This window comes from Marmota monax, unplaced genomic scaffold (assembly GCF_021218885.2).
Source record: "Marmota monax isolate L192 unplaced genomic scaffold, Marmota_monax_Labrador192_F-V1.1 WCK01_AAM20220418_F8-fsc00004, whole genome shotgun sequence".
Taxonomy (NCBI): domain Eukaryota; kingdom Metazoa; phylum Chordata; class Mammalia; order Rodentia; family Sciuridae; genus Marmota; species Marmota monax.
In genome coordinates, this window is record NW_026692881.1 from 3,613,993 (window position 1) to 3,902,350 (window position 288,358).

A 288,358-nucleotide genomic window follows, 5' to 3' on the forward strand; every position below is an offset into this window, starting at 1 on the left:
AACTCTTTATTCCCAAACTCACACCAGCCGTCTACAATCACGTTCTGGGGAAATCCATGTTCTCTGCCCAAATCCACTCCCACTGGGCTTCTGTCTCCCAAAAAGTACTGTCTGAATCCCGTGAGAACTCAAGGGGAACTCAGGCAGCAGGATACGCCCTATTCCCAGCAGGAATAATCTTAAACCTTAAACCTGGAACCTAAACTGGGAACGCCCTAAACCCGATTATCTTAAACCGGGAACACCCTAATCCGCCTTGGTCCTTGAGCAAGGTCACCTACATTCAATGTCACTGCAAAATGTCAGCAACATGGGGTACGCTGGCAAGGAAATTGTCATACCTACTTGGCTAATGGCTCCCAGCAGGGTAGGAAGTCAAAAATAGGAATTATGGTGCAATTGTGTCCAAAGAAGTGAAATCAGGCATAATAATAAGAGCCTTCAAGATAATCCAAAGTTTCTTTCAGAATCTCTGCAAGTCCTTACCTCAAAACTAAACTTTTTCCCTTCTTTCCAGATAAATGAAACATGAACACTGAGATTCACTGTGTACTTGGTCCACAAGAATTGTCCTGACTTTCAATGCATAGCCCCTTTCAGGCCCATTCTGGATTTTTAAAATTTTCTGGGGTTTGACTGGGCATGGTGGCACACGCCTGCAATGCTGGAGAGTCAGAAGGCTGAAGCAGGAGGATCCCAAGTTTGAGGCCAGCCTTGGCAATTTAGTGAGAACTTGTCTTAAAATAAATAAAAAGAGCTGGAGACGTAGCTCAGTGGGAAAGCACCCTTGGATTCAATCCATAGTACAAAAAAAAAATTCTGGGGTTTGGAGCAGGACTCAGTGGTCCATACCTGTAATTCCAGTTATTTGGGGAGTGGGAGAAGTCAGCTGAGGAAGCTGAGGTCGAGGTTAGTTTGGGCAACTTAGTGAAACCCTGTCTCAAGATAAAAAAAAAAAAAAATTAAAGGGCTGGAAATATAGTTTAGTTGTAGAGCACCCCTGGATTCAATCCGCAGTACCACAAATAACAACGATAATAATAATTATGGGATTTGACCTGAGAACTTAAATGCCACCATTATTTCTTTTCTTTTATTTCCTTTTCTTTCCTTTCCCTTCTCTCTCTCTCTCTCTCTCTCTCTCTCTCTCTCTCTCTCTCTCTCTCTCTCTCTCTCTCTCTTTCTTTACCAGGGATTGAATCAGGGGCACTTGGCCACTGAACCACATCCCCAGTCCTATTTTGTATTTTATTTAAAGACAGGGTCTCACTGAGTTGCTTAGCACCTTGCTTTTGCTGAGGCTGGCTTAAATAACCACCATTATTTCTAAGAACAATTTTTCCTAGATTCTTTCTCCTACCAGAAAAAGGCCACATGCATGCGCTCTCCTGTTGTGACCAAGCTCTGGCCCTGTTGTCCCCTGGCTGGGTGGCTTTGGGAGCTGAGGACCCTCTTTGACCCATCCTGTCTCCCCAGTCTCAGTGGGCTCTGACAAGGACAAAAGGTTCTAAAATATCAAAATTGTCTTTTTGAACAAGGTGTTTGTTATGACTAGAATATTTATATGCCCCCAGAATTCACCAGTGGAAGCCCTGATCCCCAGTGTAGCTGTATGCTGGTTTGAGGTCTCTAACAAGTAAAGTTAAAGGAGGTCAGAGGGTGGAGCCCTGATCTTACAGGAGAGTGTCCTTAAGAGACACCACAGAAGGGAACTCTCTTCCTCCCCCTTTCCCAAAGACCTCATAAGTAGACAGTGAAAAGGCTGCGGAATGCAACCCCAGGAGGGAGCCTCCTTGACACCAACCTTGTCAGCTCCTTCACCTCACCCTTTCATCCTCTAAGATTGTGGAGAAAATACTTTTTTGTTGTTTAAGCCCCCCACCCCCGTCTATTGTATTTTCTTATAGCAATGCTAGGAAATTAATGCAACGTTCTGTTAAAGCTCATTGTTTAAAACAGTTGACCATGGGGGGAAGGCAAGAGCATGGCGGGTGCCCTTCAACCCCTGGAACACCCAGTGCCAGTGGCACTGGGTGTTCCAGGGGGTTCATCCCAATTCCAAAAGTCACAGACCAGCAGGGCTGTACAAACTCCAACTTAAAAGGTGTGAAATTAGACTCCTAAGACCTTCTCATGTTCTAAGTAGTTGATTCTAGAATGTATTTAAGTATTTTAGCAAAGAAATATAAATACAGTAGACTAATATCCCCCAGGACACCTCATCTTCTTGCTGGGACATTTTTCCCTAGGAGGAAAGGGGCTATACATCTAATTGGGTAGCAAAAAAAATAAATATCAGATACTGTCTAAACCATATCTGTATTCCTTCTTAAAGGTAAAAGAGATTCTGAAAATTTTCCACATATATAAATAAATTCAACAGCAAGAAGATTGACCTAATTTATTTATATATTTTGGTTGTCACAAAAGTGATGAGATTTTGCTCAAATACAAGCTTGCTCTCCTTCTCACCACAAGTGCCTCGCTTCTGATGTTCCCAGAGTAAATATTCTTACTATCTGTCCTGTCAAATTAAAAGAAGAGGAGAGGAAGAAAGCAAAGATCTAAGACCTATATATACTCCCCTGGCAGGTCAAGGAAGTGCAGTGCTTAGCAGATACCACAAGGTGGCAGTGCCCTCTCAAGGATAGATTCATCCTGAGTCACCAGCCCTGGAGGTGCCTACGAGAGAAACTCCCAGCACTCAGAAGAGCCTCCTGGTAGAGCTGCTGGCTGGCGCCGCGGGTGGGGCTGTTGATTCCTGCGGGATCTTGTCTGCTCTTAGCGAGGAAGCCTCACGTCTAGCTTTTTCTACCTCAAGCGCAAGACAGAATTCTGCATCTCTCCTTGAAAGAAACGACATTGCAAGCCCATTGTCCAGAAGGGTCCCAGACAGGCACCCATCGAGTGCCCTTTTCTCTGCCTATGAAACAGCCATTGAAAGTCGAGCCAGTGCAAACCTCCAAAGCCTCCCCCACACACCCCAGGATTTGTTTGGGAGATCTGGGTCGGAGTTTTTTCTTTGTTTAAATGTGAGACGTGGGCACACTCCTTGGATTTCTCTGACCTTGGATTAATTATCAGGAAACTAGGAATGCTTATGCCCTATGCTGAGGTTACATGTGGGAACCATACTTTAAACTCTGGGTTGTGGGGCTGGAGGTCATTTCAGGTACTGTGCCCAGAGAAGCACTCTGTGCCTTGGCCAGAAGTACAATAAATGGCACTTAGTGATGGTGAGCAACGTTTCTAAGGCAACGAGTGCTGGAAACGCCCTGAGTGAAGGCCAAAGACACAATTCCTAAATCTTCCCTCTCCCCTTCATTGTGAGAACTTGGCTGCTCCCCTCTGAAGCTCCCTGACTCCAACACCACACACCTGTTCTTCCCTCTGTTCATCCAGCTCTCTGACAATGGCCTCCATTGTGTCTCCCTGCAGCACCCTGGGCTCAGCTGCCCTTCCCTCTGCAGCTGTTGAACACTCGCAACTCCCTTGCCCTTCTGGGTAAGAGGCAGGAGGCAGCTTGGGAAGCACTTAGGTTCTGGTGCCGGGAAAAACCTGGGCACGAGTCCAAGATTTGCCACTTACTGTATATGACAAGTTTCTGATTCGCCAAACTGTAGTCGGGCTCCTGAACCTTTTCCTAGGCCCCTCAGTGTACTTCCTTGTAAACTCCAGTTTTTACAGAATGCTACCAAGTTAGTTCCGCATAACCCCTGTCCCCTCCCTCACTATCTGATGGGATTCCTCATCCTCCACCATCCCCCAGGCAATGTCTCATCACCCTGGTCTGTCTCCAGTGAAAATCCTGTTAGGTCAGTGAAATCTTTTGGATCTGGAATATCTTCCAAAGGCACTTGCATTAAAAGTATGATTCCCAGTCTGTGGTACTATTAGAAGGTAGGAGAACCTTTAACTGTATTTACAGCAATGGTCCAGTTTAAGTTACATCTTCCTAACATTCCTTACTTGATTTCAAAAGTGTCATTGAATAACTTATTCTTTAGCAAATGTGTTTTTGAGCAAATTTCTTATCTCTGAGTTTGTTCCACTCCCACAAAAAAAGAGGACTCTCTAGACCTGAATCTGAATTTGCATTTTAAGGATCCCCCTCCCCAGTTAATTTGTGTGGTCCTTAAAACTTGAGCAGCACAAAGATGTAGATGACAAGTGTCCAGGTTCCTCCCACAGAGATTCTGTTATAGCAGGTATGGAGGACTGACTGGGTGTAGGAATTTTTTAAACTCCTGGGGAACAGCTAGAATCGAAAACCATTCCATTTGGGGGGTATTACAAACACTTCCATTTCATTAAGGTAAGTTAGCTGAGATTTACTCTGAGTCGTCTATGAGACTATGTATGTATATACATACATACACACACCCACACCTACACACACATTAATTTCTTCTTCATCCACCCTCATTTGTCCTCTGGCTTTGTCCCAATTCCAAAGGCCACAGACCAGCAGGAGAGCCTCAGCCCAAGGCATCCTACTTTATCACCATGACATCATTTACAAAATAATAGGTCCAGGTCTTGTAATAGAGGGATTAAAACAGAAAGGGAATAAAAATACTGCTCAAGGTCATACAGTAAATGTGAAAGCATGGCTCCTGACTCCTGGCCCAGGGATTTTCAGATAACAGTGCTGGCCGTACATGTCCGAGGGCGTAAAGAGCAGCACTTCACAAACCAAAACTGCATGGGAGTTCTTGCTCAATGCAGACTCTGGTTGCTTGGGTGTGGGGCGGGAACCAAGAGTCTGCAGTTCTAAAAGTTCCCCAGTGAGGATGATGCTGCTGAAGTCATGGTCTGTTTGGCCAAAGCAACTGCTAGCTGCCGTCCTGCACTCCCAAGCACCTGACTCACCTCCCAGATGACTCACACCAAGGTTTCCAGCTTTATCACTGGACTTGGACCAGCAGATCTCCACATCAAGCCTTGTCCCATCACTGGGTGTTGCTCTGGGAGCACCTTGCTACAGGTGTCCAACAACATTGTGCAACAAATATTTGTTAAGCCTAGCTCTAAGACAGGGACACAGTTTAAACAAGACAGCCAAGGGCCTCTGGGCTTACATACTGACAATAAACAAGTCAATGCATAAGAAAGGTCATAACAAATTGAGATAAGCAGTGCAGAGGACAAAAAGTAACTGGGAGAGAGGTCAGGAAAGATTTCTTTGAGAAGGTGACTTTGAGCTGTGACTTAAAGGCTGAAATAAAGTAGTTGGGTGAAGGGTGAGAGGGACGGTGTTCCAGTCAGCAGGAACAGCAAGGGGAAAAGACCTTGCTGCTCAGGGAACATAAGGAGGCATGAGGCTGGGGAAGAGAGAATAAAGGAAGCAACAGGAGACACAGGTGCCATGTCTACCCACCAGGGCCAGAGCAGGGACAGGGAGAACAGAGAAGGGAAATTGGGTTCATTTTAAGAGCAAGAAAAAGACTTAGAAAAGTTCCACCAGGAAAGTACCCAGAACTGGTTTCCGTTTTTAACTATCAATGGGCTGCTGTGTGGAGGGACATTAAAGGGCCCAACAGCAGAGGTAAGAAGGTAAAATGGGGGCTGTACCATAGTCCAGACCAGACACACAGCTGCCTTGGACTAGCTGGCAGTGATGGTAATGGTGAGATGCTAACAGATTTATTATAAGATTTTGGAAACATTACATGACTAGCTAATGGTTTAAATAATTTTTCATTCATTTTGGATGCTTTTTTTTTTTAGTTCACAGAAAAACCAGTGTTTTAATTGTCTTTTTAAATAAAGGAAATTAATAAACTTACTCAAATGAGAAGTGTGGTGGAAGCCAGGCTTTAGGTGAGGTTCGATCAGGACTCCAGGCGTCTTTTCTATGATTCTAGGTCCTGGCCCTTGTCTCTTCCACCTTCTAGGTGCCAGTTTACCCTAATGCTGACTTGGTTAATGACTACCAGATAACTTCAAGAACAAGGTACAGATATGACTGTGAGTTTAATTTCTTTCACGTGGAGGAGAACAAGTATCATTCCCAATAGTCATAACACAAAAATCTTGAGCTTGGACTTCATTGGATGATGTCTAGACGAATTCCTGATGCCCGGAAAGTGGATCTGATTGTTGTCTTCATACCCTCATTAATCCCCAGTTGCTGATGGATTCATTAGCTTAAATGGAAGTTACTGGAACAATCAGAGACAAAGATGAAAGCTTCCTAATCTCATCAATTTTACTGAATTACACTCATTGGAAGAGTATTGTGGATGACAAAGCTTTTAAGAATCATGTTCAGATTCTTGTTTTCCATACCCCTGGATATAGTCCCTATAAGAAGCCTACATGTGCAAATGTCAGAAAGGTTTCAGGAGCAATTTGAACCAGGCAACCTGAAGACTGTAATTTGCATGGGCAAATGAAGGTAGAGACATAGTCAGTCTTAACCACCAAGTGGCATAGGTGCTAAATAGAGGAGGAGGGCAGTATGGATATTGAGAAGAAGAATACAATTTCTACCTGTAAACTGCATGAGGTTTGAAGGCATGGAAGACCATAAGAATGGCATCTAGGTTTTTGGAATTACCATATGCTAAGATGAGGAAGACAAACCAGTCTTTGGTAGGAGTTATTATAGATGCCTCTTAGATTTCTGAATCCAGTGAGTATTTGGAAACATTGGCAGGAGATGAATAGAGTTATCCTAGGTGGAGACATCCACATCACATGATGTCTATCCTCTAGGAGTGGAAGAGAGTGACAAACTTCCTGTCATTCCAGCACAATCTTTCTTTGGCAGTTCAATAATCAGAATGAGGATAAACCTCTGACCAGAGAGTTAGGGCTGTGGTTATCTAAACCAAATAAGTCCATGAACATCGGCAATTGACAAGGATCTTAATGGACATGTGAACTGAGGAAAATTACAATGAAAAATTCTTCACACCCTTTGTTGTAGTCATCCCCAGAAAAACCAAAGGAGGCAAGGAGAAAGTGGATTCAGAGTCTCGTTTTTCAGATGGAAAAACTGAGAAATGCACAGATTAAGTGGTGCCTCGGTTCAACCCAGAGCCTGAGTTGGAAACACACCCTCTTTATCCTGCATATGGCAGATAAGTCTATTCTTGGAAACAACATATCTACAAAGTAAGGATATCCTATGATTCAAATCAGCGAGTGTTTTTTTTTTTTTTTTTTTTTTTCAGGTGCTATGGGAGGTGGCTTAGCAGGGAGGTGGCAGATGAGGTGGAAAGAACCCTGGACTCCCAGTCACAACGGACACCTACTGTGGATCAAGCCCCAGCTTTGCTACTCCCTTTCTGTGTGACTGTGGGTACGTCAGCAAAATTTTCTGGGCTGCATTTTCATTTATCTAATTATGAATTGAATTAGATCAGTTGCTTTTAAACTTAAAAAAAAATCCTGAGGAATTTTCTTTGAGAAAAACCATACCAAAAGGTATAAATTAGAGAGATCCCAGCATAATTTTCCCTATCAAATGTTTAAAGTAGGACATGGAGATAAGCCTCTCTCCCCAGAATTCCCATCCCAGAAGGTCTCAGATCCCCTCTGCAATCTGTGGGTTGCTTTTCTCTAGATAAATCTCAGGATTGCACCCTTACCCTTAGTTCTAATGCACCAATTACCATGGGAAAATCACCTTCCAACCCCTCTCTCTAGAGAGCAGGTGTTTTCTGTTCATAGAACTATCTAAGCATGAGCCCCAGGGATGGAAAACCTTGGTTGTTCAGTCCGCCTGAGTTTTACAAAAGGCCTTCATGGAAGTTCCCACTCATTAGTAAGCTACAGAGACCATTGTTCATCAGTTGTTATTGGCAGGTGCATTTCCAAACCCTTGCTCAAGTTAAACAGAAAGTGACTAAAGGATTCCCTGAAGTTAGGAAAATCAAGAAGACGAAACACTCATAATTATAAAGCAGCAGTGGCTGACACTTTGTTATGGGTTTTACATGTGTCAACACATCTGATCCTCTGAGAAATACTAGGATCACAATATTATGATCTTCAGTTTTATTATCTGCATTGCATATATAAAAAAATCTGAGGCTCCGAATGATTATGAAAACTGCCTCAAGGCACCCAATTATAAGTGACATAACAGAATAGAAGTGCCCAGAACAATCTAGATAGAAATGCAAGAATAGCTTTTTCTAGGATTCTCCACCACATACAAACTGCTCAATGATTACCTTCTTTGGAGGTTCAATTATTCCTTCTTCCAACAGCATCTTGCTGTTTTTCAAGCACAGTTCTTCGTACTAGAGGAGAGGATAAGGAGTAAACAAGACACAGTCCCTACCCTAGAGGAGCTCATAGCCTAGTAGGGGAATAATATAGGTCATGCACTGCCACTTGTGACAAGTGCTATGGTGGAAGTTAGTTCAAACTACCATGTGGTGTCAGCAGAGATGATTTGGAGTAAGAACCTCTGAAAATCTTCTGTTCCACAAAATCATGATAATGTTGGCAAAATATCAACAAAAATAAATGTTTTCATAACCCTGTCAAAATTCTGCAACTATCTGGGAAGTATTTATTCAAGAAAATTGCTGTCAGGCATGGTTATGCATGCTTGTAATCCCAGCTACTTGGAAGGCTAAGGCAGGAGGATCTAGTTCTAGGCTAGTCTGAGCAACTTAGAGAGACTCTGTGTCAAAAATAAAAATAAAAACAGCTTGTGATACAGTTCAGTGATAGAGTGCTTGCCGAACATGCATGAAGCTGTGGGTTCAATGCCCAGTGATAGATAGATAGATAGATAGAATAAAGGAAAAAAAGAAAAGAAAGACAATTGCTGAATCTCATTTTAAATTAAAAACTATAATATGTGCAAAGAAGAAAGAAACAAAAATATGTCTCATACATAAAAAAATCATAGTTAGCAGAAACTGTGCTTTAAGAAGCTTCAGACAACTATAATCCTACTTGGGAGGCTGAATCACAAGTTCAAGGATAGCCTCAGCAACTTAGTGATAGCTTGTCTTAAAAGAAAAAAAGCTGTGGATGTAGCTCAATGGTAAAGTGCCTCCTGGGTTCAATCCACAGTCCAAAATAATAATGATAATAATAGTAATAATGAGGAGGAGAAGAAAGAGGAGGAGGAGGAAGAGGAGAAGAAGAAGAAGAAGAAGAAGAGAAGGAGGAGGAGATAATAACAGCCTCAGACATTGGTTTGCTAAACAGAGACTTTAAATCAGTCATTTAATAATATTCAAATAACTGAAGGAAATCATCCAAAGAACTAAAGAAAACTAGAGGACTAATGACTCAACAAGTATAGAATATCAATAAAGAGAAATTTTTTTTTTTAAAATAGAAATTATAAAGTTAAAAAATGCAATAGCAGAAATGAAAGCTGTAGCTCAATAGAATACTTGAGCAGGATGGATAAAGGAACCTGAAGATAGGTCATCGGATAATTTTTGTGTAATGAACAGAAAGAAGAAAGATTTTGATCTGAGACACCATTGAGGATACCAACATGAACATAATGAGGGTTCCAAAAAGAGAAAAGAGAGAGGAAGGGAATAAAGAATATTTGAATAAATGATGGTCAAAATTTTGACAACTTTGATAAAAAATTAATCTGCACATCCAAAAACCCCAATGAACTTCAAGTAGGAAAAGCTGAGAGATTAAATCACAATCAAGCTGTTAAAAGATAAAGAAAAAGAGAGACTCTTTAAAGAAGCAACTCATCACATAAATAGTATCCTCAGTTAGATTAATGACAAAAGTCATGGAAGCAGGAATCAACGAAATAACATATTCAACATGATGAAAGATAAAAAGATAAATTATCCTTCAAAACCAAAAGAGAAATTAAGACATTCCAAAATTAGAAAGAAATTAACAACAACAGCAAAACAAATAACAAAAATACCAGAGAAGTCATTACCAGTTCCCTACAAAGAAATATTAAAGGAGTTCTCCAAGGCAGAAATGAAGGGTCATCTGTGTATTAACTAGACTCTCCAGGAACAAACTTGGGTATCTAAGATTGTATCTAACTTGGGCTGCAAAAAAACTATCACATACTAGGTGCTTAAACAATGAAAATTAATTTTTTTTACAGTTCTGGAATGTAGACATTTCAGAGTGCCAACATAGTTAGAGTGGTTTTGGGTAAAGACTCTCTTTTTGGCTTACAAATGGTTGCTTCTTGCTGTGTCCTCACCTAACAGAAACAAAGAATAACATCCCCCTGCAACTCTTCTCATAAGGCCACCAATTCTATCAGACTAAGACTTCAGAGTTATGACATCACTTAACCTTAATTATGTAATAGAATTCATAATATTCTCCAAATATAATCATATTGGGGATTACAGTTTTAATATATGAATTTGGGGAGCAGGGGAGATATATAATTCAGTCCATAAAAACAAGCAAAGGAAACTACATAGATAAATATAAAAGACAGTGTTCCATGTATATTTTCTATGTAACTTTTTACTCTAGTTGATTTCAAAAGCAACTGATAAAGCCATAATAAGCCTACATTGGTGGGTATCCAAAGTGTGCAATTTGTACAGCAATAGTACCACAAAAGTATGGATAGGGAAGGGGTAATTTGAGATCTATAAAGACAAAGATTTTGTAAAGTGTTAAAATTAAGTTGGTATTATCTGAAGTACTTGTTATAAATTAGATGTCAATTGTAATGGCTAGGGAAACCCCAAAGCAAATGTATAGTAAAAGAAATGATAAGGAAATTAAAATGGCACATCAGAAAATATATATTTTGTATAAAAGAAAATCAGTAATGGGGAAATAGAGAAACAAAAAAGACACAGAATATATAGAAAACAAATAGCAAAATAGAAGGCATGAATCCTATATTATCCGTAATTATATTAAATGTAAATGAATTAAATACTCTCAATATAAAGCAGAGATTGCTAGAATGGACTTTAAAACATGATACAGTCATATGATATCTAAAAGAGACATATTTTAAGTTGAGGGTTGAAGTTAAAAAGATGAGAAAAAATATACCATAAAAACAGTAACCAAAAAAATTGGAATGGCTATACTAATATCAGATAAACTAGACTTGGTGGCAAAAATAAATAGTAGAATAAATTGGATTTAACTTTCCTATGTTTAGATATGAATACATGACCGGTGTAAAATCCATATCATGCATAACCACAAGAGTGGGAAGTTATACTCCATGTATGTATAATATGTCAAAATATACTCCACTGTTATGTATATATCTAAAAAGAACAAATAATAATTTAAAAAGCCTTAACAGACACAAAGAGAATCATGTAGTGATAAAAGCATCAATCCATCAAGAAGATATACTCATTGTAAAAATACATACACCTAACAACACAACCCCAAAGCCGATGCAGCAAACACTGACAGAATTGAAAAGAGAAATAGACAATTTAACATTGAATACAAAAATAGAGAATATCCACAAAATGGTTATTTTGACAATACCATAAACCAACTAGATAATAGAAAGGTGGGGAGGCAGAAGAAGAGGAGATTCTAGGGGTTGAGTATCAGGGTGTAGGGGGACATTATCCTGTGACTTGTGTCTTGCATTCACCAAGCAGTATACTTCAGTGTGATTGTGCCACAGAAGCAATGCTGATAAGGAATTCATGGCCTAATGCCAGGGTCCATTAGGTTGTTCATTGATCTGAATAGGAGACAGAGGACAGAATCATCAGACAAGCAGTAGTAGAAGTATCCAAGGAACACCTTGGATGAGGGACAGATTTGGAAATGAGAGTTATGGGCAGAGTGGTATCCTAACTCTAACTCCAGGTCCTGGAGCAGGGCATGTTCATCTTTAGAGTAGGAGGTAGTCCTTCCTCCAGTTCTCTGCTCCTTAGTATTGCTGAGGTTGAAGAAAATCACACCTTTCTAATTGATATATTTTGTTTCCTTTCCTATGAAGAAGCTTTTTAATTTGATGCCATCCCATTTATTGATTTTTTTGAATTTTTAAATATTTATTTTTCAGTTTTTGGCAGACACAACATCTTTATTTTATTTTATGTGGTGCTGAAGATGGAACCCAGCACCCTGCATATGCCAGGCGAGCGCGTTACCGCTTGAGCCACATCCCCAGCCCCCTATTTATTGATTTTTTATTTTACTTCTTGCACCTTAGGAGTCTTGTTAAGGAAGTCAGTTCCTGAGCTGATCCCTATGAGTGTTGGGCCTACATTTTCTTCTACAGATGCAGGGTTTCCCGTCTAATTCCTAGGTCTTTGATGAGAGAGGCACTAATTGACAATCACTGGAAATTGAACCCAGGGTCACTCTGCCACCAAGTTACATATTCAGCCCTTTTTATTTTTTATTTTTAGACAGAGTTTCCTTAAGTTGCTGAGGCTGGCCTCAAATCCTCCTGCCTGGATCTCTCAAGTTACTGGGATTACAGGTATGTGCTACCACATCCAGCCATAAATGAAAAGGAAGGAGGGGTATGGGAGGAGGCTGGACAGGAAGAAGAGACCAGACCATATAATCCATTATATGCCTGGTAAAGGATTTGGGGCCTTGTGCAATGGAAAGGCACTGGAAGAGTATAAGCAAAGGCTAGTATAATCCACTATATGCTTCAGCATTTTGGCATAAAGAACAGTCTTTAGTAGAAAGAGTGGATGCAGAGAGACCAATTAAAAACTATTGATGGACATCCAGGTGGTAGATGGTGATCACTTGGACTGTGATAGTGTCAGTGGAAAAGGAAAAAAGAATACTGGAAGGTGACTCTGTTTATGGGGAAAGATCATGCGTTCAGCATGGTTTTGCTGTGTTTGATGTACCATGGTGACAGCGAACGGGGAAGTAGAGAAAGCAATTGAATATACAAATTTGGAGCTCAATGAAGTCTGGATAGAATATAGATGCTTCAGTCTTTGCTATAAGGTCGATAACCAAAGCTGTGGTTCTGTGTGAGACTTTTTAGAGTGATTATAACTGAACAGAAAGGAGACTGGACCAAATCTTGAATAACTCCAATATATTTAACAGCCTGTTAAGAGAGGAAGTATCTGCAGAGGAGACAGAATGAGGATCCAAAAATAGTGGGAGGAAAACCTGGAGTCGGGGTGCTCAGGAGTGTGGCAGGAGGGGATTTCCAGAAGGAAAGAATGGTGGTCAGGTAAAGGTAAGGACTAAAAAATGTCCACATGTCCACTGCATTTGGTAACTGTTGATCTGAGCAAGAGCTGTTTGAGTGAGAGGAAGAGAAAAGAAGGCAGACTGGAAAAAAAGATGATTATTTTAAGAATTTTAGAAGAGATAGAAGAAAGAAATAAGGTAAGATGAAGGAGAGTGGGAGTTTTGTGTGCTTTGTTTAGCAAGGAAAGAATTGAACAAATTTAAATGTTAATGCAAAAAAATTGACAGAGAAGAAGTAATTAGTGAAAAAGATAAGCAATAATTAGTTGTGCAGAGCTCTGAGAAAGAGATAGGACCCCGTGCAGAAGAACAGGTAGAAGGGGGCTATTTGGGATGAGTTTATGGAATTGGCGGCAGAAATTGGTGGGAATTTCCATGTGATGACTTCAATTTTCTTAGAGAAGGAAGACATCTGTATTTAATAAGGGAGGACATACGATCATCAGAAAGTTGAGAAGAATTTAAATAATAGTTAGGTTCCGCTGAAGAGTGGCATAGGAGAACATGAAAAGATGTTAACATTCTTAGGCATTAGGGAAGTACAAGTCAAAACCACAATGGGAGAACTGCTTTCAAGAGAATGGAATAGGTGTACGTTTCTCCATTCCTCCTGCTGAATACAACTAAAATCTCTACACGTTTTATCTTATAAAACATAGGAAGAGGGAAAGATGAGAGAAGGGGAATTGCCTGGAGACCTCAGGATGGAGGAATGACATAGTGGTAAATTCCTCGGGATTTCTTTCTGCCTTATATATCCCAAATTTGAAATCAAATAATCCAGTAGCCACATCAAGACACTTGATGTTAAACAAAAAAAAAAAAAAAAGAAAAGAAAAGAAAGAAAGAAAAAGCATCCCCAAGAAAAAGCCTCAAATCTTTAGTCAAATGAATAGAAAAAAAGAAAGTCCAGAAAAGCAGGAGAAGAATTTCCCCCACCCCAGCCAAACATCATGAAAAAGACTGTGATTCCCGTCCCCACCCATAGCAGCATCAGCGAGTGTGGAAGGAGCCTAGATTCCTACTCTTGCAAGGTGGTAGCAAGACACCCAAGACCCTGCTGAGATGGCAGGAACCTGAGACACTCCTCCTCAACAGGCAGTAAGGAGCCCACCTAAGATTGTCATCAGGTGGGGAGTTTGGGCTTCTACCTCTTCCTGGCAGTAAGAAAAATCATTCAGTTGTCAGCTGAATGGTTTCCTCCTAAGCTCAGGAGGGAGAAATGATTTCGTCTCTCACCCATCTTACTGTACGTTCTAGAAATTCTAGCTAGTACAATTAAGGTAAGAAAAGTAAATAAAAGTCATACAGATGGAAAAGGAAGGAATACACTGACTCTGTGTGCAGCTGACATGGTTGTTTGCATAGCAAATTTCAAGTAATCTGAAATAAGCTCGTATAAATAACGACAGCTCAGTATCAATGCACGATACATACAAGCAATTGCACTTGCTTGATAGGCAGTTGAAATGCAACGCCATTTATAATTTCTCAGAAAAATAAATACTTAGGTATAAATTTGAAAACAAAACACATACACGACTTGTATGCTGAACAATATTCAATGCTGCTGGGAGAACACTAAAGAAATAGGAGACACATTGGGTTCATGGACCAGAAGAGCCAACATGGCGGAGATGTCAATTTCCCCCAAATTGATATACAAGTGTAACACAATGGCTATTAAAGTCCTAGCAATTTTATATTATTCTCAAATTTATACAAAAAGGCAAAGGAGCTAGAATATCTTTTTAAATAAAAAAAAAGAAAAATAAATAAATTAGAAGGATTTATTCCACTGAATTTGTGGACAAATGTTTAGAGGAAACTCAGTGGAAGAAAGATAGTCTTTTGAACAAATTGTGTATGAATTCCCATAAGCAAAATAAATACACAAACAAATAAAAATGAATCTTGACCTGTCTCACATTAGAGAAAAATGAACTCAAAAGGATGGTGGATATAAATATAAAATGTAAAACCATAAAATCTTTAAAAAAAAAAAAACTTAGGAGAAAATCAGTGGATACAAGGCCATACAAAGTGTTTTTGGACTTGATAGCAAAATAAAAGGAAAACCTAAGAAATTGAACTTAATCAGGTTAAAATCTGTTGTTCTGTAAAAAGGCCTTGTTAAGAGATGAAAGGAAAAGATCCAGAATGGAAGCCAACAAACAAAAACACATGCAACTAGAAAGTGGGCAAATAAGAGGACACATTTTATTGAATAGAATACACAGATGGCAAATAAGCACATGAAAAGATGTTTGACTTCATTAACCATTAAGAAAATGCTAATTAGAGGCTGGGGCTATAGCTCAGTGACAGAGCACTGCCTATCATGCGTGCAGCACTGGGTTCAATCCTTAGCACCACATATAAACAAAGAAAATTAAGGCATGCTGCTTATCTACAACTACAAACATTTTTAAAAAAAACAAAATGCTAATGAAAACAATAAAGATATAGTCCCACACAGCTACTAAAATGACTAAAATTAAAAATAGAGCCAACACTAAATGCTGGCGAAGATACAAATAAACTTCATCACTCACACATTGCTAGTGGGAATGTCAACTGTATATACATATAAAGAGTATATGTAAATGGTACTGCCACTCTGGAAAACAGCTTGGAAATTCCTTTAAAAAATGAATATGTGCCAGTCATGGTGGCAAATGTTTATTATCCCAGCTACTCAGGAGGCTGAGGTGAGAAGATTGTGAGTTCAAGACCTTCAAGTCATTAAAAATATACTGGGTTTGTGGCTCAGTGGCAGAGTAATTGCTTAGCATGTGTGAGGCACTGGGTTTGATTCACCACATATAAATAAATAAAATAAAGATCCATTGACAACTAAAAAAAAAAAATACTGAACCTGCAACCAGCAGAAACTACATCTTAAGCATTTATCTCAGAGAACTATTCATATGCGCGCGCGCACACACACACACCTATACACAAATATTCACAGGTGACTTTTCTTAAATTAGTCTCAAGGTGGAATCCCTACAACTATCTTTCAATAGGATAATGGTTTAAAAAACTGTGGCACATGCATCCAAAGAATACTGTTCAGTAATGTAATTTTAAAAATAGAAGAATGAACTATTGATACTACCTGGATAAATCTTCAGAGTATTCTGCCAAGTGCAAAATCCCTGTCACAAAGAGTTACATAATATTTGACCCCACTTCCATAACATCTTTCAAATGACAAAATTTTAGAGATGCAGGACAGATTACTAGTTGTCAAGAGTTAGGGATGAGGACTGGGAGCAGGAAGAAGGAGGGGGTGATACAAAAGGACAACTGGAAGGCTCCTGGTGATGTCTGTGTGGTGTTGGAACTGTTTAGCATCTTGACTGTATTGGGGGATGCGCAGCCCACCACGGGGATAAATTATAAAGAAGTTACACACAATGAGGAGAAGTAAATTTAAAATCTGAATTACATCATTGTTAATAATATACTTGTGATGTTATGCTATCATTCCGCAAAATACCACCATTGGAGGAAACCTGTCAAAGTACGGGAAAGACTTCTGTATGATTTCTTAGAACTGTATGTGAATCTATACTTTAATGTATCTATCTACTATTTACCTATATAAATTGATAACATTATAGAATACATGTTGCTATGTCTGTCTATCTATCCAGACTGGAGACAGAGGGTTAAGAGTTGAGTGAAGACCCAATGAGATCAGCAATCTTAGACCTGTTGTTTAACTTGCTCTAGCAGCACATGGTGCTCAGAGGAGGCCCTGAGAAGGAAGCTGTTTGTATCCATCTACACTGGGGTTTCATTGATGACACTGAGAAAAAGACAGAAAGGTAAGGAGGTTTAGGGCCATGATGGTCCAGAGAATTTAACAAGAGTAAGGATAACAAAGAAAAAGAGGGTGATGCTTTAGGTGAAAGCAAAGGAGCCAACAGACTAACAATCTTACTGAGGTCAAAGATCACAGTGTGGTTTGTAAGAACTCAGGTTGGATGGGGAGGAGCAGTTGAGAGAAGGATGCTTTAATTAGAGACTATGCAGATGGACAGTTCGGAGGGGAAGGAAGGTCAAGGGTGACCGTGAGAATCATGGATGAAGTAGAGTGGACAAGAAGTTCATTGGTAACAGGAAATCAAAAAAATGAGGATCCTGGATAGTGGATGCTGAAATCATCAGTTATGGTTAGCTGACAGGATGAAAAGCAGGACTGCAGACCAGGAATGGAGTGGTGTGACAGCTTTGTAATGTGTCAACTTAGCCGTGCATCCGTATGTTCCCGGCACCCCTTCCCTGTTCACCTTCAGCCAGGATGGGCCACCAGAGATAATTTGCAAGGCATTTGGAGAGTAGGAACAAAATAATAGCCGTAGTTCTCTGGCACTTAGAAGGTCTATGCAGGACACCCGGCAGTTGGTACACTTGGTCATCTATGGGTCATCTTGTTGACATGGAACACCAACCAGGGCTGCACATATACTCCATCCTTTCTTGAATCTGACTTCAGCTTAATGCTCATGGGTCAGGTGTATGCTTAGCTCCATGAAGAAATGCACCAGTGTTTCCAGGACACCACGTATTCAAAGTTCTAGGCTGTGGTATGGTATCATCGGGTCCAGGCCCTCTGTGTACACTCCAAGTCACCCCCAGGCTCCAGCATGTCCTTGTTCTCCTCTGATGTACATCCATCCTCTCTTCTCCTCCTTTCCCTTCCTTTCCCAACCCAACCTGCTCTGAGGAATACAAGCTTCAGTATCAGAGATGAAGATGACAGCCTCTAGAAAGTAGGTGACGACCTTTCAAAAAGTGTGTAAAGTCAAATCCTTGTAATAAAATCATGATGACATATAATATCCTAGTGATCTATTGCTTTCATTGAATTCTGACTGAGTGGGAATTTTGACAAGAATATATTTAACAGTTTCTAGGAAGATAAAAAATAAAGGGAACCTCACTTCAGGTCAAAAGAGATTGCTATTTGAGAACTTTCCAAAATAATTATGACTCTTTCCACGAAATTGCCATCCAGCACCCATCCCTCATATCTGTCCTCATGGTAATAAGGGTCTGGCATACACATGGTGCTGGTGTGATTTTCTATACAGAACACATATTATAAGTGGATGGTACAATTAATCAAATGAATGAGGAAAGCTACATTCCAAACATTCTGTCCCACATCCAGCTATCTCAGGAGGAAAATATATTTTCTGTATGAGAACCCTTGGATTTAAACATTTAATTTGAGGTTTGGAGGAAATAAAGAGGGGGAGATTGTGATGTCTTCTTTATCTGTTTTATATTGACCTTTATATCTGCTTTATATTTTACCTTTTTACAAGGTAAATATTTATTAACTGCTTGTATTCTTAGTTCTTCATATTAAAGTTCTGAGTGAAAAGCAGAATCTATGATGTCGGGGTGACAATATTTGCCTTCCTCGGAGTTCATTTGTGAGATTTATGTTGTGAAAGAATCAAATGTTAATAATCATCATCCATACTTTGATATAAAAACTACATTCCCTTCCCTTTCCTACATTGTATACTGCTCTGAAAATGTTTCAAATACTTCTAAAGACAACTCCCTTGGCAGTAGTCTCACAACATCCTCCGTCATCCTGGACATTAACCCAGCAAGCAGCAACTTCAGAATTACGCAACTGTGATCAGACCAAATCCGGTAGAGGCAATTATCTACCTCGTCTCCTCCGAGCCAAAGAAACAAACTCTATTTTCCACATGTCTCATTTTTTTCCCTTATTCACTGCTCAGAGATCCATTCTTGGTTCCAGCCCCGCCCCCATGAAAAGGCTGCCTATTCAATTAGAGAGACACAAAGTTGGCTTGTACAAACCAAGTAGAAAAGACACAAGAGTGATTTATGCTGGTTAATAAGCTGGGAGAAAACATGTAGAGGCCAATTGTCTGCTGAGAACAAGAAGAGTTTCTTTCTGGGGAGTGTATAATGTCATAGCAGACACTATCATTTGTTTGCCTAGCCAACAGCCATCCTCCTTTATTGCTTAGAAAACACTATTTGCTACAGATATCAGGCAGGTGGCCATGGGATTCAGGAGAGAAATGATTTGCTATCATCCCTGGAGGATGTACACTGTACAGTTTCTCTATATGTTTTGTGATGCCAACCTACGAGATCCCTCCAGCAATTCTTGCCTCCTAATAGTCATACTCTTGTGTAGTCTTTTCCTACACTGAACAGAGGGTGATCTGTGACTAATAGGATACAGCAGAAATGGCAGAATTTGATTTTGGAAGCTGGGCTATCAAAGACTTTGCAACTCTTACCTTTCTTACCTTGTTCCCCTTCCCCCATTTGTTTAATGCTGGAGATTGAATCCAAGGGCACTTGACCACTGAACTATATCCCCAGCCCTTTTTTTATTTTTTATTTTGAGACAGGGTCTCAATAACTTGCTTAGGGCCTCATTAAGTTGCTGAGACTGGTTTCAAACTTGTGATCTTCCTGCCTCGGTCTCCTGAGTCACTGGGATTACAGGCATGTGCCCTCTCACCCAGCTCCCTTGTTCTATTGAGTTCTCACCCTGAAGGAGGCCTGCTGTCATGTCATGAAAACACTCACGCAGTCTAGTCACTGGTGAAGTCCTAGTGAATAGGACCTGAGGCTTCCAGACAACTTCCAGTGTGACTTTACCAACCATGTGGGTGAGACAAATTTGCTCAGATGCCCAGAGGTCCAGCTGGTACCTTGTCTGCAATTTCACAAGAAATTGCAAGTCAGAGCAAATCAACAAAGTGTCTCTCAAATTCTTGACCCCCAATACTATAAGAGGTGATATATATTCATCATTATTTTAAGTCAGGGAAATTTCAGGGTAATTTGCTATGCAGCAGTGGATAACTAATACACCAATCATGTTAATTCCCATTTCCCTTTCATGGTATATATTTAGTCAGAAAACCACATCCTAAAAATCACAGGCATAAAGGAAAGTCCTTGACATTGTTCATGACTTGTTCTAATAGACTTGACCAGTAGTGTACTAGTAAGCCATATCTCCAGAAAAATTTAGAAAGGCCTGATTTATAGTATTCACCTAGTTCTATGGTATAAATATTCCCATCATGGATAATCTCATGCTACAAATGCTGTGTCACTGAACACATAATTGAAAAGAGAGGCAAACACTCTGCTCTTGCAAGCCCATGTGAGCAAGTTCCTATGAATTACTGGATTGAGCTAAGAAGAAATAGATGCGGCCAAGTAGTCATGCTGCCCTCTGCTCATGTGGCCAGCAGCATCTTAAGAAGTAGCATAATGTTTTGCCAATAGCTTTAGCAATCAAACAACCTAGGGTCTAATTTTGTCCTGCTGTCTTTTGGCTGAGGGGCCTCAGTACATTACTATTTATTGCTAACAATTGTCAGATTCTTCATCTGTAAAATAAAGATGGCAGCATATATTCATCAGAGTTTTAAGAATATTGAATAAAAATAGCAATAGCAAAAGCAAGTTATTAAGTGCTTACTGTATATCAAGTCAGAGTCTGAGCTTATTAGATGTTATTACTTAATTTAATATACAGGTAGATAGTAGGGGCTCAATTAATACTAGCTATCAGCATTTCTATTTTATTACATTCTTGAATAGGGAACCAGCCATTGGGATAAATGCTGAATCAGAAGTTGTCAAAACTGGCCTGTTTCCCCTTGTCCAAACTGATACAGTATCTTCCTGAATTGGACAAAGGACTCCAGAGAAGAGCTGCAGAGCTAAACTGTAGAGACTGACCAGAATCTAGGCCCAGGCCACCCACAAGACCTGTGAATCACCCTGTGATCCAAGGAAGTGAATTCAAGAAAGAGCAGTCAAAGAATCCCTCAAAGCCTCCTTCAGCACCATGGCCAGAAATTGTGCCCTAGAATTGGAAAAAGGGAATAAGCACAGTGAGTAGGTGTTGTCCCTGTCCTCAGTGCTGAATGATTTCAGTGGTCCCCTTAAAGGAGATCTAACTCAAATCCCTTCTAGGGACCACATGGAGTAGAACCTATCAGAATGGGGATCCCTAGTAACAAGAAGTCTCTGAAAAAAAAATTAAATGAAACCTGAATCAGCTGAGAACTTTTAGCATGATTCAAGTTCCCTTTTTGTGAATATACCTTTTTAACAAGGAGGAAGAGAAGAACAAACACTGAGAAAACCTATGTACTATGTTCATCCCCAAGCTAGTTGTTTTATAAATATTCCATTCCATCCTCACAACCCTATATGGCATTTTCCCTACTGATGAAGGACCTGAGATAGAGAATTTAAGAAACTGAATGAAGGTCACCCAGCTAATCTATAGTGGGGAAAGAATCTAATGCCAGATCTTTTCATCCAAAGCCACAGATACTTATAATTTGGATGCCACTATTTCCAAAAAGCAAAAATACAATAGACCCTCAATCTGTCTAATAACTAAGGAGCATTTGAGGTAGATAATAAACTGCTAATAATTTATTATTCCCAGTGCTCCTCTTAAACCTAAAGGATACTGTTCCCCCCCTACCTATTTCTCAGCATTCAGGGGAGCTCCTCTTGGTACTGGAAGAAGACTGCATGTAACTATATTTCTACTCAGTGGGAGCAAGTGAGACCGTCCCACAAGATGAGAACTTGGGCTGGCAATGCCTTTGGGCCAAAGAATACCAAAGATTGTTAGCAACAGAGAGATGTCCTGATGTGTAATTAGCTCCATAGTTAACAGAATGATCCTCCCATCCTCACAAGGAGCCGTCTTGAGGCCATGTCTAATGTGGTCAGGGCAACAATAACTATACTTTGGGATAAACTTTTCTGCTAAAATCTTAGCCTGGTGGTTAAGTGTCAACTCAGATTCTTTGCAGTCTCATTGTTTTTTCTAGCTGTGTAATTGGGAGCATTTGGTTAATTCCATATGTCTCAGCTTTCCCATCTTTAAAACATGAAATAATAACATTGGTTGTATGCAATTATGTATGTCATGTGCTTGGCATAAGGGAAGTTTCAATAAAATTTAGCTGCATTTATAATTATTATCATTACTAAGCAGTGATATAGGTCACTGAAGGAAAAGGTACAGATTCCAGCAATAAAAGGGAGAAGGTAGAACATTGGGTTTCGTGTGTGCAAGGCCCAAGGTTTGCTTCCTGGAACTGCCCACCCTGCAGGGGGAGACACTCCTTAGCATGTTTGCAGTTTCCTCAAGGGGAGCTGGAAAGACAGGGTAGGCTTGGTCTCACTGTTCCAGGCCCTCCCTGCTGAGTCTCTGTGATATTCCTCTGTGAAAGCAGCCCCACCCATGTCCAGAATCATTTCTAAGCGGGACAGGAGGACACCATGGCCTCAATCCATCAGTGTGCCACAGTTAAGTCACTTTTCAGACACCTAGCAAGTCTTGGACTTCCCCTTCTCTGACCTCCCTGTTGTCTCACTCCACCTGACCTGATTTCTGACTGACTGCTGGACCCTTGTCTACGAATGGAGTCCCACCTGGGTCTTGTGGCCTCTTGCCCAGGAGTTGTGGGGAAGCTGCTTCTGTGCCCTAAGACAATATCTGAGGCTCAGTCCTATGTGAGTGTGTTGACTGTCAGGAGAATGATGGCACAATCTGTCTAATGTGCCAGTTGTCACTGTGACTCCCTCAACCCAAATGAGTACTTGTGGCATCCCTGTGGATCACCAGCTGCTTCTTAGACACTTCAGACCTGCAATGACCTAATCTGGCTTTCCAATCAACCCTACAATTTGATATTGCTGAGGTCCCTGTGGATCATACAGATGAATTTACCAAGGTCATCCTATCCACAAGAGAGAGAAGCTTGCCCTAATGAAACCATCCTGCTCTTCAACTCCTGGGTCCCACCTCACCACAGATTGCTGCCACCTTTCTGGTTTCCCCAAGTGGAACACATGAAAATAGTCTCTCCCTACCTCGTGCTGGCTATACCCCAGGTAAACCCATGTGCTTTTTAAACTTTCAGTATTTCTGATTATTACAAGAAATAGAAACCACATGAGAAATTGAGTTTGACTCCAGAACAGTATTAAGTATATTATTATTGGCTTTAGGTTTAGGATCTTTATTGTTATTTATCAGACACATGTTAAAAATGGCAAGATAGATTTTATTCAAGACTGTTATGATATGGAAGTGCTATGGTCTGAGTGTTTATGTCCCCTCAAATTTCATATGTTGAAACCTAACTCTTAATGCAATATTATTAACAGTTGAGAGCTGGTGGAAAGTGATTAGATCATGAGGCAGAACTCTCATGACTAGAATTAGATTATTAAAGAGGGATGAGAGAAAACCTTCACCTCTTCCACCAAGTAAGGACACAACTAGAGGGGCCTTCCATAAACCAGAAAATTGGCCCTCACCAGATACTGAATCAGCTGAAATTTGATCTTGCACTTCCTAGACTCCTGTACTGAAGGAAGTAAATTTCTGTTTATAAACTACCCAATTGATGATGTTAGGTCGGTTGAGGTGGCTAAGAGAACAAAGCACCAGGCAACAACCAATCAGGCGCCAACAAGCAGTGATAACCACCTGTCACTCAGCGGGGTCTCCTGACTGATCCTGGAAGGACATGGAGCTCAGCAAGATCCCTCGACCAACCCCAGGAGGACAAGGGACTCTAAAAACCTCCTTTTCCTGTCCCAAGCCCTCCCTTCCTGCCCTAAAAGATAAAATTTCAATCCAGCTGAGCCTGGGTGCGACTCCCCCGACCCACTCTGTTGGACTGGAGGGTCTCGCCCAGGATTGAATCTCAATACAGCCTTATTCAGCAGCTTTTAATCTGCCTTCTTTTGGTCACCATGCCTGACCTTACAGATGGTATTTGTTATAACATACAAATAAAGGCACAAAGATAAGGAGAGAGATTGAAATCAAATACAAACAAGAACAAGTGGTGATTTATAGCCCGTGAGCAGGGTGAGGGAGAAGATAGATAATTACTAAGAGAAACTTGGTTAGGTTGAGATATGGGGGACATTGATTAGATATCCGGAGTAGGGGGAATTCATGATAAACTTCAGCAATAGTTTTTGCTAAAACCAGGATCACTAGGCCAAATATGAGGCCTAGTTGAGAGGAGTGTTCAGAGAAGCCTGACTAAAGTTTGGTCAAGGATAGAGTCATTGTCAGTGTCTGTTATAGTTCTCCAGAGACACAGAACCACCAGGACGTGTGTTTGTGTGTGTGTGTGTGTGTGTGTGTATGTGTGTGTTTAAGAGGGGGTGGGAGAGAGAGAGGGAGACAGAGAAAGAGATAGAGAGGGAGAGAGAGAGAGAGTTAAAGAGAGAGAGAGAGAGGACTGACAGACTGATATTTATTTTTAGAAACTGACTCATGTAACTTTGGAAGTTGGCAAGTCTGAAATCCTTAAGGTCAGTCAGTTAGCTGAAAATGCAGACAAGAATTAAAGTTTTAGTCTTGAGTCCAAAAACTGAAGGGCAGGCCAGCAGACTGGAAACCCAGGCTGAATTTCTATGTTATAGTCTTGAGGTAGAATGTCTTCTTTGTTCTTAAGGTCTAGCACTGATTGGACAAGAACCACCCACATCATGGAGGGTAATCTGCTCTATTTAAAGTCTGCTGATTTAAATGCTAATGACATTGACAAAATGCTTTCCTGGCAACATCTAGACTAGTGTTTGACCAAACAACTAGCCAGCACAGCCTAACCACATTGACACATCCAATGAACCATTACAGGGTCTGTGGAACATTATGTGGAAACCTTGCTGGGTCCACTTTCACTTCTGAGAAGCACCTACCAATCCCAGAGAAACTGGAGTTTAGTAAAAATTCTAGGAACACTGACATAAAGCATTGCAGTGCTTTTTGTTGGTTGGTTGGTACAGGGGATTGAGCCCAGGGGCATTCTATCATTGAGCTACATCCCCAAGACCTCCCTCCCTTGTTAAATTTTGAGACAGGGTCTTGCCAACTTCCTGAGGCTGATCTTGAACTTGTGGTCCTCCTGCCTTAGTCTCTGGGATTACAGGCATGCATCACCATTCCTAGCTGTGCAATGTTAATTTGGAATTAAGAAGAAGGAAGGATAAATAAAGCCTGAGACCTAACACTCAAGGATGGCTGCAGTGAGAAGCCTCACTTCCCATTGTGCTTCTGTCACCTGACTCTCAGGGATGAGCTTTGAACTTGAGAAAAGCACAAATAGAAATGCCCACCGTCCTGCCCCACCCAAATAGGATGTTTTAAGAAAACAACTTGTGCCTTGATGAATTTTAATAAGAACAATCTATGTAGTGAGAACTAAGCTGCCACTAATATGCTCAGAAACAAGTTGAAACTGCTGGCTGATGCTCTTGCTTCACAAAGCACTTCAGTTCCAGTTGGGCGGGCTTTGCTTGTGTTTCATGGATAAACCCCTTTAGTCAAAGTGTATGGGTGGTCTACAAAGGAGCAAGGGAGTAAATACACTTTCTCTGCTTTCTTTGATGCACATTCTTGGTGCAGTTCTAAAGCAAAGTTCTTTATTGTTAGAATGACAGCTCTTTCCGCTGTTACTTACAACATCCTGTTCTCTCAGGACTCAGACATTGAAGGCTGGGCTGAGAGATGCCTGATCTGGCCTCCTCCCTGATGACCAAGTTGCTGGTTGGATCAACTCAGGCTTCAGGAATTTCTTCCTGCTCATTCAGTCGTTAGTGTATTTTCAAAACATATTCTGAGTACCTGTTATGCACCAGACACAGCTGCAGTGCTGGAGAGACAACTGTGACAGTGCAGTTTCTGCCATCCTGGTGTGCCCATCCTTGCAAAGGAGAGCAGTGCCCCCACCACTCCAGTGGTCAGATGTGTCCAAAAAGGCTCAAGATGGGCTCTCTTCTCTCAAATGTTTAAGTATTTCAAAACATCTGTTAAATACCATCTCATGGTAGATACAGATTCAAATATAAGAAAATGCAGAAGAGTTTTTAAAAGAAAAATTATCATTTTTTCATCTATGTCCAGAGATAAGAGCTGCTAACATACTTGTATATTTCCTTCCAGCTTCTTATTCATCAATATATGAAATTGGAAACTTACCATCATTTTATTTTATTTTTTTCCTTCAGAAAGAGTTGTGAGAACAAAGGCTTTTGACTGGGAATGAAATGAAGGCCTTCCTAGAAGAGTCATTTCTTGCAGGCCCTCTTAGGATAACTAAAGGAGCCTCCTTGAAGCATAATGTGTGGCTCTTTTATTTTTTAGGCCAGCCCCAAGGAGCAGCAGGAAATAAACCAAACATGACAGGGCATAGCAATGCAGCATTCTGGCTCCCAGGAAAAAAGGAGGCACGCTACTAATTATGAGGCTACAAAGGAGGGAGTTTCTTGCTTGCTGTGGGTTTGGGCACGGTCCCTGACAATTAGTGTTTGTCCTTGGGACACATGGGTGTTGATGTCTGATTTAACAGGTGCATAATTGAAGGGAACAGAAGATCTTGGGTGGGGATGTTGCAAAACAAGCCTGACCCAGTGGCAGCATCCATCTGAATTCCAGTGTCCCTCCTGGATCAGGGCTTCATCACTGGGAGCTTTACCACTATCCTGCTAAAGTCTGAGGGGCTTCTGGGGTACATTGGGAAATGTACTGGAGCTATACAAAAGGATAGTGTGGGGGGTGAGATCCTGCTCCTCAGGTGGAAACTGTGTTGCCTCAAAGGTGGGTGGAGGTGTAAGAAGAGGCATCACCACAGGTAGGCAGGTGTAATCAGGAGAAGGAGTGTGTGTAGAACTTCATGTGTGACCTCCCGTCCTTTCTTCATGAGGTCCTCATCTTTCTCATGCAATCTCTTTGGATTACTGGGAGAAGTGCTACGTATTATGCTCTATGAGGCAAACATTCTTCCTCAATTGCCTTAATCAAAACCCTTGACTTATAGCAGAGGAGCAGGCCCAGATCAGAGGAGGCAGATAGATGCCACAGGAAGGGACTTCATCTCCTCAGAAAAAAAGTACTTAACTCTATACCTGATACCATAGAACTTGTTTTTGTGGTTGAAAAGAACATTAGGCCAGGTGTGAGGGTGCACACCTGTAATCCCAGCTATTTTGGAGGCTGAAGTTGGAGGTTGCAAGTTTGAGCCAGCCTGGGCACTTATGAGACCCTGTCTCAAAAGATTGATAGATGATAAATCAATTGATCAATTAATAGATAGGCAGGCAAGCTGGGGATGTAGCTCAGTCCCTGGATTCAAATCCCAGCACAAAGAAAAAGAAGGAAGGGAGGGAGGGAGGGAGGGAGAGGGGAAGGTTAGGACTCTAGGAAAGAAAGACAAAGCTATATAAGAAAGGAAATGGAGTCAAAACACACTTCCTAGTTCTACAGAGAACACTGTTTATGTAGCTACAATAAAACAGCTTCTGTTTATTGATTTAACCAAAAAGAGTAAAAATGCTATATTGGGTAAAATGAAGGGAGGAGACAGTGATGTAAGAGTATTCGATCATGAGCTACAGAAGGTGTCTTAGTCCTTTTCTGTTGCTACAAAAAGCACCGTGGACTGGGTAATTTTTAAAAGGAAAGGAGTTATTTTGGCTCATGGTTGTTGAGACTGGGACATCCAAGTTCAACCAGCTGCATCTAGCAAGGGCAGATGCTTCAACTCGCAGAGGACAGAGGAAGGGCAAATGCAAAGAGGCAAAGCACAAGGGATGCCCTTGTTTTTTAGCAACCCATTCTCACAGTAAGTAATTCAGCTCCCCAAGCAAGAGAACTCCTCCAGTCTGCTCATGAAGATGGTGCCCCCATGACCTCAAAAATGGGTGAAACGTTACACATTCTGATTGATGAAAACCAGTAGAAAAGTCTGGGGCTCACACTGGTGAGCAGGTTGCAAAGAAAAGCTGACCCACTCCTCCATACCATTACATTGGCAACTAAGTTTTAACATGAATTAAGTTTTAACATAAATTTTTGTGCAATTAAGTTTTAACATGAATTTTGGTGCAGACAATCCACATCCACACCATGGCAGGAGGTAAAGAGATAAAGTTTAAAATTAATACAATTATTATAATTGATCACCTAGAAGAGATGGGGTGTGATCAGAGGTGGTACATGGTACAGCTTTATCATCATCATTATATATTCCCTTAGTACTTTTAATCATGTTTGTGTGTAATTTTTACTAAAAATTTTTAGTCAGTGAAGAAAACTGCCCCAATCATTTGCCAGATGGAAGTGTGCCTTTCTATAAGGCTGTTGTTTGAAGAATGTGTCCTGGGATTTGCAGAGGGATTGGAGGAGAGGGGTCTCCTGCACTACCCACCATCCCTGTGCTGAAGGATGGGCAGCAGACAGGGCCCAGGTAACTTGGCAAAGACCAGTTGTCCAGCAGGTCATGGCCAAGGAAGAGCTTCTGATGCTCACCACTTCCTGGGTGAGATTGGTCAGCAACTTTTCTCCACTTTCATAAGTGAGAGAAAGCCGGCCCTGACTGGAGAAAGCAAAGTAGACATGCATGTCTGCACAGCTCTGCCTAATGCTTTTTTCACTTAACATTATCTTACAGACATTTTAATGCAATGTGTACCTTCTGGAAATTTGATCTTAATGGTATCTGGTCTATCCTATATTAATGGCAAATCCAGTCTGCTGGCTAAGAGTGCAGGCATATCAACCTCATTTACTGGGCCAGAATCTTGACCCTGCTTCTTTCCAACTATGAGACCTTAGGGACACAGTTTCAAATAGAAATAGAAGCTGAAAATAAGGTAATACAAATACCTACTTCACAGGCAGTTGTGAGATTTAAATAAATGAATGCATGCAAAGTGCTTAAAGCAGGACCTGCCACTCAGTAAGCGTCTTAGTAAGCATGCAATAAATTTCAGCTGTTAATGTTTTTGATTTAGCCATCCTTATTTTAAATATAGTTTTTTTCTGACGTTAACTTTAATGAACATCTTTAAACAAATTTTTATAAAACTTAATTATTCATGCAGGGGGTGTAAGATCAGTGGTAGAGCACAATATGCTTAGCATGCCTGAGGCCCTAGGTTCTCGCGTGCACGCTCACACACACACACACACACACCACCACCACCACCAAAAAGAAAAAATGCAAAATTTTTTTCATAAACAATTTATATTCATTAAAGAAAAAATAGACAATTCATATGAGACAAAAAAGAAAATAAAAGCTAGTTGTAATATTGCCCCCAAAGATAAACATGATACACTTGGTGTATATTTTTAAAACCTTTTTCCCGTATATATAAACAAAATATACAATATAAATGTGTGTGTGTGTGTGTGTGTGTATATATATATATATATATATATATATATATATATATTATATGCATACAGTGCTCTGCAAAAATGAATTTTTTGATAATGCTTCATAATTTTATTTTTCTTCTTACCAGTTAAGAATAAGCCATAAATACTTGTGTGGAAAATAAATCATTAATAATAAATGTTAGTAGCTGCCTAGTACTCCTTTTCATGTTTGTATCATTATTTTTAGTACCTAGAGTCAATTCCAAACAGTATTTCATAATTCTAAATTTTGTGTGTTAGGGGGGAGGTAAAAAGTTTGCATAGTCTACTCAGATACAAAAGAGTACAGCTTTCAAATTTGTATTTCGTAATGATCATAATGTAGTCTCTATTGTATACAATAAAGAGAAAAAAATCTACCAGTTAAAAGTGTAGCTATTGCTTCTGGCTTATGTCTCTTACTTGATATAAATATTCTGTTATAATTCAGTCTCTTACTTTAGAAATCTGTATCTGGGCTAATGGGAGTAGAGTATGTCCTGGCAGCCTGGAGATGCCATTCTCTGGTGGGCTCTGGCTATGTGTCCTGATGCATCTTGTCATGGGGTAGAGCAGGTATCTGAGGTTTCATGGCAACTCTCCTTCAAGCCCTCCAAGCAGGTCTAGATTCCTTCTCCATCAGCGTCCTAGCCAGGCTGTCTATAACAGACTCTTCAGACTTCAGCAAGCATAGAAATCAGTTGGAGGGCTTGTCAGAACAGACTCCTGGGGACTGCACCTAGAGATTCTATTTCATAGGTCTCAGGTGGAGCTGAGACATGTTCACAGGTGAGGCAGGTCCAAAGTCTATACTCTGAGTACCCTAATCTACACCTCCATAATCACTCTGGAGTCACTTTGCTCTCACCATGAGGAACCATATTTGGCTCATTGATTCTTAGTTTAACTGCCTACCCCACCATACATCACTGGGGGCTTAAGAATCTTCTAGAGTCCTTGTTATCCACAGAGTAAGGGGAAGGGAGCAGTGCTTTCTCTAGCCTTCCCTCCATGTGCATGAGGACATCCCATGCAGACTCCTCTCCTCCAAGCTAATGGAGAGCTCCCTGCAGGAGAACTCTTTCCAAGGCACCATATGGAAAGAGAAACAAGCCAACTTCATTTGTTTCAGGCTTTGAGGGATAATTTTCCTCTAAGCATTAAAACCCAAAGGTAGAGAGGGATAAACACAATACTGGCATCTAACATCCTATCTAATCTCTTTCCTCTCAGAATCAGAGACTCTTTATTTCACTTCTTGTTACCTATCCATTGTTCATGCTTCCTCTTCCTGTGGGTGGACATTTAATCTGGTTCTCTGGGGCCATAATGGCAAGTTTGCTTCTGAGAGACATAATTTAGAGAATATTAAAAATATGTAGTTTAATATTTTGAAAATTGTCCCTGTTACATGTAGTAATTGTGTTATCTTCTTTCTTCATTACATTTGCCTATTTGTTTATGCTTCTTTGTTGGGCTTTATATATATTTTTTACTTCTATTTTCAGGTTCAGTATTTTTTACTTTTGTTATATACGGGATGGAAAAATCATTTTTGTCTCTCCTTCTAGTTTTTCTCTGGGGGCTCTATAACAAAAGACAGATTTTTTGTTTGCATATATAAATGTATATATATATATATATATATATATACACACACACACACACAAAAATGGGAAGACCATCACAAATGAAGATTTTACCTATAATCCCAGTAACTCAGAAGTCTAAAGCAGGAGGATTGCAAATTTGAGGCCAGCCTCAAAGACTTAGTGATTCTCTGGCTCAAAATAAAAAAGCTTCTTCTCAACAAAAGAAATAATCAATGAGGTGAAGAGAGAGCCTACATTTTGAGAGCAAATTTTTGCCATACACATGTCAGATAGAGCACTAATCTCCAGGATCCATACAGAACTCCATAAGCTTAACACCAAAAAAAAAAAAAAACCCAATCAATAAATGGACTGAACAGACACTTCTCAGAAGAAGATATACATTCAATCAACAAATATATGAAAAATGTTCAACATCTCTAGTAATTAGAGAAATGTAAATCAAAACTACTCTAAGATTTCATCTCACACCAATAAGAATGGCAGTTATCAAGAATACAGAAAACAATAAAAGTTGGCAAGGATGTGGGGGGAAAGGCACCCTCATTCATTGCTGGTGGGACTGCAAATTGGTGCAACCAATTTGGAAAGCAGTATGGAAATTTCTTAGAAAACTTGGAATGGAACCACCATTTGACCCAGCTATCCGACTCCTCGGTCTATACCCAAAGGACTTAAAATCAGCATACTATAATAATGCCGCCACATCAATGTTTATAGCAGGTCAATTCACAATAGCTAAACTGTGGAAGCAACCTAAATGCCCTTCATTAGACAAATGGATAAATAAACTGTGATATATATATATATATATATATATATATATATATATATATATATGTATGTATGTATATATATTCACATATATATATATACACACACAATAGAATATTAATATTACTCACCATTAAAAGAGAATAAAATTATGGTATTTTCAGGTAAATGGATGGAGTTGGAGAATATAATTCTAAGTGAAGTAAACCAATCCCAAAATACCAAAGGCCGAATGTTCTCTCTGCTAAGTAGAGGCTGATCCATAATGGAGGGGACATGGGAAAAATGGAGGAACTTTGATGTGGTAAAGGGGAGGGAGAGATGGGGAGGGGAAATGGGGGTAGGAAAGATGGTGGGTTGAGATACACACCATTATCCTATGTACATGTATGACTGCACATATGGTGCGATGCTACATCCTGTACAACCATAGAAATGTAAAGTTTTGCTGCAGTTGTATACATTGAATCAAAATGCATTCTGCTGTCATCTCTAATTAAAATGAATAAATAAATAAAAATAGTGATGAAATGGTAAATTCATAAGATACACTTTTATTACTTTTTTTTTTTTCTTTTTAGTGTGGGAACCTAAAGAAAGGGCAAACTTGACTGCCAATAAATAAATAAATAAATAAACAAGTAAAAGTTAGATAGGGCTCTGGGTATAGTTCACTGGAGAATGCCCCTGGGTTAAAGAGAAATGGAGATTTCTTTTATAAATCTAAATTTACCTTAGAAACTTTCATTGTTTCAGAGCTTCTCCTTTGACTGATGATTCTCAGATTGATTAACTCAAAATAATCCTTATGCTAAAGAGGCATAATTAGGGTGGCATATTTTGGTCTTCTACAACTATGTACTTCATTTTTGGATTTTTTTCTTTTTTCTAACATCTTGAATGCAGCATTTTCTTGGTTTGTAGCATTTGGACTTTAAAAATATATTTCATGATAATATAGAAATATATGATGGTATAGACATGAGATCATGCCACATTGCTGTTTTTATTGGGAATGTTCTTCTACACCCTCTACACTTGTGTATCCCCTTATGCCAGCATCGCCCCTTCCATCTTGCTTCTTCTATAACAATTTCTGAGTCTCAAAGTTTGTTTCGTTATGTTGTTTAACTGTCTTCTGTTAGTTTAATATGTAGCATTCTCACTGCCTTTAATGTCTGAAGACGTTGAAGTCCTGCTATGGTTTGTTCCATAAATAATATGAATTTGGACATAACACACATTTAAATCTATGAGATTGGTTCTTTATTTCACCCTTCTTAGATCTCTTCTTCCTTTTCCACTGGGACTCGCTCTAGTTTTTATCTTCCTCAGTTAAGAGAGATGTTGAGAGCTAATGAGACTGGGCAGTGAAATGAAGAGTACATGGCCACTAACTCCTGAGATTTTCTTGGCCATTCTCCCCAGGTCAGTTGGATTCCAACGAGTCAAGAGATTCCTGTGATTATTTCTCCATAATCTAGCCTCAGAACTCAGAATCATCTCTGCATCTTGTGCACATCCTGCATGCGTGAGGGAAAGTGTTCCCCCCCAGAGGGATGGAGAAATGAAAGCTAAGAAACTAGTACTGTGGTTCCTTTATTTTTCAGAACAGCCCCCAAGGAGCAGCAGGAAATAAACTGAACATGACAGGGCACAGCAATGCAGCATACTGGCTCCCAGGAAAAAAGGAGGCACGCTACTAATTACGAGGCTGCAAAGGAGGGAGCTTCTTGCTTGCTGTGGGTTTGGACACAGTCCCTGACAATTAGTGTTTGTCCTTGGGACACATGGGTGTTGATGTCTGATTTAACAGGTGCATAATTGAAGGGAACAGAAGGTCTTGGGTGGGGATGTTGCAAATAAAGCCTGACCCAGTGGCAGCATCCATCTGAATGCCAGTGTCCCTCCTGGATCAGGGCTTCATCACTGGGAGCTTCACCACCATCCTGTTGAAGTCTGAGGGGCTGTTCGGGTACATTGGGAAATGTACTAGAGCCATACAAAGGGATAGTGTGGGGAGTGAGATCTTGCTCTTCAGGTGGAAATTGTGTTGCCTTAAAGGTGGGTGGAGGTGTAAGGAAGAGGCATCACCACAGGTAGGCAGGTGTAATCAGGAGATGGAGCATGTGTAGAACCCCACGTGTGCCCTCCTGTGCTTGCTGATCCAGGCCAGCATGATAAGATGCTGAGGGAAGGAATGAGAAATTTTATCACATATTGAGAGTGATCCGATACTAAGGATGAGACATTCTCATTAAATTGACTTGGCATGATTCTTGTTCAAACTAAGATAAATAAGCTGAAGGTAGAGTCCCAAGAGGGGACCTAGTCAAAAAGTGGGAAAAGGGGAGCATGAACCAGGTTTGATCAAAGGGAGTCTTTGTCATAGGTAGCACTAAATACGGTCAAGATTTGGAGAGCTCCTCACAATAAGAACTTTTCCCACAGTTTTATATTCCATTAATCTCCTAATGACATGACTCCATTTTTTTAGACCCTTTTGAGTGAGTGATAGTGGGGTTTCACTGTGGATTGAATTACACCTGAGTCTGATCCCATCCATGCTCTTTGCCCTTGAACTCCAGGCCTTACAGAATAGCTCCCGCTCTCTGACATACCCATCCACCTGCTTTCGTGGCTTGCTCACATTGCACTGTAGTTCTGCTTCTGGTTTGTCTGCATCTCATACCCTTGGCTTGCAATCCTATCTGCCACTTCTTCCTTCAAGCCTGCTTATTTCAAGAAGTAATTCTAGTATTTTTCTTTTTATTTGTGTTTTATTATTATTATCTCCTGATTTTTACTTATTTGTATATTGCATTGGTATTCTGTGCACATGAAAAGCCACACAAGGTTATATGTACAGTGGAAATTAAGTTTTCTTTTCATTCAACATTTCACAGTAACAGAACCCCTTCTGTGCAAACAACTATGATTAACAGTTTGAGTGTCTTCCCAGAGATGGCCTTCAAATTTATAAATATTTATGTATATTCACATATTTCTTTTCCCCTGAACAAATTGTAGTATACAACACATACTGCTTTCTCTGTCTCTAGCTTTTCCCTCTTGACATGGTGACTTGGAGAGAGCTCTATCTCAACACACAGAGAGCTGTTCATTATAGTTCAGGGCATTACATTTATTTCTCTGGCTTTAACTCCTGGAAAAATGTCGTGAGTCATTCTGGGGATGCCCCCCTCCCCACCCAAATCTGCCCTCCACTCCCCATACTGAAGCTTCCATTAAGGGACGTCCCCTGCTGTCCATCTCAACTTCAGGGACTTGCACCAATCCGCAGTGGTGGAGAGGAATGAAGCAGTGTTAGCCACAGAACTTTATTTCTCCCACAGAACAGCTTAGCTGAAAAGGGAAATGACTCTTTCTGGAAGGAAATCTGTGGACCTTCAACAACTACATGCTGATGTCTGGCAAGAAGCCCAGATTCACAAAACCTTCTCAGCTGTATCAGACAAATGGCATTTGTACCATTAGGGCAAGGCTCAGCAATATCAAATTGGCTTGCTTTATGTGCGTGTTTCTCCTTTTGGATAAACAAGGGGTCACTTTACAAGGAAGAGTCAGCATCCTCCTCCGGGGCCAGGGCTATATAATACCCCCATCTCCTTACACCTTGATCAGGTATGTGAGCCCCAAACATGGGATTTTTTTCCATGTCATTACATTGTCACTTCCTAAAAAATTAGTCTTTTCCCACCAATTCAACAAATTTTCTTTTGAATGCTAACATACATTACAGGTCATTTTCTAGGCATCCAAATATAATTGTGTGTGTGAAGACATGATTCCTGTTCTCAGTACAGCATGTTTTGTATTTCTGTAATCTTCCCTCCTAGATAGGTTAAAACCTGCCTGTTTGTTGCTTCTTGTACAATATTTCCACTGGATGGTAAGTGGAGGGAAAAATAGAAATCTTTGTACAATTTTCCTTTTGCTTTCAATTTCTCTTCCTTCTCCCAGAGAGTTCCATGTATTCAGCATGTCAAGCAAGACCTCCTAACTTCCCTGGTTTAATGCAAAGGAGGAAGAGGCAGGGAAAGGAATTAGACATTGCATTGAAATTTCTTCAGCAGAAACTATCCCTAACATCCATTTTCCCTTTCTCCAATAGTAGTGGGTTTTTGTATCTGGGCACTGGGCTGGAGAAATTAAAGAACATATTTCTGAGCCTCCTTATGATGATGTGTGATTATGAACAAAAGTTTGGCTGAAGAAATATAAGAGGAAATGTCCTATGGTCACATTCAGGAACCTTCCTGAAGAAACTCACAGCATGCCTTTGGCTTTTTCTTCCTTCCTTTCTGCATCAGCTGCCTAGAAACACAGTTGCTGACTTAGACCTCACAGATGAAGGTATAAGAGAAAAAAGTTATTCAGTAACACTCGTTAAATGTAAGAGACTTAATTTGACACATCGTAGCAGGTGTAGGAAACAACAAGGACAATTGGGAATTTGTAGCCAAAAATTGGGGTTGGGCTTAGGGGATGGGAAATTGCCATGAGAACACAGAGAGAATAATGGGAGAGTCTGGCTAACCTGAACTAACAGGATTCTTACTGTGGGTAGGCCAGGGTGATCAGACATTACCTGGGGAAGGGTACAGGCTGAGGAAGCTAATTTGATACTGAGGGTGATCAGTCATATATGGAGAGTGGGGTAGTCTATCCAAACCATCTTAGCAGGATTTTTGCTAAAATTGAACAATGTAAAGACAAACACAAAAGTTCACATCAGACTTTGTTAAGAAAGAACTCAGAGAAACTTGAGTAGAATTTAGTCAAGGAGAGAATCTTTATCAAGGGCCGTACTATAAGGAAAGTAGAGAGGAAGTCAGGGGAATTTGATGCCTGTAGATCAACACTGGACCACAAACATTCTGACTTCTCCCTGGGAGAGAAATCAATTTCAATGTAGTTGCAGACTCTGGTATGTTGAATTTTTCTTTTCTTTTTTAAATCCTAAGCAGTAACTATTATCCACTCAAAATTCTCAAATAGATTTTAATGCTTGTGTTTTTAAATCTCTGTTGCTAGCAATAGTAATGATTAATTCATGGATGTTGATTTAAAAGCTATCAGTGCCCCTGCCTTTCCAACCCATCTGGTAAATCCTTCAAATCCTTCAGCTTGAAACTTCTGCCCTAGTCAGTATGTGAGCCTCGCTGGGATGGGGGGTGGGGCCGGGAGGGTGAGTGGCAGGAGGTGGGGGGTGCTGGGCAGAGAGATAAAAGGAGTTTGAAATCTTTCAGGAAATTGGATTTCAAATGGTGATACCCTGGGTATCTGAACTTCAGCCCCATATCTACTTGATGCTCAGTGTCAGAAACAGACTTCTTGCCTTTCTCTATATATATGGCCAGGCTACTTGCTCCTCAGAGGCACATATACCTTTCTGATCCCAGTTTTGATTAGTGGTCAAAGGCCTGGGATGGGGAGTCTACACAACTGGTTCCAAACAGTAGGGGAATTGGAAGCAGAATTAGCAAAGGAGCCCGTTGGTAAGTGAGGCTCATTGCTGACTGCACAGATGACTCCCTATCTCTGGCATCATATTATTCCATGGTTCTCGGACATGTTTACCCAGTTTAAAGGTCAAAGTAATTCTTGTAGTTTTTAAGTAACTGACTCCCTGCTCTCTTCTCAGCATTATGCCAGATGAGTTACTTGGCAGTGCTCAGCTACTGCTGATTGACTTGGAGTGTTCATACTTTTTAGAGAAGGTGCTTCTGAGTCCCATCAGGTTGATGGATGCCAGCTCAGGAACTCATGTTTACTATGCTCTCTGCATACTAATTTGGAATCCCTGACTCCTCAGTTCTTGGTTCCCCTAGTTGTGGAATCATCTACCATCCCTTTCCTACCTGTTCCATTATTAAGCCAACTGTCCAGAATGGGACTGAGGAGGAAGACAGAGTTTCAGAGGGGTTTGTTAGGTTTTCAAGAGTTGAGATGAGGCCTAGCCATCCAGGGAGAGCTACTGAACCCTGAAAAACCCAAGAGAACTTTATCTTTTATAACCTTGGTTGGAGTCTTCCATGTCCAAGTGCATGGATGTGTCCTTCTACTACCACAGGAAGTAGAAGGCATCATGCTTGAGCACCTCAATACTTCCCCACCATAAGGATCTGAAAGCTACAGTCCTCACCCTATATACTTAGTCACTATATTAGAGACAGAATCAGGAAATGGGAGAAGCTGTGAAGACAGTTGGCCTTATTATCCAAAAATGATTCAAGGCTTCCTAAATGATATTGCTTAAAAGATCATTGTATAGAAGCCTGGTATTTTAGTAATTCTTAAAACAAACAAACAAACAAACAAACACTAGGAAGAAACTCAGGGTTTAAAAAAAACAGACTGGCTCTAACAAATAAGGAAATTTATATTTCTCTGTTATTATGAGCTCAATTGTGTCCTGCTAAAATTCATGTTAATGTTCTAAGCTCTGCTAGCTCACAATGTGACTGTATTTCAAGGTAATAAATTTTAAAATGAGGTCTTTAGTGTGGGCCCTAGCTCTGTGCCTGGTGTCCTTATAAAAAGAGATTAGAACACAAACATACACAGGAGAAAGACCATGTGAAAACACAGGGAGAAGACAGTATCTGTGAGCCAAGGAGAAAGTCTTCAGAATGAGACTAATCCTGCTGACATCTTCATCTCAGACTTCCAACCTCCAGAACTATGAGAAAATAAAGTTCTGTTGTTTAAGCCTTTCAGTCTGTGGTCCATGATATAACAGCAGCAATAGCAAATTAAAGCATCTTATTTCTGAATAATAGTGTGAATAAATTTATATCCTTATTACATCTTACATTTTTCACAGAAATGGGAGCATATTATAATAATATCTGGTTATTTAGCCCTTCCTATATGCCACACATTATTCTCAGGACTTAAACACATGAACTCATTGCATTTGTAGAGGAACCTCATCTAATCCCCTTCTGCAGGTATGAAAACTGGGCAACTGAAAAATAAAGTAACATGCCCAAACACTCACAAAGCACAAATGACAAGTGACAGAGCCAGGACCCTGAGCAAAGCAGTCAGACTTCATGGCCACACTCTTCTCCAGCACAGCAAAACCTGGAGTTTCACTTAAAAATACATCCTAGTAGTTTTCTACTGCATTTATTTTAAGAGCCACATGGAATTCCATATTTTATTCTAGGCTGTAAAAACTAAGCCTGCATTGGTATCCTTGCTGCTGTAGCAAGTAACCTCTGACTGTTCCTCAAGAACAGTGACTCATCTGAAAAAATGAAGGCATTTTCTCTCTCTCCAACAGAAGGAGAGGCTGGCCTTTGTATTTCTAAGTATTGGTGGGCTTTCTTAACCTAGAGAAAACAACTTCTAAAGCTTTGCTCACAGTTATAGCTCCTTTTTGAGAAACTTTGTCTAAAAGGACTTTAAGTCATATTATGAGAGAAAATAAACAAAGTGAATGTTTGTATGGGTGGTACTGGAAAGATTGGGAGCTGGCACTCTAAGAAATGGCTGGGGATAGGGAATAAGATGATGGTCTTGGTTTCAAGACTAGGAACTTGGAGCATCCTTGAGCAATCCTAGCTGTGGTAGTAGCCTGAAATAGGTCTTAATGGTAAAAAGGGAGTGGGGTGGTGCTTCTGAAAGAGTGCCCAGAGGGATACCAGACCAAAGAAGGGCTGTCCTGTACACAGAGGAAATGCACCCCAGGCAGGCAGAACTGTAGAAGAGGAGACTGCATCAGGGTGCATGTTCTCTACCTGCCTAGCCTCCCTGGAGAGCCCCAGTAAACCCTGTCCCATTGTGAATCTTTGTAACAACTCATTCTGATATGGAACAGACAGATGTGAGCAGCGAGGATAGAAAGTTAAGGAAATAAATCTATAAATCAGTTTATTTATAGGTTGTATAAACCCCCACATGCTTTCTTTTAAAAAGCAATTTACCTGCAAGCCCTGCTTAGCTTAAGTCAATAGGATATGTTGTATGCCTCATCAAACTACCTGTTACCTGTAAGAGAAATGTAGGCCACAGAATGTGAATAAGAACACAAATTACCTGAAGGGGTAGACTTTCATGACTCTTACATAGACCAGGTTCCAGAACTCAGGGAGATAAGGATAATTCCCCCTAACCATAAAATCTATCTGAACAAGTTCCAATTAGAGCTGGTCAGCCTAGGCCAAAGTGACCTAGAGTTGCCCTGGACCTTTACCAGGTGCAGTGGGGACTTAGATATCTGATGTCATCTTGCTGTCAGTCAAAAGCCAAGAGGTGGATCAGGCATAACTCTCTGGAAACTTCCCTAGGACCTTTAATAAAACTAGACGGCAGGAAGGATGCACCACTCTTCTATTTTCTGAGAGGACCCACTCTCTCCCTTGAGAGTGTCTCTTTTTTCCTTTCCTATCCCTTCAATAAACTCTTGCCTGCTACTATGAGTGACATGTCTAAATCTTTCTAGTGTGATTAGAAGAACTGCTGAGAGAGGACTTCTGTGGCTATGTCAGCTCCATGGCAGGCCCTTGCCCTGTAACCTTCTGCCAGTGAGGGGCTTCTTTTTAATACCTCAGGAATTTTGCAAGCTCTCAGGAGAGCCACTTATATCTGTTGGGGTTTCCCCCCTCCTATTCTTGATCTCTGTTTTGATTTGCAAATTTCTTTGACTTTATTTTCCATCCCGTCTATTCAGTTTTCATCACTGCTGTTATCTTTTTTCATTTGAAGGGCTCTTTGGTGTTTTTCAGAACATTTATTTTTTATGACATCTATTCTTGTCTCAGAAACACATTTCTTTCTTATTTCGCTGAAGATATTATCTACAGTTTTCTGGGAAGCCAGTGTATGCAAATAGTTTTATTCTTCCTGTAAAATTTGTGGATCCTTTCAGATATCTTTATTTGGGGCTCTATCTTCTATGCTAGAGATTGTCCTCTACTGTCTGACAATTTGAGTGTTTCATTCTTTGGTAAATGGGGAGGGAAAACGAATACATTCTATAAAGCAATATTGAATTCTATATTGATATAAAAGAGAATTTACCTTCTTTTCAAGTGAACATTCATGAAACTTGGCCAAATATTTGGCCACTAAAAAAAACCTCAAGTAATTCCAAAGGACAAAAATACACAAATGCCATTCTTTGATTATAATGCAGTAAAACTAGGAATTAATAACAGACTTTAAAAAAAATCTAAAAATTCATTTATTCCTAGTAATTTTAAACCAGTTTATTAAATAACTTGTTAGAATAAAGGAAAAGTAAAATGTTAAATTGTAGAATCCCCTGCAAATAATAATGAAAACAAAACTTAGAATCAGTAACACTGCTAAAACAATTATCACAGGAAATTCTGTGGTTTTAAATACCTGAGGCCATAAAAAATGAAAATATAAATATAAGTGAATTTAATATTCAATATAGTAAACAAAATATCAAATTAAACCAAAAGAAGGAAAGATTTAATCAAATGAAATTATAACTAATGATTTAGAAATAAGAAGAGAGTAGAAATAAAAAAGAAAACTGGATATGAAAAAAAAAACAAAGATATTCAAACTATTACCTAAATTTAAACTTTAAAAAACAAGAAAGCTCAAATACATAAGAGACAGAAATAATTACAAAAAAAAATGTCTTTAGATCACTGAGAGAAGCATCGGCACCTGGGGAGGATCTCTGGTCTTTCCTGCAACTTTTTAGCTATAATCTTCACAAAGTGGTTGTGATTTGGGGGATGAGCTCCAGAAGAACAATGTAGCTGGTTCCAGGTCTCAGAAGTGCCAGAATTCATTTAGCTTCAAAAATGACAAGTTTGATAAGTATGCTCAGACCCCCCAAAAAATCAACCCCAAACTTCATGATGGAGTAAGTATGTCAGCCCTGTAGAAAAGTTCTGGAATGGCGTGTATAGCAAATACAAACCATTATCAAAATCTGAAAAATGTGTTGAACGTTTACAAAAAAATTCTTACCACATAAGGTGTAGACCATATGCCTTTGAACTTGAAATTTGTGCAAAATGTGAAAAGAAAGAAAACATTGTCATTCCATTTAATGAAGAACCAGAAAATACTGGAAATATCAAGTTCCAACCATAGGAGAAGCTGCAAAAGAAATGAAGAAAGAGATGATTTAGATTTTGATGACACAGATAACAATCAAGTGGTTTAATGACTATATTAAAAGTTAGAGAAGGTGAAATTCTGACCAACTATTGCCTTTGAGGGCTTCACAAAACATATTGTGAAACCTTATTAAGGAAATTTTAAAAACTATAGAAAATAGGTAAAATTACAAATTATGTAAAATATTTGAATAATTATAAGACTTTCATTCAGAGTTTTCTTTCCTTAAAATTTTTTTTAGATGTTGATGGACCTTTATTTTATTCATTTATTTATAAGTGATGCTGAGGATCGAACCTAGTGCCTCACACAGTGGTAGAGCACTTGCAAGTGCGCTATCACTGAGCCACAATTCCAGCCCCCAGAGTTTTCTTATAACAAATTTTTAGGTTGCATATACTAGAATATCTGCCAAAATGATATTGGGGAATCTTATTGCAGTTCATGAGAATTATTAAAAAGAATGTACCTAGTATGGAAATAAACAAGACTCAGAATTGGTGGTTAGATAAGAACTGTATCATGTAAAAATAAGTTGTCATTATTATAGTCATTATTAAAAATTAGTCCATGGTAAATTCCTTTTGATAGATTGATCTCAAGTAAACAGCTTACAAAAGCCTCCTTACTTATTTTTGCTTATTACAAAGCAAAAGCAGTTTTTTTAAAAAATAATAATATTTAGAAAGTGTATACCATTTTTCTTTGAAAGTATTTTTATATACCTCATCAAACTGTTGTATCTTTTTTTTCTTGTGAAATACACATGCATTAAAATGCATAGAATTTATATGTGAAGTTTAATGAATAATTATAAAGGAAAGTTCATACATTTACATCTCGATGAAAAACTGCCAGTATCTAGAGCCTTCCGTGAAGCTCTCCCTCATCACAAGTTCATCTTTCTTCCCAGAGTTGGCACTTACCTGAATTTTGATCATTATTTGCTTTATTGTTTTATTACCCATTTTGTACTTTTAAACAATTTAAATTCACTTTGTCTAATTTTTTAAACTCTCTCCTATCTTTTATTTTGAAAACAGTCTCAAACCTACAAAAAAGTAGAAAAGTAGTACAATACACACACACACACACACACACATATTTTAATTTGCTGACCTTACTTGAAAATAAGTGTTAAGCATTTGGGCTTAAACTTTATGTGCAAAGACACAATGGAAAAGAAGACCCCATTTATTACTGAACACAAAATACAAAGGCATAAAACTAAGAGATAATGTCCAAAAGATGAGAACATAAAATAATTATGAATTCATAAAAATGGACTTGAAAAAATGGAAAGATAGGCCTCATTGTGGAATAGGACAATTCAACCTCATAAAGATGAAGTTTTATATGAGGAATTATAGATCTAATTTAGAACTCCAAAGCAATTTAAATGTGCCATCTGATTTTTTTCCTGGAACTAGAAAATTTTATTATAAAATTTATTTGGAAGAACAGTGAAGAGAAAAAAATCAGTAAGCCACAGAAAAAATCAGAAAGAGGAAAGGTGAAATAACTGTGGGGCAAGATAAAAAGATAGAAAAATATCTTATAAATGTATTAAAATATACTAGTTTTAGTTTCTATGTTTAAAACATTTTGATAATGGCCTGTTAGTATAAAGAAAAAATCAGTGGGAGCAGAACTTAATAGTCTAGGATAGACTCAATTGCATTTGGAAAAGTAACAAATGACAAGGCAGCATTTCAAATCAGTGAAGGAATGATGGTCTTTCTGTAATACTCCTTTTAATTCAGATGTAATTACTATACAAAAATGCTCAGCTTTTATTTATATAGTTTAATGAAGTTTGACAAATTTATACGCTACCGAAACCACCATACCAAAGTATAAAGCATTTCTAAGATCTGCAAAGTTTTTGCACAACTTAAAACTTCCCATACCCCCGTTTGCCCTGAAGGAGACCATTGTTCTAACCTCTATTATCATAGGCTAATTGTTTCTGTTCTAGAGTCTCATATATATAAAATCACATAGTATGTACTCTTTTGTATCTGGCTTCTTTTGCATGTATCAATAATTTGCTCCTTTTTAATACTGACCTAGTATTTCCTTGTGTGAATATACCACAATTTGTTTATATATTTACTTGTTACTATGGTTTGGATCTGAAATATTCCCCAGGATCCCAGGTGCTAAACGTTTGATCATAAGCCTATGGTTGTCATTGGGAATGTGTTCTTGAAGTAAATACTGAGAACCTAGGTCTTTCCCGTCTGTCGATCTGCTTCCCATCAGCCATGAGATGAGCAGTCTTCTCCACCACTCTCTCCTGCCATGGGGCACTGTGTTGCCTCAGACCCAAAGGCAGCAGGATCAAGCAACTATACACTGAAACCTCTGAATTTTGTAAGCCATAAAAGACTTTTCCTGAATTAAGTTGATTTATTTCAGGTATTTTGTCATAGTGACAGAAAGTGACTAACACATCTGCTCATGGATATGTGATTATTTCCAGTATGGGCAACTGTGAACATTCTTATTCAAGTCATTTTATGGCCATAAATTTTCATTTTTCTTGAATAAATGCCTAAAAGTAGTGTTGTAGGAGGAGTATCTAGATTTTCAGGCAGGGGTATGTTTGACTTTATGAGAAACTGCCAAAGTGAACTTCAAAATAGTTTAACCATTTAAATATCTCAGTATATTAGGTTTCTAGTCACTCCATATTCTTCCCAACATTTATAGTTGTCTAAAAGTTTTCTTAGTCATTGTCTTAGACCCTTTCCTGTGGCTGTAGCAGAACACCACAGACTGGATAATTTATAAAGAAAATTTATTTCTCACAGTTCTGCAGACTGAGAAGTCCAAGGTCAAGGGCCCACATCTGGTGAGGGCTTTCTTGCTGTATCATAAAAATGGTGGAAGGGCAAGTGAGCATGGGTAAAACAGAGAAAGGAGGAAGTCATGCAGAATTCATTCTTTTTCTAGGAATCCTCTCCTGGAATAATGACTTTAATACATTCATGAGTGTGGAAACCTTATGGCCTAATTGGCTCATAAAGGCCAATCTCTTACTAGGTTGCAATGGCATTCATATTTCAACATGAGTCTAAGATAATTCAAACTGTAGCAGCCATTATAGAAGGTAGGAAGAACTATGCCATTGGATTTTAATTATTTGTATTTCCCAGGTAACTGATAATGTTAAACACCTTTTCATGTGTTCTTTTATGGATCTTCTTTTCTGGTGTATCTATTTAAGGCTGTTGACCATTTTAGGATTTGGACCATTTGTTTTTTTATCATTGATTTGAGTAAGTTCTTAGCACAAGTTATTTTTAAGATTCACATTTTTCTTGTGGTAATGTGTTTTTCCTTGAAAACATAACATAACTTACTTTAAAATATTCAATAGAGTGCTTTCCTGACATGTGTGAGGCCCTGAGTTCAATCTCTTACACCACCACTACCACCACCACCACCACCACCACCAACAACAACAACAACAAAAAAGTATTCAAAGTGAAGTATCTTTTATCAACTTTTTGAACAATTTCTTTGAATTCTTTTAGAATTCTTTCCAGATTTCTTCCACCTTGCAGTGAATTTGGTAATTTGGGGGAAATTTTTCTTTCATGAAGATTTAAAATGTGTAACTATGGAGCTAGCACACACAGAATTTTCTAACAATTAAGTCTCTTACTGGTCTGTTGTTAGTTCACATTATAGTCATGATGATTAACTTCAGTTACTTCTTATTATGTGATATTTAAATAGTTTAATTTTAACAAGAGAAAAAATTCACCTTTATCAGGATTAAGCAGTTTAATATATGTGACTGCATTCAGCACAAAAATCCAAATGGCTGTGGAAAATAGGTATCATTTTCTTCAAAAAATTAAAAATATAATTACTACATGATCCAGAAATTCTACTTGTAGATATATACCTTTTATGAAATGGATAGGTGACGTCCCCCCAAAACCTATGTGTGACACAGTGTGATAATATTCAGAGGTGAAATGATTATGAGATTTGTAACCAAATCAGCGGATTAACCCACTGATCTGGATCAAGTGGGTAGTAACTCTAGGCAGGTAGGGTATGCTTGGTGGTGGAGGTAGGTCACTGGAGGAGTGACATTGGAGTTTATATTTTGTCCCAGGTAACTAGAGCTCTCTCTGCTTCTTTGTTATGATGTCCAGAGCTGCTTTTCTCTGCCATGTCCTTTTCATGATGTTCTGCTTCATCTTGGGCCCAGAAGTATGAAGACATCCATCTATGGACTGAGATTCTCTGAAGCAGTGAGCCAAAACAAACTTTCCCTCCTCTAATTGTTCTTTTCAGGTATTTTGGTCACAGTGATGAAAAAGCTGATGAAAACAATACCCAAGAGAATTGAAAAAACAGTCTTGAAGAATTATTTTCATACCCGTGTTTGCAGCACCATTTTTCACAATAGCCAAAAGCTGGAAGCAACACAAGTGTCCATCAAGGGAAGAATGGATAAATAAAATGTGGTTTATACACATAGAGACCTATCATTCAGCCTTAAAAGGAAAAGAAATTCTACACACACCACAGTGTGGATGGACCTTGAAGACTTTATGCTAAGTGAAACAAGCTAGTCACAAAAAGATAAATACTATACAATTCCACTTTATATGAGGTACCTAGAGTAGTCAAATTCACAAAGACAGAGAGCAGTGTGCCAGTGGTTGGAAAGAGGTAGAATGGAAAATTCTTTTAAATAGGTATATAGTTTTAGTTTTGTAAGATGAAGTGGTGGTAATGGTTGCATGACAATATGGTTGTACTTAATACCACAGAGCTATACAAAATGGGAGATAAATTTTGTTATGTATATTTTACCACAGTAAAAAAGTGCAGGAAAAAAATCTAGTGAAAGACAGAGTCAGCAAAAGATGAAAGGGCCTGATGCTATTCTAGACAACTGGAGGAACTGGAAATATGAACTTTATGTTAAATTTATTGATTTTTAGAAGTTGGTAACTAATTAAAAAATTTTTTTTGAATCATAGTGTGGGCCAAATGAAATGTACTTGTTGGCCAAATTTGATCTACATCTGTTAGTTTATAAACTCTGCAAAAGCACTAGGAGAAAGAATGACCTTTATAGGCATCATGCCTACTATGGTACCCCTCACTGTCCCAGGATGGGAGCAGACATCTTAAAAGATTAAAAGAAAGATTGATCATACTCTGTTCCTTTTGTCATCTTCATGGCTGAAGAGCAGGTTTTCTCCATCTTCAAACAGGTTTTAGATACTTTGTCCTTTACCAACACTAGAAATGCTTATTACCATATTCTAGGTATTAAAAGGTATTTGGGCATCCAAAGGCAGAGAGATTTGGACCAACAAAGAAACCCTTCTGTGCCTGTAGGAGTCAATAATTCCTATCACACTGCTCTGTGGGGAAAACTGGTGATTCCTTATAGGAAATCAATGCCAGTGACACCTGTCCTGGTTCATGACTTAATCCAAGGCATCTAATCCTAGGACAAAGTAGGTGCTTGTGGGAGAAGGAAGATTTCACCAGACTCTTGTCTGATGTGTTTTGGATAGTCACAAGAACCACTTTCTACTGGGGCTCCAACTAACTGTTTCATAGATTTTTGTCATGACACTTCAAAAAGTCCTCTTTCCAAATTGTCTCTTATATCGAGAGGACCCTAGAAAAAGAGAATTTAGATTGCAGATGAAATTAAGACTGCAAATTTTAGCTTATTTTAAAATAGGGATATTATTCTGGATCATCCAGTTGTACCCAACATAATCATAATGACCTGTAAATAAAAGATTGAGGAAGAAAAGTTCAGAATGATGCAATGTGAGAGGGACTCAAACTACAGCATTGGCTTTGAAGGTGGATCAGGGTGCCAGGAGCCAAAGAATATGGGTGGCTTCTAGAAGCTGGAAAAACTGAAGAAACAGATTCTGCCCCAGGACTTGCAGAAGGATCTAGTCCTACCAACACCCTGATTTTCACCCAATGAAGCCCCATTTCTATCCATCAGAATTATAAAATTATAAATTTGAATTGTTTAAGGAAAAAAAGGGGAGTATGAACATTAACTCAAAAGAAATAAAGCATAAAAAGTATATGTGTAAAATTAGGAAAATTCACTAATGCTACTGTAATTGTACTAAGTTTGTGTATATACTAGACTTATGGGTTAAGTCTTCTGTTTTTTTTTCCCCATTGTGTTTATACAGTTGTATCTTAGTCAGTTTGGGCTGGTAACAAATTACCAGAGACTGGGTGGCTTAAACTGTGTCTATTTATTTCTCACATTCTGGAGGATAAAAAGTCAAGATCAAGTATAGATTGACCCCATGTTGGGTGAGGTCCGCTTCCTGGTTTATAGATGGCTGCCTTCTTGTTGGATCCTCTCTTTACAGCGAGCAGAGACCAAGAGCCTATGTCTCCTCCTTTTTCTTCCTTCTTTTTTAAAAAAATAAGAATGCTAATCCCATATGATGAGGGCCCCACTCTCATGATTATCTAGACCTTGTTACTTCCTTTAGTCCTTTCCTCCAAATAGCATCATGTTGGGGGTTAGGGTTTCAATATGGATTTGGAGATATGTAGACACATTTTTCAAACTGACAAAAACCTTTATAGTAAAAATGTATGAATAGGTTTCAGATCCTCAGGTTCAAACTTCTTTTTAAAAGGTAATATAAATTATAATATAATGTAATAACATAATTATTATTATATTATGTGACTTTCATATTAATTACCACTCTTTTCCTACATATAATTTAAAGTGATATTCTAAATACATTTGTCTAATTTGAATTCAAATGAATAGCCAAGAGAGGTGTTTGGTGGTATAATGGTGAGCATGGCTAGCTTCTAAATCATGGCCAAAGTTTTTTAAACCTTCCCTGCAATATAGCTTTTATGAGAGTATGAAAATTCTGTTACAACTGTATCCTGAGGCAAGAGGATTACAAGTTTAAGGCCAACCTCATCAACATAATGAAGCCCTAAGCACTTAGTGAGAACCTGTCTCAAAATAAAAGAGCAGGAGATATAACTCAATGGCGGTGTTCCCTGCTTCAAATCCCAATACCAAAAAAAAAAAAAATTCTATTATATACCTTCCAAACAATGCTAAATCCATACTCTCAACCACCCCCTTTATCTAACTTTCATACACCATGCCAATATTTCCATTGCTCTAAATCTCTCAGGGCCAGGCATCAGGCAACTAGAAACCACCCCTATACCCTAGAGTCCTCTGACATTATTCAGATCAGTCAATCCCAGGCTGTTTTCTCTTCCCTGTTTCCTGTCTTGCATTTCACACACACTCACACACACACACAAAAAAAAAAAAAACCCACCAAAAAAACAAAACCAAAAACAAACAAACAAACAAACAAAAAAAAACAACCAACAATGAAAGCTCTGGCATGGACTTTTCCCTCACACTGATTCTGCTTTCTTACCAAACCTGGTGCTTCTCCAAATGGTCCCAAATGGCATGTAGTGTTCCTAGCTCTCAGGAAATGTAAGCAATAAACATTTTCTTCCAATGCATTGACTTATGTGTGTCATTATAGTCATCTCATGAATTAAAACCCTAAGGGTACACATTGAAACAAATGGCTAATAGAAAAATAATCAATGTGACATAATGACAACCAAGGAAATGAAGAAGTTGGGACAAAGACAAAATAGGAATAGAAAAAATTAGTTGAAGCTGGGAAATATTCATATAGAGCAAACATCCAGTAAGACTTCTATCTTTGTAGAAAAGGAAGGGCAGGGTGACTTAGTACTTCACAATTGCTGAAGAAAAGAGAACATATGATCACCTCAAATATTTAGGAAATCTCAAGATAACAATCCAGCAGTGTAGAGAAACAAAATTCTTCCTGATTTTGGGAACTCTGATTTTTCTTCCTAGACCCTCATATGGAAATTGCTAAGAATGTAGTATTTTGTCCAACCCCCAAGGATAATCTTTACCATTTCTCAATTTTAACTGAGGGCATAAATCCCAAAGCACATTTTAGTAACTACATATTTTGAGTGATATGCTTTAGTCAGCCTTTCCTTACTGTGTCTAAAATATCTGACAAGAGCAACTTAGAGGAGGAAAGATTTATTTTGGCTCAAGTTTATGAGGTTTCAGTCCATGATTGGGTGGCTCCATTGCTTTGGGTCTGAAGTGAGGCAGAACCTCATGGTGAAAGTGGCAGAGGAAAGCTGCTCATAGAAGCAGGGAGAGAGCAGGGCAAGGGGGGGGGGTGATGATAAATCTTTCCAGTGTACATCCCTAGTGACCTACTTCATCCATCTAGGTCCCACCTGCCAGTAGCTAGCAATGGAATAATCCAGGAAAAGTATTAACCCACTGATAAGGTCAGAGCCCTTATGATCCAATTATTGCCTAAAAGCCTCACCTCTCAACCGTGCTGCTTTGAGGACCATGCTTTCCACATAGGAGCTTTGGGGAGACATTCCAGATCCAAATCATAATAAGGGGTGTGTCCAAGAGTTCAGTCTGGTGTTTGTTTTTCTAATGATTTTACTTAATCCAAAAAGAAATTGTAGAATATCTATATCCTGTCTTTCTCAATATTTTAAACACACACATTATCACTCAAGAAATTCAATCTACATGTTTAGATATTAAAAATGATGGGTTATTTTTAAAATATAAAAATATATTACTAATATAAATAAAATATAAATAAATAAAATCTGAGTTTTAGAAACCAAGCATCTACCCCTTTTTCCTCGCGTTTCTCCTTTGAGTGTCACAGATCTGGAGACATGGAAGAAATGAATACTTTTCAAGATATTCTTCTTAAATTTTATTTATTGTAATTGAGCTGTTTGGGCCAGCAGGATTTCAAAGAGCACCTGATAAGGGCAGCTCCAGTGTTTCAACTGTTGGCCAGATCAAGAGAAGGAGGAGTCTCAAGGGCTGGTCCAGCCCTCTAGGACAGAAGGACAGGAAGATGGCCTCAGTGATGGAAGCCCTAAAGAGAAGGATAATCTGGTTCCTGGTAAAAGGATCTCAGATGAATATCACCATAGGACAGCTTTGAATCTTAGCACTGTGTATGGTATTTTCCCTCAGTCCCAGTCAGATCCAGTGTTCTTGTGAGGTAGGCATGGCGCTGTGTTTCAGGAATGCCCCAGAGCATATAGGAAGCAGTATGGACTTGGAAACACAAAATGTTGGAGGAACTCTGTCAGGCCCGGTGCTGAGACCACTAATAACTTTTCAGTCTGGAGGAGCTGACAGGTTTGACTAAGGTCAAGGAGCAAGTAAGTGTTAGTCCAGGGGTTCGTCCTGGGATCACGCAGACTTGGCATCACTGGTTGGGCAGAACAACAACCTGTCAGGGGGCAGAGAGGCAAGGTCAACAGAGAAGGGTGGTTCTCGGAGTTGGGGCGGAGCCTGGAGAGAGGGCGGGGGCGAGGTGGGCCGAGCTGGAGTCAGGAGGGGGGGGCGGACCTAAAGGCGGGGCCTTGCCGCGTGAGTCTCGCGCCTGCGCACGGGCGTCCCTGGGAGGGCCTGCGCGCGCGCCTTGAGCGGGCCCTGGAGGGCGGAGTCCAGGCGGGCGCCGGCCAAGGGAGGGGGCGCGGTGGCTCTGGAGTCCGGCGCTCCCTGAGGCCGTGGACGCGATGCTGGCTGTGTCCTGTCGTGTTCCCGGGCCGACCGGAATGTGACGGCGGCCTTCGGTCTTGGGCCCGCAGGTCGCTGGGCGACCCGCAACCGGGCCACGGCCGAGAGGAGGCTGTGCGACCTCCGCACGGTGAGAGCTGGGGTAAGGGCCGGAGCGGGTGCTGGCGCCGGGGTCGCGGCGAGTGCCCCGGGTAGCCCGTAATGGGGGCGCGGTCCAGGGCGGGGCGGAGGCTTGGGCGTCGGGGGAGAAGCAGAGGCCCTAGAGAGGCAGCCTTCCAAGGCGGCCCAGCGAGCGCCCTTCGAGCCGCCTGAGGTGGGCGGGTGTGGAGCCAGGAGGCCGGACCCCCTTGCCCCTCCGGCTGTGACAGGCGCAGGGGGTCGGGGGCCGTGGGCCACTGGCACTGGCCACAGCGGCGGCCCTCTTTTGCTCAGGGGAAATCTGGGCGAGGCTGAGATGCCCAGTGATTTCAGAGCCGGGATGCTCGTGAGGGTTGATAGGGAAAAGTACCGAGGTGCTCTGAATGAGTGGATTTTTTTTTTTTTTTAAATTACTGGGCCAAAACAAAGACCCCCCTAAAAATACATCCTGAATAAAACTTTGGTGGATCACACCGTTGCTGTGAGTTCAGATGCTGTTGCTTTCTCTTCTTTAGACGTCTGCTATTTTTATCCATTTGTATAATGCACCGTGTTTCTTGATACAGTAAGAGGAGGAATTACTCCATTGATGTGGTCGTTTGTGGCTAAGCTTAAGTTTGAATTTCAATAATTGCAAATTCATCTTTGTAGGCTATCCAGCCAATTAGACTTGCTGTTCCTAACTAGGCCTTAGCAGTGTGGAAATTACTGATGCACGGACTTTTTGTAGTCTGAGATTGATATGTAGGTTTTCACTCTTAAAGGAGAGAGAACATGAACTTTAGCCTTTTCAAAGTAGCTGTTTTCTCCTGAACATCAAACTATTATGGAACCTATTCATTTGGCCAGAGGTGTTTTAAAACATCATTTTCAAAAGAGACTTTAATTTAAGGAGACTTTAGTTTACCGAAATCTAAGATACTCTCCTTCTGCAAAAGATAGATAGGTACAAAACATATCTTATAGGCTGTAATCAGACTTATAGTCTGTAATATATGATAAGTATGTAAACATTGCTAAATGTTTTGCTCGAAGTCAGTTTTCTTTTCAGACTTTATTGTTTGCTTTGCTATTTTCTGATTTGGTTGTTTTCTTTAGTGTTCTCAGCGACATTGACCTCAAATAATCTTTGGGTTAAAAATACAACTTTCTTCAACTTTTTAGCCACAATTAATAATGTCTTATTTCAGTGTTATATTACTATCCCATAGTAATATAATGCTAGAAGCCATCTTGAGAGCAGGAATTCATTAATTTTTTATTCTACCTTTCTACAGGTAGAATTTTTTGCTTGTTGCCTTAACTCAATGCTTTTTATTTTATGGAGAAAGATGAGGACTTTGATTTCGGGTTTAGAAGCCCATTGATGACATTTCATAATCTATTTGAATAAATTGAGGCTTTCATAATTTCTGGTGTTTGTCTACATTTTAGTTTCTCTTCTACCATGATGCCTGCCCTTTCCATTTAAGACTATTTGTAGCTCTCAAAAGATGACATCTTCCTTTGTGGTTTTACACTGTTCCCTCTGTTGAAAATTTTTCTCTTCCTAGTAAACAACTTGCCATTCACAACCTTACTAAAATAACACCTGAGTCTTCTCTGGAAGTCTTATCCCTTTTGTCTTCTCTGATCCAGTAAGATACAATACATTATGCAGATAGCATTTGCCAATTGGTAGTTAATGATTTGTTTATATGTCTCTCTTAACCAGGCTTTTGAGTTTCTTTTTAAGTTTGCAACTTAAGCACATAATGTTTTGTGGCACAGGTATCAAAACTATTAGCTGTATGTGTTCTGGAGGAATGGCTTCAGGCTTAAATACAGCTTTAAAATAGGCAGAATATGTTAGACTGTATTTTTCAGTATCAGAAAATTTAGAAAAGATGAATGTACAAGGTGCTTTTAAAAACCCAAGAACAAAGTGAAAATCATTGCTGATTAGGAATGAAATCCTAGTTCTGACAGATAAAAACAGTCCATTTTATGATGCAGGAATAAGAAGGGCATGACCAATAAGGATTGTTGCTTTACTAGTCCTAGAACTTTATTTTGAGTGCAGTAGTTTGCTTAGGGGTCACATGGGTAGACAGGGCCAGAGCTCAGATGACTGTCCAAGTGTTTTGATCATCTTTGTATTTCACCTTTGCCTCTAGTCTCCTAATTCTAAACTTTAGTAATTGTTTTACCATCTGAGTAACGGTAATGAGAGACTTTGGTGTGTTTGGGAAAGGGGTCCGTTACTTTAACAGGTATTGAACTTGAAAGAATTTACAGATTATTTGGTTCGATTTGAAAATTTTACTATTAAATAATTAAAGCCTGAAAAGACAGGTAACATGCCTGAGATTGCATAGTGTCATCTCTGTCTCACATCTTCTGACCTCATGTTTGTATATTTTCCACTGCTTCCTGGTGGAGGTATAGAAAAATGAGGAAGTCAACAAATTTTCACAGAGTGCAAATCTGTGTCATTTTCTTCTTAAATTCTTAGCTGCCACTCCTGGGGCTTTAGAGCCCTGAAATGGTTGAGAAACATAATAATTCATCTGGGAACATAAGGGAAACTGAACCTTCACCATTCTGTTTGGCCAGATAGTTTTAATTTTGGTGTTTGAGGTCCTCTCTCCAGATGCTTTGTAATAAGTGGCCTTTGATCACCAGATGGAGATCCCCAGTTAAATTTTGATGGTAAAAGAGATTTTAATATAATGAGGTTATAGTTGGCTAATATTAGCATGGCTAAAATTGCATGTATGGTTTGTCTTTATGTGAGAAGAGCTAATCCATTTACTCCTGTGTGATAGGTTTTTAGGGTAAAAAATTGTTTATTGTTGTTTCATGCCTCTGAAAAGTCAGTTTTGAAGTGTGTATTTAGTTTGATGGGCCTGATCAATTCCAATAGGCTTTTTATTGGAACAACATAATGTTAAAGAATTTTTAAAAAAATCAGAATAAGCTTTTAATTTTTGGTCATACCTATTTGGTTTTATACTGTAATCAAATCATAAATATAATGTTTAACACTTTCATACTTATTTTCTTTTTGCTATAGTTTTTATACCTTTAGATTATTATACAGTATTACAGTGAGTTGAATTACTTATTTTTTAGTAGCTCGACATCTAGGTTGCTTATTTTGTAAGTGCATTTAATATAGTTCATCATTGTACTTCTTTCCTTTAGGTTAAAGGCCAAGGAGAGGGATTTCAAGGTCAGATGGTTTGAAGGTTTTATCAATTTCAAAAAAGATTGCCAGATTTACTTTAGATAGGTATTGCTATACACTGCCTCTAGCAGAATTTAGCTGACCAATTCTATCATACATTTTTATAATCTTTTGTTTTTAAAAATGGGTATTAAAGTACTTGCCGTCTAACATCACAGGCCATAGTAGAAAAGCAAATGCAGTGTTTTTCTAGTTCTGTTTTCTCCTTTCTATGAATTGTTTGTCTTTCAGTTATAAATTTACTGAAATCCTATCATCATTTTCAGTAGCACTGACACCATAAGTATTTAATCTTTTGAAAAGTGTTTCTGATCTGCTTTATTTTTGTTATTTTTAGTATTGAAGAGTTTGTAGTATTTTTTAGTATTACTAGAATTACTGACTTTTTAAAAAAGTTTTGTGATTTTTGTGTTTTAATTGTGAAGTCTTAGAATGAAATTATTCTGCTACCTGATGCATACTTTTATTAAGTTTCTAGAGTTTGTTTTGTTATATGGGTATGTATTTAGTAGATTACGTATGCAATTGGGATTGAATTTTATTCATGTGGATTTTACATTATAGAAAACCACATTCTTATTAATTTCCATTTTTTTCTTCCTGAGTTTGAACAGGGAGACAAAGTAAAAGAACCTAGTTTTTTTTTTTTTTTTAAATACATGAATATTTTCTTTCTTTCTTTTTTTTTTTTTTTGGATTCTTGCTTTTTAAAAATAAATTATCATGAAAACAATATATTGGTTAATTGAAGGTTTTGTTGATTCAGGATTAATTGGAACGTTGTTTCTAACTGGGCTCTTGTTGTTAATTATTCTGAAATACATGGAAGCTAAACTTTGGTTATCTGCTGTCTTTGGGAAGTGATGCATTCTAGATAGATGAGATAGTCCAGGACATTAGTTAGAAGATATACTGTGCAAGGATTTGGCATGCAGTTTCTTACTTAGTCCTCATAGCAACTCTGAAAGATAGGTCTTTTAGTATTCTCCTTTTGTGCAGGAGAAAACTTATAGACGCAGAGTGATCTGTTAAAGGTAACATGGCTAGGAAGGAGTGGACAGCCAGTTTGCTTTCACTAGGCACTGTTTTTTTTTTTTTATATGTGTACATATTTAGTAGATTTAAAGATGAATTATTTGCTGTGCTAAGAATTTGGACTTGGGCATTTGAAAGATACTAGATGTTTCAAAGCAAGGAGATGATATGACATGTTATTTCTTTTTGAGAGATGACTGATGTGACACTGCTCTCAGCCATTCAATTTGGGAGGGACTCCTGTCCCATATCTTCATTCTGAATGTGGGAATGGGGGATGCAAGACATGGTATTTTTAGCTAAGGAATACTGAGTATCTCAGGGACCACAATCTCTTTTGGTGTCTGGTATTGAAAAGCCCAGGTGATAACTCATATTTTAGCAGATATGTTTTTTATTCCTCACCATTCAACCTTTCTTTAAAGTGGAAATATAAATATGTCTACACACACACACACACACACACACACACTCACTCTTTGAATTCTCCCACCTCCCCTTCCCTCCACACTAATATAGCAAAATCTTTTTTTTTTTGATGACTAGGCCACTGGTATATACACCAGGGACAACAAAGAGAGGCAGACACCAGAAGGTTCTCTAAGTTGTTGTTATCATGTTAATGATATTTGGTTGCAGCCTGAGTGCTTTGGGGAAATTTGAGAGCTTTCTCTGACCATTATGTCTTGGCAGCCAGTTTTAGGATTGGGAGTTACAATTTTCTCAGAAGACCATAGCTTAGAAAAGCAGGAACTATTCATAACAGCTATTAAGTGTGTAGAATGAGCTTAATGTTGTTTTGGTCAGAGTTGGTAGGCAAGTTTACAGGAAACGTCTAAATGATGTTTCTTTTCAAGGAAAGCAGGGATGACCATCTTCTCCCTCTCTTCTCTGTAGTTTTTCCCCATAGTAGAGATGTGTCAACCCTTGTTTATTATTGGCACTAGCTGGGGTTGTAGATCTGGCTATTATTGGACAATTCTTGTAGTCATTGTTTCTCTAAGGGCTGGAGAACTTTACACTGAAAATTCCTTCAATCCATACTTTTATAATAGATCCTGACTGGATTTTCCTTTCTTCATTCATCCTTCCATTCCAGATGGATGAGCATTTGTTAGGAATAGTACAGTGAACAAATTATCTGCTTTTGTGGAGCTTACATTCTAATTAATGATACATAAAATAAATAAATACATATGTGGTGTCTCAAATTTTATAGTTCATGGAGAAAAATAAAGCAGAATAAGGTGAAAAGAGCATTTTGGGGGGGAATTGTCAATTTATACAAGATGGTTAGGAAAGGTATTTGAGTAGAGATCTTGAAATGAGAGCAATCTGTGCAGATATGAGGGAGGTTGTAGGGGAGAAACATTTGATAAAGGTGGAACAGAAGTGTAAATATCCTGAGTCACAGTATGCTTGTTATGTTCAAGGAGTGACATGTACATCAATGGTGGTTTTGAGGGAAATGATTGGTAGAAGATGGAGTCTGAGAGGTGAGTTGGGTAGAGTAAGGTCAGATCATATATGGCAATGTAGGCCAGTGGGACTTTGGCTTTTCCTTTGAAGATGGGAAGTCACTGGAGAGTCTTGACTTGTTTTAAATGGTCTTCTCTGCTGCCATATAGAGTTATGTCATGGGCAGGGCATAATGAGATTATTTAGCACGCTCAAACAGTAATCCTGGGTGGGTGATGATATTGATTTTAGTCATGATTGGGAAAAGCATTCCCACTCTATATACATTTTGAATGCAGAGCCAACAATTTGATGATGGATTAGATGTGGCCTCTGGGGTTTGGCCTGAAAAACTGGAAGAATAAAGTTAATATTTACTGAGATGAGAAAGACTGCAGAAGAAGCAGATTTTAGGGGGAAATAATGAGTCCAGTTTTGAACATGCCAAGTTAGCAGTCTAAGTGGAGATATTGTATAGACAGCCGGATATACATTAGTCTGCAGTTCAGGGCAGAAGTCTGGACTGGAAACATAAATTTCTGGTGATTGGCAGATGGCACTTCAGTGTCATGAAAACTAAGTAAGATAGTTTAGGGAGTGTGTCAGGAGAAGTCCAAAAACTTCCCTTGAAAACCTATACTGTTTACAGAGAGAGGCTGAGACACTAGCAAAGGAGAATAAGAAGTACAGTATGAAGGAGGAGAATTAAGAGTAAGTTGTATCCATGAAGTCAAGTGAACTGTGTTAAGAAAGAAGGAATGATCAGCTTTATTAGATACATTGATATGGTAATCTGTCAATATGGTAGTTTTATGAAATCCTTTTTTTTAAAATAGAAATTAAAATCCTTAAAAAAACTTTTATTTGAAGTTTGTATGAACTGCTTTTCAGGGGAAATTTTTATAGCTACTTTTCACCACCCCCTTCTTTTTTTTTCTATTATACTTGACCACAATTTTACTGTAATTGCTTATGATTGAGTTGATATATGATGTAAATTCAGAAAATGGTGAAAGCACATATTAGTTGCAGCACTTTATGTGCCTCTTTCTGTGGTTCATTTTTGAGTAAATAGTAGTCTACATTTTGGGCTATAGCATCTTTGCAATTGTTTCTTAATCCTCTTCTTTCATCTCTTTCCACATTTTCTTCCCCTAGCCTCAGATCTGTGGCTAGACTTCTAAAAGATAGATCTTGTCAGGTTCTATTATTGCTGAAAAAGTTCCTGTTGTCTACAGAAGTTAGTTCCCCCCCCCTTTTTTTTTTTGCCTCTTATCCACCTATTCCTACAAGCATTCTGCTTTAGGGAATATGGATTGCTTTTTCAGGGATTCTAATGTGTATCTGATTTTTTTTATCAGTGTTTTTTATTGTAGGACTATGGGATAAAGGTTAAATTCCTTATCAGTGTATAGAAAGTCCGCCATGAGCTGCCTTGCTGTCATCTTTTGCTATGGTTTCATGAAGATGAGAAACTGTGCATGTCTTGTTTTGCACATATAATGCTTTTTTTTTTTTCCTAGAATTTACTCATCATCTTAGTTATCTCATTAAATCAGTTTATCTTTTTTGTGTTTCCTCTTCTAGCAAAGCTTGTGGGCATTTTTTTTGTCCTGGCTCTTTTACCCATTCCTCCTTATATTCTCTGTTTGTGTTCCTGTGACATTTTCCATATTTACTATATTTTAGTTTGCTTTCATGGCTGGATTTCCTTACCCCTGTAAATTTTTGTTGAATGAATGATTGAGTCAAGCAAATAGTTACTTAGTGTTGACCCAGTTTTGATTGACCCATTTGATTGGGTATTTACATCCTTCAATTTGTACAGGATATACACATGAGCAATCAAATAACATTCTTACAGACAGAGTCATACCACAAAGAATCTTAGGAAATTTATTGAATATTTATTCTCATTAGCAAATAATAAGATTTGTTGATTATTTATTATATTTCCCAAGTCTTTATTTTTGTCTGGATTTTTCCTCACCAGTATTTTTTTCCCCTGACATTTCTATTTGTATGTTGTCCTTAGCTACCCTCCACACAAAACAGCATGTCTTAAAACTCATTCCTGGGCTGGGGATGTGGCTCAAGCGGTAGCGCGCTTGCCTGGCATGCGTGCGGCCCGGGTTCGACCCTCAGCACCACATACAAACAAAGATGTTGTGTCTGCCGAAAACTAAAAAATAAAAATAATTTAAAAAAAAAAAAAAAAAAAAAAAAAAAAAAAAAAACTCATTCCTTAAGCTTGATCCCACTCCTAACTTCTCCACAGTGTTTTCTCTACCTCTACTTGTGAGTTACTCAGGTTTCTCTGAAATCTTTGTCTCACTTCTATATTTCGTCAATTCATAAGTTCTTTTATAATTCAACAGACCCTTTTTTGGCTGTTTCCCATGTTCCTGACTTGTTAGTATTAGCAATGAGAGGCTGAATAAGAGAAGATCACAGTCTGTAAAATGATTATGATACAGTGTAATGGGCGTAGTAATACAGTAATAGTGGAATATCTGGGTCAGTATTAATAGATAAGAAGAAATCCAAAGTTCTTATATACCACTCAACACCACACTTCTGACAATGAATCTCCTATAGTTTATCTTATGTCTGACACTGTCTACCTGAAGTAGCATCAGATCCTGTAGGACAAAGGCTGAGTCCTATAAGACTCCCACAACTTCAGATGCCAGTGGCAAACTCCAGATTATGACCTGTACTGATGACTGACTGGCTATAAATCAGGGTTCATACAACTCTCTCCTTGGGTTCAATTAATTTGCTATAGCATTTCATAGAACTCTGGGAACCACTTAGGTTTGCTGATTTATTATAAAGACTACTGCAAAGGATTTAATTGAATAGTTGGATGAAAGAGATGAATAGGGCAAGGTATGTGGGAAGGGGCACTGAGTTTTATACCCTATTTGTGTGTGTTACTTTTCAGGCACCTCCACATGTTCAGCAATCCAGATGCTCTCTGAACCCTGTCCTTTGGGTTTTTATAGAGGCATCATAATGTGGCTCTGATTGATTACATCAGTGGTCACAGTGATTTGTTTTACCTTCATCTCTTCTTCCCTCCCTGAAGGTTGGGGGTAGGGCTGAAACTCTCAACCCTTCCTTGGTCATTTTGTTGACCAGTCCCTATCTTGAAGCCATCAGATTGGTAGCTAGGATACCTAGCTACCAATCATTTCATTATCATACAGAAGACACTTATCACTCTGGAGATTCCAAGGATTTTAGGAGCTCTCTGCCTAGAATTGGGTAGAAACCAAATGTATATTTCTTTTATCACTATATCATAGATATCTTGGAATGAAAGTTCTTGCTTTCATATATCCCTTTAATTTTATTTTGGCTACCACCATTCTCTTTCTGGTCTTCATTATTATGTTTAGGTCATTTAAAGGCCTCCTAATAGCTTCTCCTGCCTTAACTCCTTATCATTTCAATTCATCCTATACCTTGTTCTCAGAATAGTTGTCTTAAAAAAGAAAAAAAAGCTGTATGTCTTTACTCTCTCTATTCAGAGAATAAATTCCAAAAATAAAATAAAATCTGGAATTCAGAGTCTTTAACTTAGACTTCTAATTTCTGTGTTCTGCTACATGATTGTCCATCCAATAAAATTCTTCTCAATTTCAAACATATTTTACACTCTTCCTTTTTTTCTTGATTGTTTGAGTCATCCTCCCTACCCCAACAATGTTTTACTCATATTTTCTCTACTTATTTACTGAAATTGTATCTGCCCTTTGACATAGTTCCTAATTGTTAAGTCCACTATGAACCTTCTATGTGATCATGCCTATGGTTGGTTTGTTTTCTTGCAGTATTGGTGATTGAACCCAGGGGCACTTTACTACATGAACCCTTTTAATTTTTTAAAAATTTGAGTTAGAGTCTTTCTGAGTTCCTAAAAATCTTGCTAAAGTTGCGGAACCTACCTTAAACCTTCACTCATCCTGCCTCAGCCTCCTGTCTCCAGGAGTATAGATGTGTGGTGTCATGAACAGCTCATCCCTATGTTTTAAACACCTTTTATTCATTTTCCTTCCAAGATATCATTCATTCCTGTTTCTCTTTTGTACTTGTTCTTTCTCAGCTTTCTTTACTGAGAAAGAACAAGTACAAAATTTATGCATTTACCTCATTTTTTGTGTCTTGGTAAATGATGGTGCCAGTAATTCAGCTACCCAAACTATAAACCTGGGAGTCATCCTAATTTGTGTTCTCTATTTTCCATTATTTTTTAAGTCTTACTGATGTTCTGTTCACTCTTCATTCTCTTAGAATAAATCTAATATTCTGAGTAGACTATCATAAAACACCCCTTTACACTAATTCTTTTGCCTGATCCTCATTATTCTGTATAAATGCTTATTGGTTGTAGTCGTTGTAGTCGTGTTAGGAATGCCAAAGGCAAAATAGTTTTGGGTCAATCACCTTAAGGTAGTACTTTAACCATATACTAATCCTTCTGTGTTCTAGATTCTCACCTGTATGGTAGTTTGGAAAATCTATTTGTGCACTTTGTATTATAGTGTTTTGAAGTACAGAGTAGAATGCCTGTATCTGTTTGGTTTATATTAATCTTCCCACTGGAGGGGGTGGAAAAGAAAGAAAAAAGGATTTAGAGAGAAGTCTCAAGGCGGGTAAAGGATACCTTGAACCAAGAGAACAGTGTGTGTGTTTTGGTAAGGAGTTCTGAAAGGGCATCAGATGGTCAGCGGTCCTTTAGTGTTTGGTGTGGTTGAAAGGCAGGTTTGTTGGGTAGTGGTGGTGGTGAGTGGCTAAAAAGGAGACCCCAAACCAGATTTCAAAGGCTATTGTAATCTTATTTGCCCTCACTAGCTCTGTTTGGGCAGAGGATGTGTTTCTTCAAGTTTTGATTTCCTTAAATCTACAAAATAAAAATTAAAAAAAATCAGTATATAGGATTGTGAGATTTAAATGAGGTAATAGATGAACACGACACACAACTACTCAGTAAATATCAGCGGCTGCTATTAGTTGTGGTATAAGGCATTTATACCTTGGGAAGCCACACAGTGATTTTAAGTGTAACAGTGATATGATCAGACTTATAATTTTGAATATTTGGGGAAAAGTTTAAAGAATGGATCAAAGGGAATTAAGGTGGCTTGGGCTGGAATACTGGTTAGAGATGATAAAGATTCTTAATCAAGAAATGAGACAGTGTTGAAGAGGGCAGGATGGGTTTGAGAATTTTTGCATATTGTCAGGTGCTGTCAGGTGCATTGTAACCCAGAAGTTGGGGAAATCGAGAGGGAGCTGGGAGAATTAACATCAAGGATATAAACAGAGTACCCAGCTGAGTAAGAAACATTGTACTTTGTATTCTCCTGTTCATGATTGGAGAGGGCTAAAGAGGATGGTTAGAGGCTCCGAGCTCACTGTTGTACAAGGACTTGTAGTTGAACTTGGCTGACTGTCTTTCTCTAGATGGGGTTGAAACTTAGGACAGCTCTAGATAATGAGTCCAGAGTAGTAACTTTGGGTAGTACTGAGGAATTCCAAGTGTCAGGAAGCTCTCTTGAGTGAGGAGAGACATGGCATGAAACACCAGTGACATTATTCTTAAGAGCAAAGGCAGGCAAAGTGGTGACATTGTGTACAATCCTTTTGAGGCTAAGAGGCTAAATCCTGAAGGTGGGTAAAGAGTGGAGGTATATGAACAAAGCCACAAAGATGAACAGTTCTTTGCACTTGCCAAAAGGTGGCAGTGTCAGCTCAGGCTAGCGGGTTTTGGAGAAGCAAGTTTGTGGTTGGGTCTTTATATTTCAAGCAGTACCTATGCAGAAAAAGTTTCTTAGACAATTTGCACAAGAAGATTTTTCCAATGTGCATTTAAATCTTAAGAGCTGAAGATGTTAAAAAAGAGCCTAATTTTGGAAAGAACTCTTGATAGAACAGCAATTAGTCTTTATCCGTAGACTGCCAGCTGTTTCTGTTTTTACTATAGTTAACCAAGTGACTCTATGGAGAGTTGTGTTTGCAAGAGAGCAGAAGAGCAGAGTCCTACCTGCCATACTTGCAAACATGCTTTGATGCACCCTGTGTGGTTCTGGTTCCTAACATGGAATCTCAGGTGCTTTTTGATCACTTCATGTGGGAAAATTTCCAAATTTCATATTATGATGTTGTGCTCTTGAAGCTTTTTTTTTTTTTTTTAAACTGTAGTGACTGTCAGTAGAAATATATTTTATACAGTGCACACACAAAGTAGACATATAACTGAAACAAGTGTTATTGAAACATTTACCCTCACTATATATTATGCCTTGAGATATTTTCTATTTTATTCCTATTGTAGCAAGAATACGCCCCATTATTAAGTAGGACAAGATTGCTTTAGAATATGCAAAATTAATTTTAAGGAACCAATAGATAGATTAATGCTTTACTGGAGGTGCATGTGATAAAAAGATTTTCTCCCAATCTGTAGGCTCTCTCCTCACGTTATTTATTGATTGTTTCTTTTGTGGAGAAGAATCTTTTAAATTTGAATCCATCCCATTTATTGATTCTTGATTTTACTTCTTGCACTTTAGGAGTCTTGTTAAGGAAGTCAGATCCTAGGCTGACATGGTGAAGATTTGGGCCTATTTTTTAGTTCGGTTAGGCGCAGGGTCTCTGTTCTAGTGCCTAAGACTTTGATCCTCTTTGAGTTGGCTTTTGTGCAGGGTGAGAGATAGAGGTTTAATTTCATCTTGCTACATATGGATTTCCAGTTTTGCTAGACCATTTGTTGAATAGGCTATCTTTTCTCCAGTGAATGTTCAGTGGTAGAGCACTTGCCTGGCTTGAGTGAGGCTCTGGATTTGATACCAGCACTGCAAACAGACACACACACACACAAACACACACACACACACAGTCTCTCTCTCTCTCTCTCTTTCTCTCTTTCTCTCTCTCTCTCTTACTGTTTGCAGTTCTGGGGGCTGTAATTTTAAGATGAGGGCACCACCAGCAGGTTTGCTCTCTGGTGAGGGCTCTTTTCTTCAGAGACCTTTAACTGTACTCACATGGTAGATGGGGAAAAATCAGTTCCCTTGGGCCTCTTTTATAAAGGCACTTATCATTCATGAAGGTTTTGCCTTATGACCCAATCACCTCCTAAACATCTCACCTTTTGATAATAATTGCATTGGGGTTTCAACAATCAAATTTTGTGGAGCCATAAACAGACTGCAACATATGAGTACTGTTTAAGGTTTTATATTTAAAAAAATTTAATTTTAGTTCATTTTTTTATAGTGCTGGGGATCAGATTCAGGGCCTCATGCATACTAGGCAAGCACTCTACCACAGAGCTGCATCCCTAGCCTATTAAAGGTTTTAAAAAACCATTCCAGGCAAGTGTCTTACTCTGTCTCTAAGGTCCAAGGAATATGACCTACCTAGTTCATTTGGTCTGACAAATGAGACCATTGTCACACACAAATGGAATTGTTTCACATGAGAAGATGGAGTCTGTACAATAAAGTTCACCATTTTATAGTCTAATTGTTTATCAACTCATTTATTTATAAAATTTGTGTTTGTTCCTTAACTTCCTTTTAATGATCAGGGCTGACTGGCTTTCAATTGGGAAGCTCTACCTCTAATGTTTTTTCCTCAGTCTGTTTTTAAAAACATCTGCCTATACCATCCAGTTATACTTCTAGTGTTTTTATGTCATCTATTTAGAACATTATTTTTTATTTTCCTCGGTTGATTTTTTAGTCACCTCTAACATCTTGAGGTGGTGACAGTATTTTTTAAGGCTTAATGTATAAGAAACTTTAACAGTTTTTTTTTTTTTTTTGGTGGTAGTTGATTGGTTTGCTTTCCCTATTCCATTTTCTTGTATTTAGCTATGTTCATATGAAGAGTTATTTTAGTTTTTTAAATTTATTTTAAATTTTTATTTTTTAGTGGTAGTTGGACCCAATACCTTTATTTTATTTATTTATTTTTATGTGGTGCGAACCCAGCGCCCTACCTACTGCTGAGTCACAACCCCAGCCCTGAAGAGTTATTTTAAACAATAATACTCATTACTTATCAGTGCTTTTTCCCTCTTATTGTGGAGTTTTTAGGAAAACCACAACTTATGTATTGTTTATTTCCAATTCTTTAGGGGACTCTGGTAATATCATTTTTTTCCATTCTATTTTTGCATGCTTTGTTTGGTGGGTACATTTTTTGGTTTATTAAGTTAAACTCAGCATTTTCTTTAGGTTTCTGTCCCTTCACTAACCTGCCTTTCCTTAAACGCTTAGCTTCCCTGAAGTGTCGATTTCTTCAGGAAATTGATTCTTCTTAGGGTTTTCTTTTTTTTTTTTTTTAATTGAAACAAGCTCTACATTTGCTTTGAGTAATTCTTAAATGTTTTCTCTGTAATATACAACTTTTACTTTTTCAGATGAAACAAGTTTTCTAATTTTGTGCTCCACAAATAAATTCTTGAATATTTTACACTATTAAATTTGATTAGTCTCTCCCATAGTCATTGCAAAACTAAACCAAACTTACATTTTATTGTTCTGCACCTAACTTTAGTTGATTTGATATTTAATAAATTGAGAAGATTCTCAGTGGCAGTACTCTTGGGATTAATTTCTTTTAACTAGTTTGAGGGGTTTTACTAATTAAAAATGTTAAAGTGTGGGTGTCCTAGTTGCTATTAAGAATTGTATGAGTCAGTATCTAAAATACTTTAACCACACAGGGAGTTAGCATTTAGAGATCATAATAATACTGAGCCTAAGATTTGTGTCATACTCCATTTCTCTTGTAATTTAGTATTTTTTTCAATAATGTTTTATGCCAAAAGTTTTAAGTTTCTTCTCAGAAAAATGGAAATTTGGTACCGTAGATATGAGTGGAAATTGAGATTAAGATTAGAATAAATTATTAACCAAGAAGGAAGCTTTCACAGAGAGATTGTTTTCTTTATTAGGGTTAATAACCCAATGTGATTTCTGGAGAGGTGGGAAAAAAATCAGTATCATGAATTAGTGCTTGTTTTACTTAGGTAAACAGAAACTGATAAACAGGAGTCTATAAGCCAGTTCTGTAGGATCTCAGATATTATTTGAAATATATTGCCAATTGTGTTAGGCTTTTTTTTGTGTGTATGTATGTGTGTGCATACATGTGGATATAGTAGCTTTAAAGTAAAAATTAATAAAATTCTCAGCAAGAAGATATTAAGAGGTATTCTTCACTTTACATTTGTAAAACACCAGTATGTGCCAGGATATGTCCTAGGGCTTGAGTGAGGAAATAGTTGGAAGAAAGTCCCATAAACTGTTCTCAAGGACATTAGTGTACAGTAGAGGGAACAAAATTCTTGAGGGATCTGTGGAGTATTTCTTGGCATGTTGAAATGAAACAGGAGCCTACAACCTAGAGTGGTGGGCTTGACTTCTGCAAAAGTGGCTTGATGCTATGCAGAATGTGAGAATAATGAAGGATTATGCATTCCGGGTACTAGAGATAGTATAGGAGTCCCACAACTCCTCAACAAGTCAGATGTAAGCCTTTATAAGTAATTAGTGGAATAATCTTAGGCTGATGATTAGCTAGAATATCGCTTGAAAATTTCCTGGCCTCTTTTTCACCCATTGGACTTGGTATTTACTGTATGTCCTCATACCTTCTTTTTATAACATTAATTATATTTTCATGTGTGTTTTAATGTCTAATCTCTGCAGGACCATTAATAATGTGAGTACAAGGTTCTTGTCTATATTTTATACAGTGACTGGCCCAGTGTTTACTAAATACTTAGTAAACAAATAAATGGTGTTATGGGTAACTTTATATTGGTGTTATGGAGAGCATATAGTAATAATTTTGTTGGAGAAGAGAATGTGGTTTAATGCATGTTTTTAGGTATTGGTTCTTTCCTTCTATTTTCAACATAGGTTTTCTTCCCTTTCTCATTAATTGGAATTTAGCCCTTTAGATTTCATCAAGGACACACTTCTTGAGTTTTGTTTCCCCTGTATCCAATGATTTGTAGGACATATAAATAACCACAAGATAGGGAAGCTGGGCACAGCAGCTGTAATTCCAGTTATTCAGGAGGATGAGGTAAGAGGATTGCAACTTCAAGGTCAGCCTGAGCAACTTAGTGAGATGTGTCTCAAAATAAGATTCAAAAAGGGGTTGAGGATATAGCTCTGTGGTAGAGCTATATCCTAGTATGTGTAAGACCCTGGGTCCCGTCACTGATACTTAAAAAAAATTATTACTACAAAATGGGATATTTTGTCTGAGGTTAGGTTCTACACCTAGCATGGAGGTTAAAAACCATGTATAGTCAAAACTATCCTTGACAATTCAGCTAGTAATCTAAGTTTAACTTGGTCAGTTTTTCTTTCAGCTTTCATTGAGTGCCAGTTTGTATAGTTGCTCAAATAATGTTATCTTACTTTTGATAGTGTACTTATGCTATGACAGGCCTATACAGAGTTACTGAGAGAAGATTCAGATCTTCCCTCATATATTCGCTTTGTTATTTATTTATTTATTTAAGTTGTAGATGGACACAAAACCTTTGTTTTATCTATTTATTTTTATGTGGTGCTGAGGATCGAACCCAGTGCCTCACACGTGCTAGGTAAGTGCTCTACCACTGAGCTACAACCCCAGCTCCTTGTAATTTAATCTTACTGAATGAAAGGTGAGGAGAATCACTTACATCATTAATGTTTCCCTTTGAAGAGTAATCTTACTTTGTCTAAATTAAAATACACATGTGATGTGATTGCTTCTTCCATCTCCATCTGCTACCCTTACGTCTACTCTATTCAGGGACAAACACTTATTTACTTATAAATAATTTAACTTCTGAAAGGCTGTTCATAAGTATTTTTGTAAATAATTGCTAATATCCTCCTTTGGTGGAAGACGTTGCTGAAACTTTTATTTTGGTTGTTTTATTCATGATATAAAAGCTTATGAATCGAAAATGAATAGAGTCGCTTCTGTATGTGGACCTGTGAACCCTGGAATTTGTGGTCTCCTATGGTTCTGGGACCCTGATTTGCTTTGCTTATTTTGTACTTCAGAAGAACCCCTGTAACCTTTTTCCACTCTTACTCATTCAAGGCTATGGAAACATCTAACTTTCAATACAGGTAGAAACCTCCTCCCCCCATATAAAATAGACTACATTTTTAAATGGACTAATAATACTTTATATAATTGTAGGATTGGTGGGGAACCTGATTTATCTGCTCCTGGGATACCTGCAACACTGAAGGGCCCAGGACAGAATGAATTTTCCTTCTTTTCTCGAAATTCTGTAAGAATGGGGGACTGTAGACAAGCTGTTCTTTGAGCTGGAAATAAATATCTAATCAGTTTTTCAGTGAAATAACTGAGTCATTAGTGATGCTGAGACAGTTACTGTAATGATTTTGAGGTACATTCCAAATCATCAGAAAAAGAGTATATTTGATGCTAGTATAGTTTCGGCACCATGTGTATATTGAATTCTAAATATTAGTATTTGATTATAAGCACGATTTGTTCCCTAATCTTGCCTGGTTGACTTATATGTTTAAACATTTGTTGTGAAGTAATAGTTGAGATTAATATTAAAATATGAGTTTTGTAATTTAGTATTTTAACTTTTAAATGTTGTTCTTGTAAAGCTTATATAGGGTGTAGTAGTGCATGCCTGTGAGCTAGGAGTATCACAAGTTCAAGACCAGCCTCAGCAATTTAGCAAGACCCTTAGCAACTTAGTGAGATTCTGTCTCTAAAAAATAAAAAGGACTGGGGATGTAGCTTAATGGTAAAGCACCCCTAGGTTCAAACCCCAGTACCAAAATCAAAAAACAAACAAAAAAACAAACAAAAAAACTGCGGGTGTTAAGCCCTGTGGCAAGCTGACATAAAACTGGAAATCCATCACATGGTGACTTGTCTAGGTATATGGCATTGTGACCTGGCCACTTTGAGGGGAACGTTTTGTTGTTCTTAAATACTAACTTTTAAAATTTTCTACTGTGATACACTACAAAATAATCAGTGACACAGCCTTTGTATCATCTTTGAGCTTTCTCTATTCTTCAATTGGGGTCTGTCTCTCAGGGGTCAAGGATACCCATTGACCTTGATATACTTGTTGGTAGTGTTTTCACCAAATATCCCTTGGTACATGTCTAAACAGTGCATCTTAAAAGCAATGACTGGGAACTCTTATGTGTCCTCAGTTACAGATGAGAAAACAGATTTAATGAGAGACCAAATAACTTGTTTTAAGCCATAGTACCAGGAAGGTGGTGAGTATGAGATTCCAAACCTGAGCAACCACACAACTCCTTTAGCCCTTAAACCCTTTTTCTTTACCACCTCCAAAGTTAGAGACAGAAGGGGAGAGGGAGGGAGCAGGGAGGGAGGGAGAGAGAGAGAGAGATGAAAATGAATGCTAAGAGGAAGAAGATAATGTAGAATGTGTTAGTAGTGTATTGCTTCTTCTGATGAAAGCATTCTTAGTAGGAACTTACTTTTTAAAATGAAAATTATATACGGACTCTGAAAATCATAATGAATAGAAAAAAGCAGTATGGATTAACCTCTAGTGTATCTGTCACTTAGCTTTTAACAGTTATCAGCTTTGTCACTCAAATCTCCTTATTTTTGAAGGAGTTTTTGATATTTAATGGAGTACATAAGGAAAATTCTAACAATTTTTATTTTTTTAAATATTTTACTTTTTAGTTGTAGTTGGACACAATACCTTTATTTTATTTATTTTTATATGGTGCAGAGGATCGAACTCGGGGTCTCGCATATGCTAGGCGAGCACTTTACTGCTGAGCTACAACCCTAGCACCTGTAATTTCCTATTTAATTGCTTTGGTATTTGTAGTTCTAAAATAAAACAGACTTCATTTTTAAAAAGTGGGAAAATTATACTTATTACTCTTCATTCCTCCCCAATCCTTGGTATGGTCCAGTTCCTATTACATATTCAATTTTTTTGAATTGTCTCAAAAAAAAGTCTTTATTATTGGCAATTTGTTCAAATTAGGATCCATATATGAAGTCCACACATTGTGTTTGTTTGGTTCTTTCTTTCTCTCTCTCTCTCTCTCTCTCTCTCTCTCTCTCTCTCTCTCTCTTTCTTTCTATCTATCTATCTATACTTGGAATTGAGCCCAGGGGCACTCTGATACTAAGCTACATCTCCAGTTCTTTTTGCTTTTTATTTTTATGAGACAGGGTCTTAGTAAATTGCTCAGGCATGCATTGAACTTGGGATCTTCCCGCTTCCACCTCCTGACTAGCTGGGATTACAGGTGTGTGCTATTGCACTAGGCTTATGTATTTCTTAAACTTTATAATATTCCTTTCTTATTTTTTTTGTTGAGGAAGATTTAGCTTTAGTCTTTTTATCTAATGGATTTGGCAGTAATTGATGATTGCTACTTGGATGTATTCACTAGGGTGTGCAAAATGTTGATATTTTTTATTTTGTGAGTCTATTTTCCTGCACTTACCAGTTGTGATTATTCTATAAAGAAAAATTTTCATCACCATTTTTCTTTTTTTAAATTTTTTTATGGTACTGATGATTGAATCTAGGTACTTGAACATACTAGACAAACTTCTACCACTGAGTCACATTCCCAGCCCCATCACCAACTATTTGATTACCTTGAAATACAATAAAGGCAGGATTGATGCTTAATTTTTATCACTTTGTAGGTTAAGTTGTCAGAATAATGAGATTTATTTTTAGTATTGATAAGATTATTATAAACAACGTGAAGATTTTTAATTTTTTAGAGAACCTTTTTTAGAGATATTGAGGTATAACTTACATACAGTACAGTGCATAATTCTTCAGTGATATACCTCCTGGTGAATTTTGTGCCATCCTGCTCAAGTTATGGATTCTTACCAACACCTCTATTCAACCCCTTTTGGCTAATTTCCTCCAGTGGAGTTAATCCCTGGCCCAGGAGTTTTTAACATGTGAATCCAGATCAGCAGCATTTGCTGCTGGGAACTTGTTAGAAATTCATTCTCTAAGGCCCTATCCTAGACATTGACTCAGAAACTGGGGATAAAACCAGTAATTTGTTTTGAGGAAGTCCTCCAGGGCTTCTGATATAGTGTTGAACCACTGCTCTATTCTAACCCTTGTTGTCATAATGAGATTCATATATCTTTACTTTGCCCTTACATAAATGGACCAAGTGAACATTTCTCACATTCCATTCTGTTTTCTGCAGATGCAGTGAATCTTATGTGATCTGCCGTCTCTTTCTCAGCAGTTTTAAGGCCTTTGCTTCAAATGAGGATATAGGAAAACAAAGAACTATATGTTTGTCCCTGGGTAGCCTCTGATCATGTACTGTATGCCTGCACCGTGGAGAGGGGTACCTTTCTCTTAAACACTAGGTTAAGGTCCATGGAGAAGACATTGCTCTTCTGATATGCTAATCCACATTTGGTTTTTAAACATCTTTAAAATTTTAGTTAATTGCTTCTTTTTATGGTGGCTACCTCTTTCTCGTATGCCGTGGCCACATCAAAACTATTCAAATGTCCTGTGTTTCTTTGGAGGTGCTTGTCTCTATTTGGTTTACCTAGTTGTCTTACTCTGATGGGCTCAAAAAGGTTATGATTTTGAAGGTTATCTGCCTTTTCCGGGTTGTTATGTAGGAATGATCTTCATTGCAACTTTCTTTCCACCCCCATGTGTTAAGTGAAAGTGGAAGCCCTATTTTGATATTAATAGAACCAAACTATATGTACTCTTTAAGTACTGTGTTCTTTTGTTCAAAAAACCCTGTTAATTTTCTCTGTGATGTTGTAAATATTATTTCTTTATTACCATGTTGTATTCTACTGGGCCAAAACAATAGAAAAATTAAACTATAATTCTTTTTCTTTTTTGTGGGTTTTATGGGGAGGTTGGATTTTATTGCTTTGCTAGCAAAGAAGAAACCACAGTGGATTCCTATCCCAGAGGCTGTGATTTTGCTCAAAAAGGGGAGCAGAGAGCTTGTAAAGAACTGATTTAAAGGCTACATATCAGATGTTCTGTCCAGGAGTTATAATTCACTTTTTAATTTTGGGGAGAGTCTTTTCTGAGCTCTTCTGGTGGCATCCCCAAAGTCTGAATTACTTTTTTCCTAAGGTGGGTGGGTAGTTAAGGACAGATGAGTCTGCCTAGGATGGGGAAGAAAGGTAGTCATGTGTCCTCTGAGGTTAGGGACTGGGGAGAGATTAAGGAGGAGTCAGGAGAGGAGAAAGAAACTTGTCCACTTAAAAAATAAGTTGCAGTGGCAGAGCAGCAAGGGCTATATTCAAAGTATAAAGTAGACCATTGTTACATTTCTCCACCGTCAATTTCTAAATTCCTTTTCTATGAAAAAATGGGCAATGACATCTCTTAGCTGCTTCCTGATAAAAGAGGGTGAAGTTGGGAGAAATAACCCAAAGTCCTATTTTCTTATCAGTTGGGGTGTGGACAGTTAAGGGTATTCAGCATCAGGGCGGTCCAGAGGTCCAAAGTGGCAGATGACAGGACAAGACATACGTAGGGGCAGGGATCATGCTAAGACAACAGTAAACAAAGCAAAGCATTACTTTTTTGTAAACAATTAGCACAAAGCAATTAGTATTTCAGCCTCAAAATCATATCAGTGAAATCAGATAGAGTTTATCAATATAGGCAGTTAAGAATATTTGTAGGTCTATGAGATCAGGTTCAAATTAACTCAGGACAAACTTGAGTTCTTTGTGATCATTATTATCAGGCACTCCCACACAAGAACTCTTCCTTTATAACCTTTAGCTTTACTTACTTTTGGTAGGGCTTACACAAGTAGACATCCTAAGTTGCATTAAAAACAAAAAAACAATTGTTTTTCCTTTTAAATATCCATGTAGGACTGTGCTTAGGCTGTGCTTTCCTGCCAGATGTTTAAGACCAAGTTGGTCAAAACTGACCTTGTTCCTAGCTACTATTAAGAGTCAGCTGAGATTCCTCAGAGTTCACTCTTGGGAACATGTGTGAAGCCTCTTGGCTCCCTTAGCTTTTCTCTACTAGTAGTGCCATCTGTCAGGGTGGGTCAGGATCGCTTACCATTATGTGGCTTATTATGGAAGCTGTAAGAGACATTTCCCTCTCTAGTGACCTTTATCTTTGCACTGGTTGTGCACTGTTTGGCTTTCTGATGAGCACTAGGGTCCTCTTGAGCTTTCTGATCGGCAGATTGGTGACTCACGGAGTTGCAAGACCCAGAGAGGGATCTTATTGTTTTCTAGGTCCTAGCTGATGTAAAAGGACAAGAGCCAAAATGTTGGCTGCTTTTTCCTTGTCCCTTTATTTACTTCCTTGACTTACGTCTCCAATTTTTTAGTTTTAAACATCCAGGAGACCAGTTTCACCAGTCTTAAACTGGGAGTAACAGATTATAATTTCAATATCTGTAATTTTACACCTTTCATTTAATTGGGGTCAGTATTAATACTGGAAGTCAGCATTATGTCTTATCTGTCTTGGCTTATTATCTTAAATTAATTCAGGTTGTTTTATTAGAAGTAATACCTCTGCAAAACAGTAACGGTTATAAAGTTTATAAGGAAAATACAAAATGAAATTAACAGGGCAAAAACATTCTGTTTGTGTAATAGCTAGACCCAAGCAAGAAAAATGATTTTTATAATCTTAAACCTGTACTTAGTTATGTATTATGCTTTGTTTCTTTTGAGATCACAGAGTAATCTTTACAATAAAAATCTATCTTTTGAAACACAATTTTAAGTGAGCTCAAGTCGAGCCTATTTTGTAGCCATTATCACATAGAGTAAGGCAAGAGGCAGAGCCTTATTGTAAGGCAGGACTCTTGGAAAAATAATACAGTACAACATTACATCTGAAACACAAATCAAACAAAGGCTAAGAGAGCTTTTAACTTTCTTTTTGTGGAAAAAAGTAACAAAATGGTTCCATGTTTTACAGTTTCACCTTTAAACAAATCAGACTTTCCTTATTACCTTCCAAAAATACATTTAAATTTCTAATCCAGTGCAAAGAGGAACACAACATTGTTTATATAACTTATTGACAATAGGTTATCTTTGGTTTTGGTACTTGGATTGAACTTAGGGGCATTCAACCACTAAGCCACATCCCCAGCCTTATTTTGTATTTTATTTAGAGATAGGGTCTCACTGAGTTGCTCAGCACCTCACCATTGCTGAGGCTGGCTTTGAACTCATGATTCTCCTGCCTCAGCCTCCTGAGTCGCTGGGTTTACAGGCGAGCACCACCATGCCCAGCAACAGCAGGTTACTTTTATCCAGCTATAAAACATCAAATGACATGAATAAGTACCTACAAAATTTGTCATTTCTGTATAAATCTGAAGGAAATTATCGCTACAGACAATTTTAGTTTGGAGAATACCACCTTGATAAAATGCTGTCCTTAAGCTTTACATTCAACTAAGCTTAACATACATACATATATTTATTTATTTGGAACTGGGAATCGAACTCAGGAGCACTCAGCCATTAAGTCACATCCCCCCAGCTCTATTTTGTATTTTATTCATAGACAGGGCCTCACTGAATTGCTCAGTGCCTCACTATTGCTGAATCTGGCTTTGAACACTCAATCCTCCTGTCTCAGCCTCCCCAACCACAGGGATTATAGGCATGTGCCACTGTGCCTGGCCCTAGGCTTAACTTTTGAAGTACAATTTAGAATCTATGGTGTAGGGTAAAAATAATCATAGGTCTGCATGGGTTAGCAGTAATAGCAAAAATCAAAAGATAGCCTTAAATCTCTTATACATTTAGGAAACAGTATTAATAATGACCAGAAATTGACTTAGTCAAAGCAAACAGATGTAAGTCAGGTCTTCAATGACACTGTGGCCCTTCTATGTCAGATATAATGAATAAAAGAATTGCACTTATTGGTTACCTTGTCAGTAAACTTAGATAAACTTTCATTTTATAAACTTTTATATCACACTTAGACAAGGCTCAGATAGATATAGTTCTCAGATGTACACATATATCTAGTTGCATATATTTAGGGTGTCACCTATATTGTTATAACCTCAAATAATAGTTGTTTATTTTTAACCAGTTACAAAGTAATCATTTAAAAGACTTTAAAACAGGTACAAATCCTAATTCCTTTTAGACTTAGTTTCCCCAAGTATGAAAGCCTAACAGATAAAAGAAAATTATATTGATAGATAAAAACAGATAAACATTTCAGACTTTTCTTCATATTAGTACATTAAAGTTCAAATAACTTTTACTGTGGTATTTATAGCCAATTTACTCACAGAACAAAACTTTTTGAGATTTACCTTACGCAAACCTTCTGCGACTTACTTAGACATCACAACTTTTTTACTACATCTGTAGTTTTGTCCCCTCTTTCATCTTGGATTTTACAAAAATATTACTTTACCAGACAAAATATGTTCTCATCCAGAAACATTTCTTTTATCTTCTGATTTTCCATACTGAAATATATTTCCATAACTATAACTTTCGTTTATTTTTTCTAGCCTTGGACCCTTTCTTAAATTCATATTCTGAAATAATGCTTATTAATGTTATCTGTGAATTAATTTACACAAATTTCATCCCAGGAGAGGGTTGGACAGTCCAGGATCAACCAATTCTAGGTTGCATGCAAGGGGTTGGAGCACAGGATATTTTTGAGCCTGACCTGTCTCCCTTATCATTATCACAATGCCAGTAACTGTGAGTTCCCCACTGTCAGTTGTGCCCAGAGGCTCCTTTGGGCCTTTTTCTTACATTAGACGTATTGATATGCAGGCTTTTTCCTTGAAGATCCCTTTGCAAAGCTGCCAGCAAAACAGGGGTTGGCCTTTCTGTTTTTTTCTTTTCTGGGTGCAATAGTTTATTCTGTTAATTTCCCTATGCATTTAGTTTGATGGGATACTGTTATGGCAAGAATTGCTTTGCCCCAGTGATGGATCTTCTCTGGCTAAGTGGTGTGTCAGATCTTAAAAGGGGAAATGATTCCTATCCTCAGGTAATAAACTAACAGTGCTAGAATCTATTGCCACATCCTTTGTGGCCAGCAGCAACCCCCCCCCCCCCCCCCCCCTTCCTGCTCTTTGTCCATTTTTCTACAGCCCAGGCAGCTTTTCTGGGAGTTCCAGGAAGCAAAAGGAGCTTTGGCAGCTGCTGGGATGATCCCTGAGTCCCTCTCTTTACTCAAAGGAATAGCTCCTCTGGTTTGACCCAAGGCAAACTCAATTCATCTCCTAACTCTCCAGCAACTGGCTGTCAACAAGTTCTCCAGCCACCTTGCATCCTCAGCATGGAAGTGGGGTTACTTGGAGAGTCACGCCTAATAAAGTAAGGTGGAGCAGGAGCTGCTCTGGGGTCCCACCTGGGGTGCCAAATTTGTTACCGAAAGTCCAGTTCTTGTCCCTATGTCCGTCCAGTACAAGGACACGGTTTTGAGGAAAAGGAAAAAGAAGTTATATTTTTTTACTAGCAGAAGAGAAACACAGGGACTCCTATCCAGAGGCTGAGATTCTCTGAAAGTATAATTTCAAAGCATGCACATCTTTATAAAATGTTTGATGTTTAGGTATTTTATTGTCTAATATACAGAGCAAATTTGATGCTGGGTAATGTATACTGGTAAATCATATTCACTATGTTTAATTAGTGAGTTCACAGCCTACCAATAATCCATCCATGTTAATATTCCTCATGTTTTTCTTCTCTCTCACACTTGGCTCCCAATGTCATTCTGATTGCCCATTTAATTTAGGGAACTTTGCTATATCAGGCACCATATAAACTGAAATGTTACATTGTTGAATGTTTTACAAGCACTCAGAGTTTGTAAAATGTCTCTTAGCTGTTTGAAAAGGCAGTGCAACTACTCAGGCGTTAGGTTTGCTCATTATTCATGCAGTTTGGTATCAGCATCTTTTCCTAGCTCTCTGCATTTTAATGACGTTTTGATGCCCCACAGTTATTTGAGCTTGTGTTCCTAAACTAAATGGTAATATTTGGAAGGAAAAATCTTTACGGTTTTGCTTAGGATAGCTTGGTTTAGTCAGCTTTCTCGCTGCTGTGACTTAAAGACCCAATCAGCACAATTATAGAGGAAAAGTTTATTGGAGAGCTCGAAGTTTCAGAGGTTGACAGAGGGCTCCATTCCTCAGGGCTCAAGGTGAGTCAGTTCATCATGGCTGGAGAGTGTGACAGGGAAGCAGCTTATATCATGGTGATCAGGAAACAGAGAGACTTTACTCGCCAGATACAAGTATATACCCCAAAGCCAGTTCCCACCTAGTTCCCACCTCCTTTAGCCCACACCCTATCACCTCAGTTACCACTCAGTTAATCCCAATCAGGGGATTAAATCACTGATTGGGTCAAGGCTCTCATAATCCAGTCATTTTTTCATTGTCTCACCTATGAGCTTTTGGGGGACACCACATCTAAACCCTAACATAGCTTCTGGTTCTTTATCTGCTGGTACTCTCCCTGTTCTTTAAATTAAAAATCAGAAAGTAACATGCTTTGAATTTGCACTTAATAGCATTATTTAATGTTCATAGTGTCCTTTTGAGTCTAACTTTCACAAGTTCTTTGATCTTTATCTTAGTAAAAATGAAGTTGTAACAAGAGGAGAGAAAGGTCAAATGGATAAAATAATGGGTCTTTGTTGTGAACTTAGTGTGTCCTTTTTAAAACTATGAAAAATCCGGAATGAAGTTGCAGTTTACTGTGGCCAGAAGTATCCTTCTTACTTATTTAATTGACATAATCAAGCCTTTGTATTAGTTTATCCATAGATGACAGCTAGAAAAAATAGGGGGAAAAGAGACATGGGGAATTGACTGGGTAACACAAGGTAAACAAATAACAAATCATTTAAAATTTTAATGTAGTTACCTGAATATGAAAGTAAGTTTCAGAAGTGACTAATTATGCCTGTGTAGTCACCAGCATTTTTGTTCAGTTAATTGCTCTTGGATTCAGTAGTGAATTTATGCCTATTTAAATCCCTAAAATACAGGCAATTCATAACCTTCTGAAAAGCTATGTGAAAAACTAAATAAAGAAAGTGAGAAGGTGGTTCCTCAGATAATAAGGTAATGGATATGAAAGGAGTTTGAAAAAGTGACAGCTCTTACTGTTCCACTGAAAAACTTCTTTAATTAATGCCTGGGTCCTTCAAAGTCTTTCTACATCTATACATCTACTCTAACATTAGCTATCCAGTTCCTTCCTTCATTCTTTTTTTTTTTTTAAAAATATCTTTATTTATTTTTTTATGTGGTGCTGAGAATTGAACCCAGTGCCTCACACATACTAGGCAAGCACTCTACCACTGAGCCACAACCCCAGCCCCCTTCTTACACTCTTATCCCTTGTTATTAGTAAGCCTCTTAGAATATTTCATTCCTTGTCATGAAGACAACCAGCATTGGCCCTGGAATCAGGTAGACTTGAACCTAAATCCTCCTTGGCAGTTTATAAACTTGTGAGTTTGGACAAGTATGTTAGTATTTCTGAATTTTGGTTCATCTATGTAAGATGGAATGAAATTTATCATCACATAAAGTTATAAAGATTAATAATAAGGATAAAATGCCAAGTCTGGTTCCTATTCTGTAAATGCTCAAATTTTATGTTTCTTTTCCTTCCTTACCTAGCTATGGATTCCTTTTATAAGACAGAAAACTTATTAGCTCACTTACCTTTCTCATTACTGCGTCCCAGACAATATAATCAAGCTAGGAGACATTTTGTGTAGTATAGAGTCATCTTTCTGCCCATTGCTTTTTAAAGTTAATAGATTTTTAGTTTAAACAGTTTCTTATTTGATTGTAGCTGGTAGATTTTGACTTAAAATTCACACTCATTTGTGTATATATTCTTTTATTAATTATTGGGGGCAGGACATTCTGTTATCATTTTATCATGTTTACTAGGATGTCTATAAATATTTACTTTTGACATAATTAATAAAAACTTTTGTACTCTGGGAGCTCTAATTCTAAGGCCGGAGTTGGCTTGGCATTGAGCTTTTTAAATTAAAAGTTAACAAATTAAAGGCAATGTCATAAGGTACATTTTAAAAAATCAGTAAATGATTCAAAGGCATGTATTTTTCTTTTATTTGCATTTTTTATTGTTTTTACAGAATTTTATATAAGTATAGTGAAAAGATAGTGACCATATTGTATTTCCCTTACGGTTAGGACAAACATTTTATACTTTGCTCTCTATCTTTATGATCTTATAAGAATGTTTCAGGATGTATGAAGCAGTTGCTCATTGAAAGGACTTTGGTTGTTTCTAATTTTATGTTTTTGTATGTGTATTGAACCTTTTTGTCTTATAGTTTTGCATTATCTTTAAAATAAATCTGAGGGATTGAGATTAATAGATGGATCAACTTAATAAAGTCTTTATTCTTCTCATCCTGTCATTGACTGTAGTGTCTGTTTGTTATTGGATGAAAATTCTTTTGAGATAGTTGCTTAAAATAACAGCTGTCTCAGTCCTTACTCCCAGAAGAATTGTTTTTTTGAATGTTGTATCTTTATCCTTCCATGACTTAAATAATTAATGCCATTAATTATTAAAATATCCCAATTGATAAGGTCATGTGTGACCTTTTTTTTTTTAAAAAAAACTCTATATTCTTATTTTAGAAAAAGGAGAATATAATGCAAAATGAAAAAAAAATTATTTTGTTTGTAATTTGAAAGATGCACTAGAGAAGTATTTTTTTCATATACACTCGCTTGGAGATCTAATTTTATTTCTTATGGACTTTTCTGTTGTTATCTATAGCTTAAGGTGATAAAAGTAATTATAAAAATGAAATAGTTTCAGCATAAAGTTATTGATTTAATTAGTATATTTAATGTTTGCTAAGCGTTCTGTAGGATTGATGAATAGCTTTTGAGTTTTTCTGCATGTAATTATTTAAGTATATTCATTCATGTGTTCATGTAATTATCCTTATTTAAACATGTTTAATCTCTCTTCTTTGTCTTTTTTTCAGATTCTATCAAATTTTAAGGACAAATGTACCTTATAGCTCATGGAAGAAAAAACACAAATCAAGACATTTTTGGGTTCCAAATTGCCAAAGTATGGAACAAAATCTGTAAGAAATACACAGCCAATGCCAAACGGGACAGCTGTTAATTTATTAGGAACTTCCAAGAGTAGTAATGTCAAAAGTTACATAAAAAATAATGGCTCTGATTGTTCATTGTCCCATTCATTTAATTGGAGAAAAACAAATAAATACCAACTTACTGCACAAAATACTGAAGAGCCTAGCAGTTCTCAGAGTTCACTTGATAAATTAATTGATCCTGAAAAACATGTTTCCACTCAAGGAATGTTTGAAAAAAATGGGATAAAGGGAGGTTTGAAAAGTGTATCTTTATTCACATCAAAGTTGGCAAAGCCATCCACTATGTTCGTGTCATCCACAGAAGAGTTAAATCAGAAGTCTTTTTCTGGACCATCTAATTTGGGTAAATTCACCAAAGGCACATTATTAGGAAGGACTTCATATTCTGCAGTCAGTGCTCCAAAATCGCAATTGAATGGATTTTATGGAAACCGATCAACTGGTAGCATGCAAAGGCCTAGAGCAAATTCCTTTGCCACCAGAAGCAGTTCTGGAGAAAGCTTAGCACAGTCCCCAGACAATATTAAATCTATTACTTGTGAAAAAATGGTAAGGTCTCAGAGTTTTTCACATTCCATTCAGAATCCATTCCTTCCACCTTCATCTATAACAAGGTCACATTCCTTCAACAGAGCTGTTGATCTTACAAAGCCTTATCAGAACCAACAGTTACCTATCAGAATGCCTCTACGATCAAATATGCTGACAAGAAATTCCCGACAATCAGAAGTACTCAATGGGAATGAACACTTGGGCTATGGATTTAATAGGCCTTATGCTGCTGGTGGAAAGAAGTTGGCTTTACCAAATGGTTCAGGTGTAACTTCCGCTTTGGGTTATAGGATGGTTCATCCCACTCTACTGAAATCTAGTCGACCTCCATTTTCTGGGACTATCGCAGTTGATAATAATAAAAATGCACCTGCTAACACTTGTGTAGAGGAAGAGGCTTCAGTTTTGGCTAAGGACAGTGTTACTAATAAGGACCAAGAGCTAATTGAAAATGAAAGTTATAGAACAGAAAACAACCAGACCATGAAGCATGATGCTAAAATTAGGTACCTGAGTGATGATGTGGATGATATTTCCTTGTCGTCTTTGTCATCTTCTGATAAGAATGATTTAAGTGAAGACTTTAGTGATGATTTTATAGATATAGAAGACTCTCATAGAACTAGAATAACTCCGGAGGAAATTTCTCTCAAAGAAAAGCATGAAAATTTACCATCAAAGGATATATTTGATTCTCCTAAGGAAAATGAAAAAACTTTCATTAAAACTGATGAATGGATCGATATAAGTGTCTCTGGTAAATATTATAATATCCTTAAGTTATTTGCTTTTTAAAGATAATATAACTGATCTTACATTTAGGATTCTTTTCTTTTTTTATTAAATTATTTATTCTAATTTGTTATAAATGATGGCAGAATGCAATTCATTTCATATTACACATATAGAGCACAATTTTTCAAGTCACTGATGGTATACAAAGTATTTTCACACCATTTGGGTCTTCATACATGTACTTAGAGTAATGATGTCTAACTCATTCCATCATCATTTCTACCTCCTTGCCCCCTCCTTTTTCCTCTGTCCCCTTTGCCCTATCTAAAGTTCCTCCATTGAAGTTGAAGAATATAATGCTAGGTGAATCAAGCCAATCCCAAAAAACCAAAGGCCGAATGTTTTCTTTGATATGAGGATGTTGACTCCTAATGGTGATGTGGGGGTGGAACATGGGAGGAATGGAGGATTATTTTCTGATATATGCCAAGTTACTAGCAATTTCATACAGTGATGGATCTAGATACAACTGGAGTAGGGCAACATTTATCTTCCTTGTGACTTTTGCTACCTATCCTGTTTTTTACCCTATCTAAAACAAAATCAGTAAAAGCACTCTTTGTTCTTCTTTGCCGGTCATACACAGGCATGTTCTTACTTAGCATAAGCAGTGCTTTCCAAAGGATTTTTTTTCCCTCACTTTCCCCAAGCATTGGTATACCATTAAACAAACTCTTTATTTAGGGTAACAGATCGTTGCTTTTTTTTTTTTTTTTTTTTAAGAGTAAAGCTGTACCAAATGAGGGCAAATGAAATAATACAAGTTATGTACAATCTGTTTTTTTTTAAATGCTAGGAAATTTTCTTATTTAGCAATCTTTATAGTCATACCAGAAGAGCTTTATTTTGTTTTTTAATTGAAGAATGTGGGATAGCCCCTATTAAGCATTGCCTCTTATATTTGGGTATATTGGCACTAAATAGTGGAGGAAAGTATTTCTGTGTGTTCATATGTCCTGAAAAAAGAACAAACAGAGGGAATTACAAAGGCATATGGGCTAAACAAGGGACTAAGTCATGCCTAGAGATGCACATAAACTCTTGGTCTCTTGTGGGTCTTACAGAAGACACTGCCAGAACAAGTTTTGTTTTTCCTTATAAGGAAGCTGCTCTGAGGGTAAGTAATGTACACAAAGGAAGGGAGTTTCCTGGCCAGTGGTTAAAAGTAAATATCTTAGGAAATATTAAAGGAATATGAACATGTAAGAAATGTTGCAGAAGTAAAAGGCGGTTAAATTAATTTTTTTTGTTTATTAGAAAATATTTCAGTAGGTTATTTTTAAGTTTGTCTCTTTTATTTATAATTTAGCAATTGCAAAATGATAGTAATATAGTTTTTACCTACTTTTTTGCTATTATATATTAAATTCTTAGAACTTATATTTTTAGAGCATGAGAATAATTCTATTTTTGTGAATTAGTAACTTTTTCTCTCTCTTTTTAAATCAATTGAAGACAGGAGTGAATGTACAAAACATCCTTCTGGAACTAATTTGATTTCACCAGATACGGATTATAGAGCTGGTTCTTCATTTGAACTTTCTCCATCTGATAGCTCTGATGGAACATACATGTGGGATGAAGAGGGCTTGGAACCCATTGGAAATGTCCATCCAGTTGGCAGCTACGATTCTTCTGAAATGAATAGCATTGTATGTATGGATTTATATGCCCTTTTAGAATCTTTATTTACTTACTGTAGTGAGACTTATGACACTGACTTTTTTATTTTTAGTTTACAAATTCCTTTTTCTAGTTTGTGAGACATGGGAAGTCATCAGTTAAAGTATGAAGAGTATATGACATTTGACTTAAATGTACTTATATATGAACATATTCATCATACATAAATATGTACATACTGTATTGGTCAAGCTAATCTAGACCATAGGTTCTCATGGAGGTAGAAGAAGGCAATAGTTTGTCCCATTTGGTGAGTGGAGGCCAGAAATGCTGCTTCACACCCTACAGTGTGCAGGAAAGAATTATCCAGCCTAAGACAGCAGTAATGCTGCTGTTGAAAAACCCTGGGTTAGGCTGTTCTGAGGTACTATTCAAGTACCACCTCTGAGTGGCTTAATACAATAAAAGTTTTAGTTTTTATTCTTAGAAAATGTATTGTAGTTCTGAGCAGCTTGCTAAGCAGCTGTCTTTAGTGATTTCAGCTGTTTTGAACTTGGGGCCCATCTTTTGAGGCTCTTTCTTGTGGCAGAGGGAAGGAGTGCTAGAAAGTCTTACTCATTTTTATTTGCTTTGTCCTGCAAGTGGTACTTGGCATTTTCACTCACAATCTATTGACCAGAACTGATTATATGGCCCCACAAAACTACTGAGAAGATAGGAAGTGTAGTTTTCCTATATGTCTGGAAGACAAGAGAACTAGGTATGGGTGAGTATTAGAAGACATACCATGTAATTATATATATATATATATATATATATATATATATATAGTTTCAGAAACATTGTAAGTAATATGGAAAATATGCCATATGAATAAAGTGTACCTGGAGTGTTTAAAATAATTAACTGTAATTATTCAGCATGTAAAATATGATTTTTCCAGAAAATCAAGTGGGTAGTCTTTGTGGCTATATTATATTACAAATGGATTTTAAACAATATGATTTTCTATACTCATATAAGCCTGTGATGTGGAACAAAAAAGACATTATTACCAGAGACTTTTTAGGTTGCACAAACAGAGAGGATATGCATTTAATTTAGAAAGAGTATCTTCATCTTTTTAGAGAAAGGGTGTAAATAAAGGTTACACTCCTGGGCCTTTTGTTCTTTTTATAATAGGATTTTTTAAAAGAATAATTGATGTAGAGATGAACATTGTGTCCAGAAGATGGCAGCAATAAGCTACTTATTACCTAGTATTTTCAGAGCAACCCAGCTCATTGTTCCTGTAACAAATGATAAAGTAGCCTTCTCTGAAACAGTTCAATTTGAGAATTAGTTCTTTAGATGCATGGATTTTCTCATTGATGAGTAGGCTTGTGTGTGATGGAATGGGAACAAACAAAAGTGTTCATTCTGTGTTTTGGAACAAGAAGTCACCTGTGTCTTCTCATTTAAGGCAGAAGACAAGTCTGAGAAAGGATGGAGAATGAATAGAAAAGTTGGGAAGTGTGTTGTTCATAATTTTTGCTCAGAAGTTCTCTCAGGTTTTTGCTTTGAGTATCCTGTTTATTTTGTTAGATGTGTACCTATTTAGAATTTTTTTTTGGTGAATTATTCTTTCAGTTATTTAGTCTTATATCTTCTCTTTCCTTGTTTATGCACTTTATCATAAGATCTTTTTTCCCTCTTAGATATTAGTATACTTTACCGCTTTTACTTATGTATTTTCCTTCCTTTTAGAATCAGCCTTTTTGATACATGGCAAATACTTTATTATTATTATTATTGTTATTATTATTATTATTATTAGTAGTAGTAGTAGTAGTAGTACTACTTGGAATTGAACCTGGGGGTGCTTTAATAACTGAGCTACATCCTCAAGTCCCCCTCTTATTTTTGAGACAGGATCTTGTTAAGTTGTTCAGGCCAACCTCAAACTTGCAATTTTCTTGCCTTAGCCTCTTGAGTAGTAGGGATTATAGACATGTGTCAATGTGCCTGGCAATAATAATAATGTATTATTTTAAAAAATTCAGTTTGTCCTTTTAATTAGTAAGCTTAGTCATTTGTGTTTGCATTTATTGGTGTTTTGGGACTAGATTCTACCATCTTAATATTTTTTACTTAAAGAGTATTTTTTCATTTTTTTTAAAGTAGTTCAAATTAATACCTCTAACTAACATGTTCTCACTTTTCTCAGCCTGTACAATAATGTTTATTTCCAGGCCAGGTCAAGATAAGTTAATGAGTTAATGTATAGTACAGCTTATTTTATACTGTTGTTGAAGGCATTTAGTTAGGCTGTTTCCAGTTTTTGGCTATTAGTGAATTGCACTATTGTGCATATTTTATTGTATTTTTTATGAACATTTATTTATTTGTGTTGGTAAAATATGTAGGAGAGGGATCTTTTGGCTATAGGGTATACTTATATATTATGTACACTTACATAGGTGTTGTTAACTTTACAAAGTGATAGTACCTGTTTACAACTCCCACAGCAGTAAATGAATATTCTGGAAATTCTACTTTCTTGTCTGCATCTTTTTGTATGTTTAATATTCTGGTGGGGATATAGTAGAGTAGTTCATTGAGATTTTGTCTTTTATATTTAATGGTAAGTACCCACTGAACACTTTCACATATATTTATTGGTCCTTAGGCTATCCTCTTGTGAAGTGTATTGGGTTACTTATATTTTTTCTTATTAGATTGTAAAAAAAATTATATATATTTTGGATATAAATCTTATGTATATGTAAGTACATAATATATGTATGTAAAATATGTTTTGCATATATTTTCTACTCTGTAGATTGACTTTCAGATCTAATAGTGTCTTTTGATAATAAAACTCACCAATTTTAATATTGTCCAATATATATTTCTTTTCTTAATTATTGCCATGGTTTTGAACTGTTGTGAAATCTTTGTCTACCCTAAAGTTATGAAGGTATGTACTAACAAAGACTTTGCTTATTGATTTATATTTAACTTTTGACACTTAGGTCTATAATCTGGAAATTATTTTTGTGTGAGGTCAAGATGAATTAATTTATTTTTTTGGTACTGGGGATTGAACTCAGGGGTACTTTATCACTGAACTATATCCCAGAACTTTTTTGTTTTTTATTTTAAGAAAGGGTCTTGTTAATTTGCCAGGGCTGGCCATAAACTTGAAGTCTTCCTGCCTCAGACTCCTGAGTCACTGGCATTATAGGTGGTGTGCTATCATACCCAGCAGTTTTATTTTTTAAAAAGCTCTTTTCCCTATTCTACTACAGGCTCATCTTTGTCATAAAATTAGTGACTATGTACATAAATATTTCTTGACTCTTTTAGTTCATCTATCTCTTTGTCTAGCCTTGTGTCTGTACCACCTTCTTTTAATTATTGTAGCTTTAAATGTTTTGATATCTGGTAGTATAAATCTTTCATCTTTTTTGTTTTCTGCTATTTCCCTATGTCTTGTTAGCCTTGCATATTTCCATTTAAATATTGAAACAAACCTGTCAATTTCTGTAGAAGACCTGGAAGGATTTTGAATACATTAAATTTATAGGTCATTTTGGAGAGACTTGATAAATTTATGATGGTTTTCCAGTTCTTATAGTATATTCCACCATTTATTTGGAATTTAGAAAAATTTCTTGCTAATATTTTGTACTTTTCTGTAAATGTTATATATATATATATATATATATATATATATATGTATATATGATTTAATTTTAAGTCTTTGCTACTATGAATGACACTACTTTTAAAATTTTATTTTCAAAGTTTTTATTGTTGTAAATATTACAGATATGCTTTATGTTTGCCTGTTGACCTATTTTTTTTTAAGAATTCTGGTAAATCTATTCTCTTATGGTATCTAATAATTTGCCCATGGATAGTTTAAGAATTTCTATATATATACTGTACAATCGTAGCATTTGCAATATTGTCTCTGACCTCCCAGTTTCAGGGGGAACATTTTGATAGTTTACTATTAAAGCTGTGGGGGGGGGCACAAGGAAAGAAAATATTATCAGGTTGTGAAAGTTTCTTTCTTTCTTTCTTTCTTTCTTTTCTTTTTTTGAGATAGGTTCTTGCTATGTTGCCCAGGTTGGTCTTGAACCCTCAGTTTCAAGTGATCCTCTCACTTTAGCCTCCTGAGTAATTGGGACTATAGGTGCATATGCCAGTGCCCAGATTGGAAATTCTCTTTTGTTTGTTGAATTTTTATTATGAGTATATTAATGTTTACCAAATGCCTTCTTTACATCCATTAGATATAATTAAATCATTTTAGCTGTTAGTGTGGTGGATTGCATTGTTTTCAGATATTAAACTACCTTTGCTTACATTCACTTGGTTGTGATATATTATCCTTTAAATTATTGTTAGTATTGATTTGCTAATATTTAATTTTTTTTTGTGTGTGTGTGTGTTCATAAGCAACATTGTTTTGCCTTGTAATTTTCTTCTTTTTTCTGTCATTTGATATCAAGGTACATGTTAACTTTATTAGGAGTTAAGTTATTCCTATTTTTCTGCCTACTGAGTTTGTATATAATTGATATTAACATTTTCATTCAGTATTTAAAAGAATTCATCAGAATTCAACCTTTTGGACCTGCAATTTTCTTTGTGAGGTTTTTAAAAATAGATATTGGCCCACTCAGACTTACGTGTGTATTTTTCTTACGTTGCTTTCTAGAATTTGTCCGTTTCATCTAGGGTATAATTTGTTTTAAAGTGATATATAGTATTTCATTCCTAATACTGGTAAGTAGCATTTCCTCTTGTTTTCTTCATTTTAAAGAACCAAATTTGGGCTTTGCTGATTTTTGCTTGTTTTCTGTTTTATAGATTTGGTTTCACAACTTTATTTCCTTCCTTCAGTTTTCTTTAATTTGTTTTTTCCTTTCTAAAATTCATGATATGGAAACTAATTTATTGATTTTAGCCTTTTCTCCACCTCTAATGTAGGCATGGATTCTCTTAAGGAGAAGGCTTTATTATATAGTATACAATACATTCAGTAAACGCCCTTGTAGTAAATATAGCAGTGAATTTCCTTTAATGCACCACATTTAAAAGGATGTAGGTAAACGGTGTAGGCCATTCTCATTTTTTAAACTTTAATACATTTAAGTACTCATGAATAATACTTAATATTATTTTATGTGTTTTATTCCTTGTATAAATGATACATGATGTTCTCAATTTTAAAATTCATTTTCATATTTTTGTGATATGTATTTATACTATAATCTATTTTATTTTTATTTGGATATAACAATGTTCCCCTATTAATTAGCATTTATTAATAATATCTGTATAGTACAAGAATAAACATTCTTATTTGAATATCTTTGATGATCTGTCAAAAGTTTCTCTAGAATATAAAACTAGGAATAGTATTATTGTATCATAGGATATCTGTATCTACAACTTTACTAGGTATGGCCAAATTTCTCCCTAAAATTATTCTATCATTTTATACTTCCAGTAGTGAGTGAGGATTTCTTCTTATCTTACTGTCATTTAAGTTAGCCTTGGTATTTTACTTTAAGGAAAAGACCAAAGATGCTTTAATTTTTTAAAAAAATATGTTAGAACCTAAGTTATTTCAGAGATAGTAGCAACTTGTCTTCATTCTGCTAGCTTTTTACCCCATTTATCAGTCCTTCATTCTACTGTAATTGTTTTGATTATACTTTAGTGAAATCATGATGTTTCTTTATACCTGTATCTGTGTTTAGGGCCCTTTTATCATTCCACTATACTTCACCTATATCCTGTGTCAAGACCATTTGAAATTGTTTATATTTCTCTGTTTGTGGATTTGTCTTTCTAGTTTTATTAATTTTTACTTCATGTATTTTGAAATTTTGTTATTAGGTACATACACATTTAGGATTATTATATTTTCTTAACAGAGTTACTCAATTATGGTTATAAAACATTCCACTTTATCCCTGGAAATAATTTTTCTTGAAACTTTTTTTATATTAACAGCCCTACTTCAGATCTCTCATGCTTATTTTCCCCTTCTTTTGTTTTTAACCTATTGGCGTATTGATATTTAAAGTGTGACATATGTATAGAGCATTTAGTTATTTTTTGCTTTTTATACATGTTGAACATTTATACCTTTTAATTATAATATCTAGATCATTCATATTTAAATTAGTTATTGATATTATTGGGAAAAAAAGAACACCTGACCTAAAGGTCAGTGGAAAACTGGGTAAATGATAGATTTAGTGATGTAATATTTTTATTGTGTGTGTGTGTGTGTGTGTGTGTGTGTGTGGCGGGTGTTGGGATTGAACCCAGGGCCTTGTGCATGTAAGGCAAGCACTCTAACAACTGAGCTATATCCCCAGCCCCTGATGATCTAATATTTTGGAAAATGGGTTGAATGGTCTGGTGTCAGGCTCAGAAGATTGTTGGAATGCTTGCAATTATTCATTCAAATTCTGGGTATTTTTTCATATGTTTATTTGCCATTTGATTATCCTCTTCAGTGAAATACCTGTTTATGATCTTTATTAATTTTTAATTGCATTATTTGCTGATTGTTGTGTTTTTCAGTCTTTGTATATTTTGTAAACAAGTATGTGTATTACAGATGTTAAAAAAAGAAATTATTTATATGTCTTTAAATTCTCCTATTCTGTATCTTTACTTTAGCCAAATAGCAGCCTTCTTCCCATCATTCCTCTTTCTATCAAAAATTCATTCATCCTCTAAGCTTATCCTCAGATTTTTCTTCCTTTCTCTTAAGGGTTACTATTCAATGATGAGACCTCCCAAACCTCCACCCCTGTATTTATTTTTCAGAACTAGAGATTTTATTCAGGGCTTTGTATATGCTAGGCAAGCACTCTACCACTGAGCTAAGTCCTTTTTTAAATTTTATTTTGAGGCAGAGTCTTGCTCAGTTGCCCAGGCTGGCCTTGAACTTGCTATCCTCCTGTCTCAGCCTCTGGAGTAACAGAAATTTATTACACTTAGCACTCCTAAATCATACCCTGGTTTTCCACCTTGCTTTTTCCTCCTAGATTGTGAATATTGCCACTTTTCATGCCTCTCCCCCGATACTGACTCAGTGTGTGAAGATAGTAAAAAATGATTCCTTTCAGTTAGAATTAATTATTCCTTCCCCTTTGTCTCTAACCATATTCCTTTCTTCTCCTAGTTTTAGTACATTTTTTACCTTGTGGAACAGTACTGCTTTATTTTTTTTAAATATTTTATTTATATATGGACACAATATTTTTATTTTGTTTATTTATTTTTATGTGGTGCTGAGGATCAAACCCAGTGCCTCACATGTGTGAGGCAAGCGCTCTGCCACTGAGCCACGACCCCAGCCCCAGTACTGCTTTATATTGTTCTCCCAACATACACTCATGTATTTTGAAGGTAAGGACCAGATTGTGTTTTATTCATCTTTTTTTCTTTACCAAGATAGAACCTATAGATTATTTGAAATGAAATTAGTAGCTTAGAGAGGTTCTAGTTCAGTGAATTTTATTTAAAATTTTAAATTTTCTTTTGTAAGTCTCATTTAAAATTTTTTTTTAAAAATTGTTATTTTTGGTTACATATGACAGTGGAATATATTTTGACACATCATATATACATGGAATAAAACTTCCCATTTTTGTGGTTGTGCATGAGGTGGAGTTACACTGGTCATGTATTCATGCATGAACACAGGAAAGTTATGTCTGATTCATTCTACTGTCTGTCCTGTCTCCGCCGCCCCCCCATGCCCCCCAATGAATCAGCATCTACATATCAGAGAAAGAATATTTGGCCTTTGATTTTTTGGGATTATCTTATTTCACTTAGCATGATAGTCTCCAGTTCTATCCATTTACTGGCAAAAATCATGATTTCATTCTTCTTTATGGCTAATATTCCATTGTTTGTATGTGTCACATTTTCTTTATCCATTCATCTATTGAAGGGCACCTAGGTTGGTTACATAGCTTAGCTATTGTGAATTGAGCTGCTATAAACATTGATGTGGCACCATCACTATAGTGTGCTAATTTTTAAGTGTTTTGGGTATATGCCGGGGAGTGGGATAACTGGGTCAAATGGTGGTTCCATTCCACGTTTTCTGAAGAATCTCCATACTGCTTTCCAGAGTGGTTGCACCAGCAATGTATGAGTGTACCTTTTCCCCACATGCTTGCCAAAATTTATTATTACTTATATTCTTGATAATTGTCATTCTGACTGGAGTGAGATGAAATCTTTAGAGTAGTTTTAATTTGCATATCCCTAATTGCTAGTGATGTTGAACATTTTTATGTATTTGTGAACTGATCATATTTCTTCATCTGAAGTATCTGTTCCATTCTTTGCCCATTTATTGATTGGGTTATTTATTTTTTTGATGTTAAGTTTTTTGAGTTCTTTATATATCCTGGAGACTAATGCTCTATGGGAGGTGCAGGTGGCAAAGATTTTCTTCCATTCTGTAGTCTCTCTCTTCACTCTCTTGATTTTTTCCCTTTGCTGTGAAGAAGCTTTTTAGTCTTATATCATCTCATTTATTGATTCTTGAGTTTACTTCTTATACTTTAGGAGTCTTGTTGAGGAATTCAGTTCCTAAGCCAATATGATGGAGAATTGGTCCTACTTTTTCTTCTAGTAGGTGCAGAGTTTCTGGCCTAATGCCTAGGTTCTTGATTCACTTTATGTTGAGATTTGTGCAGGGTGAGAGATAGGGGTCTAAAATTTTATTTTGTCAAATATGGATTTCCAGTTTTCCCAGCATTTGTTGAAGAGGCTATCTTTTCTCCCAATGTATGTTTATGGTGCTTTTGTCTAGTATGAGATGACTGGATTTATGTGGGTTTGTGTCTGTATCTTTTGTACCATTGGTCTTCATGTCTGTTTTGGTGTAATACCATGCCATTTTTGTTACTGTATCTCTGTAGTGTAAGTCTGATATTTTGATGCTTCCTGCTTTATTTTTCTCACTTAGGATTGCTTTGGCTATTCTGGGGTTCTTATTTTACCAAAAGAATTTCATGACTGTATTTTTTCATTTCTTCAGAACTTTAATAGGAATTGCATTAAATCTGTATAGCTCTTTTGGTAGTATTTATTTTGACAGTATTAATTCTGCCTGTATGAGAACATGGGGGATTTTTCTATCTTCTAAGGTCTCCTGCAATTTCTTTCTTTAGAGTTCTGTAGTTTCTATTTTAGAGGTCTTTTGTTAGGTTGATTCCCAAATATTATTTTTTGAGCTATTGTGATTGGCATAGTTTCCCTAAGTTTCTCTTTTAGTTGATTTATCACTGATGTATAGGAATGCATTTGGTTTATAGGTGCTAATTTAAATCCTGCTACTCTGATAAATTTATTTATGAGTTCTAGAAGTTTTCTAGTGTAGTGTTTTGGGTCTTCTAAATATAGAATCATGATGTTGGCACATAGGGATAGTTTGAATACTTCTTTTCCTGTCTGTATCCCTTTAATTTCTTTCTTATGTCTAATTGCTCTGGCTAAAGTTTCTAGGACTGTATTGAATAGAAGTGGTCAAAGAGGGCACGCTTGTCTTGTTCCAGTTTTTTGAGGGAATGCTTTCAATTTTTCTCCATTTAGAACGATGTTGACTTTTGGTTTATCAGCTATAGCTTTTACAATGTTGAGATATGTTCCTACATCCCTGATTTTTCTAGAGTTTTGAACACGAATGAATACCGTATTTTGTCAAATGCTTTTTCTACATCTCTTTAAATAATTGTGTGATTCTTGTATTTAAGTCTATTGATGTGATGAATTACATTTATTGATTTCTGTATATTGAATCAACCCCTGGGGTGAACCACACCTGATCATGGTACACTGTCTTTTTAATATGTTTTTGTAGGTGATTTGCCAGTATTTTATTAAGAAGTTTTGCATCTATCTACATCAAGAATATTGGTCTAAAATTTCTTTCCTGGTGTGTCTTTGGTTTTGATATCAGGGTGATATTAGCTTCATAGAATGAGTTTGGAAGTGTTTCCTCCTTTTCTATTTTATGGAATAATTTGAGGTGTTTTGCTATTAGTTTTTCTTTGAAAGTCTGGTAGAAGAATCCTTCTGGTCCTGGACTTTTCTTTCTTGGTGGGCTTTTGATGGCATCTTCAATTTCCTTGCTTGAAATCCATCTGTTTAAATTTTCTGTGTCATCCTGATTCAATTCGGTTGGGTCACATGTCTTTAGAAATTTGTAATGTCTTCAAGATTTTTTATTTTATTAGAGTATAAATTTTCAAAATATTTTCTGATTATTATATGTATTTCGTTAGTGTCCATGTGATATTTCCTTTTTCATCTTGCATTTTAGTACTTTGAATTTTCTCTCTTTTTCTTTTCATTAGCTTGGCTAAGAGTTTATCAATTTTATTGTTTCAAAGAACCAACCTTTTGATTTGATGAAAAAATTCTCATTTTCTGGTGCTTTTTTCTTTTTACCCCATACTTTACAATAAAGTCCACCTCAGTGTCATTTCCTGTTTTTATGTTTAAATTCTGTTGCTTTGGTTTAGAATAAAATTTCCAAATTTTGATTTGTTGTCCATAAGCTATTTTTGTGGCTGAACTTTCTTATATGTGTTCGCTCTTCTGTGAATTAATAGTTTCCTTATGAGCTTTTCTTCTAAGGCTACTGTGAAGATAGTATTATTTTCCTTGTTCATTTATACTTGTGAAATCATGGTGAGAAGGATAGAATAGGAGATATTGATACTGTCTACAAAGTGATGCAAAGATTAATGTTGTACCTATTAAAACGTGACAACATACAGACGGATGATTTCTTCTGTACTTGAGCCATTTGAGAGTAAGTTCCTTATCTGAGGACCCATGACTTTCAGATGCTAGTGTATGTTTCTTAGATACAAGACCATTGTCCTATCTAACTATAGGATAACATTACTAACATGGATACATTACTGTTATCTAACCTCTGACTTCATTTAGTTTCCTCTATTTGACCAATAATATTTGAATCATATTTATTTTGGTTATCATGGTCTTTAGTTCTTTTAGTCTCCTGACCAGTGACTGCCTCTTCTAACTGTCTTCTGCGTCCTGTTCTGTCTCATCATTCTTTGATGAGAGACAAAATATAGTTTATCTTGTACAAGGATATAATTTATTTAGTACTCTTTTTGCACTAGCCCTGGAATTAGCCATTTCTCTAAGAGCCCTGATTCTTTTTCATGGAAAAAAAACTGTTTCAAAGCCAAGTTTCAAGGGTTAGGTGGCTCACCACTATTGAAAAGTTACTGGTCCCCAACATATTCAGTGGACAGAGCTAGGGAATATATATGTACCTAGCATATATATGTAAGTACACATACATAAATATTAATTTCTACATTTTTTGTATATGTTGAAAACCATGAATTCACACTGAAACCTCCAATTTCTATTTGATACCACAGATTCAATTCTGGTTTTCTCTCTTTCTGTATCTGTAACTCCCATCTCTGATGGTGACAAACCAGACTTTCATTATCTTTCAAATATTTACTTATTTGATCAATTTTTCTCTGAGCAACCAATTTCCCTTGTTTGCTACAATCTCCTCTTTCATGTTGATGTCTTTCTCATCCTAGTCAAGTTCTAAAGTCCCTGAAGTGGGCCACCCCCCCACCTGTGAATGACCTCTCAGTCCTGTTTAGGCTCTGACTTTCTACATTATATTGTTTTCCACAGATGTTCTAAACATCCATACACAATACCAGCCCTCCCCCTGCGTGCCCCCCTTCTAATCTTTTCTGTCTACCTCTGATGCTCTCAAGACTCATATGCTAGGTTAATTCGTGCATGGACTCATGTTACATGGGTCTTACTCCCCATATTCAGCTGCTCCTCTTTGTATATGCCTTCCTCACCCAGACTCCTGTTTCCCCCACCTGCAAATCTGACATAATGCTTATGAAGATGTTCTTAAATGTCTTAAACTTCTGAAAAATATATTAACTGAATCAGAAGAACATAAAAATCATTCATATTAATGGGGGAAACCTTAATCTTAATAAAGCACATATACTACAATTATTCTAAGACATCAATATACATCTGTTGTATTATCCAAATGAATGACATAAATCATGAAAAATGCTTCTGAGGGCCTGGACCATTAATGTAGAAGCTTGGGTTTAGAAATGTGCAGAGCACTAAAAAGTTCGTTTCTTCAAAAAATAGGTTCAATTAAAATTTTTCATGTAAGCTTGTCTGATTGTTTCATTATCTTAATGTTCATTTTACATAAACATATTTCATTATAATCAGGAAAGGTGCACAGTCTCTTGTTGGAAGGATTTGCAAGAATCCTGGTATGAGCTCAGTCTTTAAAGATTTGAGAGACATCTACTTTAAAATTGTTTCAAAGGGGAAATATACATTTTTTAATTTGAAAAAAAAAGTGTAGCACATATAACACTATATTGTGAGTTTTGTAGAGATTCAGGGATTTATTGTCCTTTAATCAGAAAGGATCTCATTAAGGATTGAGATTTACTGTTTTTATTGAGTCAGACTTATGTCTATAAATCTGTTGATGTATTAGTTTCCTCTTATTGGAGAACTTTCTCTATTCTTTTTGCTTCATTCATTTTTTCATTTGAGTTTTAAAATTCTTATGTACATTAACATGTATGATTTTTATATTTTTATGTAACAATTAAAAAAAAATTCCATTCTAGTTACTGAGAAATGCACATGAAGAGTTTTTTGCCACCCCCACAGAAACTTGTGATCCAGTTAAAAGGAAGACATACTTAATTCTGACCATTAAAGTTAGGATCCCTGTGTATTTTTAATTAACAATATATACCAAACGAGTTCAAAGTTTGGGAGGTGTTTACTATCAATATTTCAGGGAAGACTTCTTTATGAGCTTAGAATGAAAGGATAGGCGTTTTGTTTTTGATTTTGGTTTTGAACTGTCTTATTTGCTATGTTGCCCAGTCTGGTCTCAAACTTGTGGGCCCAAGTAATCTTCCCACCTCTGTCTTCTGTGTAACTGAGGCTATAGGAAATTTGTTTAGTTTTTCTTTCCTATTTTGTCAGGATATAGCACCAGGCCCCAGCAAGCTACTGCCTGCAGATTACCCATTTGCTTTTGTAAATAAAGTTTTGTTGGAACAAAACCCATACCCTTTAATTTGTATGTATGGTCTATGGATGCTTTCATGCTGTTGTGACAGGGTGGAATAATTACAGCAGACACCATAGAGACCACAGTGACCACAAACCTGAAATACTTACCATCTGATGGACTACTATATTAGAACAGTGCAGAAAATTTTAAAGGCTGGGAAATTAAGCCTTTGTAAACTTTCCAGGTCTCCATTTTCTTTGTTAAGTCATTCTTGGAACCATTCTTTTGGCCCCCATCAAAAGACATTCATCAATCCAGTCAGCTTACTTAAGGGTCTGATATGTGGAAGGCACTGAGGATAGATACAGTGACCAAAAAAGCTATAGGTTCTTTTCTAGTGATATTTACATGCTAATGTCTGTGTGTAGGGCAGATATAGCTGAAATATTCAGTATCATTAGTTGATTACAGGAAAAAGTGCTACAGAGGATAATTACAAAGTGAAAATGTATTAATGGAAGGCCTGGTCTAGTGTGGATATTAGTTAAGCCTTTTTCAACAGGAAATGATATTTGGGCTAAGTTAGCTGAGGGATAAATTAGGTTAGAAAAGATGCATGCAGTTGGAAGAATGTTGTATGTTTTAGGAAAGGGTAGTAAGAATTGTTCAGTATTTGAGGAACTATGAGAAGGCCAGGATAGTCTGAGCACTGATACAAGAGATGGGTGGCAGGTTAGGAGCTGTCAGACACAGCTTTTACAGAGTTGGCAAGATTTGGATCTTTGTCCTGTAAACTGAGGGCAAGTTATTAAAGGATGTTCGGGGGAGGAAGGGATGTAATAATTTGGTTTACATGTTTAAAATGATCTGTGTGAAAGATAGAATTAGAGGGAAGGTAGACAGGATGCTGGAAGCTACTTTTCAGGTGAGGGGCTAATGCCAAGGTGATGGCAGTGGACATCTAGAGGAGAGGGCAGTTTTGAAAATGGTTAGAGGAGGGTACAATTTACTAAATTCTATACTTGATTGACTGTGGGAAAAAAAAATCCAGGTCCTCACTTTTAGAAGTTATACCAGTGTTTCTGCTGTGATTCATTGTGCTTAATTTTCCTAAATTGCCAGTTTGACTTGTTACTATTCTGTTAGATTTCCTATTCTATTTCCCTCCCCACATCTTGAGTTTGGCTTTCTTTTCTCCACTGTTCTCACAGTTAATCTAGTCATTTTTAATCTCTAGCTCCTATTGCATGTCTTGAATATAGTTGGAACATTCTTATCTCTCTCCTTGCACCTATTTAGGTTTCTGTCACTAAGATCTCAGTTAATACTTGTTGAAGTGGGTGCCTTTAAGACCTGATAAATAAATAGAAACATTTAAACTAGAGATAGTGTTTATTGCTGTCCAATATATTCCATACATATTGTGACATAGCCTCTTTACATAGTAAGTTCCTAAGATATCACATGTCATAATAGCAAGCTGCAAGTAACTAAAAATGTGATGTTAGCGTAGATGGGTTAGTGGAGGGACGGCTTACAGAAAGTTGAGACGGTACTAATATAGGTAAATTAAAATCTCAAACTGATATCAGTACTTCCAGCTATGCTTTAACAAAGAATCATAGAACTTGAAAGAATAGAAGGGATCTACTTGAACTCAGTTGTTTCAGATAAAGGAATCCAATGAGATGAGGAAACCAAGTCTTTCTGAACACTTTTTTTTTTTTTTTTTTTGGCCAGACTAGTGATTGTCAATGTATATGTGATTATCAGTATGGGTTTACTTTGTCCTGTTATATAATTTAATGTTTAAAAAAGTTTAAAATTTATAAAATATAGTTGTCATGACCCTTTAAGCCTAATTATTTATTTTTTCATTTAATATTAATGTATTTTATAGATTAAATATATTACAATATGCAGTTCAATTCAGTAATTACTTTTTAAGCTTTTACTGTGTTTCAGTTATGCTGTTTACAAGGAGGCTAAGAGAAAGCTCTCTTTATCATTAATGAGCTCAAAGTGTAGTATGATAAGCAGACATAAACAGATGATCATAGAGTGGATTTGTTACTGGTATGTTATGATTAGTATGCATGCAGTCTTGAAATTGTGGTGTGTGTGAGAGAGAGAGTGAGTGAGAAAGGGAAGGAGGGAAAGTGAGAGCTCAGAAGATGTCAAAGAGAAAATGACATTTGAATTATGAATACAAAACGACTTAATGGCCAAGGAAATGAGAAGGAGAACATTTAACCATAGGGAACAGCATGCAGAGTAGCACAATGTTTGGGAGGAATGTAAGCATCACTGAGTGTATAAAGAGGCAGAAAGTCGTTGGAATAAAGCTATGGTGGAAAGGAAGGACAATCTAGTATCTCAAATTGAAAGGACAAATGATACAAATCAGATTTTTAAAATAATATAAAAGACTGATACAGTATTAAATTATATTGATATTACTGTTTCGAATCTTCACACATACTTCCAGTAACTTGTGAGACCACACTATTTTCTTTCATGAATATGGAGTTGATTAGAGAGTTTTCTGCTAGCCTGTGTTTCAGAAAAAAAAGTTAATGAACTTAAAAGTAATTTGAACAAAAAGAGTAATTTGTTTATTATCATGTCCCTATTATGTAGTCTCAAAGTATCTGCTCTCAAGATACTTACTAATTATTAAGGGAAAAATAACTGCATTAAAGAAACCTACCAGACAACACCCTAATCAAGTGAACAAAATTAACATCAGTGGTGGAACAAACTAAAATCATGCACTTCCTAACAGGATGCACTTGAAAATATCATTACCTTAAAAGTAATTTGAACAAAAAGAATAATTTGTTTATTATCCTCTCCCTTTTTTATAGCACAGTACCTGGAATAGAGTAGATGTGTATTAGTAATATTTGTGGAAATAATTTGAATTCTATGAGTTGGATTAAAATAAATAGTATAACTTGTTAATGAGGATACTTAAGCTAGAAGCTAAATGTTTTTAATTATTTGGATTAATTTTTAGGAGTTAGTGGGATTGCTATTCTAGCCTGAATGAATAATTAAACATTTCAACTCAGGCTCTTCTAGTTTACTGTCTTATGTTGATGAAAGCAAAACCCAGAATGTATTGCTTTCAGTCTCTTAATTTTTTTTAAATACTTATTTTTTAGTTTTAGGTGGACACAATGTCTTTATTTTATTTTTATGTGGTGCTGAGGATCGAACCCAGCGCCCCGCGCATGCTAGGCGAGCATGCTACCACTTGAGCCACATCCCCAGCCCTCTCTTAAATTTTTAGTGACAGTACGCAGAAACTGCCAACTTGGTAGTTTAAGTTGGGTTGCATGAAGGCATAGATGGAAAGCTGATCTGTGGAAGCTCTTTGTCAACAAGTATATGATGTGCTAGGAAACAGCATGAGAGCATTAGACCAGCCATCAGGAAACCCAGATTTTAGCCTTTACTCTTTAATTGGTGTTTCACATGTTCTTTCCTCATGAGAAGTTACATCAAGTGAGTGGAGACTTCCCAGCTCTGATGTTCTATTTATTTTTTTTCCTTATTTGTTCTGGAGTTTGACATAGTGTCTATTTTCTTGTTTTTATCCCTGGAAGAAATGAGGATATTTGTTTTAAAAATAAATTCCCTCTTGAAAATTTTTAATTTCCTAAAATTAGGAATTAGTTTGATCAGTTAATTAAATCATTTGATTAACACGTATTTATTTTTGAGCTCTTTATTAGTGCTTAATAAGCTTTTTTGCTAACCTGAACGTGATAAATAAGAACTCTTGTTTTTGTCCAAAAGGTTGAATATATGGTATATCATGAATTTTTGTTTTGTTTAGCTTTTTATTTTGAACTAATTTTATACTTAAATATTTCAAAAAATAGAATTCCAGTGTACCTTTCACTCATTCATCTCCTAATGTTAGTATGTTACATAACCATAATACAGTGATCAAACTCAGGAAATTAAGTAAGTAATTATATTAAGTAAATATAGTACTAAGTTATATGGAAACTTTATTTAAATTTTGCCAGTTTCCCTCTATGGTCTTTTTGAAATATGGTCCATAATCTAATCCAGGACCCCCACTTGTGTTTGGATATCCTGTTCCCTTATTCCTCTAGCAATTCCTCTAACAATTCTCTTTCTTGTTCTTTCACAACCTTGATACAAGAGTACAGATCTACTGTGTTTTAGAATGACCTTCAATGGTTTTGTGTGAATGTGCATTGTAATTATACATTTTTGGCAGTAATACAATAAAAATGATATTTTCAAGTGCATCCTTTTAGGAAGTGCATGATTTTAGTTTGTTCCACCATTGATGTTAATTTTGTTCACTTGATGAAGGTGGTGTCTGGTGGGTTTCTTTATTGCTGTTATTTTGCCCTTATTAACTAGTAAGTATCTTGAGAGCAGATACTTTGAGACTACATATTCTGTTTTTTACAGTTGTGCCCATTTTAGCATTTATTGAATCTTTATTAAAGAAGGGTTGTCCCTCCCTCTCTTTCTCTCCTTCCTTTCTTCCATTTATCCATCAAAAATGGGTTATATCAGTATATGGGTTCATTGATATTAGTTTGTACATATTATCAATCATTATTATTTATTTTATTGCTGAGATTATTCCAAATTTGGCTATTAGTATTGGCTTCTGTATCTTTCTGGCTTGGCCCATTATTTTTTAAACACTCTCTTATTTTCATGCACAAGATATTACAGACTCATCTTGTGTTGTTGCTGCCTCAGCTCTTGAAGCATTATTTCTTCAAGGAAGAATTTTGTTAGAGAATGAGATTTAGAAATCAAAATCTAGGGGATAGGTGTGCTTGTTGCTTCTAGGATGTAATTACTTTTAATATTAATGGCAGACAGGGCTAAGAATTTAATCTATATTTGTTTCTGTATCCATCTGAATGTATACACTGAAGATCTAAATAGTTTATACTGAGGCCTTTGACTCCAGTTCAACACCGGAGTGTTTGTTTTAGCCTTTTCTCTTTCCTTATTTATAACCCTTTTCTCAGAAAAATGAGACACCTGGTTATCAACCACAATATTTTACTTTGTGTGTGTGTGTGTGTGTGTATGTGAATTATAGAATAAAATATATAATGATGTGTGTTATATACGTGCATATGTATTAGGATTATAGTATACATTTACACACAGTTTTAGGGTCAGTTTGTTAATTTAATACCACATGAAAAATAAATTTATTAACATGATTTATTTATCATTTTTTGGGGGGGGGGACTGGGGATTGAACCCATGGATGCTAAACCACTGAACCACATCCCTAGTACCCCTCTCCCCATTTTTTTTTTTTTTTTGAGACAGGGTCTCACTAAGTTGCTTAGGGACTTGCTAAATTCCTGAGTATGGCCTTGAATTAGTGACCCTCCTCCCTCAGCCTCCCAAGCCCCTCGAGTTACTGTTGTACAACACAGTGCCTGACTATCATTTTTAAACATTAACCTTACGGTATACAGTTGAAGTACTGTTTTCCAAGTTTATTCACATTCTTTTAGTTTTCATCCCCTTAAGTGTGGTTGCTATTCATTTGTAATAAAAGTTTCATTTTTTCCTGCTTATATTTTATTTTTGTTTCCCTTCACCTCAGGATTCATTTTGAGTATATATTAAGTTCATATCATTTCATAGAGATCTTAATCTTCTCACACAGCTGTTTACTGCCTTATTTTGTAGATATACATTGTTTATTCAGTTACTTGCCTAACAATGAACATCAGGATTATTTCCAATATTTTGATAATAAAAACTGCTGCAATGATTATCCTAATACATATTTAATTCTATAATTTAGATAAAGAAACACTTTTGTTAACTTGTATCATACCTGCTTCTACTATTCGATTGTTGAGAAACTTACACATATCAAAGTGCTAATCAGTATTACAATATGATGGTTGCTACCCCTGATATTCTGTTTCTTAGAACATACCAATCACCTTCAACTCATCCATAATTTACTGACAAATTTCAGGGGGCTATAATTAATATATTTCTGGGATTACTTTAATCTACACATAAATTTTGCCTCATTATAGTTTTATTACCATTCCTCCTTCACCCCCCAAATGTATAATGTCCCTAAAAGATGTAAAACTCTGCAATGTAACAGAACAAAAGTAATGCTTGTTTAAATGTATTTCTGAAACTCTATTTGATAAACAATGAGTCTGGTGAGACTGTGCTCAGTTTTAAGTGGGCACTCACTGATGTATGTAAGTAACTGGTTTAAGGACAGAAAATTGAATTAAAAAGAAGGAAATTCTAGCTGCTGAAGGAATCAGGGCCACTTAATACATTCATTTTCTATTTTCCAGCAGAAGGACCATGGTATAACACTAATACACTTGGCATTTCCATTTGTTAAACATACTTGTGTGAGAAACATGCTCACATACCCAAATCCAAAGAATGGGTATGGAGACATGAGAAACAGTGGATGTGAACAGGTGTGTGGTGGTCAGGCATACCTAGAGTGATCAGAATTTTATCCCCTATTGTACAAGATCCCTCCCCTGGTTCCTCATTGGCTGAATATTATGGGGTACACCATCTTCCCAGATATCATCTAGGTCTTACTATCTCCTGTTGGATCAAACAAATGAACAACTAACAAACCTTTAATTGTTTTCACCTCCTTTTGTTCTCTTGTGGCAGAAAGCCCTTCTTGGAATGAGTGCATTTTGGCACATATGCAGTTATTCTTTACCTTGGTTACTATTTATAACAGATATTTCTATCTCTGTTGATTAGACTGACCTGTTCCCCATCTCTTGTTTGTCAAGGGTCTGTTCAGGTGCATGGACTTTGAATCTGCCACATCTGCAGGCTATGGTGCTATTGTGTGAATTAACTGCTTGTAATTTTCCACTGTGCTTTATTTCTCCTCTGGCTGCTTTTCTTTTTTTTTTCTTTTTGTATTATTAGTTGTTCAAAACATTACATAGCTCTTGACATATCATATTTCATACATTTGATTCAAGTGGGTTATGAACTCCCGTTTTTCCCCCGTATACAGATTGCAGAATCACATCGGTTACACATCCACGTTTTTACATACTGCCATACTAATGTCTGTTGTATTCTGCTGCCTTTCCTATCCTCTACTATCCCCTCTCCCCTCCCCTCCCCTCCCATCTTCTCTCTCTACCCCATCTACTGTATTTCATTTCTCTCCCTTGTTTTTTTTTTTTTCCACTTTCCCCTCACTTCCTCTTATATGTAATTTTGTATAACAATGAGGGTCTCTTTCCATTTCCATGCAGTTTCCCTTCTCTCTCCCTTTCCCTCCCACCTCTCGTCCCTGTTTAATGTTAATCTTCTCATGCTCTTCCTCCCTGCTCTGTTCTTAGTTGCTCTCCTTATATCAAAGATGACATTTGGCATTTTTTTTTTTTAGGGATTGGCTAGCTTCACTTAGCATAATCTGCTCTAGTGCCATCCATTTCCCTGCAAATGCCATGATTTTGTCATATATTCCCAGTAGTTTTATATTTAAAGCTAAATACTATATTCTGAAAAATGGGCCCTCAGATTTTTTATTTCTCACTCTTGTTAACTCTAAATCACTTACTGTTATAGTCAGTCAGTGTGGCTAAAATCATTAATTTGTAACTTGTAAAGGCTTCAGTGAAGTGAAGCTTTTTTGGGGCGGAGAGGAGGGGATGGTACTAGGGATTGAACCCAGAAGCATTTCCCCACTGAGCTACATCACAGCCGCCTTTTTTATTTTTTTGGGATAAGGTCTTGCTAAGTTGCCGAGATTGCCCTCAGACTTTTGAGGCTTATTACCCTCCCCTGTAAAGTAAATTTTAAAAAGGCTTAAGTACAGTTCAAACAGAATTTGATTGGGCTTATTGCTCAGTCCACAACATAATGACTGACAGCCATTAGAAGTCCCACCAGTTATACCCCAACTCTTCTCTTTCCTTTTCAGGTGTTACTGGTGCTTACATGTTGGCCTGTTTTTCTTCCAACCTCCTGGGACACACCAATGAAATAAGGAAACTAATTTTTAAACTATAAGAAGTATAGGCAATGGGAATGGTACTGAATCTAAAGCAGTACAAACAGAAATAAGCTTTTTTATTAAAGAATTTGAGGAACAGTATACATTTTCTCTTGCTATTATAACGAATTACCACAAATATACTGATTTAAAATAACACAAACTTGTTTATCTTATTATCTTGTAGTAGTTAAACACAGGTCATAGTATGTATAGTCCTGGAGCCTCTAGGGGAGAATCCATTGACTTAAGTTTGGCTCTTGGCCTCCTTTTTCCAGCATCAGAGATACAACACAGCATCTCTTTCACTTTCTCCGGACTTTTCTGCCTCCCTCTTCATAACCTGCCCAGATGAACCAGGATAATATTCCTATTTTAAAGGTAGTTGACAGGGAACCAATATTACATCTGCAAACTTAATTTCCTATTTCCATGCAACTGAATATATTTATAGATTCCAGGGATTATTTTGCTTATCAGGAAAATTACTTTCATTTCTGTGGAACTCTTAATGTTTTTATTATAGTAGAATTTTAAATATATTTTGTTGGAAATTATAATTTTATCATGTAAATTCCAAAATGAAGTACTATTTCTTCCTGTCTTTTCAAAGAAGTATTTTGGACTCAGGTTTCCACTCTTTCCTATTAATTTCTTCCCTTAAGGGCTCAAATTTTCCTAAAATTTATATGCAGCTTTTAAATCTTATTTATGGGATTCCTGGGTGTTTCAGGTAGGTTTGTTCTTAGAAAGAATGGGAGTACATCTAAGAGCATTTCTTTAGAGCAGAAGATAAATTTGCAAAGAACTGAGTTATAGCTGAAATCTTCCCTTTGTAGTTAATAATTCACAGAGAATACAGTAATGACTTTTTTAAAATGAATATTTTGTTTCATTGGGTATTCTTTGTAAAAAAAAAAATTGTGTAGACACATTAAGGAGCCTTTTTGTTCTGTTTGTTGGCCTGAAAACATGTTCTTTGATAAGGAAATTTTTTCTGTATGATGCCTGAATTGAGGCATTTTATAAGCTGCTTTAAAATTGTTCACTCTAACCACATCTGACCATTTGAGTTTTCTTTAGTGTTAGATCAACTGCTTCAACCTATTTTTCAGGAAGAGTTTTAAAGTAATACTATAAATGCAGTCTCTCGGGGAGAAAGTTTTAGCTGTCACAGTAGGAGCAGGAGACAAATAAGAATATTGGATTAGATGTCACTGGGGAAGTGTGTTAGTCTGTATTTATTTATTTGTATTCATTAAAATATGTTTTGGATACCAACCAAGTAATGATTATTAAGTAAGATAATAGTGTTTTCTAACTCTTTTTAAGTAGGAAATTTGTTCTGTTATCCTTTTCAAATCTGGAAAAGTTTATATTTAATTATTATATCTTCTCCATTTTTTATGCCCTTTTTCTAAAATTTCTCATAGTTATTACTTATTAAATCTCCATTGAGTCTTCTCTTTTCTCTCCCATTGTTTTAAAAAACCTTAAATTTTTTTTTGATTTTTGTTTCATTGAAAGAGTCTTTAGAGTCCCCCCCCCCCCACCACCACCACCACCGGCAATTTTTTTGTTAAATTTCAGAACCTGCCAACCTCAGAATAGTTTCAGATATAGGCAGACCTACAGAGGAAAGTCATGGGGCTGTGCTGTACCAATTCCCTAGCTTTGATAATGATCAAATCATGGTCTCATAAAATTTATATCCTTATTTATTCATTCCTTTCCTTCAACTGGGATTAATTTGAGCAATTTGTAAATGTCCTTATCATCATATATGTAGCATAAAATATTTATATATGTGTACATATAAATTTATATGTAAATATTTTAAATATTTTGCATGTCTTATTAATAGATTATTCTTGTTGAGACATAACTACAGTTCCATTATTGTACCTATAAAAAATGGACAATAATTTCTTGATAACCTAGTAAGGAGTTTTTTTAAAGTAAGCTTTGATTTTATAACAGTTTTTGAATTAGAGTAGGATTTATACAAGTGAAAAGAAAAGAGACAGTTCCTACAGGGTGAGAGGGGATCTGATAGGGATTGCCACTCAAGTATGCTAGTCTAGAGGCATTCATCAGTATCTATGAGTCTATAGCCTTCACTCAGTTCCATGTCTCCTCACTTTTTCCTGCCTCCCTGGGACAAAGGAATTGACTGACATGTTTGGAATGTTTCTACAGGTTAACTTCATGGAGTGGCCTTTACATTTAAAAAGTTCTAAATGGGGCCCATTACCTATCCTATCTTATTCACAAAGGTAACATAGCTTTTCTCCTATTTAAAAAGTTTTGTAGTAGCGAATTTTACATTTTTGTTGGTGACACACAGAGTTAATTTTTGTGTAATGACTGTGTTTTGTGTTTGGGGGGGTATCTTTTTTGCACATATTTTTGTCTGAGTTCCAAGTGTATTTGTTGAAAAGACTAACCTTTCTGTAGTGAATTATCTATGTTCCTTTGTCAAAATTTATGTATTAAGTGTATTTATGTGGGTCTATTTCTGAGCTCTGTTTTCTCTTTCATTGATCTGGGCATCTTTTCTTTTTGCCAATAATGTGGTGTCTTGATTACTGTCTTATTTTATCTTATAGAATGTATTCTGTTGTGTAATAAAGAATTCAGTTAACATACTTCCCCTCCCAGTTCCTGTGTGGGAGCCTCTACATCTTTGGAATTCTGGAGTGGGGGGAATTCTGTCTTTGGGGGTTGGGATGGGGAATTCTGGGGAATTCTGCTAGTTTATATTAATTTGACCAGGTTTTGGTAAATATTGTGATTTTGGGGGCTCATTTTTTATAGGTGCCTCCTGTAATCATACTGCTGTAAAATCAAGCAATCTGAGAAACCTTATCAGATTTTCTGTCTGGCTTCCCTTATGGGTCATAATTATGCTAAAAATAAATTAGAGTTATTGATAAGAAAAACAAGTGATGGGGAAGGGCTGGGGGAGACAGAAGTGGGAGAGCCAATGAATTCATCAGGGATTGATGTTAAAGAAAAGGAATGGATGTGTCAGACACTGATAGGGTTGAAACAAAGGTCTTAATGCAGCAATGTTGGATAAACCAGTGGGAATCTCTGCTGGTCCTGAATATGAGAGGGCATAAATAAGTCAGTTCTGTTTGGAGGAATTGTAAAAGCTTGAAGGAAAAGATGAAAATGAGAAATCTGATGTGGAATCACCTGGGAACAGTGATCAGTAAATTAATTAAAATGAAGATAGACAGAAGGACCCGAGTCTGTGACTTTTACCTCTCCCACTCTAAAGCTTAAGTACATGGGTGGGTAATATGGTCATGGGATATAGATAGCCATTTCTGAGACTCCATGACAGAGGAGCTCCATATACTTTGGTATCAAACCTGTTGGTGAAGGTTTAACTAGGGAAACTAGTAGTCTGAAAGAATAGTAGAACCAGGGATGGTGACGCAAGCCTATAATTCCAGATAATTGGTAATCTGAGGCAGGAGGATCACAAGCTCAAAGCCAGACTCAGCAATTTAGGAAGGCCTTAAGCAACTTAGTGAGACCCTGTCTCAAAATCAAAAAAGGGATGGGATGTAGCTCAATGGTTAAGCACCCCTGGATTCAATCCCTAGTACCTTCCCCACCCAAAATAATAATGGCAAAAATGCAGAAGGTGATGTGGTGATGGGGTTAAAATGAAAGTTGGGATGAAAATTGAAATGTTTAAACAGGCTTCATATGAAGTGGTTGGTTTCCTTTACTTAAAAATGTTCTATGGAAAAGTATGTTATAGCTGATTGGGAAATAATCTACAACCCAGCGTTGTAAAACCAAAACCTGTTGGTGAGGTGTTAATACAGACTACTGTTTGGAATATTAAGGTTGATGAAATTATCATTCTGTAAAATTGCAGAATTACAATACCTTCACAACAATATAAGTACTAATTAATTTTCACAAGTTTAAGTTTTTATGTTTGAATGAAATTTATATAACATAAAAATCACCCATATAAAAGTGAACATTATAGTGGCATTTTATACATCCCCAATATTGTATAACCATAATCCCTATCTAGTCCATAAAATTTTCATCACTACAAAGTAAACCTCATCTTCATTAATTGCTTCCTCCAGTACGACCCTTGCCCACATCCCCAAGCTTTTGGAAACCACCAGTCTGCTTTCTGCCCCTATGGATTTACATATTTTGAATATTTTATAAAAATATAAAATAAAAGTGGAATAATGCAATGTGTGATCTGTTGTATCTGGCTTATTTTGCTTATAATAAGGTTTTTGAAATTTATCCAGATTGTAGCATGTGTCAACAGTTCTGTCTAAAGCTGAATAATATCCTATTATATGTACATACCTAAACTTTTTATGGGCATATGAGTTGTTTCTACCTTTTAGCTATTGTGAATAGTGTTGCTAGGAACATGCATGTATATTCATTTGTTTGACTATCTTATTTTAAATTGGAGCAGGAGTATGTATTTAGAAATAAGACTGCTGAGACATATTGTAATTCTGTGTTCAACTTTTTGAGGAGTTGCCAAAGTGTTTTCCACAAGAGTTGAATCACTTTCCATTTCTACCCACAATATATAAACATTCACATTTCCCCATATCCTGGACAATGTTCCCCCCACCTTTTTAATTAGTTATCTTACTGGATGCTAAGTGGTATTTTGTTGTGGGCTTGAATTTTATTTCCCAGTTTAAAAATAGTGTCAGGCATTATTTTCATGTGCTTTTTGCTCATTTGTATGTCTTCTTCAGAGAAATGTCTGTTCAAGTACTTCGTCTGTTTTTAAGTTGGATTGTTCATATTTTTGTTGTTGAGTTGTGAGAGTTCTTTATATTTTGTGGATATTAGACTATCAAGTGATATTATTTGCAAATATCTTCTGCCGTCTGTAGGATTTTTCTTAAAAAAAAGTACACAAAAGTACACAAAAGTTTTTAATTTTCAAAAAGTCTACTTTATTATTTATGCTCCTGATTTCATGTCTGAGAATTAATTATCAAATCTAAGGTCATGAAGATTTACCCTTATATTTTCTTCTAAGAGTTTCATGTTTTAGTTTTTACATTCATTTTATGTTTTTGTGTATGGTGTAAGATGATGTAACTGCATTCTTTTGTCATTGGTTGACAGTTTTTTTCTTTCCGTAATTAAAAAAAAAATGCTGTTGCACTGCCTTCTGGACTTTTCTGATGACAACTTAGCTGTTACTGTGGATCCCTTGCACATGATACATTGCTTCTCCCTTTCAGTGTTTTCACTTTGGCAATTTGAATAATGTCTTGGCGTTGCTGTCTTTATATCAGTATCATTTTTTTTGAGCTTTTTCAATGTGTACATTCATTCCCTTTTTTTCAAGGTTGGGGAGTTTTGAACTATTATTTCTTTAAGTATTCTTTCTAACCCTTTCTCATTCTTCCCTCCTTCTGAAATTCTCTTTATGCATGTTAGTATAATTGATTGTATCCCAAAAGTTTAATTTAAAACAGCATAAAAATTTAAGGATATGTATTTTAGACTTAATTAATAAAAACAATAAGAAGTTATAATTCTTTTTATTTGAAAAGTTCAGTAAAATTAATAAACCTTTAGCAAGACTGACGAAAGCAGAGTGAAACACAGATTACAAGATTGAAGGAGAAGGATATTTCTGTAGACCTCTCATATATTGAAAATAAGAGAATTTTGAGCAACTCTAAGTACATTTGACTTAATGTGAACAGACCAATTCTTTAAACACCCATTCTATTAAAATTTACCAAGAAAAAAATAGATAAATAGCCATATAACCATTAAATAAATGGCACTGCAGAAAAAAGTTTTTTCCTTGTTCACCTGGTTTCACTATTTAATAGTTAATGAAAAAATAATGTCAATTCTACAGTCTTTCCCAGAAAATAGAAAAGGCAAAAATATTCTCAACTTGCTTTACAAAGCCAGTATTTACCTGATACTTGAACGAGAGAAAGATATTATATGGGTGATTGGTGTGGGGGGAGTAATGACCAATATTCCTCATTAATGTAAACATTAAACCTAATCTTTGCACATTGAAATCAAGAATATATAAAAACAAAGTGAATTAGAAAGACTGTTTTCACATATATTTTTCCTGGAAATATAAAACTGGCTCAGTATTTAAATATCAGTTAGTATAACCCACCACATTAGCAGTAGGAAAAAACACATTCTATCAACAGATAATTGGCAAAATAACATCTTTGGCTTAACCCAAACTACCAGTGGAAGAGAACTTTCTCAACCTTGTTAAAGGACATCTCCAAACCCCCTACAATTGTTATTGTACTTGATGTGGAAATGTTAAATGCTTTTTCCTCCTAAATTTGGGAACAAAGCAAACATATTCACTCCACTTTTAACATAGTTTTGTATTTCTTAATCAGGGGGACATATCCTGAGAAGTGCATTGTTAGGTGATTTTGTTGTTATTTTGGGGTAGACATCATACATAGAGTGTGTTTATACAAATAAGGATGGCTACAATGTTACCAGGCAATACTATCTTATGGGACCACAATTTGCATATAGGCTTTGTGTGAACCAAAATGTCTTATGTAGCACATGCCTGTAAAACAATTCAGTAAGTCAAGAGAAAGAAATGAAAGGCATATTTATTTTCAGATACAATATGATCTACATAATAAATCCTGTGGAACCTACAAGAATATTCCCATAACTAATAAGTGAGTTGAGCAGTTTCACAAGATACAAAGTGAATACACAAAATTTTTATTTCTCTCTATATAACTAGTTAGAAACTGGATTCATAAAATAATATTGTTTATAATATCTTCAATATTACTTAGGTATAAATCTTAACATATGTAGGATATATTGAAGACTATAAGGAGCTGACGGTAGTAATTAAAGGAGAACTAAATGGATCATGCGGTGTTTGTGGATTGGAACATGTAGTGATGCTATCATTCCAACCTAATGTAATTTATATATTTAATTCATTACTCATCAAAATCCCAGCAGCATTTTTAATTTTGTGTTTATAGACAAATTCTAAAATATAAAAGACAAACAAATTAGAATAAACATTTTGTAAAAAATGGAACAAAGTTGAAGGAATTACCCTACTTCATTTTAAAGCTATAGCAAATGAAGACATGCAGTATAGGCAAAGGGATGGTCAGGCAAATCATTGGAACATATTAGAGACTCTAGAAAAGAAAGGGAATCATACAAATATAGCTGGCTCATCTTTGCCTGAGTTGCAAAAGCAATTCAGTGGAGAAACATTTCAACAAGTGATGTTGGAACTATTGACATGTTAAAACAAACAGTAAAGAAAGAATCTTGACTAGAGCTTTACATGTTATACAAAGATTATCCCCAAACGAATCTGAGATGTAATTGTGAAGTATAAAACTAGAGTACTTAGGAGAAAACATAAAAAATCTTTATAACCTGGAGGTTAGATGGAAAGTTATTAGATATTATACCAAAAAGCCTAGTTATTAAAAAGGTAATTGGATGTCATCAAATTAATAACATTTGCTTTACCAAAGACACCATCAAGGAAAATTTTAAAAAAACTACAAACTGGGAGGAAATATTTGGGAATCATATACCTACCAAAAGACTTATTCAGAATGTTTAAAAGGTTCTTAAAAGTAAACACTATATAAACAGACAGTACAAATAAAAATGTATCTACAGGTTTGAACAGATAGTTCACTAAAAAGGATGTAAGGATGAGAAATAAGTGTGTCAAAATTTGCTCAAACATCATTAGCAAATTCAGACCACACTGAGACACATCTGAACAATTATTAGAATAACTAAAGTAAAGATTAAATATTAAGTTTTGGTGAGGATGTTGAGCAACTGGATATCTCATTCTTTGCTGACTGGCATGCAAAATGTTACAGCAACTCTGAGAAATGGCCTGGAAGTTTCTTAAGATGTAAATACACACTCATTATATTATCCAGTAGTATTTATCCTAGAGAAAAGAGAACTTAGATTTACACAAAAACTTGTACATAAATATTTTTAGTAGATTTATTTATTCATTTGTGCATTCATTCATCCGTTTTTAATTTAATTTTTTATTTTACTTTGAGACATGGTCTTGCTGAGTTGCTGAGGCTAGCTTTGAACTTGCAATCCTCTTGCCTCAACCTCCCAAATGGCTGCGATTCCAAGTGTATGCCAGTTGCACAGCTAATAGTTTGATTTACAATAGCTAAAAATGGAGAAAGAATCAAAGTGTCCTTAAGTGAGTAAATGGATACATAGACTGATGTATCCTATGAAGTAGAATACTACTTAGAAAGGAACCAATTGTTGATATTTTAAACAATTTAGATGCATCTTAAAGTCATTATACTGAGTGAAAGAAGCTATGCATAAGGTTGCACACTGTATGATTCTGTTTATATGACATTCTTTTTATCTTTTTTTTTCTTTTTTAGTTATAGGTGGACACAATACCTTTATTTTGTTCATTTATTTTTTGTGGTGCTGAGGATAGAACCCAGTGCCTCATATGTGCGAGGCAAGTGCTCTACTGCTGAGCCATAGCCCCAGCCCCTTATATGACATTCTTTAATTAGTGTTTCATAGAGGTTATAGAAGAGGGTATAACTATAACTGACTATTATGGGGGACTTTTTGAGTGAAGAAACTGTTCTGTAATCCGAATTGTCTTGGTATTTACATAGATCTATAATTAATTAAAATTAATAAAGTGTACCTAAAAATTGCTTTTATGGTATAATTAAACTAGTGGTGGTGTCATTCATTTGCCAAAACATATAGGCTTTCTGCAAAGTAAAGTGTAGGAGAAATGTCTGAAGCACTGATGAACCATCTCATAGTTTACTATATTTGAATAGAAATACATTCTCAGACCAAGGGAATTCTATGGTAATTCTGCTAGTAAATGCTCAGTTGATTAATTCCATTGAGGCTGATGGGAGCCTCTAGAAGCCAGAGAATATACACTTCAGTTTTCATTGTCATGCTGTCAGCTGATAATTGGGTTCCAAAACTGTATGTTAACATTTTTCTACCAGATCTGACCTTTTTTATTATTTTTTAGTTCCCATCATTGTATATTTATTTGTTTTATTTCATTTTTTTCAACTTTATTTAATTTAGACTTCCTTTTTTCAGCTTTATTTCAGTTAACATGCATCATGTATCTGTTTCTCAAGCCAGGAACTAAGAAATTGTCAATGACTCTTGCTTACTTCTCAGTAACTCTTGTCCTATAGATTCTAACTCCTTAGTATGTTTCAGAACAGATTCTTATTTTTTATTCTTATCAGCACTGATTAAATCATCATGTCACATGGATTCTAGAATGGCCACAAAACTATTTTTTTTCTGTTCAACTTAAATTCATTCTCTGCACTGCAGCTAGAATGATATTTCTTTAATATAAATATAAATCTCAAATTTATATTTATATTTATATTAATTTAATATAAATCTCAATTTGTCACTACTTAAAAGTCTTCAGTCTTGTTTACCTGGGTATATCCAATATCCCAGAATATTTTTTTTTATATATTGGTGTTTTATTTGTCAAAATTTCGAGAGGATTTTTTTTGTGTTTGATTAGCAGAATCAATCCCAACTCTTTCTAACACTGATTTGATATCTAGACTAGTGTTGAATCATGATGTCAAGAGAGTATCTGAAGAGATTTATTTTTCTCAGTTTCTAGGAAGAACAGGGCAAGCACCCAAGTTGATCTAGAATGGCTTGTGTGAAGGGAGGGGCATGGGTGGCTCTGGTTTTTATTGTGGATAGGGGTGGACCAGGTTGAGGGTTCCCACTTGCACAATGGGGTTGCATGAGTTGAATTTTCCTGCTGTTGTCAAGGGAGGAAAACTATCCGACATGAATTTTTTAAAATTTTATTTTTTAGTTGTAGTGGATACAATATCTTTATTTCATTTTTATGTGGTGGTGAGGATCAAACCCAGTGCCTCATTCATGCTAGGCGAGTACTACACCACTGAGCCACAACCCCAGCCCCCAACATGAATTTTTACTATTAAATAAAACTAATAAAATCACTTTGATTGTATTACAGAAGAATGTAAACACATTATCTGACATAAGGGAAGATAATACCAATCTTTGGTTTATTACTTTCCAGATATTTAAATGTATCTTTTGTCATTAAAGATGTAGTCATATTGTGTGTATGTAAGTCTCCTTCTTCTCTACTGTTTTCATTTTATAGAACATCTTCCATATATAATGATTTATTGATAAGCACTTGATACTGATGTTTTTCCCTCTCTCCCTAAAATTCTGTGTTTTGCTTCCTTTTCTGCTAGGTTTTCTTGTTAACTTCTCAAAGTTGTATCATAATTATTTTTTCACTTTTACATTCATTAAAACAAGCTCATTCCTATTCTTTAAGGTTATTTTTTAAAAACAAAAAATTATAAAGTGAACAGTACAGAAACCCATGTACCAAAACAAATTGTATAGTTTGAGTTAGATTTGAAAATTAGACCCCTTTTTTGCAGTGGTCAGAGTGCTGCTTTTGCTGGCTATGTGACTTAGCCATCCCTACTCTGAGACAGAGTTTATTGCTTTTGATTCTTTGTCCTGGCCTTAGTTATCAGTTCTGGCCTGGAACACCCAATACCATCTTTTTCCATACATACTCAAACATACATTCACAAATAGTCAAATGTATATAGAGGATTTTTAAATTTTATGTGTGTGTAAAATTACACATGTCATAATGCTTGTTGCAGAAATTAAAAAAACAAAACCACAAGTACTCTAACAAAAAAAAAGAAGAAAACCTTATAATTTTAAAATAGAGTTAATGTATATTTTGGTTCCTTCCAATTTTTTGAATGGATATCATGCCATGTTTTCATAAATGAATAAGTTTGTATATGCTGATTTATATGCTTAAATTTTTTTTTCAATTAATATCTAGTGTCTTCAGTTGAAGAAATGTTTTCCTTTAAGGATGATTATTCAGTTCTTTTGGCTTTCAAACAAGAGACATTGAAACAAAACTATTTGTCTCAATAGAGTTGGTAGTAAAGTTTCAAAAGTACATACAAGAGGAAGTGAGGGGAAAGGGAAAAATAATACAAGGGGGAGAAATGAATGACAGTAGAGGGGGTAGAGAGAGAAGAGGGGAGGGGAGGGGAGGGGGGGTATAGTAGAGGATAGGAAAGGCAGCAGAACACAACAGACACTAGTATGGCAATATGTAAATCAATGGATGTGTAACTGATGTAATTCTGCAATCTGTATATGGGGTAAAAATGGGAGTTCATAACCCACTTGAATCAAAGTGTGAAATATGATATATCAAGAAATTTGTAATGTTTTGAACAACCAACAATAAAAAATTAAAAAAAAAGTTTCAAATAGAACCCTGTAGGACTGCTTCTGCTTATACCATTTTTTGTGTAGTCTGATCTTATAGAAAACAACAGATTGAATTAAACTAGTGAGGCGGTGGGTGCTGATGGTAGTCAGCAAAAGGTGGGTTTGGTATAAAAAAGGAAATGAGGATATTAATCTCATTAATGGCTTATTGCATTATTTTTCATAAGTCTCTAATCGTTAGAAATAATAAAACCAACCTCCCATACCAAATGTAAATGTGAATGGGGGAGATTCTTTGCTAATTCTATCATTCATGTAATTAAGGAACTTGTTAAAAGTATGGACACAGGAGTTAGACTTCTGTGTACCAGTCCTATTTTGGCTAGGTGTTTAAGGCTCCTGTGTATTAGTTTGATCACAGATAATATAGGAATCACATTAATCACCAGTTCATTGGGTTATTTTGAAGATTACATAAAGGAATTAATATTTATAAAGTGCTTAGAACAATATCTGGCACATGAGTAGCACTGTTAAGTTTTGTATAATGAAAATTAAAATCCATTGGGAAGAATTATAGGAAGGAGGAAGACTAGGGAATGATGTTACAAATTGTTTAATGAAATAAACCAGCTTGTGTTTTTCAGCTTTCTCTTATTGTAACAAAATACCTGTGATAATCAACTTATAAGGAGAAAAGACTTATTTTGGCTTACAGTTTTGTAGTTTCCAGTCCATGATTGTTCGGCCTTTTAGGTCAGGCTTGTAACAAGATAGCACATGTGGTGCAAATGCATGCCAGAGCAAAACTGCCCATCTCATATTCAGGAAAGTAGAGAGAGAAAGAAGAAGGGGTCAGGGTCCTACTATCCTCTTCAAAAGGCATAACCTTAGGAACCTAGGATCTCCTACTAGGCTCAGCCTTTTAAAGGTTCCAGCACCTCTTAAACAGCATCCCCTGGGAACCAAGCCTTTAACACATGGGATTTTGGGGGCCATTCAAAATCCAAATTGTAGCATCATTGAATTTGGGCTTTTAAAACCTTTAAAAATTGATTTATTTATTCATTCATTCACTCATTCATGCATTCATTCATTCATTTTTTTCATTCATATATTTACTGAGTAGTACTGGGGATTGAACCTTGGGGTACTCTACCAATGAGCTACATCCCCATCTCTCTTTTTTTCTTTTTTAAAAAAAATTTTAATTAACTTTTTTTATTTATATGTGATAACAGAATGCATTATAATTCTTATTACACATATAGAGCACAACTTTTTATATCTCTGGTTGTATACAAAGTGTATTCACACCAATTCGTGTCTTCATACATGTACTTTGGATAATAATGTCCATCACATTCCACCATCATTTCTAACCCCATGCCCCCTCCCTTCTCCTTCTACCCCCTGCCCTATCTAGAGTTCGTCTATTCCTCCCATGCTCCCTCTCCCTACCCCATTATGAATCAGCCTCCTTATATCAGAGAAAACATTTGGCATTTGGTTTTTTGGGATTGGCTAACTTCACTTAGCATTATCTTTTCTAACTCCATCCATTTACCTGCAAATGCCATGGTTTTATTCTTTTTTATTGCTGAGTAATTTTCCATTTTGTATATATGCCACATTTTTTTAATCCATTCATCTATTAAAGAGCATCTAGGTTGGTTCCACAGTTTAGCTATTGTGAATTGTGCTGCTGTAAACATTGATGTGGCTGTGTCCCTATAGTATGCAGTTTTTAAGTCCTTTGGGTATAGTCCGAGGAGAGGGTTAGCTGGGTCAAATGGTGGTTCCATTCCCAATTTTTCAAGAAATCTCCATACTGCTTTCCATATTGGCTGTACCAATTTGCAGTCCCACCAGCAGTGTATGAGTGTACCTTTTCTCTCCACATCCTTGCCAACACTTATTGTTGTTTGTCTTCATAATAGCTGCCATTCTGACTGGAGTGAGATGAAATCTGAGAATAGTTTTGATTTGCATTTCTGTAATTGCTAGCGATGATGAACATTTTTTTATAAATTTGTTGAGTGATTGTATATCATCTTCTGAGAAGTGTCTATTCTTTTTTATTTTATTTTTGAGACAGGAACTTGCCCAGTTGTTGAGGCTGGTCTTAAATTTATGATTCTCCTGCCTCAGCCTCTCAAGTTGTTGGGATTACAGGCATATACCACTGCATGTGACGACTTTAAATTTTTTAAAAATCTATTTTGTTTTTGCTATGTAAACATTGGTAAATTCATATGATGATATTTTCAAAAATAATAGTGATACACATCCTTTGAACTAAGTTACAGTGTTTTTTACTGCTTTTATTCACAGGATATTCTTAATAATCTTGAATCATGTGACCTTGAGGATGATGATCTTATGCTTGATGTGGATCTGCCTGAGGATGCACCTCTTGACAATGGTAAGTTGAGACAATATTGAGCCTCCAAAGGCATATTATATATACTTGAGGTACTTATCTATAGCTAATTTTATATTTATTGCTTTCAGACTTCTTAACTGGTGGTAGAAGTGCAATAATACAAGAAGAAACCTGAGTATTTTATGTCTTGATTTAGAACCAGTACTCAGTTACTTCTAACCACATTCAGTTGGCCCAAATCAAGTCCCATGGCTAGCCTAACAACACTAGGATTGTTGTTAGAATCTCTGCAGTCACATGACAGAGGACTTTGGATGTATAATTTTGTTAAGAAGAGTGAGGAGCGGAGGACATTATGCACTCTATCTTCAGGATGGAGAATATTGCACCTTCCTGTGCCTCTTTTGTCACTTGGGACACTCCTGCAGTCAGAGTCAAGTTCCAGTACTAATAAAGAAAAATCACAGCCAATACCCAAGAAGAACAGGGAAAGCAGCAGAACTCCCAGGATTATAGTAGCCCCAAAAGGTAATAATGAGAACACATAGGGAAATTCACTTGCAGCACAATGCTGTGTGGAGCTATAAAACAAGATTTCCCACCAAAGCAGTCAGTAGTTGACACAAATCATGCTGCTGTTGAAATCCAAGTTAGTGACCCGAAAGATCAAGTGGAAAAATGTTGTATAACATAAGAAAAAAAAACATAAAGTGTTGAAAATCACAGGGGAAACAATAATGAGATTTGATGATCCAAGAATTTACTGTGAATTTTTAAGACTGATTTTTGAGAAGTGAAGGATTTACCTCCTTGGAATACATCACATTATATATAATGCATTTTACTTTGACAGAATTATAGCAACTTCTCTTTGGAAACCTTATATTCTTTCTGAGCTAAAGTAGAAATATGGCTGGAATCAGTATTAGAGTTTGCCTTATCTTTAGCCAAAATACAAATTAACCTCATTGTAGATAAAATGGAAGAAAGGAAATTGAAAATCTTTGAGGTCTTGATTGGGGTCTTACAAGAAATAGGAGGGAACTCCTAGAACTATCTTTACTATGTTATATATTTATTATATTACAGATTACTATAGTTCTTACTTATATTTATTATATTATACATTACTCTATTTCCTGGATTATAGATTTTCCCTAGGAGAAGATAAGTACTGGCTCTTTTATGCTAAAGAAACACTAAAGAAAGCTGAACATGAATCTAAAATATGCAGTTTCTGGAGGCACCAAAGATAAAATAGTATTTAGGTTTAATACTATAAGAAAATGACTGTGCTCTTTATATGTCTCAGAACCTGAGATAACCATACTCACCCATTAAGCTCTTTGGTTGGGGAGGATAGTAATGTCATCAGGACTGGTAGAAGTTTAAAGGATCTTCTAATGTTTATTTAATTATTGGTTTTAGTTCCTTTTTTTTTTTTTTTTTATTTTTTTAATTTTTTATTTTTGGCTGTTCAAAACATTACATAGTTCTTGATATATCATATTTCACAATTTGATTCAAGTGGGTTATGAGCTCCCATTTTTACCCCATATACAGATTGCAGAATCACATCAGTTACACATCCATTGATTTACATATTGCCATACTAGTGTCTGTTGTATTCTGCTGCCTTTCCTATCCTCTACTATCCCCCCTCCCCTCCCCTCCCCTCCCCTCCCCTCCCCTCCCCTCCCCTCCCCTCTTCTCTCTCTGCTCCCTCTACTGACATTCGTTTGTCCCCCTTATATTATTTTTCCCCTTCCCCTCACTTCCTCTTGTATGTACTTTTGTATAACTCTGAGGGTCTCCTTCCATTTCCATGCATTTTCCTTTCTCTCTCCCTTTCCCTCCCACCTCTCATCCCTGTTTAATGTTAATCTTCTTCTCCTGCTCTTCGACCCTACTCTGTTCTTAGTTACTCTCCTTATATCAAAGAAGACATTTGGCATTTGTTTTTTAGGGATTGGCTAGCTTCACTTAGCATAATCTGCTCTAATGCCATCCATTTCCCTGTAAATTCTATGATTTTGTCATTTTTTAATGCAGAGTAATACTCCATTGTGTATAAATGCCACATTTTTTTTATCCATTCATCCATTGAAGGGCATCTAGGTTGGTTCCACAGTCTAGCTATTGTGAATTGTGCTGCTATGAACATAGATGTAGCAGTGTCCCTGTAGCATGCTCTTTTTAGGTCTTTAGGGAATAGACCAAGAAGGGGAATAGCTGGGTCAAATGGTGGCTCCATTCCCAGCTTTCCAAGAAATCTCCATACTGCTTTCCAAATTGGCTGCACCAATCTGCAGTCCCACCAGCAATGTACAAGTGTACCCTTTTCCCCACATCCTCGCCAGCACTTGTTGTTGTTTGACTTCATAATGGCTGCCAATCTAACTGGAGTGAGATGGTATCTTAGGGTGGTTTTGATTTGCATTTCTCTGACTGCTAGAGATGGTGAGCATTTTTTCATGTACTTGTTGATTGATTGTATGTCCTCCTCTGAGAAGTGTCTGTTCAGGTCCTTGGCCCATTTGTTGATTGGGTTGTTTGTTCTCTTATTGTCTAATTTTTGGAGTTCTTTGTATACTCTGGATATTAGGGCTCTATCTGAAGTGTGAGGAGTAAAGATTTGTTCCCAGGATGTAGGCTCTCTATTTACCTCTCTTATTGTTTCTTTTGCTGAGAAAAAACTTTTTAGTTTGAGTAAGTCCCATTTGTTGATTCTAGTTATTAACTTTTGTGCTATGGGTGTCCTATTGAGGAATTTGGAGCCCGACCCCACAGTATGTAGATCGTAGCCAACTTTTTCTTCTATCAGACGGCGTGTCTCTGATTTGATATCAAGCTCCTTGATCCATTTTGAATTAACTTTTGTGCATGGCGAGAGAAAGGGATTCAGTTTCATTTTGTTGCATATGGATTTCCAGTTTTCCCAGCACCATTTGTTGAAGATGCTATCCTTCCTCCATTGCATGCTTTTAGCCCCTTTATCAAATATAAGGTAGTTGTAGTTTTGTGGATTGGTTTCTGTGTCCTCTATTCTGTACCATTGGTCCACCCGCCTGTTTTGGTACCAGTACCATGCTGTTTTTGTTACTATTGCTCTGTAGTATAGTTTGAAGTCTGGTATCGCTATACCGCCTGATTCACCCTTCCTGCTTAGCATTGTTTTTGCTATTCTGGGTCTTTTGTTTTTCCATATGAATTTCATGATTGCTTTCTCTATTTCTACAAGAAATGCCGTTGGGATTTTGATTGGCATTGCATTAAACCTGTAGAGAACTTTTGGTAATATCGCCATTTTGATGATGTTAGTTCTGCCTATCCATGAACAGGGTATATTTTTCCATCTTCTAAGATCTTCTTCTATTTCTCTCTTTAGGGTTCTGTAGTTTTCATTGTATAAGTCTTTCACCTCTTTTGTTAGGTTGATTCCCAAGTATTTTATTTTTTTTGAAGATATTGTGAATGGAGTGGTTGTCCTCATTTCCATTTCAGAGGATTTGTCGCTGATATACAGGAATGCCTTTGATTTATGCGTGTTGATTTTATATCCTGCCACTTTGCTGAATTCATTTATTAGCTCTAATAGTTTCTTTGTAGACCCTTTTGGGTCTGCTAGGTATAGAATCATGTCATCTGCAAATAGTGATAATTTAAGTTCTTCTTTTCCTATTTTGATGCCTTTAATTTCTTTCGTCTGTCTAATTGCTCTGGCCAGTGTTTCGAGAACTATGTTGAACAGAAGTGGTGATAGAGGGCATCCCTGTCTTGTTCCAGATTTTAGAGGGAATGCCTTCAATTTTTCTCCATTCAGAATGATGCTAGCCTGAGGCTTAGCATAGATTGCTTTTACAATATTGAGGTATGTTCCTGTTATCCCTAGTTTTTCTAGAGTTTTGAACATAAAGGGATGCTGTACTTTGTCAAATGCTTTTTCCGCATCTATCGAGATGATCATATGGTTCTTATTTTTAAGTCTATTGATGTGGTGAATAACATTTATTGATTTCCGTATATTGAACCAGCCTTGCATCCCAGGGATGAATCCTACTTGATCATGGTGCACAATTTTTTTGATAAGTTTTTGTATCCGAGTGGCCAGAATTTTATTGAGGATTTTTGCATCTAGGTTCATTAGAGATATTGGTCTGTAGTTTTCTTTCTTTGAAGTGTCTTTGTCTGGTTTAGGTATCAGGGTGATGTTGGCCTCGTAGAATGAATTTGGAAGTTCTCCCTCTTTTTCTATTTCCCGAAGTAGCTTGAAAAGTATTGGTATTAGTTCCTCTTTAAAGGTTTTGTAAAACTCTGCTGTATACCCATCTGGTCCTGGGCTTTTCTTAGTTGGTAGTCTTTTGATGGTTTCTTCTATTTCCTCAATTGATATTGGTCTGTTTAGGTTGTCTATATCCTCCTGACTCAATCTGGGCAGATCATATGACTTAAGAAATTTATCTATGCCTTCACTATCTTCTAATTTATTGGAGTATAAGGATTCAAAATAATTTTTGATTATCTTCTGTATTTCTGAAGTGTCTGTTGTGATATTGCCTCTTTCATCCCATATGTTAGTAATTTGAGTTCTCTCTCTTCTTCTCTTCGCTAGCATGGCTAAGGGTCTGTCGATTTTGTTTATTTTTTCAAAGAACCAACTTTTAGTTTTGTCAATTTTTTCAATTGTTTCTTTTGTTTCGATTTCATTAATTTCAGCTCTGATTTTAATTATTTCTTGCCTTCTACTTCTTTTGCTGTTGTTTTGCTCTTCTTTTTCTAGGATTTTGAGATGAAGTATGAGATCATTTATTTGTTGGTTTTTTCTTTTTTTAAGGAATGAACTCCAAGCAATGAATTTTCCTCTTAGAACTGCTTTCAATGTGTCCCATAGATTCCGATATGTTGTGTCTGTGTTTTCATTAATCTCTAAGAATTTTTTAATTTCTTCCTTGATGTCTTCTATAACCCATTGATCATTCAGTAACCTATTGTTCATTCTCCAAGTGATGTATTCTTTTCCCTTCCTTCTTTTATCGTTGATTTTCAGTTCCATTCCATTATGATCAGATAGGATGCATGGTATTATCTCTACTCCTTTATATTGTCTAAGAGTTTCCCTGTGACATAATATATGATCTATTTTTGAGAAGGATCCATGTGCTGCTGAGAAAAAAGTGTAACTGCTTGATGTTGGGTGGTATACTCTATATATGTCAATTAAGTCTAGGTTATTAATTGTGTTATTGAGTTCTATAGTTTCCTTATTCAACTTTTGTTTGGAAGATCTGTCCAGTGGTGATAGAGGTGTGTTGAAGTCTCCCATGATTATTGTATGGTGGTCTATTAGACTCTTGAACTTGAGAAGAGTTTGTTTGATGAACATAGCTGCACCATTGTTTGGGGCATATATATTTATGATTGTTATGTCTTGTTGGTGTACGGTTCCCTTGAGCAGTATGTAGTATCCCTCTTTATCCCTTTTGATTAACTTTGGCTTGAAATCTATTTTATTTGATATGAGTATGGATACTCCTGCTTGTTTCCGAAGTCCGTATGAGTGATATGATTTTTCCCAACCTTTCACCTTCAGCCTATGTATGTCTTTTCCTATCAAATGCGTCTCCTGTAGGCAGCATATTGTTGGGTCTTGTTTTGTGACCCATTCTACTAGCCTGTGTCTCTTGATTGGTGAGTTTAAGCCATTAACATTTAGGGTTATTATTGAGATATGGGTTGTTCTTCCAGCCATATTTGTTTATTTATGTTACTAAACATGGTTTGTTTTCCTCTTTGATTATTTTCCCCCCTTTAGTGTCCTACCTCCCACTGTTGGTTTTCATTGTTATTTTCCATTTCCTCTTCCTGTAATGTTTTGCCAAGGATGTTTTGAAGAGATGGTTTTCTAGCTGCAAATTCTTTTAACTTTTGTTTATCGTGGAAGGTTTTAATTTCATCTTCCATCCTGAAGCTTAATTTCGCTGGAAACACAATTCTTGGTTGGAACCCATTTTCTTTCAGTGTTTGAAATATGTTATTCCAGGATCTTCTAGCTTTCAGAGTCTGTGTTGAAAGATCAGCTGTTATCCTGATTGGCTTACCCCTAAATGTGATCTGCTTCCTTTCTCTTGTAGCTTTTAAAATTCTCTCCTTATTCTGTATGTTGGGCATCTTCATTATAATGTGTCTAGGTGTGGATCTCTTATGATTTTGCACATTCGGCGTCCTGTAGGCTTCTAGGATTTGGGGTTCTGTCTCATTCTTCAAGTCTGGGAAGTTTTCTCGTATTATTTCATTGAATAGATTGCTCAATCCTTTGGTTTGAAACTCTGTCCCTTCCTGTATCCCAATGACTCTTAAATTTGGTCTCTTGATGTTATCCCATATTTCTTGGATGTTCTGCTCATGGTTTCTTAACAGTCTTGCTGAGCTGTCTATGTTCTTTTCAAGTTGAAATACTTTATCTTCATTGTCTGATGTTCTGTCTTCTAAGTGTTCTACTCTGCTGGTAGTATTCTCAATTGAGTTTTTAAGTTGGCTTATTGCTTCCTGCATTTCTAGGATTTCTGTTTGTTTGTTTTTTATAACCTCTATTTCCCTGTGTAGTTGATCTTTTGCTTCTTGGATTTGTTTATGTAATTCATTGTTGAAGTGATCTTTCATTGTCTGATTTTGCTGTCTGATGTCTTCCTTGAGACTCCAGATCATCTGAAGCATGTATATCCTGAATTCTTTATCTGACATTCCATCTGCTGCAGCTATTACCTCTTCTAATGTTGAGTTGACCTGCATTGCTTGTGGTCCTTTCTTTCCTTGTCTCTTCATACTGTTTGCGTTCCTTTCTACTTAGTGAAACTGTTGTGTTATTGAATTTTCCCCCTATATATTTATATTGGTCTTGTATAGTTGCAAAGTCTCCCTCGCAGGCGCGGGCGGCGGCTCTGTCCCACTGCGGGCCGCTAGGCTTGTTCTGTGGGTGGTCACAGTTCTGTGTACTTTGCAGGTGCAGGCAGCGGCACTGCCCCTCTGCAGGCCTCTGGGGCTGTACTGCCAGTGGGTCGCAGGTCCGCCTACCTTGCAGGTGCGGGGGGGAGGGGGGGCGGCTCTACCCTTCCTCAGGCCACTGGGCCTGTTCTGTCTCTCGGTTGCAGGTCTGGCCTGTTCTGATGGTGGTCACAGTTCCACCTACCTGGCAGGCGCGGGGGGTGGGGGGTGGCTCTGCCCCTCAGCAGGCCGCTGGGCCTGCTCTGTGCATGGTCACAGTTCCCTCTACCTTGCCGGTGCAGGGGGAGGGGGCGGCTCTGCCTCTCAGCAGGCCGCTGCTCCTCTTCTGCCAGTGGGTCGCAGGCCCGCCTACCTTGCAGGAGTGATTGGAAGCTCTGTCCCGCCGCGGGCCACTGGGCCTTTTCTGTCGGTGGTCACCTGGCAGGGGCGGGGGGTGGTGGTTGGCTCTGCCCCTCAGCAGGCCGCTGGGCCTGCTCTGTGCGTGGTCACAGTTCCTTCTACCTTGCAGGTGCAGGGGGAGGGGGCGGCTCTGCCTCTCAGCAGGTCGCTGCTCCTCTTCTGCAGGTGGGTCGCAGGCCCGCCTACCTTGCAGGAGTGATTGGAAGCTCTGTCCCGCCGCGGGCCACTGGGCCTTTTCTGTCCGTGGTCACAGTTCCCCTACCTGGCAGGCGCGAGGGGTGGGGGGCGGCTCTGCCCCTCAGCAGGCCGCTGGGCCTGCTCTGTGCGTGGTCACAGTTCCCTCTACCTTGCCGGTGCAGGGGGAGGGGGCGGCTCTGCTTCTCAGCAGGTCGCTGCTCCTCTTCTGCCGGTGGGTCGCAGGCCCGCCTACCTTGCAGGAGTGATTGGAAGCTCTGTCCCACTGCGGGCCACTGGGCCTTTTCTGTCGGTGGTCACCTGGCAGGGGCGGGGGATGGGGGGTGGCTCTGCCCCTCAGCAGGCCGCTGGGCCTGCTCTGTGCGTGGTCACAGTTCCCTCTACTTTGCCGGCGCAGGGGGAGGGGGCGACTCTGCCTCTCAGCAGGTCGCTGCTCCTCCTCTGCCCGTGGGTCGCAGGCCCGCCTACCTTGCAGGAGTGATTGGAAGCTCTGTCCCGCCGCGGGCCACTGGGCCTTTTCTGTCCGTGGTCACAGTTCCCCTACCTGGCAGGCGCGGGGGGTGGGGGGCGGCTCTGCCCCTCAGCAGGCCGCTGGGCCTGCTCTGTGCGTGGTCACAGTTCCCTCTACTTTGCCGGCGCAGGGGGAGGGGGCGGCTCTGCCTCTCAGCAGGTCGCTGCTCCTCTTCTGCCGGTGGGTCGCAGGCCCGCCCACCTTGTAGGAGTGATTGGAAGCTCTGTCCCACCGCGGGCCACTGGGCCTTTTCTGTCGGTGGTCACCTGGCAGGGGCGGGGGGTGGGGGGTGGCTCTGCCCCTCAGCAGGCCGCTGGGCCTGCTCTGTGCGTGGTCACAGTTCCTTCTACCTTGCAGGTGCAGGGGGAGGGGGCGGCTCTGCCTCTCAGCAGGTCGCTGCTCCTCTTCTGCAGGTGGGTCGCAGGCCCGCCTACCTTGCAGGAGTGATTGGAAGCTCTGTCCCGCCGCGGGCCACTGGGCCTTTTCTGTCCGTGGTCACAGTTCCGGTTTTAGTTCCTTTTATGTTCTGGTTTTTAAGGTTGTTATGTAAGTTTGGAAAGAGGTTTTGGTTGATCATCTGAACCTTCATGGATTCAGCATCACTAGTTTTGCCAGTATCACTGGTATTTTGGCCATAAGAAGACTGACTAACACCTGATTGAGATCTTCAGTTTGGGTTTGATTTGGATACAGAGTTGCTGTGAACTCATTGTGAAGAGACATACTTTTTAGAGTTTTCAAGGAGGAAGACATGAAAAGAGTTTTATCTGGCAATTGCATTTGTACAAATGTCTTTCACTTTTAAGGTAACACTTGTGTTAGAGGAAAAAAGTGTTTATTGGTCAGATATTTCTTGGACACTTATAGGCTGGGATATGGGTGTCATCGACACCTGAGTGTTGGTGACCCTAAAGGGGAGACCATGTAACGCCAGGAGGGTTTAACGTTGATAATATAGTTTTCATATCAATAAAACATTTGCAAGTTTGTATTTTAACATTTAGAGAAATTTATCTTTGAATTTAAGAGTAAAACAGGAAATTGAACACTTGATTTCCCCCTCAAACCTTTTTTATTAATCACCAGTTAATTTTTTCTCCATCAGTTTGTTAACTGATGCAAGGCAGTTGTTTTTCCAGTGCCTTTGGAAAACAAAGTATATTAAGAGACTTCAATCTCCAGTGTTTATTTAACTGGTGTGGAGGCATCTTGTTGTTTTATGTGAAGGATATTATTTTATTCTGAGCCTTATTCTGTTGTTGTTTCTGCCTGCACCCCCGCCACCAAGACTCCAAACTGTTCTAGCATTGTTGTCTGATGATGAAGCTGTTTATTTCTTCTTTCATGGAAAGTCAGGAAAGATGGATCACATTCTTTAGAATCTTCTCCTGAAGGCTATATGAAAGTACTAGTTTGTTCCTGGTGTCTGCAGTGGATTTTAGTACCCTTTTTTTTTTTTTTTCTTATAGGAGTGAATCAACTGAGTATGTGTTTATAGGACTTTATCGACAGCCTTTGCTTTTCTAAACCCTCTAGTTTCTCATGCAACAGTCATTGGTTCTTACATCATTTTCACGCTCTTTACTGTGCTTTTCCTTTCCTAATTAATTGTGTCTAGGGTTTCTTTTTGTGAACTCGTTTGGTATAGAGTTATGGAGTCAGGAGCACTAAATTATCAGTTCCTAAAACAAATTTCTCCCAATCTTGTTTAGACTTTAGAGTATGTGACCCTGGATCCTTAGTTCAGAATAAGACCAGGTCTTAAAATCAACCTTTTGTGGTTTTTCCTATTCTGAAGAAAGTTTATCTTTAAGAGAAACTGAACTTTTTGATCAGGCCAAAGGTCAGAGGGAGAGAGGTCTTAGAGGAAAGTCAGGAAGGATAGAATGAGGGAAGAGTAATAATAAAAGAAAGGAGCTTAGGTTTGTGTTGTGATTTGGAAGGACCTTAATGAGACTTTATTTTAATTTTTTTTAATGTTTTCCTTTTTACCTTAGCTAAAGACTATTTTAAGGAACAATTTTAGAATTGAATTTTGTTTGGAAGACCATTGGGTGTTTGAGATTTGCTCCTTTCTTATTCTAAGGTATTTTCTAAATGAATACTTGTGTTATGTCAGAAGCATAGTTATGTTGCTTCATTTTCTTGCCTGGGAACTTTTAATGACCACTTGTTGCCAACAGACTAAACCCTGATATTTGGCACATCATAGTATAATTCTCAGGTTCATGAATTTTCATAGTATGTACCTTCTTAGGTATGCTGTTAATTTTTTTATCCTTTCTGTTTAAACTATTCTTTGTTGAAAAAGGTGTCTTTCTAATCATCTCCTGAACCCCACAGAAGTTACCATGCGTACTTAACTGCACATATTTCATGTTAAATGCTGTAAGGCTGTATTCTTGCTAAACTTTTTGTTGACTACTTGCAATTATCTTCTGGAAATTTATCTTTACATTTCAGTACTAATTGTATTCAGTAATAATAAAGTTTTAATTTTTTTTTGTATGTGAGCTGTTCTGCTTTTAAATCAAATTGCAATTGAAAATTTTTAAAAATCAGATTATAAGACCTGTAGATTCTTCTCAAGCTTTGAGATATATAACTTCTTCTGCAGTGTTCTTAGCTAATTATTAATCACAGGTAGAAATTCTTCTATGCCATCCTTTATTTTCTTGGGATATTAAAGTTATAAAAGCAGCAATCTAGGATTCTTTTGGTATCATATTTTGTTCCTTTGTCAAATCAGAAAAAGATAGGTATTATGAGAATTAGACATAGGCATCTTCATACCGTACACCTTTCAGTTAACTATATTAGATCCTCTTTCAAGCTCCATGGGGTAAAATCCTGATATTATCTCTTTCTCATAGTAAAATCTGCTTTTTTTTTTTTTTGAGCTGGAGACTACCTTTCAGAGATTTATATTTATTCTCTAATAGGGTCCCTCAGTTCATAGAACCACATCTGGCCAACAGATGGTTTTGATCAAAATAGTGGCTTAAACATTTTTTAATTGGAATGCCTTTAGATTCACCTTACACTTTCTGTAGTTAACTGCAGGCACCACCTTACCTTCTGGCATTATACATTCAGAGGAATTTATTTTCTTTCTTGGTCTTAATTGTCCTGGTCTTCATTTGTCAGGCTCTGGAAACTGGTTTTAATTTATCTTCATCTTAAAATTTTGTTTGCTTTGCATTTTATTTTCTATATTATTTCTTTCATTCTGTCAGGTAATGAATCTTTTCTAAGAAACCACCACTAATGTTATTTCACATTACTTTCATGGCCACATTTTAAAGTATATAAGTGTGTAATCCATGGTTGTCTCAGGGCTATAGTCAGGGGACTCCCTGCAGAATTTCTTTTAGAGGTTAAACCACTATGTCATAATTTGAGCATTTGTCCTCTGTAGTTATGCTAAATATTTGTTTCCAGTGCTTATTTGCCATTATGCCCATGATTAGGTTAAAATTTCAGTAAAGGCTCCTAATTTGGAGTTTGTATATGATAACACAGCCGCTAGCAGACACAGATGTATCACATAAATTTTTGCATTGTAACTACCCACAATATTTAACTCATCTCCTGGCCTATTTGCCTAGTTTGTTTGCTTCTTGTTACTCTGTGTTTACTGTGTTGATACCATTTTAAGACTATATCAGGTGATTCTGATGACAAGATATCTTCTTTGTGGAGTGAGTAGAGTTTTTTTCTGCCTGAACAAAGGAAAAATATAAATCCAAAACATTTAAAAGTAGATGTGTACTATGCCTCAACTATCTAAAATTGATTACTGAGGATTGAACCCAGAAGCACTTAACCACTGAGCCACATCCCCAGTCCTTTTTTAATATTTTATTTAGAGACAGGATCTCACTGAGTTGCTTTGGGCCTCGCTGAGTTGCTTTGGGCCTCGCTAAGTTGCTGAGGCTGGCTTTGAATTTGAGATCCTCCTGTCTCAGCTTCCCAAGCCTCTGGGATTACAGGCGTGTGCCACAGTGCCTCGTCTAAAGTAACATCTTAATGTCAGTATGGAACTTAATAGAATCTATGAGTATAACACAAGTGTGAGTTTATAAATGACATTGCTAAATGTAGTTTTAAATCTTAAGATTTAAAAAGAATTCTTTTTCTTCAGCAATCTAATTTTCTACTGATTTTTTTTTAACATAATGGTCAACATACCCTTTATTATCTTTATGTTTTCTATAATTGAACTTAAAAAGATACATGCTGATTTATCCTGGTAAGTGTCAATAAGTTATTGGAAATAATTTCAAATGTAAGATTATTTTTAAAAATGTCTCTTTAAAATTTAAAAAACCTATGAAAACATATATTTCCACTTCTCTCCATATTGACTCCTGTAGTGAGGCAAACAGAATGTCGATATCCTGTGCAAAAGCTTATTTAAGTTATTATGCATTTAGAAGAAATGAGTTCTGTATATAAGAGGATTGAACATTTATATTTTATTTTCTCTATATCATCTTTTTTAGAAATGGGAAGTTTGTTTTTATCTGCTATGTTGTAAAAAGATACTTGGTGTATTTCAGATTCAGGTTTTTCATTAAGTAGTCATTTAGACAAGTACTTTTTTTTTAAAAAAATGGGGAATTATGTTGATTTCTAAAGCTTTTTAATCACATGGAATTTTAAACATGGAGAATTGAACTTTCTCATGTAATAGTTCTTAGACTGGAAAAATCCTTCCTGTTCTGTTGCTTGGGTTAGTGTTTAGCAGTATTTTTAGTAACACTCCTAACTCAGTAGCTATGTAAGCACTGAGCGAAGATGGAGTCACAGGGCAGACTGGGCTTGCTTCCCACAGGGAGGGCTGGGAGTTGAGCAGGAAGGAAGGCCTGTTCAGCAGTGCCTTGTGTGCAACTATGTCTGAGTAGGCAGCGGGCAAAACACAATGTCTCCCTTGTACAAAGTAACTCTCTTAGTGAGTGCTCAGATATGTCAGGAAAAAGTGTTTGGGTAAGTGAAGAAGCTTGGGGTGTTTCAAAGAGATTCTTTTCGTGTTTTTGTGGTATTTGGATTTCAGGGAGTGTACTATTTGTTGTTGCAAAGTACTGGCTTTGTTTTCAGTGGCATTTTAGACTTTTTGAACAAGCTCTACCACAGGCAGATTGAAGCATTTTACTTTCTAAAAATGTGAGCTAAATTTAAGAAATAATTTGTTTGTGATGAAAAGTTTGTGCTTCCTGAAACCAGAGGAAATTAATTGTTGCATTTGTTTTTAGGAATGAATTCTCTACTGGGCTTAAAATCTACTTTTTCCTGTGATTTTTTCCTTCTGAAATCAGAACCAATTTGTGATAGTTATGAGCACTACTTATAACCGATTGTTGGTATTTGAAATGTATAATCTTGATTTCAAGAAGGATTTGCTTGCTTTACAAATGGTGTGGCAGTTAATTATTCACTAAGTGACTGAGATGTAAAAGTTTCTAATTCACTTTAGTTTGAATAATATGAAGTTTAGTTTTTACCAAAAGAACTGGTTATTGTTCTTCTGGAAATCTTTATTTTGTGATTAGCTAACATACGTGGCTGGTATTTTTAGAATATTACTTTTGTATTTTCAACAGCCTTAAGTAGCCAACTTTTAAGTGTGTACATGTTTATAGTCTTTGCTTTTGAATTTGTTTAGTGGAGTGTGACAATATGAACCGCTTTGACCGACCAGACAGAAATGTTCGGCAGTCTCAGGAAGGATTTTGGAAAAGACCACCCCAGAGGTGGAGTGGACAGGAACATTACCACCTTAGCCATCCTGACCACTATCATCACCATGGAAAAAGTGACTTGAGCAGGTGAGTACTATTATTTTAACCTAGATTTTATTTTCCAGCTTCTGTTTAAATAATAATTCTCCTCACCAAACTGATCTTGCGTAATGTTTAAACCAAAAAATATTTCTAGTTATGTGTGACACTAATTAAAATTAACAATTATTATTTTGTGACCCCAATATTAACTTTATTATACATATAAATAGTGTATCTGTATCTACTATTTGGAATTTTGTGTTTCTACTATTTGGATTTTTTTTTTTTTATAGATCTCATTAGGAGATGATTTAATGTTGACTTGTTAACATTTATAATTCTAAATAATGATGTGTAAAATTAGTGCCAAGTGATTTGTTTTTCATTTATATAATAAGCCCAAATTTAAAATTTTCACAAGTACTTTTAGAAACAAAAGAAAATACTGTATAATGCTAGAAGTATTTTCCTTTTTGAAATGTAGAATAATCTTTAATTTGATCATACCTAATGTTTAACGGGTTTCTGTAGTCATCTAAGACTGGGATCAAAGATTTCCCTGGCACCGATTAGCTTTGCAAGTTTACATCATTTATTTAACCCCTCTCTATTTCAGTTTACCATCTGCAAAATGTACTCAATAATACCTTTTTCTTAGTATTTGAGGATCAAGAATAAAAGTGCCTGGAACAGTGTCTGGTAAAGAGTAGGCACCCAGTGGCCATTGTTATTAAATGTTTCCTTTTTATTGCCTCATCTCATTCTCCAAGGGATTTGAGGTCATTCTGGAACATGTTTATAATACAAATAATAAAATTTGGGTGAAGAAATAATGAAAGGAAACCATAATAGCCTTGTATACTCCCAAAGTAGGAAACAAAACTGTTTCTAAGATTCTTTGTAGCAAAAGCCAAGAACTAAACTTGATCTGTTGCAACATATGTAGTGTGCAGAAGATGAAGGTTATGTTTTTCCTGAATTTATTTGCTCTTATGAAATAAAAACCTTGAGAGAGTTTTCTTAGCATGATTTCTTTGGAGGAGAATATCTTGGAATATGGTGGACAGGGCACAGAGATCTTCCCCAAATAGGAATAAATGATAATTTTCTTAGCTCTGTTTCTTAGTTACATTCTTTAATGCAAGCTACAAAAGATAATAGTCCAATTCAAACAAAGCAATTTTTTTAGTGAATCCTAAAACTATGACGTCATTCAACTAAAAATCCTTTTGTTTGTGTAATTCAATAAAAGGATATAATTGAGAAGATCTGGAGGAATGTCTGGAAAACATTATTCCAGGAATTATTATGGCTGTTCTGTTTCTCACATCTAGGTTTTTGATAAGGAATGGACATAGAGAGTGGGTATTATCAGGGAAGAATGTGATGTGAAGATGTTTATTGCTAATAATGAAGGTTATGATTCCCTAATCTTTGATAGTAAGTTTATAAGAAGGTTAAATTTAAGGCCAACTTACATAACTTGATAAGCCCAACTAAAACATGAATCATTGTTTATTTGTTCATCTACTAACAAATATTCATTGAGAATCTATCTTGAATTCCACTGGGATGAATGTGGAGATAGTATGAGATGTAAAAGCTGTGGATTGGCAGTGACTTCATAGAACATTGGTCTGAAGATGGTAAAAAGAATTGGTAAAAATGAGTAGTGTTTACTTCATGTTGCCAAGATGCTCAGAGTCCATAGGAAAGATAGGCACATAGACAGAGTGCAGTGATGTTGGGTGCCTTGATAAGGTGATATATAAAGGACTCCAAGAGCATGCAGCAACTGGTTTTTGTTTTAAGATAACACAGGATAAATGTTATAATTACTGAACTGATTCTAAAAGTATGACTATATAGAGATTACAAAATAGTAGGTTCTACAGGAGCAGGGTACGTATTCCACATGGAAAACATGTGATAGGGTATGGCATTTTCAGAGAGTATCTCTTAAGTTTAGCGTGGCTGGATTGCTTTATTATTTGGAGAAATATGATCTAACTCTAAATAACAAAACTATTGTATTATGCAGTTTAAGATAAAGGACGGGAAAGTTTACCTTAAAGTGAGACTTAATCAGACTGTGAATTACTTAACCAGAAGTGAATTACCTGGAGGTAGTTATCTCTATCCTTGGGAATGATCAAGCTAAGGTTGAGTATAATCATCTGACAGAAAAGTTAAGCAACGTTTTCAAAAAAAATTATAATTCTTGGATATCAACAGATGTAGAAAGTGTAAGTTCTCTGGTCAAATGAGCATGAGAATGGACAAATTAAAGTTAAGAATTTTTAAATGGTGAACTCCATTGGGCCCATAAGTATAAATATGTAATGTGATTTTGGAAATGATGGCAAAAGATAATATGTAGTCATTCCTCAAAACATATCACAGATTCCTTTTACAGACTATATTTTAATGGATTTACAATTTGTATTTGCACCAGTGATTATTAGAAGAGAGAAATGCACAGCATTCTTAAGAGTTGTGATCTAATTTAGTACAGAGCTTTATAACAAATGGGCTGAGGCACACTGATTTGTTGAATGGTTATAGGCTAACCAGTTTATTGATTTCCCCTCAAGCTTTCTGGGGCTGTGCTGAGTTTTGGATCCCCCAGAGCCATTTGTAAGGATGGGCAATACCAAAAAAAAAAAAAAATTCTCCCAAATGAACCATACCCAAGCATACTTTAAAACTAATATTTTCTCTTAAGAGTTTGGATTTATTAACCCAAGGGATTTTTTAATATTACATGTACAAAATTCCCTCTTGACTTGGAGCACTGCTTTCTTTTCTTCTGTCTTGCAATTCCCATATTTCACATAGTTAATTATAGGATAATGTCTTATCCATGACTCAGAGATATTGGGAAGATTGAGTGTTGAGAACTGTATTCTCTCCTTCTCTTCATAGTACTGCTCTCTTAACCTGGCCTAATCTTCCACTCCCGTTTTTCCTTACAGTTCCCCCTTTTCAACAACTTCAACTCACATCCTAACGAACTTATTCCCTTGACTTCTTTGTCTACATTGTCCTAACTGTAACTGAATTCTAGCTCTTTCTTAAATTACCTTTTCCCTAGTAGTGGATTCTTCTTTTCTAATCAGCCTAGTTTTATTTTTTGTTTTTAAGATCTTTATAGTATATATAGTAATTGGGTTTATCGCAACAAACTCATACATGCATGGAATTTGATTTTGGTTCATGATCTCTCCTTTTCTCCCCCTTTTCCCTCCCAACCTCCCTCCTTCCTTTGTTCTCCTTCCTCTACTAGACTTCCTACACTCATCTATTTATTTATACTTAATTGGTTCTTTTTACTTATGTATAAAGATGAAATTCCCTGTGGTATATTTACATATGCACATAACATGATGTTTTAAGAATTCTGCATTGCCTCCCCTTACCAATTTCTTTAGCTCTTGATTTTCTATATTTCTATATTACTGTTCTTCCATTTATTTTTAGTATATCCTGTCATCTCTGTCCCTTTCCTTTCCTTTACTCTAGCTTCTGCATTTGAGAGAAAACATTCTACCTTAATTTTTTGAGTTTGGCTTATTTCTCTTAGCATTGTATTCTCAATTTCCATTCATTTACTGGCAAATCTCATAATTAATTTTTTTATGGATGACTAGAACTCCATTTTGTGTGTGTGTGTGTGTGTATCATAATTTCTTGATCCATTTATCTATTGATGAGCATCTGTTACTATGGTATGATGTTACTATGGTATGATGATATTTAGTCCTTTCTGATAAATACCAAGGAGTGAGTGGAAAGGGTCATATGGTGGTTCCATTCCTAGTCTTTTGAGGATCTCCATACTGCTTTTCAGAGTGGGTATACTAGTCTGTAGTCCTAACAGTGGTGTTCAAATGTACCTTTTCCCCCGTAATCTCAGTGACATTATTATTGTTTGTATTCCACATTGTTGTCATTCTGACTGGAGTGAGATGAAATTTTAGGGTAGTTTTTATTAGCATTTCCCTGATTGCTAAAAATGCTAAATATTTTTCAACCTCATTTGTGTTTCTTCTTTTGAGAAGTTTCTGTTTAGTTCTTTTGCTCATTTATTGACTGGGTCAAATGTTTTTTTAGTATAATTTTGAGTTCTTTGTATATTCTGGATATTAATCTCCTGTCAGAGGAGTAGCTGGCCAAGATTTCTTGCTATTTCTTTACTGTTTTGAGATAGTCTTTGTCTTCATTCTTCATTGTCACTTCTAAATGAAGTATTCTTAAATGCCTTTTTTTTGAGACTCAGGGCATTTGATTGAATTAATTCTTCTTTACTGGTACCTACCTGTACTTTACAAAAATCATAGCCCCTTGGCTTACTTTCCTCCTTCATTATAAACTTTGCTACAATTCTGAGTAGCTAAAGTGTAATGCAAGTGATTCATTTTTCTCTCTGTCTCTTTAGGTCCTTAGGGTTCTTTATACATAAGGTATGTCAGTAGAGAATGGATGGTTTGCACAGTTACTATGGCTAGACTCTGTGGTACAATATTGAATAGAAGTGGTGAGAGCCAACAGTTATCTCATTTCTGATATTAAGAGGAAAACACTTCAGTCTTTCACTGTTACGTAAGATATTAGTTGTGGGTTTTTCACACATTATCAGTTAGAGGAATTCCCTTCATTCATAGTTTGTTGAGGGCTTCTATCATCAAAGAGTATTGGATTTTGTCAAATGCTTTTTTTCTCTATTGAGATAATCACCCCCCCCCCGCCCCAGTTTCATTCTACTGAATGTGACATACATTGATTTTTTTTCACATGTTGAACCAGCTTTTTCTTGGATAAATCTCAATTGCTCTTGGTATATATTTCTTTTTTAGGTTGTCTGGTTCAATATTCTAGTATTTTTGAGGATGTTTTTATATATATTCTTAAGAAATATTAGGTATGTAATAGTATCTCATTGTTTTAATTTGTAAATCTCTAATGATATATTGTCAAATGTTTTTTCCCCCACATTTTATTTGCCATCTGTGTTATCTTCTTTGTGAGATGTCTATTAAGATATTAGCCCACTTTTAAATTGGGTTATTTTTTTTCTCTTGTTGAGTTCCAACTGTTTTTTTTGTATATTTTAGATATTAACCCTTTACCAGAAACATGTCTGGTAAGTGTTCTCTCAGTCTGTGGTTTTTCTTATTGTTGCTTTCTGTTGTGTATGTGGTCCTAGGGATTGAGCCTGGGGCAATTTACCACTGAGCTATATCTTCAGTTCTTTTTTTGTTTTAATTTAAATTTAAATTTTTTAAAATTTTGAGATGGGATCTCTCACTAAGTTGTAGCACTTAGCTTCCAACTTGAGATCCTCCTGCCTTAGCCTCATGTTGCTGGGATTAGGTCTGTGCTATTGAGCTGAGTTTCTTCTCTTCATGTTGTTTTTCACAGAGCAAATTTAAAAACAAAATTTTATTAAGTTTAGCATCTATTTTTCTTCTTGGATTGCAGTTTTTGTGTTCTAAAAATTCATTACCAAACCCAAGGTTACCTAGATTTTCTCCCTTTTTGCCTCATAGGTATAGTTGTGCATTTTACATTTGGGTCTTTGATCCATTTGAGTTAATTTTTGTGGAAGATTTAAGATCTTTTTCTTTTGCGTGTAGATGCGTGGCTGTTCCAGCCTCATGAGTTGAAAATACTGTCTTTTTATCTATTGAATTGCTCTTACTTCTTTTTCAAGGATCAGTTGACTATATTTATGTGGTTTCATTTAAAAGCTCTCTATTATACTCTATTGATTTTTTTTTTTTTTTTTTGGTCTGTTCTTTCACCAGTAACACATTGTCTTGATTACTGTGGCTTCAATATAGTAAGTCTCAAGTTTAGGTAGTACCAGTGCTCTGACTTGCCTTCTTGAATATTGTTGACTATTCTGTTTCTTTTGCTTTTTTACAGAATTACTTTGTCACTGTCTACAAAATTATACCCCAGAACTTTGATTGTGATCTTGTTGAATCTTTCAAGCACTTTAACTTATGATAGCTCATTTAATTAACTTTAATAACAAATACAACTGTGAAACACCAGAATATGTATACTTAACTTTTGGGAGGTGGGCATTCCAAATCCGATATTTCAAACCAGAGTCCATAGTCTTGGAGATTGCAAAGTTGGCATCTTTTTTCTATTTATACATTTAACTTTTATACAGAGGTTTTATTGAAGGTGAGGAAAGAAATACTAAAGAGTTTTTGAAGGCAAAATTGTGACTCAGATTAGGTAAGAAATTAATAAGGAAAGTCTCTTCTGCTTCCCCCCCAGACATGTGCACATGGACATCTGCACTTCCTGTTCTAACCTGTGAATCAAAAACATTAAACTTAGTCCCCAGATCACACATTTTAGTAATCAAGAAGCTCTGTTGGAAATGGGGAAGAATAGAATAAAGTTATGGGAATAATCATATAACTTGGGGAGTTTTCTTTAATACTATAAATAAATAATTATTCAGAAATGTGGTTTTTATGCTTGTGGGTTGAATGTCAACTGCAACTACTGTACATGGATTCATTTTAAATGAGGTACTGTCAGTTGACTTTGTGGGTCCTTTTCTGAGCTCTCCATTGTGTTATTTTTTTTTTTTTTGTCTTTCAGTAATATTCCATAGTATTGATTACTATACCTTTATATAATTAAGGTATCCTGTTTTTCATTTTATTGATTTTATTGCCTCTTTGCTGAATAATATTAAGTAATATTAGTGATAGTGGACATTTCTTTCTCATGCTTATCTGCCAGCTATCCTGGACTGTGACCACCCACATAGGTTCTCCTTCACTTACACACTGTCAACCTTCTAGTGTATTCACTTTACAACAGCTTGCAGCCTTCCATTGCTTTCACCACCTAACTTTTCTGCTACAAGTCTATAATTGTTAATAATTGTTCAGAAGTACAAACTTATACCTCTCAACTTAATAGGGGATGATATGACTAGGAGTTTCATTTTTTTTTTCATTTTTTTTCCCATCTTCTTTATGCTTTTGCACCTGGATTTGTGTCTTTAATCTTGGAAAATGATTTTGCTTTCCATTCTGTTTCTAAGATTCATTTTATCATGTGTGAACTGCATCATCTTCTAAGGATCTAGAAGTTCATGATCTTCATTGTCTTTCTGTCCTGTGTGCACCCCCCATCTTAATAGTCTTCTTTCATTTTCTGAAAATGATCTGTTAAATATTTGCATTTTCTTCCATCTTTGTTTCTGTCTGCCTCCTAGCCTTCTCACTATGCTTCAGTGTTTCCTCTGAGGTTTTGTTATTTTTAACTTACTATCAGTTTAGCAACAAATAGCAGGCAAATGTGTTAAAATTTTAACAGTTGGTAAATAAAGGTGAAGGGTATATGTAGTTCTTTGTAGTATTCCTTTGACATTTTTGTTTGAAAAAATTGTAGAGGTGGAAATTAATAATAACCATACAAATAGTAGTTTGTTTTTATTTACATTTAGTATATATTATGCACTGTTTCAAGCACTTTAACTTATGATAGCTCATTTAATCTTTTTATCAACCAAAGTTATTATCCCCATTAATGTATAGATGAGAAAAATTAAAAACATAGAATATATAACATTCCTTGAATATTACATAGCTAATAAATGAGAGCTGAGATTTAAACTCAGAAGATCTGGAAATTTAAAAATCAGTAAGATATGGCTGTTTTCAAAGGACTTGCAATCCAATTAGTATCTTCAACAGCTGGTATGAATTTAAGCCTAAATTCAATGCCAGAATTGGGTCTTTAATCTGTGACTTTTTTAGATGACAAAATTCTTAATTCCTGTATTCAGTTAGTAATCAAGACTTGTTTGAAAAAATTTTAATTCATTAGTTCCTTGCATTTGGTTCTCCTAATGTAAGGCTGTATTCTATACCTGATTCTCATGCTGTAGACTATAGGCCAATCTCTTTTAGTGTCTTTCTTCTGTAATCATTCTTTTACTCACTTGGCAGAATAAAAAGTAAATATTAATTTGGTTATTAATTGGTATTTTTGTCATGTCACATCAACAGGATTTTAGAATCTCAGAGATGAAAGCTTCATAAAAAAACTCAGTGATTAAAATTATTCTTGTTATTCAGTGCAAAAACAATAACAGCAAAAACAAACAAAATTTAGATACAAATGAAAAAGAATAAGCAATCTGTTTCTTCACAGTGTTTATAATTTGGCATTTGTTGCTAACAAACACAGTATACTGTGATATATATTATAAGGGGTCTTCAGTGGAGGTATCAAGTCCTGCTTGGGAATTAAGGAAACTTTCCCTGAAGAAGTGCCAACTAACTTAAAATGAAGAGTTCTCCAGACTGAGTATGCAGTAGAGGGCAACATGAGTAGACTGACAGGACCATTGAGAAGGTGAGGATTTGGGTTCAGAGATGAGGGAGATTTTGACTTGCTTTGGGGATCTCAGCTAATTAGTGATTGATTAAGAAGTTATTCTCAGGAACACAGGTGTTGTGGGAATAAACCAAAGAATAAGTTAGATTCAAGCTTCTGTGGTGTCAGAGCCATTTTTAAGATTACCTAGTCCCTGAAAAATATGTCTTGTTCTTTGTATCATTACTCCCTTGCCCTGCCCAAAGTCTTAACCTTTCATTTCTGGTAGACTAAAACCTCATAATGTATAATTCATCCCAGATTCATTGCTGCCTCAGACAATTTCCCAAAGTATGTCAACTTTTTTTCCTCTAAAAATATAGCTCTTTATATATCTTCTTTTCATTTGTCAGGTTATTCCATATTTTTGTCAATAACACTTCCTAACTTTTTACAACTATATGTTTTACATTCACTCCCATGTATAGATGGTATATCTGTTCAGTCATGGATAGGTAAATTCATACTAATTAATTGATCAGTATTTGAGATTCACAAATTCAATCATATTTTTAACCAGTAAAAGAAAGTAGAAGTATAAGGGTCAAATTATAAGATCAAAGTAGCATCTTACTTCTGTATCAACAATATAAAAATAATTTTCTTGGGTTAAAAAGGAAGGCCTAAAATATTTACAAGAAATAGTTTCAGAGAAAAATAATCATATAGAAATCAGCTTCATATTGAATATTTCAGAGTTCAGAGATTTGGGAATATTTGTTGAAAGGTAAAAAAAAATTAGTAGTTACTACATTTTTACATTTTCAGCGTGGTCGAAATCTAATGCATTTTGACTTACAAATTTAATGCATTATAAATTGAACCTTATTTCTAATAAGAGAATACTTTTTCAGTATTATTTTAAATATTGAGACTTATTCAGTTCTTGTCATAATTTAAGAACTAACTAGAATTATATGTAAAACGTATGCAGCAATTTTTAAATTGCTGTAGCTATGACTTCTGTTTAAAATGTTGTTTTGTACTTCCATGAAACACATTGTCCCTAATTTTCTTTCTCTTTTTTTTTCATGAATATTATGGTATGAAACTGAAGAAAAGTATAAGTTTTTTAAGAGTAGACTTATTTTTACTCCAGTTTAAGTTTATGAAACTATATGATGTATATATATAAGACTTTAAAAACTTTGGTTAATCTTAATTGGAAAAGATGATTTATCAACAACATAAAAACAAAAGAACAAAGAAATAACATTTCTTATGTCTTAACTGCTTGCTAGAACTTTCATGAAATGGTAGTCCAAGGTGTGTCCAAATGGAATTAATATGGATAAGATAGTTATGAGGCTAAAAAAGGTGTGCAGTTTAGGATGCTAAGCAAAGCCAAAAGCTAACAAATAGGCAATAAATGTAGAAGGAATAAAGAATGTAGGAGGAATAAGTATAATTTTTCCAGCTGAAGCCATTTCATTACTTTGTTTTTATTCCAGTTCTTAGGAAAGAAAGTTATTCAGCCAGTGTGTAAAACACAATAAAGATAGGGTGAGAGGGCTTCAGAAGATAATTATTTTAATGACATGTAGACTGATTGCACATTTCAGTGGAAGTACACTCAATGACTGATATGAGTACAAGTGAGAGACTTTCTAGTAATGATAAATGATTTATAAAGATCACTGCAATAATTTCATTATCTTTCTTTCTGAAATTTATGTCTTTTCCCCCACCTTCTTCCCCTCCCCTTCCAGAGGCTCTCCTTATAGAGAATCTCCTTTGGGTCATTTTGAAAGCTATGGAGGGACCCCCTTTTTCCAGGCCCAGAAGATGTTTGCAGATGTACCGGAAAATACAGTGATACTGGATGAGATGACTCTCCGACACATGGTCCAGGATTGCACTGCTGTAAAAACTCAGTTACTCAAACTCAAACGTCTGCTGCATCAGGTAAGTACATATTGAACATTTTTAGCTCTTAATATTTTGAATTGAAAAATGGATTGACTTCTTTTTTTGAAAATAAAGTTGCTTGGGTTTCTAAATGTCTGTCTTTATTTCTGTAGAATGTCTATAAATAGTACATAGTAAACACTTTAGTCAGAGAAGACAGCTGAGAGTGTTGTGTTATGGTCTTATTTGTTATCTTAGCATTTATGAGCTATGCAATATTTTGTAAGCCAGTCTCTGTTTCTGTTCCCTCATTTTTATAGTACCTACATTGGAAGGTTGTTGAGAAAATTAGCAATAATAGTTGTAAATTGAGCAACTTAATACTGTAAGCATTGTAGGCATTGAACATTCTGTGTCTGTTACTATAATTTCAGATAAGTGGGAAATAAAAAAGTTTTTTATTTAAATAATTACATATTTTTTTGTTTGAGACCTTTAAGTTTAACCTATTTGGTTCTTTCGTTTCTTTTGAGAAAGTCGAGACTCCTAGCAGTGATATGATTTGTCCAGAGTCGTGGGATGAGTTGATGGTAGAGTTTGGATTCTGGTTTAACAATACTTTATTTTAAGCACTTAGTGTTTATAGACAAGGCTAGAGGCATAGTAGAGAACCAGGGAACCAATGAATAAAATAGTAATTTTAAATAAAGGATATGTTTTGTTTGTTTTTAAATCTATTTGTGTTTTATATACTAGCTGTTAACTTAAAACTGTGATTGAGAAAGAACAGACTGACTTCTCTCCACTGCTTAGTTTTCTTTATGGGTCACTTTCTTCAGTGTTGTATGTTTTAACTTCAAATGAGCAAGGACCAAATCTTAGAATCCCTAGTGGCCATCGAAACCAGACTCATGGTATCTGCCATTTGAAGTGAAATATGCCTCCTAAGCCAATAATGATGGTGATGAATATATGCATTCTGTTAAAGAGTTTTGTAAATTGTTTCATATTGCTAGGATGGGATTTTTCCAGACTATTCCTCTCCATTCTTATGGATATTTGACTTAACTTTTAAGAAGGAACCTTTCTGTGCTAAAGCTGGGAACAAGAATGGAGGATTCTTTTTGGTCTACGGTTCTTGGACTTCTTCCAAGGCAGAAAGAAAGTCCATGATTGAGGTATCCAGGTACAGAATTTATAAATTAGTTTAGCTATAACCAGGGAATACGGTTTGATTTATAGTGTTTCTCTGCTGCTAGTTTGAGGAAAAGATTTTCTGATCAGAAAATATAGCCATAGAAAAATATAGCCTGTAGAAAAAGATGGTAGGAAAGGATGGGAAATAGCCAAAATATCTACTGTAAGCTAGTCATTATACTACCTATACCTCATGTCCTCTTCTATGTCTGGGTACATTGCCATGAATCATTAACCCTATTAAATATCACCTGATAATATTAGGCCACCACTAATAATGAGAGGAAACAAAATTGAGGAGGGCTTAGGTGGATTGATAACCAATTACTAGTACGAAAGAAATTAAAAAATGGTTTTCAATGTACTTTATATAAAGCCATGTGTTATTATTAGTGCACAGGAATTATATAAAATAATGGGTTTCATTGTGGCATATTCATAATTCATATAATTCATATTAATCATATTCCCCTCTATAGTAAGTAGAGACTTTGTTTTGTTTTATTAAGAATTCTCAGTTTGTTTGTTTTTTTTAACATATCCCCTTGCCCCTCACTCTTTCTCTTCGGTTGCTAGGATCAAACTATGGCATCACATGTGCTAGGCAAGTACTCTAACTAAGCTACATCCCTAGCCCCTATTAAGTGGTCAGTTTTTCTTTATTTTTATTTGACTTTTTTTTTTGAATCTTTCTTCAAATATATAATGATTTTCTGATGTTTACTAATATTTAAGAGTGAGGAACTGAAATGTTGATTCAGAAGTTTTTGCACATGGATCATACTTGTCAACTGACCAGTTTCATTTTATGGTGATGGATGAATGTCAGTGGGCTCCCAGCACCTACTAAATGAAGGAATTTTCTTTCTAAGGAGGTGTAGTTTCTCTGTGGAAGAAACCTTTGATTTTTTGCTTGGAATAAAGATAGAAGCCTATGAATATAGTAATTCCTTATACAGCTTTTCACTTAATTTCCATAGTTTTAACCTTAAGCAGTCATGTAGTTATTCTTTTTTCTTTATCTGACAAAACAGGGAAAAGAAGAATAAGAGAGAATTGAACCAGAAAAATAAAAATTTGGACATTCTTAGGAAAAGTAGTGAGATCTCTTTAGCTTGTTAGTATCCTGAAAAGATGGTGGGGGCAAAGTGACTGTTACATTAAAAAAAATTTAAGGTACAATTAGATACAGTGTAAGATTCTGAATTTGTTATTGATTTGGACAGAGCATCTATAAAGGACATTTGGGTCAGTTGGAGAAAATAAACTTGGCCTATATAAATGACAAGGTGGAAATTTACTAAAATGAAAGGGTAGAGATGAAGTGTTGATTGAAGAAAGCAGATTATAAAGTAGTATGTACATTATGATCACATATCTTTGTATCTTCAGAAGGATATGCTGTAAATTTTTAATGATAATAACCTGAATGGTGATAATGTGAGTTTTTAAAAATTACTTTAATCCATATTTTTTAATTTTTATTAGAAATTATAGTGAATTTCTAATCAATTATAATGATATAATTGATTAATCACTATAATTATAGGATTTCTAATCAATGATAATTTTTAAAAAATCAGTGTTTGTTTTTTTAACCCCAATCTATTTGATTCCAAGGCAAGTTGCACACCTTGAGGGATAGTTGTTGACCTTGAGGGACAACATACAGAGGGGAGTGTGAAAGTAGCCTTCAACATTCTTACCATCTTCAACTCCTTACTATCACTACACATCCTTTTGCCAAATCTAGGCGATAGAACCATTATTTTTTTAAATCATTCTCTATGAATGTTCATTTGAACAAAGTTCTCCCTGTTCACAAAATTTAAAAATTGTAAACTGTTATATTTGGCCTTTGATTTGCTTTTTATTTGCTATTATATACTCAACCCAGAGTTACTTTACAGTTTCAACAGGACATTGTGTATCTCTTTCACTTTTTATATCACAAGTATGGAAGAAAAACAGTAGTAATATCATTTTCATACTGAAAAAACTGAGATTTTGATATTTAGTTGTGTTTCCCAAGGTTACCCAGTTGCATATTAATGTAGAATGCATTTTAAACCCATGGCTTTTGAACTATTTTATATACCTCTGTATATTTTATTACCCAATTTATAGAATTTTGATAAGAATTTTAATCCTGATCCAAAGAATATGGGAAAATAATGAAAATTATTTTTTTCTCAGTATTAGGGATTGAACCCAGGGTCTCATGAACACTAGGCAAAAGCTCTGCCAATGAATTTTTCCCCCAGCTCTTTTATTATTTTTGTGTTTCAGACAGATGTTCTAAACTGCTCAGGCTGGCCTCAGACTTGCAGTCCTCCTGCCTTAGCCTCCTTTGTACCTGAGGTTATAGGTGTTGAGTCATTGTTCTCAGCAAAAAAGTAATTCTTTTTTTTTTTTTTAATTTTTTATTGTTGGTTGTCCAAAACATTACATAGTTCTTGATATATCATATTTCACACTTTGATTCAAGTGGGTTCTGAACTCTCATTTTTACCCCATATACAGATTGCAGAATCATATCAGTTACACATCCATTGATTTACATGTTGCCATACTAGTGTCTGTTGTATTCTGCTGCCTTTCCTATCCTCTACTATCCCCCCTCCCCTCCCCTCCCCTCCCCTCCCCTCTTCTCTCTCTACCCCCTCTATTGTCATTCATTTCTCCCCCTTGTATTATTTTTCCCTTTCCCCTCACTTCCTCTTGTATGTAATTTTGTATAACCCTGAGGGTTTCCTTCCATTTCCATGCAATTTCCCTTCTCTCTCCCTTTCCCTCCCACCTCTCATCCCTATTTAATGTTAATCTTCTTCTCCTGCTCTTCGTCCCTACTCTGTTCTTAGTTACTCTCCTTATATCAAAGAAGACATTTGGCATTTGTTTTCTAGGGATTGGCTAGCTTCACTTAGCATAATCTGCTCTAATGCCATCCATTTCCCTGCAAATTCTATGATTTTGTCATTTTTTAATGCAGAGTAATACTCCATTGTGTATAAATGCCACATTTTTTTTATCCATTCATCTATTGAAGGGCATCTAGGTTGGTTCCACAGTCTTGCTATTGTGAACTGTGCTGCTATGAACATCGATGTAGCAGTGTCCCTGTAGCATGCTCTTTTTAGGTCTTTAGGGACTAGACCAAGAAGGGGAATAGCTGGGTCAAATGGTGGCTCCATTCCCAGCTTTCCAAGAAATCTCCATACTGCTTTCCAAATTGGCTGCACCAATCTGCAGTCCCACCAGCAATGTACAAGTGTACCCTTTTCCCCACATCCTCGCCAGCACTTGTTGTTTGACTTCCTAATGGCTGCCAATCTTACTGGAGTGAGATGGTATCTTAGGGTGGTTTTGATTTGCATTTCTCTGACTGCTAGAGATGGTGAGCATTTTTTCATGTACTTGTTGATTGACTGTATGTCCTCCTCTGAGAAGTGTCTGTTCAGGTCCTTGGCCCATTTGTTGATTGGGTTATTTGTTCTCTTATTGTCTAATTTTTTGAGTTCTTTGTATACTCTGGATATTAGGGCTCTATCTGAAGTGTGAGGAGTAAAGATTTGTTCCCAGGATGTAGGCTCTCTATTTACCTCTCTTATTGTATCTTTTGCTGAGAAAAAACTTTTTAGTTTGAGTAAGTCCCATTTGTTGATTCTAGTTATTAACTTTTGTGCTATGGGTGTCCTATTGAGGAATTTGGAGCCCGACCCCACCGACTGTAGATCGTAGCCAACTTTTTCTTCTATCAGACGGCGTGTCTCTGATTTGATATCAAGCTCCTTGATCCATTTTGAATTAACTTTTGTGCATGGCGAGAGAAAGGGATTCAGTTTCATTTTGTTGCATATGGATTTCCAGTTTTCCCAGCACCATTTGTTGAAGATGCTATCCTTCCTCCATTGCATGCTTTTAGCCCCTTTATCAAATATAAGGTAGTTGTAGTTTTGTGGATTGGTTTCTGTGTCCTCTATTCTGTACCATTGGTCCACCCGCCTGTTTTGGTACCAGTACCATGCTGTTTTTGTTACTATTGCTCTGTAGTATAGTTTGAAGTCTGGTATCGCTATACCGCCTGATTCACACTTCCTGCTTAGCATTGTTTTTGCTATTCTGGGTCTTTTATTTTTCCATATGAATTTCATGATTGCTTTCTCTATTTCTACAAGAAATGCCGTTGGGATTTTGATTGGCATTGCATTAAACCTATAGAGAACTTTTGGTAATATCGCCATTTTGATGATGTTAGTTCTGCCTATCCATGAACAGGGTATATTTTTCCATCTTCTAAGATCTTCTTCTATTTCTCTCTTTAGGGTTCTGTAGTTTTCATTGTATAAGTCTTTCACCTCTTTTGTTAGGTTGATTCCCAAGTATTTTATTTTTTTTGAAGATATTGTGAATGGAGTGGTTGTCCTCATTTCCATTTCAGAGGCTTTGTCGCTGATATACAGGAATGCCTTTGATTTATGCGTGTTGATTTTATATCCTGCCACTTTGCTGAATTCATTTATTAGCTCTAATAGTTTCTTTGTAGACCCTTTTGGGTCTGCTAGGTATAGAATCATGTCATCTGCAAATAGTGATAATTTAAGTTCTTCTTTTCCTATTTTGATGCCTTTAATTTCTTTCGTCTGTCTAATTGCTCTGGCCAGTGTTTTGAGAACTATGTTGAACAGAAGTGGTGAGATAGGGCATCCCTGTCTTGTTCCAGATTTTAGAGGGAATGCCTTCAATTTTTCTCCATTCAGAATGATGCTAGCCTGAGGCTTAGCATAGATTGCTTTTACAATATTGAGGTATGTTCCTGTTATCCCTAGTTTTTCTAGAGTTTTGAACATAAAGGGATGCTGTACTTTGTCGAATGCTTTTTCCGCATCTATCGAGATGATCATATGGTTCTTATTTTTAAGTCTATTGATGTGGTGAATAACATTTATTGATTTCCGTATATTGAACCAGTCTTCCATCCCAGGGATGAATCCTACTTGATCATGGTGCACAATTTTGTTGATATGTTTTTGTATCCGATTCGCCAGAATTTTATTGAGGATTTTTGCATCTAGGTTCATTAGAGATATTGGTCTGTAGTTTTCTTTCTTTGAAGTGTCTTTGTCTGGTTTAGGTATCAGGGTGATGTTGGCCTCATAGAATGAATTTGGAAGTTCTCCCTCTTTTTCTATTTCCTGAAGTAGCTTGAAAAGTATTGGTATTAGTTCCTCTTTAAAGGTTTTGTAAAACTCTGCTGTATACCCATCCGGTCCTGGGCTTTTCTTAGTTGGTAGTCTTTTGATGGTTTCTTCTATTTCCTCAATTGATATTGGTCTGTTTAGGTTTTCTATATCCTCCTGACTCAATCTGGGCAGATCATATGACTTCAGAAATTTATCGATGCCTTCACTATCTTCTAATTTATTGGAGTATAAGGATTCAAAATAATTTTTGATTATCTTCTGTATTTCTGAAGTGCCTGTTGTGATATTGCCTTTTTCATCCCGTATGCTAGTAATTTGAGTTCTCTCTCTTCTTCTCTTCGTTAGCAAAAAAGTAATTCTTTAGTGGCGTCTTGTCTCCTTACTTTTAATTCCCTGTACCCTCTTTTAAAAACTTTTTATTGGGCTGGGGATGTGGCTCAAGCAGAAGCGCGCTCGCCTGGCATGCGTGCGGCCCGGGTTTGATCCTCAGCACCACATTCAAAGATGTTGTGTCCGCCGAAAACTAAAATAAATAAATAAATAAAAATTCTCTCTCTCTCTCTCTTAAAAAAAAAACTTTTTATTGAAGCATAATATTCATACAGAAGGTCTATCTCAGTGAATTTTCACAAACTAAAAATATCTGTGTGATTAGTACCCAACAAGGTGAACATTAACAGAACAGAATCCTCTGGTTACTTTTACTACCATTCTTCTACTGGTAACCACTTGGTTTCTGAAATCATAGATGAGTGTTGCCTGTATTTGAACTTTAAAATGAAATGAAATGAAGTCATGTAATATATGTACCTTATTTTGCTTGACATTATATTTATAAATGTCATCCATTCTTTTGCATTCTTATTGTAATATATTTCATTTTATAATTATACCACAATGTATTTAATTTGTTCTACAGTTGATAGGCACTTGGGTATGTTTCCACTTTTTGGTTATGAATAGTGCCACTACAGTATTCTAGCTTATGTCTTTTGGTCAATATATTTATGCATTTGTATTGGGTATCTACCTATGTGCTGGTCTGTCATAAGATATGTAGATATTCAGCATTAGTACATACATAAAGCAATTTTCCAAACCTCTTTTTTCTATGATTTCTTTTCATTAGTTTCCCTGAAGCTTTTATCATATTATCACCAGCATCTGTTTTGACCTTGGTGTAAGAATGAAGAATCTTAGATGGAGTATTGGAAAAACATGATGATATCTCTTTCTGATGTTTTATTTGGTTTATAAAATATTTGAACTCTGTGATACATGTCCTATTGAGGATGCTTATTTTGGGAATAAAAATTTAAAAGCACATATAGTATTTTTAAAATATTAATATGATCTATAACTGTTTTGTTTATTCCCTTATTCCAATGTTGAGAATGAAAACTAGTAATTTTTTTATCACATAGTTCTGTTCTCTTTCTGTGTGTTTGTTTGTATTTATATTATCACATACATGTATGCACATGTGTGTGTAGTGTTAGGTGGACATAATATTGAAAGCAGCAGAGTAAGAGTTACTGTCACTTTGTGGCAGAGAACCATATAAAAGCTGGGATACTCATGTTCTTCTATCTCCCTATTTTCTTGTCACTCTAGGAAAAACAGAGTATATGAAATATATATATAAAAAGAGTGTGTATAAGCACAAGAGTTCAGTATGATGAATAATGTGAAACAATTGTGTATTCTCTAACCACATTTAAAAAAAATGAGACATTAATAATCTTCGTGTGTGCTCCTTCCTAATTGCAGTGCCTTCCTTTCCAGAGTTTACAGCTTCCCTTTGTATTCCCTTCAAGTATTACATATATATTTGTATCCATATGAGTATTTAGTTTTCCCTCTTTAAATTTTTAATAAGTATAATTGCACTCTTAAGTATTTCTGTGTGACTTCATTCACTCAACATTTTTTAAAGGTTCTTTCATGTTTATGTTTCATTGATTTTCATTTCACTGTTGATGTTTCATTCTATGAACAAGACTGTCATTGTCCAGCTTCCTCTTGATGCTAATTTTGTTTCCAGCTTTTTTCCTCTGACAATCATTACTACTATGAACATTTTCCTAGTATACATATATAAAAGTTACTCAGGTGTATTTAATTAGGAGTGGAGTTTCTTAGTCATGAGGCACAAAAAATATTCTGCTCTGTAAATACCAAACTATTTTCCAAAGTTGTTCAGTTTTTTTTTACCCCCCATCCTGTTTTGTATTCTTCCATATCTCTGCAAACGTAATGTTATTCAGCTTTTAAATTTTTGTTATAAGGGTAGAATATAGGGGTTTTTAATGGTGAACGCTGTCTCCAAGAGACTCACTTCAATTTGCATTTCTGATTACTAATAGAATTAAATCTGTGTGGAATATTTGTTTTCTTGTTGTGTCTTTGAGATTTAGAGGTGTGTGTGTGTGTGTGTGTGTGTTCTAGATATAAGTGCTTTGTTGGTAATATGTATTGGAAATATTTTCTTCCATTCAGTGGACTGCTTTTTCATTTTCTGGTATCCTTTGATGAACAAAGGTTCTTAATTCTGATGAAGGTGAATTAATCAAACTTTCTCTTTGTGGTTTGTGGTTTTAAAAATCCTTGTGTAAGAAGTTCTTCCTTGCTCTGTAGTCATAAAAATATTATATTCTTTTCTAAAACCTTGAAAGTTTCTATGTTCACAATTAAATGTCAAATACCTGGGAATTGATTTGGTATATGAAAGATGTGAGTTAGAGATCCACTTTCTTTTTTTAAAAAATTTATTTGTTTTAATTAGTTACACATGACGTACAATGACCTTGACATACCATACATTTGAATCAGATGAGATATAATTTCTCTTTTTTCTGAGAGATCCACTTTCATCTGAATAATCAGTAGGTTCATCACTGAAAGTATTAAGAGTCTGTTCTTTCTCCTTCGGTATGCAATGTCTGCTCTTTAAAATACTAAATGTGCATTATATGTGATACTATCCCAGTTTCAGATTCTACAACTTGTTACTTAGTATTATATCAATATACTTCCCTGTCTTACCTTTCTTTGAAAACACCTTAACTATCTTAGTCTTCTGTTTTTTCATAAAATGTTACGATTTGGTTTTTTGTTGTTGTTCTACAGGATTTTGATGGAATAATATTGAATGGACAGATCAATTTCAGAGGGACAGCTTATACTATTTAGACTTTGTATCCAAGAACAGGATGTATATTTATTGGTCCATAGCTTTAATTTTTTTCATTAAGGTTTTATATTCTTTGCATAAAAATCTTACACACTTTTATTATATTTACTTCTAATGCCTAAAGTGTTTTGTTGCTACTGTAAGTGCTATCATTTTCTAATGTATTATTGTTGGTTTACAGAAATGAAATGAGTTCATATTTAGCAATTTTGATGCAATTATTATGAATTCTAATAATTATTCATAGGTTTTGGAGGAATTTTTTATCTAGATAAATATATTATCTGCAATAATGAGTTGTGTTTTTCCTTTCCAGTGTTTGTATTGTGCCTCATTTATCCATTGGGATAGAAACTGAAGGAAAGTGTTGAATCAGTCTTGTTTTGCTCTTAAGCTTAACAAGAATGCTTTCAGTGTTTTGACTAGTAAATGTGATATCTCCTGTATCATTTTTGTGGATCTCCTTAATAAGATGAATTTTTTAATTTTTAAAGTTTTGAGGCACTCTTTAAAAAGCACTTTTACTTTTTTTCAGGTTTCAGAACCTTTTTTCTTAAGCTTTGAATAAATTGCCTACATCCCCTCACTCCCATGTGCCTTAGTGTATTTCCTATAAATAAGGATATTTTCTGATATAACCCCAGTTCAGTCATCAAAATCCAGAACTCAGCAATAATACGTTAGTACCATATAATCATCAGAGACTATTGAGGTTTTTTCATTTGTCTTATTTATTAGCAAAAGATGTCAGGGTAACATATTGAATTTAATTATCATGGCTTTATAGTATTCCTCAGTCTTTCCTTGATTTTGATGACCTCAACACTTTAACACCTCTCAATTTGGTTTTCTCTGCTATAGCCACATGATTGGATTCAAGTTATGTACCTTTGACAGAAATGTTACTGTAGCAATGCTGTGTTGTTCTCATTGCATCCAGTCAGGTGGCAGGTGGTTTTAGGGTATTTGTTTCTGTCTGTGCTTGTGTATGTATGTGCATTTGTGGGTATTTGTACACATACTTTTTTAAAAAATATTTTTTAGTTGTAGATGAACACGGTATCTTTATTTTTTAATTTTTATGTGATGCTGAGGATCAAACCCAGTGCCTCACATGTGTGAGGCAAGTGCTTTACCACTTAGCTATAACCCCAGCCCTGTACACATACTTTTGGCTGTGTTTCTGTATCTATTGAAAACTATGACATTATACTCAGAACTTTTATTGTAGTCTAAATGCAGCATTTCTCTGCTTTTCCATATTTATAATTCTCTCACAATGAAAAAAAACTGATTTCCATTTTCCTTAATTTTTTTACTCATTTGATCAGTCCTCCTGATATAACTAATCTCCTACTACCACAGTCACTTCCCCTTTCTTCAAGTTGCCTTTTTCAGCCCATTTGGGCTTTACTAGGTTGTGCTAGGCCCTGCATATTTAGGGTGTTTTCCTCAACTCACTAAGGTTCTGAATCCCCTTGCATGGCTGCGTATCCTGTGTTACACCTTCCTTACGTTACTCAGATTATGACTCCTTGTCAGCTCATACTAATCCTCCTCTCCATATTTGCCTACTCACTCTGCTTGGGCTCTGACACCATATGCCAGTTGATACCACACAAGGTTTACCCTCACCCTACTTGACACTGACGCCTGGCACTTTTCCCTTTCCTTTTTAAACTCTGTCATTCCTTGCCAGGCCATTTCATGTGTAAATGCCAGTTTTGCTCTGCTTGGGCTCTTACAGCAAGTGTCAGGCTACTCAAATGCATATACCTTCTATTCACTTAGACTTGATTCTCCTATCAGACTTTTTCCAACTCATCATTTCTGACATGAAATGGTAAGCTGTCCCCCTGTGTGGACATGTATCTTTACCTGCCTAGGCTTTGAAAGTCTTTGCTGGGCTGTCCCTTTTTGGTGGGTACCTATCTTTGTGTCTTGCCCTGTAGCTTGTTCAGGAAAGGAAGCTAAAGGAAAATGAAAAATATTTTTCTCAATGACTTTATCAAGATAGAATTTACAGTCAAATGAAATGTTCCCATTTTAAGTACATCATTCGAGTTTTTTGGCTATATGCAATTGTTCAGTTACTACCACAATCAAGAAATAGAGCATTTCTGCACCTGTTAATGTTTATTCATTTCCCTTTGTAGTTGGTTTCTCTCAGAGCTGGCTCTGGCAACCACTACCGTGTTCTCTATTAAGAAAGTTTTATGTTTCTTACAGTTTCTCCTAAATGAAACTATCTGGTATGTGCTCTTTTTGTTTCTGGAGTCTTCAACTCACCTTAATGATTTTTGATATTCATCTGTGTTTTGTATCAGTTTATTCCTTTTCATTTTAAGATACCATTCCATGTTACATTACATACATACACACACACACACACACACACGTATACACACCCACTCTAATTTTTTTATCCATTTACCTGTTTAAATTATGCTATCCATTTACCTGTTGATTGAAATTTGAATTGTTTTCAGTGCTGGAACAATTTGGATGTTTCTGAATCTTTGGATATTAATTATGAAAGTTAATAGGAACAAGTAATTTTTTTAAAGAGAGAGAGAATTTTTTTAATATTTATTTTTTAGTTTTCGGCAGACACAACATCTTTATTTGTATGTGGTGCTGAAGATCGAACCCAGCGCCGTTCGCATGCCAGGCGAGCACGCTACCACTTGAGCCACATCCCCAGCCTGGAACAAGTAATTTTTTAAAAATCTGAATAGCCAATACCAGAGCACAGATTGGGCTCAAGCCAGTTTTTCCATTTCTTTGTTAAATGATCTTAGATAAGTACTTTAACTCTCTGTGCTACAATTTCCTTATAATAAATAATCAAAATTATAATGAGAACCTGTGTTAAGGACTGTTGCAAAGATTGCATGAGGTTATTCAGATAAACTGCTAAGCATAATACCTAATACATGTAAGGCAATTAATATTTATTAGCTGTTATATTAACAGTAGTAATGATAATAGCAATGGCAGTAACAATGTCAAAGTTAAAGATTTGGAGGGGTCTTAAAACATCACACATTTATTATCTTAGCATTTCTGTGGTTCTGAAATTTTGGCACCCCTTAACTAGGTTCCTTTCTTTAGGGTATCTCACAAAGCCTGCAGTAACATCATTGGCCAGGGTTGAGGGCTCATGTAAACACTCCACTGGAGAATTTACTTCTGAGCTCACATGGTTGTGGTCAGGATTCAGATAATTGAGCTGTTGAGCAGAGGGCTTCATGGTTCTTTGCCTGTCAAATAAGGGTCCCTTTCAACTATTTGCTTGCTATGTGGACCTCTATAATGCAGCTCACAATGTGGCAGCTTAATTTATCAGATCAAGCATGTGAGATCTTCCTCTACCAAGTCAGAAGTTAGAATCTCTTGAAATCTAGTCATGCAAATTCTACTCTTACCTTTTGATGAGGACCAGCCCACATTCAAGAGAAAAGAATTACATAAAGGTAGAAATATCAGAAAGTGATATCTTAGAAAGTCTGTCCACCATAGGATACTTTGTTTAATGCCTTTTATCTGGCAGTGATATCTTTACTTTCAAAGTTATTTTGGCCTTAAACTTGAGGGTTTTTTATTGCTTTTTATTATTTTTAATTTTAATCTAAAATTATTTTAAACTGATATGTAAAAAGCATAAAATAATACATATTTATGGGTACCATTTGAGATATTGGTATGTGTGTGTGTGTATATACATATATAGTAATGTTTAAATTAGGTTAAACATATCTATCTCCTCAAACATTTTCATTTCTTTATGGTGAAAATATTCAGGATCTTTTCTTCTAACTTTTGGAAATATATATTGTTATTTGTAGTCACCTTGCCATGCAGTGCCACACCAAAACTTTTTTTTTTTGCTGACTGTAATTTAGGTTCTATCGATGAACCTTTCTTTACCCCTTCCTTCCACTACCCACCCTCCTCAGACTCTGGTAATCTATAGATCTTAATAGATATTTCTCTAAAAAATATATAAATGGCCAATGGATATATGAAAAAAACACTTAACATCACTAATCATTAAAGAAATTCAAATCAAAACCATAGTGAGGTAGTTTTGATTCATACCTCTTTGATTCTACTGTCTCTCTTTTTTTTTTTTTTTGATTACCCCTAATCTTGAGGGTATGCATCCAGTTTATTTATTTATTTTTTTTGGGGGGGTTATGTTTTTTTTTTTATTGGTTGTTCGAAACATTATAAAGCTCTTGACATATCATATTTCATACATTAGTTTCAAGTTGGTTATGAACTCCCAATTTTACCCCAAATACAGATTGCAGAATCACATCGGTTACACATCCACATTTTTACATAATGCCCTATTAGTAACTGTTGTATTCTGCTACCTTTCCTATCCTCTACCATCCCCCCCTCCCTCCCCTCCCATCTTCTCTCTCTACCCCATCCACTGTAATTCATATCTCTCCTTGTTTATTTTCCCATTCCCCTCACAACCTCTTATATGTAATTTTGTATAACAATGAGGGTCTCCCTCCATTACCATGCAATTTCCCTTTTCTCTCCCTTTCCATCCCACCTCATGTATCTGTTTAATGTTAATCTTTTCTTCCTGCTCTTCCTCCCTGCTCTGTTAAGATCAACTGTTTTAGATTCCACATATGAGTTAACCATACCGTACTTGTCTTTCTGAGTCTGGCTTACTTCAGTTGACACAATGATCTCAAGTTCTATCCATGATCTTGCAAATGACAAGGTTTTCCATTCCATTCCATTCCATTCCATTCCATTCCATTCCATTCCATTCCATTCCATTCCTTTTCTTTTCTTCCCTCCTCTTTCTCTTTCCCTTCCCCACCCTTTTCTTTCCTACAGGATGTTGCTGTGTTGCCCCAACTGTTCTCCAGCTTGTGGGCCCAAGTGATCTTCCTAACTTAGCATCCTGAGTAACTGTAACTACAGGCATATGTCATCATGATAGTTAAGATTTTATTTTTTTTAAATGGATGAATGGTATTGCATTGTGTATGTGTACATTTTCTTTATGCTTTTATCAATTGGTGGATACTTCACTCATTTCCATTTCTTGACTGTTGTGAATATTGCCACAATAAACATGGGAATACAGATGTCTCTTCAACATACTGATTTTATTTGCTTTGGATATATATATATACCCAGAAGTGGGATTGCTGGAACATATGGTAGTTCTATGTTTAATATTTTAAGGAACCTCCATTCTGTCTTTCATACGTTTGGATACTATTTCCTTTCCCACTAACAGTTTATAAGGGTTCCCTTTTCTCCACATCCTTGCCACTGCCTTTGTCTTATCTTTTGATCATAAGCATTCTCACTGTAATGAGGTGATACCTCATTGTGGTTTTGATTTGAATTTCTTTAATGATTAGTGATGTTAAATGTTTTTTCATGCAGCATTGTCCATTTATTTCTTCTTTGAAGAAATGTCTATTAAAGTCTATTGTCCATTTTTAAATTGGGTTGTTCTCTGACTATAACTTAGTGTCCACTGATCAACCTCTTCCCAGCCCTCTCCATACCTATCTCACCAGCCTCTGGAGACTACCATTCTTTAGAACAGGATATAGTACTAAAACATAGAATGAATAAAGGAAACCCAGAAGTATATCTTTTATTCACTTAAAAGAACACTGGATAAAGAAAGATTTTAAAGTAAATGTTAAGGGATTCTCATTAGCGGTATGGAACAAATTATATACTTATGGCTATGGTAAATTTATAGGTCTTGAAAAGTTGAATAGTATTAAAAAATCAAAATGTGGGAAAATTAGAAGAAATCAAAAGTAATATTTTAAGTGAGAAAATACCTGTAGAAGAGATATCTAGATTCAGACATACATATTAAACACTTAGCTTTGGTAAAATATAAATTTAAATAATTTTATAAATACTGTTTGCTTACAATATTATAAAGGGTTACCCATATATAGAAACTTTTTAGCCTGTTTTTGAATGCCCCCCCCCCTTTGTTTTAAAATGCTAGGCACTGTTAGGATCACCTCATCTTCCAAGCACTCGTTGAAAAATCACGATTTATAAGCCCTAATTTTTAAAACACTTTCAAATGTAGCTTGAATCATCAGATTGTAAATCCAGTAGGTAAATTACAATATACTCAAAAAGTGGTCTTTAATATGTGTGCAGTGTGAAGTGATTAATCATTCATCTGTGAGTTTTAAAACAAGAAGAAAAAAACCTTTCAGAAAGAGAAAGAAGGAAAACTTCTCTTCTTCCTCTGCTGCCTTTCCCAGGATGCCTTTTGTGATTATGTTATAGCATATCTGAAACACAAGGCATGTTTGTTGACATCACTGATGATGCTGTCAGCAGGGACTGGTCAGTGCTGCCAAACTTTTGTTAATCATTTCAAGTATCCATGTCCGTTGCAGCTGCTCTGGAATTCATAGGACGATCCCAGTTTTTGCAAACACATGGAAGAACCACCTGGGTAAGATGGAATTTGTGATCAGGTTTTTGAACACATTAATATATGAAAGAGTTGTAATTTTAGGGCAGAGTCTACCTTTGTGCTGTCTTTAGTCTTCTAATGCTCTTACACAGAAGAGGGTTTATCTATATTTAACAATTGCTGATTAATAGCATTCTAATTGCATTTAGAATTTAAAAATCCTAACTAGAGTCCATAAAAACTGCTGACACTTCACACAGTAAAGCAGCACAGAGTACTTGGATAGTCATTTAACTATAAATTGCATGTGTTTTGTTCAGTTGGTGTGGAGGTTCTTTGTATTATTTTTGCTCTTATTTATTACATTTGTTTATGCAAAACACTCAGAACAGTGCCTGGTGCATGTCAGTGAAAGTTAACTTTTTTGTTTGTATAATATGAAGCATGAAAATTGCATGCATGAAATTATTTCTTTGGTATTCTTTAAAGAAGGAATATATTTTCTGTCCCTTTTATAATGTTTTCCCCTGTAATGCTTAAAGGAACTTTTCTGAAAATGTTTTCTAATTTTGACCTGGACACTTTCATCTTAGTCAAAGTTTAATAGAGAGTACTACCATTGTTAAGTCTCAGTGTTATTTGCAGAGGGATTTTTTTATTAATTACTAAAGTTGGAGATGATATTTATGGTCTTTATGGCTCTTGGGCTTTGATGAAAATGAAAGTCTTTTTTCTTCTTTGATCTCCTAAATTTAGATTGCCAGACTTTTAAAAATAGAAGAAGGCAAGATTTTTCTTATTTGAAGCATAGCAATAACTTAAAATATCAATAATTTCTCATCTTGGGCTATCTTTTTACTATTTAGAGTAAATTTTGCACTTTTAAAAATTGTTATAATGAATAATATCTGTATGGCATGAATTCTTTATAAAACATTGATATTCCTTTGTGGCCTTGCATAGAGGTTAGATAACTTCTCCTTAGTGTGAACTACATAATAAATATTTTAACCTTTTGGGGCAAGAGCTAAAATTGATGCTGTTATGTAAATATTTATAAAATATTCCATATGCAACCATTTAATAATATAAAAACCAATTTCAACTTGTGAACTATAATAAAGAGGTTACATTTTTCTTTCAGATCACAATTTGTTAGCCCCTCCTCAAGAAGATAATTAATTTTTGTGAGAGTTGTGAGTCAGATTTGTGAGTTAATGCAATTAGTTAGAAACTCTAGACCTACGACATTATCATTTTTGTTATGGCTATTGTTTAAAAAATAGTAAAAGTTTTTAAATGCTTTCCATGAATTAGGCACTATGGTCAGTATTATTACCTGAATCATTCCAAATATTTTTCCCCCATCCATGGTTTCTATTTTGATTTTATTAACATTTTTAAATGGATTATGTTTTTAGTATTTAAATTTAAGAAACTTTCTCAACCAAAGGTCTTAAAAATATTTTCTGTTCATTTGGAGAAGTTTTTTTAGTTTTAAGCTTAAAATTTATGTCTACAATCTGTTCTGAGAGTTTTTTTGTATATGGTGTGAGTTATGGGTAAAGTTCATTTTACAGAATATGGATTTTCAATTTTACCACCATTTCTTGGAAATAATATTTTTTTCTCTATTAAATTTTCTTGGTAGTTTTCTCAAGAATACCTTTAACCATAAATGTGTGGGGCTATTTCTGGACTTTTTAAATTTCCTTGATCTGTGTTGGTCCTTATACTAGTACCACACTCTCTTCATTTTTAGTACTTTTTAAATGATATAGTGTAACTTCTCCTTTTTTGTTCTTTTCAAAGTGGAAACAATTCTCTTTCTCCAAAAAAATATTCTTTTGGGATTTTTGATTCAGGGAATTTTTGAATCTATAAGTTGAATTTGGAAGAGAATTTATATGTCAACAATATTGAATCTTTCAATCTGGTAACATTGAGTCTCTTAGTTTACCAAACGAGGTCATCTCTTCATTTATTTCTCCCTGATTTCTTAACACACATACACACATTGTTTTTTAATATGCAGAGTTTATCGATACTTTGAAGTATTTCTCTACAAGTTTTTTTGTTTGTTTGTTTCTTTTTCTTGGTTTTTATATTTTTATTATTTTGGCATTTTGGTTTGTAAGGTTTTTTTTTTTGTTATTGTTTTAATGAAATCAATTTCCATTTGTTCTTTGCCACAAAATAGTTGTTTTTTTTAATATTAACCTTGTAAACTTGTTATTTTCCTAAATTTATGTGTTAGTTCTGGTAGTTTTATTGTACATACTCTAGGATTTTCTACACCCAAAATTACATTATCTTAATGGATCCTTTCTTTTTTAGTTCTTGTTGTTTGCTTGCCCCTTGTACTGACTGAAAACTTCAATACAATATTGGAGCCTTGATTTGTACCTTTTATATTCTTTTCCTGTTTGACAGTTTTGTTTGATTTTATTTTTTAGCATCTTCCACAAAACTGGTTTTTAATTTTCTTGATTTTTAAAAATTTTATTTCATTAATTTCTGTATTTTATTGTTTTCTTCTATTTGTTTTAGGCTTGTTTTATTTCAGGGACTGATTTGACAACTTTTTGTATTAAGTTATTTTCTTTCAATTACTAGGGGATTATCCTCTGTTAGGATTTTTTGATTTTTTGATTTGATTTCTAGTTACCTTTGTGTTCTTGAAAGCATATTTAGTATATATTTGGTTTCTTTTAAATTGAGCTTCTCAATTCTTTAAGTTCATATCTTTCACTGTTCATCCATTATTTCTGCCTCCCATTCTCCCTTCTGTGATTTCAAAGACATTAATGTTAGATCATTTACAATTGTTCCTCTAGTTCCTTGCGCAGGCTCTGTTTATTTTTTTTCCCCTTTGCCAATCCTTTTTCTCTTCATTGGTCAGAGTGCATAATTTCTGTTGGGCTATCTTCAGGTCACTCTGTCATCTCAAATGCTGATATTTAGCCCTTTGAGTGCATTTAAAATTTTTAATGTTTGAATTGTACCAGGCCTAACATTTCCAGTTGTTTCCGCTTTATAAACTCTTTTTCTTTGCTGAAACTTTCTCTTCTGTTTACTTCAACAGTTCACCTTTACTTTTGGGAAGTTTTTATAACAGCTTTATTAATATCTTTTTCAATCAATTCCTACCTTCTGTGTCATTTTGGCATTTTCATCTGTGTGAGTTGAGATTTTCCCCTTTGTTTATATTGAATAATTTTGGATTATCTTAAATATTTGAACATTGTGTTATGAGATTCTTGATCTTATTTAAATTCTATAAATAATATTGTTTTTATTTTTTAAACATTAGTACACAATTTAATTTTGTTCAGGCTACAGATTCTAACTAGTAAACCTTGGAGTTATTATTTTGGCATTTTGGTTTGTAATGTTTCAGTGTCAGTTGGAGTGTGGTTTCAGAGTCAGTTATTTTCAAAGCTTTTGTCATGCTCTCCAGATCTGTTCTTGACTGTATACCAGAGGCTGGTTTGGGACCTGGATAATGGTCTTAGTTTATTTCTAGGTTTATTTTTCACCCTTTGATGTGCTATTAAGGATCAGTTGTAAACAGGTGCTTCTCTGGGGTGAAGTTAGTAATTCATATTTAACTTTATCAAGTTACTTCCTAAGTTTTTGATATTTTGCAATCTCCCATGTGTTTTCTGTTTTTGCTAGGATTTCCTTTTTTTTCTCCACCCTGAAAACTGATGTTTTTTGTTTCTTTTTTTCATTCTTTCTTTTTTTTTTTTTTTTTTTTTGGCTCTGCTGCATATTTCCCACCACTGCACCCATATCCATTGTAAAGTAGTGTATACTTGAGTATTCTCTCATTCATTGGGGTTCCTGCTTTGCAGTTGGCAGGAAGATATTTTGATATTTGGAAAAAAGTCAAAATTTTTATGGTCTGTCTTTTCTTACATAACTTGTGTATAGGACTGACTCTATTTTTACATGTAAAGTCATTAAAAACAGATGAAATTTTATTGAAATGATTATTGTCAAATGTTTCTTCCTTCTTTTCCTCTTTTATACATTTTTTAAAAATGTGATGTTCTGACAACATATGTGCATTTTGTCAGGTTATTGCTTCTTAGGGGTGTTGAGCCATATGACATCACTAATGCAAATATAATTTATTCATGCTGAAATTTTGACAAATGCTTAGTCCTTATTGTTGATCAGCATTGTCTGTTGAACTTTTCTACATACATATTCCTGGGCCTAATCCCTAGACATTCTGATTCAGAGAGTTATGTAGTATAATAGGTAAGGAAGATAATAACTTAAATACTCATCTCCCCTACTAGAACACTCCTTTTCAATACAGGTCATCATTATCTACACCCTGGGAAATCAGAACAGATACGTCTGAGAAAAATTTGTGATGTTAATGCTCCTTGAAAGTTGCTGAGTGGGTGTCACTGTTGTGTTTTATCAGGTCATAATCTCTCACCATCAGTCTAAGCATAGTCTGAATCTTTTTTGAGTTTATCTATTTGAATCATTGAACAACTGATTTCTTATTCATAAACCAGTTCAGTGAGGATTGGAAATTAATATTTTCATTTCATTTTCTTTATCATGTTTAAGGTCAAAGTGTTTAATTTGTTCACTTTTTTAATTGAAGTACAACATACAATCAAGTAAAGTACTTAAGATGTACCAACCTTAATTGTACAGCTTGAATTTTTCATATGTATGTTTATATAAAAACCACAGAGGCAAGACATAGACTACTTAGTTTTGTCATAAATGGGAGTCATGAATAGGTATTCTCATGTATCTAGTATTCTTTAATTGAATGATTTTTATAGGTAAGCTTTTTTGAGTTATTTAATATTATTATTTCTGACTCCTTTATACCAAAACACATTTAAAGAGGGAAGAATCAATTGACTTTTATGCTGTTTCTTTGCTGTGGTAATCTCAAAATTCTTTAGGAAATTTTACATACTCCAATTGTAGCTCTAAAGCATTCAGTGGTTTTCTGCTTTATCATTTATATTGTATCTGTTATTTATTTCCACAGGTTATTCTTGCTCTAGCTAGGTTCACTTTTTTTCCCCTTCTGTTGGTACAGAAATGAAAAAGGAGATTTCTAAAATCTTATCTCCCATTTTTCTTCTAGGATATGATTTAGGTGAATTCAAATTGAAGTGATTATCTGCATTTATTGTATTAATCTTCTCTTTTGTTCTTTCTGACAGCATGATGGAAGTGGGTCATTGCATGATATTCAGCTATCATTGCCATCTAGTCCAGAACCAGAAGAAGGTGATCAGATATATAAGGTATGACTAGATAGTCATGCTGAAGATTTCAGAATTCTTATTACTAAAATAATAAAGCAGAACCAATTAAAATTTTGAATAATAAGAATTATTAGAAACCTAGAACTTGCTATCTTGTGAAATAATTGTTTGTTCTTAAATTTTGCTGCTTTGTTAAAATAATAATATCCCATTTTATCAAATCATAATGGAACGAAATTAGAAATCAACAATAAGATAAAAACAATAACATCTCAAATATCTGGAGACTAAATTATACATCTTTGAATGGTGAATGGATAGTATAAGAAATCAGGGAAGTAAATTAGAATACTGATAAAAATTTATCAGAATTTCTAGGAAAGTATGAAGGCATTTCTAAGAGGAAAGTATATAGCATTGAGTTCATACATCAAAAGAATAGAGATACCAAATAAATAATCTAACATTACATCTCAAGGCCCTAGAAAAGAAGAACAAACCAACACCAAAATCAGAAGAAGTCAGGGAATAATTAAAATCAGAGCTGAAATCAATGAAATTGTGGATTAAAAAAAAAATACAAAAGAGAAACAAAGAGTTGTTTTTTTGTAAGGGTAAACAAGTTTGATAACCCTTAGCCAAACTAACCAAAACAAAGAGAGAAAACATTCAAATTCAAAATTCAAGATGAAAAAGGAAATATCACTATAGGATACTACTAAAATCCAGAGGATCATCAGAAACCATTTTGAAAATTTATCTTCCAATAAACTAGAAAATCTTAAAGATATGGAAAAATTCCTAGAGATCTATGACCTACCTGAATTAAACCATTAGGATATAGAAAACTTAAACAGATCAGTATCAAGTAATAAAATTGAAGCAGCCATCAAAAGCCTTCCAACACAGAAAAGCTCCGAACTGCATGGATTTTCAGCCAAATTCTACCAAAACTCTTTAAAGATAGAAGAACTCTAATACCTGCTCTCCTCAGATTATTCCATGAAATAGAAAAGGAGGGAAGACTGCCAATCTCATTCTATGAAGCCTTTATCATCATTCTGAATACAAAATCAGACAAAAATCAAGAAAACTTCAGGCCAAATATCCTTAATTAACATAGATTAAAAAAATCTTAATGAAATATTGGCAAACAGCATACAAAAACAGATTAAAAAAGATCCTAGGGATGCAAGGTTGGTTCAACATACAGAAATCAAGAAATGCAATTCACCACATAAATAGGGTTAAGTTAAAGAAGCATATTATTATCTCAATAGATATAGAAAATTCATTTGTCAAAATGCAGCACCCATTTATGCTTAAAACACTAGAAAACCTAGGGATAGTGGAGCTTACCTCAGCATTGTAAAGACTATATATGATACGCCCAAGGCCAACATCATTCTGAATGGAGAAAAACTGAAAGCATTATCTCTAAAAATAGGAAGAAGCTAAAGATGCCCACTTTCACCAAACCTATTAAGCATAGTCCTTGAAACTCTAGTCAGATAAATCAGGCAAAAGAAGGAAGTTAATGGGAAACAAGTAAGAAAAGAAGAACTCAAATTATCTTTGTTTGCTAATGACATGACCCCATATTTAGAAGATCCCAAAAACTCTTACCAGAAGACTTCTAGAGCTCATAAATGATTTTAACAAGGTAGCAGGATACGAGATCAATCCTCATAAATCAATTGCATTCCTATACTCCAGTGATGAGTCTGCCAAAAAACAAATTAGGAGTATCCCATTTATAATAGCCTCAAAAGAAAGAAAAAAAGCAAAAACCTTGGGAATCAGTCTAACAAAAAGAGGTGAAAGATCTCTGCAGTGAAAACCATAGAACACTAAAAGAACGAAATTAAAGACGTTAGAAGATGAAAAGACCTCCCTTGTTCTTGGATAGGCAAAATTAACAATGTCAAAATGGCCATACCACCAAAAGAACTATATAGATTCAGTGTAGTCCCCATCAAAATTTTAGTGACATTCTTCACTGAACTAGAAAAGGCATTTCTGAAATTAATTTGGGAAAATAAGAGACCCAGAATAGTCAGAGCAATCCATAGTGAGAAGAGCGAAACAGAAAGCATCCTAATACCAGATCTCAAATTATACTACAGAGCTATAGTAACAAAAACAGCATGGTACTGGCATCAAAACAGTCATGAAGGTAAATGTACTAGAATAGAAGACACAGAGACAAATCCACATAAATACAGTTATCTGACACTAGACAAGGTGCCAAAAACACATTGGCCTTTTTTTTTTTTAAAGAGAGAGAGAGAGAGAGAATGTTTTAATATTTATTTTTTAGTTTTTGGCGGACACAACATCTTTGTTTGTATGTGGTGCTGAGGATTGAACCCGGCTGCATGCATGCCAGGCGAGCTCACTACCGCTTGAGCCACATCCCCAGCCACTGGCCTTTTTTATATATAAAATACTGTTTTAATATATATATCTTTATTTAATTATTTGTATGTGGTGCTGAGAATTGCTCCCAGTGCCTCACACATGCTAGGCAAGGGCTCTACCACTGAGTCACTGCCCCAGCTCTAAAGATAGCCTTTTTAACATGGTGCTGGGCAAACTGGAAATCTATTTGTAGAAAAATGAAATTTAACTCTTAAAACTCACCTTTTAGAAAATGAACTCAAAGTAGATCAAAGACCTAGGACTTAGGCCAGAAACGCTGCCACTGCTAGAAGAAATTGTAGGTCCAATACTCTAGCTTATCAGCACAGGAACTGAATTTCTTAATAGGACTACTAAAGTGCAAGAAATAAGATAAAAAATCATTAAGTGTAATGGCATCAAACTAAAAAGTTTCTGCACAGCAAGAACAAATTGAAAGCATAAATATAGAGCCTACAGAATGGAAGAAGGTCTTTGCACCTGCTCCTCACATAGGCAATTAATATCCAGAATATACAAAGAACTCTAAAACCTTAACATCATAAAAACACAAATAACCCAATCAATAAATGGGCCAAAGAACTAAACAGACATTTCTCTAAAGAAGAAATACAAATGATCAAGAAGTATATGAAAAAAATATTCAACATCTCTAGCAATTAGGAAAATATAAATTAAAACTATATTGAGATTTCATCTCATTCTGGTCAGAATGGCAATTAGCAAGGATACAGACAACAATAAATGTTGACAAGGATATAGGGGAAAATGTACACTCTTACATTGTTGGTAGGACTGTAAATTAGTGCAGCCACTCTGGAAATTGGTATGGAAATTCATCAAAAAACTAGGAATAGAACTACCATATGACTAGCTATTCCACTCCTCCATGTATATCCAAAAGACTTAAAATATTACATACTACAGTGATACAGCCCATCAGTGTTTATAGCAGCATAATTCACAATAAGCTATGGAGCCAACTTAGGTTCCCTTCCACAGATGAATGGATAAAGAAAATGTGATATATATATATATATATATATATATACACACACATACATATATATATCTATATATATATATATATACATATATATATATATATATACACACACACACACACACACACACACACACACACAGGATGGACTATTACTCAGCCATAAAGAAGAATGACTTTATGGCATTTGCCAGTAAATGGATGAAACTGCAGACTATCAAGCTAACTGAAGTAAGCCAGTCCTCAAAAGTCAAAGATCAAATGTTTTCTCTGAAAATGCAGAAGGTAATCCAAAATAAAGGGTAGGGGATAGAAAATAATAGATGTGTGTAGTAGACTAAGGGGAATAAGGGAAGGAAGAAAGATGGGGTAGGGAAAAACAGTTGAATGAACATGCCCAACTTTCATATGTGCATGCATGGATGCGGCCCGGTGGGTTCTGGCATCAGGTGTATCAGTAGGTCAAGAATTAAACAAACAAACAATCAAAAAAGTAAACTGTAGATGGATTGAAGAGGGATCTGTGGAGTGGGGTGGAAGGGAGGAAGTGCTAGGGATTGAATTGGAGGGAGTTGTGTTCCATGCTTCTGTGATTATGTCAAGGTTTGTCCTGGTGTTGTATACAACTCAACTACATTTAAAAAAATAAAAAGACACTTGCATTGGTTTTAATTATGAATAGTAATTTTTAAAATATTTACCAGTGAGGTTAAAATGTTAATGGGTACTTGTTATATCTAATCGCAGCACTGAAGAAATATACTGGTGATGAGGTTAACTTTTATTTTTTCATGTATAAAAACATAATTATGGGGACTGGGATTGTGGCTCAGTGGTACAGCACTCGCCTAGCATGTGTGAGGCACTGGGTTGGATCCTCAGCACCACATAAATATAAAATAAAGACATTGTGTGTCCACCTATAATGAAAAAGTAAGTATTTTTAAAAAAACATAATTATGGAATGCTGATGTATTTTAGCGAGTGATTGAAAGTAGTTTTTAAAATTCTCATTGTCTTTTGATCTATATTTAGTTGAAAGCTCTTTATTTTTCATCTGTTTCTCAAGTCTATATTTCTTAAGTACACACAGATATCAGTGATTAATATAATATTTATATGTAAAATTATTGATTACTTTTACATCATGTTTTCAGGATGTAGTAGCTATTGTTTGATAATCATCCACAATAACACCAGTAGCTTAATACAACAAAAGTTGATATTTCACTTATATTACACTATACTGATCTGTTGACTATAGATCAGCTGGGATTCTGCTTCATGTATCTCTTACATTTGAGAACCTAACTGAGGGATCGGCCTCTGGGGTAGAACATGTCTCTGTGCAGAGGGAAAAGAGCTTTGTCAAACCACATAAGAATTCTACTTTGATGGAGTATATGTCACTTCCAAAACAATTCCAGTGTTTCAACCTGACATTAATTGGACAGAAGACCTTAATTTTCTCAGAATGCTGAGTGATTTATTGGGAACAAGATTCTATATAAAACAACCAAAATCAAGAATGTAGCATAGGAGTCACATCTTTTTATCTAAACTTGGCTTTTTCACTTGCCTACCATCTTTAGGCTTCCACCCAATTGTTGTAAATAATAATCTACATCTAGCAGGTCTGCCACAGACCATCTCTTTTTAAAACAGTTTCACATAAACACACAGGTGAGAACCAGTAACTCAGTCCCTTAGAATTTTTCAAATACTTTTAAGTTTTGTGACTGGTTTTATTTTTTTTTTTAAGTTATTCTTTTTTTCTCTAAGTTTCTTCTTGTGAATGCATTTTTTACATGTAAAGAAATTTTTTTTGGAGAAAATTTAATTCTAACTCGTTTTACTTAGCTAATTTCATCATTGTTTTCTGTATTTCTTTCTGGTATGTCTATATATTTGATACTACATGGAAGACATATTGTTACATGGTGCTTATTTCTTGTCCCTATTACCTTTTCTTCCCGGCAGATAATTCTTGGTCTTTTCTTCCCTCTTATCCAAGCTGACATGCAATAGCTCACTCTCTTCTCTCCATATCTGTAGTCTCTCTTGAACTTTGAACAGCAAATCCCTAACTGTGTTATTGTCTCATCAAAGATGCTTTTAGCAGCACAACTTCAAATGCACAAATATGGTGATTTATGCTATTACAAATTCAGGGTCTAAGTTTTTCACTAGACCTGCAGTGCTTCCAATCTGTTCTTATATTTATGATAGGATAGCTCCTTCCCATTCTTCTGGTGAACTGTTCCAGACATTAATCATGCTCAAGCATGATGCTCAGCCATGCTTTCAACCTCTTCAGGTAGTTTTGTGCTAATCAAATACAGATGTTCTGCTTCCCTCCTTCCTGCCTTCTAACTTGCTAAACTCTCTTATTTTCACTTACTTTGTTCCAGATATAGGAGAAAAGTGGTAACTATACTTTTAGAAACTACCTTTTCTGTGTTCTTAACTCTATGTCCCAGTGCTGCTTAATTATCTAATAAGATTCTTCTTCTCCTTGCTCCTCCTATGTCTTCAGTGTACTTTCTCTTATTCATTGTCAGCTTATAAATTTGTATATTTTACTATCTTAAATTCAGGAAATAGCTTTTCCAACCTTACTTAAACCCCTTTCCAGTTAATGTGGAAACCTTGAAAAATACCCATTAATTTTTGACACGGCCTTTTTCTGAAAAGTTTATCCCTTGGCTTTTATAATATTTCCTTGGAATCTCTCATACCTCTCTGCCATTTTCCCACTTCCATTGTAGGATTTTTCTTTAAATGTTAGATTTACATATTTAGCTCTGTCCTCTTTCAGCTTTTTATTCTCATGATTTTATCATTTTTTGTATATAATGATAAAGTAAATATTTTTCATATTTGGTGGTTCAGTTGCCTACTAGACATTTCTGCACTATCCACAGGTGCCTCTAACATATATAAAACTCACACATGCTTCTCTTTTGATGGCACAATCATTCATCATGTCACTCAAACTAGAAATGTGATGTTACTCTTTACTACTCCTCTGTGCCCTTTTCTCACTTGCAGTAAATTGTCATAATGTTCATATTTTGCTCCCTTGTGATGGCTATGTAATGTTCCATCAAGTTGCTACACAATATTTCCATTGTCCCCTTATAAGACAATTGTAAATTTGTAAACTTGCAGATCCTACCTTGTATATTTTCTCATAATTTCTTTGCTATGATTTTTTTAGGAATTATATAACTGAATCAAAGAATACAAGTACTTTTATGATTTTTATACAGAGTCATGTTCATCCAGAAACCTTACTTGCTAAGTCTGATAAATGCTTTTTTTCTAATCTTGGTTAGTCACATTGAATATTTTCTCCATAATTTGATATCTTTAGAACAATATCTTCATTACTTTACATTTCTTCAACAAGCCAAATAGAAGATTTTACCAGTTATATATTTGTTCATGAGAGCCAGCTATTTGTCTTGGGGGACTTGAAAATGATCTAATATACTTGAATAGACTCATATGTCCTTGAGATACAAATCCTTTGTCAAATTTACATAGGTTCTTACCAAGCTTTAATGTTAATTGTATAGATAGATGCCTTAAAATTTTATATAATAAAATATATTTATCATCTCTTTTCAAAACACACAAACATGCTTTTATTTAATAGAAAATATAGAAAACTAATTTAAGCTAAAGTAGAAATAAAAAGTTTAACACCCATCAGCATTTTAAAAGCATCTTTTCAGAGCTAAAAGATAATGAATTCATAAAGCTCTCTACCCATCCAATAAACAAATGGTAGCTCTGTTAAGAAAACCTAGGTGATTAAAAATTTTTTAATTAAATAGGGGTGCTTTCAAAAATGAAAAGGATTATTTCGCACTTATAATATTTTCCCATCATCATTACTTAAAACTACAGATACATCCATCTCTTTGTAGAGCTGATGGGGTGTTTATTGTTGTTGTTTGGTAGTGCTGGGGATTGAACCTAGGGGCACTTGACTTTTGAGCTACATCCCCAGCCATTAAAAAAAAAAGGTATTTTATTATATCTGTATATTAAAATAATTTGATGAAAATTCATTTAAAACTCCTTTGGAAACATTTTTAGTGCATTATAATTATACATAATAGTAGGGTTCATTTTGACTTAATTATAAATGCATATAACATAGTTTTCTCCATTGCAATCCTCAGTACTACCCACTTCACTTCCCTCCTCCCTCTTCCTTTACTGCATTGGGTCCTTCTAGATATTTAATTAATTTAATTGATGCATTATAGTCTTATATAAAATTAGAATGTATTGTGGTATAGTCATACATGAGCCTAGTATGATTTTTGTCAACTTCATTCCCCAATTCTTTCCCTTTTCCTGTCGTCTTCCTTCCCTTCTTGCTTCCTCCTTGGTCCCTAGTTTCTACTCTACTGATCTCCCTTCTGTTTTCTCCAGATCCCTATTTTTGATTAATTTTTTTCTCCCTAGCTTCCACATATGAGAGAAAACATTCCACACTTTTGGTTTTCTGAGTCTGGCTTATTTCATTTAGAATAATGTTCTCCAGTTCCATCCATTTACTAGCAAATGACATAATTTCATTCTTCTTTTTGACTAAGTAGAACTCCATTGTGTATTTATCAACTCTCAATGATTTTATTTGCTACAGAGCCTAGCAATGTGTCAAAATTTATCCATAGAAATGTATCCTTGATATTCTATAATCCATCTTTTTCTGGTTAATTTATGAATTTTAAAAATTCCTATTCTCTTTTTATGTTTAAATAAAGATCATTCATTGTGTGTAATAACTTTTCCCATTTTTCCCATTGTCTTGTATTCTCCATTGTTTAAGATACCGCTGTATTATTAAAATTTGCTTACATATTATCTTTTTGGAAAGATACATCATCCATGTGTATATTCTAAGTTCTTTGCTTATATTATCTTTTAGCTGTATTTCTGTGTGATTGAATGGATTTACATAAAATGGGCTAACACTAGGTTAATGATATTTGATATTTTGGAAATATAACCAGATTGCTGCTTGACTTGATGGTATGTTCCATTTAATAGCATTAAGTAGTCCTTATCAATGAAATTGGTTGGTTGTTTTCTCTTTGATTCAAGCAGTGCTGCTCAATAAAGTGGTTCCTTGATAAAGAATCTTCCTTGTTGGGCTTCTTCAGACACATTTATCTTCTTGCCGATTTTTGAACCAGCCGTTAAATTCCTTTTGCAGCTTTAATTATACTAGTTCCTCTGCTTGTCACACACCCCTCTTTTCTTTGGCAGGAAACTCATTTGCATCCCTTGAAATCTAATGTAAGTTTCTGTTTTATGTGTGATTTACTTTACTGCTGGCTTAAAGGGAATAATGGTATGTTCCTCAGAGTGGTCAGGATCAAAAGCTGAAATACCTGAAAGTGTTTAGTTTCTAACACCTAATAAATGTGCTTAATAAATGTTAACTGTTGCTTCTGTTATTGTTCATTGTTTACATGTCAGAATCCATTGTGAAATCTTAGAAGTTTTTGATTTTTAATACAAAAGTGTTTCTTTAAATGAAGAAATAGTTCATTCACTACTGGGTCTTCATCATTGATTTAGTGCTTCTCATTAGGGGTATTTTAAATGACTCATTTAATTCTTTTAACATTGCAGAATGAAGATTTATTAAATGAAATGAAACAACTTAAAGAAGAAATAAGGAAAAAAGATGAAAAAATACAACTATTAGAACATCAACTTGTAAGTATTATAGTATAGAATTTAAAATGGAGACTTCCAAATTGGACAATATGTGTCTTTTATAAGACAGCCAGAATTAGAGTTTCACTTTATTTTGGGCTTTCAAACTTATATAATTGCATTATGTTTAGATTATATATGCTTTAATGAAAATATAATGTTAAATTTTCTCTAAATATGAAGTATGCTATCTGAAAAATTCTTCCTTGATCCATTTTTGGTGGCCTCTGTTTCTGGGATTTAAGATGCACCAGTTTATATTCATTTATTGATTCATTTCAAGAAGTAAGTACTTGAAGTTGAGGATAAGAACTTTCTCTCTGAGCGGAATGACACTGGTTATTTAAGCTTAAGTATTAGAGTGAAGGAGATTTCAAGACAGTGTTTCTTCTCTATGGATGATGAGTGATCCCTCAGAGTCATGTTTATACTTTCTGTATACTTATATAATTGTTAATAATTTCAAATGTTAATCCCATATAAAAACAGTATTTAGGAGCTGGGGTTGTGGCTCAGCGGTAGAGTGCTTTTCTGGCATGTGCGAGGCACTGGGTTCAATCCTCAGCACCACATAAAAATAAAAATAAACTTCCAACTACAACTAAAAAAAAAACTTTTTTAAACAATATTTATGGCACCTTGAATGCAATTATAATGCAACTTATATAATGTAAAAGACCAGGATAAAAATAACATAATGCATAAAAGCCAAAACAAAATGGAAATATTAATTGGAAGGAAAAAAATATGTATTTTGGGTATAGCAAAGCATTTGAGCAATATGAAATATTAATCTCTAAGTATATAAAAGATATAATGTACTGAACTCTGAGCCACTGAGGTCAGGTTACAGAGATAAAAATTTATGAGTGACTAGAATATACAGATAAAATACTATGATTAAACGTACAAAGAAAATTTATGAATCTGAATAAAGAATAACCTAATAATTCAAACTTAAGTTCTCCCAAATATGAAAGTAGAAAGAACAATAAGACCTAATATTTAAATTTCAAAGACAAGTATCGGCTAACTTTCAGGGAAGGAGAAAAAAGAAGGCACTCAGATTAAACATCAATTTTTGCAAAAATTTATTACAGAGTACAAGAAATTGTTGTGTCTAGTACGCTCCAGAGAACAGGTTGTGTACCTACTATTTTAAATATATCTGGACAGTTTTTATTTATACATAAAGGTAAACTTTCATAACTTCAATGTCTTGAAAAATAAGTCACCAAGTCATCTTTATAGGCTTACTTATAGTGTACTCCAAATACTTGAGCGAGAAACTGAAAAATAACTCAAGAATAAGGAGATAAAGATTAAAATGAATGAATAGGGAAATGGAAATCATCTTTAGAGAAACTGAGTTTTACAAACTTCTGAACCTTTTATTGAAGAAAGCTTAGTGCTCATTATTTTATTTTACATATTGTACGTCATTGCAGTGTTGGAAATTGCTTGAATTTATAAATCTTTGATTTTTGCGAAATTAAAATAATTTTAAATTCTAAAAATTGTAAATTACTAATGATTTTTGAAGAGATTTAGATAAATAAGTTTCAGGAAAGAGATAAGGGAAGGAAATTAGAAAGAGATAGGGAAAGAAGTCAGACATACTGAATTTTGTACTTCTACAAATGAGTGCCCAAGTTATTCTTTATTTTATTTTACTGTACTTCAGTTCTAATGTTTGTGACATAGTTTGAGACAGTTAATAGGTTGGAATAGTGTACAGAAAATGATGAAATTAAAAGGGATATAAAGAAAATCTCAGATCTGCAAAACTAAGGCAATAGTAATTAGACCAAAAAAATATGATTTTAAGTACAAATGGTTTTACTTCATGAAAAGAGTTACATTGAGGATTTAAAGCAAAGTGTGTAGTAACTTGCTTTATATACAGGAAATTTAGGTAAATTTTTGACATTGATAAGGCTGAATATAAAAGGTTGGGAGACAGAATAAAATTATCCTCACCCAAAAGTGCAGTATTAAAATTAGAAAAGTAAGTTTAATAATGGAAAAATAACACTTTATCTTGATTTATGATTAATAAATAATAGGACAAATCTTCTTATGCTGTTTAGTTTTTTAAAAGTATTCTCTTATCCACTCCTTGGTTTATATACCCAAAGGACTTAAAATCAGCATACTACCGGCACATCAGTATTTATAGCAGCTCAATTCACAAGCTAGACTATGGAACCAACCTAGGTGTCCCTCAGTAGATGAATGGATAAAGAAAATGTGGTATATACTCAATGGAATATTACTCAGCTTTAAAGAAGAGTGAAATTATGGCATTTGCCAGTAAATAGTTGGAGAATATCATGCTAAGTGAAATAAGCCAATCTCACAAAACCAAACGCCTAATGTTTTCTCTAATATGCAGATGCTAATTCACAATAAGGAGGGGGGGAACTAGGGAAGAATAGCGTTACCTTAGATTAGGTAAAGGGAAATGATGGGAGGAGAGGGAAGAATATGTGGGGATAGGAAAGATAGTAGAATGAAACAGACATTATTACTGTATGTAAGTATGTGACTACATGACCAATATGATTCTGCAGCATGTACACTCAGAAAAATGAGAAATTATATCCCATCTATGTATATCAAAGTACATAAATGCATTCTACTGTCATGTATAACTAATTAAAACCATATAAAAAATTTTTTTAAAGTTCTTAACTTTAATATGCATCTTTAAGAAAAATGACCAGGTCTCTTTATAGTTGAAACAATATTATCTATCATCTTTAAACAATTAATAGAAATTCCTTAATATTTTCTAGCATCTAGTTCATGTTCATATTTTCCTACTTCTTCCCAAAATATCCAGTACATTTGATTTGTCCAAACTAAAATCAATTCTAGGACCATGTATGACAACTGATTATTATATCTTTTAAATCTCTTTTAATTTGGAACCATTGTTTTTGTTATACTTGTGAAGAGAAAAGAACCAGCTGGCCTGAACAATATCTCACCTGAAAATAATTGTATAAAGATTTCAGAAATATGTAAGAGAATCTCAAAGAAAGAACACAAGAAAAGTGAAAGCATTAGACTTTAGCAATATATACCATTGAATTCTCATTTTGATATATTGAATCTAGAAATCACGTTTATTGTGAATCAGCTAAGTATTGTACACAGTTTTTTTTTTTCTTTTTTAAATATAGATTACTCCAGAGACTGTGTGCATTCAGCTAAAAACTCCCCCTTATAAACACATCAGAATCACATCAGCCCATTTTCAAATTTTAGGGGAATTGTGGCCTATATCAAGAGAACTTTGTGAAACTTACTTGACAGTTCCTGTTCTTGAATATAGAGACAATGTTAGTGTTTTCTCAATATATAAATTTAGCCAACTGAATGGATTCTTTGCTTCTTATTGCAAGCAGCAATGCTCTGTGAATTGAATGTCTTACTAATTGAGTTTTAAGGGGCTAAGTGTCTCACCCACCGCCATCTGTTTGTTAGTAAGAAATGAGAAGTCATTCAGAAAAATTACCAATAGAATAACATGGTTTAGTTATGGACCTTGTTAAAAACAAAAACATTTATAAACTCAAAGTAGATATAGGAAGTGGTGCATTTCACATTATCAAAGTTAAAATGGTCTTCTATTTATATTTCTTTATTGTTTTCTTTCTTTATATCTCTAAATAGCTTTTTTAAAAATAGGATAAAAAGTGATCAAAAAAGCTATAGAGAGGAATTAGAGGACTTTTTTTTTTTTAGCTCTAATATGAATCAGCTGTATGACAGGCAGTTTCCCTTGGTTCTGTAGCTCTTTATTTAGAATGTGAAGATTTTTCTTGTTAGTTTCAAAAGTCCCCTTCCATTTCTAGCATTCTGTGCTTTTTTGTTTTTGAAAAAAAATGTATTCAACTCTAACCTATGTTTGCATGAAGATTTTCAGAAGCATATAATGACAGTATGAAGTGTTGAATTCATATTTTATGTGAAATATGCTGATGTAAAATCAGATTTGCAGTGCTCTGAGAATGTAACAAAAATGTATAGAAGATTGTCTGTTTAAATCTAATTTTAAAATGCCAAGAATTACCAGTTTATTTTCACCTCAGAACACTAGTTAAATAGTAGATAATTTAGATATATATGCTCATTGAACTTTCATAATAATCTTGTGAAATTGCTAATATTGAATTTTCTTTCTTTATGGAGACACAGAAAGTGGTACTCAGGTTAAATGGGTTAACAGTATTTTTTAAAAACCATGATAGACCCAGATTCATATCCTAGCTTTGAAATTTGATAGCTATGTTCTCTTCAGGAAGTTATATAATCTTTCCTAAGCCTCATCTGTAAGTGGGGATAATAGAAGTCGTACAGACACATAAGTTTGGATTGTTAAATTAACTACATATGTAAACTAATGCCTGGCCCATGGGTGTATGATAAAGATTAACTCTTACCAAATGACTTGCTGCAAACTACTTGGCATAAATCAATGCATATCTTATGATGTTTCAAGTTTGCAGTAAAAGCCCCCAACTAAAAGCAGCTTTAAAAAATAATTAAATTTGTAAACTCAAATAACAAAAAAATGTATGGGTCCCATCCATTTTCGTGGTTGTTTATTGGTCATTTAGTTAATAATGAGGTCTAGGTTAGTTTTTCTGGAATACTCTTGTCTGCCCCTTCATGGATAAAAGATTTCTACAGTAGCCTTTTATGTCACTCTTTCACACAGTAATACCCAATTGTGGGTAAAGGCCTGTTTTCTCTAGCATATGTATTTTTTAAATCAGGAAACACTTTCTCAGAAATACCACCAGGCTTTTTGGCTAGATTTTAGTTACTTGTCCCTTCCTAAGCGTAGAACAAATGGATTAACTATTTTGGTTCATACTTACCAAGATGTGGCTCTTTGGAGCAAGAGATAAGGCACACCTCTGCAAATAAAGGATCACACAGGAGGTGCGACTCTGAACACAAATTAAGATCTGTCAGCAATAAAGGAGGCAGATGAAGAGGGAATTATTTAGGTAGTCATTTTGTATCTGTTAAAATGTCACTAAAAACTAGGCTTTCCGAATTATGGAAAATTTAATATTTGCCAAGCATTATTTTTCATGTGTTAGTAGATAAACCACTGAAAGGATATTTCTGGAATTGCTGTTGTCAAGGTGAATTAAGTAATGTACTTGCATTATAATAAGTGTTTTATATTATATTGTCTTTGTTTTTTTTTTTTTTTTTTTTTTGCATACCTGCCAGATATGTTAAAAGTTAAGTCCTATTATAGTGAATTTTATACTACATTTTGTTTCAATCACTATCCCATTTTGGGGGGAATGGAAAATAAGCATGTCCTATAGAAGATTTTGTTTTTAAGTAGAAACAAGTTTACCTTGATACAGTAATCTAGAATTTCTTAGGTTTTCCTATGAGAAAATATATTTACTTTGAATGGGATTGTTTTAACAAATAATGTAGGCATGTTACAGCTTCACAATTAAGGGGAAATTTTCATTATCATCTTTTTATTTATTTTTTTGAATTTGATGATAATTTGAGAGACCTAAAAATACACAAGAGGTATGTCCTATCATATAAGTGAGTGCTTTAAGTGGAATCATGTAGAGAATTTATTTATGAATTGAGAACATCAGGGTATCTTGTCACAGGGTGGAATCCTTTAAAATATTCTTGTTCAGTAAAGATGATACATCATTTGGGGGGCTTTAAGCAGTGTAAGTAATGAGTAGACAGTCTGACATGTGGGCTGTTGACATTTGATATCCTGTAGAGTGATTACTTATTTGTGTGTATATGCATTAAACCATTGTAAAAATTTTTGGTTTTGTTCAGGCAACCCGGTGTAACTGCCACCAAAAATCTAAAGAGGAAAAATGCTCATATGCTGATAAATATACCCAAACACCCTGGAGAAGAATTCCTGTAAGTGACATGCTGTTAATCTTCTCTCATGTCATTTGTTATTTTGATGTCCCCTCCTGCTCTTTTTTACTCTAATCACTAATAATTTTGAAATGCCATGGCTAATTTTCTTTCTTAGGTAAGTTTTTTTCTTGTCTCTTAGATGTTTATGTGCTTTCTAAAGCTTCTCTTGTGTGTCCTATATAAGTGAATGTGCATTTAATAGCTTTTCCATTCTGCATATTGTAGCTCATTTTATTTGAGTGTCTATTCTCCTTTCATTGCATGTTTTTATGAGAGTAGTATTTTCACATGGCCAAAAAAAAAAAAAAAAAAGAAAAACAGAAGTCTAATATGCATTTAATTTTTTTGAGCAGCATATGACACTTTGAGGATATATGATGTAACATATTCCTTTTGTTGTTGTTGTTCTTGAAACTTTTACAAATTTATTGTAATTACTGAAAAAATATTGAGGGTATTAGGAAATTTAATGCATGAAGACATAACTAGTAAAAGTGAAGTTTCAGGCAGAGTTACGGTCTAGATTCCTAACAATAGGAAGTAACCGTCTTCCTTATTTATTATTTTTTCAAAAATGTTATATCTCAAAACATATTCATTGCTAAAAATATCCTGACCATCCCTTAACTTAGTTGAGGATGTTCCTGAGCCAGAGAATTATTACATGACCATCAGTCATCATTATCCTCTGTATGATGCCAGGTAATAGACATTTCTTATTAATAGAACACCTGATACACCAGCCTTGACTTTTATTTTGCCTTATATTTGGCAGCAGAATCCTGGTAACACAAATGAATAGGGATAGATAATGGTTATTGTAATCAACAATTCAATTTAGAATTCGTAACTTTTTTTATAAAACAGTTATCTTCTTTTCATCTAACAAGTAATTATTTTTGTGTGCTCTGTATAAGGTATAGTGGAAGAATTAATTTATTTGGCAAAGTTTCGTAATCATCTCTTATTCTAGATATTAAGCTCTTAAAGTAGAAATGGGGAATAGGGGAAGGAAGTACACAGATACATAGGTATTATTCCATTTATAAGTACTTTTTAAAAGGAACTAGTGATATACTAATTCAAACTGCTGTACGTTCTATGATGGCAGAGGATTGGGAATGTCTTAGTGGAAGAATCAAAAAGGTTGGGGAAGAAGATAAAGGTAGTGTTTGAATCATAGAAAGTAAAAGATGCCATGAGGTGAAGATGATATATATTTTTTTAATGTCAAAGGATATGGAAACTTATTGTTTGGAGGCAATTGCAAAAATAAAAGATTGTGCCCCTTGCTTAGGTTTCTCCAGTTACCCCAAAGGGAGGTTTATGTCTTCTGACGTGTTACTAAATAAAGTGGCAATTCCATTAAGCATGAGAAGTTCCCTTTTACGGAAGTTCTTTATATTATTTTGCCTGGCTCCCTCAACCCCTGGCTTGAGTTCTAGAAACTGGATATTTGTCAGCCTCCTCACTAGACAAAAGTAATTGGTGTATACCAACCCAGTTTTACCATGATCTTGGTTGAAATGAAAGTCAGTTTTCCAAATTAATACTCTTAAAAAACCCAGACTTCAGTTTTCTCTATTATCTATTATGTAAAGAATCACCTAGCTAAATACTTTGTTTTGTCTATGGATAATGTAACAGACTCCAGGGAGATTAAATGCCCTACTAAAGATTCTGTAGTAAATAAAGTGCTGAACTAGTACTATAATTCAGGAATCCTGACTGCTAGTCCAAGGTTCCTTTTAATAAAAGCACACTGAGGAGCCCTAGAGGGTGAGAGATTTTACAGATTAAAATGGTAGAAATATCTAGCAAAATGAATAGTAAAAGTAAAGGCAAAGAGGTAGAAAGGAATAGTTAGGCAATAGTTAGTATAGAAGTGTATGTTTGAGGAAATAATGAAAATTTGTTAAAAGCTTATTTTAGTATAGCATGGAAAATTTTAATCCAGAAATTACTTTAAATGTAGTTTTACTGAGCTTTATTTACTTTATTAAATAAATAAATATTTAGCCAAATAAAAATTATATTTACTGAAGTAGTAATTTTTAACTATTAAATATTGTCTATCTGATTTTTCTTGTGCTCTTTGGGCAGCATTGGAAACCATTTACTATAATTACAATATTTTATTTTCTTAAAAAGTTATACTTTAAATGTTTTCTTTAGCAATTACCCAACATATTTACATAAGATTTTGGTAATGGAGATATGGAGATGCAATGTGGGTCTTCTTTGGCAACTTTTAGTTTGTTAGGCGATAATTTTTGGAATGAAAACATGTTATTTAAAAGTCCTCAAGCTTAGCAAAACTATTTTTTTAAATCTGTCTAAGACTTTGAGAAGGTTACAAGTTATAATCTTCACCCTTTCTTATGATTTCTAAGGAAATTTAAATGTGCTTCTCAGCATTGTCTTAGTCATTTGATTATAGAACCTGTCAGAGATTGATGAGGGACTTGTGAAGATTTCCTCTGAATGTTTTCTATATATGAAGGAAGAAATCTGGCTGCAGAAGGTTGGGGAAGAAGATCAAGGTAGCGTTTGAATCATAGAAAGTAAAAGATGCCATGAGGTGAAGATGATATATATTTTTTTAATGTCAAAGGATGCAAATGGAAAGTGGAAAGAAATGTTGAAGGAGAGAGGGTTGCTGCTTGTAGGACTTACTGGCAGCCATTTGGGAAGTAGAAAGAAATAAAAAAAGAAAATAAGCCAGAACCTCAGTCAGAACCTGCTTGAGGAGGGAGAGTGATTGTCCACCAATGGCAGCAAAACAATAGAAATTTAGATGTATTGAATATAATGTAAATTTCCATTACAGATTTATTCAGAGGAATTTTGATACTCTCTAATGACTACAAATAAGATCTCTAAAATAGAAAATTAATAGGAAAGAAAGCATTAGAATAGAGGAAAGGAAGAAAAGCAGATTTTCACTTACTCCTTGAGCAGATATTTGTGTGCTTCTCAAAGCCAAGCAGTGTCTTAATATGGGAGTGTGAGTGTGAAGAAAATACAGGCCCAATCCTCAAGATGCTTATGGAAACTTCTAGTATGCCTAAAATGGCATTAATTTTGCTCTTTTCCTACATGAAGAACATAACACTAAGAAAAGACCTGTGCAAGTACTTGAACAACTTTTATACAGCTGTATTATATGAAAATCAAGATTTTCAAACGTATGGGTAGCATCTTATTCCCCTTCCTGTTCAGTAGCTACAGGAGGTGAGGTTAAAAGGAATAGCGAGAATAAGGTCATAGCTCTGGGAAGGAAGGACAGAGGCTTGATATCAGTGAGAGATCACAGTAAGGACTTCCCTGAGAGAGAGAAAAGCTTGTTACCTGGTTTGCCCTGTGTGTTAGAGGTCTTAACTCTCTATTATAATGATCCATAGAAACATTCTTGTAGTATTTAAATTTTCTGGGAGAAAACTATTCATGGTTGAGAAGACATATTTTCAGTAAGAGGGTAAAAGAAAAATCTCCCACAAAATCCAATCCAGTGTTAGTAACAAAACAATTTATTCACAAAATAGATTGTATATCATTTTCTCAATGGAAATAATGATGAACTTCAATGACTTAAAGGAATGAAAACCCTGGCTTGCATGACTGTGAAAATTTAGTATAGGAATTAACAAACTATTAGTATGGGTGTGAAAAAGTGCCCACCAATTAAAACTCAGAATGTGCAATTGGATCTAATACTACTTTTTTCTTGTGTTTTAAGAACTAACTCTATTATGTGTAGCAAAGAGACAAGGACAGATGATTTATATACATTTCAAAATACTGTGTTGGAAACAGTTTCTAGTATTGTATCAAACATTAGATCATATGATAGATATATACATGTAATTTATATCAATTCAACAGTTGAAGTATGGTGAGTATTATGAAAAATTATTTGTGCTTAGGGTTGGGTTCTCATGCCTCAGATCTATTGAGTCAAGTATATTTTCATTATAACTTTATAAAAGAAAAGATAAAATCAGAAAATTATTACAGATGTATCACAAAAACCATATTATATTTATAATTTCCAGAGGAAAAAGAGTTTACTTGCTTCCTAGCAATTGTGATAATTTTAATAGCAAGAAGTCCTTATTTTTATTTTTATTATCTGGGAAATAGGATAGCACGCTAACTAAAGGGAACAAGGTAGCCCAATGATATTTCGTGTAAGTAGTCTGTTCTAAATCCTTTTTGTTTTAGAATATATACTTTCCTGATTTAGAATAGATTAGTTTTTATGTGGGAAAATTTTTCTGATTTTAAATTTAGATGTGCCATTTTTCCTCCATTTGGAGATATGTCATATTATTATTCACATACATATTTAATATGTATATTCATATTTGGAGATAGAAAAAAATAAATTAAGGGATTTATTTCTTTGTCAGGATTTATTTATATTCACTATTACTTGTATTCAAAATATGCCACTAAAAGTATTTTAAGTGACAAACACATACACATTGGTATTTAAACAACAAATATTTATGTCTGGGTACACAATCGTTTTTTAGTTGTGTAATGTTGAGTCAGTCAACGAAAGTAGCTATTGAGTATACCTTGTGTCACTTAGTTTTATAAATGTTGGCAGGGGTTAGTGGTGCTGCTGATGCACTGCATTCTGTCATGCAGAATTTATGATAATACAAAAATTGTCTTTTTTACTGAATGTATGTCTTTTGTAAAAACTGCAAAATTCATGCAGAATGCATGTCTTATACTGTTTTTTTTAAAAATATTTATCACTCATTTCACAGTTGCATCTGAAACTAATAACTGCAAAAAAAACAAATGTTTTTCAAGGCTAGGAGCTAATTAAGTAAGGATATTATAGTAATTAAATGATTAATCTATCCACAAATTTAAGATTATCTAAATTTGTATCCTCCAGCACCAAATACCACAAGTTTAAAAGACATTTTGAAGCTTTAGGTATGCATACAATAAACAGTTTTTACTGTATTAGAAAATAGTGGGATCTGTTTCATTTGTATAATGTAGAATTTAATTTGCTGACTTAATTATTGAGGGTTTAGGCTGGATGGAGAGAAATTTTAATATTAGGCAGCAGTCAATAAAAAATGATTCTGTTGAGCTTTCCAAGCAATAACATGATCAAGCTTATCTTTTTAGAAGAAGTTAATCAGCTTCCATAAGAGGTAATACAACAGAGAGTGAAAGTTACCCCTATTTTAATATATGCTAACAGTGGTAATTTGTTAAGCCTCTATTTGTGCAAAAATTTTAGGCTATTCTTTTTTTAAGTAGTTTAAAATATTTTTACAGATGCTTTAGAAAGAAAAAAAAATTTTTAAGGTCAAATGGTATCACTGTTGAGGGTGCTTACTTGATGATAATACTTTTTCTCCCTAGAGAATGTGTCTTTAGTGTTTTATGCTCAGAGGCTTCCTTCAAAAAGTTACAGTAGGGCTGGGGGTGTAGCTTAGTGGTAGAGCTCTCCTAGCATGTGCAAGGCCCCTGGGTTTGATCCCAGCACAGCTAAATAAATAAATAAATAAATAATATTAATGTTTCTGATACAACAGAAAATAATACCATTTCTCTTAGCCAGTCCTCAAATTTCTAAATAAATATAGCTGTCCTCATCATTCAGAGCAGTGGAATGTCAATATACTTCAGCCAAAGTCCACCATGAATACACATATTCAATTAGTTGAGTGCAGTGCTTATTTACAATCCTATTTTCTTTTGAGATTTTATATGGTATATCTTTTTCATCTTTTACTTTAGAATACTTACATTGTTATATATAAAATGATTTTCATTTTCTTTCTTTTTTTTTCTTTTTGGTGGTGGTACTGGGGATTGAACCCAGGGCCTTGTTCATGTGAGAGCAAGCACTCTATCAACTGAGCTTATTTTGTACTTAATACCTTGAGTATAATAAAAACTGCTTAAAAATAAAAGTACAAAAAAAATGAATTTTGTTTAGTCTGCATATAATATTCTGCCAGTCTTTTTAATTGCTATATTTTAACCCTTTATATTTCATGTTATTAATTGATATATTTCAGGTTAAGTCTGTAATTTTACTCACTTTTATTTATTTATTTTTCTTGCTTTTTCATGTGTTACTTTTACCATTTTTTTCAGAATTTTATTTTGATATATATGTATATAGTATTTTGAGTGTATCTCTTTGTATATAGGTCTTTTGTTGCTTTAGGCATTGCATTACATATATACATTAACCATAGTCTATTAAATATTATTCTTTATTTCCTTTAAGTCCCTTCCTTTTCACCATTTCTAAGTGTCTTTTTTTTTTTTTTTTTTTTGATGCTGGGGATTGAACCCCGGGCCTTGTGCATTTAAGGCAAGCACTCTACCAACTGAGCTATATCCCCACAACATCTAAGTATCTTCAAAATACTTTTTATATATATTTTAAGAACTGCATAAGACAGTGTCACAGCCGGGCAAGGATGGAAGACCCAATTATCCTATTCTGGGTCTACTCTATAATGCTAGGGAGGTTATTGTGTACAAGATTTATGCATGGCTGGGCTACCTCTTTGCTACTCCTTTGGCTAGAACATGCAGGTCTTTTGTTTGTGTTCTTTGGCATTTCTGGATGCTAGCTTATCTATCACCTAGCTTAGGATACATTAGGCAAAAAGGAAATGCAGGAACTCCCTAGCATGTTGTTCTTCAGGTACCATGCTTCCTAGGTGGACTGATTTTTCTCTCTTTCAGAGTTTTTTGTTTGTTTTATAAATAGTGATCAGGATTTTTAGAAGTGTTTAATAGTAGGAAAAGGAAGAAATGTTTCTACTCCGTCTTCTCCTGGATCTGAAATTCCCCCATCTGTGGAGAGCTCTAAGTATAAAATAAGTTTTATTATAATTGTTTTAGGTAAAATCAGATAAATTTTTTAAGAAATTCCTTTGAAATGAGCTAAGGAGAGTAGATATAATTTTGAAAGAATGGTTAGGGAATGTGGAGGAAGACATTTTTAAGGGTTAGAAATTAATTACTTTCTTTACTTTTCTGGGCATAAGCTCAGGTGGCTTATTGCTAGAAAACAGCTGTCCAGTCAGCTAATAGGTGAGTACCCCTTGGCTGTGACAGGCAGAATTATTCATGTATTTATTTCACAAGGTTGTCTTTCTCTCCTTCTCACATGCAGACCTATCCCTGAGACTATGATTTATTAGTCTTAGAGAAATAAAGGTGGTGTCATTGTTTTTGTTTTTCAGATTTCATAGGTGATTATAATGTATGGGCAGGATTGACAGATATGATAGCTCCATCTCTACATAAACATAGTAACTTAATTCAGTTTAAATCAGTAGTTATTGAGAATCTGCTGTGTGCTAAGGAGTATTAAGCCAGAGAAGAGGGGATATTTAATCTTTTTAAAATCCTATAAAGTTGCAGATACTGAAATTATTTCATGAATTAATGATTTAACAGAAGAGACAATTTAATACAAAGTTGATAGTTTAAAATGCTTTATCAATAGAATCAAAGACAGCAATGACTCTGTAGTGAGGTAGGAGCAGATGTGAGTAACTACATCATAAGAACTAAAAGTGAGCAACTTCTTAGAGATGAATCATTCTAACTCTTGCATAAGACAAATGAAGAAACAGGTTTAGAGATTAGTGACTTTCTTAAGTTTACAGGGCTTTTGAAAGATCCAAGAAGAAAAGCACAGGGCCCTGACTCCCAGTTGGTGTTATTCTGCAGACTTTGAGAAGTAATTTCTTTGATGAAAGAATCTATGATAGCACTTTGAGCAAATCTCGAAGTCGCTATCTGAAAGTTTTTTTATTCAGTGCAGTAGGTAGAAACATGGTAAAACATGTAAAGAGAATTTGGTTGAGGCAATATTTTGTATAAAACCTTTGAACCAAAACAGTAAAATAGAGTTATAGCAGGTAATCCTATGGAGAACACATAGGAAATCATTTCCTATTAAATATTTTCTAAGCTGTTTTTGCCAACATCTCTCTTAGTAAAGGAAGTACAGTATTCAAAAGACAGGATCTAAATTTACTAGAATATTCTAAAGATCATTAATTCTCTTTTGCTTCTTGTAATTCTTTTTCTCTTTTATCAGCATAAAAAAATGGATCTTCTTTTCTTTTTATTTTATATTCAGCAGTATAGGCTTACTCCTAAATTTAAAGAAATCCGTGATTTTACCTCATTGAGCCAAAGAATATTGATGGAGAGGAGAGAAAAAAAATTTTATTTGAAACAATGTTCATGAAATTTATAAACACCAACAAGCTAGATTAGTAATTTTCTAATACAATAATATTTCTAACAAAAAAAACCCTGTCAGATTCATTGGTTTGAAAAATGCACATGCCTTCTTTTGCAAATTTAACTAGGTATGATGATGATTTACAGGCTATTTTTCTTGATAATATTTTAAGAGTGTTTTAATAGTTTTATTTATAAAGATCTTTTGATCATTGAGGATACTGGTTATAACAGACATGAAACCCAACTGGTTCCATTGTGTGACGATGAACAGTTATTTTCTTCCATAAAGACACATTTTTTGAAAAGTGAGGAAATTAATAAAGTGACATTTCAAATGTATTCTGATTCTTATAATCAGTGATTAAAGTAAAGTTAAAAAACTACAAGTTACTCAGGTTAAAAAGCATGTGTGTATAACCTGGGGTCTGAATATCATGTTCTTTATAAAGGATTTAGTTATCACAGTATTTTGAGTGTTTTTTAATGCTATTTTGGCTCTGCTGACTTCTTCTAATGTTATTTATTTTTACTTTCTAATTCTCTGAAAATCTGTCTTAAAAAGAAATAAAATTTTTTTCCTGTGGGAGTTTTTTGATTGCCTGATTCATAAATTAATGCGTTATCTATATGTTTAATACTTAAACTCTATATTCCCTAACTTATTTCCTTTTTCTATAAAAGACTGGAATCTGCTACCTTAAAGAGATATGTGATGATTAATGTATACCCAAAATACATAATTTTGTGTATGTTAACTACAAATATCAAAGAAAATATTTTTTCTTAAAAATTTTGAAAAAAAATAAATTTGGATTGTTATGTATATTAGTAATTTGAGCTGCCTGTGTTTAAAAAAGTGAAATCTATCTTCTCATTAACACTATTGCTTTGTGTTATTTAAAAAATCAAAAATTATGACTTTGGTTTCTTATTTTTCGGTTCCCTTTTTTATTATACCTCCCTACCCCATCTCTTTCTCTGTACAGGGTGGGTATTCTCCCTCCTTCTCTCCTTGGCAGGGCTCCTTCCAGGTGATCCCACGGACTGTTCCACCGCACCGCAGACAGAGTGAGTCTGTGTCTCTCACTCCTATCCTGCTCTGGCTTCCCCTTCATGGTATTTCCCTTCTGCATGATCTTTCCTTCCCCAGTACCTCCTGAGTGATCTGCAGGCATATGCTAAATAAGCACTGTGATCTCTCTTAACATTTCTTTTTACTGCATGTAAATGGACCTATACATTAATGACCTCTTGAAAGCTATCTTGAGGTTAATTTCATTCTAATGCTGTTTAAACCTATTGCCAGTGACCCTAGACCTACTGACATGCATCTGTCTTTAAATACATTTTCTTTTTTTCAAGTTCTTGAAATATGTGAATAAAATTACTTTTTTATCTAGTAATTTTAAAAATGTACACACTATCCACAATGATTTGATGGACAGATGCATACTGTTTAGGGAGCAGGCTTACTAGACCATTGCACATTTCTTTAAATATTTCCTTATCAAAGGCTTCAATTATGTTTTGGTATCATCTAAAATACCTTTTCAATTGTATTTCCAAGGTTTTTATTTTTTAACAACTAATGTCTTTAATTTATCAGCTGCTTTACAACACAGAAGAAATGGCTTTTGAATATGCATGGTTTACTAACATTTCTAATGAATTAGTCATTGTTTAACTTTAAAAAGTTTTTTATTTATATTAAGTCTACTTTCTAAAACAGTGTTTATTCTTTTTCTATTATGTACTTAAGTATATCTGGTAAGTTGGTTATATTTTATCTTTTTTGAAAAGTCACCCAAAAAAGCTAATACTAATGAAAAATATTTATTGTCAATCAGTCACTTTTTTGCCTTCTCCATGGATTTCCCATGATTTGTGATTCATATCAATTTTTTATTAATTATCTTAAATTATCAAAGGCCCCCAAATGGAAATTTTAAGCAGTTAGTATATGATTTACTTCAACAAAATTTTATTTCTTGAATTAGTTAAAATCAGCAGATGTCAACATGAATTTCAAACAAGATGTGAAGTTTATTTGGGGACTTCTTCTATGCTTTTGTTTTAATGAAAAATAGAGGAGTTTGTATAGCCTTTTATAGCAAGCTCATTTATTTAGTGGAAGTCATGAGAAGAATAATAACCAATCATCTTTATAAACTCTCCTTTTTGCTTCTCTTCAAATAGTTGCATCCTTTTCTCTTTCATTTAAAGAATTCTAGTATGTGAAGAATCATACTAAATTGTATGTGAACTAATCTGAAATTTCAATGGGCAGCTATAACAAATAAAAATGTAGTATTAGGCTTATGCCAGTAATGTGCATGGTTTGACAGATTTAGCTCAGAACAATCCATCTACCTTTGTTCTTAATGAAGACCCTTTTTATTTACCTCCCCACTCTCACCCTGCCCCGAATCCTCTCCCTTTTCCTTCCCCTCAGCTAGCTAGAATATGGAATTGAAGCTTAGGGTTAAATATTCTGTATCATAAATAGAATTTTAGATTTATTTACTAGTTTATTGTATAGCTTTTGAATTTTCTTATACTTTCCTTGAGTTATTAGCCCTTCATTTTCAAGTGTTTGGTTTTTGTTTGTTTAGCTCTTCAGAGCTATCTTTTTCATTTCCAGCTATAAGGAGCATTTCTATAACACTATCTTCAAGATTCAACTATTTGATTTTCCTAGACCAAACCCCTTTCTCTGCATCTCCAGATTAGTAAGAAGAAAGTTTTAGTTCTAGAGTTTGGATGGGTATATTATCCACATAGGGATATAGATACGTAGATACACACACACACACACAAACACACACACACACACAGAAATTTTTTCCTTAAAAAGTTCTCATGGCCCTACACAGCTAAGAGTACTGGTCTAGGGTTTGATCTTTCATACTTGTGAGATTCTGTTTGGATAAGCAGTAATCAGAGGACTTGTTCTTACAATTTTGATAGCTTTTCTGAGCTTGACACTTTTAAACTGCTACACCCTTTAGGATTAACCCTGAGAACAGCTGAAACAGTTCATTAACAAAGTTTTTTTCTGGTGATAAAACATAGAACTAGAGAAATTTATGGAATTACAGGAGTAAATTTAGTGTTTTCCAAAGGATTTTAGAATAGATCTCACTTTTTGTTACACTAAAATTACATTCTGTGAGATAATATTTGTGTTCACATATAGTCAATATGTAGTGCCTTGTGCCCATCTTTGCAGAAATCAATTGTGTAATGGAAGTTAGTTGAGAGATTTCTCATTTATTGTAATCTATTTCATTAGACAATTCTTTCTCATGCTTTCTTGAGTATACTACATTCATCTCAGTGCAAATGCCTTGATAGTCTTCAGTAATGTCAGTATGGTTTTTTGTCTGTTTTTTTAAGTTATGAGAATAGTAGACCTTTCAGTATAAAAAAGGTAGGCAGTTTTAAATATGCAGAAATGAAATAAAGTTTATAAGGAATATTTAGCACTACATTCTCCAGAAAGCTGCACTGGGCAGTAATGTTCTTGTTGAATTTAAGAATAACAATAGGAAAATGGAGATGAATGGAAGTTCCTAGTTTGTGGGCTTTTTTTTTTATTTTTCCCTTTCTTTCTCTAGAGATTTTAACTTTAAATGTCTTTTCACTTAATTTACTAGTATCTATTTTATCTGATGTCTATCTTCTGGTTTCAAATTAAATTTTTTCTAAGTTAACAGAAAATAATTTACATTTAGATATAGAGCTCTTTCCTGCTGTCAGTCCAGATTTCAGCTTTTGTCCAGATTCATTTAACTGGCATTGATTTAGTCTTTCTACTCTAACTTCCAACTGTGTGAAATTGAGAATAATGTACAACCTACCTCATAGTAGGAAATTTTAATTTAAAAATTACTTTTGACTAGTATAAAGATTCAATATTAATTCCAGATAGACTTTCTTGTCAGAGAATATTTTTATAGGAATACTTTGTTTTAAAAAGCATATTCTGAAAGAATACCTGTTTCTTATCTTAGCCTAGAGGCTTAGATGGGAAGGGGCAAAAAATGGTTTTAAAACAATGAAACTCACATAAATGTATTTATACATATGTTAGTAGCCTGGCAGTTTCTTGATGAAACCTTGCCTGATCTCTAAATTTATATTGTAATAAAATTGTCTTCACCAGCATTATATTAAGAATTGCAGATTTATTGTCTTGTATCCTTCTCCTCCTTGTAACCTTCAGGGAATATTTTACAAACCATTTTGACAAGCGATTATAAATTCATTTTATGTCACCACCCATTATGTATTTATTGAATGAAAGTGTGTATTTACAACTCAATACATTTGTATATATTTCAATTTTGATAAAAGATCCATGAAATAGTACTTTTCATTAGGACATATGATATCCTCATGTTTTCTCCTCTATTCTATTTAATTTTTTAAAATGCTGCCAGCAGCCTGTGTGTAGAAAAAGCACTGGTCTCTTTTGCCCATATAAGTCTGAGCATTTTGGTTTTAATGAACCAAATATGAAGGAAAAAGCTTAGATAACTTAGTATGCATAGATTTTGTGTATCTGATCATAGTAAAGCTTTCTTATTTATATAGAAACATCTTTATTTTTAAATGGTGCCTCCAAAGGATTAAGTCTATGCCATGAAAAAGTTTTGTTATTGGAAAATGGAATAGCTTAAGTGGATGATAAGCCCTGTGCAAAATCCAGCTATTCATCCAAATAGTAATCTTGAATTCTGCTTGTCCTCCACTACACTTTCTTTTTTTTTTTTTTTTAGAGAGAGAGAGATAATTTTTTTAATATTTATTTTTTAGTATTCGGCGGACACAACGTCTTTCTTTGTATGTGGTGCTGAGGATCGAACCCGGGCCTCACGCATGCCAGGCGAGCGCGCGACCGATTAAGCCACATCTCCAGCCCATACACTTTCTCTCTTAAGTTTTTCCTTAGCTTTTTATTTATTCTTTCAGTCCTTTTGGCTGGAGAATTGTTCTCTTTAGGGTTCATATCCTCTGGTTAGTCTTTGTAAGAACTATTTAAAAATCGTATTCCCAAATTATTCATGTAGAAAAACTATTATGTATATATTTTTAAATTAGCTGTATATTTAAGAAAGGAGGAAAGACTAATATTAATTAATTGAGTTATTATTAGTTATTGTTATTGAGTTATTGAGTTATTATATATTATTAGTTGAGTTATTGGTTTTTAATGTGTTAAGTACTTTTCTTGTCATTTTATTTAAATTATCACTTGATTCTTATGATAACTCAGAGTCAAAGCAATTATACCAATTTTATAATATGGAAAATATAAGCAAATAAATCAGAATAATGTAGTAGTTTGCTCAGGTTAAGTGAACAAACCAGAATTAAATTAAATAAATAAATTCTACATCCAGAGCCTGAGCCTTATATATTTATTATATTATTAAAATCAACATTTCCCCTTTTTATTATATATAGCAGTGGCTTAGTATGTGGAGGAATTAAAAGAACAGACACATTTTGGTTTATTTCCTTTTACTCTTTTTTATTCTATTTTATAAAGTTAGAATCTTATGTATTTTCATTTTTTTTGTTTGCTTTTTTATACATACCATCATTATATAAAATATTTCTCCCAGTAAATATTTCTTCAAATCCTTGTTTGATGAATGCTAATGCTATATCATGCGGATATACTTTAACTTAATCTTTTCTTATTGTTTGACATTGTTGTTTCTAGTTACAGATGTATTATTGCAGAGCAATCTATTTTGTATATAAATCAGTTTTGGCACATTTTCTTAGTTAAATTTCTTATACATTATTTTATTATAGAGTATGCACTTTATAAGGATATTTGGTATGTGATGTTGTCAAACATGCTTATAAGGTGTAAGTTTACATAGTTCAATCGGATTGACTGCAACATGTGACTGTAATCAATATTACATGTAAAGATTGCTTCAGCCTTAGTGCTTTAATGATAAATAAGCTTGGAGTGACTTTTCACAAAAATAAAATATTTTTGAATGAAATTGAAACTAATATAAGTTGATAGAAACTGAATTAATTCAATTGTGGAATTAAGCTGATTTTTTTAAAAAAACTGGTTAACATAGAATGTGAAATATTGTATACATTTTTTGCAGCTAATTTCAAATGCTACCAGTATAGCCATTGATTAATTGACTAGAAATGTGTACCTGATTCATGGTCTAATAGGCCTTCCCATAAACCTAGTCATACATTAGTTTCTCTCAGTACTTGCAATTATGGGAAAGACAGCAATTGGTGTTTATGTGTTTCTGTATTAAAGTTTTTATAATAATTGGTTATTTAGAGTGGGATTGTTTCTTTAGCCAGTATTTACTGCTGTCCATAGTGCTTTCAGTGTCGTATTCTGCCATGCATATTGGTTATACCAATAGAATTTGTACTATTATGAAACTATTTAGGTTTTTTTTTTAGCCCCTGAACTAATTTGCATCTGAGCTAGATGCTGATGGATTTTGTATTTTTGTGTCTTTAAAATATAGATCCGTTAAATTAACCATTTTAATCATTTCACACTTATGCATTTGTAGTAAATACTTTTTTTCTTTTCTTTTTTTTTTTTTTGGTATCCGGAATATTGAACCCAGGGGCACTTAACCACTAAGCCATATCCCAGCCCTTTAAAATATTATATTTATGTATTTATATTTAATGTAGAAATAGGGTCTCATTTGAGTTGCTTAGGTCCTCACTCAGTTGCTAAGTCTGGCTTTGAACTCATGGTCTTCCTGCCTCCACCTCCCGAGCAGCTGGGATTACAAGCAAGTGCCACCATGCCCCACCCATAGTAAATACTTTTAAGTCACTCTTAAATCATTTTGATACTTTTTTAAAGCAGTTAATTAATCGTGAACTTAGAAAAGCCATTGAACTCTTCATTTCTGAATTTATAAATTTATATTTATCGAAATATTATTCTCTTAAGTTTTCTGAGCTGTAGAGGCACCATTGTCAGATCTAGAAGAATAAGAGCATTCCTCGTTTCCAGAAAAATTAGAAGGCACAACTGACTTTGTGTGAACTTTAGAGCAAAAGTCTTTGAATCTTGTTATACTAGGGACCTGGTTAAATCTTCCATCTTCATAGTGATGTGCAGAATCTCATATGTAGTTTATTACTTCATATTTATGTTAAGATTAGATTATACCTATAATGATATTTAGTGCAGTAGCAGTAAATGTAAACTAACAAATACTGAAGTTTACTTAGTTCTATAATCTGCAAGAAATTCTTAAAATATTTTTGTTATAATTTCTACTTTATTTATGAGGGATTACATGGGGCCAAACCTTTTTAGATCTTTGGAGTATGAATATTAATTTGTGTCAGATTTCTCTTTAGTATTCTGTTTAGTAAGGTTCATGTGGTTTCCTATAAGTGTGAGAACTTTTAGATGTCAATGGACATGAATATTTGTACTAACATTCAAACCACCTTAGTAAGAAGGTATAAATCACTTTAAGAAATGTTTTTATCAGATCCAGATATAGTACGTAAAATAACAAATAATGCCTAGAGAAACAACAATAGCAAAGCGAATACTTTTGGCTGCTACCCAGTCACTGCAATCCTTGGTGTTGTATGTGGTCTCTGACGCCATTGTCCTGTCTTTTTCTCGTCTATGCTCTCCTATTGTGCCATTGGCAAGGAGTTGAGAAGTTAGTCCATTACTTCTCTGACAAAGCGTGGTACAGTACAATTTCAGATTTTTTCCTACCGCCTCCCTCATAATCATTTTTTATTTTTTGCTTTTTTTTTCCAGTTTGCATGATGCATGTCAGAGCCTGCATGAGATTACAGGCATGTTACAGATGGCTCCATTTCCATTTTAACCTTTAAAGCATATTTAATAATAACAATAAATTTGTATATATTCAGAAAATAATTTTAGGTAATTCCTATGTGTGTTACATAGTAGTATTTATACTTTAGAACATTTCCTGATTTCTACTTTGCACACTTTGGCATATTTTTGCTCAGTGGGGACTTGACATTTATAGGTACCTTGTTTTTGGTAATGACCTAGACAAGAATGCTTACAAAACTTGATAACTTTTCCTTCAGCTCATACTAGAAATCTTTGAGGCAAAATGAGACAGTGAAGGTGAAGAATTTTTCTCAGTGGTGAGTGCTGATTTGCCTTTTCTCAGTGTTCAGTATTTCTCCATGGAGTCACTGTGGAACCACCTCTTTCCAGAAATACTGTTCCACAATGTGGCTTGATTTTGATGTCTGAGACTTATTCTGAACGGGTGAAATCAGCAAAGAAGAAAATAGGGTATATCTAGTAAAGTTAGTAACCTGAATGATACTATTGAATTTGTCTTCAAAGTTCTTAAATATATTAGAACTTCTGGCTGTATTGATATTCTAAAAGCCTGTGAACTCATGAAAATTTGAAATAGCAGAATTACAGAGTTCTAGTGTTACCTTTTAATTCTCTGATGGTTCAGATTTCAGCTTTGTCATTTGCTAAAGTGTGTGACATTTGGACATGGTACTCAACTTCTTTAAACCTCAGTTACTCATTTCAAAAGGAAAAAGACAATACCTTCTACCTACAGTTTTATGAAAGTTAGAGACTATGCATGTAAACTTGGAGTTTGAATTGCTACCCTTGGGAAGAATGGAACCCTGATCTTTCAGAGCTCAGAGTATAACATTTCTCAAGTATTTGTAATGTGCTAGACATTGTCTTAAGCACTTTCTGTGCATTTTACTGTTTATTGTTTAAAACAGTTTTAGGAGGTATATATACTGGGTGTACATCCTTGCTTTATAAATTATGAATTCCATTTCAGGACAGTGAAGTCATTTGCCCAGTATTTCCCCAATAGTAAGGGATAGATTCAGGACTCAAACTTGAGATGAGGCTGACTCCAGAAGCTAAGAGATCCAATTCTGTGACTAGCTCCTCATAGAACCATATGAAAGTTCTTTTTAAACTTCCAAGTGCTTTGCAGTCCTAGCTCCAGTTCTTATCTCTAGGAAGACAGTAAAGGAATCATGTTTCGTGCCATATCAGATGTACCTGCTATTGTAAAAACCTCATTTTTTTAGCAACTAATTTATTATTATGCTTCTAAAGAACTTGCTTCCCCCTCAATCAAGACTGTTATATTAAAATCCATAACTTGAATTCATCATTATTGTATCTTTAATAATCATAGGTGGCATTTATTGAGCACTTACTATATGTTAGCTATGCTAATTGTTTTACATGTGCAGTCATATTTAATTGTTAGAGTTAAAAATAGAAAACAGTTGAATGTTTAGTGTTCCCATCCTTCTTGGTCCAGAAATGGCTAGTCTTCAGATCAGTTTGATGACTTAGCCTATAGGTCAGTATGACAGGCATTTGTGTTCTAATTAACATGTAATTAATCTTTCCTTCTAGCCTAGTTAACATGAATTATTAAGTTAATCCCAAATTGGGGAAAATAAAACCATTTTTCCTATTATCAGATATCGTTTTCTCATGATCTTTTAAAAATTGGTTTTTCTTTAATCATTAATGCTTCATCATTGCCCTTTTCAGAAAATATCACTTTGATAATTTACAACCAAAGAAATAGTTCTTGACCATATAGCTAACATTCATTCATTTATTTATTTATTTTCCTAGCAAGTATAAATTTAATCCCCACTATGTGCCAAAATAAAAAAAAATCAGAGTTTTCTTTTCTTTCTGTCTTTTCTGCTTGGCAAATTCCTACTAACCCTTTAAAAACTCAGTATAGATAGTTTGCAATTTTGGGATGCCTTTTGTGATGTTTCCAGTTAGATGTTACCTTTTTGCTCCCATTTGATGTTATGCTTGAGAAGAGGTTTCATCATTTGTTTACCTGACTATTTCAGAAGGTCTATCAAGCACAAGAACTACATAATGATAGGCTCCAGATTTTCCCATACCTTGTACATTACCTGGTACATAATAGACATTTTAAAAACAATATTCTTTAATATTCCTACTTCATTTACATGAGGATATGGGATCTTTATAGTTTAATTAATTTGAAAAATATGAAAGTGTACCTTTTATGGTCATAGAAACACAAGATGAACTGTTAATATCTTGCCTTTATATGAATGTTTAGAATTTGGGGTACTTATAGTGTAAATACCAACCCATTAAAACACTTTTTTGCTTGCTAGAGGTAGTAGAAGTAGCTTGCTGGCAGGTGATTAATATCAACTCAGTCATTAGTGGGTAACCACTTCCACAGTCATACATACATATGTACATATACATTCTCTCTCTCTCTCTCTCTCTCTCTCTCTCTCTCTCTCTCTCTCTCTCACACACACACACACACACACACACACACACACACACACGGAGCAAGTTGTCTCCTTAGTGCTCATATTATAGTCATTTCTTATCCTGTTTGAAAAAGACTTTTTTTTTTTTGCTTCAAGTGGAATAGATTTCCCACATTGTAATTTTCAAGTAAATAATAAAACATGACATTTATTTTGGGATAGGGTAATTATATGACTAAAATGATTTTTAATAAAAATATAAAGCCTGCATTATTTTTAGCATATAAAAATCCCTGATTTATTTAATATAATTAGATGATAATTTAGACTTTATGTAACTGTTCAATCTGACTCCTCTCAGTAAGACCTGACATTTTATTACTCTTTAAAACCCTGGCCATTTTCTAATTCTTTAATATTTGAAATGGTGCTTTATTACACTTAATACAAGCGGCTCTAACTCTCTACTGTGTCACCATTTATTTTTCTGATAGGAATGATCAGTTGGGGAATCAGGACAGTTCAAATACATAATTTACAATCTACAATACCTTTTCTGGAGGTTTGGTTTTCCTAATAATCAGTTTATTACTTTGTCTTTAATTAGAAATCATACCTTTTTATGCTTTGAGCTGATAGTATATGTTTATAACTTTTTACAAAAGACATTGCAGTAAAGTCATTTTTAAATTGTCACTCATATTTTCAAAACCTGAAATTGTTTTAAGATTTTTAACTTCCAGACAAAAATACTTTGTGTTTGAAGGTAAAGAGAAAAAACAAATCCTCATGCAGCCATTTATTGCTGCCCCATTCTCTTTCTTCCTTTCTACCCACCTTCTGCTTTTGGTAGAGTTTGGTTTCCTTAATATGGTCCTTCTCTATTTTTCCTTTAATATTTATAAGACTCATAATCACTTTAACGTGATGGTTGTTTTCTAGGGAATCTCAAGGAGAACCTATTGAATTAATTTTTTTGTTGATTTTAGGACCTTCCATGTTGAAAGATAGTTTAATCATCTCTGTGGTGATTGTGAAAATGCCCAATGTCTTTAAAGTCTGGAATATTTAGCAACAATCTAATTGGCTTGTTTAAACATTCTGCAGTAAGATTAAACATATCTCTGAATGGATTAATTTAGGTAGTCATTGTCTTGATTTTTTTAATTTTAAAGTAGCAAATCAGTCCTGTATCATCAGGGCTGGCTTTCGTTCATTGAATCATTGTTCTCACTCACTTCCAGCCATGACATAATCTAATCCCTGACCACTGATCCTTGGCAGCCATTGTCTAGTGCTAGTCAGGGAGGTAAAAGAGCACAAATGGTGTAGTGAAGTAGGTTCCCCCTTTCTATGGGAGAAATTAGATATATTGGGTAGATTATTTGTAGATTGGCATAGTAAAAAAATTATTGCATCAGTAAAAAAGTTCATGTTTCAAAGTCTTTTTCCAAACAATTTTGACATTTAGCCCACATTACTTAATAGGAGGTACATGTAAGAAAGGACAGTTTGTTACAAGCCACCCCTGTATAAATGCAGGCGCAGTCCTGCTCTATATATTTTAAGTATTTTGGGCTATTGAAAGATAACTGTTAAGATTTATATTTTTTTCCATATTTATATGATAGTTGCACATTTCTTCTGATTTTTGTGGAACGTAACTATGCAGTTAGCACAGAGAAATACACATGAGGCATGTGAACCTTAAGAACTTTGCCATTGTCAGCTTGTTATTTTAGTTCTGTCAGAGACAATTTCACATTTGTTTTTTTCTCAGCCAGTCATTCACAGGCCTGTTTTTTTCTTTTTAATGTTGCTGGGGATTGAACCCAGGCCCTCACATATGCTAGATGAGTACGCTGACGTGAGCTTCAATCACAAAGCTGACAATTTTTAATTTTACTAAATGAATGTTCACTCTTGGATATGGTCTATATGCTTTCTACATGTCAGCCATAGTGACAGTGAGACAGAACAAAATGAAAACATTTTATTCTCAAAAAGAATATTGAAAAGCAGGTTAGCATTATTAAGTGTATTAATAATTAAGTGTATTAACTTACTTTTGTTCAGATAATTAGAATTTCACATAAGCTGATAGTATAATCTTTATTCTGAATTTTGTCTGTCTACTGGTAATTTTGATTCTTGACAATGGTACAGTGCTTGGTAACATGATACACAACTTTACATTAAAAATACCTTTAAAATGGGTAATATTCTGAAGGTCATAGTTAAGTGTTTCGTGAAGATTAAACCAAAGTGCTATGGAAATCATTCTCATTTTCTCTTGCAGAGAAGGTTGTAAATCCTTAATCTATTAAGGCAGGAGTTTTTTTTTTTTCTATAATGAGTTACTACTTTAAAATTTTATTTCCCCCATTTAATTTTGGATCTTGTTTAGTGTTTATTGCCTTATCATTTTTTTGTTTCCATTTTCACTTGTATATGTGTCTTATGAATTCACTTGAATGTTGCAATTCATTTTTACTTTAAAAAAAACATATACTTTCCATTTTAATGCATAATGAATATCTACAGACCCTAATTGGAATTTAACTTGCATTATTTCTGTGTGACATTTCTAAGATAAATTGCTGCTAATGTTTTTTTAATTTTAACAGCCTCAAGTACTACAGCCTTCCAGCAACCTGCCCAGACCCACAGACCACGCCCAGGGAAAACTAATAAAGCCACAACATATCGAGGCCCACAGTGAATGTGCAGTCCAGGGCGTGCACCAGAGCAGTGCCCTTCCAGATGGAGGCTTTACACATGGCTTGCAACAAGAAAACAATTATGATTTGGAAAACCGGCCTTCTTCATCAAGCCCACTGTTCAAAATGGATGTAACTAAGAGTGCACCTTCTGAAGCGAACTTGAACATGACCATGAATGTTCAAGAGCCTTATCGTTTGACAAAGAATCAGATTAGTGACATGCAGTTTATACCTACTTCTCTACAGACACCTCCCCAGTTAAGTATAGTAGACCAAGCTAAGAGAGTTGGAAGAGATCAGTCTCCACCGGTGGGCTACCCGTCTCAGCCCAAATCCTTAAAGCTGTTAAAGCCATCCACCTTAAGTTCTTTGGCACCCCCTCCAGATTCTGAATCATCTCCAAGTAGGACTCCCACTTCTAAGAAGTCACCGACAATCACACCATGTAATTCAGCAAAACTTCAGCCAACATCTAGTCAAACAAATCTGGCAAATAATCTGAATCTGAAAACATCTAAGCTCCGTCCCCCTTCCAGCTCTTTCAAACAAAAACAAATAAGCAGCCCCCAACTAGAACCTCAAAACTTCCAGTCCAAGACAAGTATCCCAAGGCCACTAGCACGACAAAAAGAAATCATGCAGAATCCAAATGGCAATTTGCATTCTGGGGATTGTTTGGCCTCTAATCGATATTCTCGTCTTCCTAAACCAAAGATACATTAAGTACATAGCCATTACCTGCCAATTTGTTTTTTTTTTTTTTTTTTTAAAAAAAAAAAAAAAACAACAATCTGTTCTGTAATAGCTTTATGTGCAATTTGCTACCATGTTGGAGGTTCCACTGAAAGCCTGCAACTCCTAAAATTAAAACGTGGAAGCTTCTACTAGTTTGGCTCTTCCATTTTATATCCTGGTTGAAGTATATACCATTTGAGCATACTCGTCTCAGGTAAACACAGAAGTTTGCTTTCCCATCTCAGAAGCCTACAGAAGACTCTAATCATGCTAACCATCCCTCTGCACATCAGCAAAGTAATAATATTTCCCTCAGCAGGCAAGAAGTAGGCTTTGCTGATTTAGACCTGTTGTATCTGTATAATTGTGGTTATCCGAACCCCAGCTCCTTTCACTCGTTCCTCCTGTGACTATGGCTACTAATTTAACTCAAGATGTGGTGATGATGGAAGTTGGTAATCTGTAGAGTTCTGGCCAGTGTTTTATATATTTAAAGGTCTATGCAAAAGCTTGTGATGAATAAAGGAGAAGGAGATCAGACTTTTAATGGGAAGACTATGTAAGTTTTATTTTTTTCTTACTGGAATCAGCGAGCTAGTCTTACTGTTTATTTGTTTACTAAATTCCCCAGACTGAAAATGTTCAGTATTATATATAAACCAATTATATGTTGCTTTAACATCTTGTTTTTCATACATACATATATAATTTGTGCTTGTATTGCTACTGGTAAATTTGAAGAGCTTGAGATATACCTTGAAACTTGTACCTAAGGTATATCCATTTGTAACATATGTTGGTGCTAGAATTTTGCTGGCAATTCGGTTTTGAATACCACAGGACTTATGGATCCATCATAACTTTTTTTTTAAGGTTCCACAGCATTTACAGCATTTATTTTAAGTAAGTCTTTATTATAATTATTTATATTTATTGACTTATGTTAATATCTGAAGACTGGAATAGTGGACTTGAAATATTTGCACAAAACTTTGATGGTATATAAATGTCCCATGCATAGGGATTTAAAACTTATTTTCTATAGCAAAACAAGTTAAATATTTTGAGAAAAGTTATAAATTTAAGTAAGACTATCTTGAGAAAGTTGGAATTCATAATAGTTTCACATTTCTGAGTTTCTTAGGTTTCTCTTTTCTATTGTTGTACATTTGACAATTTCTTGAAAGTTAGATTTCGGAAGAAAAATAGAATTGTAGATGGGAAATAGTGTTTCGTTTAAGAGTATTTCAAAGGGAGTATGCTTATTTATTTTAATGTGCTACAAAAGGTGTCTGTTAAACCCCCAAGCAACCATGTGCATGAACCCAATCATGCTGCAGGCCACTTGTCAGACAATTCAGTTCATTTGCATTCTGTTCTCCCAAATCATGTCATCTTTAGGCTGGTCATGTGTAGCTAATTTAATTGGAATTAATACTTTTCAGACAAATATCCTTACAAGGCCAATTTTTATTTTGATCAGCTGACCAAAAGTATACCAAATGGAATGATGGCCAAAAAAGATAAGTCACTCAAATTCTAGGGATTCCTTCTAAAAATGTACTTTGGTTAAATTATATGCCACTTTATAAGAGAAACAACAGCAAGTGCTTTAGTGGAAATTTCCAAAGAGGTGTTCCTTACCATTTGATGCAGTCTTCCCTTTCTTATCAGAGAACCATTAAGTGAATTTTCCATTCCAGTATACAGAGATTATATCTATAACAGGTGAGCATCACAAATCTAGTATCATACTCTTATACCACAGCACTTCTGCCAGAAAAGTGCTGGAGTTTAGAAAATGCTTTGCATGGTCCAGATATTATTGGTACACAGTCATCCTACATATAAGCAAAGTACTTTTTTTGTGTGAAGGTGAGCTATAATGACCACAGCTATAGATGGACACATTTTGAAGGAGAAAACTGATTTCATATATTGCAAATAGGATGCTATCATACTGTATTTCCCTAAAGTAAAGCATACTAATGAATTAGTAGGTTTTTGGTTTATTATTAGAAGTTGGTGTTACTAGAAGACCCTTATGAAATATTATTTACAAGTTGGTCTTATTCCTAGGGGGAAAGTTTTTAATTTATTTTTCATGCTGTAGTCTGAAGGAAATGTCTTTATACATAAAAATGTTGACTCCACTTATTTGTTTATTCTAATATTTTTTCCACTCTTTTTTCTTCCTCCCTGATGTATTTGCGTAATCTTAACTTACTAGTTCAGCTTCTATGTACCTTGGTTGAGCTTCATCTTGACAAAAGAGGCTCATCAATATAATTATGAAGCATAATACATTTAAGAGAAAAATATCTAGGATGCTTACACAAATAACAAAGTATATATCTGCAGTTTTCCTTAAAAGCTGCAAGAATATTATGCTTGTCTGCTCCTTAGAAAATGTTATGTCAGAAATGGAAATGAGTGTAGCTCTACTGAATAATCAGAGATCACCTTCTCAGATTTGGCTTGACCTTTGTTTATTGCTTCTGTAAATCAACTCTGTGCCAAGTACTCCTTCGAAGGAACTTAGATCACTTTTACTTTTGGTATTGGTGAAGATGATGGGAGTAATGAATTCTGAGTCCTGTGGAAGAAGTTCTGTAGGGTTGGTTAAATATCATATTTGTGTAAGAGCAAAAAGTATGCAGAATTATATATTTGGCTGTTAATGGATGCATATTGATTTTTTTAAAATAAAGCGTATATTATTGTTATAGGTGCAGATGATTTTAAGACTTTAAGCAAAGGATTATAGAGTTATATCATTTAGAATGTTTCTTAATCACTGAGACCACCTGGTATTTTTCTTTTGGAGTCTCATTTTCATTTGTGCAATATTTCCAGGCAAATAGACTACTGTTCATTGTAGTTTATATAGATATTAGGGAACTTACTAAGTATTTTAACAAGTAAAAATCTGAATATTAAACTAAATTTCAGATTTGCACTTTAAATGAGCTTAATTGCTTGGAGTTGTGCCTGAAATCTCAAAATGCCTCCTCTTGGGTGTGGCTTTGTTTAGTGAAATGAATCTCTCTGTAATTGTTGCTGTTTGAAGATATCACTACAGCCTTTCACAGAATTATATTCACAGCATGTCACTTTTCCCATTAAAGCACTATGTTTTCTTCAGATGTTCCATTCTCCCTTTTAGTATTTTATTCAGTGCATCAAAGAGATTATAACCCCCATAGCTGTCACTTCCAAAAGTTCCTGTGGAGTAGATGGTGTTACAGACACAGAGGTGCACTCTCAGTTTCCAAGCAGTTGTCCTGCTGGTTTCCTGGCCTCCCCGGCCCTAGGGATGCACTTTCAAATTACCAATCAGGCCTGCAATGAAGGGTCAATAAGACTGCAGCACCATTTCAGTTTTCAGTTTACATTCCAGCTGACTGTAGTTTTCATGTTGGTAAATTAGTTTGGGTAGTTATGTTTGCATGCTTATGCACACATCTGAAAATTATTTATAGTTGTAATACAAATGATTATCTGATGTTTTTCCTTGGGGATGATGGCCTCACAATTTTTCTTAATTCTGATTCACTTGAATTCTATTTTGCTTTTGTCTTTCCATATGTTCCTTAAAGTTTTCTGCTGCAGCAATTTGAGAGAATACATTTGGATAAATGATTATGATGGTGGACACCAATCTAAAATTATGTTATTAATTAAAGATATATGTCTTAACCTATTAGGGAAAAAACTTCCCACTTTCTTTTTGGTAAAGCATTGCCATAACAAGATTATACTGACCTTGAGAATTTAAAGTCTCTAAATCAAGACTAACTAAACAAAAATAATATCTACTATTGTGGTTTCCATTGATTTAAAAAACCAATTCAAGTCATACTGTATATTAGAATTTGCTTGTAAAATGGATTATAAAAACCAATGTAAAGTCCTTTCCTGAAAAAGTTGGCATAGTAAATAAAAAATAAACTTCATAATTATAAAAATTCTCTTGTCCTTCTCAACGTTGCCTTCTTTAGTTTATATTTTCTCAATGTTTTCTTTCCACAAATATATAAATACTGTTTATTTAGTTAATTTTGTTTTACATACTCCCCTTCACATACACACCACACCTCCAGCCCTGATGGGTGAGTAGGAATTGAGGAACGTTTTCTTCTTTTGTTTTCACAGTTTCAGTCAGTGATCTAGTGCTTCAGTTTTTACTTTAATAAAATATCTGCTTTATCTTAGGAAAATATTTAGACAATGGGTATTGAATATTTGAAAAACCAGTGCCTTGGATTAGAATGCAGTAGAAGGGGGGAAACATTTTCATTTTAATTATTTTGTTTTACTATTTTTAAACATCACATGTATAGAATACCCTGAATCAAGAAAGGTGTTTAATGAAGTTTTACATAATTGGGGAGGGGAGGCAGGTAGGAAATCTATTTTTTAAATTTTCCTATTTAATCAAATGTAATAATAAAATATAAAAGGTGGATACACGTGTACTGGGAAAATGGTTACATACGTGCTGGAAAAAGTGTGATTGAACGTGCATGAGTAATAAATTCCATAATGGCATTAACTGCCTCTTAAAATATCTATATCCAAAACTAAGACCATGTAAGTTATTAGTAAGTCTTACTTATAGTGAGTCAGATTTTTTTCCTTTTTTTTTTTTGCTCATCAAGTGTGACCATTTTAGTTTCTTCATATTGCTATTGATTCTACATGTAACATTCTGAAAATCTTTTTCCCCTGCAGAAAAGTCAGTTTGAGCGAAAGTTAATGATTCTGGCTTCTTCCTTTGCTAATTGGGTGTAAGTAGTTTGGGTGAGATGGCTTAAATGTGCCACTTTGGGGGGTGTACAGAAGTGAAAATGGTTGAGTCCTGGCCTTGGAGCTTATGAACCCACCAGTGTTTTTGTTTGATTGGTTTTGGTTGTTTTTGCAGTGCTGCGGATAGAACCCAGGGCCTGCCCATGCTAGGGGAGCTCTCTATCACTGGGAAACACACCAGCCCCACAACTGGTTTTAAATGACACCATTTTCTTCAGAACCTAGCCTTTCCCATGTGTTCCCTGCTCATCATTTTCCTTTGAATGCAACAGTAAAACTCTTTTGCTAACTTTCTGCATTCATTTTCATTTTATTTTAGGCTTGAATTCCCTTGCGCTTTTCTCATCTTTGGTTTTACAGTGTTTATTCTTGGTTGGTTGCATGCCTTCATCTTCCTCTGAAAACCTGGCCTTCTGTAATCTAATTTTATGCAAGAACTCCTCTAGCCATATAAGATATTATTAAATCTGCTTTCTGCTTTAGGTTCTTAGAATTTAATTTGAGGATTCTCAACTATGCTAAGCCACCTTCCCTTTTACAGTCTTAGCTCATATGTTCTTACTTCCAAGCTTTGTTTCTTTCTACCCCATTCTCTTCTATAGACAAAATCCAAATATTTTGAAATATCTGGTGTTTTATGCCATTGGATCCCTGAAGAGATTCTTAGGTCTTGCACAGGAGGCTTTCCTTTATCGAGGAGTATCCCCACCCCCTATACTACCACCTCCACAACCCTCACGTTGGCATCTGTTCTGTGCAAAAATGGGACGAACTCAGAAACTTCCCCGTAGGCACTTTCCTGATTTCTCATAAAAGTGATATTGCTAATTTCCAGGTCTCAAAACATGACCTGTTATTTTACCCTTATCTGGGTAAATTCACACCTGTTCTATGTGAATTCTTTGGTAGGTAATATTTTGAGTATAGAATGGATATCTTCTGTAGCAAAAGCACATCTCAAATGTCGATCTGCTAAAGTGAAAGAAAGGTTAACTGTACTACTTTCATTTCCCACAAGAAATGTCATTAATGCCATTTCTATCAGATCCTATAAAGAAACTGCATGCACATTTTCACTGGAAAATATCCATAGCACTATTTCTCTTATCACCAAACTAGAAAGAATTAAAGTATCCTACACGTTAAAATGTGTAAATAAGTTGCTGAGTGTGGAATACTACAAGTAAAATAAGTGAAAAACAGATAAAATCAAAAGTGTGATCAATATTGAGTCAAAAAGAAAGTCAAAAAAACTAGGGACTATTCCCCTTCATATAGTGTTCAAATTGGGCGAAACTCACTGCCTTGTTTATAGATGTTGACACAGCTCATAAAAGTTTAATGAAAGAAAAGCACCATCACAAAATACTGAGGACCAGGAATTATAAAACTATACAACTATAGGTAGGTGAGTTTACCAATGATATCTGAAGTCAAGAATCTCAGAGGATGCAACCTTTTAACCAAGAAAGCAAGTGAACCAAAAGCCTGAAGTGGAAATTAGAAACTACTGATTGCATCTGAAACACAAGTCAAATTAGACACACACAGACTTGGAATTCATAGTGGTAGAATACACACTTTGATTAAATGAAAGAATAGATACACCACAAGTGCTTTCCTCCATTATTCCCTCATCAGATGCTGCGGGAGGTACCTTTCCCAGACAAACATGGGAGACTTCCTGTAAATGAAGGGAACAAAATTCCTTTCATGAATGAAGTATACCGGGGGGTATGGTGGAGGGGGGGGTTCACACGGGCACATGCCCATGTGGCCCATGCAGTGGGGCATGCCATAGTGTAGATGTTCTGTCTTTGTGCTCCTCCACTATGAGTTCTAAACAAAAACCTGAAAGTCAAAGCAATCCTTCTGCCTACTGGAATGTTCCAGCCAACATTCTCAATAAGAAAGAGTACTACTGTTTTGGAAAAGAGACCTTATTCAAACAAAGAAGTAAAAATGTCAGGGAGCTAATGCACCTAAAGGGCCTAGTTCTTCTAAACGTAAAGAGAGGTAGGTCAGGATAACAAAGTATTTGTAGAAAATCAACAGATGCAGATAGACCGAAAAGGAAAAAAAAGTTTTAAAGGGGAGGAATTATAAAACTAATCATCTGATTCCCAACAATCAAAGAAGCCTGGAAAATAAAGTTAAGGCATTTGAAAGAATATAGAATAAAGACACAAAAAGCAGAGATGATGTAGAGAAATACAATTTCAAATTTTGTTTTTGCATACTGATTATATAATAACAATCTTAAAATTTTAATAGTTTAATTAGTTTATCTTTTTGCCATTTGAGCATTTTTATATAACTATCACGTGCAATTATGAAACACTATGATTTACTTTTACCAATTATTGAAATTCTATTTTTTTCTTCTTAACCTACTAATTAGAATTCTCCAAATATGTTTCAATGATGGTAGTTGTAGCCATGCTTTCCTTTAAATACAGACATTGGTTATTACTTGTAAATAGCTATTTTTATGGAAGAATTCTTCCATATTTAATTTTCTAAATGTCCTATATTGACAAGAGTTATAAATTAGTAAGGGATGTTGAATTTTATCATTTCTCTTCACAATATTATGGTTTTGATCATAAGTTTTTCTTACCTTAGCACTTTAAAAAAAAATATTTTTTAGTTGTTGTTGGACCTTTATTTTATTCATCTGTATGTGGTGCTGAGAATCGAAGCCAGTGTGTCACACATGCTAAGCAAGCGCACTACCGCTGAGCCACAACCCCAGCCCTACCTTAGCACTTTTTAAAATTATTTTTGGGGGGTTACCAGAGATTGAACTCAGGGGCTCTCAACCACTAAGCCACATCCCCAGCCCTATTTTGTATTTTATTTAGAGACAGGGTCTCACTGAGTTGTTTAGCGCCTCACTTTTTGCTAAGGCTGGCTTTGAACTTGAGATCCTCCTGTCTCAGCCTCCTAAGCCACTGGGATTCAGGTGTGGGCCACAGCGCCTGGCCCCTTAGCACTTTGATGGGATGAATTATATGACTACATTTTCTCTCAATAAAGTATATTGAATTTCTTGAATATGCTTTTTTGTTTAAGTATTTAGTTTCATGAAGCAATCAAGACTAAGGTTCAGGATTGGGGGAAGAATCTTGTCTCTTTTTTTTTTTTTAATATTTATTTCTTTTAGTTATTGGCGGACACAACATCTTTGTTTGTATGTGGTGCTGAGGATCGAACCCGGGCCGCACGCATGCCAGGCGAGCGCGCTACCACTTGAGCCACATCCCCAGCCTAGAATCTTGTCTCTTACTGAGGACATTATTTGTCCTTTCTCTCTCTGGGCGCTGGCCAGTCACTCTGTTTACTAGATTGGTGGGCATTGGAAAGGTTTCCCACACTTGGAAATCCTGGGGAGGAACCACATCAGATTTTTTTTATTAGAGCTTTATTGTTATACCTAGTAGTAGGGTTCATTTCCACAAACTCATACATGCATGGAGTTTGATTTCAGTTCATGAACCCTCTCATTTCCCTCCCTGCTTTTCTTCCCAGCCTCCCTCCTTTTTCCCATTCTCTTTCCTCCACTCTTCTGGACTTCCTTCTGCTGGCCTATTAATTTATATTTGGTTATTTCTACCTATGCATAAAGATGAAGTTCCCTGTCATATATGTACAGAACATTTTATAAGAGTTCATACTGCATTTTCTTCCCTCACCCATGGCTTTACTCTGCCTCTTGATCTCTACATACTATCCTTCTCTCTCCCTTTCGTTTCTTTTACTCTTCTTCCTTATATGAGATAAAACATGGCCTTATGAGTTCAAGTATCTGGTTTGGTTCCATAATTAAGCTATTGTGAATTGGACTGCTATAAACAGAGGCAGCTATATCGCTATAGTATGCTTGTTGTAGATCTTTGGGGAAAATACTAAGGAGTGGGATAACTGAGTCATACGGTAGTTCATCCCTAGTTTTTTGAGGAATCTCCACACTGCTTTTCAGAGTGGTTGTACTATTCTTCAGGCCCACCAACAATGCATAAATGTACCTTTTCCCCCAGAACCTGGACAGCATTTACTACTCATACTCTTGGTCATTGCCCTTCTGACTGGGATGAGATGAAATCTTAGTGTAGTTTTGATTTGCATTTCCCTGATTGTTAGATATGTTGAACATTTTTTCATATATTTGTTGGCCATTTGTGTTTTTTTCTCTTCAGAAGTTTCTGTTTAGTTTGTTTGCCCATTTATTGATTGGGTTATTGGGTTGTTGGGTTTTTTTGTTTGTTTTTGTTTTTTTGGTGTTAACTCTGAATTCTTCATGTATTCTGGATATTAATCTATCAGGAGAGTAGCTGGCCAAGATTTTCTCCCATTCTATAGGCGCTCTCTTCATACTCTCATCATTTCCTGTGCTGCACAGAAGTTTTTTAGTTTGATGACATCTAACTCATTGATTCTTGGTTTTATTTCTTGTGTTTTGGGAGTCTTGTTAAGGAAGTTGGCACCAGAACCTGTATGATGGAGCATTGGCCCTATGTTTTCTTCTAGTAGTAGTAAAATTTCTGGTCTAATTCCTAAGTCTTTGATACATTTCTATTTGAGTTGTATGCAGGGTGAGAGATAGGGGTCTAGTTTTATTTTTCTACCTATAGCTTTCCAATTTTCCCAACACCATTTGTTTGAAAGGCTGTCTTTTCTCCAAAATGTAAATTGGCATCTTTGTCAATTATCAGATAGCTATAGGTATGTGGATTTGTCTCTTGTATCTTCTATTCAGTTCCATTAATATTCATGTCTATTTTGATGTCAATACTATGCTGTTTTTGTTACTACAGCTCTGTAGTATGATTTTCAGATCAGGTATTATTATACCTCCTACTTTGCTTTTCTTTCTTAGTATTGCTTTGGCTATTCTGAGTCTCTTATTCTTCCAAACGAATTTAAAAATTATTTTCTCTAATTTCGTGAAGAATACCATTGGTATTTTGATGCAGATTGCTTGGAATACAGATATACTGCTTTTGAGTAGTATGGCTATTTTGACAATCTTAATTCTTCCTATCCAAGAACATGGCATGTTTTCATCTTCTAAGTTCTTCGATTTTTTTCTTCAATGTTCTATAATTTTCATTGTAGAGCTCTTTTGCCTCCTTGGTTAGATTAATTCCCCTGGTGGTTGTTGTTTTTGTTTTGTTTTGAGATTATTATGAATAGGATTGTTTTCCTTGTTTCTTCCTTGGCTGAATCTTGGTTTTCAAACAGGGAGTGTCAGTTTTGTCCACACAGAGAAGCCTTCTTATATGAGGTGACCTTCTACTCAGCAGTGGGGTCGGGATGAGCTTGTTCATGTATGGCTAATCAAAAGTGACCCAGGTGTGCCTGTCACTGCTTATCAAGTTGCCACTCTCAGCATCCCACTTATATGGAAGACAAGGGAATACATAATTACAGGTAGGCAATGACTTACATGTTTAAAATGTGGGTACAATACCAATCTGATCCATAAACTCCTAAGGAGACAGAATGAAAAAGAGGGAAGTGACTTTTATCATTCATTGTATTAATATTTCCTTTTTCTCTCCAAAGATTAAGGGTCTAATAATAGCTATATCAAATGTCACCCCCTCAACAAATCTGCCTTGTTTCCCATATTTAAAATTGTAAAACCATTCTGCTTATCCCAAATTTATCTCTTTTTAACTTACTATTAATTCATTTAGTGTGTGTAATGTTTAATATGTTTCCTCTTTCATTAATTCATAAGCATTATAAGGGCAGGATTTTTGTTAGTTTTGTTCACTTGAAATAGCACATAGCACATAGAAGACATTTGGTAAATATTTAAAAGAATAAGTGAACAGAAGTAGATAGTACTGAAAATTGTGTATACTGCCTACACATGTGGATATATGTGTGTTCCTACATAATGGTCCCTTGATATCATGAGGGATTGATCTCGGTACCCCCATGGCTATCAATATCCTCAGATGTCCAAGTCTTTATGTAAAATGGCATAGTACTTACATATAACCTACATGTATGTTCCTGTGTAGGTTGTCATATCTAGATTATATATAAAACCTAAAATAATGTAAACGTTATCGAAAGTAGTTACACAATATTGCTAATGCCTAATGCTATATAAACATTACTGAAAGAGTAGTTACATGATATTGTTTAGGGAATAATGAACAACAACAACAAAAACCTGTACAAGTTCAGGACAGATACAGCCAGCCAACCTAACTACACAGTACAAGTCAGCAACAACCTAACATCTCTAATATTTTCAATTCTAGGGTAGTTGAATGTTCATATGCAGAAACCAAGGATATGGAGGGCAGACTGTATATGCGCACTGAACATCTATGTACATTTTGCATATTAATCTAAGAGTTATATTTTTACTTAGTATCTACATACATTGTACATAAATAATTGGTAAATTTTTAAATTATTTTTGGTGCAGTTTAACCCAAAATATATGTAATATCTAACCTAAACTTAGCAGTACCTTGGGTATGTTTCTCTTAAGGGGGATAATTGTTAAGGGAATTATAGGGAAAATGACTCCAACATTGATTGATATATGATTTTTTTTCTTCTTTGCCACTTTGCATTAATGGCATATAAAACTTGTAAGAAATCTATTTTTCCAGGACTCTGGAAAGATCACCAGATTGCATGTAGAAAGAAAGTCTTGCTCTTTTTCTAAAATACAGTTACCCTATTGCAGGCTATTGTGAAAACATCAACTAATAGAATAATCAAGAAGACTTTGAAAAGTTAGGCTACTTCAGGCAGGGATCTTCCAGAGAAGATATGAGGGAATGGAGTTAATAAAAGAACTAGCTAGCATAGATAGCTCTAGTAAGAGGGTTCTCTTCATTGTCATGGGCAAGAAGGGACATTTGTAGCACAGAAAATGAGAAAATTATGAAAAAAAATTGCCTAGTTAAGTAAATACAGAAGAGCAGGACTGACATTTTTATACCACATTGTCCATTTGAAAAAAAAAAAAAAACTTTCTTTTTTTTTTTTTCTTGCAAACTTAATTTTCTCAGTGGAGAAAGGTTCAAGTTAAACTATTTTTTTTTTCAAAATTAAAAGTGAGCCATGAGGCCACCTGGAGCCTGTCCTAGTTGAGTGCTGACCTGCTACGCTCTAGTAGCTCTGCGATGAGCGACCTGGAAAGACTGGAAACAGCCATGTCCTAGCAGGATGAGAGGTTACCATCAGATAACAACGAAAAGGAAGTGAAGTCTAATGAAGAGCGGTTGTTAGGAAAGAGTGCTTGCCAATTTGTCATATTTCCAATTCAGTACCCCGATATTTGGAAAATGTATGAACAGGCACAGGCATCCTTCTGGACAGCAGAAGAGGTTGACTTTATCAAAGGATCTCCTTCACTAGAACAAGCTTAAATCAGATGAGAATTATTTTCTCTCTCGTATCTTAGCTTTTTTTTTTTTGCAACCAGTGATGGAAATGGAAATGAAAATTTGGTGGAGAGCTTTAGTCAGGAGGTGCAAGTTTCAGAGGCTTGCTGTTTCTATGGTTTTCAAATTCTCATAAAGAATGTTCACTCAAAGATATACAGTTTGCTAATAGATACTTGAATCAGAGATCCCAAGAAAGGGGAATTTTAATTTAATGCAATTAAAACAATGCCATACGTTAAGAAAAAAGCAGACTGGGCCCTGTGATGGATAGCAGATAGAAAGTCTACTTTTGGGGAAAGAGTGGTGGCCATCAGTGCTGTGGAAGGAATTTTCTTCTCAGGATCTTTTGCTGCTATTTTCTGGTTAAAGAAGAGAGGTCCCATCCCTGGACTCACATTTTTCAATGAGCTGATCAACAGAGATGAAGAACTTCTCTATGACTTTGCTTGCCTAATGTTTCAGTACTTAGTAAATAAGACTTCAGAAGAAAAGGGTGAGGGAGATCATTGTTAATGCTGTCAAAATTGAGCAGGAGTTTTTAACAGAAGACTTGCCAGTTGGCCTCATTAGGATGAACTGTGTTTTGATGAGCCAGTATATTGAATTTGTAGCTGAAAGATTACTTGTGGAACTTGGATTCTCAAAGGTTTTTCAGGCAGAAAATCCCTTTGATTTTATGGAAAACATTTCTTTAGATGGGAAAACAAATTTCTTTGAGAACAAGTTTCAGAGTATCAGCATTCTGCAGTTTAGAAACTACAGAGAATGTCTTTACCTTGGATGCAGATTTTTAAAATCCTCCCCCACTGAAAGGCCTTATAACCTGTAATTGGTAAATGAAAGTCTATTTTTCTCTACTTACAAACAACAACAACATATTTACTCTAAAGACATGGGAATTTTATCAAAAGGAAATCTAAAAACAAATTTTAATTACATTGAATTCGTATAAATACACTCTAATTTTCCTGTACAGTAAGAGTTGCTTTTTGTGTTGTTACTAGAATATATTGGGATGTAAGGCCAGATATGGGTTTCAGGTTCTGCCCTTACTCCTTTTTGTCACTCTTGGCAAATCAATTAATCTCTGTAAACCTCAGAGTACTTATTTTAAAAATAGGTATAATGATAGATCCTAAATTCATAGAGTAATATGAGGATTAAGTGCTTAGTTAGTACTACCACCACTACCACCACCACTATCGTTATTATTATCGTTATTGATAGGGTTAATTGTAGTGATATTATAACATGTCCTCTCCCCCAAATAATTATGATTCTAGATCCTAAGATCTAGAAATAATTAGATCCCTATATTTTTACTATTTTGGGGAAGAATGTAAGAATTACCTTAGAAAGATCATAATTATCATCCACATGAGAATAACTTCCTTGAATTTCTCAGTAGAAATGAAATTTAGTTCTTAGTCGCTTTAGGAAGGATACTCATGGAGTAGAATCTGGAGGTTATCATGGCAGTTGACCTTATAAGCAAAATGATTCTTCTACTTCAGAATTAAAATGGTAACTGTTGCTAAATTTAGTCCTGGAATGTTTAGAACCAGGATGAATTGGCTAGAATAGCATTTCCCAAAGAATATTCTCAGAGCCATTAGCCCCTCTAGATGTGTGTGTGTGTGTGCGCGCGCGCAAGAAAAAAGAATTCAAAGGTCAGATGAATTTGGGAAATGCTGTACACTGCATCTTTCTAGAATGTGCATTTAGTACCTCAAAGACTGAGAAAGTCTACAGTCCAGACACTAATCTCTCCTTGTACATTCCAAACATACTCAACACAGATCTGTTTTTCACCTGTTAAGATCCCCTCAGCTAGTTTTCCTCAAAACATACCGTGGGAAAAGCTGCCTAGAATCATTTCTACAAACAGGAAATGGACTAAGACAGGGAAATTTTGGTAGGGATTATTGAATCATTTCAGATTTGTATCAAGCTGAGGAAGGTACCCAAGACTGATTTCAGCTTCATTTCTTAATATTCTTAAAATTCTTTTATGCTATTAAAAAAATAAATAGAAGTGAGCCATGTGAAGTCTAGGATAAACTTGGTGAAGATTGCATTAGTCATTTGTATTTGCTTCAATACAGAATAAAATGGAATTAATGTAAGCTTTTTCCAGTCTGTGAGGTCCTGCAGTGTATCCTGCAGATATACCCTCACCTATACTTTTGATGTCCCCATTTAATGGCATTTTCAATCTTGGCATTCTAAGTACATGTAAGGATTAATCTTTTCCAAACTCATTAAAAACCAGAATGCTGGAAGTTGTGTTTCCGGTTTGTTGTTTTTATAATTGTACTTATGTTTGCTAAGTCACTATTGTGCATAGCAGGGTGTAGTAGAAGTACAGAAAATCAAGTTTTGCATAGAACATTCACATTTACAGGAATACTCACATTTAGAGATTATGAACAAAACCGTGCTTTTGTCCCACTTTTAAAAAGTAAAGCAATAGAATCACTATGTGTGCTTCACTTTCTATTAAATATGAACAGCTGAGTATATAAAAGGCTCATTCAGTGGGTCAAGAGACAACACTACGAATACTTGTGTATATGTGGTCAAATCTAGATGCTAGTGGGAGTTGGACCTCTGATCCTGACCTGAAGAGAGGACTTATTCATTACATAAATTAACAGAGAGGGGGGATGTGGGTCTGCGTTCTATCTGTTGACAAGTAAAATGAGCAATTCATTAGTTTTTTGGTTGTCTGAAAAAAATATATTTTTATAAGAAATTAAAAATACAAAAATTGATTTAAATATAGTCATAATGTCAGCATCCAAGTTGAATAGACCAAACACATGAACATGAACTAGAAATAAAGGATATCTGAACAATATAGTAGATTTATTTACTACAACATTGATTTTTGGATTCTATGAACCAAAAAGGTCTTATTTTCAAGACAAAAAATGGAGTAATTTAGAGATTTCTAAAATTCAGCTGTTAAGTAAAACATAAAAAATCACATAAGCACTGGGCAAGGTGGCACATGCCTGTAATCCTAGTGACTCAGGAGACTGAGGCAAGAGGATTGTGAGTTCGAAACCAGCCTCAGCAAAAGTGAGGTATTAAGCAACTCAGTGAGACCCTGTCTCTGAATAAAATACAAAATAGGGCTGGGGATGTGGCTCAATGGTCGATGCCCCTGAGTTCAATCCCCAGTACAAAAAAAAAAATAAAAGTATATAAGCTATATTATCTGACTGTAGAGGTATAACTATTGAATTACTATAATTTATAAGGCATATCTGACTATAGTGCTAAAAAGAGAATAGAATAAAAATATAAAAATTATACTGATTATGACAGAACTAGAAAATAATACTCATATCAAGGAGATTATAACAAAAAAATTTTAATTGAAAGGTTTATAAGAACAGACACTGCTGATGATTATTAAATGAAGCCCAAGTGTTTGATGAGGCAAACTAATAGTATTAAACTCTTCTTTTATAAATTAAAATAAATTTAATAAATGGGCTAAAGTTGAAATCCAAGAATTGGGAAATGTAATTTTTTAAAAAGCAGCTGAAGATAACAAATGAAATTACTATGAATAAGTATAGATGTGATAAAATTAAAACAGAAATAAATAAGTAGACTGAACATTGAGTGGTTAATTGAATAAAGCATCCTAAGTGGCTGTGTAGTCTTTCTGATGTGGGGATTATCATTTGAAAAGCAAAAATTTTCTACTTCCTGCCTACATACTATATTTCTCTTCCCCCAAATGAGTACCCATCCTAGTGGTTTATTATCTACACTTTGAATCTAACTTCTGCCAGTTTAAAGTGTGAAAAAAAGATATATAGTTTTGTTTTTATCTCTTCAGATATACATCACATACTTTAGAACTTTCTTTTTAAAATTCACTATTGAGTGTTTTGAAAGATATTCACAGGGTTGTTCAATCAGCACCTCCAAGGAGCATCCTGTAGGCGTTAGCAGTCATTCTGTATTTCTCCTTCCTGCTTGTATCTGGGTTTCCACTATTTTACTTTTTGTTTCCACAGGTTTGCCTGTCCTGAACAGTTTATTCGAATAGAATCAGATTAGAGTGGCATGTTGGCACTTGGCCTCTTTCATAAACATTTTAGCATAATGATTTCAAGACTCATCCATACTTTGTATGTATCATCTCTCTCTTCATTTTTAGGAATGAATCGTGTTCTATTGGTTGGCTGTACTATACATGTTCATCCATTTGTCGCTTAATAGACATTTAGATTATTTCTACTTTCTGGCTATTATAAGATACTGCTATTAGAAATGCTCACACGTTTTATGTGCCTATGTTTTTTATTTTCTTGGACACTACCTAGTAGTTGAAGTTTCAGGTCATATAGTAAGTGTATGTTTCACTTTTTCAGGAACTGCCTGTTTTCCACAGTGGCTGCATATTTTTACATTCCCCCAACAATGTCTTAGGCTTCTAATTTCTCCAAACTTTGTCAACATGTTATTGTCTGTCTTTTTGATTAGAGCCATACTAGTGAGTGGGAGGGAAGATATTATCTCATTGTGGTTTTGATTTGCATTTTCATAATAACTAATGATGTAAAGTGCTCTCAAGTGCTTATTGGCCATCGTTCTATCTTCTTTGGAGAAATGTCTAGTGAAATTCTTGGTCCATTTTGGAGGGATGGGAGATACTGGGGATTGAACTCAGGTGCACTCTACCACTGAGCCACATCTCCACCCCTATTTTGTATTATATTTAGAGACAGGGTCTTATTGAGTTGCTTAGTGACTCACTAAATTGCTGAGGCTGGCTTTGAACTCATGATCCTCCTCCTGCCTCAGATTTACAGGAGTGTGCCACTGCACCTGGCCTCTTGGTCCATTTTTAAAGTAGGTTATTTTTGTTTTTTTAAAAAACAAAAGTTGTAAATGTTATTTACATATTCTGAATATATGTGTATATTTTTTTTCAAAATTTTTTATCTCTTTTGTTTTAAAGCAAGATCACAAAGATTTATATGTATGTTTAAGAGTTTTGTAGTGTTTGCGCTTACATTTATTTTTAATTAGTTTCTTCATTTACTTAATGGTTATGGTGATTGGCAACTCTTACATTTAGATATATGAACCATTTTCATTTGTAATCTATTCTTGCACATATGCTGGGTAACAAGTCAGCTTTATTATTTGCATTGGAGATCCAGCTTTCTCAACACTGTTTGATGGAAAAAATTCCTCTTCCCATTGAATTGTTTGAATACCCTTGTTGAACATGAGATGTGAAGAAGTAGATATGTTTATTTCTGAACTCTAAATTCTATTCCATATTTCTGATCTTATGGTATCCCCACATAGTCCTCATTAATGTAGCTTGTAGTAAGTTTTTAAAATCAGGAAGTATATACCCTTCAACCTTGTTTGTTCAGTTATTTTGGCCTGTTGTTAAACCCTTGCATTTCCCTATGGATTTTAAGATCAGCTTGCAAATGTCTGGACAAACACCAGGTGAGACCGTCATTGTGATTGTGTTGCATCTGTTGACCCATTTAGTGTGATTGTTCTCTTAACCACATTGCATCCTCTTATCCATGAAAACAGACTGTCTCCCCTTTCTTCACTGCCTCATGGTTTTTCATGCACAAGTTTTGCACTTCTTTTGTTAAATTTATCCCTCAATAGTTTAGTCATTGTTAATTTCATTTTTGAATTATTACTAGTATACAGAAATACAACTGATTTTTGTGTACTGACTTTGTGTTTTGCCACTTTGTTGAACTCATTTGCTAGTTCTAATGGTTTCTTTTAAAAATGTTTCAAGATTTTCTATATACACTACCATGTCATCTACAAATACAGATTGTTTTACTGCTACTTTTTCAGGATGCTTGTTGTTTCTTTGTTGTTGTTGTTTTTTCCCCCTCTATTTATTGCCCTGGATACAACCTTCAATACAATGAATAGATATAGTAGTAAGAGTAGGCATTCTTGTCTTATTCTCCATCTTGGGATGTTTTCACCATTAATTATGTTGACAGTGTTGTTCGTTGGGTTTTTTTTTTTTTTTGGTTTGTTTGTTTGTTTTGTTTTAATTATTGTCCTCCCTATGAATTTGAAGACATTGTTCTCTCTTAATTTGGTAAGTGGTTTTATCTTGAAAGCATTTTGGTAAGTGCTTTCTCAGCATCTACTTAGATGTCATGTCATGTGAAGATATTTATTATTTATTTTATTAAGGTGATACTATCTTGATTGATTTTTGGATGTTGTAATCCTAGGATATATTCCTCTTGGTCACAGTGTACAATCCTTTTGGTTTGTTGCCACATTCCATTTGCTAGTATTTTATTGGGATTTTTCATAATGAATGTTTGTCTGCAAATTTTTTTCCTTTCATGAATTTAGTCTGATTTTAGTCTTAGGATAAAAATGGTCTCTTAGAAACTGAAAGGTGTTTTCTGCTCTTCTGTTTTACAGTGTCTGGTGAAGTATTCGTTTAATTTTTGAATATTTGGTAGAACTCATCAGTGATGCCATCTAGTCCTGGACTTTGAGTGACATTTTTGTTGTCTTAGGTATATTCAGATTTTCTTTTTTCTCGTGAGTTCATTTTGATGTTTTCTATTATTGTAGGAATATGTCTTTCTTCATTGGAAGAACAGAGTCACGTAATATTCAGGTGATTAAACTTGTGGTAGTCACATCACTCAATCTGTTAGCATTTAAGTGTTCACAGTATTACCTTATAATCCTTTTATTTATATAATGTTGTTTATAGCAGCTCCTTTCTTAGTCGTTATTTTACTAATTTGAATTTTTTTTCTTTTCCTTAAGTCAATCTGCCTAAAGATTGGCCAATTTTGTTGCTTTTTCAAATGAAGCAACTTTGACCTATGTTGATTTTATATTTTCATTTCATTTATTTACTTCCTTGTATTTGCTTTTGTTTTATTTTTCTCTTTTAGGGTGGTTCTTTATGTATCCATAGGTGTTTAACTTCACTAGTGGTATTAATTTTTAGATATTTTTCTTTTGTTTTCTTTGATAAACTCAACTTTAGCTTTTATAGAACAATGTAAATCCACTCTGCATCTTCTGTAGTTTAATAATGAATAAACACACCACATTTTAGATACTACCTTGCTGCAATTCACCTCTTGGTGCCTCTTCCTTAATGGATCCTTGAGAAAGTTTCTTAGGCCTAAAATGCTTCCCAGAACAGGATTGGGACAGCTGTCACTAGTAAACACTGCTCTGCTCTGTGTTGGTGTATACTCCTATCAAGGTGCATATGAATTCCTATTTCCTCACATTTTGACTAATAATTTGTGTTAGTTTTGTGCTACTGCAAAAAAAAATACCTGAGATAATCAACTTATGAAAATAAAATGTTTATGTTGACTCACAATTTTAGAGGTTTCAATCTGTGATCACTTGGCCCCATTGCTCTGGGCCTCTAGTGAAGCAGCACCTCAGACAGAACACACGCTAGAGCAAAAGCACTCACCCTACAGCCAGGAAGTTAAAAAAGAGGAAGAAGGAGGTAGGACTGTACTATCTCCTTGGAGAGCACATACCCAGTGACTGAATGGCCACCCTCAAGGCCCTACCTCTTAAAAGTTGCACCATCTTTCAAAAGTGCAAGCTGGGGACCAAGCCATTAACACATGGGCCTTTGGGGACATTTACCAATCAAACTATAGAATAATAAATTTTAGTATTTTTATTTTGATTTTAATCACCATGTTATTTTGATTTTAATTTTTGCCAATATCAAGGTTATATATTCTCATTCTTATTTTATGTTTCTTCCAATAAAGACAAAAGAGTCACATGATTATAAGCTTTTGGACTTCCTCACTTGGAGTTTGTTTTTATTCTTATTAGTCTTATTATTAGTTTATTTTATTCTTATTACCAGTTATTACCTTTGCCTGCTTTGTCAAGAGCCATCAAATATTTATTACTTTGTTTCATGTTAGTTTCACCTAGGGAGGTATCTCTAAATTTATCATTCTATGTTTAACTATTTAGAAATTTGTTATTTAATTAAATGCTTCTAATTTGTTGTAGTTAAATTTAACATTCTATTTGTTTAAAAAAAAGCTTTCTCTTTCCCATGTATTTTAAAGGTGGTTCCCTAGTTTTTCTTCTCTTAACTTTGTAGTTGTAACTTTCATTTTTTTCTACCTATAGCATGAGGGAACATAACTATTTTTCTTCTATTGTGACCCAAATTTAAAAAAACAGTAAAAAAAACTAACATTACTCCAGTGATAATTGCTACAACTTCTGTCATATATCTAATGTTTAGCATAGATTATTTTGTTTCAACACTACCTACTATTTATATTAGGCACCTTTCAATGATGGAACCACATTTTTCAGGGGGAAGGGTAAGGTTATAATCTGTAATGAGTTGTATCATCTGATGGGACAAATCCTAGCTCTTTACTCTTCCTTTTCCAATTATCTTAACCACATGCATTATTCTTTCAAAAATTTACATTTGGTTCATAAATTACAAGGTTTTAAAATGATGAACTGTAGATTAAGATATCATCATAATGTTTATCATAAGTCAAATCATCTGTTATTATGATATGTATTCCCATTAATTAAAATCTTCTATATACTTTGGCAGAAATTTTAACATGTGAGTATGTAATTGCAAACATTCACAAATTTGAGTTAGATACTTTCTATTTTTCTGCAGTTTCCTGTTCTCTACAATATAATAATGAAGCACTGGCAACTGTTTAGAGAACTAGTACAGAAATGATTAGAAGCAAAAGTAATAATTTAATCAAAAGTAATTAAAGCCCTCTGTTTTAAGAAGACTCTTCATTAATAATTTAGAAAATGTTATGATTTAGATATGATATGTCCCTCAAACTCTCATGTGTGAGAGAATTTACTTCAGAGATGAAATGATTTGACTGTGAAGGATGTAACCTAATGAGTGGATTAATTCATTGTTATAGATTAATTATATGGTAATTTTAGGAAGGTATGATGTAGCCAGAGGAAGTAGGTCATTAGGAGGTGTGCATTTGGGGTTTATATTTTGTCCCTGGTGAGTACAGCTCACTCTCTACTTCCTGATTGCCATGTCCTGATTTGCTTTCATTTACCTTCTGCCATGATATTCTGCCTCACCTCAGGCCCAGAGCTATGGTGTCAGCCAACCAGGGACTGAACTTCTGAGCCAAAATAAACTTTTCCTCCACTAATTTTTCTTGTCAGGTCTTTTGGTCACAGCAATGCAAAGGTGACTAAAACAGAAATTGTTACTGAGAAGTGGGATCATTGCTGTGACTAACCTGATCATGTGACTCAAAAGCTTTTGGAGCTGGTTAGCAGGAATTTTTCAAAATTTCGAGAAACAAGCTGGAAAAGCTTTAGATGTTATAAATGGGGCTTAATGGGAAATTCTGATGGGAGCTCAGAAGACCAAAATACTGATAGGACTATGAACAGTAAAGATTGGCTTATGAAGTTTCAGAGAAGGAAGACAACTCTGTTGGAAATTGGACTAGAGGTCATTTATATTCCAATCTGGCAAATAAGTTGTCTACATTTTGCCTATGGCCTGAGAATATCTGTGAGTCTGAATTTAAAAATGATTGACTGATTAATCTGGCAGAGGAAATTTCAAGATAGCACAGCATTCAGGGGTGGCATGGATATTGCTTGTCAGCTTTTTGACAAGTTTGCTGTGATAATCAGGAGCAAAGCGCAGACCAGAAATATTTGGAAAGAGATCATAGGGACTAAAGAGATGCTAAGTATTTTATAAAAAGACAATAGAAAAGATGATTTGAAGGCATCTCAGGAACTGACAAGACCACGCCTATTTTAGGCTCAAGGGTGTAAAAGTAAAAATTTTGTTGAGGAGAGACCATGGGGGCACCCTCTTTGCATATCAGGTGCCTAGGACGTTGTTTCACTGTGTGGAATCACACAGAGGCTTCTGCAGCTGTGATCCAAGGAAGCTTGGCTACAGCTCATGATGGTGGCAGACCTTGGGACTGACCACATGATTCTGATTTTACAGGAATGCAGGATGCTGGAGTTAGAGGGTCATGGAAGCATCCATTAAGATTTCAAAGGAAGGCCTGGGTGGCAAGGTGAAATGTAGCAGGATCAGAATCTCTGTAGGAAGCCCCTGAGAGAGTGATGTGTAAAGATATGAAAAGGAAATCAAAGTGGCAGTGGAGAACACTGAGATTAAAAGTTGCCAGTAATGTGGAACACCTACTGAGGATGGTTACAGCAATGGAGCAGGCAAGCCAAGAGCAAGGCCATGTGGACTGTAATCAACAAGGTCATAGGGGCAGAGTTACACAAGCCTTTTGGAGAATATGTCATGTGTCCCAGATGCTGTATATTGATCTATAGGATGTGTTTGCCTAGCTGAATCTGTGTCTTGCTTTGGTCCCATCCCTTCTTTCTATGTCTCAGTTTCTCCTTTGTGGAATGGAAATATTTACTCTGTACCAGTATATATTTGGTATATGTGACTTGCCTATCTACAGGAAAAAACATGATCTTTATATGTAAAAACATCCATGAATTTGCCTTGAGTCTTAGGTGAGATTTTTGAACTTAAAGTTTTGGGTAATGCTGGAACTCTTGAAAAATGACTAAATGCATTTTGCATTGTAAGATGAGCATGAGGTCTTGGAAGCCTGGGGTTGAACATTATGGTTTAGCTATGAGGTATCCCCAAAACTCATGTATGAGACCATTCAAGAATTTTCACAGGTGAAATGATTAGATTATGAGAAATGTGACCTAATCAGTGGGTTAATATACTGATAAGGATTAACTGGGTGGTAACTATAAGCAATTATGTTGTGGCTGGGGGAAGTAGGTCATTAGGGCATGACTTTGTGGTTAGTATTTTGTTCCTGGTGAGCAGAACACACTTTGTTTATGGTTGCCATGTTCTGAGCTGCTTTCCTTTGCCACACCCTTCCATCATGATGTTCTGCCTCACCTCAAGCCCAGAGCTCTAGAGTTGAAATGAACCTCTGAAACTGGAGGCAAAATAAACTTTTCCTCTGCTAAGTTGTTCTTTGTCGTGTCTTTTGGTCACAGCAATGAAAAGCTGACTAAAATAGAAATCTTAGCTTTTGTTTTTTTCCTGATCTCAAATAACCTGGTATTCTGGACATTGAAGCAGGGGCCCTACTCTGTCCAAAGAAATATTTACAGCCAGGACAAAGTTACAATATAGCATGTATTTAGTTGGTTGTTCATGTACTGGAACAGAGGTCAATTAAAGAAATGCAGTGTAAACACTAACAAGGGGATCGGGAACGTACCCAAAATAATGCCTGTGACAGCCAAACAAAAGGCTTGACTGGAGGACTCCGCTGCCTTGTCATAGAATCTCAATTGATTGTAGCATTTCACCTGAGTTTCAGGGGAGACAAGAAACAGGAAAAGATGAGTTTAAAAGAGATACTGGTTTGGGGTGGGCTGTGCGTCTGTAAGGACCCAGCCTAGGTGTCTGAACCTATAGGAAGTGCCATCTCTCAGGCTCCTAGCAACTAGGGAAAAACAAGGAAGAAGCTGAGTCAGGGTCAGGACCAGGATGTAGAGGGAAAATAAGGATTGGTACTATTCAGATTCCCACCTGCCTAGATGAGATTACAGCTGCTGCGCCTAAGGGGAGGCAAAACAAGAGGGACAAGATGGACATCCACATGTAGGAGTCAGACTCTCTCTCTTCCTCTTCCTCTTCCTCGTCCTTGTCTTTATTGGCCTCATTTGTAGTCATTTGCTCAAACACCTGGGAGCAGAGAGCGGGTTAGGTTGAGTATGGCTTCTCTACTCTACTACCCCTTCCTGCTCCCTCACATTTCACCTTAACTCATTTTTCCTTGCCTCCTATACCATCTTCACTGACTCCCTTTAAAATCTTCGGCTCCATCTAACTGTCACCACATCACCTCCAACTTTTCTCTATCCCATTTAGAACCTCCCTCTCCATTAGAACTCTCCACCTTCTGTGCCCTATAGTCCTGCTCTTTCCCTTAACCCTTTCCCTGTATTCTAAGACTTCCTCCTTGTCCTCTGCAATTGCTTTGAAGATCTCCTCCAGCATTTCTTAGATGGCCTCTGCTATTACCCCTGCCCAAATCTCTGACTATGAGGACCCTTACTCCCTAAAACCTCCACTTATAAAAATTTTGTTTCTATAACACCACTATTGTCCCCCCAAAAAAGCCTTCTCTTTGCACCATAACACACCCTACAAATAAGACCCTTATATTATCACTTTTCATCTGTAAAAATCTCCATTATAAACTCATTTCTCCCTTCTGAAATTCTCACCCTATAAAACTTCTAAGTTCACAATCACACTCTCATGACGCTCTTATAATACCCACCCCCCACTTTTCCCTATAAATCTGTCACGATTCTGCTCCAACCCATTACTGTTTTTTTTTTATGCATTTCTCTCTTTCTATCTCTTATTTTTACCCATAAATTCCTCCACTCCCCACCAAGCCCCTTACTTGGCTTCTCTAAGACATTTCTCAACCACCTGTAAACTATGACTCCTCTCCCTTTCTATCCATAGCCTCTTTTCTGCTTCTTTATAAATCTGACCATGACTTCCTCTAACCCCTTGTTTCTACCCCTCAAACCAGCTTGCTGACTCTTTCAACTCTTCTGTCCACTTAGAATAGCTTCCCTATTCTCCTACACACGTGCCCCTCTAAATACTTTTCTGTCCACTTGTTAGCATCCTCTCTGCCCCCCATGACACCCTATGTGCCCCACCACTTCCCCTCTACCCCTCTTCCTCCTACTCCCTGCCCACCTCTAGTATTACTGGTGGGACTGACTCTTGGATTATCAACAATCACCAGCAACCAGGAATTGCCATGGAGACCAGACAGGCACCGCCTCTCATCCTGTACTTCTACTTCTATTGGCTGACTGGAACAAAACCTGACTGCTGATTGGTGGGATGGTCCTGCTTTCCTCAGGTGATTAGTCAATTTGGAAATCTTTGTTTCCAACTTTTTGAAATGGACCTGTAAGTGGCTTCATCTCCTTGAACTTCCTTGTTTACAGGTTCCTGCTGAGCACCTTTGGGAGGAAATGATTATTTGGGGCTAGAATGATGTGGGCCTGGGAGTCTTGGATTGCACTAGGTTACCTTGAGCCAGAAGATTAAACCTGGAGTCGAAGGGTTAAATTGAAGAGTTATCCTCGATGTGATTGACATCTTTTCAAGGGCTTGTTTACCTGCCAACCATGTCAGTATCTTCTTTGGTGATGAAGCATCTCCTTCTTAAGTCTTTCACTCATTAAAAACAAAACAATACAAAAACTGGGTTGCATTTATTTATCTATTTATTTTTACTTTTTTTATTAGTTGCACATGACAATACAATTTGAATCAAATGGGGTATAATTTCTCATTTTTCTGAGAGTACAGGTTGGGTTGCTTTTATTATGGTTAAGTTTTGAGGGTTCTTTTGTATATTCTGGATACAAGTCCTTTAGAAGGTATGAATGCAAATATTTTCTACTGGCTTCTAACTTCTTTTCTTCTGTAAGAAGACTTTCTGCAAGAAGATAACATCAATAACCCCATATTGTTTTATACACAATGACTGGCATTGTTTATAGATGCAGTTGATAAAAATGGCAGAAGTGATGTTTCTGTTACAAGTTTAGAAATCAAGAAAATTTATGCATTTCTCTCTTTCTATCTCTCTGATCTCTGTCAGCACCAACTGAATAGACTGGGCTAAAATGTTGGGGGAATGATACACCATATGTCTTGGTTAAGGCCATACAGATTAGTGTTAGGTTTACTATAAATATATGAAAGAATTAAGCCGTAATCACCAGATAACACCAACCTTACAACAAGCTGACTGCTGTGGGAGCCCAACTGAGATAAATACTACAAATGAGATGATTAAGAGACTCAAGAACAATAGTACAAACTCATTTTGGGGTTGCTTATATTGCAATAGGAGCTTATTAAAAATAGCTCATTAAGAGAAAGAGAAAAAAACAGACAATAGAAACATACCTTTAGATGATCAGTTATTGGAGATATTAGATATGGACTTTAAAATACTTGTAATTGCATATATATATATTTAGTTGTAGTTGGACACAATAGCTTTATTTATTTATTTTTATGTGGTGCTGAGGATCAAACCCAGAGACTCACACATGCTAGGTGAGCGCTCTATTGCTGAGCCACAACCCCAGCCCTGTAATTACTGTTTACACTGACGTTCAACTAAAAGATCTTGTCAAGAGAAAGAAAGGAAAATAATATGATGGTGAAACAACTTTAAGAGGATGAAAGCATATATTATGTTTCAACCTAGAATTCTATGGCCATTGAAAATATTCTCCATAATTAAAGTTAAAATATCACTGAGGAACTCTAAAACCATAAAAGGAATTTTAAAAAGGGGTAGAGTATCATCTATAAAGCAGCAATAAATTTGAATCAAATATTAATGGCACAGTACTTAACCCATTACAAAAATTTTTTAAATGAGCCCATATTATCCCCCCTTCCTTAATTGAGAGAGAGATGAAGACCAAAAATAATTGGGACATTTGAATATGGTTACATGGAAGTTCACAGAAAATTGAAAAATAATACTTTGTGGTGACTAAATTAGAAGTAAAAAAACATGTCAATAATTATATGGAAGAGGGACAAATAAAGTTGGGGTAATTCAGAATCCAAGAAATATATAAAATTAATTATTACCAATATCAGAAGTAAAAAGAGAAGGATCAACATAGATTTGATACATACAAATGGCTAACAAGAATCCAGTCAGCCTTCTGTATTCATGATTCTATTTCTGTGGTTTTGATCAACTATGGATCAAAAATATTAGGAAAAATTTTGTCTTTATTGAACATGTACAGACTTTTTCTTGCAATTATTCTCTAACAATACAATACTACAACTGTTTAGATAGCATTTACATTTGTTAGGCATTGTTAAGAAACCTAGAAATGATTTAAAGTTTATGAGAAAGTGTGCCTATACCATTTTGTACAATGATTTGAACATCCAAGAATTTTGGTATCTGCATGAGGGTGATGGTGTCCTGAAACCAACTCCCATAGGTACCAAGGAATGGCTCTTGAATAATTTCAAAGCAAGAAATAGAAAAGTTACTAAAATTAACAAGTTACTAAAATTGACCCAACTTAAAATTTAAAAATTTGGATTATTGTATTTTTATTGCTGTAGTCAAATACCTAATTAAATAATTCACTTTGGAAACAGCCTCATGAGGGTTCAGTAGTAAATATGTAAATATTCATTTTCATTTCTTTTTTAATTACTCCTTATGAAATTTATTTCTGAGGACAGTGCTGCAGGTCAAATTAATCCATTTTACAATTTAGGCAGCTGAGATTTAAAGAGTATTAAAATTAAGACTCAACTTTATCTAACAACAACAACAAAAAGCTTCTTAAACAAAACCAGTTTATTTTTCTTTTCTGATATATGACTCTTAATTCTTCCACTAGTAATTTGAGAACAGTAATATTGCTTTTATAAGAGCTGCAGTTTTGTCAGATGATTTCTTAGGGATCTATGATTCTAGCTGGGAAGAAAGATCAAACTGTTTCATGTATTTTTTTTTCTTCAAATAGTATTAAAAGTTTTCATTTCATAGATAATTTTGTTTAATATATTCAACTATCTATTTCTTCAGAAAAAAATAAAGTGAATTTTTAAACAAGAAAAATATTAGAATTTAAGTATATTTTTTTGTTTCTGATAACATATTTCTGATGTTTCTCATCCACTAACTGAATTTATTAATTTCTATTACATTTTAACATATTCTTGCTCTTATCACTAAAATATTTAAACACTTTAAAACTCACATTACTTTACAATGTTTTCTTCATATTCAATTGATATTTTTAGAACATTATAAAAAATAAATTGGTACACTTGAATTATATGACACTGTCTTTCCATTTTCTTATTTATGTAATTTCTACAACAATAAAATACATTCTAGAGCTGAATTTTCTATATTAAACCAAAATCCTATCCCTCAATTCTTTGCTTTTGGAGGATGAAGAAATCCTTACACTATTTTTTTAAGATGAGTTTGTGACAACAATATCCTGTACATTCATGGAGATAAATAATTACTTGTTTAGCATTAAGACTTGAGTGTTTAGTTGTTTCATTTTAAAAATCTTGATCATCTATTTTTTGAAGATTCCTAGGCAAAATCCACTGTTTATAGAGTGCAACCAAGAAGCCCCAAACAAGCTTGACTTTTTTCTATTAGGTGACTCAATTTTTTAAGTTTACTTTTCACTTCTGAAATATTTTATCACAACCTAGCTTTGTTTAATTCATTCAGTTTAATTAAAAAGCTATTTTTTTTTGTTAAAGAGAGAGTGGGAGAGAGAGAGAGAGACAGAATTTTTTAATATTTATTTTTTAGTTCTCGGCGGACACAACATCTTTGTTTGTATGTGGTGCTGAGGATCGAACCCAGGCAGCACGCATGCCAGGCGAGTGTGTTACCGCTTGAGCCACATCCCCAGCCCTAAAAAGCTAATTTTTGACACATAAAAATGGTTTAGAGTGTACAATGTTGGAAAATGCATATATTATGAAATAAACATCACAATTAGCATATCCATCACCTCATATGATTACTATTTTTGATGTGTATGTTCAAAACATTGAATTTCAAGCTCTGCATTCATTCTTTTGATACTTAAAAAGCTTGATAACATAGACCATTTTATTTTTTTTTTCATTTTCTTTTTTTTTTAATTTATTTTTTTTATTGGTTGTTCAAAACATTATAAAGCTCTTGACATATCATATTTCATACATTAGATTCAAGTTGGTTATGAACTCCCAATTTTACCCCAAATACAGATTGCAGAATCACATCGGTTACACATCCACATTTTTACATAATGCCCTATTAGTAACTGTTGTATTCTGCTACCTTTCCTATCCTCTACTATCCCCCCTCCCTCCCCTCCCATCTTCTCTCTCTACCTCATCCACTGTAATTCATTTCTCTCCTTGTTTATTTTCCCATTCCCCTCACAACCTCTTATATGTAATTTTGTATAACAATGAGGGTCTACCTCCATTACCATGCAATTTCCCTTTTCTCTCCCTTTCCCTCCCACCTCATGTATCTGTTTAATGTTAATCTTTTCTTCCTGCTCTTCCTCCCTGCTCTGTTCTTAGTTGCTCTCATTATATCAAAGAAGACATTTGGTATTTGTTTTTTAGGGATTGGCTAGCTTCACTAAGCATAATCTGCTCTAGTGCCATCCATTTCCCTGCAAATTCTATGATTTTGTCATTTTTTTAGTGCTGCGTAATACTCCATGGTGTATAAATGCCACATTTTTTTTATCCATTCATCTATTGAAGGGCATCTGGGTTGGTTCCAAGTCTAGCAATTGTGAATTGTGCTGCTATGAACATCGATGTAGCAGTATCCCTGTAGTACGCTCTTTTAAGGTCTTCAGGGAATAGTCCAAGAAGGGCAATAGCTGGGTCAAATGGTGGTTCCATTCCCAGCTTTCCCAGGAATCTCCATACTGCTTTCCAGATTGGCCGCGCCAGTTTGCAGTCCCACCAGCAATGTACAAGAGTACCCTTTTCCCCACATCCTCGCCAGGACTTGTTGTTTGACTTCATAATGGCTGCCAATCTTACTGGAGTGAGATGGTATCTTAGGGTGGTTTTGATTTGCATTTCTCTGACTGCTAGAGATGGTGAGCATTTTTTCATGTACTTGTTGATTGATTGTATGTCCTCCTCTGAGAAGTGTCTGTTTAGGTCCTTGGCCCATTTGTTGATTGGGTTATTTGTTTTCTTATTGTTTAATTTTTTGAGTTCTTTGTATACTCTGGATATTAGGGCTCTATCTGAAGTGTGAGGAGTAAAAATTTGTTCCCATGATGTAGGCTCCCTATTTACCTCTTTTATTGTTTCTCTTGCTGAGAGAAAACTTTTCAGTTTAAGTAAGTCCCATTTGTTGATTCTTGCTATCAACTTTTGTGCTATGGGTGTCCTATTAAGGAATTTGGAGCCCGACCCTACAATATGTAGATCGGCGCCAACTTTTTCTTCTATCAGACGCAGAGTCTCTGATTTAATATCTAGCTCCTTGATCCACTTTGAGTTAACTTTTGTGCATGGCGAAAGGAGGGGATTCAGTTTCATTTTGTTGCATATGGATTTCCAGTTTTTCCAGCACCATTTGTTGAAGATGCTATCCTCCCTCCATTGCATGCTTTTAGCTCCTTTATCAAATATAAGATAGTTGTAGCTTTGTGGATTAGTCTCTGTGTCCTCTATTCTGTACCATTGGTCCACCCTCCTGTTTTGGTACCAGTACCATGCTGTTTTTGTTACTATTGCTCTGTAATATAGTTTTAAGTCTGGTATCGCTATACCGCCTGATTCACACTTCCTGCTTAGAATTGCTTTTTCTATTCTGGGTCTTTTATTTTTCCATATGAATTTCATGATTGCTTTATCCATTTCTATAAGAAATGCCGTTGGGATTTTGATTGGCATTGCATTAAACCTATAGAGAACTTTTGGTAATATCGCCATTTTGATGATGTTAGTTCTGCCTATCCATGAACAGGGTATATTTTTCCAACTTCTAAGATCTTCTTCTACTTCTCTTTTTAGGGTTTTGTAGTTTTCATTGTATAAATCTTTCACCTCTTTTGTTAGGTTGAATCACAAGTGCCGCAGTCTGGCTGGGCACAATCAGGAGACACTTGTCAAAAGAAACTAACTGTATTTTTAGAACCACACACGCCAAACAAAACAGCCTCTCAGGAAAAACCCTCAGAGCCTCAACTGCCACCACCGGCTTTCCACAAGCCTCTCTCTCCCACACAAGCTTCTCTCCACCTCCCACAATCCTCCTGCTCTTGAGGCCGATTGGCTGGGTCTCGTGGGCGAAGCCAAAAAAGTCCCCCAGTGAGCAGCTCCGTGGTCTGAAAGGGCAGGGAAACAGCCCAATGAGCATCACCGCAGAGGAGCCAATCAGCTAGATGTTGCTGGGGCCGCTGTGAGCCAATCATCAGCCGGCAGCTGGAAGTTTGCTGGCAGCTGGAAGTTTGCTGGGGCCCCTTCGGCTGTGGCTCTCAACACACAAGTATTTTATTTTTTTTGAGGATATTGTGAATGGAGTGTTTTTCCTCATTTCCGTTTCAGAAGTTTTGTCGCTGATATACAGAAATGCCTTTGATTTATGCATGTTGATTTTATATCCTGCCACTTTGCTGAATTCATTTATTAGTTCTAGTAGTTTTTTTGTAGACCCTTTTGGGTCTTCTAGGTATAGAATCATGTCATCTGCAAATAGTGATAATTTAAGTTCTTCCTTTCCTATTTTTATGCCTTTAATTTCTTTCGTCTGTCTAATTGCTCTGGCCAGTGTTTCGAGAACTAACCATTTTAAATACAAACAAAAAGAGAGAAATAATAGAAGGAATCCCAAGTACTCATCACATAGATTAAAAAATGATCAACTCATGAGTAATTTTATTTCCTCTATAGTCCAACTCACTTCTCTGTTGAACTCTTTGTTTTCATATCTGAATATATCTCCACTGGAACGAACTCCTCAGGGCAGTGATTTCTTGTTCTATACCTGGTATACATCTAGAATTTAGGACCGTGCCAGATAAAAGGGATTCAGAATTTACTTTTTGCATTGATCAAACAGTGTTTTAAAATTACAAGTTAAAAATCTTCTAAGAAAACAGCAGCCCCAGTTTAATACTTTTAAGAATTCTCAGGAGGAACAAAGCTTAAATTTAATTTTAAAAATTTATCCAGAAAATAGAAAATAGTATTCACATATTCTATCTTGTATTTTCAATTATTCTATACATTATTTTAAAAATTATTTAAATCACACAATTTTAAGAATTAGATTAAGATCCTTTCACTAATTAGAGAATAAAATCTAGAACACATTAACCAGCACAATTAACTTTCTTTTTTTATTTTTTTATTTTATTTTATTTATTTTGCAAAATTTAGCTTTGGCGCTTACACATGGGATATAGTTTTTTATGTGTGCCATGTGTTTTTAAAATACACTTTTATTTTTTTTTTTTCATCAGCTTTTTTTAAAATTTTTTATTGTTGGTTGTTCAAAACATTACGTAGTTCTTGATATATCATATTTCACACTTTGATTCAAGTGGGTTATGAACTCCCATTTTTACCCTGTATACAGATTGCAGAATCATATCAGTTACACATCCATTGATTTACATGTTGCCATACTAGTGTAATGTTGTATTCTGCTGCCTTTCCTATCCTCTACTATCCCCCTCCCCTCCCCTCCCCTCCCCTCTTCTCTCTCTACCCCCTACAATTAACTTTCAAAGTGAAGAAAAATTACTTTTTTCCTAGATAATCTAAAGTTGAAAGAAATTAATCATTGTTCAACTACTACTAAAGGAAATGTTAAAGAAATTCTTCATGTATAAGAAAAATACCGGTAGAATGAATTTTGGATTATAAAAAAAGAACATTAGAAGAGAGAAATTGACTCAAGTATGAAATTTCTAGATCTTTTAAAAGATTTAAAAATGTAGAAACAAAATATATGATACAACTGACATGAAAGCTGGAAAAAGAGAAATTGTTGGATAGTTTTAACATTCTCTTATTTCATATTGTTATTTGAAAGTACATCATGATAATCAAAACATGTAGGCACTAGAGAAACTGTTGTTGTTTTTTTTTTTTGAAGAACAAGCTAGTATATGTAATGGGCCAATAATGTAGTTGAAACGATTTTAAAATACAAAAGTAGACATAAAATGTAGAAGAAATAGCAAAGAACAGATGGGGCAAAGAGAAAACAAATAGCAAGCTGGTAGGTTAAAGCCATTTATATGAATTAACCATAGTCAAAGAAAATGGGAAAACATTCCAATTAAAAGGCAGACCTCTACCATATATGCCCAAATAACAATAATAACAACAACAAAAACATTAAACAAAATGGCATAAATCCATCATAAGGTGAAATCACTAATAAAAATAACAATAAAAATAAAGGTGGAATGCCTCAATGAATATCAAAGGAGATTTCACCAAAAGACATATTCCCAGGAACGAAGATATACATTTCACAGTAAATACAATAAGAGGATAAAACTTCAGAATTCATGAAACAAAAACTAAAGGAAATGATACAGATGATAGAAAAATCTGCATCTATGTTCAGACTTCAACATTCCTCTCTCATTAACAGATGAGAAGTTGACACAAAATAAGCGAAACATGGAGAAGACTTGGACAACAGTATCAACTAGTCTGACCTACTTGCCATTTTCAGGAATCTCCACCTCATGATAACAGAATAAACTTTCTTTCCAACTGCAAACAGAACATTTACCAAGATAAACTATATTACGGTATATAATAAAATTTAAAAGGTTATATTTTAACATATTCTGGTACTAGAACAGAACTAAATTAAGATTTGGCAAAGCTATTTGGAAAATTCCCCAGTAGTTGAAAATTAAACAAGACACTTCTAAATAATCCATCAGTCCATGAAAAAAAAAATCAAGAGAATTTCTGAAACAGAGCTAAATGTCATGAAAGTGCAACATAAAATGCAGAAGGCAGCTAAAGAAATGCTTAGATGGAAATTCAGACCTTGATTTTTTTTTTTTATGAAAAAGGAGAAACACCTCAGATAAATTATCTAAGCTTCACCTTTAAAAGCTATCAAAAAAAAAGCAAATTAAACCCAAAAGAAGCAGAAAGGAGGAAACAGTAGTAATAAGAGCCGAATAGTGATATACACACACACACAGAGGGCAACAACAAAATAATCATTGACAACAAAAGCAGGTTCATGGAGTTGACCTACCCAGACTCTCAGGAAAAGAAGATACAAAACAAAAACTGCTCATAGATTTGATGACAAATATTTTAAACAGGACACCTTTTAAAATTAATTTGTATATTTAATGACATCGCAGTTCAAATATTATAGTATCTTTTTTGGTGTGAATCTTTGGAAGCTTTTTAATAGGGAATTATAGTGGCACAACAAAGAATAACAAGGTGAGAAGTTACAAAGTTATTGAAAGAAGGACAGATGCATATAAAAATAGAAAGAAATAGGGCATCAAAAACAAGCACTATGTAAAGGGTCTCTTATGACATTTGGATACTGTAGAAAGTGGAAAAAAGAATAGCACTTTAAATAATGCTAGGACAATTGTAAAAATTAGTATAATTAAGGATCTAGAAATTAAAATGTGTCTGTTGCCTTACATCATGCACAAAAGTTTATCTCAAGTGGAATGTAGCTCTAACTTTTAAATATAATTTGACTAGAAAAGACTGTAGAAGTCTTTGTTCATGACCTCTATGGTTAAAATTTTTCTTAAAAAATTAACAAATTGTGACTATTGGAAACTTTAAGACTGAGACACTGGGTTATGTTAAAACTAAGAATGTCAAAAAGATATTTATTTGCTAGATCTAAAAAAATAATAAAAACTCATACAAATTAGTATGAAATGACAAGTTGAATGAAATTTTAAAAATAATTTACATAGGAAAATATCTATGGCCAATAAAAGAGATAAACCTAACAGGTTTAAGGGGGTGGCAAATTAAAGCCACATTATGACGTCATTATTGAAACACAGGCATGACTATAAATATGAAGGCTGACTGTAGTAGATTTTGTCAAACACATGGAATTTTTATTATTAGAGTTGGTACAACCTTGTCATTAGGTGATAAAGATGTTGGTAGTCTATGACCTATCAGTTTCTCTTTAAGGTATATACATCAAAGAAACTTGCTTATTTTAAATAGAAACATGCATAATCATGGTAATAACAGGACTTTCTAATAGTTCATATTTATTTATTTTGTATTTTTAATTTGTTATTTTTAGATATACATTTCAGAAGAATGTATTTTGTATATTTTTAGATATACATGACAGAAGAATTATTTTGACATCATATATACATGGAGTATAACTTGCCATTTTTGTGGTTGAACATGATGTGGAGTTATACTGGTCACATATTCATACATGAACATAGGAAAGTTATGTCTAATTCATTCTACTGTCTTTCCCATTCCCAACCCCCGCCTTCCCCCCACTCCACCCTGTCCACAGTGAACCCCCCACCCCAACCTCCCCTAATTGTGAGTCAGCATCCACATATCAGAGAGAACATTTGACCTTTGGTTTTGGGGGGATTGGCTTATTTCACTCATCATGATAGTCTCCAGTTTCATCCATTTACTGGTAATTGCCATTATTTGATTCTTTTTTATGGATGAGTAATATTCTGTTGTGTAACACTTTTTTTATCCATTCATCTGTTGAAGGGCACGTAGATTGGTTTCATAGCTTAACTATTGTGAATTGATGCTACAAACATTGATGTGGTTGTGTCACTATAGTATGCTGATTTTAAGTCCTTTGGGTATATACCAAGGAGTGGGATAACTAGGTCATTCCAAATTTTCTGAGGAATCTCCGTACTGCTTTCCAGAGTGGTTGCATCAACTTGCAGTCCCACCAGCAATGTATGAGTGTACCTTTCCCCCCATATCCTTGCCTACATTAATTATTACTTATATTCTTGATAATTGCCATTCTGACTAAAGTGAGATGAAATCTCAGTGTAGTTTTAATTTGTATTTCTCTAATTTCTAGTGATGCTGAACATTTTTTTCATATATTTTTTGACTGATTAAAATAGCTCATATTTACAAGCAAGAAAATGCCTAGTGTAAGAAGGATAGTTTAAATTATATTCATAAAAATGAAACAATAAGAAGTAAAGGAAATAAATTGTTGCATCATAGACAAATTTCAAGAACATACTGTTAGAGCAAAAGACTCCATTTGGAGGCCATGTAAAGAATATATTGTTTAGCAGAACAAATACACATCATGAAACAAAGAAAAGCAGCTTTGCCTCTAGGAGTGCCTCTAGCATCAGATAAGATAAGGGCATAAAAATGGCTTTAATTTAAATGAAATATTTTCTTTAAATGCATAGTGGTACATGGATTTAATTTATATTTTTATTATTGCAAACCAACACATAACATACAATTCTTGTAGCAACTCAATATTTTATACACTCTTTAAAAAGTAATGTTTCTGGGTCTTTTAACCACTTACCATTCAGTTGTTGCTTACCGGTTCTATTTCATCCCTAACAATTTATTTAGAAAAAAGCTTCATAAAAAGTTTACCCTTTTACAAATATACTATATATAGTAATAAAGCTGATGACATTTTGACAAATTAACTGACTCAATATTTTTCCAACTTACTTTTTAAAGAGTTATTGTCTGTCTTCAATTATAGTAATGAACTCTATAACAAAGCTTTCATATATTGAGAAATAATTTTTCATATTTTGTTATTAATCATGTTGTCACAATTGTGGATGATAATTTTCAGAATCCAAAAGAAACAAGCAATAAATTATGCAGTGAGGATTTTTATTTTCTCCTTTGCATGTATTCAGCAACTGCAGAGCACTGATTGGAATCCGTGGGCTCCATGTTCACACCATCAGAAAAGAACTAGTGTTTTCTCAAAGGCAGAGAATATTGAAGGCTGTGTCCATAGAGAAGCTCTGTAATCCTCCTGGGTAATTCACCCTAGCACATGTGTCTGCATCATGACTTTCTTCCTCCCAATCTCTTGCCCATAACTCTCTACACTTTATTGGAGAACAAACATATTCATGATGCATTTTTTTCCAAATGTGTATGTGGTAATTTGGGGTTGATAACAAGGGTGGAGGAGGGAGGTTCCTACTAAGAGAATGTAAGAGCTGTTTCTGATTTGATTTATGTAGCTTATCAAATTAATAAGACACATTCTTTCTGAAATAGTACCAATATTTACAGCATGTCTACCTAATACTTATTTCCTATACTACCCTATTTTAATTCAAGTCCTGTAAAGGATATCAACAGATTCCCTTTATATTTATTTCTCAGTGAACACAAGACAAAACCTCGGATGAGCTAAAAAAGAATGTTTATTTAAATCATTGTTAAAATGATTGTTACTCAGTATTGTTATTGTCCTAAAGTTTCTATAACTTAAATAAGAATTTTATGATTCAAATTATGTGAATAATAATGTGATAGAATTTTGAAATATACTTTTAAAACAGAGTTTTGTTGTTTTGGTGGTTGTTGGAGTTCTTTTTTGTTGTTGTTAATTTTTTTTTTTTATTCTTAGGCTATACATTTTAGCTTTTCAGCTAGGCCATCAAGTTACAAAAATATTATTTAAAATATGTCCTAGATCTGTCTGATGTATATTTGGCCTCAATATACAGAAAACAAAACATCAATAGGCCATGAAGAGATAAACAAAAACATCCTTTTTAAAAACAGCATAGAATCTAGGGGTTTTCCCAGATGCAGGTTCTAAGCCAAGTGAGTAGAGCATCTAATGAATAATTAGCACCAGAAAGTTTCCATGTGAGCCCTCTTTATTGTTCAAAGCCAAAGGCTGGGGTTGGTTTGTAACCCAAGAAATTAAACTTGAATTGTAGGTATTATGAGGTTACAATTGAAATGACCAAACTAAAGAGGAAAGTCTTACCAAAACTCATGTCTTGAAGGAAAGTGTGCATCTGATCAATATTTAGCTTTGGTTTCCACTGTTTGGCAGGCCAGAGGAAACAGGAAAAGCCAGGACCCAGCCCAAGTTGGCATAATTAAAAGGAAATGCCTATCACAAAACCAAGACCACAAAAAGGCGAATCAGATGCAAATATACTTTGAAAGAAAAGTTAGTAAAGACAGTTTAGTTGATTGTACATCATTTTCTGTGAAGTGTCTCTTCAGGTCCTTGGCCCATTTATTGATTGGGTTATTTGTTTTTTTGGTGCTTAGCTTTTTGAGTTCTTTATATACCCTACAGATTAGTGCTTTATCTGATTTGTGAGGGGTAAAGATTTGCTCCCAAGATGTAGGCTCTCTAATCACCTCACAGATTGTTTCTTTTGCTGAAAAGACACTCTTTAATTTGAGTTCATCCCATTTATTGATTCTTGATTTTAATTCTTGCACCACGGAAGTCTTATTAAGGAAATTGGGGCCTAATTCCACATGATGGAGATTAGAGTCTACTTTTTCTTCTATTAGACACAGGGTCTCTGGTTGTATTCCTAAGTCTTTGATCCATTTTGAGTTGAGTTTTGTGCACGGTGAGAGATAGGGGTTTAATTTCATTTTGTTGCATATGGATTTCCAGTTTTCCCAGCACCATTTGTTGAAAAGGCTATCTTTTCTCCAGTGCATGTTCTTGGCACCTTTGTCTAATATAAGATAATTGTAGTTTTGTGTGTTAGTGTTTGTGTCCTCTACACTGTACCATTGGTTTGCCAGTCTGTTTTGGTGCCAATACCATGCTGTTTTTTGTTGCTATTGCTCTGTAGTATAAATACATGAAAAAATGTTCATCATCATTAGCAGTTAGAGAAATTCAACTCAAAACTACTCTAGATTTCATCTCACTCCAGTCAGAATGGCAGCTATTATGCATACAAACAACAATAAGTGTTGGTGAGGATGTGGGGGAAGAGGTACACTCATACACTGCTGGTGGGACTGCAAATTGGTGCAGCCAATATAGAAAGCAACATGGAGATTTCTAGGAAAATTGGGAATGAAACCACCATTTGACCCAGCTATCCCTCTCCTTGATCTATACCCAAAGGACTTAAAAACAGCACACTACAGGGACACAGCCACATCAATGTTTGTACCAGCACAATTCACAATAGCTAAACTGTGGAACCAACCTAGATGCCCTTCAATAGATAAATGGATAAAAAAATGTGGCATATATACACAATGGAATATTACTCAGCAATATAAAAGAAGGTAAATGAAGGTAAATGGATGGAGTTAGAGAAGATAATGCTAAGTGAGTTAGCCAATCCCCCCAAAAAACAAATGCTGAATGTTTTCTTTAATATAAGGAGGCTGATTCATAGTGGGATAGGGAGAGGGAGCATGGGAGGTATAGACGAACTCTAGATAGGGCAGAGGGGTTGTAGGGGAAGGGAGGGGGCATGGGGTTATTAATGATGGTGGAATGTGATGATCATTATTATACAAAGTTTATGTATGAAGACATGAATTGGTGTGAATTTGTATACAACCAGAGATATGAAAAATTGTACTCTATGTAGTAAGAATTGTAATGCATTCCACTGTCATATAGAAATAAAAAAATTTTTAAAAAAGATTGTTTGGTTGAATACTTGGTTCTAGGTGAAAGGTAATAAGTGAGAAATCTCTGCTACTGATAATATTAATACTCATAAATCCTAACAATAAAAGAAGGTCAACACCAAATGGTTTCTATCAACTATTTAAAGAGGAATTAACACTTCTCTTTTCAATTTTTTTCCAAATGTACTTTCAAACTCGTTTTATGAAGACAGTATTACCCTGATACCAAAGCAACACAAAGACACTAAAAGAAAACTACAGATCAATATCGCTGATGAAAATGAATGCAAAAATCCTCAATAAAATTCTAGCAAACTCCATTCAACAGCAGATTGAGAGGATCTTGAACAAAACATTGATGAAAGATGTTGATTAAGAGAGTGAATCTCTTGTTCAGTGTTCTTACTGCAGTAAAAAAAGTTTCCAAGACAATTATTGTATTAGAAATTATCCAGAAACACTTTACAATCACAGAAGAGTGCAAATGCTATAATTTTCAAGTGAAAATCTAGGGCGTAAAATTTTAAAACATTTACATTTAATGGACAATATTTCTAAGACATTGTAAAAGTGTATGTCAGATATTCTAGCAACAAAGTTAACATGGATAAGTTTTTCAGAGACATAGTTAGCATTATGAATCTAATGATTTATGATATACATTCAGTTGACCCCACAATTCCATATTTATTAAATTATTGAGACAATTTTACATTATTTGAAGGTAGATTTATCTTCAATAATATGCATTGTTTTATTTTTGCAAGTGATACAACTTCAGATTTTTGTAGATATGTGTACACACACTGATTAGTAAAGATGCACTGTATTACAAGACCTAAAATTTTAAGTGCTTTCTTCACATCTTTGATGCTTTCCCAGAGCCCCAATGGCCTCATTATGAGGCCCTCTGTTCCAATCCTGTATGACCTGCCATCGGCAGGGAAATGCTTTTCACCTGGTTACTGGCTAGTTCCTTTATCAGTAAGATCAGTTGTATGTCACCTGGTCCTCAATGTAACAGTTTCGTTTCAATATTTTTAAAACATTAAACTATTAGTGTATTATAGTTGTACATGGTAGTGGGGTTCATTTTTACATAATCATATATGCATTGAATAAAATTTGCTCAATTTCCATCCCCTGTAACTTGTTCTCCCCCCCCCCTCCTCCTCATCTCCCTGTTCTATGTAACAGTTTTTATCTGCTGACCAGCTTATGGAATGATTTAAACAAAGCTCCTTCAGGGACAGTGAGCATCCAACCTTCTTAACACTGCAAAGCCTGCTTCCCACAGCCCCTGCTTCTTCACTGCTCCTGAGTGCCATTGCTGGGTGGCCCTGAATTCTGTGCACTGTCCTCCTCCTCCAGACTATCATATGCAAATAATAAATGCCCACCAATGACATTTGTTCAGGTGGAGTCTCACATATTGGACATATCACACTATTTATGGTTGGGAGATCCCTATCACTAATGGAATGAATAGAGGCAATCAGAACACACACACTCTCTCTGTCTCTCACATACACACACACACACACACACACACACGTATATTTTCTTGCTCTGTGAGGTGAGAGGTCTTAGAAACAACGACAATCCACTAACAACTAGCACACCCAGCACCTTAGTTTCTAACATTGTTTTTCAGTAAAAGAATCAGAATTTCTTGAAGAAATGAAGAAGCATTCTAGGGCTGGGGCAAAAACATAAACTAAATGAGTCCAGAGAATCTTATACATTTTTTTTAGAAAAAAACTAAAGAAGTGCTTTAGGAATTCCATGATGATAGGACTCTGTTAAAATATACAGGAGCCAAATATAAGAGCTTCTCATGACCAAAGATGGAACAATTTGAGCATCAAAATAAATATAGTAGTATTGGATAATAGACTCAGAGTATAAAATAAATACATTCATCCACATTGTTGTAAATGAATGAATAAAGAACTAAGTAGGAGGGAATGAACAAATTTTCCATTTCTTGTGTAGAGACAGTCCAAATAATTTATGCAGACACTTGGTCTTAAAAGAGATAGGGCATGATTCCCCTAAACTGTAGGCTCCACATTGTAATGTCTCTTCAAAAGCTACATTAGGAAAATTGGGGAGAAGAGCAACTTTATGGTGGAAAAACATGGCAAATATTGTTTTTTTTTCCAGAAGATCAGAGTTAACATTAACATTGATGAGCATGTCCACAGTATGTGCCCTGATACACTCGCTGAGTGCATGATGAGAATGATGCTATGGTTCTGTGGTCCCTGCCTACTCCCAAATCTGCATCTTGCAATGGCACCACTGCGATCTTTTTTTCTAAAGAGTCCATTACCTCACTATAGTTGGGATAAAACCTTAACACAAACCCAAATTGAGGGACTTTTTATAAAATATGTGACCAGTACTCTGTAAATTTCTAAGTTCAAGAAAAACAAGGAAAGTCTGAGAAACAGTCACAATCCAGAAGAGCCTAAGAAATGAGGACTAAACACAATACAGTGTCCTGGATGAAATTCTGGAAAGGGAAAAGGACATTGGTGAAAGGTAAGAAAATCTGTACAAAGTATGAGCATTAATAAACAAATTGTACCAGTATCAATTATTTGTGACAAATGTACCATGCTAATGTGAGATGTTAACAATAGAGAAGCCTGGGTATGAAAACTGTACTACTGTTGCAACTTTTCTGTACGTCTTAAAACAGTTTTAAAATTTATTTTAAAAACAATGTACTCTTAAATTTATTCCAAGTGTATTATTTGTAACCCTGTTTTGATATTGTACTAGAATTATATAACATGTTAGTCCTGAGAGAAGCCCAGTGAAGGATTCATGAAAACATATACCCTTCTGCAACTTCCTGTGAATCTATAATTATTGTGAAATAAAAAGTTAAAGATGTTTTATCTTTAAAAACAGCATTTTTTTTCTGTAGCATGCCAGTAAGTGAAATTACTGATATTTGATTGTTTACTAACCTACAGAAATAGCAGTTTCATATTTATTATTATATTAGCTTTCCATTGGTGTGACAAAATACCTGATAAAATCAGCTTAAAGGAGGAAAGATTTATTTTGGCTCACAGTTTCAGTTCCTGGTCAGCTGGCTCCATTGCTCTGAGCCTGAGATGAGGCAAAACCGTAATGGTGGAAGGGCATCTTGGAGGAAAGGTGCTCAGCTCATGGTAGTCAGGAAGAAGAGAAAGAGGGATGGAGAGAAAGGGGGCCAGGACAGGTATATTCCCCAAGGTCATACCCCCAAGAATTCTCTCCCTTCATCTAGACCCCCACCTCCTATAGTTTCTACCACTGCCCAGTAGTCCATTCAGCTATGAATTATCAATGGATTAACCCACTGATGAGGTCAGAGCTCCCATGATCCAAGCACTTCCCAAAAGCCAACACCTTTGAACAATGCTGCATTGGGGACCAAGACTTCAACACATGAGACTTTGGGGGACATTCCAGATCTGAACCATAACAATCACATAATGGTATTATGCAATTAAACTATGGGAACTTACACAGGCCAACACATCTGGGAAGGTGTCTTTTCTTTGGTCCACTCTCTTTCCATGTAGGTCTCCTAGACAGGCATTTTCCCTGAACAGATCTTGGACTTGCACTGTATTCACCCAGGACAGGTGAGGCTCAATCACTCCAGATCTTAATTGCCAACTCATTTTGTTCTGGGATTCTTTCTCCTACACTAATGCATGGCTTGAAGAACTGTGTAGGATGCACTTGAGCTTATCCATATTGGCCTCCACAAAAATGTGAGGCCATATCTGGCTATGTGCTGTTAAGGATCACAGAGGGGTTTCTGCTTATCTTGAACCAGAATATGGAGTGGGGAACTTTGAAGTTTTTCTCAATTTTTGCATGATTAGCTACAAATGAAGGTTTTTTTTTTTTTTCTCTCTTGGGGTCCTGCTTTTTCTCAGAGCTTCTCTGGAAAATGGAGCCTAGTATCCATCTGAGATTTCTGGAGAAGTCCAGAGGAGGAAGAAACTATAATATCAACTCAGACTTTGTTTTCCCTCAACCTTTCTTCCCCACACCATTCTTGGGACATTTTACTCAAACTGATTTAGGAATCCTAACTCTAATTCGTCAAGTTTTCTTTTTCACAATTCCTTTTAAGCCTAACCTTTTTAGTGACCTACATTTTCCCTTTTTATTTGTTCACCGAATGCAATCATTTTCATTTCTTCATATGCTGTTAATTCCACATTTTTCATCCTGAAAATCTTTTCCCCCACAGAAAAGTCAGTTGAGCAAAAGTTAATAATTCTGGCTTCTTCCTTTGCTAATTGGGTGTAAGTAGTTTGGGTGAGATGGCTATGTATGCCACTCAGGGGTGTATAGAAGGGAAAATGGTAGAGTCCTGGCCTTGGAGCTTATGAACCCACCAGTGTTTTTGTTTGATTGGTTTTGGTTGTTGTAGTGCTAGAGATGGAGTGAGGGCCGGCCCAGGCTAGGGGAGCTCTCTACCACTGGGAAACATACCAGCCCCACAACTGGTTTTAAATGATACCATTTTCTTCAGAACCTAGCCTTTCCCATGTGTTCCCTGCTCATCGTTTTCCTTTGAATGCAACAGTAAAACTCTTGTGCTAACTTTCTGCATTCATTTTCATTTTATTTTAGGCTTGAATTCCCTTGCGCTTTTCTCATCTTTGGTTTTACAGTGTTTATTCTTGGTTGGTTACATGCCTTCATCTTCCTCTGAAAACCTGGCCTTCTGTAATCTAATTTTATGCAAGAACTCCTCTAGCCATATAAGATATTATTAAATCTGCTTTCTACTTTAGGTTCTTAGAATTTAATTTGAGGATTCTCAACTATGCTAAGCCACCTTCCCTTTTACAGTCTTAGCTCATATATTCTTACTTCCTGAAATCTACCTTTAACATTCAGATTTATTTCCAAGCTTTGTTTCTTTCGATCCCATTCTCTTCTATAGAAAAAAAATCCAGAAATTTTGGAATATTTGCTATTTTATGCCATTAGGTCTCAGAAGAGAGACTTAGGTCATGCACAGGAGCCTTCCCTTTATTGGAGAGTATCCCCCCCCCCACATAAACCACCGCCTCCACAACCCTCATGTTGGCATCTATTCTGTGCAAAAATGAGAGACACACACACAGAGAAACTTCCCCATAGGTACTTCTCTGATTTCTCATAAAAGCGGTATTGCTATTTTCCAGACCTCCAAAACACGACCTGTTATTTCACCCTCATCTAGGTTCATTCACACACCCATTATGAGTATGGGAGTTCTTTGGTAGGTAATATTTTAAGTGAGTACAGAATGGATATCTTCTATAGCAAAAGCACATCTCAAAATGTCAATCTGCTAAAGTGAAAGGTTAACTGTACTTCTTTCATTCCCCACAAGAAATGTCCTCATTGAACTGCTCACTGTGAACCAAGCCCTATTTGATCTTGTGGTAGAAGATGAGCAAGACAGAGTCCCTGTGATGGAGGAGATCAAATGCCAACAGGAAAGACAAATCCCCAAAGGTCCATAAGTGGGCAAGTGAAAAATAAAACAGTGTATGGGATCACAGGTGAACTCACTTCCAAACCAGTTGTTGTCTGGCAAATGTGCATTTCTATTAAGATAAGAACATTATAGCTAAATAAAAATTAGATAATGTATCACCTAACAAACCATTAACCAACCTGAGACCTTTGTTTGCACAGATCAAGTTCAGGCTGTATCTGAGTTATGGGGAACTTTTTAAAAAGTTTCCATGACAAATGTTATCTGAGGTTTTTGTCCTTATATAACATAAATTAAAGGTAGGTCAAGTGCAAATGTGAATTGCAAGAAGAAAATAGGATCTGTGATGAATTATTAATACAAGTTGTTTCTTAAATTATATTCCTAATAGTGAGGTATAAATACAGGTCTTCCAAGTTCTTGGCTGCCTGAGGGCTGCCTCAAGTAGGTTCAAAGGTCTAGAGCTAGACAGAGCTTAGGAAGAGGTGCTCAGGAAAGGGGATGGACCAGCTTGGGCACTCTGAGAACCCTGGATCTTGGTCTGACCACTTTCCATTCTAAAGGAAGTGGATTAGTCAACTTTTTGTCCCTGTGACAAATACCTGGGAGAAACAGTTTAGAGAAGGAAAGATTTATTTTGAGTCATGGTTTCAGAGGATTTAGTCCATGGTCAGCTGAGTCCGTTGCTCTGGGCCTGAGGTAGGGCAGAACATCTGGTCAGAAGGGTGTAACAGAGGAAAGCTATTCATCTCTTCACCTCATGACATCCAGGAAGGAGAGGGGGGTTGGGGCAGAGGGGCAAGAACAAGATAGAGTTTCCAAGGGCATGCCCCCACCATGACCTACTTTCTCAACCATGCCCCACCTGCCTACAGTTTCCACCACCTCCCAGAATCCATTCAGCTATCAATGGATTAATCTACCATGAAGTCAGAGCCCTCATAATAGAATCATTTCCCCAAAGCCCCACCTCATAATAATTTTGCCTTTGGTACCAAAACCTCAACACATGAGTCACTGAGAGAATATTTCATATCTAAACTGTAACAAGGGAACGTGGGCTGAGAGGAAGCAGAGTATTGTATTCTGAGCCTTTCAGAGCTCCTCAGGAATTTAAGGGGGAAGTAAAGGAGAATCATCGGTGAATACTGCATTACTTAACTCACAGAATGAATTGACCACGGAAGTACAAAAGAGTCAATAAAATGTGAAAAAATATTGACCATTACTAGTTGTCAAAGAGCCACACAACAGAATAACCTGCTATTTATTACATACATTTATAGGCCAAGAACTATTTAAAAGAGTGGAAAATTAGGAACGACCCAAATGTTTGACAGTGGAAGGATGATAAAATTATTTCGTCCTTATAACAAAACAATTCTATAGTCAGCTAGGGCTCTTGAATATTTTACTCAGACTATTCACATTATAAAAATATTTATTCAAAAATATTCATATTATAAGTGGGAACAAAAGCAAAACAACAAAGCCATGATTGCAGCACAACCTCAGTATGCATGTACTTAGAAATACTTATATAAAAGAATGACATGTTGATAATGCTGGTATTCTAGGTGGTTTTATTTTTTTTTCTAAATTCACCTTTTCTGTTTTTAAAAATTGTGGGCTGTATTCTCACAGCAGAAAGTTAGTTGTTTTTTTTAATAATTGGGCCATTTCTGTTGCCTAGGCAACATTTGTAAAGCACTCCTCGGCACGCAGACACTCGATAATTGATCTCCCCAGTGGTCTCTGTCCTAATGTCCCATCATAGGATGATGTTTCGGGATATTTTGTCACTTATGCAAAGACACAGCTAATGGCATATCCCCTCACCTCAAATCTAACACTACTGCCTCACATTCACTCTAGTTTTCATTTAGGCAAAGCCCCCATTAGGACTTTACTACCTTGTACAACTGATCAACCATTGGGGACAAAATCAATTTCTCCTAAACCTGAATAGTTTGTGCCCTTATCATGTACTAGCCATGCCTGGAAAGATTCTTTTTAACTGTGCTAGACCTTCTCCTTGTTCTCCACATAGTAGTTTCTTATTTGTTGTTGATTCCGCTTACACCCTCCCAATCAGGAGTAGCAAAAAGGAAAATCTTTACTTAATTGAACAATCCTTTCTTGGGTCCTATTGCAGGAGGGCTCCTTGCTGTGGGATGTCAACTCTTTTATATTAACTACACCTTGGTGCCTAGCATGATGGAAGAATGCATCATGAGATTGAGTAGATTTTTTTTTCTTTAAAATTTTCCTTCTTCCCTCCCTTCCCTCCCTCCCTCCTTCCTACTTTCCTTCCTTTGGGTTGAACCCAGGGGTTCTGTACCACGGAGCTACATCCCCAGTCCTTCTGATATTTTTATTTTGAGACAGTGTCTAAGTTGCTCAGGAGGCTTGGAACTTAAAATCCTCCTGCCTCAGCCTCTGGAGTAGCTGGGATCATAGGTGTGCACCTCTATACCTGGCAATAGAATGGATTTTTTAGGTTCTAGAAACCAAAACAGGCCAATCCTGAGAGCTTTTGCTCACCCTCTCTTTGGCTCCAGACTCGAGGATCCTCTGATTTGTTCAGTGGCTGCTCTGGGGCCTCTGCAGGTTGAATGAGCTGAAGAACAGTCCACTTAATTCTGCTGCCTGGTTTTGAGCCAAGGTGGGTGAGCCCAGCCTTTCACTATACTTCATAGGGTTTCCTTCATGCTAAGCTAATGATACTATGGTTTGGGGTGAGGGGAGATTGCTGACTAGAGTCAACTGTCTGGATCTCAACAGCCCAAGCCTGGCTAGAGCTTCCTCCCCTAAGGACCAGGCACACGGTCTGTGGATTATAAGGAAATAAATGGGAAAGAATCCTAAGGCAAGCAATCTTATTAAAATTCAAGCAGCTATTGACTTATTTTGTACAAAGAAATAAAATTTTTCCCATGACAGCTGTATTTCTTTTCTTATCAATGTTTAGTTTTCTGTAATTACTGACTAGTGGCCAAACCTTACCACCACTTTTCCAATAGTTTTAAAGAAAGACACAAACACAGGTGGTTATTTTTCTCTGCCTGAGAAAAGGGGAGTTTTCCCTTTGTTCTGAAGATTTCCCTTTGTTCTAAGCCCCACACACTTAACCATTTTTCTTTTCCGCCTCTCAACCCTTGGAAATCAAATGGGACAAGTTGAGAATGTCAAAAGCAAGAAGTACCTCTGCACTGTGCACATTCACTGTCTGGTTCTCAGCTGGACCAGAGAGAAGAGGTTTGCACTGAACATGAGCAGACTTTTTTTTTTTTCTTGTCATTATTTCCTAATACTGTGAGCTATTTATACAGCATTTTTATTGTACTTGTGGGTAGGGAATATGCAAATATTATGTTATTTTATATAAAACACTTGAGCATCTGCAGATTTTGGTATGTGTGGGGGTCCTAGAACCAATTTCTTGTGGAAACTGAAGGACGACTGAACTTTATTGGGGCCTATTTTATGTGTAATTTAGCAGTCTGAGTGTGCAGTTCAAAGGTTGTTTTTAGTAAATTTGCCAGGTATGCAACCAGCAGCATCAATCAGTTTGTGAACATTTCTATCCCCTGCAGTAAGAATCCATATGCTCATTTACTGATTTTTGAAAAATATTTAGCGTTGTAGATGGAACACACTACCTTTATTTTATTTATTTATTTTTATGTGGTGCTAAGGATCAAACCCAGTGCTTCATACGTCAGGCAAGCACTCTGCCACTGAGCTCTACCTCAGCACTCTACCTCATTTACTGTGAATCCCTGCTCACTCCCAACTGTGCCAGGCATCATGAATCTCCTTTTGTCTCTGTAAATTTGCCTTTTCTGGTCTTTTCATGTGGATTGCATCATGCAAGCTATAGCCTCTTATATCCAATTTCTTCCACTTACCACATTGTTTCAAGGTTTCCCCAAGTCATAGCACGAATCTGTTCATTCCTTTTATTGCTGAATAGTATTCCACTGTACGGATATCCCACATTTTCCTTATCATTCATCAGTTGATAGACATTTAGTTGCATTCACTTTTGGCTATTGTGGAATAGAGCTAACAACAGCCATGTGTAAGTCTTTTGGGCAGATAGCTAAGAGTAGAATCATTCCATTATATGACAAACTTGTTTAACTTTTCAAGAAGCTGCCAAACTGTTTCCCAAGGAATCTGAACTATTTGATGTCTCTACCAGCAATATATCATGGTCCTCATTTCTCTATATCCTTGCCAGTATTTGTTACTCTGTTACTCTTTTTTTATTACAGCCATTCTACTGGGTGTGGAATAGTATTTTATTGTGGTTTTTGCTTTGAATTTTCCAAAACGATGGTGAGCATCTTTTTGTGTGCTTATTAGCTACTCATATTGGTGAAATGTCCATTCAGATGGTCATCCATGTTTTGGGATGGGCTTACTTCTCTTACTGAGGTGTGAGGATTCTTTGTACATTTTAGATACAAGTTACTTACCAGATTGTGTTTGGCAGTTATTTTCTCCTGGTCTGTCGATTGGCTTCATGTCTTAAGGAGCTCGAAACTTGTTTTCAATTTTGATGAGGTAAATTTAATAGCTTTTTAAAATTTTTACATTTTATGTTGTGCTTTTGATGTCATATCTAGGAAATCTTTGCCACTCCCAAAGTCTTAAAGTTTTTCTCCTATGTCATCTTCTAGTAGTTGTATGACTATATTTCTCAAATTTAAGTCTGTGATCCATTTTGAGTTATTTTTTTTGTGTGTGTGTGTGTAAGGTGATGGTTTAAGTCCATTTTGCATATGAATATCCAGTTGTCCCAATACCATTTGATAGAAAGATAATTGTCTTAGCACTTTTGTTGAAAATAAATAAATTGACTGCAAATACAAGATTTCTTCTCTTATCTGGAGAGTCTTTTCTGTTATAGGACCCCAGTGTTGGTACCAAACTTCATTCATAATAGTAGTGTTATGGTAAGTTTTGAAGTTAAGGTAAAGTCCTCCATCTCTGCTCTTAATTTTAAAAATTATTTTGGCTATTCCCACCAGTTGTGTAGTCATATATATACATAGGGTAATAATGTCTGATTAATTCTACTATTCTTCCTGCCCCCATACCCCTCCCCTCTCTTCACGCCCCTCTACCTAATTGGTGTATAAATCTTATACTTGTTAAATTTATTCCTAAGCATTCATTCTTTTTGATGCTAATGTGAAGGGAATCCTATTTTAAATTTATTTTTTTAGATCATTCAGCATTTGTATATAGAAATACAATATATTCTGGGATTGTGTTTACTAATCAGTTTTTATAGTGCTTTCATGGATTTCTGGGGGTTTTGTTATGAAGGAACATGACACCTTCAAATAAAGACAGGCTTTTCCTTTCCACCTGCCGCCTTGTTCCTTTTACTTGTCTGATTGCATAGCCCCATTTTTATCCCAAGGCTGATGCTGCTGAAGCTGAATACCCTTAGGGACCAACTACCTCTGGCCATGGACCCCTATTGTGTTCTTCGGTGGCTCAGGAGGATACCACACTGAGCCAAAGCAGCCTTCCAGCTAAAGGGCGGGAAAGGAAAAGCCAAGTTCACTGACAGAGGCCCATCTCTGTGGTCAGGGGCATCCCGTGAGGTCTCGGGAACCTAGTTGGGGATCCCCTAGTTCTCAGGATCTTGCTGAAGAATTTAATATCTTTCTCTCACTACCTTGTTTCTCCAAGCACATATTGATTCCAGCAGGAGCTGACTGCTGTGCTCCAAATGGTGGTCCCAAATTGTTTTAATAAATTCATGGTTTGTTATTCCTTAACACTGAGAGAATTAGTGGAAATCTTAGAACACAGCACAGAGGCTTTGGGGGAGCTCAGAATAAAAGACTGCAAGGCTTGTGGCTTTAGATAAATGTTTCCTCAAACAGAGTTCAGGGCCTCCTGTCTGATACTTCTTATTTTTAGCACAGAAAGAGATTTAGGGATGAGAGGGAATGATTTTTCATGGGAACCAAGGCTAAGTTGCCTTCACTGGGATGAATTAGAATATCTGAGGAAGTGGAGTTTAAAGAAAGACTATTCGATACTGTAATTTTAATTTTGTTTTCCAACCCTGAACTTCTTTTGCTGCAATATAAGTTAAACAATTAAATTCAACAAAGTCATCTTTATTGTTGAAAACTTCAGTAAATACAGTGAGTCTCAAAGGAAATGTGACCTTGGGGGTGTTCTACAGTCCTGTGGATGGAGACTGCACTGGAGAAATACCACTGTGATGGCCCAGGTTGTAGCTTAATGGCAGAGCTTCGCTACCTAACTGTCCATGTCCACTGAGGTCTATTTGCCCAGGACAGAATTAAATGTTTGCCTGTGAATGCAAACATTGGAAATGAAGGACCCATCTTGTTCAATGTTGATGCAGGGTTCACTGGAGACAAAAAAGAAAAAAAAAATGGCTGGCAGCCAAAAGTAAATTCGAAATAGTGTAAATCCTTTATTTGCTTTGTCAAAAACTTTGATAGATCCAAAAGCACAGTCCACAAAGTGTTGTTCATAGAGATATCTGTTTCATTCTGTAGCTTACTTCTGAAAAAAAATTTTCAAAAATTATTTTGGCTTTTCTCAAAATCTAATTCCATATACATGGTAGGATTATTTTGTCAACTACTACAAGAAAGCATGCTGGACCAGGTGTGATGGCCCACGCCTGTAATCCCAGCAGCTTGGGAGACTGAGACAGGAGCATCACAGGTTTGAGGTGAGTCTGAGCCACTTAGTGAGGCCCTAAGCAACTTATCAAGACTTGGTCTCAAATGAAAAAACAATTGAAAAGCACCCCAGGGTTCATCCCTGGTTTAAAAAAAAATGCTGGAACTTTGATAAAGATCACATGGTATCTGGGGAGAAGTCAGAGAGCAGCCTGCTCGGAGGCATCTTTTTTCCCTGTTCAGATACTTTTCCTCTTTCCCCACCCAGTCTCTCATCCCAGGGATCAGCAGGCCAGGAGTCAACCCTGTCACCTTAGCACACTGAAGAGCCCGTGGGCCATGTGGATGCCCCATTTCAAACACCTCACAGGCACATTAGTAAATACAGTATTTGATGTACATGCAACTGTGAACTGTGATGAGCGCCTTATGTGTTCCTTGGGATGCCAACAGCTAATCACCCTGGAGGTTCTGTGGGTGCCAAGCATTGTTCTAAGCGCTTTATATACCATTTTCTAATTCTTTTTTTTTAAAATACTTTTTTAGTTGTAGATGGACACGTATCTTTATTTATTCATTTTTGTGTGGTGCTGAGGATCCACAACCCCAGCCCTAATTCTTGCAACAATCCTACAGAACAGGCAATGGCATCTCCATTTTGCAAGGAATCAGCTAAGGCTCAGAGAAGTTAAATAACCTGTCTAACATGACAGAGTTTGAAATAAGGCCATCTGCGCCAATCCATGCACTTGATCACAAGGCTGTTGCCACTTCTGAAGGTATATTTAATCTCAGTTCATTTTTACAATAGCTATTCTTTTTTTCTCACTGAAAACTAAATCTCAGGGTGCTAAAGGTCAGCAGCCCTAAGTCACACAACTATCAAATAGCAAAAGAAAGCACTGATGGGGTTTAAGTGTCTTCTATTATATAATGCTGCCACCTGGTGGCTAAATCTGTATATGTCCTTACACATCCATAACCTATTTCCAAAAGTGATTTGTGGTTTCTTAAAATTTCAGTTTTTCCCCCAGAAAATCCCCAAAATATTAAAATAAGAGTGAAAAGAAAATATCTAGATAATAATTGAAGTGTGTCCAAGGAAAGATATTTTAAGTGAGAAAAGACTGAGCTCTGAGTTTCCTGGCAGCCAAGTCAAAGAGGAAAACTTACCTGTCCTCTTGATCTTAATGCCCAACATAAACTATGTTGATTCATCACAGTACTTTTCCTGGTTTTGAAATTCATTAATAATTTAACAACAGCATTGAAAACACTGGAGGTGCCCTCTGCTATTTATATAGGAGCCCTGTGTCCACCTTGTCCTCTCCCTGCACAGTCCTTTCCAAGATGGGAATCCCCTGTCCAGGCTTCTGCAAACTATCCACCAGGCTCTTCAGGCCCAGGCATAAGGTATTTTTGGCTCAGTTATGTTTCAGAGACAGCGTAGAAGGTGATTCTTTGGCTTGGATTCTAGGGGTGACAACAATGGTGCTCTATTGTGGGGTGAATTCCAGAGATGAACCCCCAACCTGTGCTGTCCAATAAAGTAGCCAAAAGCCACATGTGACTGCTGAGCACTCGAATTGCATAGCTGGTCTGCAGCTAAGATGTTCTGGAGGGGTGAAATCCACACCAGATTTCATATAAAAATAAAATTAAAACATCTCCTTTATGATTTTTGTACTCATGATACTTTGACAGTTTATTTCCTGATGGATTAAATAAAGTGTTATTAAAAATCATTTTTGCTAATTTCTTTTGATGTTTTAAAATGTGAATTCTAAAGAATATAAAATTGTATATGTGGCTGGCCCTGAATTTCTATAAGAGAGTGCTAGTTCAGGCCATTTACCTACCTCTTTCTGGCCTCAGAGAGGGGCACTGTGGTCACCATGTGCAAAGCCCAGGAACCCCAATAATCTTCTGTGCTATCCATGGGAGGACCTTGGTCTGTCCTCCAGAATCAGGCTGGCTTGGGGGACTGGTGGGGGTGGGTTCAAGTGTGATAGGAACTACATCAAACCTGGGTTACCCTTGGGAAAACTTGGATAAAATGCTCAGTGTCACAAACAACCTTTCTGTGTCAGTTCAAACATTGTTCTCTGTATAAACAGTGCAGAGGTGAAAGAGTTAACAGAGAGGGAGTCAAAATGTGAGAGGGGGAAAGAGAACACAAGTTTGTATTTCTGGAGTCCAGAATGAGCCACTCCAGCTGCCTGAAGTGGGTCTGTCTTTTGAAAAGGGCTCTCCAGTCTCTGGGTGTGGACTAACACTGCATCAGGGGGTTGGATCTGGTGCCAGAGTTGCACTTTACTCACTGAGGCAGGCTCTGCTTTGCTGTTTCAGGCCCTAAGCTTTCACAGGCCAATCTTTGCAGATTTCCTTTTGGACTTGAAAAGCCTAGAGGCAGGGAGATTAGAGCATAGAGCTTTTTGTAAATTACCCAAATCCCAAGCACATACGTTTTCAAGCACACAGAAACCACAAGCCCCCAATCACGTTAACTGAGCTCATCGTTCCTGGGATTTCATATTTTCTCCCTGCATCATGTGTTACAATATCACGGGTCGATTTCCCAGGAGTTTTGGCTGCTTTTCTCTGGCTGCACCAATTATATCAATAACAAACTCTCACAATCACATCAAATGAATGTCAACAGATCCCAGTGTGACATACTCTGCATAATGACTAAGTGAAGCAAAATTCCTTTAGAAACTCCTTGGAGTATAACAGATCACAAGTTTAAGAATCTTTGGCTAAGTCCAAAAGAAGCAAAACATCAAGCTCCTGTGCAGCTGGCCAAAACATGAAGGAACTTGACCGGATGGGCTTCTTCATTTTCCGGTTTTTATCTTTAATTAATTATTAATATTATTATTATTTGTGGTGCTTGAGATTCAACTCAGGGCCTTGCATATGCTAGCAAATGCTCTTTTACTGAGCTACATACCGACCTTCCAGTTTATTCTTAATGCATCTGAGGATATACTCCAATTCTTGGGTAAGATTAGGTCCCAGTCAGTGTCCATCCCCACCCCCCGGCAAAAAAATCAGAGGTGCCTGTGGGCCTCCCACACTGTACCTCTTTTTCAATATGAGCTATCACAACAGAGGCATTTGAGGGTGGGAGCCAGGTGAGATCTTTTCCTGGGGCTCAAAACAGGGAAGGGAACAATATAAAGCACCTCACTGAGGCCCATAGGGCTCACTGTGGGGTCTGGCCCTGTGGTAGATCTGAATTTCAGTGGTTGAATTTGAAAGTCTCCTTTAGGTACAGAGGACACAGCCCCTGAAACCTCCCAGGGTAACTGGCTGGGCCAGGGGCCGGGCGGGCCAGGGTCCGGTACTCTCCTCAAGTCTGTGAATAAATGAATGAATCCAGCAGAGTGGGCTGGCTCTGTCTTGTTCCCTGTTACCTTGGGCTGTCCCCAGATCTTCAGAGCAGCCCCCAAAGGGCCTTACATCTGGCCACAGTCTCATGGGAGAGCAAAGCCTCTGAGTTACTAGGTGCTCTACAAACCTCCCAAAGGAAGGGGAACCTTGAGTTACTAGAGTGGAAGTTGTGACATTTGCAGCTCTCCCCTGGGAGGCGTGGACATCATGAGTTCCAATTATGCAGAGTTTTAGGAAAGACTGTCCAGGGGCTCTGGGGCCTTGCTCTCTCCTTCTGGAGTCCTCCTGTCCTAGGGTGGTCCCTAGTCATCCCAGAGCCCAGGGTGGGCCACGTTTTTTTCAGGACCTGCATTCCCAGAAACGGCCACACGGGGGCATCCGGCTCCTGCTCTTGGGTCAGGGTCAGAGACAGGAGAGAGGCAGGCAGATTTGATGGTTCCTTAGAGTTGTGTGATTCCTGGGCTTTCCTCCCTGAAAGGCTGCCTGAGCAGAGTACTCCTATCCCCTATCCCCATCCCTGTTCCCCAACTCATGGCTTTGTTTCTAAGGTCGCCCCAGTGTGGACAGCTCATCCTCCTGATCAGTAGCTCATCCTGATTCCAGCCCATCATCTAAAAAAAAATAAAAACACTACCCTCCTTGTAGGGCTGTTGAGATGCTGAAGATTCCAGCACTGAACATGCCCCTCTTAGTCCTTCTCCAAAGCAGGGGTCTTTGGAGTATCTTCTGGAATGAGGGGGGGGGGGCTCCAAATTTGCCCCAGCTGGCGCCAGAGTGATGGACTAGCCACATTCTCCCAGTGTTCCTGTCCCAACAGTTTTACTTTTCACCTGTCTTTTGGAAGGAAGCATTTCTATTGGAAGCAAGGATCGCTAAGCCTCCATTTTGTCCTGGTCGTCACAGGGAAGGGAACCTGCTTCCAGACATCTCACAGTAAAGGCTAGGGCTTTAACAGGTGACTTTGGGACTAAGGGCTGTTGGCAGGCTCATGGGTCTTGGACAATGAAAGGACCCACAGCCCTTGATTTAATCTTGATGGGCATTCTCCTTGCTTCACATGATGCCTCCTCTGACCCAACTAACCCAGGGACACATGTGCTGGCCTGTCTCTCATTTTGCAGGTGAGGAAACTGGACACTTGGGGAAGATGCCTTCACTACCAGCTGAAGGGGGCAGAGCAGGCTCTGGAGCCCAGGAGCAGCTTGCCGTAGGTCCAGGACCACCACAGTGCTGCCCTTCTGCAGCTCTGGGACCTAGAGGCTCAAAGGTCCAGCTCTCTGAGAAGCTGCAGCCTCTCTGATTTCTTGTCTCAGTTCCATATCTTTGTCTTCCATGTCACCTAGACCTGGCAGCATTGCTGGGTGGCGTGAGCTTCTTTCAAGGCACCCAGGGCAGGGCAGGCTCAAAGGGGTCTCAGGAAATAGTCTTCCTTTCCCTTCCCCTCACTGTCCAGAAACTACAGGCTGCTGACAAAGGCTTGCAGACCCAGTGCTTGGGGTTCCAGTTAGGAAGGGCCAGTGAGGGGCCAGAGGGGCAGGAGTCTTGCAGCTACATGGGGGATTTTTCTGTTTTATAAGTGAAGGTGAAGTTCTGGTGTTTACATAATCAACAATTATTTTATAAAGCACTTGCTCAGTATCAGACCCCATTCCAGTGCTAGGGATATGCTGGCAGCAGGAAAGGGGTCAGAGAGGAAAAGGACACCAATCCTTACCTCCATGAAACTTGCATTGGTACAGAGAATAAGATGAATGTGTTAAATAGATGGATTGTTAAATGGTAATGGGAGCTATCCAAAAAATAAAACCCAAAACAGGAGAGAAGTAGTGTGTGTGTGTGTGTCTGCATGTGTGTCTGTGCAAAGATTCTGTCTGTGATCCAGGGGCCAGCATAGCCCTCAGGGAGAAGGTGCCATTGCACTGGATTCCTGAGGGATGGGAGCCAGGTGGCCCCTGTGATCTGTGGTAGCCAGGGCTGGACAAGCACACTTACAGGTGATGGTGTAGGTGGGGCCCTCAGAGTTCTCATAGCTGGCATCAGCAGAAATATGCCTCTCAAAGGTTCAGGGCAGAGATTCCTATAAAACCAAGGTCATCCTTGCATGGAGATGAGCAGCTACAGAAAGGCGAATGTCTTCAGGAGGAACTGCGGGTTACAATAATAATATATTTGACAAGATGGCACCCAGAATCTAAAAGTCTGGAGAGCAGGCAGAAATAAACTTGATCTTCAAATAGTGTTTCATTTAAAAGCTTGAGGAGTTTCGTCAGCTGAGGAGGCCAGGACCATGATGTCCCCAGGTGCACCACAGGGTCCCACCTGGAATTCCTGCTGCAAGAACCTGTTAGCTGTCCCCTAGTTGGACCTGAAGCAGCACCCTGGACATCCCTGAAAGTCAGGGCTCCCAGCCAGCATGGCTCTCACTGTCTGCTCTGATGCCTTACAAGCACAAGTGTCTGACTGCGTGATCAGATCCAGGAGCCCAGATTAGGCCTCCATTAAGCACCTGGAGGTGAACCATTTTGTTCCAATTTGGCCCCATTTTTCCTTGTTCTATCACTGGAAGTTCCATGTCCAGGCAGCTCCTCAGTCCCGGGGAAACATGGAATGTTGGTTGCCCTGTTGCTTGGTGATCTTGGGGGGACCCTGAGGTGACCAACCTCCTGGCCTGGGCCTCTGCCTGCCTCCCTATATGTAGCCTGTGCACAACCCCCGAGAACACTCAGTTGGATGCTGTGTTTCCGCAAGGGCCATGCAGTAGGCTGTACTCAGCTGAAAGCAAGCCCCACTCCTGGATTGATTTGGGGGTGATTTTGTAGACTGACAAATCTCAGTTCAAAACTATTGTGTGATCTTCTGGAAGTGACTTCACTTCTCTGAGCCTCAAGATTCTCATGATGATAAAGTGCATCAGGATGTTGCTGGGTCTCCTGCTCTTCCTGGGAACACCTCTGCTCTGTTGCTCTTGCAAGTTACTTTTACCCCCTTCTCCTCCAGGACCTTGTCCTCTGAGGCATCCTTCTCAGTCTGCTTGGGCATCATCTCCTCCAGGAAGTGTATCATTTTAAAAATATATATATTAGTTATATATGGGCACAATATCTTTATTTTGTTTATTTATTTTTATGTGGTGCTGAGGATCGAACCCAGGGTCTCAAGTGCAAGGCGTGCAAGGCGAGCCACAACCCCAGCCCTCCAGGGAGTGTATCTTGAGCCATGCTCTCTGACAGAGCCCTGGGTTTGCCCCTGGCTCTCGCCACACTGCATTCAGGGCACTGGGCTCCGAGCTTGTCCCCGCACCCTGTGAGCTCTAGGAGGATGTTTCCCTCCGGCATCCACACTGCGAGGTTTCTGTGTCTCCAATGGCTTCTGCTCCCTTTTGCCCCTGCACAGATTTGTGCAGGGCAATCTTCCTCCAGCTCTGTATGACCGAGAAACTCCTGGAATTTCCTCCATCAAAGGCCTCCCCACCTCACTGCCTGCCACCCTGGAAGCAGGGCACAGACCCTGGTGGTTAGGGGCAGTGGCCAGCTTCCCCACTCAGAAGTCCTTTGCTACATTCTGATGGTCATTATGATTCATCTGGGGCCCACAAGCACGGCAGGGCCTGAGTGTGTTGTTAGATGTGGCCAGACTGAGGCTCCTAGACTGCGGAGATGAGTAGATGGAGCTTTGGGTCATGTGCGTCTCCAGGGATCCCTGTCTGAAGATGCAGCAGAATTGGCATTGGGTGCCCAGCCTGGGCCCTGACTCCGATGGTGGCCTCCCCCTCCTCCACTACTGTCATGTCAGAGACCAGGGTAGAGGGGGTGGAGCCAAGTGTTCAAGGCCGAGCTGACCCACTTTTGCATTCCATTATGCAGCATGGGCTCCCAACTGGCTCCCAGACTAAGCTGGAAGCAAAGGAGAAGAAGAAAAGAACAACACATGCTGAGAGTCTGAGTCTACACCACCCATCCCTGTGCCAGGCAGGACAAGGGCGAGGGAGTCTGCCTTCGACCTCTAGTGACACCAGGACATCTTGTCCCAGGCAGCAACTTTGAGACTTCTTACCTGGCCCTGAAGAAGGTGGCTGCCCTGATTCTCAGACCTCAGCCCCCACCAGGAAACCTCAAAGCAATCCTCTGTCCCTGAAAAACCCTCAAACGTGAACAAGGACAACACTGTGCACCATCTTGTCTGGTTCTTGGGAGCAAGGTGAGGTTGGGACTGTTAAATAAAATTGTATAAGTGACCATTGACTTGGACTAAGAGCTTGCACTAAGCCCAGCAGACCTAACCAATATAGAATGTAATCACAGTAGCTGAGAGTTAGTTAATTGTAGGGGGCTCTGTAACCAATTAACCAATTAAGCTGGGACCAATTAAGCTGTGTTTGTGCCTCATTTCCATTTCCCATAAATATTGTCAGATCACGTTGTTGGCTGGCGTCCTGTTTTGGTTCTGGGGGCTTCCCGGCTTGTGAATTGTTTTTAATTTTATTTTTCTTTGCTCAAATAACTCAGCTGAATTTGAAAGTCTAAGTACCAGCACTCTGAGAGGGGTTGCTGATGTCCCTTGTGGAGCGGGGACATGGTCAAACCCAGACCTGTCTGAGTCCATTCGAGGTTTTACACAGAACCCCAAGGGACTCCCTGGAGAATGATGGATCAAAAGGATTAACAGGACCAGGGTAGGCAATGGCCTTGTTGTGACGTAGCACCATGCCGAGAATGACCGAGGCAGCTCCTGCAGATGCCCTGTTCATCCCTTGGCCACGGTCCAGTCCCAGCCCAAGGTCCAGAGGAGAAAGGGGAAGTATGGACTTGAGTCAACTGGAAAATGCACAAGTGGGAGAGGCAGTGAGAGCCTCAGAGGCTGTGCCTCCACCTTTTGGGGGGAAGCCCAACTATGTTTTGGGGAAGAGGGTTCTCACAGGGTGATCTCGCTGAGCTTTGTCTCTTTGAGGAGACTGCCTGGGGCCAGGCCTTCCCCTGAGCACCATCCCTGAGGGTCAGGATGCAGCCTTGAGCAGAGCTGCATTCAGCCCAGGGGCAGGCCAGGATCCACTCCTCGCTCCCCTCCCTGCCTCTGCCTGCCCAGTGAGATGGGCCTTCCCATGCAGCCCCCTTGCAGAGACAGCTTTGCCCCAGGCCCAGAATACAGAGTGGCCTCCGTACTTTTCCTTTCTCACCCCTCCCTCCCAGTACTCACACATCCACAGCCCGGCAGCTGGGGCAGCTGGGTCCCTGCTTTCTCCTTCAGATTGAGCAAGGTGTGTGTGTGTGTGTGTGTGTGTGTGTGTGTGTGTGTTGGGTGGAGGAGTGTCCCAGGGCTGACTGTGGGCCTCTGTTGTCTCCCACATCTTGATTTCCAACCTGTACTGTCTGTCACCTCACCCAACCTATTTCATGACCCGTTGTGATAGATTCCTGGGTCTGTGTTCCGAGCCCATTTCTCAAAAGGCACCCCAATTAAAGGGTGGATTTTTCTGTGTTATCTCCAATTTTGAATTCCTGTGCACTTGTGATAGTACCTAGTTGCCAACATAAGGCTTAGAAATCTGAGGTTCTCACTCTTATACCAGTTGATTGACAGGTCCCGATTCTTTGCTAACCTGTAATAGAATCTCACACCTTCTGGCTTCGCACAGTGTACTCCCTGGCCTTGACTTTGGGCTAATGGGACCTTAGCAGACAGGAGGTTAGCAGAGGCTTTGTGATGTGCTTGAAAGTTGGTTTTGCCCTCCTGCGCTCCAGTGGTGGAGCCCAGAGGTGCTTCCTTATGGCACCTGCCACCCTTGTATCCTGGACCTCAGAATAAACACACAGGGAACAGGCCTGAACCCACCTGCAGTGAGGAGCTGAGCCCTGCCAGCCCCATAGCTGAAGGAGTTTGTGGTATGTCTGGTGTGTGTGTGTGTGTGTGTGTGTGTATATGTGTGTTGTGGAGGATCTGGTCTCCAGTCAGCATTCAGGCAGGTGGCCTGCACCACCAGGACAAGGTGAGGGGCTGGCTTCCTACCTGGCCTTGCCTGGGATGGTATTCCTCAAAGGCTTTGTCGATGGCTTCAGCCACACAGTCCTCTCCCCACCCTGCAGCCTTCTGCTTTTGGAATGATTGACACCCCATGGCTAGATTCTGCTTTACTTTCTTTTGTCTCAGGGATGGAGCTGGGGCAGTTGTCTCTATTCTGAGCCACAGAAGATACCACACCAGCTAGGTGAGTGCTCCCAAGCACTGTGCGCTTCCCATGCTATAATTTAAGTGCAATATAGTGTGCTAAGGATCCTGATTTACCTCGTCAGATATGTTTGCACACTAGATAAGTGGTTTTCTTTCCAGGAGGCGCAAATCAGTGGATGAGGCTCTGGGGCCAGCACAGGTACTCAAAAGCAAATAGCCATAAGTCAGGAAAAGCAGTGAGGTGAGCAGTGAGCTGAGGAACGATGCCCTTTGTCTTTCTGGGGGCATTACTTTGTGCAAAGACAAACACCACCAGGGAGGCGCTAGAAACGTGCCCCTTTATCGGGCCCTAGAGTCAACTGCAGCGGAGGTCTGAGCTGCCCCTCCTCTGGTTGTTGCTTCAAAGACCCTAAAATAGGAACATATTTTCAGCAGCCGTCTGACTCCTTTCCATGTGACGAAATAACAAGGGAGAATTGCCCCGTGACATCTGACACGGACTGTTTCTGCTTCCAGTTTACCCAAATAACAAGATAGTTCCATCTATAATGAGATAAATGAAGAGCAATGCTCCGATGCTCCGTAAGGCTGGTGTCATTATGCAGCTATTTCTATGTTAATGGTGATGAGAAGAGAATGCAGAAATGGCTGTCACAGATTGAAAAAGGTGATGTTAAATATGCCTGTTACCATGCAGCCTCACTGCAGGCCCCATTTCAATAAAGAGCATGAATGACAATGTTTGACTTGCATGCTTCATAGAGAAGAGGGTGTTTGTGTCCCTGGGAGCCCTCGCCCCAATCCATCAAGCTGACCTCTCTCATCTCATGTCTCATCAGGCATTTGGCTCTGTAGGCGGAGGGCTGGAGGTTCCTGGGGATAACACAAGGCAGGTCCCAGAGTTATGTGCAAATCTCAGATCATCAGCCTGGGCACCAGCAGGCTAGGAAGGAGACAGACCATGACTTAAGAGGCCCAGTAAAAGGGCTGAAGTTGAAGACAGGGGAACTAAGCTGGGCTGGAAAGAAGCCATGTGATTAATTCAGACAGATGACCAAAACCCAGATCCAGACTACCTAAGGCAGAAGGGTTTGGGTGTGGCTTGCTTTGGGCCCTTTGTTGTTTTTCTTGTTTGCCCTCCGTTCTGCTCCACGCTGGGTCTGATCTCAGACTCCCTCTTGTGGATCTGGTCCTTACTGCTGGTGATAAAGTGATAACACATGGGACCTGAGGGAGAGGCTGAGTCCTTTTCCAGGAAAACCAGTAAACGTGCCATTGCCCATCAGTGGGTCTGATAGTCACAATGCAAAACTCGTCTGACTGGCCACACTATGCTGAGGATAACACCTGAATCACATGGTTCCCAGAGGGTGTTTCTCGGCGAGACATTGCTGGAAGTGCCCTGAACTGTACTCATCTATTTGGGGCCCCCATTTTTACTTCTTCCCCTCCTGCAGCACTGTATTTTAACAAATGAGGAACATAGAAATTTATCATAGCACTCGTCTTTGAATATTGCATTGGCTTGCCCTCCCCCTAGGATGAGGTGAAGGTCCTTACTGCTCCATCCAGGTCCCCCAAACATCATGCCTTTCCCACCTTTGCACCATATACCTGTGTCATCCTGAGGTGCCTGGCCTTATCCCTCCAGCTAGAAAACTCCTACATATCCCTCAGGACCCAAATTGTGTCTGCCTTTTGTATTGCTTCCCCAGAGTTCTTGCAGGTGTTTGTCTGTCTATGCCTTGGCTCACTGTGTGGCTTCTTCTTTATCACATTGTCTTCTGTTTCTAGGAGGCTGGAAGCTCATAAGGATTGTGTTTTACAACATTCTTTAAAATTTTTATTACGAAACATTTCAAACCTTGGAAAATCATGAAAATAACAAATAGATGATCTCCATCCAGATTCAATGGATAATAGCAGCTTGCCACATTTGTTTTACCTTTGTCTTGTTCTTTAAAGAAATGAAATGTTAGAAAATACTTTGAAAGCCCCAAATTCTCCTTCCCTTTCTCAAGCTTCTGAAATTGGATTGAATCTCTACTCAGCTGTACACTCTTGAGAATTATATGTGTTGATATGTATAAATAGTTTGTTTATTTGTACCACAGAGGAATTGTGTTAATCAGCTTTCTGTTACTGTAATGAAATAGCTGAAATAATAAACTTATGAAAAGGAAAAGTTTATTTTGGATTATGGTTTTGGAGGTTTCAGTCCACAGCCAAATGGCCCTGTTGATTTGGGCTTGTGAGGATGGAGAACATCCTAGGGGAGAAGCACATGGCAGAGCAAAACAACTTACCCCAGGGCAAATGAATGAGAGTGGCAGAGAGGAGGGTCCCACAATCCCCTTTGTGGGCAAATCCCCAATGACCTAAAGACCTCCCCTAGGCTTCACCTCTTAAAGTCTCCACCATCTCCAAATAGTGCTAAGCTGAAGACCAAGCCTTTAATACAAGAGCCTATGGGGGGGAATTTCAAATCCAAACTATAGCAGGAGAGCTTTTGAGCGTACAAATGAACCACAGTTCCCTTACCATTTCCCCCTGTGGGGTGGATGGGTTTCTGGTTTCAGCATATTACCAGCATGCTACAGTGAACATTCTTGTCTGCTTCTGTTGCTGGAGGATGCATGTGGGGTGGAATGTCACCTGTGTCCTCTCCAGGGTTTGTCCTACTATTGATGTCCCTGCTGAGAGACCAGTTCTGGGCTGCCTACCAATCTTACCAACATCTATTATTAGAAGATGTAAACATTTTAGTCGATTTGATGAGAAGAAAATGATACTTTATTTTATTTGTGTTTTACCAGTGACTTAGGAGTCCATTTACAAGGTGGGTCTGCTTTTTCACCTGCATGTACTTTGGTGGAGACACAGGTGAGCCCTTGAATGTTTGCTGGGAAGGAAGACTGAGAGAGATGAGCAGAGGAGCCAGGGAAGCTGACCCGTGTCCTGTGAGCAGCTGCAGGAGTACAGGGGTTGCTTAGGAGGAGGGTCTGCCTAGAACCCAGGGCCTAGGGAGTAGCAGACAGGTGCTGATGACCTGTAGGGCAGGAAGGAGGAAATAGAGGCCCTGAGAAGAGTTTTGATCCAAGAGTCAGAGGCTGTACTTTAACTTTTATTCCATTGTCCAGACATGGAATACCTATAAAACCTCAAATATGGTATATAATATATATGGTATGGTGATAATTAATATAATTGTAATATAATAGTGATAACTAACATCTAACTAACATTAACTAATTAGTGTTAACTAATATCTATACTGATATCTATAATTATGTTAAGTAATATCTAATGTCTAATATTTATATATACTCTATGTTATAATTTCCAATCTGTATTAATGCACCCATGTCAATCCATTGAAATATTTGCAGAGTTAAAAACTTGGGATTTGATGGATTTAAACAAAGTCTCTGTTGAGTGGTGGATGGGGCAGGAGGAGCCAGGGAAGAGGCTGAACAGGGGCAGCTGATCCCAGGGACAGGACAAGGTGGGTGCAGGCTGCTGAACCCAGTGGCTTCTCTAAGCTACACAAAGATCCCCGGGGCCTGGCTGACCTTGGTGTCCACAGTGATGACTGAAGGAGATTGGGAGGCAGTGAGGAATCTGATCACTTCCGTGACAAACTGGGTTCTCAGTCTCCTGACCAAGTGAACCCTTTGGCAAGGATCCTCAGGACTTAGATGTAGATATTTTTATTTCCAATTTCTTCCTATCTTGCTTCTGTTCTGAGTTGTTAAACAGACTCCCAGGCTCTGGCTCTCTCCATTTGAACACACATGCAGCTCCTGAGGGCTCTGCAGGGACCATGGGTGGACAGCTCTTTCCCTACGTTCACCCTGGGAGCAGGGCCAAACGGAGTTGAGCGCATTTCCTTACTTTCCAAGCTCCACCTGCAGCGCCTGGAGGCCGGAATTCAACTCTCACCAGTGTGTGAATGGTTCTTTAAATAAAGTTTAAAATGAGCTTTGAGAGGGCAGGAATCATGGCTGATGGTGCCTAGTGTCCCAGTGCCTACAAAGTACCTGGCACCTGGGAGGCCTTAGTAATGACTCATCCAAAAATGCATAAAAAGACCCAGATGGTCACCACTGTCAAGATGGCAGTACATCTTGAGTTTATCTATAAATAACGTTCCAGCTCAACTAAGATCCTCGCAGGGTCATGTTTTATGTTTTTAAGCATTTAATCAAATGATTCCTAAACTTTCCCTGAAATAATCTATTCAGAAGAACAGTCAAACAAACCCTGATGTAAAAAATATCCAGATATCAAACTCACTTTAGATATTAAAACTTACTTAAAAGGGACAATATTTGAAGGAATAGGTATATCACAATATTCAATTGCAGAAACAGACCCAAGTAATACAAGAATTTAGTGCATAATAAAAATGGCATTTCAAAACAGTGGAAAAATGATTATCCAATTGAGGGTGCTGGCAACCTCTGATAAAATATTTGGAAAATAAGAGCCGGAAGATCTTAGCCTCATTCCATGAACAAGAATTAGTCACAGGTCCCCAGGGAGGCTTTCCAGAAGGCATTTCCAAGTCCCATGGCGCCAGGATGCCCTGTGGCACCAGCCCTCTTCACAAAGGGGTCCATGTTTCATTAGGGTCCATCTCCCTTCCATGAAGCTGGGGAGGGCTTGGTGCCCTGTCACTGGGCCTGACACAAAAGTCCACTGCTCAGGATAGATGTTATCCTGAGGCCCACACCTACACTTTCTGGCAGGGAAGGTGCATTCTTGCAGGGAATTTAGGGGCTGATCAAAAAAAACGACATGGCCAGCAACGCTTTAAGTTTTCTGGAGCCAGGCTGGAGTGTGTGTGTGGGGGGAGGATTTACTCCCAGCAATCTGCAATGGAAGCCACTGGACTGACTGGGCCACTATTCAGAAGGAGAGAAGCCCGAGAGAAACTTTGTGTATGTGTTGGGGAGCTGCATATCTGTGCAAGGTCACTCAGCAGTGTGAGGGGGGTCTGTGAGGCCACAGCTCTGAAGGGCTCAGTGGCTTCAAACCTTGTACGGTGAGGCTCTATCTTATCAAAGGGTAACAGCTGTAGGATGAGGGATGTGTATATGGGGGGCGGGGAGCAAAGCAAGCTGTCTCCAAATGGCAAAAATACTTTGCTTATCTGAGCTATTTTAGAAAAAACTGGATATGTAAAAATTTGAGTTTGGTGCTGATGGGATTTTGAGCTAAGATGTCTCAGCCAGCAGTGAAGAAATAACTTAAAGTCCAGTATACAGAAGTTATTAGTCCAGTTTTAGTTCCTATAACAAAATACTGGCGGCTGGGTCTGTCATGATTTTGGAGGCGGAAATTCCAAGATTGGGCAGCCCTATGGCTTGGTCTCTGCTGAGGGCTTCATGGTGGATGATACCACAATGGCAGAAGTCAGTGCTAAAGAGATGGTAAGACAGGAAGGCCAGGCGTTCCCAAAGACCTAATAGCCTTCCATTAGGCTCCACCTTTTAAAGGTCCCACTCCCTTCCAATACTAGAAGCTTCCAGCAGGTAAACCTTTAAGGGATGTGAAAACTATATCTAAACCACAGCAACATCTTTGGCTCATATCTGTGACAAATTAGCAAGCCTCTCCCAGGGATACCCAGTCAGGGCAGCTCCTCCCTGTCCCCCATGCTTACCTGAGTGTGGCACCCACACCTCATGGATTTGACCTTTCCAGAAATGATTTCTCAGGAAGGCATTGAACATAAGGTAGACTTTTGAAATATCAAAGCAGCACATCAACTAAATATCTGCCTGAGCGTTCTCTCTAGGTTTCCATATTCCAAAGGCTCACAATAAAATTAACTCCAAAGCTACTGAACTGAGAAACGTACAATTACTGTCTTGTTGGTACAATAAAATAGAAAGGACCGTTTAGGCATTTAATTGGCAGCCAACGACATGCAGTGGTATGTTAATTAGGCATCAATTAAGGCAGAGTACTAATTGACATTTGATAAGCATTCTAACTGATCACCAATGTTTGCTCTACCAAATTAAATGCCTCAGTGGGCTGTGTTTGACAGCTGGGAGGGGGTTTATTAAAGGGCTGCAAGGCCCTGGTGGTCTACAGATGGCAGGGTCTGTCTCTAGAACATTCTTCCACTCCTTGGGAAGTACTTCCAAGGCTCAAGCAACTGGGTTTTCCTCAAATGTTGCCTGTGGGAAAGGAGATCTCTCTCCTGTTAGAGCCAGGCTGGGCCTACCTTAGATGAAGAAAATCTTCCTTTCCTCTGTTTTCTGTTCTCAGCTTGCTCAGCCCCAACTTTGAGCCCCCAATGTTGTGGGTTTACAGTCTGACCTACCTGAAAGCTAAGCCTGGCTCCACCACTTTCTAGCTATGGGGCCTTTTTAGCTAAGGAAACACTGGCTTTCAGTTTCCTTCATGCAACAAGGATCTTGCCCAAGTCTCAGGACCATAAGGGAAAGTCTATAGAACAGGAACTCAGGACTTTTCAGCCTCATCTCCTCTCTGTCCTCTCTCCCTTCTGATTTCCTATTCCTACTCCTGGGCTCTGGTTTTCTTCTGCTCTGTTGAATTCTGGTTCTGACACCATTTTTTTCTAACCTTTCAGTTGAGCTGAGATTAAGTTTTGTCCATCTTCAGAGAAGCATTGGGATTGGGACTTAAATGCTGACTCCACCATTCATTAGCTGAGTGACACTGAGTAAGTTACTTTGCTTCTCTGCTCTTTGTTTTTCTCTTCTGTGTTGTGGGGATAACAACAGTACAGTCAGTCTTCGGTATCCACGGGTTCTGCATCCATGGGTTCAAACAACAGCAAATAGAAAATATTTGGAAAAAAAATGCTTCTGAAAAACATGTATAGATTTTGTCATTAATCCCTAAACAATAGAACATAATAACTAGCACAGCATTTACATTGTATTAGGTATTATCAGTCGTCTAGAGATGATGTAAAGTATACGGAAATGAGGTGTAGCTTAATGCAAATGTAATGCTGGTACATAAGGGACTTGAACTTTCTCAGACTTTGGCATCGCTGGGGGATATGGAGAGACGAGTGTACTTAGGCTGCTGTCTTGTGCTTGGCAAGTTCCCAGTGTATGCTGGCTGCTGTGATCATCAGCGTCAGACCTCCAGTGTGAAGCCACTGAACTGAATTCTCAACTAAATCCATTTTTTTCTTCTTTTTTCCTCCAGAAACCAATTCTTGAGTCTAGCCAGGCCTCCGCGATCTGATCTCTTGTTTCTATGTGGCAAGTTGCCAAGTGGCCTCATTCCATCTTTTTACCTCCTCTCTATTGAGTACTTGTGGGTCATTACAAATAGATTTGACACCTGTTAACACAGGAGCTGCACACTTTGTAAAAGTGTGTGTGAATGTGTGTGTGTGTGTGTATACATGTGCATTTGCATATGGATGTGCAAACTGATTAAGAGCTGGTGAGTCCTAGTTCTCTTTGAGTACAAGAAAAATGTGACTCTTCTCCCAGTTGGTATTCTATTCTAAAATATTACCCAGGAAACTTGATTGCCCATGGATCTAGGTCAATTCAATGAAAACTAATTTGTTGAATGGCTAATTTGCTAAAAGTCAATTCACCAGGAGTTAATTTGTTGGAAATCAATTTGCTGAATCATCAGATCACTGACTAGCCAATTCACTGAGGACTGTCAACTTCTCAGCTGTGTTTAGAAAGGGTGGCTGTTGCTATTTTACTGTCAGAACAAGAAGCACCTGTAAAAGTTGACTCAGAAGCTAAGAGAGAGACACACGGCCTTAAAATAAAGAAGGTAGGAAGCTGCTTTTAAGAGAAAGCCCAAGGTTCGCAATTATGTTTTAAGAAGCTCTTCACCTTTGAACATTGAGATACACAAGGATGTTATGTTCAGTTGACCCGGGCAGGTTGCCCTGTTGTTAAATGACTGTAATAAAGTGATGACAAAACTAAAATGAAAATTAATTTCCCATCATCTGGTGATTCAATCATCTGCACATTGGCTTTAGCAAACTGACTGTCAGTGATATCAGTCTATTTTCTTCCCTGGTGTGGTCTTAGTCTCAGGTGTACTGATACTGATATAAGGAAGGCCAGTTGACTGAGGCCACCACTCTATCCATAGGGAACTGGGGCTGATGGTGGCATTCTGTCTGGCATCTACAACTCATCCAGGGCTGGGGCAAGGAAACCTGAAAGTGAGGCAGGGCCCTGACAGCAGTGTGTCTCTGGTTGGTGGGGGGATTAGGGTCATTGGAAGTCCCCTGTTCCTGAGGGCATGCTTAGAGCATCTCAGCATCAATTTTGCTGCCAAGAATGGGACATACAGAAGGTTGGAGGAGGTAACTTGGGCTCAAGGCAATAGATGGGCTGGATACCTCTTTAACCCCAGTCCTCCTATCAGGAATAAAACACAATTTGCAGAGGCTAGGGACAGATCCCAGCACTCAGGCTGAGCTAGAGACCCCAGGCTCCCTGGTTGTAGGTGCGCTTACTCATTAAAAACACATTTAGTGTGTGCTCACTGTAGTAAAAAGAAATAATATTAGCTGAATATGTTGGACATTTACCATGTTCCAGAACCATGCTGAACACTAGTGTGCCTTAGCTCACTTAATCATGAGAGCAGTTCTTTAAATGGGTTGCCATTTTAATTCTCATTTTATAAAGAACTGAGGCTCAGAGACGTTAAGAAGTTTGTAGATGATCACAGCACTAACAAGAGTCACAGAGTGTCTTTACATGTGGCTTATACGGTGCCAGATTTATGCTCTAGGCCCAAACCTCACCTTCCTTCTGACTTTGAATCAAGCATTGCATTGAGTTCTGGGAATAGACCAAGCAGACCCATTTTCTTCTTTGCAGAGTGGTCACATACACTCATATGTGGTCACCAGGGCACATCCCATGCTGATAGGTGCTACCAGATTCGTAGGCCTTGGACAGAAGGGGCTGGCCCTGGAAGTCTTGCATGCCTGGGGCAGCTGTCAGCAGCAGGTAGGACTGATCTCCCACATCCTACCTGTTCAGTCTCCTACTATCCCAATTAACTGGAGATTTCTTTTCCAATAGGTATAAACCTTGCTATAAACCTAGCCTTTCCCAGATTGGTGGATTCTCTACACAGTGAACACTAAAAGACTAGTTAAATATGGCTTCATATCCAGTTGCAGAAATGAGGTCTGTGGTGTCTATACACAGTCTTCCTTAATGTCATATGAATTTATTTTTATATATAAATTCCCCTCTCTTCTTACTTATTTTGTAATATGTATTAGTTGTTGTTAATCTTAGACTTTTGGTGACCCAGAAGAGCAAAATGGGATTGTGAATAAATGACATGAAGAATAAATAACTCCCAAACATGGATACAATCATTAATGGGCCGTGGGTCTACCTTTTTAGGGAGAGATAACACACTTTTAACATTATACTAGATAGACGTGTGGCACTGGTGAGTTTACATATGGGCATCTTCTCTTTGCTGTGTCATTTATTTACCTAATTTTGGTCTATCATATGTTTTATCCATATGCTGTTGGGAATAATGTATATTCTACAGTTGTTGGATGGGATGTTCTATAGATGTCTATTAGGTTCATTTGGCCTAGGGTGCAATTTAAAATTTAAAAGATCATCCAGATTATTAAAGATCATCTGCTATTATTACTGTATTGGAATCTCTCTCCCCCTTGAAGTCTATTAACATATGCTTTATGTATATAGTTGCTTCAATATTGGGTGCATATATTTTTATAATTGTTATTTACTCTTGCTGAATTGATCCCTTTATCATTATATAATGGCCTTCCTTGCTGCTTTTGACTTAAAGTCTATCCTATCTACTATAAATATGGCTACTTCTGCATTCTTGGATTCATTTGTATGGAATGTCAAATTGCATCCCTTCACTTTTAGTGCATATGTGTTCTCAGAGGAGAAGTGAGTTTCTTAAAAGCAACATATAGCTGAGTCCTGCTTTTTAAAAATCCATTCAACTACTCTGTGTCTTTTAATTGAAGATTTCTAACTGTTTACATTGAAGGTGACTATTGATAGATCAAGTCTTTCTACATCCATCATATAACTGGTTTTCTATTTTTATTAGAGCTCCTTTCTCCCTTCTTTTTTTTTTATAGTATTCCTTCATGGTTAAGTGATTTACTCTAGTAGTATGCTTTGATTCCTTGCTTATTATTTTGTGTTTTTCTATTATGGATTTTGCTTTGTGGCTACTGTGAAACTCACAGAACATATTTTGATTATAACAAGTTGTTTTGAAGAGATAGAAAAATAGCATAACGATAAAGATAAGAAAAGAAACAACAACAATAACAAAGAGAGAAACTACACTAATAAAAATCTCTAGCCAGACAAGGCCAAGGCAGGAGGATCATAAGTTAGAGGCCAGCCAAAGACCCTGTCTCATGAATATAAAGGGTGAGGGATGTAGCTCAGTGTTAAAGTGTTCCTGGTTGCAATTTCCAATAAAGAAAGAAAGGGGGAGGGGAGAGAGAGAGAGAGAGAGAGAGAGAGAGAGAGAGAGAGAGAGAGAGAGAGAGAGAGAGAGAGAGTGAAGTTGAGGTAGTGTTTGTTGAACAGACTCTTGGCCACCAGAGTTGATATTAAGCTGGGTTTTGCCTGAGTCTCATAATCACAAGGATGTGTACGGTTTTACAGGTGCACCCAGGTCCATTCCACAGCTAATGGTGATGCAGGCCAAAACATGGGTTCAACCTGGAGGACCCAGGTCTCTGCTGCCAGATCTGTCCTAGAAGTTCCATCTGTGGGCACTGGCCCAGAGATAGCTGTGTTTTCAAGGTTGGGTGAAATAGTGGAGATAGTCCCTTGGCCACCTCATCTGACACTAAGCTCTGTCTTATTTGAATCCCATGGCCATAGGGATCTGAGCAGTCCCAGGCCCATACCAAAGCTGGCAATGAAGCAGGCTGAAACTTGAGTCTGTCCCAGTGGCATGCTTGATGCTGGGGCAGGTCTAAGGGCTCTGTCTGCAAGTTCAGGCCCTTTGGTTTCTGCCTGGTGCTGGATCTCACTAAGGCGGACCTGACACTGAGCTCCAGGGCAAAGTCCTCTGCTAACTTTCATGCCCTGCTCTCCAGTAGGTAGAGTCCCGCTCCCTTGATTGCTACACCCAAGATTGAGGGAGGGATGGTGGAGGCAGTCTCTTTGCTACCTGGTTAATGCAGTTTCAGTAGCTTAGTCTGTGGGTATTGGCTGAAGGCAGGGGGCTCTGCTCATGGTGGGCCTGGTACAGGGTTTCAAGTCTAAGGCTTGGATATGATTCCTTCTTCCTACCTCAAGCAGGAGATCTCTCTCCTGTGGGGGTGACAAGGCAACTCTTCCTTCCTGCTTTCTGTAATGCATTATTGTTTATTATTACTATGGTCTCTCACCTGGTTTCTTTAGATCTTGTGAAGGTAGTTTGGTGCATGAATCGCTGTTCAACTTCATGAGTCTGTAGGGAGATGATAGCTGGAGGCTCTTACTCAACTACCATCTTGCTCTACATTCCAAAGACCATCATTTTCTCCCCTGATGTACAATATTGTCTTTGTTGTAAACCACACAGTCATATCCTATGGGTCTGTTTATGGACTTGATATTTTATTTCACTGGTTTAATTCTACTTTAATTATTTCGGGGTTTCTAAGTCCTGATATTTACTAGCTCATTTTGTCTCACCCTGGTCCTCTTCTTTTTAGATCTTCCTAAGACTTTTATAAAGTCATCAAGAAGATCTTCACTTTTCTTCACACCTTCGCATTGCTATCTACGTTTTTAAAAATCAACATACCGATTTCCATCCTGAATTGGAAGCCCAACTGCTATTTTGACAGGAACTGCATTGAATCTATAGATCAATTTGATGAGAATTTAACATGGGTACAACACTGTATTCTAGTTCATGAATATGATATGTTCCTATGCTTGTTTATATTATCTTCATCTAGTTAATACTGTGCTTTATGGTTTTATATATGGGGCTCTTGTATTTTCCTTATTAGACTTATCCTCTTTTTGTTTTATACTACTACCGGAAATAATTATAATATTTTATACTTTCATTCTCTAGCTATTATCAAAAATATCAAAAATAACAAATGCTAATGAGGATTTGCAGAAAAGGCACATGTATCCTACATATCATACATATTGGATCATACACTGTTGGTAGAAATGTAAATTAGTACTACTATTATGGAGAACAGTAAGGGGATTACTCAAGAGCTAAAAGTAAATGCATCTAACTTCTGGGTAAACACCTAAAGGAAATTATATCAGTATATCAAGAAGACACTTGTACACCCATATTTATTGCTGTAGTATTCATAGTATCTAAGATAGAAAACCAGCCTACATGCCCATGGACAAAAAACAGTGATAAAATACACAATGGAATATTATTCAGTCATAAAAATGATGATATCCTATACCTTGCAGCAAAATGGATGTAACTTCAGTATATTATATTAGGTGAAAAAAGCCAGACACAGGGAAAAAATTTCTGCATGTTCTCTCTCATATGTGGATATTAATGTATAATGGTCATTGCCAGTGACTTGGAACGGTGACGAAGAGAAGTTGAAGTTATAATGGGTACCGAAACACAGTTAGAACTAATATGTTCTAGTGTTGTACAGAATAGAAGGGGTAGGGGAGACTGAATTCATGATAATTTGCTATATACCTTATGAATAACTAGGAGAGAGGAGCTTTAAGGATTCTATGCAAACTTCAAGGTTTCTACACAATGATAAGGAGATGGAAATGTTAATTACCCTGATTTAGCCAATATATATTGTGTACTGATTGAAATATCACAATGTACTCCATAAATATTTTAAGGTAATGGAAATGTTAACCACCCTGATTTGATCATTACATACTGTATACATAAATCAAATTATCACTCCATAAATATGTACAATAAAGATTGTACAAATTTTTATAGTAAAAATTATAAAGAAAATTTGATTCTCTACTCATTTATTGAAATGTTAAGCTACCACTGCTATTCTGTTTGCCTTTTTAATCTAGTGATTTTGCTAAGTGCAGTTACTAATTTTAATAGTGTGTCTGTAGATTGATATGTTTTCTATTGGATCCTACATATCTGTGCAGTAATCTGCTATGATTATTTCACATCTTATTTCCCAATTCCTAAGTCTTTTATTTATTGTTCTTGCTCAAATTTTACTGATTGGGATATCTAGAATTATGTTAAATAGAAGTGGTGAGAGCAAGTATTTTTGTCTCAATTTCAAATTGAAAGGTAATGCTTTTAGGATTTCACTGTGAAAGTGATTTTTTTAAAAATTTTTTTTACCTAGAATTTAATAGATTAGGAAGATCTTTTGTAATCTTAATTTGTTGATTTTACCATAACATATATTGAATTTATCCAGTGACTTATCTTTACCTATTCATATGTTCATATGATTTTTCTCCCTTCTTCTGTTTATATGATAAATTATTGGTTCTCCATGTTAGTTTCTTCTATTCCTAGAATATACATATCTAGGTGCTGATATATTATTTTTATAGATTGTTCAATTTGTAGGAATTTTTGTTCTATGTTTCAAGACAGATTGACTTATGATTTTCTTTTCTTAAGCAGATCTTGTCAGCTTTCAGAATCAAAGGCTATGCTTGCTGCATAGGACAAGTAGGGAAGTATATCTATTTGCTTTTCTCTGGAGAACTTGATGAGACTATATTATTTCTTCTTTAAATATTTGGAAGAATTCACCAAAAGAGTCATCTGGGCATGGAGTTTTCTTTAAAAAATATTTTCAACTATGGGTCAGTTTAAGATGCATGTTATAATTCAAATTCCTATTTCTTTATGAGTTTTCTTAGAAGTCATTATTTTTTTCTTCTAAGAATTTAACTATATTGGCAAAAAATTGTTCATTCCTTCCATTTATTCTGTTTTTTAATGCTTTCCATATATGTAATTACACCCTCCTTTTCCATTCCTGTTAGTGGTTTCTTTCTTCCTTTTTCTATGAATGGTTTACCCAGTGATTTGTGAGTTATATTAGTGTGTTCAAAGAGCAAGGTGTTTTTGAACTTTGACTTTCTGTCTTTTTTTCTGTTCTACATTTGTTTTCACTTTATTGATTTCTATCCTCATCTTTATTATTTTCTTCCACTTTGTTTGAGTTTAATTTGCAGTTCTTTTCCTAACCTTTTGAGATGGATGTTTAGATTCTTGACTTTTGGCATTTCGTTTTTTTTTTTTTTCTCATGTGTGGATTTAATGGTAAATATTCTCTTCATAATTTAATGGAAAACCATAAATTTTGATATGCTGCTACCAATTCCAAATATTTTCTAATTTCCATTGTAATTTTTTTCTTCATTTATGTGCTATATGGAAATATACTGTTTATTTTGTAAACATTTAGGAATTTTATCATTATCTTTTTGCTACTGATTTCTAGCTTACTTCCACTGTAGGCTGGGAGTATACTCTGTGAGATTTTAATCTCTTAAGTATTGTTAATATTTGCTTTATGTGTCAGTGAATTGTTGATTTTTGTAAATTTTCTATGTGCATTTGAAAATAATGGTCTATTTTGCATTTTGAGCTATCATGTCTTGCATACATCATTTAGGTAATGTCACTAAACATGTTGTTTAATACTCTTATTTCTGGATTTTTTTCTACTAATTTTGTCAGCTACAGAGAAAGGTGTATCAAAAATTTCACATTAAAATTGTATTCATTTATTTTTTCTCTTTCAGGTTTGTTAATTACTGAATTATATATTTTGATGCTATACCATTAAGGACATACAAATTTTGATTTTTTCAATCTTACTGATTTTTGACTCAAAATTTTATCATTATGAAATACTCTATATTGTTATTACAATATGTTGATGGTAAAATTTATTCTTTCTGATATTCTGAGAGCAGTACAGCTTATTTTAAAGTGTTTGTAGGATAAAGGTTCTTTTCTTTTACTTTTATTCTTTCTACATCCTTGTATTTTGGGTGTATATTTGTAAGAAACATGTAGTAGATTTTTTAAATATGTATGATAATCTTTACTTTTTAATTGGAGTATTTATTTTAATATAATTACTTATATAATCAGATTTATATCTATCATTTTAATGGCTTTTCTTCCTATATGTCTCATCTGTTCTGTTTCTTTCCTGTTTTCTTATAGATTCTTATTCCATTCCTTCTTTTTTAGTTTGATAGTTTTATATTCTTTTACAGATATTTTTAATGGTTACCCTAGACATTATAGTAGGCATCCTTAACTTTTCAAATTCCAACAAATTATCTTTCACATCTCAGTAAATCAAGGGCTTCTGAGTGGTTAACATCTCTCTTGCCTTTTTACTATTTTTCTTGTGTGTCTTAATTACATGTATATTTTTAAGCCCCTCATGATATCATCATTATTATTGCTTAATACAGTCAATACTCATTTAGATTTCTCTCTCTCTCTGTGTTTGTGTGTGGGGGTTCGGTGTGTACTTGTATTTATAATCTTCTTTCTCATGCTTTTCATTTCTTTTTCACTATTTCACTATTTCATGTAGAATATTTTTCTTCAGCCTAAAGAATTTTCTTTGCTGTTTCATCTAATGTACTTCACTTAATACTTTGATTATGTGAGAAGTAGTTTTTATTTTGAAGGATATAAAGGTCTTTTTTGCTGGGCATAAAATTCTTAGTTGGCAGATACACACACACACACATTTTATTTAATGATATCCATTATTTTAGACACTCTCCTCCTTGACCCTTGGGTAGCAGCAATTCTATTTCACTTTGATAATCAGGATCTGATAACCCAGCCTAAATAGTTAGTCCCCTTTAATTCTTGATGGTTCAGTTGCATGTGGAGCACAAAACTGTCAAGTGGGAGTTTCAACTTCCACTGAATATCATGGAAAAAAAAATTACCTTAGCAATTGTGAGCTTTAAACCAGCAGAGCTCCACGTGGCAAGAACTGAAAGTACACATTTTGTATTCAGTAGCTGGGTAAATTTCTAGAGCAGGTTTATGGACATTAGCCAAATGTGAAAGGATGAAGACAGAAACTCCACATATCACCTCTTCCATAAGCCCCACCTCTCATTGTTAAACTACAGTGACATTTTAGGTCCTTGGGGACTGTTGTCAACTCTGAGTCAGTATCCAGAAATCCCTGACAAGTCTGGTCAGTTCCCTTCTCCATGCATTATCAGTCTGGCTTTTACAGGTCACATTGGGAGACATGAAGGAGGCATTTACAGTACCTTCTTGTAGCTGTGTCCTAGGGTTCTTCCACACTAGGAACCCCTTAGACTGTCCCATCTTCCTGGTTCCAGGAACATGTCTCCATGTCTGTGAAGTAGCCAAACACTGGGGAGAGGCCAGGAATGTCCTTTGTGGTTTGTCAAAAGACCTAATTCTAATCTTTGTTTTTTATGTCTATTGATTAACTGAACAGATCAATTAAGACTTTGTTACTCTGCTAATCTATCTCAGACCTAGGAACACCAAGACAAATATCTCCATGGATTGAAGCATTCTGATGCAATTATTCAAACCTGCTATCTACTGTAGCAAACACACCTCCCTTACATCTGTGGTTGAGTGCCTCTACTTCATTTATTACTTTTGAGTATACTCGGTTGTTTTCAAATTGTGGCACTTGAGTCAACCACATCAGTGTCACCTTAGGAACTTGTTAGAAATACAAATTCTCAGGGCCCATCCAGGCCTATTGAATGGGAGACTTTGGACTGAGGCTCAGCCATCTGGTTTAACAAATCTTCCTGGTGATTTTGATGTTTCCTGAGGTCTAAGAATCATCACCATAACTCTTCATCCTCATTACAGTCCCAGAACCCATTTGGGCAGTAGTAGCACCTAATCCCATCCCTGGTCCATGGAGGACAGACAATACAGAGCTTTGATAAAGATGCAAATGCTCCTAAGCAAATATTTCTTAATGCCTTATTACACACAGTTTCTCTGCCTCTCCTGGGAGACATATTTATGGTACCTATGAGTTGGTCACACATGATAAAGCCACTCTAACATTTCTACCTAATCTTTCAATTGTTTTCTCCAAGCAAGTCGTAGCACCTGCTCTTGATTGAAGATAGGCCATCACTGAGTCCAGGTTTCAAGGTAACCAGCCTTTCAATCTACCAGAGTAATTCCTAGATTTAATGCATTGAATCACAATGTCTCATTAGAGTATTCATATGCATAAATCAATCTGGGATCATAATTATGTTCCTTCCTTCCTGGTCTACTTCCCTCAGAATCTTTTTCCATAAATAATCCCCTGGCTCTTGCTGATATAAATTAATGAAATATTATAATTCAGGGTGTTGTATTTATACTCATATCCCTAAGTTATGCTGGGATCTGAACCTAGTTATGGGTCTTCAAGCAAGCAGTAGTGGGGACTAGGTCATAAGGAGAATGAGAGTCCTCTTATAATTAGAATCTTCTTGACCCTGGGTAAGTTCATTATATGGTCTTAAAGCAGGAAGACATGTATATATCAAAACGGAGGGATCAGGGACACTTCTGCTACGAAGGATAATTCAGAAGGATTTGGATGGAGTTCAAGGTATTCAGGTTCAGCAAAGTCTACCCAAATGGCCCCATTCTCAAGGTACTTTCCAGTTATATTATTATTATTGCAACTACATATACGTTAAATCAGAAAATTCAGGAAACTATTGTTGGCCTCATAACTACTCAGCCTTAAGAAAAGTGAAATGGAATGTTCTTTGCAAATCTAAAGATAACAAGTATCATACTGAAAACAACTGTCATAATTAACATATAAAAATGATAAAGGTGAAGAATGTGGCCAACATTTGGATAAGATTCTTTTTTAAAATGTGGTTCCACACATAGACCAGTAAAGTACAAAGAATCACAGCCCCAATGATACTCACACCAGGATCCCTTGAACCTAGAAATAGGTTACTTCACCTGTCAAAAGGGCTTTGCAGATGTGACCAGTTGACCCTGGGATGAAGAATTTATCCTGAATTATCCAGGTGTGCTCAATTCAATGCCTCCTTAAGAACAAAGGAGAGCAAACCTTTCCTAGCTCAGAGAACCAGAGAGAAGGGAGTGGGAGAAAGACTTGTCCTCACACTACTGGCTCTGAAGATGGAGAAAAGGGGCCACAAATTAAGAAATATGGGTGGCCTCTAGAAGCTGGAAGAGTTCAGGAAACAGATTTTCCCCTTAGTGGAAGACAGAGCCTCCTTAAAGGAACACAGTCACTTTGATGTTCATCCAGTGGAGGCACAGTTTGGACTTCTGACCTCCAGAATGGTAAGAAAATAAGTTTGTGTAGTCGGAGATACCAAGCCTGGGAGTTTATTATGGCAGCCACAGAAAACCAATACCGTAAGAAGGAGATTAACAATCCAAAAGAAAAATGGAAATAATGGGAACAAACAATTCATAGAATTAGCCAAATAACATTTGAAGGGATGCTTAATTTCAGTAATGAAGCAGGTAAATGTAGATGAAAACTATAAGGTCTCATTCTTCATTCATTAAATAGGCGATTGTTAAAAAAATTATGAACACCACCTCAGTCCCACAATTATAAGAAACAAGTACTTCTTGAAGTTGCAGGTGGAAGTATGAATTTCTATTACTTTTGGGAAAGTAGTAGTTGATACCTGTTATTATAAATTACGCAAAAATACTTTGACTCAGTAAAACCAGTTTAGGCTGTTTTTTTAATAGAAATCAAGGGCCTTTTTTTTTCTATAATAAGAAAATGTGATGTGGTGTCAGAAAAAAACGTAGAACAAATCTGAAGATTCTTTTTGAGGAGTGGATAAATAAAGGATAATATTTTTATAGTGTGAAATATTAACTGGTATTAACTAGATACTTATGCAGTGGTCTAGAAGACTGTCCATCATATGCTATGAGCTAAAAAAAAATGTAAGATAGTATGAATCAAAATTAAAAGTAATACAACAAAGTATAAAATAAGTTTTTATATTTATATACAGTTATGTTTGTGTAGAGAAATACGTGGGAAGAAACGCACCAGTTAATTTACACTGATTATTTTCAGGTGTGGTATTTAGAATGTAGTGGGACAGGGGAGAGAGAGAGAATGAACACTTCCTTCCTACAACTCTATTGTTTAATTTTTATAGTGAGTGCAGAAAACTTCTGTAAGATTAAATATTTAAGAAAGGGAATAAATCTTGCATTATTGAACATACACATTTACCCATGAGCTGATAAATGACCTGCCATCTGGTGCTGGTGGTACTGCCCACTGGTTAGCAGTCAGTTTTGACCACAGCGTCCTTCTTCGTCGACACAAAAGAGAACACTTTTATTTACCTGCTGGAACACAGGGTGGCATTTTGTCCCTCTTTTATACAAATGAGGGAAAAGGGGGGATAAATGAAAGTGCAGATAAGAAGTGTCAGTTTCATAAATTTAAAACAATAGAGTCCAAGATGGAAATCATTAGGTGTGCCAAATAGTACTTATGTTACCAGAATCAGATGTGTGCCAGGCTTGAACCTGTTGACTGGTTGCGAAGAAAAAGAACAAAATTAAGGGATAGAGACAAAATGCTTTTCTTTTTGAGAGAAGAAAAGGGGTTTACAAAATATCTCTATATTTCCTCTCCAAGGTGGGATTATCTCTAAATACACTTAGAACATGTAGATCTATTGCAGGTTTTTCTCACATTTAACATCTTTTTTTCATGTGCATGTTTGGTGTGTTAAATAATAATTAACACAAGTATCACTCTCAATGCTTCCCTGTACCATTTTCTTGTACATGATCTTGATCCCTATCATCAGTCAATCAACACACCCCTGTGGCTTTCAGGTATAAAACAAGTAAGTGGGAAGGAAAATGGGCTTTATTTCTAGTGTGAAGAGCAGCATCTGGTGCTCTATCACAGTCAGATCTGCACAGCAAATGACACTGCATCCATGTGGTCCCAGCATGAGAGCAGCCTGAGTTTCCATGGATCTCATTTATAACCAGGTACTCATTAACTGTGTAACCTCTAGAAAGTTGATTCTTTTTTTTTTCTTCTTGTTTTCTCTCCTCCTCTCCCATTTGCCCCCTTTTTCCCTTTCCTTCTCAATTTTCTCCTTCTTTTTCACTAGGTGAATTTTCACATAATAAATCCAGCCGGTGAATGTTTAATTATGAGTTGTCAGTTTAAAACCACAGCTGTGAGGTTGAATCTTACAAAATGCTAATATGGAGAAATGAGAGGCTGACAGTGATTTTTAGGAAGCTGTAAATGTGTCTAAGCATTTACTTATTAAATCTTTTAAAGTTCACTTAGAATTATACATTTTGTAAGTTTAAATATGCAAACTTATTTTTACTTTAATAGAAGGAATATTAAAGGTGGCTTCATTGATGAAGGCTACCAAATGCTTAAACAAGAGTTAATATCAATCATTCACAAAATCTTTCAAAAAAGCAGAAGAGGCTGAAAAGCTTCCTATCTCATCCTATGAAGACAGAATAACCAATGCCCAAACCAGAAAAAAAGATGTAAGGAAACTACAGATTAATATTCCTTATGAATATAGTTGCAAGAATATTTGACAAAAATACTAGCAAATCAAATATAGAAATATAGAAAAAGGATTATGTATCATGACCAAGTGAGATTAATCCCAGGAATGCAAAGTTGGTTTAATATTCAAAAGTCTGTCAGTGTAGTATACTATGCTACAGAATAAAGGAAAAAACACATAGTGGTATTAATAGCACAGGAAAGGCGTTTGACAAAATCTAATACTCTTTCAAGATAAAAAGCAAAGAAAGTAGGAGTAGAAGAACCTTTCTAGCCAGATAAAGACATCTACAAAAACCCCATAACTAATGTCATACTTGATGGTGGAATAATGTATGCTTTTTTTTTTCAATAAGATGAAAATCAAGACAAAGATGTTTGCTCTTATGGCATTCATTGAACACTGAGCTACAGCGTAATTAGGCAAGAAAATCAATAAATATTGCAGATGAAATAATCTTGTATTTAGAAAATACTAAGTCATCCACGTACACAGAACTATTAGAGGTAGTAAGTTCAGTGTGTTTTCCTCATGCAAGATTAATGTATTTCATGGTTTGTGAATTATTTCTCAATAGAGTTGTTATAAATAACATATAAATGTTTGTGTATATTTGGGAATATAGGGTAGCAGTAGCCCATGTTTAAATATGTTGATAACTGAAATTTAATGATTACTTAATTTTTTTTATAATTTTGAAAAAAGGTGAATATATCAATGGTGTTTCTGAGTGTGTACTAAATCAAATACTGTTATACACTCTGAGAACACATTTCTCTAATCAAGGGCTTAAATTTTTGAAGAAGTAAAATGGATTTTTAAAATATACCACATGTAAGAACTTGGGGGGAACTATGGAAGAAATAGAAATCAAGTATTAGAGATGGATAAAGTGAACACAGACACTTGAATGCAATGTTGGAATCATAAGGATGCGCAGGTCACTGTCTCTAAAGTAGAGAACACTTAGGGGAGAGAAGAATTAGGAATCTCTGTAATCAGTGAAATGAAAGTACTGGGTCTAAAATTATGAGAAAGCTGGAATAAACAGAACACAACAAGGTAAATACGTGTTCAACCAGAGGAGGTGCAGTGTCAGGCACTGGAAGCCATAAGCCAACACACCCCCATCTCACTAATAGCTCATGAGACCTGTTGAAACTGCATAAATGACAATAGGGACATCTGACCACATACTGAAAGGAATGAAGTGTTAAGTATTTAACACACTTATTTCTCTTCCTTCCCAATGTGCACACTTTCTTTGATTTCCTACAGTTAATGTTTTTTGTGCCTTTTATGTTTCCCCTGCAACAGAAGAGATTTTAAAACAAACCAGTGTCCATAGACTTGTTCTTCACTGACAATGAGAGGACTGTCCCTGGTGTCAGCTGGGGGAAAAGCCTAATAGAAAGCCAAGATCAATGTTGCAGTGGCATTAGAAATGACTAGCAGTCTCCAAGGAGTTGGAGAACTGAACTTCTGTGAACTGTCATGGACTTTTGGGCAATGTGTATTACAGGGAAGAAGTCAACCCTCATTGGAGTCTGAATCACATGCTTTCCCAGGCTCAGGGATTCTGTACAGGGTCACTGTGAAGTGAAAATCTTGGGTGCTGACAATCAGTTTTACATCTGTTATTACCCAACTGTTTCTCAGATGGTCTGGGCCAAGATCATAAGGAGAGAAGGTGTCTAGTCATCTGAAACTGTGAGCCAAACAAAAGAGCTATACTGGTGTATGCTGGCTGAGGAAGAGAACATTCAAAGCTGGCGGTGTCACAAGGACACTCTGCCTTCAGTGAAATGCCTAGAAATGAAGTATAAAACATCAAGTGTGCAATGGGAATGGAACAGGAACTGCAGTTTCAGCCAGGAAGTGTGTTAACAGCCCATTGTTTATTACTATACTAAATTACTTGAGGTAGGCTGACTTTATAAAGAAAATAGGTTTATTTCAATTTATGTCTCTGAAGGTGCAAAATCTAGGAGATTTATCTGATGTTGGTATTCATGCTGGCAGAGTCTGCTGGTCGTTGCCTCCAAACAACTGAATGTATCACATCTCTCCCTCAGCTTATAAAGCTATGAGGATTCAGTCATGGGGGCTCTCTACCTTAATGACTTCATCTTATTCTAACCATATCCCAAAGGCCTCACTCTAAAGACCATAATCAGATTAAGTCTGACATTCTTAATACTATTAACATATGACTTTGAAATTAAATTCCTGTATAAATTTGGAGGTGAGGTGGCTGATGGACAAATCATTCAGACCATAAAAAAGGGGGAGGTGGACTTCATGTCCATGGGCCCAGGGGCCACCCCAGGGGAATAGCAGAGATGGGAATAGTGAAGGTAGGAGAATAAGGGCTATCACAGAGCACAAGAATGCTGTCCATGGAGAGGAAGATCTTGACTGATAGGGCTCATCGGGATCTCATGCCTGGAGGTCAAATCAGAGACCACTGTAAATGTGACCCACATGTCATGATGGTGGATTTCCAGTATGATCTTGGGAACGGGAACGAATTCTTGCCCCCTGGGTGCTGCTCCCTCTAATCCTTTAAGGCATTGCCCTGTTCCCAAGCCTCACACAGTTTCCTTGCACATACATGCACAGATCAATCCTGCTTGGTACCTGCAGGGACCATCTGCACATCTCCAGGACTCTCTTCTGTGCTGCTCTGTCCTCATTGCACTCGTCTTGAGGACGCCAGTTACTTGGTCTTCCTGCACCTGCTGGGCTCTCCTTTCTGCACCACAGCCACCGAGCTCTCCCGAGGCAGGAGGGCACCTTGTCCGTTCCATCTCCATCCTTCAAAGTCAGGTCACAGGATCTTGAAAACCACTCTTTTCTTTCCTTTTTTTTGTTTTTTTTGTTGTTGTTTCAGGCTGAAGGGTAAATCTATTCCTCTTATCCCATTTTTTTTTTGTAGAAGCCATGTTTGAATTTGAGCAAAAGCTGCATGCCTCACCCTGATTACTCCTCAAAGCACAGTGAGAGTGTACACACAGACATTTTCCCAGTTAACTCGTGTCTGTGTGCTAAGTCTCAGTCCACCTTCCCTGCTCAGGCTTTTCCTGGCTTCTGAAATTTGAGTGTTGTTTCCTTATGTTGTGGCCCGAGAGCTCTGTGTCACCCTATTACCAGCATCTCCTCAGCCTAAACTGGAATTAGTACCTTTGGGGGTCATGCAAATACTGACCCAAGGAATGAGTGAATGAATAAATGAATGGGTAAGATGCGACTCCCCTGTCAGCTGAGCCTTTTGCAGACTGGGAAGGAGACAGTTTGAGAGAGGAAATGAGCTGTATAAAATCTGGCCAAGTTATCCTGGAAGAAATTCCTTCTAGGGACCACAGCCTTCAGGCTGTCTGACTAAATGCAGGGAGCCTTGCCTGTAAAAACATGGTGACATGTTTTACAGAAGATTTTCATCTTTTTTTTTCTGTCGGCATGTATTCAAATGATGCAGGCACTGTCCAGTGAGGCCAGAGTTGTGGCTCATGAAAAAAATATGCATCTTCATGGCCATCTTCCCTGTGGGGGATAGAAAGTAGGAGCAGGACTTCAGCTGTTTGGCTTGATTTCCAATATTCCAGAAAGTATTCAGGAAAAACGCAGGCTCTGCAGGGAAGGGCCTGTTTTGAGTGACATGAATTAGGGGAGAATAAAGAGGAGAAAGGACAGTGGTTCATGTTCAGACAGGAGCCTGTGCGTGGCATAGAGGAAGGAGTTTGGCTTTGTCAGACAATTTGGTTGTAAATTTCATAACGCTGGGTTTAACTGCTTCAGAAAGTCTCAGTTTTGCCATCTGTTGAATGGGTTACCTGGATAACAGGAATAACATGTGGGAAACTCTAAGTCAATCCAATGTGAGTTTCTTTCCTCTTCCTCTCTTATTATCTTTCTCTCCTGCTCAGAAGATGAGAAAAGGGCGGCATGGGGTTTGTTTAGCCTCTGTTTCTCAAGGAAGTGATGACAGGGAGCAGCTAATCTGGAGCTTCAAGGAATGAATGAGTGAGCTGAGCCCTCCCATAACTGGCTGATTGAGGAGGCTCAACATAGAGGGGTGAGAAGTTTTATTTTTCCCCAGTCATTTCTTTTAGCCTTGCCCACTTGAGTCATCTTGGTAAGATTCAATAGCTTTCAGGTCCTCTCTTGGATATTAAAACTTAATTCAAATTTATACTTTCAATTTCCACCTTCATTTAAATCAAGGGGTTATTTTTTGGCAAGGGCCCTAATTATTAATTCTTAGGCAATTGTAAGAATGCCACTCAACAGTGTGTTTTACCACTTTATAATGGAAGGACAGGGATGGGCTCTGTAATTAGTCCATCTTTTGTTGCTGTGATAGAATAGGTGAGGCTAGATAATTTGCAAAGGAAGGAGGTTTATTTAGTTCATAGTTCTGGAGGTTCAAGAGTATGGTGTCAGAATCTGCTTGGCATGGATAGGGCCTTGAGGTGGATGTCATCACAATGTAGGAGCATGTGTTGAAGAGGGACTCAGGGCAATGCCAGGCTCCTTTATAGAAACCTGTCCTCACTGGAACTAATCAGAACTTGAGATCTGCATTGATCCTTTAAAAGGGTGTGATTACCTTTGACTAGGCCTCTCAATGCCCCATCCTAGGGACCAATATTCTAGTCCATGAAGCATCAGGGGACAAATTGAGACCATAGTCAATCCACAGAAGCCTCCTTTTGGCAGTGAGAGGCCTGCACTTTTCTTGTGCTCTTTGGCTGTGCCTGCTCAGGAGGAAGGATCAGGCTCTGTTGGGGATGATTTGTGAGTAGGGAAGGAAGACTGTGTTTTGCTCTCATTTCTCATCCTGAGAGCTTGGGAACATCATTTAGGGACTATTGAAATCATCGTTGCCCCCAAGTTCTAACTAGATAGTTGGGTTGCTCTTCTTCCTAGGCCACACACACAATGGTACTATTAAGAAAGACACTCTTTAAGATAGGGATCTCTGATTCACGTGACCTATCTCTACTTTTCCTATCTTCTTTTGACTGGGAATCTAGTGAAGGGCGTTGGAAGGTCATATGGTCCTCTTTTCTTCACCTCAAATTGCCTACACTACTCCTTGCAGAGGCAAAGCCACCCATCCTGGCTATAGTGAGGCTTTTGCTGTTGTTCAGCATCATTGGGTTGAAGCCCCTACTCCTTTTATCCAACCTGAGATACCGTCTGTTTGTCTCACCACCCTTGCAGGCTGGGCCCAGAGGTCCAGCCTGGGAACA

General features: G+C 36.2%; 1 protein-coding gene and 1 pseudogene across 11 annotated transcripts; both read left to right on the plus strand.

Annotated features, from left to right (window-relative positions):
• The first annotated feature begins 51,537 nt into the window (after positions 1 to 51,537).
• On the plus strand, positions 51,538 to 205,175 carry Ccser2 (coiled-coil serine rich protein 2). Of its 11 annotated transcripts, none has more exons than XM_058581042.1 (12): positions 51,539 to 51,749; positions 80,572 to 82,021; positions 83,515 to 83,711; positions 118,563 to 118,653; positions 132,387 to 132,549; positions 142,632 to 142,827; positions 164,020 to 164,103; positions 173,147 to 173,233; positions 179,084 to 179,173; positions 188,458 to 188,554; positions 195,132 to 195,171; positions 200,374 to 200,576. In XM_058581042.1, the coding sequence occupies exons 2-12, from the start codon at positions 80,611 to 80,613 to the stop codon at positions 200,435 to 200,437; spliced, it is 2,520 nt and encodes an 839-aa protein (XP_058437025.1). In that variant the 5' UTR covers positions 51,539 to 51,749; positions 80,572 to 80,610; the 3' UTR covers positions 200,438 to 200,576. The 11 variants fall into 11 exon arrangements, with proteins under 11 accessions (XP_058437028.1, XP_058437025.1, XP_058437023.1 ...); XM_058581040.1 differs by having other exon boundaries at positions 51,540 to 51,749; positions 188,425 to 188,554; XM_058581043.1 differs by having other exon boundaries at positions 51,540 to 51,749; positions 188,425 to 188,506.
• A 3,168-nt stretch (positions 205,176 to 208,343) lies between these two features.
• LOC131424382 (ribonucleoside-diphosphate reductase subunit M2 B-like) lies at positions 208,344 to 215,073 on the plus strand (annotated as a pseudogene).
• Positions 215,074 to 288,358: the final 73,285 nt, after the last annotated feature.

Bases quoted from the DNA above. Each gene is read 5' to 3' on its own strand.
- Ccser2 (XM_046450155.2), top strand. From the start codon at position 80,611: ATGGAAGAAAAAACACAAATCAAGACATTTTTGGGTTCCAAATTGCCA. The intron at 82,022-83,514 runs GTAAATATTATA...AATCAATTGAAG, and splicing joins GATCGATATAAGTGTCTCTG to ACAGGAGTGAATGTACAAAA. The intron at 142,828-164,019 runs GTAAGTACATAT...TCTTTCTGACAG, and splicing joins TCAAACGTCTGCTGCATCAG to CATGATGGAAGTGGGTCATT.